The following is a 259,280-nucleotide window of genomic DNA, read 5'->3' as shown; positions in this document are numbered from 1 at the left end:
CAGCAGGCACAGGCAGGCGAAAAGCGTGTCCGGAGGCGATCTTGACACAGCTTGGCTGGAGAATAGGAGAGAACGGAGAGGAGGAATAGCAAAGAGACCCAGACCGGAGAGGCGATGATGTAGGTGGTGCGTAGATGCCCCTGGGAGCGCGGCGGAGCTGGAGGAAGCCATTGCAGAAGTCGCGCGACAGCGCGATGCGAGGATCGGGGCGGCGGAGGGCGGCGGCTGCCCGCGGTCTCGCACCGGCATGACGAGCATCTGCCGACGCACGTCCCGCTCCGCTCCTTCTCCCGCCGTGCGCACCTCGCCGCTGTGCAGCAACACGCGGAACAGCCCCGGCTCCGTCGCCTTGGCCAGCTCGAACGACAGCCACGCGTTCTGCCCCGCGTCCGTGTCCACCACCACCACCTTGGCCACCAGTGCCCCGGGCTCCGCCGAGCGCGGCGCCAGCTCCACGCCCGCCCAGCCCGCGCCCGCCGCAAGCGGCGCTGCCGGCGGGCACAGCACCTGCGGCGCCTTGTCGTTCTCGTCCACGATCACCAGCCGCACCGACACGTTGCTGCTCAGCGCCGGCGCGCCGCCGTCCTCCGCCCGCATCCACAGCTCCACCTCGCGCACCTCCTCGTAGTCGAACGAGCGCAGCGCGCACAGTGCGCCCGTCTCCGCCTCCACCGACACGGACAACGACAGAGTCGCGCCCCGCACACGCCCCTTCCCCAGCCGGTACCGCACGCATGCGTCCTGCCCCCAGTCCGCGTCCCACGCCCGCGCCCTCAGCACCAGCGCGCCCGCCGCGTTGTTTTCGGGCCGACGGGCGCCGTAGCGCGCCTCCTCGAACACCGGCGCGTTGTCGTTCACGTCCAGCACCCGCACCACAGCACCGCACTGCTCCACAGCGCCGGCGACCCACCCTCCGCCGTCCGCACCGTTACGTTGTACTCCACACCTCCTCCCGGTTCATTTTCTTGCCATCACCACGGGATAGGAGTCCTCGAAGGACTTATTCAAACAGAACGGGAACAACACTCGCATTCGCTTATCGCAACTGCAGCGCTCTGGTGCTGGGCATCGGCCTCTGCCTCGCCCTCCCACCTGCTCAGCCAACAGCGCCTGCAGCTGCCCCGCGTTTGCCCTCATCACTCACAACAGTGCGTACAGGGACATGCTTGCATCCAGGAGAATCTGTCCGACAAGTCCTGCCCACCACATTGCTTCATGTACGGCACCTCCGACGAGCCCCTCGGGAAAGCTCAGCAGCATGTTCAGGCCCTCCATTGCAGGAAATAGCCCCACCCTCTCATAGGGCAAAAACCATAGATATGAACTGCATCAGATACACAAACCCTCGAACTGGACCAAGATGAGATGCAACAGTTATACACCAGCAGCTGCTTGTTCCTCGTCATGTCAGTAAGAGACGTGACTAAGTCTCATTCACAATTCAGCTGATGATAGCGCACACTGTTGGAAGAAATTAACACAGATAAACCAGAATCCCATCAGATGAGGAGAACTCTGAGCAGAGGAGATTCACACAGGACTGCAGTCACACACAGCATGCCATGCACAACCCAGTCATACAAAAGAACGAGTGCACCCATTTCGTTTTTTCAAGCTATCATAGAACTTTCCTGCAGAAAAGCAATTCTCTTCATCATTTCTGCTGTCACACTAAAACAACTTTGCATGCAGACTTCTTGCTCATAGGTGGCTTTCTCACCTGTAGTACATGAAGAGCTGCCTGCACAATTCTCAGACTGGAGTTTATTGTTCTGCTACAAAATTTCTACTGCAGAACAAGCATGTGACAGCAAAGGCCTGAAATGACATTGTAGTGAGGTTGTTGTTAGTCACTTTTCCCAAGTAACAGGTGTTAGGATGAGTAAAAATGGCTTCAAGATGTGTCAGGGGATATTTAGATTCAATATTAGCAATAATTTATTCACTGGAAGTATTGTCAAGCAGTGGCACAGGCTGCCCAGGGAAGTCTTTGGGTTGCCACCCCAGGAAGTAGTGCTCAGGGACTTGGTAGTGCTAGGTTAATGGTTGGACTTGGTGGTCTCAGGGACCTTTTCCAACCTAAATGATTCTATGATTCTGTTCAAGTTAACTGGATAATCGATCATTCACTCCTTGAGTTTGCAGCCAAAAGCTCTGTGCTCAGAATATTCACAAAGCAGTTCCCTCCTCCCAACAATTTTCCCGAGTGCTCTACAAGCCACATCTCCAAATTGCAGAAGAACACCCCCACAAACCCATTTCAGAGGATAATAGGGGAAAAAACTCCAGTCCTCTTGAAAACTTCGACACAGAATTCCCAGAAACAACTTCTCTACAAAGACTACTCTCTCTACTCAAGTGCACATTCTTTTTATTTCACTTTTAGACATTAATGTATTATAGTTCACAATGGTAGAGTTTATAACTGAAGCACAAGACAGTACGAGGGTTTCCAAATATAGTGTGTCACACTGCCTTCATTCATACAATCCATTATTATACACGGGGTGACAGTCTTCCTTAAGAGGAATAGGTAATAAAATGCTCAAAGACAGTTCACAAAGGAGAAGGAGAAAAGGCAAATAGAAGAATACAAAAGCTCTACACAAACACAGAAAATCATCTCAGGACAGATTTCCACTCCCATCAAGAAGTCTCTGAAGTTGGGAACAACAATGACAAGACCAAACTCAACGGCCTCTTTCCATGTTCATCTTGATTCTACCTTTAGACAATGTCCTTTGTAGCATCTTGTGGACTTTCCTTGCAATACACTCAAAGACAATGAATGTGTTTTCACAACTCTGTACAGTTATACTGTATACAAATATAGTTTTGCTGCTGTAATTTCAAGGCAATCCCAGGGAGAAAGTCCACCCGCCCACCTCCCTTTCATATGCCAAATTAAAGTTTCATTATGCATGTTGCTGCTCCTCCCTAAAGAAGATGAGATGGCTGTATTCAAAGGATCAAGATATCTTTCTTCTCTGATGATCTGGAAGTTCACAGATCAAAATGGGTGGCTGTGAGCAACTCCCTGCTTCAATAGGCAGGACTAGAGCAGCATATGCAGACACTCAATGGCTGTACAGACAGATATAGTGACCAGAAGGCAAAACACACAGAGTCTATATGTCTCAGAGGCAGAGACATCCAGAACTCAGAGCACAGAGAGCCTCGTGCTTGCACTGCAGTGTAACACACTATTCACAATTTCCTTGCTTTCCTGACCCAGGAGAAGGGCTACATGCATTTCAGCAAGCTGATGATTTGTCTGTCCAACTGTGCCATTCCCTTACAGCAAGAATAAGAGGGTCCTGAGACAAGAACTTAGCTGTGTGTCCTGGAATTAACCACACTCACACAGTATTTTGGAAACGGCTGTAACAGACCTGCTATGTACTATTACCTCTCTGATGAGGCTTTAGATTCTTTAGGGATTTTCTGAGGAGGAGACAAGCTTCCATCAGACTTAAAATTTGAGGGGAAACACTGTTTCCAATTGGAAATTCAGATTTATTCTGAAGGAACCATTGCCAAATGCTGAAGCCCAAATCCCTTCCTATCACAAGGCTCGAAGCCTCTGGCTGTGCTGACTCCACCTACTTAAAGGAAAGACTATTGAACTCTTCCACAGAGAGCATCCCTGGGTTGTCTGGTGCCACATCCTGCAGGGTGATAGGGCCACGGGTGAAATCCTGTTCATCATCTGTGCCTCTGCCCATGGTGCGGTGCTGTGGTGGCAGGCTGGGGAGGATGGGCTTCAGGAACTTGAACTCGCTGTTTCCCGAGCCTGTTGTGAGGCTGATCTCATAGCAACAGGGGTGGGGCAGGGTCCCTGCAGAGGCTGTATCTGCCAGGCTGCTCTGCAGGTTACCGGCATCGTAAAACACATGTGTACCCTTCAACTCATTTCTCTTGCACATCTTGTGAGTAACGAAGGCTGCCACGGATGCGAGGAAGAGGAGTGAAACAAAGACCAATGAAATTATTAAATACATTGTTAGGGAGTCACCCTCATCCTCTGTGCCCAGGCTGCTCTGTGGTAGGCGAACATCTGAGAAGTCACTGAGCAGGAGTGCACTCAGTGACGCTGTGGCTGACAGTGGTGGTTGCCCGTTGTCTCTCACCAGAACAACAAGCTTCTGCTTCATGGGGTCTCTCTCTGTCACAGGCCTCCTCAGACGCACCTCACCACTTTGGGCACCCACCACAAACAGCCCGGGGTCAGTGGCCCTTAACAGGTGGTATGAGAGCCATGAGTTCTGTCCCGAGTCAGCATCAACAGCCACCACTTTGGTGACAAGGTACCCTGCCTCAGATGACTTGGACACCAGCTCACTGGACAGATGACTGCTGTCCTGTGAGGGGTACAGCACCAGTGGTGCATTGTCATTCTCATCTACCACAACAAGGCGGACAGTGACATTGGAACTGAGAGCAGGAGACCCAGCATCAGAGGCACGCACTAAGACATCAATTTGCTTCACCTGCTCATAGTCCAGAGGCCGCAGCACAAACACATCCCCATTCTCAGAGTTCACAGAGATACAGGAGCAGGGAGGCTGCTCTGTGGGGTGGGCTGGTAACAGGGAATAGGTCACCTTGGCATTCAACCCTGTGTCGGCATCTGCAGCACTGACAGCTCCAACAAGCACCGTGGGGACATTGTTCTCACGCACATACATGGTGTACGATGTCTGGTTGAAGATAGGTGCATTGTCGTTCACATCAGAGATATCCACTGTGAAGGTCTGGGTGGTTGTGAGAGGAGGTGACCCCGCATCTGCTGCTGTGACACTCAGGATGTACTGTGCTGTCTCCTCACGGTCCAGCGTGCTCACAGTCACCAGCTCATAGTAATTCTTATAGGCCGGACGCAGGGAGAAGAACAGCTGATCCTCAAGGGCACAGGAGACCTTCCCATTGGCTCCAGAATCTCTATCCTTGACAGCAAAGATGGCGACCACTGTCCCAGGTAATGCATTCTCAGGGAGAGGGCTGCTGAAGGTACTGACCACCAGCTCTGGTGCATTGTCATTCACATCCACCACTTCCAACAACACCTTGCAGATTGCTGACAGGCCACCACCATCTGTGGCTCGTACGCTGAGCTCGTATTTCTCTGCAGCCTCAAAGTCCAGAGGTTTTGTGAGTTTAATTTCACCACTGGTCGGGTCAATTACAAATGCTGAGCGGATCTGGCCTACTACTTGGCTGAACTGATAGGAGATGTCCCCATTAAATCCCACATCCTGATCGGTTGCCACCACTCTGAGAACCACAGAACCCTCCGGTGCATTTTCCAAAACCTTCCCAACATACAGATCCTGCGTGAAAACTGGTGCGTTGTCATTTACATCTAGAACTACAATATGGATTTGTGTGGTCCCACTCCTGGGTGGAGAGCCCCCATCCATGGCAATGACAGTGAAACGCATGTCTGCCTTTTCCTCTCTGTCTAGCGGCTTTTGCAAGACCAGTTCCACATATTTGTTATCATTGGTCCGACTCCCAAAGGAGATACTAAAGTACTCGTTCTCGGGAGAGATGCTGTAAGCCTGGATGCTGTTGCTGCCAATATCCAGGTCCTGAGCTCCCTCCAGTGGGAAACGTGAACCCGTGTTGCTCGTTTCTAGGATCTTAAAAGTAATTTGTTCCTCCGGGAAAACGGGCGCATGGTCATTAATGTCCTCCACGGTCACCTCGACCCGCAAGAACTGCAGGGGGTTGGCCAGCACCAGCTCGAAGGGCAGCGTGCAGGTAGCGGCCTGCCCGCACAGCTCCTCCCGGTCCAGCCTCTCCGCCACGACCAGGCGGCCGGTGCCGCGCTCTAAGCGAAAGTGCTGCCGGCCGTCCTCCGAGGCCAGGCGGGCGCTGCGAGCCGAGAGCTGCGCCGGGGCCAGCCCCGCGTCCTCCGCCACGTTGGCTACCACCGAGCCGCTCTCCCCCTCCTCGGCTACGGAGTAGCGCAGGGGCTGGGAGCGAGCGTGCGGCAGGGAGAGGAAAGCAGAGAGACAAAGCACTTGCCTTGCGATCGCCATGTCGGGCCGGTCCGGGACAGGCTCCGTCTCGCGGATCAACCGTGCAGTCCTCCGCGGAAAGCGGCTACCTGAAGCGGCGGAGCGGGCGCGGTCGTGCGCCCTCTGTTTCTCCTTCCTTCTCGCTCAGTCCGCCTGGGGTGTCCGGTAGGGGATGGCACGGGGCACCGTTCGCCGCGGCTCGCCGCCGCCGCCGCTGCTTCCCGGCCGGGCTGGGCTGGGCAGGGTTGGGCTCAGCCGCCTCCCAGCTCGCAGCCGCTCGGCGACGACTTGGCCGGGAGCGCCACCCTGCGGCCCGCCGCCAGAATGCGCCCGCCGCCGCCCGCTGCCCGCGCTGCCGCCTCCCACGGGTACACGGACCCGCGCGCACTCGTGCGGCTGCAGCCGCTCGCCCGCCTGGGGTCCCGCGGCAGGACGCGCGCACAGCGCGAGGGAAGCGCAGGGATAGAGAGTGGAGAGCCCTGGGAGGCCGCCGGGTCAGCCCGAGCGCACGAGCAACGGCGGCACCTGCCCCGCGTCTTCCCCTGCTCCCCGCTGCAATGAGTCCGCGAGCAGGTGTCTGTGCACCTGGCGTTCGGGAGGCCAATCCCTGCCCTTCGACACGACAAGTACATTGCGTTACCCACGGCATCATTCGGCGGCGGTAGCTCGGAGGGACGTAGCCGCCCTCCCCGGCCGGAGAAAATGGGTAAGAGCCTCCGCTGGGGCAGCACGCAGTGAACAGCAGGACTCGGTGCTACACGGAAACGGGAATCTCAGGTTGAGGAGGGGGAACGGAGGCGGGTCCCGGCAAGGCTCAGGCGTGGACGCGCCTGCCGGCCGGGCAGTCAAGAGGCTGAGTGAGAGGAAGGTCTGAGCTGCCCGTTTCTGTTTCCCTCTCGCCAGCGGGCTGCGACCAGCACAGCAATTCTTCCTGCTTGCCTGCCCCTGACTCAGCACTGCTTCGTGGGCTGGGTAGGCCGGGCTTTAGGAACTGGAATTCGCTCCTCCGCGAGGCGCTGGTCAGATAGGCTTCGTAGTGGTAAGCCGGTGACAGAGTGCTCGTGCGGGACGCGTCCACGTCGTTGGTGGGGAAGTCGCCGTGAGCGTAGCAGCGGGCAGAGGGAGGCGAAGGGCGTGGCCGGAGGCGAGCATGGCAGAGCTTGGCCGCCGAAAAAGCGAGGACGGAGAGGAGGAAGAGCGAGGAGACGCAGCCCAGGGAGGCGATGAGGTAGGTGGTGAGCAGTTCTTCCTCGGCCACCTGAGGCTGCTGCTGCCTCTTGCTCTCAGTACCGTGGTTGAGCTGGAGGAAAGCGTCGGAGAACTCGCGCACCAGGGCGATACCGATGGTGACAGTGGCAGTGTGCGGCGGCTGCCCGCGGTCTCGCACCAGCACAACGAGCCTCTGCCGCGGTGCGTCGCGTTCCGCCACGGCCCGCGCCGTGCGCACCTCGCCGCTGTGCAGCCCCACGCGGAAAAGCCCCGGTTCAGTCGCCTTGGCCAGCTCGTACGACAGCCACGCGTTCTGCCCCGCGTCAGAGTCCACCGCCACCACCTTGGCGACCAGGTAGCCTGCCGGCGCCCAGCGCGGCACCAACTCGCCCGCCGTAGCGCTGCTGTCGGGGGACGGGTACAGCACGACGGGCGCGTTGTCGTTCTCGTCCCGCACCAGCACGCGCAGCAGCGCCTGGGCGCTAAGCGGTGGGGAGCCACCATCGGCAGCGCGCACCTCCACCTCGAAGGCGCGCACCTCTTCGTAGTCCAGCGGGCGCAGCGCCCGCACAATTCCAGTTTCCGCGTCCACGCTTACGAAGGATTCGACGGGGTGGCCTTTCGACGAGGGCGGCTCCAGTGCGTATCTCACTCGGGCGTTCTTTCCCGCGTCGGCGTCCGTAGCGTTCAGACGTCCCAGGCTCGTACCCGCTGGCTCGTTTTCGCTCAGCACCATGATGTAAATGGTCTGGGTGAAAGTGGGTGCGTTGTCGTTCACGTCCAACAGCCGCACGAACAGCATCTTCGACACCGAGAGCGCGGGGGAGCCCTCGTCTCGGACCCGTACTGTCACGTTGTACTCTGCCACCTGCTCCCGATCCAGCGCCTCCGATGTCACCAGCGCGTACGCGTTGGCTGCCAGCAGCGTGATGCTGAAGGGCTGTTCGCCTGCCAGCTCGCAGCTCGTCCTGCCATTATCCCCCGAATCCCAGTCCCGCACGTTGAAAAGGGCCACCACGGTGTTCGGAGGGGCGGCTTCTGAGAGGGTGCTTGTGAGGGAGGTGATGATCACCTCCGGGGCATTGTCATTCACGTCCTCCACCTGCACTTCCACCTTGCAGTGTGCAGACAGACCTCCTCCGTCTGTGGCCTGCACGTCTATCTCGTAGGTTTTTGTTTGTTCATAATCTACCGGCTTTTTTATTCGAATCTGCCCTGTCTCTGAATTTATTTTAAACGTCTGGTGATTTTCCTCTGAATTTTGAACTATGGAATAGGTTATTTCCCCGTTCGTTCCTGAGTCTAAATCGCTAGCAGACACCGCCACCACCAAGGTATCCTGGGAACTATTTTCTAATACACGGACTTTATACAGACTCCGGGTAAATACTGGGATGTTGTCGTTTATATCTAGGACTACGACACGGATTAAGGCTGTACCAGAGCGCGGTGGAGACCCACCATCCACAGCCGTGACACTGAAAGCCACTTCTGCCTGCTGCTCCCTGTCCAGGGCTCGGTCCAACACCAGCTCGGGGTACCTCCTGCCGTCACTCCGCCTCCGGGTATAGATATGGAAATACTCGTTCGAGCTGATACTGTAATGCTGAAGACTGTTGTTCCCTACATCTGGATCCTGAGCGCTTTCCAACAAAAATCGAGTTTCTGGCATTGCAGTTTCCGGAATCTTTAGAACTATCTCTTTGTTTAAGAACATGGGAGCATGATCATTTATGTCGGTGAGGCTTACCTCGGCTCGGAAGGACTGCAGTGGGCTCTCCAGCAACACCTCGAAACGCAGCAGGCAGGGCTCGCTCTGCCCGCACAGCTCCTCCCGGTCCATCTGCTCTCGCACCACCAAGTCCCCGGTGTGTTGATTCAGCTGCAAATACCGCTTTTCTCCTTCCGGAACGAGCCGAGCCTGTCGAGCCGATAATTCCTCACCGGTTAGTCCCAAATCCTTAGCGATATTCGCCACAAAGGAGCCCCTCTCCGCCTCTTCGGGTACGGAGTACCGAGCGGTTTCTGTTCTCATCCCCGATACGCAGAGGACCAGGATCAGAGCTACCACTCGCCCTGAGAGCGGTTCCTCCCTCTTCCTCAGCTCCATTCCCTCCCAGCGAAGCGATCTCTTCCCTCTGTGAGCTGGATGGAGCTGCCGATCCAGGCTGTCGAGCCCCGAGCGGAGCAGCCCGGCCTGGCGCAGCCCCGCAGTCCCGGGGGCGGTGGATCCGGGAGCTGTGCGGAGCCTCAGCGGTCAACAGCGGCACCGGGCGGCCGATCTGCAGAAGTACGTGGAGATTTGCCAGAGCAAAGCCTTCAAAACAGCGAGAAACCGCTGGATTTCTCCCTTCCGAAATCCAGGCATACAGATTTAACTGGACTCTACCAGCCTGTTCGAAGTATGGTCACCACATGAATGACCAATGCTTCTGTTTGACAACGAGATTTATTTAAAGCTGCTTTTACCAATGTTGCTCTCTATATTTGGACTTCTATTTGAACTGTTTATGCAGAGTGAAGGAATCACTTTCAGGCTGTTTAGCTTTAAAAGTTGCCTATTGTTGCAGATGTCCAGCATGACTGAGCTGGTCCATCAACCACAGCGGTGATCGCCGTGTAGTTCCCCGTAGTAATTCTCGGGTGTGTTTCTGGAATGTACCCAGATTGTTTCCCCGATTCACGACCTCTCAGGCTGGGAGCCCTCAAGAAAGGCAGCATCTCTCTTAGGTCCGAACATCCCAATGTAATCAGCTTCTATTGTTACTAAGGATTTCCTTTGCAAACACCACTTAATTTTTATTAACGTCTGTTTGGCCTGGCATTGAACAAACTGCAGAAAGTTAAGACACTATTACAGATCCCTCTTCACAAGGAAAAAGAATAATATTTTTTTTTTTAAGGCAAAAAAAAAGGTGACGTAGGAAGAAAATTAATATGTTATCTTGAAGGTCTACTTCCAGTTTTTAGTACTTCCCTTAACATTTAGAAGAAGTGATACTCTCACAATCATACATCAAGCCTCTGTGTAATCAACATGCAACACAGTCCTCCTCCTCCATCCATATCACAATTACAAAATACCTACATGAATAAAGTACTGCTGAAGAGGAGTTTTTACTCCCTCACAGAGAAACCTTGTAACCCCCTGGTCCCTTTTTATGGGTGTTTGGTCTCTTCGTCCTCTTTTCCCTGTGAGGACGTTAGCCGGTGAGGACAGACTTATTCTTCATTTACTGATGGGTGAGCCAAGGGTTTTGACCAGAACTGACATTTAGCTCCATTCCCCTTTTTGCAGTGCAAGCTGCTTCTGCAGCTCTGCGAACCGTGTCTTCAGAGAGGGGAGTTCCACCCTGAAAAGAACAGAGTGGATGTTGTTATTTGGGTGTTGAAGGTAAGGCGGCATCAGCGAGAATGTGATGGTCACACCACTGCGGGTGTGACATCGTTGTTCTCTACCCAGAGCCAAAGAGGAGGCTGGACCGGGCAGCGAGTCTCTGACCTGAACAGGGAAAAACTAAAGCCAGAATCCATCCTCCACTGTGGCCATCACAAAGGCACTACTGCAAACTTTTAATGAGTCTGAATTTCATTTAAGAGCCCAAAATCAAACCACTTTCTCACAAACAGTAATTGTGGTTTAATATCATATATGTTCCTCGTCCGGGCTCTTGTGAACGGCTAGATGGATCCCCGGAAACCAGTAACCTCATGTTCAGGGAGGATTTGAACTCCGTGGGAGAGTGAGGAGAGAAGGAGTTGTTTGTTTTATCACCTCTTGTTGCCCCCAAGTTTAAAGGACATCTAAGGAAGCTTAAAGGACGTCTCAGACATAACTCCAGATTCACAGCGGCACTGATAAAAGAGGTGTTGGTACTGTCTGGGAGCACCCAGCTGGGTCAGAAAAGGACTGGAAAAGTGCATTGTAAAGTTCCGATAACCACAGTTTTCTGGCCAATACCAGAAAAATAAGGAACACAAAAACAAGGGGATTTAATGGCAGAGGTGCCCACCTCTGTGATCTCCAGCAGTTTGGAAGACAGCTTGAGTTCAGCTCTGCCACCAGCCTGGTGAACGATACTTGGCAGTACTGAGCACCAGCTCCGAACGGCAGTGCAGAAAACGCCATCGGGATGTGACAGCCTTTTGCACCGGTTGTCCCCGTAGTCCCGCTTGCAGATGGCCGAGGCCACTACATTCCTGGTGCTGCCGCCTCTGGGAGGACATATCCCTGGGAGCGGTGTTCCTTCTCCGGGTCCCTGCGTGTTCTACACCGTGTGTGGACAGGGCCCACTGTGTGCCTCACATATCTATATCTCTACTTCTCATCTTATGATCCAGCTGTCCCTTCTTTGTGGTGGCACCAGAAACTTGATCGAACGCGAATACTCAGAGCATGGAACAGGATGTGGTGGGTGGGGTTATTAAGAACTTGGGGAGCTACGGAGCCATGACGGATCCTCCTGGGCGGGCCAAAGGCTCTGACACCCTCTCTACCCTCTACTCCCGTCCCAGTGGCTCCTCCATCACCAGCTCCGAGACATCGGTAGGGGTGAACACTCTCCCACAAACAAACACATCCCACGCTGCTCCCTCCCCGCTCCCCCATCGCCTCGACCCGTCCAGGTCCCTCACCTGTGCAGCCCAGTCGCCTTCTGCCCCGAGGCTGGCCGCCTCTTGAGAGCACACTGAGCTCCGCTGTTCACCCGGGCCGGGGGGCAGCCCGGCGGGGAAGCAGGGGAAGAGGGGCCTGAGGAATCGAAACTCGCTGTTGACGGTCCCGGCGGCGAAGCAGACGTCGTACACGTAGCGGGGCAGGGAACCCGCGTCACTCTCCGTGGCAGTCTGGGGGAATGTGGGCAAGGTCTCTGCCTCGCTCCGCCTGGCCTGCCGCACCTTCGCCACCACGGTGGCCACCGCGGTGGCCAGGAACAGCGCCGACACGCAGGCCAGGGAGGCGATGAGGTACAATGTCAGCGGCCCGTCGGGCTCGGCGGCCGGCGCCTCCTCGCTCACCCGCAAATGCGCTTCGGAGAAGCCGTCCACTAGGACGATACCGAGAGTGACAGTGGCAGAGCGCGGCGGCTGCCCGCGGTCTCGCACCAGCACAACGAGTCTCTGCCGGGGCGTATCGCGTTCCGCCACGGGTCGCGCCGTGCGCACCTCGCCGCTGTGCAGCCCCACGCGGAACAAAGCAGGCTCGGTCGCCTGGGCCAGCTCGTACGACAGCCACGCGTTCTGCCCCGCGTCCGCGTCCACCGCCACCACCTTGGCCACCAGGTAGCCTGTGGGTGCCCAGCGCGGCACCAGCTCGCCCGTCGCCGCTCTGTTGTCGGGGGACGGGTACAGCACGACGGGCGCGTTGTCGTTCTCGTCCCGCACTATCACGCGCAGCAGCGCCTGGGCGCTGAGCGGCGGGGAGCCGCTATCGGCAGCTCGCACCGCCACCTCGAAGGCGCGCACCTCCTCATAGTCCAGCGGGCGGAGGATGTAAACGTCCCCGTTTTCAGAGTTGACCGACACTTCGGGCTGCTCCTTGTCCTCCTGCTGCACCAGCGTGTATCTCACTTGGGCGTTTTTTCCCGTGTCGGCATCCGTAGCGTTCACGCTGCCGATCCGGAGCATGGGGCTGTTGTTCTCCGTGACCGACATGGTGTAAATCTCCTGGGTGAACTCTGGGGGATTGTCGTTCACGTCGGATATCTGCACGAATACGCTTTCCCGAGAGCTCAGCCGCATAGTGCCCCAGTCCATGGCTGTGACGGTGATGTTATATTCCGCTGTCCTCTCCCTGTCCAGCGCGGCATTTGTCCTCAGCTCGTAGTAATTATCAAAAGTGGGGATGAGGCTGAAAGGCGAGTCCCCGTCGATTGTGCACTCCGTCCTGCCATTGTCCCCGGAGTCTCGGTCCCGCACACTGAACAGAGCCACCACGGTGCGGGGCGGGGCATCCTCCGGAATTGAGGCGGTGAGGGAGGTGAGCACTATCTCCGGGGCGTTGTCGTTCACGTCTAGGACTTCCACCTGCACTTTGCAATGCGCAGACAGCCCCCCGCCGTCGGTGGCTCTCACCACCATCTCATGGCTTTTCGCTTCCTCGAAGTCCAGGTTGCCCGCGACCCGTATCTCCCCGGTGTCCGGGTTCAGCTCGAAAAGCTGCCGGGATCGCTCCGGTGTCTGGGTGAAGCCGTACCGCACTTTCGCGTTGGACCCTTCGTCAGGATCCGCGGCAGCGACTCGGAGCACCAGGTGCCCCGGGGGGCTGTTCTCAGCCAGGCGAACCTCGTAGACCTCCCGACCAAAGACCGGGTTGTTGTCATTGGCATCCAGCACCACGATCCGGACCTGAGCCGTGCCCGACCTGGGTGGTGACCCTCCATCGGTGGCGGTGAGGAGTAAATTCAGCTCCCGCTGCTCTTCGCGGTCCAGCTGCCGCTCAAGGACGAGCTCCGCGTATTTTGCTCCACCTTTCCCTGTTCCAAGAGCAAGGGAGAAACGCGAATTTGACCCAAGACTGTAGTTTTGCAAGCCGTTGCTGCCCACGTCCTTGTCCTGGGCGCTTTCCAGAGGGAAACGGGACCCAGGAGATGCCGTTTCCAGAATCTCTAAAACCATCTCCTTCTGCGGGAACACGGGGGAGTTGTCGTTCACGTCACGAACCTCCACCTCCCCTCGGATTAGCTGCAACGGATTTTCAAAGAATATCTTAAAGAACAGCGTGCAGGTATCGCTCTGCGGACAGATCTCCTCTCGGTCCAGCGACTCCTTGGCCGTCAGGACTCCGGTGTTTCGATTGAGGCGGAAAAGCTGCTCGTTCCCCTCGGACACAACGCGGGCCTTGCGAGCTGCGAGCTGGCTCAGAGAAACCCCCAGGTCCTTTGAAATATTTGCTACAAACGAGTCCCTCTCCATTTCCTCCGCCAGAGAATAGCGGAGGGTTTCGGCCCCACTCTGACACACGCAAACGCAGAGAATAAACAAGATCACTTGCCTCTTTCTGCTTCTGCTCCGTCTCCCACACGCCATTAGTCTCCAGAAAAGCCATCCACCGTCCTCCGAGGTCCCCAGCATTTTTAAGCAGCGTCCGAGGGACAGCGGTGTTTGTCAGAAATCCGAGGTAAGGGGGGTCTGAAAGCCCCCGAGCACCCCGGCTCCGTGTCCCGCCGCCCTTCCCGAGCAGCTCACACGGATTTTTTTGTCTTCTTGTATCTGCAAACCCGGTGCAGACAGAGGAAACAGCCTCTCCGTGGCCAACATCCCCACCCAGCGTCGCAAGGGGGAATATTTCCTCTGCCGCCTTATTCGGGGCAGAGCTGCTGGTTTGGAGTTTGCTACTTTACTCTGCACTGTCCATCCCTAACCAAAGCCAAAAGGTACAGTGTAAATGCTCTCCTAGCCTAGAAGCAGGGTCCCTCCCCGCATACAGAGCGCTGCTCTGAGTGTCATTGTCCAGCTCTCCATACCCAGCTCCTGATTTTCCTCTGTGTTGTGAAGGCAGTGCAAGATCTGCCACTTCCACAGGATTCATGGCGGGATTTTACTTCTCTTCCCCACTTGTTAAGGAGAGTGAGCAAGTGGGACGGGTCAGAGAGGTATCGCTATTGAGTATGAGAGCTGGTGCCAGGGAAAGTTCCCGAAATCAAATGCTTCATCTTCACCTAGGTCACCATCACCCTAGATGACAATGCTGTTCTAGGACACATCATCCTAATGCTGTTTTCTTCACATTATGTATCACACCTCCCTCAAAGGACAAACAACTTGAATGCTTGTCTGTATGAAAAGAGTTTTTCTCCTTAACTGACATGAGTATCCTCCCCTGCAGCCTGCTGACCCTTGCACCCATTATAAGGTATAAACATTCGTGAAACATGTACACGAACATCGAAATGCTGCAACCTGTATTGAGGTTTTGGAGGTCCTTTCTCCTCTGATGTTACCACACGGATTTAGAAATACTTTAAAGGTCCCTGTGCTTAGAGGTCAAAACTGAACTCCACTACGTGTGTATGGGTATGCGGCCAATAGCTGTTTAATATAAAAGACAAGGAAACAAACAGGACACCTCGTAAGTTAAACCCCCAGATACACAGATGTTAATGAGCAGGAGATAACGGAGACGACTTCGAAGACCAGGGATCTAACGACACCGATCGACGGGTGATTAAAGGAACCATTCAAGTGTAAAGTCCGAGAGGTTCAACCAGAAACTTTGTAAACCATAAGGAGGGGAAATATAATTGATTAACAAAAAGACGCTCATTGGAAAGAGCAAACTGATTACGAGATGTTTGAAGGGGGTTCTAGGAATATGCAAATCTTATTAAGGGATGATTAGAGGCAGGAGCAAACTCGGTAAAAGGGGCAAGTCAAAATACGCTTCCACTACTTACTGTTGGTTCAAGCAATTGTAATTCAGGTTTTACTATAAAAGAAACCACACTATTTTTTAATACAGAAAGTATCCTAACCTCCTCGGTTTTGACACCTTTCATTAATTTCCTGGATGTTTCCCCCTTATTTTTGTTTGCTAAAAGAGCTGACACTGTGGAACAATACTAACCAGGTGAAGTACTAGAAATTCGCTGATGCCTGCGTTTGTTTTGAAATAAAGAACTTTCTGACCGTATCAGTAGGAGAATGTAACAAGTAGGGTTGACTTTAGGATTCCTCAGAATTTTACCTACTAGAGGACTTTGCACAGATGCAGCCATTTACAGTAATTTCTTCTTACGACCCTTTGACTTGGAAGTGTGATAGAATCAAAAAGGCCAACTTACATCAAAGGCCAAGTCAGCTCTTTCTTCCTTTTTTCACTTCCAGGGACGTGTCCCTCTTTCGAGTTGTTGTCATTATTGCCAACACAGAAGCTTGGTGTAAAGCCAAGCATAGGCCAAGTACAGCAGTAGATGTGTTGAGAATGTGGCTTCTCTCCTCATTTGTGCCATGCAGAAATCAGCGACACCTGGATGGCATTTGTTATGTTCTCCTCCCAGTGCTCCTGCTCAGCTCTTGGCACCTCCGAGAGAGGAAGGTGGATTTGCTTCTCCATAACCTAATCTTTAACACCACTGCTCAGCAGGGAACAGCCACAAGCTGAGAAGAGCTTCCAAAGTCACTTCCCACCTTGACTGCAGTAAGTCGGTAATTGTTGCTTCCTTTATTTCAGAAGGGAAGTGGTGCCCTTCAGCTTCAGATGTAAAAAGGTGTAAGAGGAACAGTGATCCTTGACGGAGCTCTTGGCTGTCATAGTAACTTCGCACATCAGAAGACGCTGCTCTTAGAGTGAAACTCCTATCCTTCCGGATTTTAGAGAAATGGAAATAAAGAAAGTCACTTACGTGTACCACTGGATAGCTAATGCTGGTGTTTTCTGTCGGATCACACCACTAAAATGGACGTATATGAATAGAAAAAATAAGATGCATACTGCCAGATGAAGGCACACTATGTTTTAAGACAGACTAAGGAACTATAGCCGTAATAAGCATGTAATTTGCATAAATGTGTCAGGGAATTCACTTATTTCCTTGAGCACATAGTGATTTTGCAGGCTTCCTCGGTTTTTGTTTAGTGATGATGTCTTTATCCTAAGAAGGTAGATTTAAATGACTGAAAACTGGTTCTCCTCTTTGAGATTGACATCTTAATGCTAGAAAAGAGCTACAACAACATATTCTGCTCAGTTCCTGGTGTGTCCCCGTGTTTCAGAAAACAAGATTCTGCCCAGATTTCTGTAGCCTGAGCAATTTAGTTTTCCAAAATCCCCTTCTTGGTCTTCCAGATGGGAATTCGGATCCGCCGAGTGAAATCTCAGAGGCTCCACGCCAGGTTTTGTTCTCCCCCTCCCTGGATAAAGGTTTCTTCCCCACCCTTGGAGTCACTGCCCATCCAACCCCAGCAAGCCCTGAGGAAGACATGGCTTGGGAGGAGGAGTTGCCTTCATATCAAAAGCACAGACGCTTTCCTCAGTCCCTGTGGTTCCCAGCCAGCTGCCAGAACGGATTACTTCTCTCTCCTCCAGCATCAGCGCCTGGATTCCCAGTTCTCCCGCGGAACTGAGCTCTCAGTTGGATGCAAACGTGAGGAAAACCGGGAGAATCGTTCCCAGTCTTCTGGCTCTCTGTTATAGCACTGGTACATGTTCCTATTTGTGGTTCATTTGCCGAGAGATAAAGCCGGTCACCTCTGTCTGCATTCAATCCAGCTAACGCTTTCCGCAGCGCTGTGTTAAGTATAAACAGGTTTTTTCTCGCGGTATTAAGTCGGTGCTTACCAATCAACGGGCTGTGCCTGAGTCACCCCAGACGTGCGGCGAAATCCTCCCAAATCCCCCAGGGATGGACCTGGGAGACCATCTCCCTCCTTCACTATCCCGGCTCTGGCTTATGCTCTTGGTGTTTCCAGACGGTTCTCGATGTAGCAATTCCCAGCACATCCCTTGGAATGGCTTTGGACATTTCGGTTGGAATCTCGGCTAGTGTCAGCCATGCAGCACCTGACTGGTGCTCACTGGTCCCCGCCCAGCAGCACCAGTACACGCGCAGCGCTGGGCAACAGCGGCACTAGGCGTCCAACGCAGGAATTGCACATGGGAGTCCGCCCCTCCGGCTCAGCACCAATCGTCTCCTGTGCGTTCTCGCTATTGCTGGGGCAAATTATGCAACATATTTCCCATTTGAAGCTCTTGACAAATAAACGCACTTTCTTAATACTTACTGAGGCTTTTGGTTTGGCACTAATAATCCAGGCAAGTATGAAATGTCCAGAAGGCGTCCAATACAAACATTCTGTTAAATGTGCTTAACAAAGATGAAAGCTAAGGGCAGATGTAGCAAGCGTTGCTCATGTGTTGTGCACTACATCTTCCAGAAGTCAGAGGGATAATCGAGGTGTTCTCTAGGAGACTTCCAACTATTGTATGTGCTCTCCTAGGATAATCTGAAGAGGCAATCCACCCTTCAGAGCAGCACGAACCTCCACTGCCCATTGAACCAGCTGCAATGGATTTTCAAATAATATCTTAAAGAAAAGTGTGCAGGTATTGCTCTGTGGACACATCTCCTCTCAGTCCAGCAATGCCTTGGTGGTCAGGACTCTGGTGTTCTGCATGAGGTGGACATGTTGCTCCTTCTCCTGGGACACAATGTGGACCACATTTCCTCCTAGGTAGCAGTACTTCCTTTTTACTAACTCAGTTCATGAGCTTACCTGTTCTAAAATCTCTCTTTCCAACTCTGAAGAATAAAGGGAAATTCCCTGTTTCAAAAATCTGAGTTCACAAACCTTCTCAGAGACATTCTTCACTCTCTAGTCTCCAGGGATAATGCTGGACAGAAGATGGTGGCCAGATGTCCACCCAGACCTTTGCAATCCTATATCTTTGAAGACAAGGAATTCTTGCTCTCTTCTTTCCAACCATGACAATCTCAGTACTTCTCACTTGAAAATAAATCTTTCACAGCTTCAACACTGTGCTACTATGAATGCCTTTGAAGCCAACTAAGTAATTCTCACCTTCATAAACTCTGTGCTCAGTGGGATCCAGTTCTTCCATCTCAGCCTCATTCCTAGGGTCAAATATGCAGCAGACAATTTTTCTTCATAAATCCCTAGAACTGTATGTTTTCTTGCATCCTGAGGTCTCAAATGGCCCACAAATAATATTTTAATTTCTAGTTCTAAGTTGATATATTTAGTGGGGGAAAGTGTCATCTATTTAGATTCCTTTTTCATGTTCTTATGTCCAATTTCTGCATGACTCCTACAGTTTTCTGCAGTGGCTGTTTTGGTTGACTATGAGGAGATAAATACTCATAGAAACTCACATGATGAACAGCCAAGCCACAGGAGGTTGTCAGGCAATTCAAATCCACTGTGTGAATAATCTTGGCTTTCTGTGTGCTTTTCATGAAGCAACAGAGGAGAATAACGTGATTTTCTCAGTGACATTTGGATAGCCTTGAAAAAGAGACCTCAAGGACAGAAGTGCCACACAAGCACTTTGTGAACAAGGGCAAGAACATTCCAGCTGGTGGTGAAATGTTTCTTCAGTTGGCTACCAGAAGATAATGAATAGAAGTGATTGAAGGAAAACAGTCAAGTGATCCAGTAGGAGAGTGAGAAATAGCCAGACTGCACATTGTCCTGGGCAGAGGAATGATGTATTTTCTCTTTAATGGACAGGCTAGGAAGGAAAGGATCTGGGAAGAGGTTGGCCTTGAATGGGGTAATTTTGAAATTCTAGCTGGGCACCTGAGGAAAGGAGCAGGACTTGAACTGAGGAGCAGATTTGGAAGCAAAGGAGAGAAAGGGAGAGCAAGAAGAGGAAGAGCAAGAGTTAGAGAAGGGAAAGATGCTATGAAAAGGGGGTCATCAAGTATTAATCAGTTCTGTTGACAAAGCTGATCAAGCAGGGTAAGGACAGAGAAATACATGTAGGATCAGTCCTGAAGGCAACTTAGGAGGAGCTTGTTGGTGTAGCACTTACAAGAAAATCAGAATGGGCACTAGTAAAAGGAAAATGGGGTCCAATTAACCAGAGTGAAAAGGGTATGGGGAATTCTGGAGAAAAGGTGGTAGTAGATACAGCTCAAAGACAAACAAAGTGCATGGATCAGGAAAGGAGTGAAAATGACCATAAAGAAGGAAGAAACAAAACAGGTAGGCAGGAGAGGAAGGTAAGAGGAAGAAAGGGGTAGATACAGTCCTTTACATGTGTCCATCCTTCCACTACTCTCAGTGTCTGGCTTAGGACCTAGATTTCCTCTTTTCCACCTTTCTTCCTCAGAATGTCTCCCTTTCCACTCAGGGAGCAAGAAAATGATCAGAAGGTAGCAGCAAACCAAAGGGAACCCTAGTATCTTTGTGAATTTAGCAGGATGAAATGCCCAGAGAAACCAATCTTCAGTGCCCAACTTTCTGTCTCCTAATACCAGGCTTGGCAAATCTCTGAGCCAAGGTGCAGATCTCGTAACCCTTAGATGGCAAGAACATACTGAGAAGGTGGAAACATCTGGTCCAGTTGCCACATAAAAGGGAAATCAATGGATAAGTGATTCAAGCAGAACCTCATGGACAGTGTGGTCACTGTCTGGAAGGAAAACAGAGCTTCCGAACTGAGGCTTTCAAAGGACACAGAGAAATCAAGACAGTTGTCATGTTTGCTTATGTCAGGGGGGAACATAGACCTGGGTCAACATGAGAGACCACCACCCAGTTCATGTCTAGTGCTTCTGAAAGCACAGTGACCAGTCCACTGGTTAACTAAGTGGCCAGCACTGTTAGTAAACTAAATTCAGCTAAACAATAAGGGCAGTATAACCCCAGCATAAGAGAGAAACCAGGCCTACGGTTTACAGAAGCAGCAGAGAATTTCTGGGAGGATACCTGAGGAAAAATTAAATAAAATAGAATTTTTTAAAAAGGCTTTTATACCCTCTGTTTAACACCTTCTGCCCTCAGCTGCAGGTCCCTTCCTCTCACGTTATGGTTCCAGCAGCAACTGCAGACCAGGCCAACAGGATGACCCTTGTGTCTCTGACACAACTAAACCATTCCCAGAAAAACAGGGTGATCAGTGAACTTCCTGGGATGCTTGTAACACAAAGTAGTGGAGTTTAGGCTCTCAGTATCCTAACATGCCCTTGTGTCTTGGCTGTTCTGTTTTATACATGTTGCATCTTCTAAAAGCTGAGCTATAAAAGCAGTATTTTCGTCAGTGTTTTGACACGTTCAGCACTGCTGATCAAAGACACATAGATACTCTGACAAAAAAAAAAAAAAAGGAAACTACCAGAACAGAAAATATCAGAAAATATATGTGGGGAGAAATCCAGAAAGGGTTTATTCACTGTTCTGACAACAGATGTATACTCACACCAACATCGTATTTACTAATGGAGTGGACAGACTGGCAATGAAAAAATGAATGGCAACTTAAAGATAAATGCACACACACGATTTCTAGTGAATAATTATAAATCACACAGTTACAAAAGCAATGCATTTAGCAGGTACTGCTGAAGCTGCATCACAGCTGATTTACTTTCTAAAGAGTTTATACCTGGGCAGGTACAGTCCACTTCTGATGTCAAGATTCTCCTACTGCTAGGTTCACTAATCTGAAGGGCAAATAAAAAAGAATAAAGAACAAAAATAAGAAAGTAATCTGTTTTTATTGTGAAGATAGTGGACTCCATCAATGGTGGGGAAGGCAAATAGAAAGTAATCTGTAGTCCGTTAGCACTCTCACATATAAAAGTATTACCTGTTGAAGCCTAACAAAAAAAAAAAAGGTGATGAGGCTTTGGCACACCTTGGAATCACTTAAATGCAGATTTTTGTCCACCAGCAAGTTTGCCCCTGCTAAGAGTTCTGCCCGGGGAGGAGCAGAAGCAGCGGGCTGGGATCCGGCTGCAATGCCAGGTTCCGGACAGCTGAGGGCAGCCTGGACCAGGGAAAAAAACCGAGCGGCGAAATGTGCAAGTCACGGAAAGGACCGACAGCAAATGGCTGAGAAACAACGGGGCTCGGCAGCGACTCGGGTCTGGCTGGGGCAAGGGACAGGGTCCCCGGACGGAGACAGGTCTCTTTATTATCTAGTCTATCTATCTATCTATCTATCTATCTATCTATCTATCCATCCATCCATCCATCCATCCATCCATCTCTCAGCATCCTCATCCACAGGAGCCGGCTCCCATTGTGCTGTTCACTGCTCTGGGGACAGGACTGCACACTGAAAGCCGGGGAAACAAATTCATATGGATAGAGTTTGAGACTGAAGGCAGGAGGCTGGAGGGAAAGGGGAGTTGTGAAGTGATGAGACTGTAACGGGAGAGCCGGCACTTTGGACTGAGCTGGCTTGGGGAGGGGATATAGGTCATGGAGCAGCCATGGGGACTGTTTTATCCCTTGGGGTCCCTGATGCTTGCTTTCTGCCCTTGCCAGAGATCAAAAATGACATTGCAGTAGTATTGAGCAGTGTGCTGGTTCCCCCCAGCACTGGGACTATAGGGCAAGTGAGGACAGCAGCCAGCTTAAACCCTGGGAATCAGGGATTGTTGTAGGCAACACCAGGGCTGAATAATCTCTTCACTTCCTCCTCTGTCAGGCCAAAGTTTGTCTAATACAGGAAAGATTTGTTCCATTTTAAATATGCTTAAAGAATTGTGTCCATATTCATTATTACATGCTTGTTTTTCTGTTTTAATCTTTACAGACAGACATCTATCTAGACAATGAACTGTCAGGAATTCATATATATAATATTCATAACAACACACCTCAATTTAAAGTGAAATTCACATGTTTGTCCATGACTGATCTATTAACTTAAAATGCTGTAAAAGAGAAAAAAAAAAAAAATAAAAAAATCACACCTTAAAAAGTTTAAGGCAACGTTTTTAAACAAGATTAGTGATGTGGAAGCATTTGATATCAATAAGTTTCAGCCAAGGCACAGTAAGCAAATCTGATTTTCAAGAAGCAAGTATATCAGGCATTACTGTAAATCTCCTATTTAGATCCTAAAGGTGCAAGCAAAAGAGTTTGTCTCTTTTTTTCCTTATTTATAAAAAGTTATGTGCAAAACAAATAAATAAAGCCTGTAATACACAATATTAATTCCTTTTTGCTGAAGATCAATGTATTTTTTCATTTTACTTTAGCTGTAGAGTTTTAGTTTTCTAGTCCTGTGCTGTACAGTTTAGTCCCCTAGCATTGCAAGTCTCATTAAGCAAAGATATTTGACATGTAAATGGGCAGAGTTTTATGTCTTGTGTTAGAGGAAAATGAATTTGTATACTTCAAATTAGGCAGACATATAGTATTTCCACTATTGAAGAAAATTACACGTATAGAAAACCTGTGTCTTACTCAACTTCACTTATGATCATGTGCATAGTTAGGACTAGCCCTCATGGCCAGATGATGAGAGTCTACTTAAAATATGTCTTAAGTGGAAATTAAGGACAGACTTCTTAAAGTCTAATCCTGAGAGCCCTGCTCAGTGTCTCCTGAACTTGGAGATATGCTGTTGAAGAGCATCAGCTCTTTAACTGTAGAGCTCTGTAAGAACGCAAAGTTCTGCTTCTGCATGTGCAGATGTGTCCTGACACACCAAGCCACCTGCTTTTTTTTCCTTCAAGTGCCCAGAAGTTTGTGATCCCATATCTGTCTTCCAGAAGGGACTGGTTTCATTTGGTATTTAAAAGGCAGATTTTGAGCAGGGCCTATGTAAAACAGAGCGCTGCAATGCACACTGCTTGCTTTTTAAACTCTAAAATGGAGAAGAAAATGGTATGATCCATTTTTCTCTAATACCATCTTATATTTAAGGCTTCAAAGTTATACTCTGGCTGAAAAGGTTCAAGCTCACCTCTGGATATCAGATGGCAGGAACTTTGACACAGGACTGGAGTGATTCTTAGCCTTCCTTTCAAAATACACATCATATTCATTAGTAGGTCGTAGTTAACCACTAAATCAGTAACTCTTTGCTTCCACATTTTAGTTCTTTCATCTACCTCATTCTGTTTTCATGACCTATTAATCAAGGTAGCTAAATAAATGTTCAAAAGAAGCCCCCTAAACCCAGTACAAAGTTATGGATGGCTCAGAGAGGTTAAGAATAAATACGGGCTGCCTGTGTGAATAAGCAGCACGTCCCAATGTTTCATCCCAAACCCAAGTTTAAATGTGTTTCCTTCTGAACATATGGGAAAAGCATCTCCGTGCCCAATTCACAATCATCTGCCATTCTGAGAGTAAAACTAGGGTATTAAATACAGTGACAGGAACAGAAAAATGTTCATTACACTGTTGTTCAGTAGATGGAGCATGAGTTACTTTAACACAAAAATGCTAAACCAAGAGACTCCTAGCTATCCAGTCCCTTTGTTTAGTAACACTCTCCACTAAATGCACAAAACAAAACAAAACAAACCAGCAGAGAAACTACTTGGCAAAACCTTTAAGCTGAACAGAATAAACCTCTGCAGTGAATGTTGCTTTGTACATAATCTTCACATGCCTCATGAGCAAAACATCAGAAAAATCAAGGTAGATGCTGAACTGCACAAATACTTCAGTTCCAGCATTACCAGGATACAGCAAAAATTTTCTTCAAGGCAGTGTTACCTAATGGTGACCTATACCAAGCAAACAGAAAAAGTGAATATTACAATAACCTTTTAATTTACACAGCATTCAGATAAGCCAAATGATGATCTTTCTGAGAATCTGAGATTTTTAACTTGCTCACTCTCCTTCTTACCTCATCAATGGCTTAAATGCTCTTTAACTTTGGAGGAGTGAGACACAGCTGGCTGAAAATACATATTCCACAAGGAAATACCCAGTATATTCCAGGGTGCTGCAAAGGAGAAAACCAGTGAGGCCTAGTACCAACAATAAATGCTGGATTAGAGCAGAAACTATTTGATAAGACTGAGAAACTAATTTATCACCTTTCAAAACAACAACAAAAAAGAGGCTTGTTTGTGGTTGAGGGGAAAAGTAAGAAATTCTGAGGAACACAAAATAATCATACAGATCTATTAATACTGGCAGCCTCTGCTAGGCAGCTTCTGACACACTGTCTTTAAGAACAGATAATTATTTTACAAAAAGATATCAGAAGCATATTACTGCTTTCTGCTGCTACGTAGAAGCCATCCATCTGTTGTTGAATTTCAATAGTTTGAAATTCAGCTGTAACGTACCGAGAATGCATGTACTTCACACAGCATATGGGGGCAGTTCACATGATACTGGACAGGTGATACTGGGAGGTCCTTCATTACAAATATTAAGGGATAACATCATTAGAATCAGATTTCTAAAGGGCGTCCTGCATAGAAAGCATGTCAGGATGCGCAGCTGACATGGCCATACCACCATACCACCATACCACCATTCCTGGAAGGTCTTGTGTCAGTGTTCAATTGTCCTGGTTTTGTTAAAAACAAGTTTCTCTTTCAGTGAATTTTGCCTGTCAGCTAAAGCCTTCATATTAACTGCATTTTCCTGGAGAACCAGACACATGTTTTGGTAAACCTAGCAATGGAATGCAAAATTATTGATAAGCATGGATGGCCATCTCGCAAGAGGGGCAACGAGAAACCAAGAAACTGACCAACTGTGTATAACATTCCATTCACGTGAATATTTCATATAAAAGTGGGAGATCACAAGGATCTCGTCCCTTTCCCTTTTGCCTTTGCTTTTTCCCTTCTGCTTATGGCCGACATTAGGAGAGGACCTTGCTAGTCGTCCCTGTGAACTGCGGCCTAGTGAGAGACTGAATCCAGCTCTGGTTGGCTGCAGAGTCTAATCCAGGACTTTGGGTGCTGGCTCTGCAGTTGCTGAGACTTTCAAGATTGGTTTTGTATATTTTGTATTATTTTCTCTATTCTTATTAGTAGCATTAGTAAAACATCTTTAATTTTTCCAACTCTCTTCTCTCTGTCCTTCTTTCCCTCCCGATCGCCTGTCCTGAGTGGGAAGGGGGGAGAGAGAGGGGCCAAAGGGGGAAGTGGGGGGGAGAGGGGGTTAACAATACATCTGCCAGGGGTTTATTGTCACCCTGCAATCTAAACCCTCGACACCAATCCATGTGGATGTTGCCATGTCATTGGAAGGGCAGGAGGAGACAGCTTGGTGGAAGCTGTGAGGACCAGTCACCTCTAAACTGACACCTCCAACAAGGCAGCTTTGGCAGGCCAAGACAGTGATCTGGATCTTAGAATCATAGAATCAGTTCAGTTGGAAGAGACTCTTAAGTTCATCAAGTCTAACCATAATCTAACTCTAGCACTAAACTATGTCCCTAAGACCCTCATTTATAGGTCTTTTAAACACCTCCAGGGATAGTGACTCAACCACTTCCCTGGGCAGCCTGTTCAGATGCCCGACAACCTTTTTGGGGAAGAAGGAAAAGGTTAAAGGTTGGAGTTACTGCTAAGGCACAGTTATAGGACAGAGGGAGAACACTGAGTGATATTCAGTGTTTAAATGGAAGCACATCGTGCTATATAAGATGAAATACAGCATGATGTACCTAGTGTATATTTACATAGCATAGAGGATGCCTGGCCTTTTCTTCAGTGCCAGAAGAACATGGGTCTCCCATAGAGCCTGTGTCGCATCTTCTAGTCCTCTGTGGATACCCCAGTTACTGTTGCATATGGTACTGGCTGCCAGCAAGCAGGTAAAAGAGTCCAACCTCTTGTTTCTAACACAAAATTACTGTACTTGGACACAAGGGTAAACATGGAGCAAAAGTCACAAGCCACGGGAAGGAAGTGCATTCAGCCACTGGGAAGTAAAAGAGGTGAACAAGTCAACCCCTCAGTTTCTACTGTATCATATCTTATTCACTACTGTTTTTCTAGATATTCCTCTAATTGTGTGGCAACAGCTTAAAAAATCTCATCACAAGTCTAATGAGGAGAGTGCAGCTTAATGGAATGCAGATTATGTCAAAAAGATTCTATATCTTTCTCTGACAAGATTACAAATATAAATGATAATGGAGGCTGTACTGCCGATGTAATCAGACTTTTGTAAGACTTCTGGCTTTATGCCTCTAATATGCAGATAAAAAAAGTAAAAACAAGAGTACCATAGAAAATCAGAATGGCACATACTGAATTGACTTTGTCAAGTTGATAGTCTTGCTGCAATTAATGTGTATGCATCTAATAAGTGCGAAGTCCTATAAGGACTTTCTCTTGTGCTCTTATATAGTTAAAATCTTCTTTTGCAATGATAGAGATATAAGTGTAAACATACAGTTGTTTTTATAAAGTTTTCAGATTATATAAATATTGGGATCATGATAAACAAGAAAGCCACGGAGTAGTTGACAGAATGGCAAAGCAAGGCACTTTTAGATGTAAACCACAGTCTCTTTCCTACAGGATCAAAGAATCATATGCAGAGACCTGCCTCTGGACGGTGCTCCAAAAACCATCAGTTCTGGACAGACTGAAAATTTCTGTAGGCAATCTCTTAAACACCACTAGGAAGGCTAACATGGCTTGTTACAGAAGAACACTGAACAGAAATACTGCATTTCTTTGGTAGACACCATTGTAACACAACCTCCACTTCAAAACTGTCAGCGGTTTACAGAGGGACAATGAGAGAAATAACTGGTCTAGAGAACAGGGCACAGAGACTGAAATAAATCCAGTCTCCCACTTAGCAGAGTGAAGTTATAGGTGATTTGATCAGACTTGAACAGATATCTATTAGATGGCTCTTCAACATAGCAAGGACATCTGACACATCCTTGTTACAGTCCAGAAGAAATGAAAACTGAATCAAGCACAATTTGTAACACCAAGAGGACACAGCCAAGGGATATGGTGTTATCTCTCATTTGATACCTTCAAGTTAATAGGAGGGGTCTTTCTAAAGACAGTTTGTAATTCTGTGACAAATCAGTGGTCTTGTTGCGAGGAGCAGTGGGTATGAATATGTGGTGTATGCCACACAGAGAGCAGATTAGATGATCACAAAATTCATCTTACATCTGTGAAATACATCCATTGGCATCTAACATGTTCCAGGTTTTATATGTTTTCTCTATTTAGCCTCTCCACATTTGATTCTCAAATAACACTTTACTATGATAGCTTTCAAAATCATCTAATCTTTAAATTAACACTCAGATTCCCCAGGAATTATATTTTTAAACAATATAATGAACCAAATCCAGGTTTTACCTTACTTTGTGCCCCCAATAAAGATAAAGAGAACTAGAGCTTTTCACAGAAGTTACTGAAACAACAAAGATAAAACAAAGGTCAAACTTCCTACCTTTGGAAATGCATGCAATTCTCTTTCCTTCTGGCCAAGACATATGTGAGCATCAGATGTTGCTTCCTGTGAGTCCATTTCCCACAGGATTCTTTCAAATCACAGACTCACCTCTGTGTGCTCTTCCTCAGGGACTACATACACGTGTATTAAGTAGGAGAAGTCGGTGGGGTGGTTTTTTGTGCTTTTTTGGGGGGGGGGTTGTTTGTTTTATGAGTGTGGTTTTATTTGTTTGTTTCCCCAGATTTCATAATTTTGGAAATACTTTTCAATTCCAGGTGTCTTCTGAAGAGTAGATGCCCTGCTGAGCCCCTAGATACATTTGGTTCGCCTTTTTTTCCTTTGAGATCTGCAGAGCCAGTTCTGCTCTGTCTGTTCAGTATCACAAATATCAACTGAAGTGTTAATGAAGATGCATCTGCAGGGCCAGATGCTGGCCTTGCTAATGGCTGTACCCAGCAACTTCCCTGCCTGCCATTGTATATTCCAAAAGGATGATCTTCCAGAAGATAAATATCCATGTGATGTGTTAGATATTACGTTTCCTATTACACTTGTCCACCAGACGGTGCAAACAGTCTGTTTTTAATCAGAAATGGTGTTTCTTGGCAATATAAAACATACTTCTTTTATTAGGAACACATTTGGTTTGTGTTCATCCAGACAGTCAACAAGAGATTCTTAAATCCTGCGCTTCCATCATTGCTTTTTAAAGTGAAATGTGAGTTTAGTTTGCCTTAACTGGAATGGAAAGGCTTTTGACATGTCCCTTTTCACTATGCACTGAGCAGTGGGCTCCTAGTTTTCTTAGCCTTCTTTTTGCTGTCATACTTCTAGGAGCCTTCTTGTTGCTGTGATATCACTCACTGGTTCCCACTCCAATTCAGCTTCAGCCACCCTAGCTTGACCTCAGCATCGTCAAGTCAGGTCTCTGTGTTCCTTTGGAATACACAGTCTGGCCCCATTGTACTATAGAACTCCTTTTTGCAGAGTTGAGCTCAATGAGAAGTTTGCTGATGGTTCATGTTGGTTTCTGCCATGCCTGCTTGACTTCCCATGTGTTGGAATGACATTGTCTTGTGTTTTGAGGAGGCTGTCCTTGAAAAGCAATGGTGTGTCCTGGGTCCCTTGCCCTTCACTGCAGTAGTAATTTGGACAGAAGTTTCTAGGAAATGTGATTGGGATGTGGGTAAAACAGGCTGTGATGTAGTGGTAGCAAAACAGATGAACATTTGCTCCTTTGAAGGGCTATACAATCATAAATGGATAAATACTACCAAAGGAAATAAGAGGAAGGATTTAATGTTACCCACGCAAGCTGAAATATTTAATTACCTGGGTTTCCTCAAGGGCACTGTTTACAACTCTAACGCCTGCAAACTAGCTAGAAATAATTATTCTGCTTATAATATTACCACCTGTATTCCTGTTTTAGTCCTGTTCTGTAAGTGAAAGCATGAAGGCTGAATTAGAAACAAATAGGACATCTTCAGTCACCAGGCATTACTCATTGTGTCCTTTGCTAATGATTGCATTAACTTATTTCCCCCAAAGACCATAGTATTGTTTGTTTCCAACACTGTTATTTCCCATATTTGACTCTCAGCTGTTCTGTCTTTCTTCTTAACCATAGCCATATTTGAGGAAAGTTCTGGAAGATATTTCATAGTGAAGTACTAGGATGCCAATGAAACTGATGGAGAAGGATAAGTAACTCCTTAACACCACCAACAAATCTCCAGACAAATCTCTTCAAGCCAAAACTGCTTATATTGCCTTTAATAAGTTACTAATCAAAAACTGTTTTGATGGGGTTTTTTTACCTCCTGGCCACTTCTCAGCTGAGCACCTTGTTAATTTAAGTTGCCTGAAGAAGTATGCCGTACCAACTTTTGACCGCCTCTTTCCTTCCCTTACTCAGTCTCTTATCTATCAAAAGACCAGGTGCCCTAGCTGCTAGCTCTGGCATTTATTTCAATGTGGGTCTGTAGGAGTGAGTAACCTAGGCAATATACATCCTCATTTTACACACAGAAAGAACCTGAAAGAACAGATGAAGAAGAGCAGGGTAAAGGCAGAAAATCTCTGCACGACTCCAGAGCACAAAAACCCTTGCCAAAAATGTAGGGGGAGCCCCATGAGCAAATAGGAAAAGGAGCTCTTGCTGGTTCATGATACTGTTATGTATCCATTAGGATCAGCTATGCCAGAAACAGAGGGAAAACACTCCATAGTTCGGATTAATTGAAATGAGGATGCTTCCAATCCTATAATTTTTTCATGGTGTCATAACTTGTTCTGGCATGCGAAACTTTCTTTGTAATTTGATTGTGTGCCTTCTAATGTCTTCTACATAAAACCCAGCTCTGTAAATGTTGACAGTGCAAAGTACTTCTGAAATATCCTGGGCTGCTACCTTCCTTTTAGCTAGTGTAATCTAAGGCAAAAGGCAATGTAACCTGTAAAACAACTGTGTGTTTTGGCAAATTTCTACATCCTTACTTGCTGCTTTGTTCATATATTTCTTTATATCATCCACTATAAATTAAAAAGCCAAGAAGTTCAAATATACCGCTGCATCTCTGTGCTCTGTTTAGCACAAGCAACTTCCAGTAAACTTCCCATTTTCTAAACAGCAGACATGAAGCTTTTGTACAATTTTTAATTAACTACAGTTCCTAGGTCCATGTGTAATTCCAACTGATTTATATTCTCTCTGTTTCTATAATATCCGTTTTATAACAAACGGGTGGCCACATCACACAGGATAGCTCAAATGCAACATGTTCATAAACCCAGCCAAACCAAAGAAACATTATCAACTGATAAAAGGCTTGAAGGAAATTAAATTTGAGGAAAGAGAGTTAAAAATTTATAGCTTAGGGAGAAATAGATGAGGAGGTGAGATACAAACGTCTACAAAAACCGAAAGTGTGTCAACAATGAAGCAAGAAATAGCAGAGGCACCGGGCTACAAAACTAAGCATGTGCACAAAATTACTTAGGGGAAGATGTAAACAGAATACTAAGGAACTGTTGGGGTTTATTTACATAAAGATCCCTCCAAGTCCAAACATAATCTCCATATAAAAGCACATACTAAAATTGATTATAGCAGACTTTTTGTGAATATTCTGGAGCAAAATGGAGAAACAGAGACCACAAAGGAGAACAATCAGCATTCTTGACCTACTTTTTCATTTGCCTTCTAATATCTTTTCTCCAACTGCAAATTGTATTAGAAAACTATTAAGTTTACAGGAAAGCAGTTAAAATTTAAGAAGTGTTGTAGTTACTGAAACAAATTAGCATTCCTAATATCAAAATTACAGGTTTAACTTTAGTTTTAAATTTATCCAACTGTACAAAGATAAGGAAAGGTATGACTAAAAATTATGTTTTACCTGTGCCTTATAGTTTCACCTTGTATATGTATCACTTGTTAAATGATCATCATAATGCAAAGGTTTGTGTTACCACCTTATTTTTATCATCACCATATTGGCTTTGACCAGAGCGTGTACATTTTTGACCAAGAGCCCATGGCCTGACAGTTCAGCAGTAACAATGATATCACCATAACTGACAAGAGCATTTCAGCCACATGAGACACAAGAACACCCATGGGAACTACTACAAACACTAAATAATTAAAGCAGGACACATTTCCCAGGAACAGTTATTTCGGAAAACAAAACCCACTGAAATAAACTGGAATTTTGCCAGATCTGGTACTTAAAAAGAAAGAAAGGGAGAGGGGGGAGATAATAAAGGAAAAAATTAGAGCATTTGAAGATTAAGCAACTGTGCAAAATGAGAAAGCCTCCTTCACAGAATCCTGAGGCAAGTACCAAAAGAACTGGGCCAATATTAGCATATGTATTCACTATGCCTCTGGAAGCAAGGGGGTGTTTAGAAATATTCAAGTGAAACACCTGTCTTTTATACTAAGGAAAATACAAGAATTTTTTAAAATGCAGGAAGGGTAACAGAGGACACTGTTAAGCCGAGATGGAGCAGGCCAGCTGGACTGTTATAATTTAATTACGGAGAGTTTGACTCAGTGGGATTCACACATGGGAGATTATTCCTATCAAATCTGACAGAATTTTTCACAGTGGTAACAAATACCACCGAGGGAAACTGCGGACATAAAAATGATTTGACACTGTACTGCATGTTGTTTAGTTAGAAAGTTAATGATTAGGGTATATACAGCATGAAAAGCTTGCAACAGGAAAAAGCTGGCTTCAAAATGAAATATATGAAATCAAAAGATAAAGTGTAGACCAAATTTTAATTTACTGAACTTCTTCAAATTAAATGTACCTGCCTATTCCTAATATCTTTTGGTCAACTAACCATAGAGGCATAATGCACCACTTCCAGCAAAACATGAATTCCCATATTTGCCGCCTCATCTTCTACCTAAAAGTATATAAATTGTACATTATCTACATGAAACCAATTCCTCTTTTGCTTCTGGTCTTCCTGGGAGCTCAGTGTCAAGCTGCTGTATTGGGAATCAGTTGTCCCATCATTTACAGAGCCCTAGAACAGCTGAGGTTAGAAGGTATGCTCTGGAGAGGATCCCCTTCCCAAAGCTGGGTAGGGTAAAGCAGGCTGCTCAGGCTCTTACTCAGCTGGGGTTTGAGTATTTTCAGCAACTGAGATTTTGCAGCCACTCTGGACAACCTGTTCCAGTGGTAACTACTGCCACAGGATGAAAGATTTTCCTTACGTTTAGAACTGAGTTTCATGTATATCCATTCCTGCCCATTGTCCTGTCAGATAGTCTCTATCTGTGTTACTCGCTTTGATCAGGTGATAAAATCCCCTGATACTTCTCTTCTTTAGGATGAGCTCTACCAACATTCTGATAATCTTCTCGTAATGCTAACTGGTCTCTAGCTGAACTTCCTACCTCTAGTCACAATCCTTTGAGCCTGGCAGTTTAGCCAGTTTTCAGACCACGTCAGTGTCCACATATTCAGGCCACTCTTTAACAGTTTGTCTGTAGGGATGTTGTGGGAGACAGCACTGAAAGCCTTATTAAAGTCAAGGTAAACAATATCCACTGCTCTTCCCTCATCCAGTGATCTAGTTATCTCATTGTAGAAAGATATCAGGTCGATCCAACATGATTTCCCCTTCATAAATCCATGCTTACTACTCACAGTCACTTTCTTGTGTTTCAAAATGGTTTCCAGGATTCTTTGCTCACCATCTTCCCAGGGACTGAGGTGAATCTGATAGGCTGTAGTTCTGTAGATCCTCCTTCTTGCCAGTCTTGAAGATAATAGTGATATTTGCCTTCTTCTCATTCTCAGGAAACTCCTTCAAACACCATGACCTTTCAAAGATTGAGTGGTCTTGCAGTGACATCAGCAAGCTCCCCTGGCACTCGTGGATGCATCCCATCAGGTGTCAGGCACTTACATGTATCTAGTTTGCTTAAATGTTCTCTTACCAGATCCTCCTCTGCTAAGGGTAGGTCTTTATTTCTTCAGACTTTCCAGCTGCTACCAGAGACTTGGCTTCCCTGAAGGCAAAACTTGCTCATAAAGACTGATGTAAAGAAAGCACTGAATGCCTCCTTGTTCTTTGTCACCCTCTTCCTCATGCCATTCAGCAGTAAGCCCACATTTTACTAGTCTTCCTTTTGCTGCTGGTATACCTGTAAAAACTTGTTGCCTTTCCCATCCATCACCACATTCAGTTCCATATGGGCTTTACCTTTTGTATTCCATCCTTGCATGTGTCTTGGATGGCATTGCTATATTCCCGTGGGATCACTTGTCCATTTTTTCTCCTTTTGTATGCTTCTTTTTTATGCTTGAATTGTGCCGGGAGCTACCCTGATCATCCATGCAGGCTTTCTGCCAACTTCATTTGCTTTTCTACACATTGGGGTGGACCATCCCGGAGCTTGGAGAAAGTAAAACTCTGAAACATCCTGAACTCCTCTGCAGTACCAGATTCTATGCAATTCTTATAAGCAGAACCCTGAACAATCCAAAGCCTACTCTGCTGAAACCTAGGGCTCAGAGGCTTCTGTCCTCCTAGAGCCCTCCTTCCAGAATCCTTAACCCCACCATTATGTGGTCCCTGAAACAAGGGCTCCCTCAACTTTCACACCCTTGATCAGTTCTTCCTTGTTTCTAAGTATCGGGTCTAGCACAGAACTTCCTCACCTTGATTCCTCAGTCACCTATATCAAGGAGTTATTAATGCTTTCCAGAAACCTCCTGGCTTGCTTGTGTCCCACTCTGTTGCCCTTTCAGCAAATATCAGAGTGGATAAAAGGCTCTGAAGAATCTGTGAGCTTCTTCTGGCTTTTGTTCTTTACGCTGTAGTCAAGTGTGGTAACTGTCCCAGCTAGGGGGAAAGGACATACAATGGTGCATAGTTACACAGAGAAAACACTAGCAGATAACCAAGTGGGCATTATTTCTTCGGTAAACCTCCAGCCATCAAAAAGCTTTTTATTGCTTTATCTTTGCAGTGCTACTCTGTGGCACAGAGAGAAAATTAATCATCAGTTCCATTTATTTTTTTAGGACGGTTAATATGCCAGGCCTTAACAGGAGAGAACACACCCTATGTTCAGCTGAATGCGAGGACTGAATTATAACCTAAAAGACTGGTAATTTTCTCATACAGCCCTCTGGTGAATTGTATCAGGTGAGGCTGTTGTACCACCCACAAAGTAGGTCTAGAGGAACTTCAGGTCATTATTGGAAAACATTTTTAATGATGCTCCTCAGCTCTAAAACTCATTTCCCTGCTTGGCTTAAGAGAAAAAAATGTTTAGTGACTTTGGCTCCAAAACTGTGCTTTTGTTAAGACTGAAGTTATTTGAGTAAGTCCATAATGTTTCTAGATAAAAGTTTGTTAAGGTTGAAGACAGTCACCCTAGATAATATCAACCAAATAACAAAAGAAAGTTAGATAATTACTCATTTATTTTACCAATAGTAATGTTTACAGCAATGTAATCTGTTACAAAGATAACTTTAAAATAGCCTGATATTTGGAAGGAAATGAAATGCAGGCTTTGACAGTTATCTGTTCTGAAGATCAAAGCTGGGGTCACACGTATTGATTCTCTGTAATAACATTCTGAGTTCAGTTAGCAGACTCAGAGCTCTCAGTTTGGCAGCAAGAAAGCAACACATTCATCTCTGTCAGGCTGATACTGTGGTCATTCCATAGACAAAAAAGCAAGATAGTGGGTTCCTTGCTAAGAAAATGTAATAACAATGTACATACGTTAAGTAGTACTTGGAAAGTTTAGTTCTGTAGTTTCATATACATTGTAATACATTTTAAAACCTACATATTAGCGTGGCATTTAATTATATACTTTGTAGGGTACATGTTGCATCACATCATGTAGCTGCATCGTATAACCCTGTGCCAGTATTCTTCCTCTGGGAAGGAGATGCATAAATCCCTTTTCTGAAGTGATTTATGAATGGGGCAAGAAAGCCAGAAGATAAATGCTTCCATACCACTATGCTGTGGTGCACTTCTCCACCACAAATGCCTCCAGCTGCTGATTCATCCTTGACTTTTTATGAATATAAAAGTATAGCTATTGCTCAACAGACCTGAAGAGCGGATTGCACAGTACTGATCAAAGGTCAAAAAGCAAATCCCATAAGCGATTTGTGCTGAAGATACCGAACTGGACATGTTTTCTTTTATGGCTACCACAGACCACATTACTCAACCCATCTGGGGAACCAGTCAGTCCCAGTTTTCTAGTTGAACTGGCTCACCAGACCTGAGTCCTGACCTCTGAAAGGAGCTGAGGGTTGGGGATATATTGGACATAGGCTGTGAGTACAAGGTAACTAAGTTGCTGGCTTTGTGTCTACCTGCCCCCCACCCAGGCCTAATCCTTAAAGAAACCTTCACTTGCTATCTGGATATTGTACTGCCTCTCAGTTCTGCTGGAACACCAGCATCTCTGAGCACTGTAAAAGCTGTGTAGACCTGCCCCACTCAGTATCTCACTGTAGCATATGTTGTTCAGCCAAGCTAGCACTAGAGTAGTTTTGTCAAGCCAGTGGAGGGCTGCCCTTGGGACCTACCTCAGGCTTATCTTCAGGAGTGTCAAATGAGTTGGCACTGTCCTTTGCCAGCTTTTTACCATTTATTCTCTACTCAGAAGTATACAGCTCCTCAGAACCTCACCATTTCTAGGCCCTCCCTGTTACTGTACTTCATGACATCTGCATTGTGACATATGCCATGGGGTCAAAATGCAGATGTGAAAAAACACATTTTGGTCTTTGACCACATTGTCTCTTCTTGAAAAGCCTCTCTTTTTACTCAAATCTCACCTACTTGATACCCCTCATGCATCCCTATTGCAGCATGTGCACAGAATAATGGCAGAAACAACTTCCCACTTGTCCAAAATGTCTTGATCTCTTAGTTGGGCACCTATAACATGTATAAAGCCACCTCCTTATTTTCCTTTACTTAAAGAAGCCCATGTGTCTTTGTGTATGTGATTGAAAAGCACTGACCTTTCTTACAGCTGGTCACTTATCATGCACGGAGACTGAGTTTGTGCTGACTGGTGCCCCAGAAAGCAGATAAGGACAACCTAAATCAGTGAACTGAAATTAAGATTCAACTCTTTCAGCTCTTAAACATAAATAAACTACAGTGAAGCTTAAAAAGGAAGGAAGACATAGGCTTCTTTAAGTAAGAACAAAATGCCCTTGAGCAACAAAACGATGCCAAGTGAAGGAAGCATGAGCAGAACAGAATGATTCACACATGAAAGACATTGTGAACTGCACAGGAAAAGGTGCTTATTGTGCACAGGAGCATCCAATTACATGGGCACCAGTGGGCTTGGCTTACCCCACTGTGCTGTCACCCGTGATTACAGGGATCTAAAGTGACAGTAGATGTATAGGGAAATCCCAGACTGCTCTGACACAGAAAGATGGCACATAAAGAAGGGACTTGCACCATGAAAAGTGGTTACCCAATAAGTTGTCTGTCCTTTGCATGGAAGTACAACTCCTAATACATCTTCTGCTGGTAATGATCCTGAGTGGTCTCTTGACTTGGACAGTTAGTAGACAAAAATGGGAAATCTAATACTGTTGTGTTTGTTTGTTTGTTTGTTTTTCCAAGGGTTAAACTCCTTAAATTCTTTCTGGTTTAGCCAGACAGCTTAGAAAATGTCTATGCAAGTTTAAGCTTGCGCTGTGCCTAACCCATCTCATTTTCCACATTTTCTATGGTGTGTGACACCTTTTTTTGAGAAGATAAACATGGACCTATTACTTCTCACTGCTCTTTTCCTTCATCTGGTTGTTCATCTGTCACCCACACTTTCAGTCCCTTATTACAGTTCCTTCTGTCATAACACTGTTGTTTCTGACCTGTTTTCTCTGTTCCCCTTAGATGTTTTGTACTGTTGTCCAAAAGGGAGTTGTTTCCTTGAGCAAGAGTTGGGGTCTATTTTCCAAGCACAGTTCTGCTGCTTTTGCTCATAATGTTTTGCAAATCTACAAGATGTCTTTTGGTAACCTCTTTCTACTTTCCAAACTAATTTTGTCCTTCAAAACTGGTTTATTTCTGGCTAAAACAACCTGCATTTCTTTTGGTACTTACTTCCCAATGTACTCTATGTCTCTACTAACTGTCTGCTAATATTCCTCTGCTCCTCTTCCTCCAGAATATCTTTATGAATTTTTGTGCCTGGCCTCATCTTCTTTTTCTCCAGTGTATTTTCTTTTCCTGATGCCATGTAAATCAACAGCCACCTTTTAATAACCCGCTACTCTAACTCTGATCTCTTCCTTCGCCCCCACTCAACTTTCAACCTGACACTTTCATCTGCAAACTCAAGCACATAAACTTTGAAAACCAACCTGGTTACAACTTAGAAATGGTTTAGATTAAATCACCATAAGGTTCATATAGAACTGACTCCAAAGAAATTAAGTGTTTAAAGTGTGGTTTACTGTCAATCTGTGATGAAATTTCATATATTCTCCTGCAAGAGTCTGTCATGCATCCAGCTCTATAAAACTGTTTTACTAGCACCTTGAATGCTACTGTAATGAACACAAAATCTTAGCTGATGCCAAACTGGGACAGGGTAAAGGGAAGATTTTTGGAACTCAAAAGGACCTTGAAAATTTTGGAGGGAGAGTCTGAAATAAGACAAAATTTTATAATGACACATTCCAAAAGGTATTACCAGGAAGGTCACCACATATATAACAGAATGAAATGGGGAAATGAGTGAGCAGTACTGCAGAAAATATTTAGGGTTATAGTGGTTCAGAGACTATGAGATGCCACTTTCAAAAAATGGAAAAATCTCATTCTGGGGTATATTATCAGAAGTGTTGTATGCAAGACAAGGAAGGTAATTATTCTGCTCTACTTGTTCCTAGTGAGAGAGCTTGGTTTCTGCTTTGGGCACAGCATTTAAAGAAGCATGGACATAGAGAATATCCACCAGAGAGCAAGAAAAAGGAAGTTTTTCAAAAAACATGATCTTCAAAGAAGAATTTCTTATGTTATAAAAAGGAAGTTGAGGTAAGGGGATAAGAGTCTTCCAGTTTACCCAAGGTTATTACAACAAAGAGAGTGATCAATTGTTCTTAGTGTCCTCTGGAGGAGGGCAAGAAGTAATCTGCTTAATTTGCAGCAAAGAGGATTTAGGTCACTCATTAGAAAAAACTTGCTACTATAAGGATAAGTTAACTATAAGTTAAACTCTAGAACAGGCTATCTGAAGAGGTAGTAGGATCCCTTCTATAAGAATTTTTAAGAACAATTTTGGCTGATGGATAGGAGGGATAGGACCTGCATGTATTTAATGTTTAAAGTAAGGTAGAAGATCATTTGGTCATCTCTTGTACCTTTGATATAATTCTACCATAGCATCTACATATGTTTTATATGTATACTGGGTCAGGCTGTGCATCTGACCTTGCAGTGATGAGCATCTTGATTGCAGAATTAGCAGGAATTCTTGAAAGAATTTCCAAAGTGTTTGGTAAATGATACCACTGGGTGTGTTGAAGCCATCTTCAGTATAATTGGTTATTTACACACATGCTGATAGGGATGATTAGCAGCACTATTTGATGACTGTTCCATTACAAACCAGAAAAAAATATGAAACCAAATTATTTCAGGGCAGATCCTGCTAGAGCAGTCTATGACTTTTCAACAGGTTGCTACAGTATTTTTGACACTGGACGTCCCCAATTTCCAAAATGTTTGTGTGTCACATAATGCCCACAGAGAACACATGATACCTATATTTTGAAATGCAATGTTTTCACACTTGTGAATTTCAACATATGGATTTTTATCGATGAAGATCAAGTTGTTTGTCTTGTTTACCTTGGAAATCCTCTTTCTCCCCATGTGACACTAAGCTACTGAGCTGCTTTGACACATAACAACCTTTTCAAATGGGAAGAAACCCTTAGCCTGATATTTTCTTTTGATGGCCTGTGTGTTGAATTCACTTCCTTCCTAGATATGACAATACACAATGTCAGTCTCTTGACATGTGATGTAGTTAGTAAGTTTTATTACACAACTTAGGCTCTTTCAACTTTGCAATGGAATAAGACATTTTTTTAGGCTTTTAAGGACACTAAGTTTGCTGGATTTTTATGTTTCAAAGAAATTATAAAAGTTTCCAGTGGTCCAAGGCAAGTGCTTTGAGTAAATTACATTTAAATAAACAGATGAATAATCTGCTTATACTGAGCTGTGATAATGACTTTGTTATCTTTAATTCTCATAATCTTTCACTTGCCCATTTGTGGGACTTTCATTGTATGACGTCAGTAGCAAGAAGTGTTGTTAGAATTTTGAATTATTATTACATGCTTTATTTCCCAAGGATTCATAACTGCTTCAACAACTTTCAAAACTGCAGTTCTCACTTTTGTGTGTTGCAGGTCTATTATTTTAACAAGCAACCAGTGATGCACACAGAAAAGTGCAAGAACTGTACTTCAAACTAACACATGATCTTGCAAACACAAGACGAATGTTGGGAGATAATGGGCAAGAAATGATGTCTGCCAAATATTATTACAACAGGATGGAGATACAATAAAAGATTGTCCACACAGACCTAATTAGATCGCTACTTATTGTAAGACAGATCTGTCAAAAAAACCATCCAAATCTGAAGAATTACAAAGCATTCTGAACACAAGGTGCATAAGGCATCCCAGAACAAAAGCCTGGCCTAAACAAAAGCCAGCTCAATTGCTGCGGTAATTAATGACTGAGGAGATGAGAAGTTTATATATTAGACTGCATTACTTTAAGCTTGTGAAAAGAAGTCTATCCCATCAGGTGCTCTCAAAAACTTCAGACACCTAGTTGGAGCAAGTAAATCAAAGTGCCTTTTCCCTACCACTGTAATAAAAAACCCTGATAGCACGAAGACCAGCAGCAAGTACAAGCTGTTTTTAAAGAGTTTTGGAAGTGTCTGTGGTTTGCTCTGGGTCTAGACAGAAGAGGATTCCTTTTAAATGCTGGACTAGCCATGTCCAGACTGTCAGTCCCTTTATTACATCATAAACCAACCACTGTTTTAATCCAAAATTTTTCGGCTTTCACCTAGTATTTGAAGTTATTCGTTCAGAGAAAAAACAGCAGCAGCTCAGATATAACAATGGGACAGGTTGGGATGTGTGCTCTTTTCCATAAAAATAGGAAGTACAATTCCATTGTACTTTTATGATGGGACTAGAAACACACAGTAAGGGCTGCAGAGGCCACACAGGATCTACCTCATGAGCCTGGGGAAGGGCAGGCTGGGATACGAGGGTTCAGGAGCTGGAATTGTTCAGAGAATCCAAAGGCCCGGTGACTGAAAGAGAAAGAGAAGGGGGCAGAAAATGTTCTGATGGTACTTGTAGTCTTTCATTAGCTGTACCTGCATGTGATGCTTACCATAATCGAGGTTTTAAGCCAAAGAAGGCATATCACATCCTGTTTCCAAGTTGTACAACAGGTGAGGGAGATGGTGATGGAGCTGAAATATATGCAAAAAAGAGTGTAACTTTTCTTCCATTGAGTCAGCAATACACAGCTGGTGTAAACCACTTGTGTTTACCCCCTGCCTTTAGTCTGTCTGCAGTCTGTAGAAGAACACATCCCTAGAGTCTTTCCTAGTCCTTGAATTCTAGCAGCTGTCACTTTAAATTTATTTCTTCCCTTGTCTGGAAGCTATTTTAGAACAAATGCAGCCACATGTGCTCTGAGCAAGGCTCCTAAAAGCAGTCAGCATGACAGGTACACTCCTACATATGTGTATTATCTTCTTTCAACAGGCTAGAAACTGGTGGCAAATATTTTTCCTTTTAATGCATTTTTGTTAATCCATGACCTGTTGCAGCTTTCCTTTTCTCCACTGCTTCCCACATCATTGCCCATGGCATAAAGCATTAGTCACAGCATCTTAGTAGAGTTTAAGTGGTACTGGGCTCACAAGAGCCAAAACATCCTGGGGAAGGAGTAGTGCAAGGACTTGTGCTGGGGATCAGACCTATTACAGGTCTTCTCCGTTGTAGTTTTTCACATCTGCATCTCTTGAGCTCCAGCTTGTTTGGTCAGCAATTGCTTTTCAATCATGAGAGCAGTCTTAGACTCTGGAGTCACACTGCCTTGTTCCTGGCTTTCTCATTGCTCCCTGAATATGTTGTAGTTTCCTGCCTCCCCTTATAGTGCAGATCATTACCCTGCAGCCACTTCTCCAGTATTGTCTCTTTGTCCTATATTATGAGCTAGTGACCACTAGAAGAGCCTGAGTTTCATTCCATTAGTCATTCTCTCCCTTTAAGCAATATACATTACATTGCCATTATACCTTGCTCCCCAGAATAATCACCTTTTAACCTTTTCATCAAGATAGAAACCTACATTCCTCCTGCACTCAAACAATACTCTGATGGTATCCAAACTGGGGTGGGGGTGAGGCTTAAGGAGGAGGGAGACCCCAAAAACTGGATTGCTTGGAGAAGTTTAAGAGTGGCAAACCAGAGTAATCTTGCTGGGCTTTCTTACACTGTCTAAAATGAGATTTTAGTAGCTTTGCCTGCAAAGAGACAGAAGAGGAACTTCTGGCTAGATGAGCTTCCAGGAGCAGACATCTCCAACAGCCAAAGGGCGAGATTCCCCTGTCAAAATGGAAATGTTCGTGGCGCAGAGTGTCACCTTGGAGCTCATTGTCTGGGTTCTCTTTACAAAGAGACAGAAATAGGCCTTTCAAGGGCCACCTCATCTGACTCAAAGATAGTACAAATGACTAGAAATTCAAAAGAGTTTAATCCCCTCCACTGAATATGAAAGGAGACTCAAAAATTAGATCAGATGCAGGTATCTATGCTGCACACTTCTCAGATTAGGTGAGATGAGTCCCACTAGGTTGCCCACACATTTCCCATTTCTTCTATGTAACATGAAATACTTAAATACTAGATATAGCATTAAATATTAGATATCTGATTCTTTCACTATTGAGAGTAAAATTCATTAGTAGACCCCTTACTGTGTTGCAAATGTACTTATCATGGAAGTGGACTTTGCTGTGATAGGAGCATTTAGAAGACAGATAAACAAGGGCAGCTTTCAACTATAAAATCAACCCCACTTCACTTGCCTGATATTAACAATAAACATAGCTAATATTTGTAGGTTCTTACTATTACTAACCATCACCACATATTCAAATAAGTTATTTTAACCACCTTATTTTGAATTAGCTGTAAGTGTACAATACCTTGGAGAGGGTGCCACGTTGTCAAGGCCAAGTGCTCCTGTCCCTGATGCTTTCAGTCCATGAGGTGAAGGTGATCGGTTTGGAGAAAGGGGAAACTGGAATTGAAGGGGAACATCCTTTATGCCCCCTAAATTCATTTTTTCCTCCTTTTATAAGTGTTTCAGTTTCTGGACAGTTCTTAGACTTTCACTTGTGCACTTTCCCAGGATGCTACACATGTTGTGTCCTCTTATTTTGTGCTGGATTTTTTTCAATTTATTTTCTGTTTTCTTCTCTAATCTTTTGTTAAACGGCTGGTGTTGCTGTTCCCCCTTCACCTTACAGCAAAGTCTTTTCCCAGCTCTCCAGGGTGTTCCTTTTTAATCACCAGTGCCCGAACACTAATAATCAACTCACTGCTGACTCACAGCTCTCGGGGCTGTTTCAACATGTGCCCATATTTTCAAGGCCTTCACTGCTATTCTAAGTTTAAATTGTGTATATAGCTAAAGACACTAGCTCAAGTTCACACATAAAGTTCTTGTAACAAGCTGCTAACAAATCTAACAGGCAGGGAGTAGAGCCTAGCACAGTTAGTATAAAGCCTGAGACCTGTTTCAAGCAATAGCAATATTACTTTTATGAAGACACCAGTTACAAAAACGTTTATATGCTACTTGATATCTATGTGATCTGAGTGTGTTCATGTTTGAGTTCAAAACAAGCTGATTTTAATTATCTCCTGCTTATTGAGCTCCTACTTCCAGGGCTGCAATAGGCAGCCAAAAGGGGGAAGAAAATAAACAAACAAACAACTTTGAGCCTTCAAAAGAGAAGAATGAGCTTCTGCAAGTGTTAATTCACTTCTGAAAGCACCCAGAAGAGTTTTCCTCCAGGAAAGCTGTTCTTTGTGGACTGTAGAGGCAAGATGGGTCAAGTGCCTTTGATAAGCTTGTGGTACTGAACAAACAAAAAAGCAGCTTTGAATAACACTTTAAGATGCCTGCAGTTGGAAAGAAATTCAGACTTTCATAAAGTCATACTTCTATAATTATTTTTATTAATAACTATAGGAAATACCACCAGACTTTGTAACTGCTCAGCATACCTACCGAATGTCTTAAGGCAGAAGTACTATCAGATTTTGAAGCATCAATCAGTCTGAAATTTAACACAAACAGTATTCCAGTATTCTCCCCTCTTTTTTTTTTTTGTTTCTGGAAGAACATTTACCTGTGAAAGCCACAGCTCAGTGGCTTTATTACTCTTAAACCCAAAGTTTCTCTAATTCCCTCCCTTTCATTATTCTATTTCATAAAGGAACAAATCATTCTGTATCTTTTATAGGCTGAATCAACCCAGATGTTTCTTCACCTGACACATTTTAGCCAATTGGTGTCAATTCAAAGCATGTGTCGCTCAGCTATTTATCCCACTGTCTTTGCATTTTTCCTCCCAGTCCATGTGTTTTTTGATGTGATGTGTTTTCTTTGCAATATTGCTACCAGACTTAAGGAGAATAAGCCAAATCAAGCTATTCATTTCTTTAAATCTGGGCTTCTTTGAGCTAAGGTGGAAGCACTTTCTTTGTCTTTGTAATTCTGTCTTTTTTTCCCCCTGGACAAAATAAAGACTTCAAATACAAAAATACTTCTTCCTTGTTACAATCAATAGCCACTACTTGCCAAAAAGCAAGAACAAAGGTGGAGATACGCTCATCCTCTCACAGCATGGAGTGCACATCTGTTTAGGACTGAGATCACAAGGTAAAGTCTGAGAGCGGCTGATGCTCTAGGGACCGATTCAATCTAAACCCTTCCTGAAATCACGCCCTTCTCTGACTCTGTCAGTCCAGAATGCTACCTAGGGAGCTGATTATATCAAAGGATAAACTTTGTTTTCCTCCTTCTCTCTCTTCCAAACAGTGATTCCAGAACTTAAATTATTACAAGCACTTGTGTTTTACAAGAGGAGCAAACAAATTCATGTCACTTGGAGGGAAGAGGAAGGAAAATATTCAAGCACCTTCCTAATATTTAATACTACAGCAACCACTCCATCCCAAGGCTTAAGAATAAATGGAGAGTTTAACCTTGTAGCACAGCAAATAAGGAGGCAGGCTTCCATGCACACAGATTTGCTCAAAGGATCCACAGCTGACAGCACACATCAACTTTAACTGAAAGAGCATTGCTGGGCAAAAGTGAATTTAAAAAAAAGGACAGAAAGACTAGAAAAGGAAAACTCCCCTAGCAACTGAAAGAGCACCTATTCCAGTGCAACAAGGAAACCCCAAGTATGTTTCCAACTGTAACAATTTGGTTTCATCAGGCCCCACTCAGTCCCCCCATGGTCACTGTTCAGGCCAATAGTGTTAATTGGAGCAAGCTTTGATGAGGTGCAGACATTGCAGTGCTAATTGCCCATTAGGATTCGTGCTGCCCATCATTGGGTGATGTTTATTAGTTGTTTAAATGACCATTATCTCCTGAGTGTTGTGGTCCCTAGTAGGACAGGGAACTGCTGGAGAGAGACCAGCGTAGGGCAATGAAGATGATTAAGGGGATGGAGCATCTCCCATGTGAGGAAAGGCTGAGGGAGCTGGGGCTCTGGAGCTGGACAAGAGGAGACTGAGGGGTGACTCATTCATGGGGATGAATATGGAAAGGGGGAGTGTCAGGAGGATGGAGCCAGGCTCTTCTCGGTGACAACCAGTGACAGGACAAGGGGTAATGGGTACAAACTGGAACACAAAAGGTGCCACTTAAATTTGAGAAGAAACTTCTTCTCAGTGAGGGTGGCAGAGCCTGGCCCAGGCTGCCCAGGGAGGTTGTGGAGTCTCCTTCTCTGCAGACATTCCAACCCGCCTGGACACCTTCCTGTGTAACTTCATCTGGGTGTTCCTGCTCCATGGGGGGATTGCACTGGATGAGCTTTCCAGGGCCCTTCCAACCCCTGACATTCTGTGATTCTGTGTTAGAGTAAAGCTACAAAGCAGGAGGTGGAAAACGATTAACCCATTAATTAAAACCAAATTAACCCATCAATGTCTCACCACAACTCCAACATCTCAGACCTCACAGGTATTTCCATTGCACTAGTGCAAGGCCCTGAGGGTTAAAGGGCTTTGGGTGCAGAGGTGACAACATTGTCCCAGGGCCTGGTGGGGACCACAGGGCTCACAGATTTCAGGGATATAAAGCAAAAGCTCCTGAATTCCAAACTTCCCAAGTTCACATTACAGAGGTGAAAGCACTGGGAGCAAACCTTTGCCATCCTTGCCTATTTTGGAGGATATTGATGTTTGAAGGCCAACCTCCCATTAATGGAACTACAAATGGGTATTCTGTCACCCAAGACAGTCTTCCTCATTAGAGGATGTCTTACCTGTTCATTAATTTTCAGTTTTTAAGTGTCAGAGGTAGATCTTTACAAGCCTGAAACATCTTTTCCCCACAATTCAAAAACCTAACAAAGGTACTTCATGTTCATAGCCAGTAATACTGATATCCTACACAGAAATAATAACATTTCAGCTATTAGGTAATTAAGGTGTGGAACCTCCAAACACTTTTCAGTAGATGTTTTCTTCTCTCTCTCTCTTTTTTTTTTTTTTTTTTTTGGGTGACCAAATGATTCTTTTTCATTTTTGTTCAAAGTATTTTTTCCACTTTCTTTATCCTCAGGGTTTTGATGTGGAATAACCTTCTTTTCTAGTTTGAAATGTATTATTATATTAAGCTGTGCATTAAAAGAAGCTCAGCTACCAGCTAAACACCAAAATCTTTTGTAAAATAATTTATTATCTTTTAAAAAATTACATGAGTGAAAGTGCATTGGATATTGGATAAAGCATTAGAGGATTGAATTTTAAAGTCACAAAATGAAGAAACTAGGTTAGTAAAATATACAAGATTTCTAACCTAAATCAAAACAATAAGCCAAGCTGAACAATTCTTTTGCTCCCAATGGTATTAGATTTCCAGATCAGCTGTTTTGGACTTTATATATGTATGTGTATATATATATATAAAATTAAGTGTGCATAAAAAATATGTTTACTTGTTCAGGATGGGACCTCCCACATAACAGACCCTGGCAATGTGTGCCTAGTGGGACTACCAGATACTTTCCAACAGTGCTGGACTTCTTAAGCAGGTAACTCCCTAAAATTGCCAGTTCTGGACCATTTCTCTACCAGCAATATGCCCATGCACTCATTTCTTTGTAGGATCTGGTGTGGTCATTGCCCACAGCAGAAACATACAAAGAACAGATGTTTTGTTATTAACGTTGCTCTGGTGGAAAAGACATAATGTCTGCTAATGCTTCAAGTCTATGTGTGCCTTTTCTTAGCCATATTCACGGTGAGTCACGATGATCCTATATTAACAGGAAAAAAAAGCAGTGACATGATCCCAGTGACCTTACTGGACGTATTTGAGGGAGAAGCTCATTTATGTGACTGTAGCAGAAAATTTCTTGTACTGACTGAGGGAAGCAGTGTATGTAATAATGTGCTATTTTCAAAACATGTCAGTGAAGGCAAACTCGCCCCCAGCTTTTATCGTGGCATGTTATATTTCATTACCGTTAAAAACTAGAGGCTGATGAAAGACCTTGTGCCATTTGCCCACTGTATGATCAAATTCTTGTTTTCTTTCTATTATTTCATGCTTGTCCTTGTCATGCAGAAGACAATCTTGACAGTGTGTCTACATTTTGAAGGGGTTGTCTGAAGTCAGCAGTCAGCCACAGAAACATGAACTGCCACATCTCAAAGAGCTGAAAATGGTGAAATGCAACATTCATGGTTCAAAAGTCAATATCTTTAACTCTTGAATTTCTCTTCACATTCACAGAAAAGCTCCTTTATCTGCACCTCCCTCCCACATATTTTCATGTGTTGAAAGCTCTGGTTCTTCTCTAATAAGTTTTGACACTTTCTATGAGACTATTTTCTGAGAATAGGACAATCAGGGCTCTTGAGAAAAAAGGAAAAGTGTGTCATGTATGTAATTTCATATTAAAGCAAAGAGTTCAGAAGAGCTGTGCTGATCATGTGAGCAGCTGAAAATGAAACCACTGCAAGATTTCTAGTCTTTTACACCAGGGACTGGGGAATGAGATACTTGAAAGGAGGATTTAGGACTCAGTTTTCAGTAGTACATAAATGACCTTGACAATCAGATTTGTGACATTTCCCCACCTACCCTAAAATTCAGTTGGCAGAGGGATTATATTGAATATTATACTTCACTGTGGCCTGAGTAAACATTTCATTAAAATCTTAGCTTCAGTACACCCCACTGTCAATAAAACTATGAGATAAGAAACAAGCCCAGAGAAGCTGCAAGAGCTTTGTTCTACAGAGCCGTGAAGGGGATGAGAAATTGCTAGATAAGTATCTGCCAAAAATGACAGTAAGAAATGAGAACATTTCCAGATGGGTTTCTAGCATGCATGGATTTTTCACTCATGATTGTTATTTTATTAAAGTATTGGCCTGAAAGCTTCACCAGGAGTGGTTGTTCTGATATGTTAAGTATAAAATAAACCTCTGCTGTGAGAAGAAGACAATTGAAACAGATAAAATCCTACAAAGTGCAACAAGTGAGCATTTGTTTACATGCATTTACATTTTTGCATGTGTAAGTGAACCTGGAGCTGGTGGCAGGTGAGATAGATATAGAATCATACAAACATTTCGGTTGGCATAGACCCTTAAGATTGAGTCCAACTGTTAACCCAACATTGGCACTAACCCACGTCCCTAAAAATTTCATCTCAGCATCTGTCCAACCCCTGCAGGGATGGTGACTCCACCACTGCCCTGGGCAGCCTGTTCCAATGCCTGACAACCTTTTTGGAGAAGAAATTTTTCCTAATATCTAATCTAAACCTCTCCTGGCACAACATCTTCATTCCAGAACAACACAAGAATTGGCTTAGGTCCCTTCAGTGATTGGTTATTTTAACACCTCTTGGAACTCTGGAGAAAGACCAGTGAAAGAGGCCAAAAGGCAAGAGCTAGAAAATCATAGGCCAAAGAGCCTGAAATTTGTTCCAGGAAAAATTAAGGAAAGACCGGTACAGTATGCAAAAAGTAAGGAATAAAACTACAGTTTTATGAAAAATGTGTCTTGTCAAATAAATACAATACAGTTTTTTAATGTATCATTGGCTTGATTTACAGAGAAAACTGTGCTAACAAAAAGCCTGATCGTGTGCCTTAGTTGTACCTAACAGTGATCATATGTAATAAAGCTGTAAACTGGCTACCAAATGTCTTAACAACAGATAGAAGCAGAAAGTAAGCGTAAATCTTTCTCTGGGATCTTCTGTGCATCTCCAGGAGATTTCTTTTTCACCAAATGCTGCTAAATTAGTAATGTAGATAAAGATATAAAATTTTTTAAGGAAAAACATGCAGATGGCTCATACTATTAGAAAGGAAAACTAGACGCTTATATTTATTATACAGACTAACCTGAACTGGTTTGGAAGGTGGAGAGCAACTGAGACACACGCACTTTACCACAGCCAAAGGCATTATCTTATATGATCAAGAATGTAGGTCACGTGTCTGACCAGAGGAATCATACCCATAGCAGCCACGTGTTGAAAAGGGGTTTGGACCAGTCAGCAAACCAATTCTGTTGGGAGCTTATGCTCAATATGTCAGTTAGGATTGTCCCTGGATGTATAAGTGTTGCCCGCGCATGCCAGGGAAGGACTGAGACACTGGTCGATGGAGCTTGGGGATATTTGCCGCCTTGGTCTGTGTCAGCCCTTGGCCACTCAACTTTACAAATGGCTAAAAATCTGTGAGCCATCAGTTGTCAGGAATGAAGGTACAGGGCCTTTCAAAATGTTTTAAACAGTTTTGCGAAACAGAGCTTGGGGTGGGTAGGAGAGCAGAAGAGAAGCCGACATGAGAGGCTTAGACATGAAGTGTTTAGACAGTCTCTTCATTTTGAAGGTATGTTTGGATACAGGCACAAATCCAGTCTTGCCAAATCTATGCAGTTCTGCATTTTAAACCAAGTTTTTGGAGGAGCCTAGGGGAGCAGGAGGAGCGAGTGCATGATTTTCACCACCGAATTATTAGATTTGTTTTGACAGTGAAGAGAAAATACAGAAAGGTGTAATCTCCCCCATGCATTTTTAAGAGGACATAGGAGTTGTGTTTGACCTGACTTAGGAGAAGAACGACAGCCCTGACCTCATCCAGCTGCAGAGACATGAAGAGACTTTGGGAGCTTTCAGGATGGGCTCAAGCAAATCACTCTTTGCCATAGGGCTGGGTGAGCATCAAGGCATCTGTCTCATTTGCCATCATGGTCCCACCATTGACTGACATCATGTATAGATTTTGTAGCCAGCCCTGTGCTTTTACACAGAGCAGGTACCAGCAGCCCAAAGCCCATTGGTACCTACAGTCAACAATATAGATATATATGGTGGAGCATACACGTGACCTTGCAGATTGAGGTCAGGCAGCATGGACAAGAGCCTCTGGGGTTAAGAGGTTTTAGTATGTATCGCTGTGTTGGGGAGGGACAAGACAGCATAACAAAATTTTTCCAGAGTGTACCCTATGGAGTGTGCAACTGTCTTGCATTCGTTGCACAGCGCACCATTTGGACTGCACATGCTTACACCCACATTTTCCTTGTGACCTCTTTATTATTTTATAAAGCTGCACAATTCTGGTGGGCACAGGGGCAGTGAGCGCTTCACCACAAAACTCACTTGCTGTAGGGGTTTCACTTTGTAAGTCAATCAATGCAGAACTAACTGCACCATCAACATTGATCAGGTTTTGATGGCTTTGGCATTACAACACTGCAATATCCCATTACTTCCAGGTTGCTTTGCCTGTGTGCATACTCATGAAGGGCAGCAGCCGCATAACTGGGCTTGGCAGGTTCACAGGATGAAGGACAATAAGGCCTAAGCAAAGACACTTGATAGGAATTTTAATTTTTTCTTAGGTACAAACAACTGGAACAATATAACTCACAGGTCAGCAGTTCCTGCCATCAGCCAAACAACATATTTGACAGCTTTGCAGATGATACGGGTTGTCCATTTGTGAAAGCTTGCTTGACCCAGGGGGCCATTAGCAAGATCCAGAGGGGGAATAGCCCCTCCCTCTGACTCAATATAAGTGCATTTAGTGCCCTGGGTTGACCTGTCACACTTTGAATCTCTTGTTGTCTTCTAATGTTGTGGAAAAATTCACCCACATAACACTCCCACTACTTTCTGGCTAATAAATGTCTCCTTGTACTGCTGGACAGAACCTGACTATGTGGGCAACTGAGACCTCCCTTTGTGGGTGTGGAGCATGAGGGTAAAATAAATCTGGTTTCTCCTTTTTGTGCCATTTACTCCCTGAGAACAGAGGAAGGTACTTACGTCTGTCAGTTCTCAGTGCAGTCACCCTGCAGGGTAAGATGCAGCTTATCTTCAGGATTGCACTTGTATTGCAACTTCACTGAAGTAGATTAATAAGAGATTGTTACATGTAGCTTTGGGAAGACCAAGGTAGATTTTGTGATGTTTGGTGGCAGCTTAAGCTCAGTCCTACAAAGAACTCTCTGAGTCTACAGGTAGCTGATCTAACACAATTTACACATACTGAGGGTTAGGCAGCTCCTCTTTATTGGGTAAACACCCATAAGGACCTTTGTCTATCACTTTCTTAAATGTCAGTACCTAAGCGTTGTATGCCCTTTTAGGCATCTAAGAAGACAAGCAGAATTTCATGGTGTCAGGCTTGTTCTTTACCTACCATGTGGTAAAGCCTGCACCCCAGGTAATTTCCATACTGAGAGGTAGGGGAGTGAGAGCAAATTCAGCAAAGATAAGCCCCTCCAAGCTGTCACCACACAGCCCTGGTGCCAACTGAAGCTGCCCACAGCTGGGGTTTACAGTATCTGGGCAGGGCCAGGTTGGCCTAGCTGCTCTAAGCCAGGCCTGAGCCCACGGACATGATGTCTGGAGTCCTCACTGAGCCTAAGGTTGTTTGCACCCCAGGTGATGAAGAGGAAGGTAGAGAGCAGTCAGTAATGGCTTTGACAGTGCACATAATCTGGTGGTGGGGGTGGCAATGTCTGAAAAGCCATAAACCCTAGCATACAGAATTGATCTGACTTGTAATTGCTTAGCGCACTGTTTCACAGGTAAGGTTCTTCAAACACCGATGAAAGGAAGTTCTTCAGGGTAGAGTGTGATTCATGTCTTCCTAGAGGAGGGCTATGATACAATGCGGGTTTAGTTAGGAGATAGGATTACATCTATAGACCTTTTCAGTCTAGTTTTCCTCAGAATTACACACATTTTTCCCACTGAGGCTGCACTCGGTGGAATTTGAGTCCTAGAAAAGCTGAAGGATTTATCTAACAGGAATACTATTGCAGGATTAAAAGTCTAGGGTGGCTATGATTGATGTGCTGTAATAATTATTATGTCCTGTCAGGCTTCTTCTGTGGCGCCATTCTTGTAATTAATGGCCAAGGACTTTCTGATTCTCAGTGCTGCTCAAGGATGCCAAGACACTTGAACCTTCCATAAAATATCACCAGAGGAGCTGGAACAGAGCTGCCAGGGCCAGATCTAATGTCATCCCATCGCAGTGCTGAAGCCTGCAATCAGTTGTAATGCCCCAGCACTGATGCAACACTCTCCTAAGTCCATGGGGCAGCCCTGCAGGGTCTCTCATTTGGTAGGAAATGTAGATATTGCTTCTCCTGGAATGGCATGTTGGTTAACATGGGCTTTCTCCCTCCACCTAACACAACCCCCCGCAACGTGCCTTATTGCAATGGTATGGCTGTAGCATAACATTTCCCACCTGACAGGATACATGGGGTTATCTCTTCATGACATGTCCCATTCCCCCCCCATCAGTGGTGCTTATATTTTGGGACAAGTGAGTTAAGTGGTTGGAGTGTGTGACAACAGATTTGTGGCTGCTCTATTTGCTATGAAGACCAGCTTAATACCTCTTAATCTTTTTTTCGGGGTTCTGGTTTTGAAATCTGGCTTTCAAGATATCTGTTTTGTAATACGCTCCAGACATCGGCTCTTAAATGTAGATGAATTACTTGCTGTCTTTATTTAGACAACACTTGCATAGCTGTGGGCATCACTGGCAAGGAAACATTTTTAATATTTGCCAAGCTATGTGGCTTCTCAGAGATGTTTACATCACTACACCTCTGTCATCTTTTGATGTTAAAATATGTGTCAGAGAGGTTGTACAGAGGCAATCCTGGAGTATGAAAGGGGCTCCACAGTGCAGTGTCAGATAGATACACTCTTCACAATGTGTGGTAGATGCAATTCTGCGGTACTTCATGCTGAAGCATTCCCATCATTGGTTCTCTCAGCCAGCCAACGGCACCTGAACACTACCTATTCCAGAAGTAGGTGCATAATGTCACCATAATAGCATCGCCTTGAGAAATCAGATATATTTGCATAATGGGCTTTACCTAAGTAGTATTACCTCTGACAGTAGATGTTGCAGTATTCTGTACAGTAACACAATCAGGTGCCAGATTTTTATACATATTTATGTAAATACTTGCATATGTATTTACACAACCCAATCTGCAAATGCAGATATCACTGGATTGTCTAGTGAGAAATAAAGGCCACAGCGGGGAGAAAGACCTCTTGAGAGTAGAGAATACAGCATCCCCATACCAAAAGCTAATGGAAAATTAATTTATATGCTAGCAATATTGATTTTCTAGTATGCTGGTTTAAGCCACACAAGGTCACTAAAATGTGATAAAGCATTTATTTCTTTACAGCTATTCTATGCACTCTTGTGTGAGTACTGTGCAAAACCAGCGTGTGAGCATTATATAAGGCTTAATATATAGCAGCCACCGTATCAGGCCCTTCATATACACAATTTATTATTATATTGCTTGAAGTCCTCAGTAAGCCCTATACTTTCTAGGGCCTACATTCATGCAGATTAAACTATGTGTGATTATATCAATGTGGTGTTCAGCTGTTCAGTCATTTCTCCTCCAGAGATGTGGAAAGGCAGAAACCAAAGGGCTTCAGTGCACACTTACCAATGCCAAACTTTTGGTCAAAGTGATGCTTCTGCATATTTACATGGGCCTTAAGAGACCATGGGGCTCTTGGCATTGTCTTTAAAAAGTGGCTGTGTCAAGGAACAGGCAAACAATTAAATAACAGCAAAACTGAGGAACTTACTCTTTAGGACTCAAATGAGCATAATGGCTCAGCTCCTTTCTTAATACTTGTCTTAGTGAGATCCCCAAAACTGCTGCTAGGGGAGAATAGGATAAAGAAGGAAGATTGGGCAAGGTTTATTTTACCCAGTTGTTGACACAAACTTGACTATAACCTGGATTAAAATGAGGCCAATTGTGTAAAAGAAAGGCAGTAATTGACTTTGCGTTTAAAGAATGTAATTATGGTTTGAGAACAGGTGATTTTAGAAACACAGAAAGCTCTAACTGAAGTGTTTGGTGGCATGAAGCAAGAAGAAACACAGACTCATTTTGTACCTAAATGTGTTACATACAGCTTAGGGAGCTAATAAAATGACATTTCCTGCTATTTATTGGAACCTTGAGGCTGTTGAACCCCAGGATGTGCAGGTCTAAATTTTTGACCAGCCAGCATGAACTATGTATCCTATAGAAACTGTAGTCACTGTATCATATACTAATAAGCACTGTTCTATAAAGGTAGCTCATATTTCTCCTGGGGAGAAAGTCAATTAACAGTGTAACAGCTTTGTCCAAAAATGGAAGTGGTTCTTGGGGCACATCAAGTGAGTGAAAAAGAAGGGAAAATGAAAGGTGATCCTAAAAGATAGCAAAGCTGGCTGCAATTAGTTCCATAATGGATTTTCATATATGAAATTTAGGAAATGTATTTTGGCTTCTATGTTCCTCCTCTTATGTAATATCACTGGAAAACTTTAATTGGATCCACCTCCTGTGATGTGCAATGACCCAAATACTGAGCAGAAAGAAACTGAACAAGATTAAGTCTTAGAAGCCTGAAGTAAAATAACTTTTTAATGACAGGATGTAATTAATATACATCATAACTCAGGCTTAATTGTCATAAAAGCCCAATAGTTTTGGTCACTTGTATGCATAGAAATCAGACTTCCTAACACCGTATGCTCGCAGAAAATATGTGATTCTGAGAGAAATAAATTGTTCAAATGGTAAAACGCCTCAAAACAGTAATTCCTTGTTAAAATCTGCAGGGTATTTTGTCTTGCTGATTGTCAGCAGAGCATAAAGGGAACTTTAGTTTCTTGATCCTTGTTGGTCTGATTCTCAGTTCCCATTGTTGTGTGGTACTTAAACAGTGATGATCCAAAACTGTGCAGAATGTGCAAATTCTGTCCCCCACCCTCCCCCAGTCCCCTTCCCCAAATACTCCATGCCAAGGGTTTTGCCTCCTCCTGGACATCCAAAATCAAGGATATCAATGGTATAATTTGTATACGAGCTTTGAAATAGCCAAATTTCACTCACGACATTTCTACATTCCAGTTGTTCTAGAGGGTTCAAATACGGATTGTGTTTTTAAATCTGGTGGTGAGGTGCCTGATTCAGTCCTCTGAAAACACAGTGGAACTGTGCCATGTATATGCAACCCAGCCTCTTTCTAAACAATTCCAGCAAGGGCATCTCCTCTCTTCTGAGAGTTATTTCTCTGTTTTATCAGATCTCCATTGTGGAATGTGTATCTTCAGGTATTCTGCTTTTGTCTATCAAGTCATGTAAGCATACAGTCATCTTGTAGTATTCAACTGCATCAAAGCTGGCATTGGCAAATGTAATTTTGTGTTAAAACAGGCAAATCAGAGACAAACTGCAGCTCTTGGTTCATTCTGATAGAAGCAAGCCTTGGAAAAGCAGCTGTGTATGACCACTGATGAAAAATGAATGAATTGGATGGGCCTGTATAGAGGAAAATGCAAGCACTCAAAAGAAAATAAATATTCAATTAAAATCTAAAAATAATCAAATGTTAAGAATTCCTGTAAGGATTAAATCTTCATGCTAGATTTTTGCCAGAGGCATTGAGGAGAACTGCTTTATGACAAGTACAAAACACTGGTATCCTTTGTGTTTGAGTTACCACTGTAACTTCAGTCTATGAACATTTTGGGAACTGTTTGATTAGACACCAGATAAAAAGAATAAGTCTAAGTGTACTTGCATAGCATACTTCCATAAAAGAACAGCTCCCTCCCCAAATTTTACAGTTGAATCAAGGATTCTCTTCCTCAAGTAGCAGCTTTTTCATTGCTGGTAAAACAAGGCTGGTAGCAAAAGAAAACTCTTAATAGACCACATGAGGCCATTGGAGGTTCATGCTTCCAGATTTGAATTCTTTTATTAGAGCTTTACCTTCTGTGATGTTTTAAGACTTGCTGCAGGTTCTTTAAAATGAATAGGAATTTTCCCATTCTGAACTGTCAGCAGTTTGGAAACTTAAAACATCCAGGACATGTCTCAAGAAATCCAGTTGTTCTTTGATCCTAGATTAAAGCGCCTGTTAGAAATTTTAGAGCTATGTAATTTCTTACACAGTTCCAATTAATATGACACTTGAGCTTTATTCTGTGAATGTACAATAATGTAGAAAACTCCTTGGAATTCCCTCCTCAGCTATATTCTACTTAAAAATACATGTATTGGTTTTTTATCAACATCCTCAAACGCATTCTACACTTCATTGATACCCTCAGGTTTAGGAATTCACAGAGCTTTAGCTTCACAGTTTCTTACAAATAAATCCCAACATGCATGCATGACTTGATTTAAGAAAGATATTTTACTTGTGTTTCATACACAAAAACTGATAATCAACAGTGGCTTAAAAAATTAACACTACTCCACTTTTTCACAAGTGTACAAAAAAAGAAATAATGAATTTACATTCAACGGTAAAGCTTAAAGTCCACTCTAATAATAATAGTTGCATTGACATTCACATACACAAGCACAGAATAAATATTTCAGGATTCTTATAAGAGCATACAGCATACATACAGTACTTGAATTTTACATAATGCGTGTTAGTAGGGCGGGAAATTCATAATCTCATAGAAAAAAATTAAAACTAAAATCAGAGAAGGTTGTGTGGGAGGTAACACCAAGGTACTGCACAGAGCTAGCAGGTTAATCCATCCATTTGTGTGAGGAGTTTGCTTCTGCTTGTTCATATTAGGACAGTTTGTTTGCAAAGGTGTATTCAAAGTGCAGATTAATGCAAAAAAAAACCAACAAAAAAAAGGAGGATATTCTTGTATTTATTAATACATGCAAGAGGCAGCCCCCGAGTCACCCGACAGAATAAAGCTGTTATTGGCAAGTGGCCGATATAATACAGATGTTTCAGGCAATTTTTCTAAAGCACTTTAATAGCAGCAATTGTAATTTATAATGGCTCTAGATTGACTTCTGTTTGGGTTAAAGGGCATCATATTTCTTTAACATTTACAGCTATATTTCTTTATAAATAAATATCTCAAATAACAAATAGCATAGTTAACATTTCTTCTTTCTCTCTTTTGCATAAGTGTCGTGGAAAAACTCTGACCTTTTCAGAGACATAATGTGCAAAATAATGTTAGAGTGGAAACAGGGACACAGAGCATCACAGTCAGTTACATTCCTGGGATGTCAGCCCAGCGCTTCATACACTCAGCGGGCTGGCCGTGCCAGGGAAATGCAGGGCTTGAGGGGACAGTTTTCCCAATGGCTTGCTTGGTAAAGGATAAAAATTATGGTATCTTAAAGAGCTGTAAATGTGAGGTTTTATTTGCAGGAGTGTGTACAATACGTCATGTATAGGACTCAGTATTTCCACACAGTGACTTCTCAAGATATGAAGTCTGGTCACCTCCTCTCAGACATTTTCTCCCCAGCCTGAACATCTCTGAACATTTGTGTTCATCAGGTGTTTCCTCTAGTGCATATTTACCAGCTCTTCTTGCATTTTATAATCTGAGCTCACATCGCCTAGCTGACATCTGCACACAAATATTTCCAATCAGATAGAGGGTGCACAACATTAAAACTTTTAAACCTGTCCTGTAAGTGTCATCAAGACAGGAGCACAGGAACCACAGTGCAGAGTCCAACCTCTCACTGGCTGTACTGTGAAGATTCTCCTTTTCGGCGTAGGAGAAAGGAAACTTGTGTCTGCTTTTTAGATTCTGAAAACAAGCCAGAGTGGAGAAAAAGAGTTAACACCAGACTTAATAAAGCTTTTAAGACAAAACCTGTTAAGCAATTTAGACAGACACTGTGAATTTCCTGCTGATTTTCTCAAGTCTGTACATACAGGAAAATTGTTAATAGTAGGAAGAAGTTGGGAGTTGCTACATAGGAGAAATCTGCCATTATTACAAAAACTGGCTAAATGGGTTCTTTCAGTATAAACCCCTCACTGGTCACTGTTCTCAGTGGTGCTGTTGCCCTTTTCTTTTTTCTCCTGAGTCTTGTTTCCCTTCTTCTTTTTCTTCTTTTTCTTGGTCTCTTCCTTCTTGCCAAAGGTTATGAAGTCACTTTTGTCAATGTGGCTGTTTGGTGGCTCCTGCCGGATGGAGATGATTGCAGGAGATCCTGGGATAATGAATTTGTCTGGCAACTCACCAGGACCACCTTGTTTGGAATTGCCCGGTCCAAATTTAAAGGTCCAGCTGTTGCTGTTCACACCAGCTCCCACTGGGGGGGACACCTCTCCCGCCTCAGGTTCTGCAAAAGTCAAAACACCAAGAAAAGCTTAAAGCATCATTAAACACAAGCACTCACCGAGTATCAGCTTCCTATCTGAAAACTACGGCTTTAGCCTGGCTCTACATCAACCCTTGGTTGCCTGGCTGCTCATCTGGGTGTTAACAACTGGTTCTTGTCCAGGTTGCTCAACGTCTGTACACACCGACTCATGCCACATACTGCTGGGCATGAGGTGTTCTGGATCCCATGCTGTACATGTTGAAATACAGTTGTTGTCTATGCTTCCTGTGAATTTTAATTGCACAGAATAAGAGATGGCTGTGTTTTATAGCACGAAACACAAGGGTATGTTTGAGGGTGTCAAGTCTTTTGGGATGGGGTTAGAGGAGTGTCCAGGGCAGGGGGAGTCAGCCTTGGCAGTATGCACGTCCATGCTTGATAGACAAGTTAAACCATCCCGTCAGCTGTGTCCAGGATTCCTCATGGAGAGAATGAGTTGGTGCATCCCAGAGAGGAACCCGAGAGCCAACTAGTGTGTATGTATGTATGTACACATATATGCAACATGGCTGATCGGCAGACACGGCCCTAGAGAAAAACCAGGAGTGAACTGAATTGCCTGGGTAGAGATACCACAGGACTCCTTCAAACAGTACAGAATCTGGTCTCAGAAATAGTTGCAGTGATCTCTAAGGCAAGGCTCTAACAAAATGTTCCCTTATGCCAGGAAATGGGGTGACTCTCCTAAGAGAGTTGTAAAGTTTTTCTAAACTATGAACTTAGAAGCAAAATAGAAAATTGGAAAGGGCTGGTGCCAAATTTGTGGTAAGTTGTCAAGAATGCTTCAGCAATAAACAAAATTGCAGTGAGTTCTCAAACCAGGAAAGTCCTCACTATTATGTTTCTTTTTTTTCTTATTGCAATATCACAACAGAAAGGCTGAAAAACACTGGACAGGTGACTAATTCTTGGTTCTTTGAACTGACATGATAGAATGGTAGAACACAATATTTTCTACAGGCAAACATAAAGCGAAGTTCTGACCCCAGCTTTAGGCTTGGAGTATGAAGCAAGTTTTCATTTTATTTCCATGATTTTGAAAAGATTGAGTTAATCAGTTTGAACTGCTTACATATGTGGCCCAGACAAGGGCCCACTAAGCACTGGGTGTAAATGGCTGCAATCCCTACACTGCTTCATAGTCTGCCTATGATCCACAACTGCAGCACTGAGCCTAAGTGTTTAAAGGATTGTGATCAGGGGAAAGCTCAATGCTTATGCATTGATGATAAAGCTCTCAAATCTGATGAAAACATTCTTATCTATACTCTAGAAGTGCAGCATTGCAAATATCGGAGCTGTCATGCTTGTAACTCAGTCACATACAAATTCTTGCAATGCCACACAAAAATGCCAATACCACTGATCTGATTGAGCCTCAGTATTGTCTGTTCTGCACCAGAGCTGTCCAGTTGAGTAGGTGAAGATGTTAAGGGTAAAAAAGGAGGTGGGATCTGCATTGCTATAAGGAATGGTTGAAAAAACAGCTGAGAGGGTCTCCATATCCCTTGGAAGAGGAGGTAAGGGCACACAAAGGAGGACAAGAAACAGAGAAGTCCTAAGTCTCCTGCTGGTGAAAGAGCACAGGAAGAGAAAACAACACAGATGGTCTAGAGGGAGATCTCCAACGTTCCACCAGACCAGAAGATACTCTTCATTAAACCTCAGCTACTGACTGCTCAGTACCCCTGTAGCAGTCATGAAGAACGCTGCATTTGCCTTAGCAGCCATTTCAGGAAATGAACAGCATCTCCTGGACTTATCTTACGACTCTCCATCTTCTGTAATGTTGTTCATACAATTTTGTATTTTATGAAATAAAATGCATGTGTGCAGACATAAGACTGTCCTGGTTCAAAAGCTAAAGAACACATTCTGCTGCTTGACAATCTTTCTCTTGGCTGGCAGCAAAATAAACACTGCTGGAAAGCACAATCCTTTTTCAGCTTTTCCGTACCTACATAGTCCATGTTACAGTGCCAAAGAAATATGTGTAAGTGACACATCAGAACTGCCTCTGAGACCACCTGTGTAATAGGTTTGCCGCATGGAATCTTTGCAAAGGAGGTGATATAACTGCTTTTCCAATGTGATGTTTAATCAAGAATTAGAAAAGCCTGTACAATTCTTTTTTCCCCGAGACTGTATTTAATGATGAAGAAGATTTGACTTAAGTTCATGTTCTTTCCAGAAACTGCTGAAGTTGTTTTAGTGACCTTAACCTCCTTAGCCTCAAATATCTTTTTGGAAGTTATTATTAATGTGGAAGTTCTTCTATTCTATCAGTTGTAGCTTTCCTGTGAATTTCCTATGGTCTTAATTAGCAACTTCAGATTTTTGACATGCTTGTTGTTGGTAACAGCAGTGTTCTAGCAAGCCATTTCATACTAAATGCATTCATATGAACCAGCTTTCATTTCTGCTTAATATTTTGCTCAGGTACCTTTTATATCACTTCTGTTTCTTTGAAATGATAAATTACAAAGGTGAATGTTATGTGCCTTGGCCTTTTTCCAAATTATTAATCAATTGTCTTTCTCCAGCAATACAAAAATGTGAGCTTTCATATTGCAGATAATAAATTAAACCTAGTTTGACAAATAAATTCTTTCTCCATCCCAACAAGCCCATGCAACATTCATTCCAAACAACACTGGCTCAGACCCAATGCTCTTTTCCTGTTCCTGGCAGGAATAAAACAGCTGAAGGTGACCTCAAATCAGTTTTGAAGCATCCTTGCTCTGGCTGGGGAGAGCCCTGTAGCACTGAATAGTCAGAAAGTACTTTGGAGTGTAGGGTTACAACATTCTATGGATTGCAGTGTCACCACAACACAGCTGGAACAACGTGGTGTGTGGTCGTGCCATTTTGACATGAGCATATTAGGCTGAAGACAGGACATGAGACAATGATAGTGACTTTATATTATCAGTTTTACCACACAAACAGAGTAATGTGCAAGAATAGAGGGTATCCTTAAGGTACAGTATCTCGTGCATGAAAACCCTTGCCAGTCTGACAGGATGCACGTACACGTCTGCATTACTGAAATCTAATTCAGAACAGGATACTGACCCTTTAATCTGGTTCTGCCTGGACAAATCCACTCACCAGATGAAGTCAGTAACGTTTATCAGAAAGCCATCTGACCTAATGTATCCAAACACAACAACCCCATCACATCTATCCTGGAATAGGGATTCTGTCAACCTAAAGACTAAGGGGGTTTGCTTGCATTTCTGTGTGCTTTTCTGCCATCCCTGAATATGCTTGTTGTCATAAGCATTTTAATACTCCTTAATACTCACTAAGCCAAAGGAAACTAATTATCCTTACAGCTGTGTGGAGAGCTCACATACAAAAAGACAAAGACAGATAGAATGTAATGAGTTAATACCATTATTTCCTATCAGTGGGGCTTCCACAGGCTCCTCAGGAAATGCCCGTTCTGCGTCATTTACCTGATAACCTGTGTGCTTATCTGTATTGGCAGACTGGAAGGTCACAGTTCAGCTGTACTAACAATGTTGTATGTTTAGGCATTTCAGATCAAGGATAAATGTCACCACCTCATTTCCAAAGCTTCCTTAAACATCTCTTCTGTTCTTATTAGTGGGAATTGAACAATAAAAACTTTCCAGTTAGATGCTATTTTACATTTAACAGGATTAGTTGTACTTCCCTTGCATATTTTCTGGGTTTTAATGAACGCTTTAAAGTTGTTTATTTAACTTAGAGGAAAACCTAAATAAAGCAAATCTGCCAGCTATATTTATGACACGTAATTTAAAACATTACACTTCTTCCTACAGCTACCCAGGGGGTTTTTGCCAGAGTTTGCACATAAAAGAGCAGAGTCTGGCCATTTCCTCTTCCTCAAAGGATTACTTTGGAGACTGCTCCTTCACTTTATTCTCAAGGAATACAGCAACCTTTATGTTCAATGAGCAAATGATTTATTTTTAAAACGCATGCGTGCAGCAGAACCCAAAATCTAGGCTGCACCTGCAGGTCCTGATGCTTCTTCGCCTGTGTGCCTGCCTGCTAAAATGGGAGATGAACTTCTCACCCCTTCCATTTCCTCGTGCTCTCACCAAAATACAAGTGTCTCAGTAGACTTTAAATGGAACCTCGAGCAACAGAGACTCTGCAGTCGAGTAGATCATGTATTTTAGCTGGGAGGAAATGACTTCCAGGTTGTCTTTCAAAATTCTTTTTCTATCCAGTGCCTGTTGTCTAAAAGGCACAGGCAGATTTACATATAAAAACCCTCCACATCCTAAAATCACCTTTCTGACAGCTTGAAGCAGTAGGTTATGGTGCCTGCCTACTTTTTTTTCTACTCCAGAGACATTTTCAGGTCAGATGCTGTAGGCCTCTACCTCTCACAGGACTTGAAAAACATACAAATCTCAGTCAATAGGCATTGATACAGCAAGTCCTAATTGCTCTGAAAGCACCTGCTTTCCTACACATCATCACATAGAAAGTGTCATGTAGATGTCACAAGATCCAAGATCCCAGGAAGGGAGTAGGTTGAGGTGAGCTGTGGCACCTCACTGAGCACAGGGCTGTTTGCTTGTGTGCTCCAGGCTGTCCTGATCTTTGGGACATAGCAACCCTGGCTGTACAGACAGGAGAATGAGATGCTGGAAGGCAGCTCTTTGGAGAGGCATCTGGGGGTTCTGGTTGATGACAAGTTGAACATGAACCAACAGTGTCCTTGGAGCCAAGAGGGACCCATGTCCTGTGTGCATCCAGCACAACATCGGCAGCCAGGCAGGGAGGGGATTGTCCTGCTCTGCTCTGTGCTGGGGCGGCCCCACCTGGAGCATTCACTGTGTGCAGGGCTGGAGACACAGGAGAAAAGGAGATAAAGCTACTGGAGAGTGTTCAGAAGAGGCCACAAAGTTGGTGAAGGGTTTGAAGCTGTATGAGGAGCGGCTGAAATCCCTGGGTTTGTTCAGCTGGAGCAGAGCAGACTGAGGGCAGAGCTCATGGGGCTGCAGATTCCTCAGCAGGAGCAGGAGGGGCAGGGCTGAGCTCTTCTCTGTGACAGTGACAGAACCCAGGGAATGGCAGAAGATGTGCCAGGGGAGAGTCAGTTGGACATGAGGAAAAGGTTCTTCCCCCAGAGGTGCTGGACACTGAACAGGCTCCCCAGGGAGGTGTCACGGCCCCAACCTGACAGTGTTCAAGAAGAGACTGGACAATGTCCTCAGACACACGGTGTGGACTGTGGGGCTGTCATATACAGGGACAGGAGTTGGACTCGATGCTCCTTGTGGGTTGCTTCCAACTCAGAACATTCTATGATTCTATGATCTCAGCACACAGGTTTCTTGGAAATCCCCAACTCTCCCCATGTTCTGTGCAGGGAGCCCAGGCCCCGGCTGCAAGAAACAGGGTCCTTAAAATGTAGCTTGTAGTAGCTGTAGGCACCTACATTATTTTTTTCTGAGATGTCATCCAAAGAGCAGGGTATCCTTCCTCTAAATTCAGCCACCAAAAAGGTAGGCATCCAATCTAAACTGTTTTAATTCAGTTCTTGCTACAGTCTGTAGAGAGACAGGCATCCTCAGAAGGCAGTTCAATCCACCCAACTTATACACCTGTTTTTAGATGCACTGAATGCTCTTTGTTCCTCTCTCTCCTGGAGCTGTGTTACCTTTGTTTCTTTAACTACAGATAAAGCCCAGGCAGCCAATTTAAACTAGACAGAGCTAACTTTTGGGTGGCTAGTGCAAAAGGAGCTGAATTCCACTCCCAGGAGCAAGCTAAGCAGCACCATGGCTTGGGGGATATTGTACTAATCACCATGCCAGTGTATTTAGAAACAAAAAAATGTTGGAAATTAATCTTTTTAGTGGTGACAGTCATGAAAATCCTGTGCAACTATTTGCAAGATGAAGCCACTTTCTCAGCTCTTCATGAGATTTTTATTTAGGCAAGCATGGGGATCCTTTGTTCAGAAATCCTTGAGAAAATTTAACTGTATTGTTAAGGTTGCACCATTTCCACCCCTAAAAGGTCACATTTTAGTTATGACAGCAACAACACAAGAACAGTTTAGGTCTTGAGTGATACTCTGCTGCAAAACTCCCAAGTACAGCTCTGTCACTGAGATTTACAGTGCTGTCTTTTCAGGTGCGGCATTCGTGAATTCACTCAACTGAAGGCTTGGCTTTCATCAGCTTGTAAAACCGTCCGAGCTGATATGTAAGTTGAACAAAGTCGCAATGCTGAGTGATGGGTACAAACAGTCTGAAATTGAGATGTCTTCTAAATTTGGGGCAAAATGTCTTCTCACACAACATGTCATCGCTCAGTCCACAAATCGATACCCCATCAGCTGTGAGCTAAGACTGCAGTTTCTATCTCACCGACTTTCTTCTCTCTTTTGGGGAGGCCACGTGTTTTTTCCCTGTCCCTGGATAGCCCCACAGCTCCAATCTGGTGTTTACTAGGAACAGGTGGTGCTCACTTCCCATAACGCGAGCTGGCCATATATTCCGAGTGTCATGTACATCGTCTCTACCTCCTATGCCTCTGCTGCTTTCTTAAAGAACCTTTGTCAGAAGAAGGCTAACCAGTGTTAGAACAGATGTGCTCCTGCTCAAGGGGGAGAAGAGGAAAGCATTTCTGCTCAGCTCTGTCTCCCTGCAGAGACATTTTTGACTGTGTGACATGCTCAGCCAAGACAGCAGCTTGCGTTCACTCTGTTCCACCCTCCCCACTTTGTCCCTGTCCTTAAAAATGTGGTGGCTCAGGAGATCATTTGGATAAAAGCTTTCAATCAAACCATCTATTATCATTAAGTTTAAAGGAAATATTTTTCAGTGTATTTCTCTTTTTTTTCTAGGCACCAGAACATGCCGACTAAAGCCACCGTGAGACTAGAAATACCCCATCATTAATCACAGACCCTTCTGTCCGCAGGTCAGAGGAGCAAAACACATTAATTAAATGAATTTATTTAAAACTAAGATCAGGCAATAAGCAGGAAGCAAATTGCAGAGAAAGCTAGTCATTAACCTGATTTCTCTCTTCCCTGCTTCCTCCACTGATGCTGTACTGACTGCAGCTTCTGCCTCTGGCAGACTTAACGAATATTCACTGTCTGACATTCCGCACTGATTCTGAAAGAGCACATCAAATGCAAAGAGCGTGCACTGAAAAACCCTCTCTGTGTCATTTGGAAGATCTCTGCGGACATTCTGGCTTCACTGATCATCCCTAAGCCTTTTTGGGATTAAAATGTCCATCTAATCTTTTTTTTTTTTTTTAAATCACAAAAACACCAAACCCACAACAAAGAAAGCAAATAAAAATCCATCATCGCCGTGATAAAATGACAGATTCTGAACTGAAAGACAGACAAATTATTCAGTCAGAACACAGCTGAGCCATTTTAACTATCAGTCTGCCAAACAACCCCAACCACCTCTAAGTGCTGTCAATTTGGAACCTTAAAGAAAAAACAAAGAAGTCTCACACTCTGCCCTTCCATCTGTTTGGCCTGTTCTGCACTAATGACTCAGATACAGGAGGAATGAAGAAAACGAAAACTTCTCCCCACCAAGAAGCCTGTAGCTTTAATCCATTGCTTGGATTTAAAGCCAGTAACATTAAACAGGGTAATTATAGCACATATGTTGTGGGAGATCTGTAGCCCCCCCACTGCTCCAACATCCAGTTACAAAGCAGGAGGTGGGCACAAAGGTCACTTCCAGCTCAGTCTCAGGTTACTGCCCGTGCTGACATTGAAATTCAATTTAAATAGAGATTATCTGTCTCGTTATAAGAAAACAATCTTAGATAGTTGTGTATGGGAGCAATTGCCTCAGCTACCAAATAGCTCTTCCAGCATATTCTGAGATACGGGAAAGCAAAATTTGATTTGCTTGCTACCGCAGCCTGCTGTGGGCACAACACAGCACAGGCTAAATGGCTTCTCACAGCTGCTGCAGGAGCAAACAGAGCCCAGTGCCTGCAGTCCCAAGCTTCTCTCACTGCCTTTTCACTAAAAGAGCCTTTTCCTCCCACAAAAGCATCAACCTTCTCAGGTAACATACTTCTAGTGCTCTACCTAGTCCTGCTCCCACTGGTAGAATTTGTCTTGGGAAACACCTGTAAGTACTTGCTCAGCACAAGCTTTAACCTTTTGCTCACCAAACTGAGGACTAACCTGCTGCATCACTGACAGCATGCACACACATCCGTGATGCTCCATATTATCTTCCCAGCTCTAATGGGATGCTGGACTCTGGGGGATGCAGCATATGAATGTTTGTGTTGCATGAAGACGTTGTTAGGGAGAGACTACTCCTGCAATCTACGGTAGATGGATTTTTATGTGGGCATTTCACCATGTCTTCAGGCCCACAGTGACCATTTTCAAGAACTTAAAGTTGAAAACAGCCCTTTAAGAACAAACAAACAAAACCACACCAGACAATTTTAATCTTATAAATGGTTTGTATACACAGTCTGGGCAGATAGAGCATCAGCTGTTCTGCCTTCATTTCAATTCAAAGAGTAAGGGAAAGGGCAGTGAATAGTGCAGGAAATGTGGTGTTGGGGGGGGCTGCTGTGCCCCTCAGTACCTGGGAAGGAAGAGGTGGCCTGTGCAGTGGTTGGGGACAATGTTCCCCTGAGGACCCGTGGTGGCTTGGCCTCACTGCCACCCATCCCACTTTCACCAAGGAAAAGGCTTTTTTCTGCTTTTATGTCAAACCAGGTGCCATGGAGCCTCCTTAAATGCCCCAAACTGAACGACTAGGAGCAGAAACAGCTCTGCAGTCCCCTGCTGGGGCCTGATTTTAGGATTGCTGGGTGACACAGCCCAAAAATGTAAAATAGACTTTGAGACAAATCTTTAGAAACTGAGATATCTGATTTGCGGCTCAAATCGCCCTCTGGATGTGACCAGGAGGGAGGGGGCATTCTAACTGCTTTCAGGTGATTGGTGCTGCCTGTGGGTGCTGCCTCTGTTATATAAAGATATGAAATATTGCCAAGAGAGCAACAGTCATTGCAGAAGACAAAGCTTGGAATGCCAGGAGGACATGAACAGATCTGTGCACTGCTTAGTCTGTATTGTGGAAAGCCAATCTGGTTACTGTGCTCTGTCCAGTTTAAATCAAAAATAATTCAATTCTTACATAGAAGCACTTTTGTGTGAGAGACAACAGGCTCACAGACCATCATAAATCCTGCTGGGAAGGTGAAAAGGAGGGAGCATTTTCTGGCTGCTGCTGCAGCCTGTGTTCTGCAGCCGGGCAGCTCCCCCTCCCCTTCTCTCTGCTGGATGAGCTGTGGAACTGGGACAGCTCCTGTCACCTCCTGCCACTGGAGGCCACTCTGCTTCTGCGGGGTGATGGCAGGATCAGCAGCTTAGAATCATAGAATCATTTTGGCTGGAAGAGACCCTCATCGGCTCCAACCATAACCTAAATCTAGCAGTAAACCATGTCCCTAAGAACCTCAAACTTGGATTCCTGTCTACAACCACTACAGCTACCTTCGGCCTCATCGCCATCTCCATGACTGGCTGGGATTGATTCCCCAAAGAAGGAAAATGTCAGGTTACCTGAAGGGAAGACAGAAGGCAGGATTACATGTTCTCCTGGTGTTAGATCTCCTGGACAGGACTAGCTTATTTTTATTTATATCCATCTTGGAGAGTGAACACTCCTAAGAGAATTCAGTTTAATTCTGTCCCTTCTGCTTATCCTGAACAAAACTGTTTACCAAGTACCAGCCTCTACAGCTGTGAAAACCTTCTGCAGGTTAATTTACCTTAGCACAGTCCATATTGCTGCTGGTGCAGAAAGAGGAAAGAGCCCAGCTCAGCTGCCAAAACCCAGGGCTGGTAGGCAAAAGAGAATCCCCACTTTTTATTTGAGCACAATTAATAGAAAGACAGTAACTATGGAAACTTGAAGCATCAATTTTAGCCTTTCAAAGCAGAACCTAATTTTAACCAACCAACTGGATGCTTGAAGTGGTAGTGAAAGAAAATGGGACACATTTATTTCAGTGCTTTTAGAGGTGTCATTTTAAACATGAATGAATGTGTGAGCTTCATTTAGAACGGGAGCACAGATGGATCACAGACACCTACAAAATGGTCTTAAAAGAGTTTTCTTTCTCTCTTTCTTGTCTATGCCTAGTTTACAGGCTTCACCCATTCCTCTTGTATATGGCTCCCAGCCCAGCAGCTCAAACCACTATAATTCCAGGTCAGATGAGTACAGTGTGAAGCTTTGTGCTTGGATCTTCCTTTCAAAAACCACACAAAGCTTTGGAGAGTGGAAAACGCGGAGCCTTGTCTCTCAGAGGTTGAAAGTGGCTCCATGCTCTGAACCTCAGAGCTGGAACCTGTTCCCTGGATCCCTCTGTCTCTGATCACAAATAAAGGGATAATTTTACTGGTATTTTATGGATGAAAGCTGAAACTGGCCTTTTCTCTTTCTGGACCATAAAGGGGAAGAAACTGTTTTGTTTAGTTTGGTTTCATTATCCTCAAGGGATTTCTTCATTTTGAAAGTAAACTGTACCATACAGGTATATACAATTAATTCAGACCTACAAAATCCTTTAGCTGACCATCTCTGACTAGTTTAGCACTGAACCTCTGCAAACTTCTCCTCCAATGGCCAATTAACTAAATACTAACCGATGTCTATTTTGATTCTGACTGATATGCCTGTTAGCCAGCAACCTGCCCTGGAAAAGGTGTTTTACTTTAATACCTTTCACAGGAAGGGGCTGTAAAACTGAAGACATGGCAGGCCTCAAAACAGACTCCAGCAGTCAGAGCCCTCTTTCCCTTCCACAATATGTATGTCACACTAGCAGCTTCCTATCATCTCCTGTTAGGATCACATCCCATTAATATTCCTTTTTACCGACATGGGATGAATGGAGCTAGTAATATTTCACATCGGCTAAAAAGGAATCTTAATTAAATGTGAAGAGTAATGGCTAATACAATATGATAAGCCCCCTGGATAAGCACGCTACACTCTATTTTTCAGAATCCTTTAAACATTCTTCAAGGAGAAAATGGAGGTGACCTTGTGAAGACCCCCACATCCATTCTCCTACTGCAGAAATAGCTCTGCTCTTTCAAGCGGTTGAGAGGTCCACACTTGGAGGACTTCTTAAGTTGTAGATAAATCCAGATACTATGACCATTTATAGTCATCTGGGTCTTTACCCTTTCAAATAGATTGTTTTGGTACTGATGAGATGAACCAGACTGGGAGTCTGGACCTACTGTACCACGGCTCCAGGTCTTCTACCTGTTTGTCTATCCCTGCAGGTAAAGTCATCCTCTCTTAATTGAGAGGCCAGTACCTGCTTGAACCATAAGGTGAAAAGTCGCATGATGTTTTCAACAGATGTGTATCTGTGTGTCAACAAGGACACTGTGTAATTCTACTGAATTTAATAGATCTGCATGCAGTTCTGTTCTGGCTGGCTGTTAAAAAGCCGATTTAAATGTCTCTCTGAACCGTGCTTTACTCTACTTGGTCACATAAACTGAAATCACAAACTGCTAGGTGGTGTGCTGTAAAGGCCATATAATGTGGAAACAAAATAAATTTAACAAAGAGATTACTTGAGGTGGAGATAACACACAATTATGGGACATGAAGGTATGGTTATCAAAGTAAAGGTGACATCCAAATTGGCAGTTGCTTGAAATGGATGGCGCCAGATCGCAACAGCCATTTTAACGAAGTTGCAGATGCCTTTTGTGCCTTGTCTCTAGGACTATACTTTCTTAAATATTCATCAGATGGTAAGTATTAAGTCTTGGAGGCTTAACACTTATGCAAAAAGTGAGTAGAGCTATCTCTGTTAATTTTTGATCACTGTAACATTTTCAGAACAGCACCCTCATAAGCCCAGTTTAAGAGTTAGTAAATTACCTACTTTATATTTCAATTATTTTGATTTTAATTTAATAGCCCAAATCATGCTTTAAGCCAAGAACTGTTCTCTCAATGGAACAATTGGAGAAATGGCTCGGGCTTGCCCTTCCACGTAAAATGATGCTTTACATTATACTCAGGAACTGCTCATTTGCTAATGAATTCTCTTTCTAGAAAGGCATTTCTCAACCAGCTGTAGTAACATATCAGAAAGTTATTCATATAATATGCCTGACATTTCACTTCTCTGAAAGAAATATTAAAAATGGAAGAACTGGCTTGAAATGAACAGGAAGATCAAATCTGGGAAATGAATTATTACACATCAAGTGTAATGGATATAAAATGGATGTCTGACAGCAAGGTAACGAAAATTAACTTCATTTCTACATTATTTCTTAATGGAGGTTGACTTATGAAAAAAAATACTATCCTGATTAAATTTCAGAAAATCCACATTTCTTACAGCTGTGATACCTTTAAATGAAAAGGTAGGAAGAAAATCAAGGACAAACTGTATCTGGATTGATAGCATAGTTATTTTCCTTCCAGGAAATGTGTCACATGCCCAGGTAACTAGGACAAGCTGTCAAAGAATAGAGATATTTAAAAGCTCTTAGTGATTATAAAGGCTAAAAGGTGATGTTGTTGCTTCTTGAATCCTTCACTTCAAAAGGAATTTTAAATTACCATCTGGTGAGATCAACATGTAGAATACTTCAACAAATATTTTAACACTGAATTAAACTTTAAACATTTGTTTTCCCATTTTAATTGTGTGTGAATACATACATGCTAATATACAATTGGTTCATCTGTTTTGAATGTATGTGATTGTTGAGGAGGTGACCAGCTTCTTTTAAATATCCATTACTGCCTTTCCCTCCAGCTTTCAGATTCATATATGTGTTGGCTAATATAATGGCAAAAAATCTCATTAATCATGTATGAGGTTTTTTGTTTGTTTTGGTTCTACTGTATTTATCTGGACTCTCTTTACCCCAGAATAGGTCCCTTTGCTAATTAAGAACTTGCCCTGATGACCAAGGATCATAATTTGCTTTTGTTTTACTTTCATCTTGGAGATTCTTCCTTTAGTTATCTTGGTATTGCTCCTGCTTTGCACAATCTCCTCTCAGTTGGAGCTTCCATTTAATAGATACATTTTTGGTAAAGTCTACTTTCTGCCTGTCCTGGTCCATTTTAATCCCCGCAGACTGCTCAAGTCCACCGAGTCGTGATGGGTGGTGCAGCTCACACAGACCATATGATGATAAATGCATATTCCTACTATTCCAGGGAACACTCTTCTCCCACTTGGGCATACCAGGTGCTGGGCAAAGCAGCTTTGCAGATCCCTCAGCTGAGTACATTTGGTGTATGAGTTGGCAGCAGCTGCAATTCTGGATTGCAAAGGTGTGAGACCAGCACGTGTCAGCAGGGGAGCACAAAGCCAAAAGAGCTTCATTTCCCCCTTCATAAAGGGAGATGTTTTGGTCAACTATTTCAATACATTCCCTCACTGGCAAGGGCAAAACAAAGAAGGCAACTTCTGCAGCAAAAAGCCAGATGCCTGGACAGCAGCAAGAGCAGTCATGCATTAATCTTGATGTGCCTTGTCCCACTAAGCACTGGGTGTAAATGGCTGCAACTCCTACACTGCTTCAGTCTCCCTATGCTCCACAACTGCAGTACTGAGCCTAACCGAAACATATTCCCTTTACACCAGACTTGAAGAAGAAGTGGCTTGGGGTCGGGAGCAGAAACATAGTTTGTGACAACAAGGAGAAAAAAGCTCTATTTTTATCTCTTCCTGCTGACACACGGAATAGCAGCCACTTCATTCAAGCATACACGCAGCTGCTCAGCGGCTGGAATTTCTGCAGCAGCTTAGAGATCAGAAGCGTGGTCAAAGCACATATACTGTGTACCGAGGAGAAAAGACAGCAAAAGGATGCTTGAAAATAGTGTTTGATCCGGTTCATTCTGCTCACCAGAGAGGCACAGAATTCTGTGTTTTCCATTCAAAAATGTGTGCGTATTTACTGAAACTAGCTCTAATATTTAATAGCTCTTCCTGTAAAAACGGTATAATCATGCATGCAGATCTTTGACAAGCAGCTATTGACAATTTTTGCATCAGCAATTATCCAATTTGCATCTCTAGTGAAACAACTCAGTGAACAGGCAAATAGATTTGTATCTCTGTGGATGAGCAAATCTGCCAGTTGCTTAGAGCTGATGTGTCAGCCTTCAGGAAGGGACAATACTTGGAGAGACGACAAATATTTAGGCTCAGGAGCAAATACCAACATGAGCCATACAGCCTTGCCTATATTATCTGAAAGAATCAAATAGCAGAAATATATTATGATGGCTGTACTCTTTTTTTATTTGTTTTTCTTTCTTTTTTTGCAGGGGCCAGAGCTTTCCCTTTGGCAGATAAAGATTCTTTTAGCAGTAAAGACACACACACACCAAAAGACACACATACACATGAAAGATCAGAGGGGAAGCCAACAAAATAACGGTTTATAAATACTGAAAATAATCTATGAATTGCTCTGCTGCTCTCTTCAAGGCTTCAGTCATTCACCAAAGTATATTAAATGCTGCCAGGTGGGATGATTTCACCCTCACTGAAGATAAACTCATTGATTCAAGGCCACACTGGGACCCAGATTCAGCTGTTTGAACAACTATGTCTGCAACTGCACCCAAAGCTGTAGAGATTTCTTAAGGCAAAACCCACTATGTTTCCCTTCTATAAATAACTTAGGAATCAGTTCCTATTGCTCCCAAATATCCTTCCTACTCCTGCCTCCAGCTTTGTTTTAGTGCTTGTCTTCAGAAGCCAAAGGGAATCACCCATTTCCCGCCTCCTAATCCTCAACTCTCACAAGCCATATCTGCACATTTTCTGCTGCTCCCCTGGATAATTCTGCTTTCGGGTCGGTACAAAACCTACATTAAGAAAGAAAAATGCTGAGCAGCTGGCACTGCCATAGTCTAACACATACAGAATGGAATCAAACTTCTTCTCTTGTGGTGGTTGTATTTTAATCACAGTTAAATAATGAAAGAATATAAATTGCAGCCTGAATTTTCTTGTGTAGCTCTTTCTAGCCATGTGGGATTTCTGTGCCTCTAGTCTTTGCTCTGTGGGATCATGTCATGCCCACTCATCCTGCCAGCTCTCAGAATATTTGTCGCTTTACTTAAACATCAGTTTTGTGATTGTATGAGAATCCCAGGTTTCACGGGGGCATGGGAGGGAAAGTTACTTTTGCCTGGTAATGCATCAGAAAGCAAATAAAAGGAACAAGTTGTTTTAGAAAAAAAATACTTGAGGATTGAATTTTGAGTGTTCTGGATTGGCAGCATAGGACTGACCCAATACAATTTCATGGTCTATTTATCCATCCTATTCTCTACACCATCATGCATTTAATAACAGGTGCTCTCCCTTCCCCAGGCATCTGTGACAAACAGAACACACCATGAATGTGCTACTGCTGCAGAGAAAGCAACTGCCTTCATAAATCTAACTCCAGTCAATGAAGAGCTTGTGTCCAAGAATTACAGAACTGGGTAATCAATAATCATGGTCTGCAAGAGAGAAAAATGTCTTCCGCTGGCTTCTTTCAAAGCTGTGCTCTGTTCTCTGGGTTCTTTTTCAGTATTCCAGTATTCTGCTGCTCCCCTAAAGGCTGTGTGGACCAACGCTGTTATTCTGCATAACTGTATCTGGCACTTGACCTGAATATGTTTCTCCCGATTAGGCAGTGACATTCTCATCTGGAAACTCTGTTTGTACATTCGAACTGTTGTCTCAGCATAAAGGTACACCCAAATTATTCTGAAAACCCAGCTGAATGTTTGTTAGGATGTACTGGCTGTATCTCAAAAACTTTAGTGATCAGTATGATTTGGAACCTTTCACCCCCGGAGTCCAGCACCTGCTATAACTTGCACCTTCCAGCCTGTGGGTAATGAAGTGATGGGTCTCTGTCAAGTGGTGGAAGGAGCAAACCTTCACACCACAAATAACAATTACAATATTTTTTCCCTTACTGCCAACCTCAGCAGAGAAATAAGAGAATTATTAACCCATAAATAAGAAATAGCCAGGGGCTACTAGCCCTGATTGTTCCAGGTCAAAGATGAAACACAAGCAGGCCTGCAAAGGAGGCAGAAATTCCCACCCAGCACCTCTGCAGCAAACAGGAGACCTCACTGCCAGGTGCAACTATTTGCCTTTTTTCACAAATACTAAATTTATCTCAGCAACCAAATATTCTTCTTACCTTAATCCATGTTATATATTTTTCACAGTTACTATCAGAATTGCAGTCTCAGACCACACATTCTCCACAAAAAAAAAAACCTGCAACAGTTGCCTCTTTTTGGAGTGAATAAAGGCCATTCAAAACACAAATAATCCTCTCTTGTCTACTCAGTTCCTCTGAGAAGGAATTTGTATATAGCCCAGAAGGCCACAATTTTTGTATGTGGCAGAGCAGAAGGCGAGCTCTGCTCTACGGGAATACTGCTTCACCAGTTTCCAGAGCAACACACTCAGCATCTGAGCTGACCTTAACTATTAACCCAACATATGAAGTAGGTGGTTGTGCTTCCAAAAGTCAAGATCAAGAACATGTAAAAATTCACAGTTCAGCAGCAGCACAATATGTTGAACATTGGCTTGACTAGCATGCTGAAATTGTGGTAAAATACTGTATTTATATGTTCACAAAATTTAATACCATGGAGTTAATACAGCTCCACTTTTTCCTAGTAATTACTCCAAAGTGCATAATGGCCAGTTCTCTCATTTTCTGCATACTACACAATGGCTGCTGACTTTTCAAAGGCTCAAATGCTGCTCCAGAACTATATAATCTCGGAATTTAACAAAATCAAACCCATAATCTCTATGGCTTTAGGAAAAGCCTGGATGGGTGGGTAGGGAGCAAAAGCAGGAAAAACCAAAAAATAATCAGGAATAATGTGGCCAGCAGGACTAGAGAAGTGATTGTGCCACTGTACTTGGTGCTGGTGAGGCACCACCCTGAATACTGTGTTCAGTTTTGGGCCCCTTGCTATACAAAAGACCTTGAGGTGCTGGAGTGAGTTCAGAGAGGGGCAACGGAGCTGCTGAGGGGTATGGAGTGCAAGTCTTATGAGAAGGGGTTGAGGGAACTGGGGCTGTTCAGCCTGGAGAACAGGAGGCTGAGGGGAGACCTCGCTGTCTACAGCTACCTGAAAGGAGGCTGTAGCATGGAGGGCGTTGGTCCCTTTTCCCAAGTAGCAAGTGATAGGACAAGAAGAAATGGCCTCAAGTTGTGCCAGGGAAGGTTCAGATTGGACATTAGGAAAAAATTCTCCATGGAGAGGGTTGCGAAGCAGTGGAACAGGCTGCCCAGGGCAGTGCTGGAGTCACCGTCCCTGGAGGGGTTTAAAAGGCACATAGATGAGGTTCTTATGGTCATGATTTGGTGCTAGAATTAGGTTATGGTTGGACTAAATGATCCTGAGGATCTCTTTCAACAACGATTCTATGATTCTTCTGAATAAGGTCATGCAACACTGCAACCACATGCAAGGCTTCCTCTACCTGCTATGATGAATTTCAAGCAATAGTGTCTCACGGGTAGCAGGTTTCTTCTCAAGAGCCTGCAATTGCCCACTGGCCATTAAATAGTTCTGTGAATACAACACAAGGTCACGATCTCCAATCCAATCTTGCTGCTTATCAGTATTGCTGCTTATATTGCAGCTGGCAGCACAATCCATCTGCAATGAAATTGGTCATTGATCACACAGAGTGGCTGCACATGTGGCAGCTGAATGCCTGGCAGCTCTTTCTGACTAGTGTATCTACTGAGAATGTCTGAGTCTGCTAAAATCATACCACAGGTCTCATCTTCATTTAAGCTTCCACATCACTAGGTGCATTCTTGTACCTAGTTTTTCTTAGGCTGGATGGCTACAGTGTCCAGACTTAGAATAAATGTGTTTCTATGCACGGTGACACTGTTTGTCTTTCCCAGCACAGGGCAAAGGTTATAGCATTGACTAAGAACAGAGAAGTGTGTGGTTTTGCCTCTGTCTACAACATGCATGTCAGCATTTCCAGTGGTCATGGTAGGCTACTCAAATAATAGTGAAAAAGGAACCTGGTGAACATAATTCAGCTGATCAATCTTAGTTACCTGCCCTAGGAAGTGACAAACTGTCATTTCTCTCCATCAGAATTTGCTTGAGCTCACAAGTTTGTGTGACCAATTGAGACGCTTCCATTTATGCCACAGGTGACTGAAGTTAAACCAAAACCTCGTCCTGTTTTTTTTCCTGATTCTTAGTTTTTTAAATGTTGACCTGGTAACACTCGTGTTCACAGCAGTCAAATGTTGATCTGTCTCCTAAAGACCTCAGCATTTCTCTGGTGTTGTATCTGGGGTTTGTTTGGGGTTTTTTTGTTGTTGTTGGTTGGTTGGTTGGGTTGGTTTTTCCTGATTTCCTACTCTGTGGCCCCAAAGCAACGCTTAACCACACCTGAAGCTCTGCATAAGCAAACCAGGGAGCATAAACAGGAGAAATAGTCAGTATTTTTGCAAGTTGACTGTGATATAGAGGAGCTGGGCATAGCCTGAGTTATTGTTACAGTGTAGCTGTAAATCCATCTGTGCCTCATCTCTAATTTCAGAAATGAGTGTCTCCAGTGCTGGAGTTCTATGTTCTTCATGCAGATATCTATTCAATATTCTACTTCATAAATAAACTTCAAAAAGGATTCTGTCAGGGGATTACTGTACTGCTGAAACCCCTTATCAAATGTTTCATTATTCTTGGACATAGTATCTCATTGTTTGTGTTCTTCTTATTCAGGTAATGAAAGTCCTTATCTTCCTTTTCATTATCTGTTATGATCAACTCTTCAATCTGATCAGCTCTTGTTTCCTCTTTCTGCCACCATGTTTTCACAAGGTTGATTCTCTACAAGCACAACCATCCTTCATGCTGAAGATGCAGTTCCATGCTTCTAGTCTGTGGTAGCCCTACTCCTTTTTGTGCTGGTATTAGTTCTCATCAGCAGTTAATTGATTTGAAAATAAAGCTTACACAGGCCTTTTCAGGCAGATCAGCTCCCTGAACCAGCTAACACTATAGCCAGAGGAGAAACAACACTGATTTGAGAGCGGACCGGAATGTATGGCAAGTACTAAAAGAAAAAGCAGAACCACAAATCCCAGACTTAGGCTGGTAGAAGCTGATATGGAGCTACACAGAGCCCATCCATTTATCCCACGCGGTCTCCCTGAAATGCAGGCAAGCTCTTCCCTGCTACACACCTCATATCATCCCTGCCAGCTGCCTCCATGTTTCTTGGAATACAAGCTGGGTAAGAGCAGGGAAATATCGCATTGTCCTGAAGTTGAAAACTAACATTTTTTTAAATTTATATTACTTGCGGTAAGCCTGTAACACAGGCAGGACTACAGCCATTGGGACAGATATCAGCTTCCCAGTGCTTCCTCCAAACTCTGCTTTGTGCACCTTCTCACCTCTCTCCATCCTCTGCAACCTTGCTTAACCATCACTAAAAAAAATTGAAGAATAGCAGCAAAAATCTGTCATGCTCATGGTATCTCTGTGCCTTCCAAAGCAGGGATTTTTATTTTGGTTTCCTAGCAACTCTGCAGGCCAACTTGGCAGTGATTTTGTACCGAGCACTATAAACACAGGCTTGTTGCAGCTCTTCTCAAAGAGATACTTCATACTCTTTAACTGCCTCTTTTTCTCCTGTTCCGCACAAGTGGAGTGCACTCCGAGACTGCCTGGAAGGTTAGTATAAAATGGGAAAAAACACCTCTCTTTTACCTACATTCCATCCTCTGACGATTTTTTACTCCACATGAGGGAACTGTGAAGAGCTCTGAAACCGGTATTTAATTCAAATTCATCAGGGGAAATGAACAAAGGGAAAGGAGAATGTGCAGATCAGAGTGAAGTTATCATCAAAGATCTCTAGCCAGGGCTGACCTCACATCATAGCTATGAATGACCCAGACACAGTTTCTACAATGTCTATCACAAACACCTGCCATCTGGGAATGGTAGAAATACCAGTCAAGAGTAGGGAGGTTAATTGTAAACCTTGATGAGGATTAAGCTTTTGAAATTATATTTGACACACAATTTAAAGAGTCATAAAAATCCATCAAGAAATAAACAGTCATAGCATCAGGCTGGGAATATATTTTCCACTGAGAAGAGCTACAAAGCTGGCAGAAACGCTGCAAGCGCCCCGCCATGCTGTCTAGCCAACACACCTCAGAAAAGATCAGAAGTCAACCTGCATGGATTTAGTCTGCATGACCCGCTGGCCTCCCTGCCAGGCCTGCCAATTAGTTTCAGTTGTGACAGCGTTTTCTCCGATGCGGCAAACAGCCATCAGGGAACTGGATTAGGACCACCAAATTATTTTGCCCATCAGCCCAGAAGCAAGCAGTTCTCTTTCCCATTAATGGGTCTCCTAGGTAGGTTTAGTTGCAGTTTGAACGTCTGTACACTGAGATGGATATACTGATTTACTGTGTGGAACAACAGAAACGTGCTTTGTTCTGTCTCCAGACTTCAGTGCTGATATACATTTTACGCTATAACTGCACCTGCAGTCTTCAGAGGGGTAACGACAGGGACCCAGAGTGGACCACAGCGTGTGTAGTCCTTGTAAAACTCTGTAACCTTTCCTGCCCCACAGGAAATAAGCTCAATTAAAAGCAAAAGGTGACGTTTCTTTCTCCCTACTGCAGTGAAGTCTGGGCATAACTGAAGCAGATAATCTGACACTAACGCTATTCATTTATTTTAATTCTTCTGTTTCCAGCTACACAAGTGGGAGGCTCTGCTACCTACTTAGCATAAATTTGCAGCAAGATAATAATCTAGGGAGAACAGGTAATTTTTTGCCATGAAGTGATGACTTTATGCATTATAACTAGAGAGGATGAATCCTTTGGAAAGCTAATGAGCCATGTGGTGCCAGCACACTCCTCCTCCTCCTCCCAATGGTCTATGCATGCCGCAGATGAAGGTTACCTCTTTGGGCCAGCTTATCCTCTATATAAGACTGAATACATTTGACTGCAGGCATTTCGAAAGGACACTGCTTACCACAACAGTCTGTCTGCTTATACTGTCTGAGACAACAACGGGAACAGTTTAAAATGGTATGGTGAACAATGAAGACAAAGTATTCAGTTACTGTAGTTATTATGACTACTTAGGCACCACAATAGGCATGCAAGTTGATTTACCACTACAACAACAGCCTCCTGCTCCTGGAAGCACAGGATCATGGAAAAGTAATACAGCATGAGATACTGAAAACCTGAGAGCAAGAGGGAGGAGAATATAATTTGCAACTGCAGATCCTGAGATGTGTTTAATGTGTAATGATCCTTGGTGATTAAAAAAATCCAGTTTGGGTTTTGTGTCTTACGAACAATGTTGTAAGGTCTGCAGGGAGTGTTTGAAGGAAACCTGGGGGAGGAATTGTTCATTCTGAATTTTTCAATATTTTGATGATATTTGTGAATACAGGTTTTGCCATTTTTCACTCACCGCCTTTGTTGGAAACCCCTCTGATTTTATTCTGAGTCTTACAACGTTCTGTTCTTTCTTTAAGCTCAGCTACCATATTAAAGTGATTTTGTGCAACAAAAATGGCAGAAAATGGAATCAAAAGAACTAAAGAAGGTTCAGGATTTTGTTGTTTGCTTTTGAGCTCAGCCTATGGCTTCTTGATTTCTCCCAACGTATTAAAAATCTGAATGTGAAAAACCTGCTGGAATTACTTGAAGACTAGAGTTTGCCTCTTGGCAATAACTAGGTATTTCTTTTTCAAGGTTTGAATAACCTAGTTAGAATAAGCAATCCAAAGGACCAGGCACTAGGCCAGGGAGGTGTGATTACAGGATAAGAAGGTATAAACTAAGGCAAAATCCCTCAGCTGGCTCTAGTAGCTGCAGGAACAAATGCAGAGTGGGAAGGGCAGCCGACCTCTCTTGCCATTAATTGTCTAAGGGAGCCTAAGGAGATTAGCTGCACAATTAGGTATTTAATCAGTGCCACTCCCAGCCAGGGCAGCAGCCTGTCTGTGCTTCAGTATTATATGCCTGAGATCTGACCTTTACATGAAGCTTGAACTCCCTTTGCAGCCCCTCAAATCCCACCCTGCTCGATGCAATAGCACAGCATATGTCCCCCAAGGGAGCCTGTGAATCTGCTGGCACAGGAATTTGCTTGCCAGTCAACAAATCTTACTTGCTTTTTCAACAGCTCCTTTCCTTAACAGTCAAAAAACAAGATACAGGAGGCAGGCACAAGACAGAACTAGGCCACTAATAAATGCAAATGAAGCACTTGTTCTGTTCCTAGTAACAAACTCAATCAAATTATAAACAATTTCATTTCATCATGTTCCAACCACTACCAATGAATCCTATTATAGCTCCAGCCTCCTTGATAGCATTCACCGTGGGATGAACTGCTGCTATTAACTGTTTTGCTCTGGTTATTTTTTGGTATTTGATGCTGACACGGTGTGCTGAGCTGGGGTGTACAGGCTCTGCACAAGGTCACACAGCCTGCACCAAGTCTCCTCTGCCTTCTGCTGTGCAAGTAGAAGCAGCACATCATTTTTCTCAGCATAAACACATAGAAACAATTTCCACAAGACCACAAAGGGTCTGTGGGTTTTTTCTTCCTAATCAACCCATTTATTTTGCTAGCTGTGTGTGCGTGCTAAGAGGGGATGCTTTTAGGGATGGGTGACTGTAATTATACAAGACAAGAGCAGAGAAGCTGCACTCAGATTCATTCCCTCCACAGCCACAGCCTTGATTTTTCTGAGAATTAAATCCCCATAATGAAGAGGATGCTTTTGCATGCTGCTATTACTGTTTTACATCTCTCATTACACCCTCTGAGTGCACATAAGTAATGACCGAATGACTTTAGAGTTTAGCTCTCAAAGTAAATTCAGCATCTTTAGGTCAATGTTACATAAATAATCAAATGTGTGCTGGAAAAACACACACAGTATTGCAGTCTTGCTTTCTCTGCTCTGTGCAGACCAGCTCTATTCTGGCAGTCCCACCAAAGCAAGGATACAGCAAAGAGATCAGGGGGGTGCAATGGAGAGAAACAATCGTAGAATAGTTTGGGTTGGAAGGGACCTCCAAAGCTCATCCAGTTCCCCCCTGCCATGAGCAGGGACATCTTCACCAGCTCAGGTTGCTCAGAGCCTCATCCAGCTTGGCCTGGGATGTCTTCAGGGATGGTTCATCCACCACCTCTCTGGGCGACCTGGGCCACTGTTTTACCACCCTCATTGTAAAATATTTCTTCCTCATGTCCCCTCTTCTAGTTTAAAACCATCACCCCCTTGAATGGCCAAGAGGAACGTGAAGCAGCCTCTGCTGGCCTCTTCAAAAGCAGGGCTTGTGAGCTGCTAAAGGTCTGACATCGCAGGCAAAGGGCCTGTAAGCACAAGACGGCTGAAACAATAATTACACAGGGTTCTGCAAACTCTGACCTAAGGGGCTCTAGGGCTGAGCAGGCTGGAGCGGAGCAGAGAAGGATGCCCTGAAACAGGCTCACAGCTCTGTTATTCTTTGCTCACCCCTGCTGCGGTGAGAGCATTTGGGGCCAGGTGGATGCTGATCCAGTTCTCAGCATCACCATAGAGCAATCTGTGATAAGAATAATTTCAATTTTTCTGCCCTTTTTTTTCTTTCCTTTATAAACCAGGATAATGATCATGTCCTTTCCCTTGTGTTCCCAGCCTTTGCCCGCCCTGCTCATGTAAGCGGTACGTTCCTTAAGGCAAGGCTTGTCTTTTCCGATTTGCAAGGGCTTTGTGAAGTGCCATCTGACCTGAGAGGCACTGCCACACTACAGCATTAATAAAAGACGCTGAAGCAATGCCCAGTTACAAAAATAAACACATGAAAAATACATTCATGACCCTTGTGTACAGCAAAGTGCTGCAAACAGGCAGACATCCATTAGGGGAAGATGTAATACCACTGAGTGGCCTGTACTCCCTCGCTCTCTTTTCTCCTTCCATCACTTGCAATATAAATACATTGCAGATTAAAGTTTCTTCCAAACACTTAGAACCTTCCTTATTTTATTCACCTCTTTTCTATCAGATAATGAGTTGGATATTGCAAGACATAACAGGGTTGAAATTCCTCTGGGATCACAAGTATGATAGGTTATTGTAACATCTGCTTGAGTTTATTTTCTTTCAGGAAAATCTAAAAAGAATAAAATTAAGACCACAGCAGTGAAAGAAGGGAAAAAAAAAGAACAAGAAAAAAACCACACACACAAAAGGGAGGCAGAACAGGGAGAAAATAAAGCAGCTGTAAGCTCATGTGGAAATAATTTGATTACCATCAATTCCCTGAAGTACTGACCAGATAAACACTTGTTTAGTTTATAAGTTCTGACAAGATCACAACCTGAGGTAGCACAGCTGCAAGTGATTTTTCTATTTACTTATTGAAACCTCTGTGAAAATAATAGAGATGAAAATCAAAATCCGTGTCTTCTGTGTAGCTACAGAATATTACCAGTGGGTACTTAGGACAAACTCCCTGGGGTTTTTTGTACTAATATCATAAAGCAGCACACACATAGAGCAATGGACAAGTTAAAAAGTTGCTTAGATTTGAAAATTGGACTTTATTTTATTTACAAAATACTTTCCTAATAGATATCCAGGCATCAATTACACCACCTGGAAAAATCTATCTTTTTTTGTAAGAAGTGTTGTGTCCCCCTTTTTTGCTCAGTTATGCAACATTTGGGGTACAACTAATTTCTCGGTGGTAGGTTAATCAGGGTGGAAACCTGATGAACAGGGTTTTTGGTGTTTGATTCAAAAGAGTTAACAAACTGCTGACCATTGCGGATATAACAAAGTTAATCCTAATAAACATCTGATACTTTTTAAGAGATGTTACTTTGTTCTTAAAGAGCAGAGTTAGTAACAGCTATCAAGAAACATCTTTTTGGTAACTGCCATTTTGAGGAAGCAAAGAGATTATTGCAGGAAAGGCCGAATTAGGCAGACAAGGAGTTATTGTCATTATACTTTCTCCCAGCACCTAAATATAGAAATTACAGCCAGCTAAACTGCTTATGTAAAATCTTTGTCATTTTAAGGAGTGATAACAGAAAAGTCTTGAGCTGCAGCAGCTTTTGTCTGCAGTTTGGTAATGGCTGCTTCATATTACTCAGTCACAGAAGCCACTAGTCCTTTTGCTCCTGTTACTCTCATTTTATTCCAGGCATCAGAAATGTTGCAGGTTTCCTGGAGCTATCGGCCTTCCATGAACCTTCAAGAAATCTACACTGGAAAAAATCAGCCCATGTGGAGATCAGAGGCTGGACGTGATCATCTCCACTTCGGGAAATTCAGCAACTGGCACCAGTCAGGGACAAACATGGCCCTAAACTACGTGGAAGGGCTGCACGTGCCCAGGGACTTGACTAAATGCCAAGATGCACAAATGCATTCAGCATTGCCTGGGGCTAATGAGAAAGGTTAATTCCTCTCACAAATCTTTGTAGCAGGTGGAATCAATAATTTCCTACAGTATATGAACACTCTTCGAAGACTCTTTCATAGTCAAAATGAAATTAGTCAAATATATCGAGACAATTAGACCACACGACCTTGATATTTCCAGCATTAGCCTTTTTCAAATCCTGAGGAGTCTTTTTTTTTTCCTTACACTGAGTCTTCAAGGACTAAGGTATCACACACTATTAAATCTCTCATCCATGTCATCTAATTTACTTGGTACACTCCACTGAAATATAATGGACCCCATGTGATAATGCTCACAAATACTCCTTCAGGTCAGCCATGGGGTTTTTTAGAGCTAAGAAGAAAATAACTAACAGAAAATAAATTTAACAGTGGCTAAATCATGACTGCAGTTTCTGCATAATATCGTCTATCTTCCCCTCCTTTTTTTGCCCACTCAGATGAACAGAAATCTAAACTAACCTCTCCATTCACCTAGTCCTGGCTGCACATACTGAGAGCCCAAACTGCTGGTTCAGCTATAGTTTGCATGTGCTGAAGCAGAAGAGTTCCTGGGCAGAACAGTCAGCAGCTTTTCAAAAATCATATTCAGTACGTCAAGCTGCATCTGTCATAAAAATATTCACATTTTTTTGAGATGTTCTTTTGAAAAATCTTTCTGATTTCAAAATGTTTTTCTACAGCTGGAGCAGCATCTGAAATTCTCAGCCCTCTCCAGCCCCCATCAGGCTGTCAGAAATGAGAAGATTTTGTCAGAGAAAATACTTAGTTCAGTGTGAAATATTGAAAAGGTGACATGTGGCCAAGCCAGTGATCTGCATTTCAGCATTCCTGGAATAACAACACAAGGGGGAGGCACAGTGGACAGATGAGCAGGAAGAGACTAGAGTCATTAGATGAACGGAATAAACGAGTTTGGAAGAGAAATAGGGAAGAGAGGAAAGAAAAATAGGGAAGAGATGAAAATGGAGGAAGCAGAAGTGGAAAGCAGAAGGGCAAAGCAGAAGAGCAGGAAGCATCCAGGGAGTATCCTGGGAATACTGTACTGGGAACAGGGGCAAAACTGAGGATGGTGCATCATGTTGAAAGTCTCTGCAACTCAGTGGAATTGAGAATTCAATGACCAAGGTCAAAAGATGAGATAAAAGAAAGGTATTTAGCCTTATATGGTCCTTGCAGAGTATTTGTATTTTAGTGTAGTGTCATTGCTCTGCATCTATGTGAGAAAGCTGCCGTGATTTCCTTCTCCAGATTCTACTGAGCTGGTAGAGATACTGCAGCTTTAAATAATGATTTTAGCACACTTTATGGGGATGATTTTTTGCCGTGATTACATGAGGCTGTGAACCAAATCGCTATGACACTTTACTGTGTAGGCTTAGGAACTCGTTAAACTGCTTATGATCTTCATATATCACTAATTTGAAGACTGATTTTCAGGAGAAACATGAAGATCTTGGCTGTTCTGCGTTTTCCCTATTTTTTCCTTCTGAAATATTACAGATATTATCACAGTGGTTCTTAGACACTGTATTTTGGTATTCTGGTATTTCTAGTTTTTAAAGTTGGAATGATGAAATTTCATAGAAATCTGGTTATTGATTAAAATAAGTATAGAGGATACAGATGTGCACAGCTGCATTTTCTAGCTCCTTCCATTTTAAACAGCTGCAACATTCCACAAAAAAACAAGATGCCACTTTTGTATTCTGGGTTGTTAAATTAGTTATTACCTTTTACAGCTTTAATCAATGAACTGCTAAAGCTGAGCCAGGCTAGTGTTCTGTGCCATTATTTGTAAATTAACCTTTAACAGTCTCAAAGCAGCAGCACTTTTGGCTCCTGCACATTCTTTGCAGTGACTGCTTGACAAGACTTAATTAGCCCCTTTTCCTGTAGATAAGGTCATTTGAAGAAGGTGAATAAAAACTCACTGACATTTAAGAAGAAATTGTTCTCCATTTACAACCACAACATAAAGCTACATCATATGCAATACGTTGTACCTGAGGTCTTACCGCACTCAGTTATTTTCTTAGGCTCTTTCTCTTTAAACTGAATTTTTAGATAAATACTTGAGAAGCCAAGAGCCTTGTGTCAGTATCATGGTCCCCTGGGAGATTTGACTGCATTGTTATCCTGCTGAATTTCAACAACGGTGTCTGTTGCAACAGTGAGAGTCAAACTTAAAAATAATTTGTTCCCTTCTGTGCTGATATTAAATGGAGTCAAAGAGACAAACAGATCAAATGACTATTCCATGAAAAGAACAACTAACTTCAGTGTGGCTTTCTGTCCCCCTCATCACAATCCATTACCAAATCTCAGTGTGCCAATCTTCTTTCCAGTGACCTATGCTCAGCAGTCACCTAAGAGTCTACACTGTGCTATTCCCAATGCTGTCTGCATCCTGTAGACCTTCTAGCATCCTTTTTCAGTTGTTTCCTTCTACCAGATCTTCTATGCTCACCTTCCTTTTCCAAGATTTTGACTGGTATCTCTTCTCATGTCCTTAGATTTCTCTGCTCGGATCTCTCCTCCTTACACTAATGCCCCATCTCATAATGAGAAAAGAAGAAAATGTCTCTTTCTGACAGAATGTTCTTATTCAAGTAGGATTTACTTGCTTAATGAACAAATCAGTCTGTGAAACACAGAATTGTGTATATCACAACTTACATTAGAAAATTACATTGTTTCCTTCTCCTATTAAGGCATCCTTGGATATTTTCACTAAAATCCATGCCAGCATCCCTCTTCCCTTTCCTCACAGCTTTCCCACAGTCATTCCGCTCACAATACTCTACCTCAAACCAGTCGTATAAAGCTTAATAGGAAGACTGACTTCACCTTTCAAATAATTTTGCTTATTTGCCATATGTATAGTTGCTTCTCATTTAATTTTCAGTATTCATCACTTCTTCTACAGCTCATGTCCCAGCAATGGACCTCTTCTGCATTCCAGCTAATTACAGTAGGAACCATCCTCCAAGAGCAACCGAAATCTATTCCAGAGAAACTATAGCATAAAATGTAAGAGGGTCTACAGTCTTTTAGGATAGTATGAGAGATATGGACATGGAACATCCCTAAATAGCATGGCATGTGTAAAAAGATCACAGTTAGGCAGGAGGTAAGGAACAGCAGGAAAAAAATAAGAGAGGAAAGCTGTGATACACCAAGTTCAGAGGACAAACATTGAAAAAGAGTCAGGCTTGGGGTGGTGGGAAACAAGGAGCTATATACAACTTCATATAAAGATTTTATATATATACATATATAGCACATACAGTTCTCTTCAAACCTAGAGCTGATCTCTGGGTTTCTTGGTTATAATATTCCCCTGCCTTTTCAAGTAGCTATGAAACCCACAGCTAACCCATCTCTCCTGCTTATTTCTCTTAAGGAACAGCAGCCAATGTTACTACTGCTGTTTCCTTGGCCAGTTCAAGGAATAAACATATGCACCATGAATGCCAAGCACGGAGGGCTGCTCATATTGAGGTCAGTAGATTCTCACACAATATAATTGCTTTTTTCATAAGAGCACTTTGAAAAACAAGGCTACCACTTCTCTTCCCCAGCTAATGACTTGGTAAAAGGAAACCAAAATGACAGACATACTTAGAAGAGCGTTACCACTGCAAAATCAGAAGCATAAAATTAGCATATTTTAGGATTTCATTTGCCTATGCAACCTTAATTCAGTCCCTTGTGCGTATTCATAAGCCTAGCTGCCTTGAAGTCGGCGGGCTATTTGCCATGGACTTCAGAGATGCCAATGCTTCACCCACACGCTTCCAAATTTCAGATGCAGATATTTCGATGCAGCCCTTTCCTTTTTGTTTATAGAGTTGTCCGAATGGAAGTATTTATATATATATATATATATATATATGGTGTGTGGCCCAGTGTCTTGTTTACTGTACATATATAAAGCCTGCATTGAACGTAGGATTTAAAATTTCTCATGGATGTTTTTCATCGCAAAACCTTATTGTTCTCCTGAGTCTTATATGTGCCATGAATGCATCTTTAGGCTGTTTTGTGAAGCACTTCCATTCCTAGTTCTGTTTCGTAGGTTGGAACCTGAAGCACAGAGACATAGACCCAGATTTGTCTAATGCCCACTAATTCTAAACTCTGAATTATGCATAGGTCTGATTTGTTCAGAAATCTTCAATGCTGTATATTTTGAGCAAAGTCTCTGCTCATCTTGGTTTCTATTATGATCTCCCACCGTTTCTGCAAACCAAGCTCCACTTGTGAGTTAGGCATCCAGAAAATAAAGTTCAGTCAGATTAGTGGTCACCTATAGAAAGTCTAATATAATTGCCAAATCTGTTGGAAGGACATAGAACAGAAACCAGAAATCTGTCTGCATTTCCTGGACTCACAATATAACACATGGGGGACACACAAGATGGCCCAGAGAACTAAACCAAATGCTGTTCTCTACCCAGAAGCGTTTGAGCCTTCCTGTCCCACATCACTTGGAAATATCCTGACTACAAACTATTAGACTGGTGCATAAGAAAATGCAAAGACAATTAAAAAATGCCAGATCAAGATTCACTGTGCCCTGCATGGGTGAAAATAAAGTCAATAGGAGTGTTGCCAGTCAAATGAGGACTGGGTTTCCTTGGGCAACACACATTTGCTGAAACACCATGTGACGTTCGAGTACAGCTGTGCATTAGGAATTAAGGATTTACTGATTTAACACTTGTTCATCCTTCTTAAAGTGCTCCTGTGACATCATCTTTGAGTGCTCTCATTTATTAACTCTCTGAATCTGTCTCCATGAGGCATCTCATCTGCGACTTTTGTGGATTGTTAAATTAATTGAATGGTTTAGTGACCAACTAATTGGGATTAATCAATTGACTAAAACAACTTCACAGAGAATGCGTGCACAGAATAGGCTTGAAGGTGGTTTCGAGTCATCAGAAGTTGAGACCTGCAGCTGCCACAATATGCTGATAATAACAGAGATAACAAATAGCTTATCTAGGAGTTTATTTGGACACAAGTGCCCCACATTCCTATGCAAATGATATGTTTGGAGCAAATGCATTTGATGACTGAATTGACTACAATTGGCCCTAATGAGTTGAATCTCTTCTGAAAAGCATCAGCTGTGGATGCTAACCTGAAAAATATTATAGGTCTTGAATCTAAGCTAGAAAAAGAAAGAAGCACGGAAAGAGATACTTGTGGGAAACTGTGGATAGAATTCCACAACATTGGTAGTAAACTGCTGAAAATGTGACGCATGGTGATGCTAGGAGAATTAACACAGTCATTAATCCTGAGATTTCCGTGTGAATCACCTGTTTGCCATTAAGGACCAGGGATATCTATAGCTTTTGCTTACAAAAAGTAGAGATGAATATTGCCTGAATCCCGCTAAAAAGGGGGCTAATTAATATTATGTCAGGGTCACTAATCCCTTGGGAGCAGACAAAGACAAAACAAATGAGTCTTCATTGTGCAGGAAAAAATATTGATTTACAAGGAACCTGATTCATAAAAACTGGATTTAAAGGCAGTATGGATATTCCATATCACAATTTTAACTAGTCACATTTTCCTGTGTGGCAGAAAAGTTCCCTGTTGCTGAAGGTATTTCTTATAACCTGTTTGAATACATCACCTAGAATTAAAAAACACAGAGAAACTATGGTCTACAATGCTCAGTCCAAGGGCTGATGGTTCTATGTTCAGGTTCCCAAAGTGAGTCTAAAATGATAAATCTCAAAAAGAATAGCAGGGAGGAGTCCAGATAGTCGAACAGGGCTCTGGGACCCAAATGCCAATGGGCCTCCTCAGAAGACAGGACCTTTGCGTTTACATTCAGGCACTCAGGAATCTGCATTGCCAGCAAGCAAATGTCTGGATGAATATTTGCATCCCTACTGAACTTGGTATAAGGTAATACACCAAGTGCTCTGTCAAGGGTGATTACTGCAGCTGAAAAGCCTGAGGGAACCCCTCATAAAGGTTAGAGCGTACTCGTGGTGACATTTTCAAATGCAACTCAACAGTTACGTGCCCTTCACAACATGCACAAGCTGTGTCTGCCTGCAAAGCTGGCAACAGAAGGAAGAGCACACAAACCCCAGGTAATTATAACCTAGGGGCCCAGTATATATTATATTAATTTCCTAATCTCTTTCTGCAGACAACCCTTCTGCAACACCAGTGCAGGTTTTGCTGGATACCATTAATTCATGGATATGTTGTAACTGTGACTGCAAACCCTAAAGTTTCTCCTCAGCCCTTTATCAGGTAAGATTCTCATTTAAGCCAAGGGAAAGTTTTCCACCAATAAAGCAGCTCTCCAATCTTTTCTGTTGGAAACCCCACTTCTTGGCCTTTGAGCTGCCTCTGTGATATGAGCCTCACTCTTCATTTGAATTTCTGGAGGACTCACAGTTCTTGCATATATATCTTGCATACAGGGTTCACAACTTGCACACAGGGCACCCAGTAAGTTTGGTTTAGTTTGGACATGACTGAAACTGCTCATCGCACCAGTGACCAGCTGCTCCGCTACCTCTCTATATTATTCCTGCTCCAACACAAAAAGTGAGATTATTTTATTGCCTGCACTGCAAAAGATACAGGTGATTTTCTTAATTCAATTAGGACCTTTTGTCAATTCTTACTGACTGCTGCAGAGCCATCAGTCAGTGACTGAGTAAATTAAGCTACATTCTAAAATGTATTTTGGGTCATTTCTTTTGACGAGCAAACAATAGTTGAGTTTCCATAATGGTGTTCTAGTGAATGAAAATAGCAAAAAAAACCCCCAAAAGTCTGATTTCACCACAGAAAATGAGAAGAGACATTCGAAGAAACTTACAGAGTTTGGAAAAATAAGAAAGGGAGAACTCATAAGTTCCTACCCCAATTCGACTGTTCCTTAGAAATGGAGGGAAAATCAAATCTAGGCCCAAGCATTTCGAATCGGAACACACACATCAAAACTGATGTCCTTTCGTTACACAAACCAATAACCTCTAGAGGCAGGATGAAAGCTGGGATCAAGGACTCTTATCTCCAGTGCTCATCTGAGACCACATAAAGCAAAATATGCGGTTTATGCTTTATTATTCTACTCTATATAGATTCCACAGACAAGAGCTTTACTCAGAAATACAAATCAGAAGAAAAACTAAGATGGAAGCATTAGGAAGTCTACTTCAGTCAACAGTAGTTCCTCACATATATTCCGGATTTTCACGCTCTTACCTGGAGTAGCACTGGAGACTGTTGGCCACTGCTGATCCGGCCCTCCTGGTCCTCCACGTAGGACTCCTGCCTCCTCCATATGAACAGCACTGAATGAGCATATATCACAGTTAGATTATACAGTTCAACTCATCCCTGGGCTTTAGAATATTTCACTTTCTTGCTACTCCTCAAAGGTCATAACAGGTTGTTGCCGTGCAACTCCTGCTATCGTACTGCATGATGCTAACAAATTCTGCTGGAGCAATGGAGAATTAGCTATTTTGATGCAAAAAAAAAGAAAGTTATATTTGAATATTTATTAAAACACAGTGGTGGTGTAATTTATAAACCAAACATACCTGCAGGACACTGCTTTCATTGACTAGAAGGCACTAACCAGGGAGTTACACACCTTCTGTGCTGCTACAATGTATTAGCATTAAAGCAAACAATAAAAGGTTGGTGGAGTTAGTTCTGAGCGTCTGTCATTATGCTGCTTTAACAAATCCCACTTTTCTAGGTTACTATATGCTTCTCAAGGGCTATTCAGAAAGAGAAATACATTTTCTGAAATGCAGAAACTAACACAGCAAATTTTACAGTGTCTCATCGTGAGCACTTGGCCTTGAAAGCTCCAATTTTGCTATTAGCCAGCACCCCAAATGGAAGGAAAAGAAAAAACTGCTACTTTTAGTGCAAAACTAGGCATGTATTTGTGGGCAATTCCTTAGAGAAACAGGATTCTGTGACTGTGTCCCTGCTCTCTACTCATCTGCTTCTCAGCTCCCTCCCACACTCCCAGTTGAACTTAATGGGCATTTTCAATCAAATGTGACAGACATCAAGGTTCTTATGGATACTAAATTTCTAGAAGTTTTATTAAAAAATAGCATTTTATGAAAGCCATCAGCTGGGCAGGTCACACAGGCTCAGAACCTGAGATTGCAGGTAAGGATCCCATTGGGAACACACAAGAGCACGCCTGACTCTGAGGACCAGTAGATCAGATGCTCAGGTAGGCAGGAGAATTCCCACTTCAGCATCCTGCTCCCCAGACTGTTTACTCATTTTGCAGTAAGCGGTCAGGGATTTAAAAAAAACTAATAATAGGAACATAAAAGAGAGAAACCAGTTTGCCCAACAGAGCCCAGAATCAAGCTTTCTCTTCTTGTCCTTTTGATCCCTGAGGTTTTGGTTCCTTTCTACAGAGCAGCCCCAAGTCAGCTGGACAGGTACACTGTGCTTTAGAATTGCATCTAAACCTGTAAGGTAGTCCTATTAATCATGTCAGAATACACCTGGATATAAACCCAATTTTCTAATCTGCTCAGAGAAAGCAAAGATATTAACTTATTTAGGCTCTATAAAACCAGCTTTATTACAATTGTGTTTTTCCAGTAGCAAATTATAGCAGAGACTGCTTGTGATGTTAGGCAGTGGACTTTCAAAGATGTCTAAAGAGACTTGGACACAGCCTCTCTTTTCCTTCTTAGAAAATCCAACTCATATCTTCAAAATGTCCTTTAAACTGTGTTAATCATCTTGATTGCACCATGTGGTTAATAAACCAACCGCAGGAGCAGCATAGTATATGGTAATGAGAGACAATAAGATGGAAAACGTATGAATGCTGCAGACAGTCTGTTGAAACATATCAGCATAGATGATTACAGGGAGTTTTAAAGTAAAAACAAAAGGTATCATGACAGTTAAATAATCCAATAATTGGAGCAATTATGCTTCGACAGTCAATGCATACAAAGGCAGAAGGTAAACACAAAAAACCACAGATCTATGGTAGTAAAATAGTATTATATAATAGCATAAGATGCAGTCAGACTGAATCTGTAACACTTGGAGACTGGAAGGGACAGCAGCAGAACTCAGGCGCTTTCCATCTCAGCGTACAGATATCATCAGTCTAAGGCATCAGGAGCCAGGCAGCTTGGTCCTTTCCACACAGGACAAAGACAATTCTCCTTCCCGTGGGTAAACACCATACGTACCTTTGCATGCCTGCCCTCAGGGATGCAGAGTAGCGCCAGTCAGGATTGGGGTGTTTTGGCTGTAGAAACAAAAGCCCAGGATAATGTTGTTAATGTGCTGAAAAGCATATGTGTCTGGCTAATTTTGTCTACGTGGAGCTACTCAATTTTTGTGAACATTCAGAACTGCCAAACTTTCTATAAATCTAAAGAAACTTCCAAATGGGCACACAGAGATTTGTCTCTGTAAGAAATAATCCTGTTTGCATGCCAAGGCCTTTGGCTAGAGATGATCACTGTGGAGCGACATTTAATACTGGAAACTGGTGGGCAGTTATTTCGTACATTCATCAACAGTCTGGGCATAGGAAAAAAAAACATAAATCCATAATACACATTGTCTATTTACCTGTTAAGCTGAAGAAACTCAGGCTCCTGCACTGAATAACATCTGCTCAAGGAGGTATAAAATACAGCCCCCTGTGATGGGGACGTGCAGGGTAGTGCATTTGCTGTGAAGTTTCTGCTGGCATTTCGTGTACTGCAGAGGACCGCACTAGATTGTATCAGGTTTGCAGACTGCAGCAAGTCTTTTATCAAAGGCAAACGAGCTCTTTCATAATATGAAGAGTTACTACATTCCCCATATTCTTGAGAGGGCAGAAGAGGTGGAAGAAGAAAATAGCCAGCAATACCCTTTGACCAACAATATGCTGACTTGCTGCAGAGTGTCTTGGTAAATGAAGAAATAATTAAGAAATCCTCTGTTGATAAAAATCGTTCCAGAAAATCTCTTTTGCATTCTCAGGGGACCATTACAATAATTTTCAACTACAGCCAATGAATGCAAGCTCAGGTCCTTTAAAATCAAGCCCTAAGCACATAACAAGGTTATTTCTCAGGATTCTCAAGACATTATTCTGTATGTGATACCACAGCCAGTGCTTAACTTCAGGAACTTGAATTTAAAGAGAGAACTTATGTCCAGAAATATGATGGACTATACTCATTCCTGGTCTGCTTTGTACTGTGCCAGACACACAAATAATATATGACAGTAATGGTTTAATTCTCTTCAAGCTATTGGAGGCAGATCAGAAATGAATTTTGTCCCATTACTTGAAAGAGAAGAAGAAAGTGTTGAATCCTCTGAATTATTTACAGCCAACTCTGTCTTTCCTCTTGAGGTTTGGGGTATGCTTTTCCCTGGATCAATAGGGTTTATTCAAATAAAAATGGAGCAATTATAACTTACACTATCCCTCTATCACCAATATTTCTCAGGTCCAGCATCACTCAAGAGTGAGATGCACTTGGATGATGTGCGTTCTACTATTCTTTATGGTCTGAGTTACACAAAAGAGAGGGGGCTTCTATTTGCAACCACACATTAAACATCTGTGCTGGCAATTTCCTTCCCATTTAGCCTCCAGTTCCCTGGCATGCCCAGGTTCTGCTGAGTTTAGCAGAAACTGGTTTGACAAGGAGCCCATTATGCATGGCTCCAGTGTTTTCTGATTTATTCTACTTTGGCCCCAGTCCCAGGGATGTCAAAGCAACTCTAAAGTTCACCATGTAGTAATAGTCAATGAAACAGGATAGAAAACAACACGCACTGACTAGATCCTCTCCTGAGTTTGCCCGTCTTGATGCATGAAGGGTGCTGACACCAGAAGATTTTGCCTTTCCTCTGGTGGGGATTTTCCTATAACAAGGGAACCTACAGGCTGGGAGTGGGGGGAAGGTCCCTTTGCTCTCTTCTGCAATTTGAGAGGTGCAGGTTACTAATTTGTACAGGCTTATAGACAGTGGGAGAAGGAGGAGGAATCTTACCACGGTCCCAGGCAAAACACAGATGAAGTGAGATTACATCAAAGAGCTGGAAAAGTCTGACATGGGTTGGGCAGGAGTGAGAAAAGAGGAAAACGGCCACTTGCTTACAGTATATAGATTTTTGGTTTTCAGCTGAGAGCTTTCCGGCTCTTGGCTAGAATACAAAAATCTATGTTCTGCTGCAGTGGGAACTTCAAGACATCAGATCATAAACAGGTGATGATAGCAGGAGAAACTCAGCAGTTAGAAATTCATCATTCATTCACTCCACATGCACAGACCAACATTCAGCATGTCAATATAACAGAAACAGCAGTAATTAGGAGGTTGAGGTATTTTCAAAGGTTACTACCCACAAGCCGTGGCATCTTGTGGCTGCTCCCAAACAGTTCTCTATTTGCTACTACTCTTTAGGCAGGGCTGTACTGATGCTCTCAGAGGAGCAAAAGGAGACAGGATCAGAAAAATATACTCTGGAGATGGACTAATCTGTTGTCACAGTTGACTTTCAGACCTTTCAGGGGCTGTTTTTTGCTTTCAACGGCAAAGCTCAATGTCTGTGATTTCTCTACTTTTTGAAATGTTCACAGGAAGAACGGGAGGAGCATGCAGCTGGGCAGCAGTCTGCCTCTGTCTGAACCTATTCTCACCCAGTTTCACCGCATGCACACTGCTTGATTGGGAACTTTCAGACCTCAGCAAGAGACACGTTTGTCCCACACTTGTGTTATCACATGTCAATGTCCTGTAACTGGCAATATTGGTGAAATTCCAATTTTGTCAGTATAACCAGCTTCTCCTTCTGTTCTGCTACAGACTTAAAGATCCTCTAGTCACATGAGAAAAGTTGTTTCAATACACCTTTAAACGAGATTGGGCAATTAAGAGCAAGAAAAGCAAAAAAGCATGACCAATAGTAGAAGTGACAACACAGTAGAAGAAGCAATCCTGTTCAGCAATGTCTTTCCCCAGTTCAGATGCAGCAGTGTTGCTGCTTATAGATCCACCAGGCATTCACAGTCTGTACGCCTGGGTTGGCTTATATCTCTGGCTATGAACAGTCCACCTTTACCAGACCACCCACTGAAACCTGCCACATTGGCATGTGCCATCCCATGGCACACAGGCACTGGGCCATGACACGATATGGCCCATCTCAAAGTAGAGCAGTGTCTTTAGCACAGTCCCAGGGCACAGGAGATGTCAGTTGGCTTCTCTGCAAAGCCCTGTCACAGGCTGTGAGATGCTGTGAGAAGTGTCACTGTGTCATAAATCACCACCGCCAAGAGTAGGTAGAGCTGGCCAGGACAGACGGGTACAGAGAGGAAGCACCAAGAGGAACACAGACTCTGAAGTGGTCCAGACACTTCCCACTTGTACATTCCCATAATCTCGCTATGTCATACAATGCTGACAAAGATAATATTGTTCCTTTTACCTCCCCAGTTCCCAACTGATTCCAAGACCCTGTTTATCACATGCCACCCAATTTAATAACTTTAAGGTAATCTTAGCTTGCCATTTTCCTCAGAGATTTTTGGAGGCCATGTCTCAAGTCCAGTGGTCCTGTTCTTACCACTCATTAGTGAAGGTGAGGAAAAATCACACGATCCAGCACAGAAGAAATCAACCTTTCCCTGTCTCTACCATCACCTGCTTTTTCTGATTTAGTAACAGTACACAACACCATAATTGTGAGATGAGGCAAAATCTGTCCTGGTGCCTATAGAAGTGGTTGTCACTGCACCAGGTGAACACCTCATGCCAACAGTCTGATCCCGCTTGTTCTTCCAGGCACCAGGTTACATTCTGCCAATCACATAACCACAAGCATTAACATGACTGGTCATAAACAACCAACCCTATTGGAAAGTCTAATAAACAAAGTGAACGTATGATATAAAATGGAGCCACTTTAGCAACAAATAAGTTCATGTGAAATTTGACACGGTTGTTCTCAAATTGCACAGCATGGGATAATTTAAGAATAATTTCATTGGTTCATGGAGAATAAATTTAATTGAAACTACATTGTTACAAACATTTTGCCAGTCCTCTTTTTTAGCTAATACTTGAACGCAGGAAGGATCTGTCCTGGGATAGAAGGAATTTCTAGAATTTTTTAACATTGTCCGGATCTGGTATTCATTAAAATCAATGCAAAGCACTGGCTTCAGTAGGTGTTAGAACAGGGCCTGCTTGAGGTAGAAAAGTGTGAGTCAAACATTTATGGTTACTAGATGATGAGATTGCTAAAAGCATCCCACTCCATTCCTGTTTCCACAGAAATGCACGACAGAATGACATAAGGTATATTTATCAAATATATCTGCTTTGAAGCAATAATAAAAGGCTTTTTAGAAGCCCTGACCCCATACAGCTCTGCTTATTTTCCTGTGAGGCAATGTCAACAGATGTGGGGAAACAGAGGCTTCTATTCCTGATTTCCTTCTGTAAATGTTTAGAATTAATTTGATGTGGAGAACAAACTATTTATAGATCACACATGTGTTTAACATACAAGAAATCAGAATGGAAACTGGCCAAGGGCATAATTCAGTAGCCCAAGGATTTTCTTCCTAGCAGTGTTCATTTGCATTCTTAACTCTGAGCAAACTAAGGTGAAGAAAACAGGCAAGTGGGTCTGTGAAGCGAATGTAATGAGTTCCAAGAGAAGGAAAACTCCCCTGCTTAATATTGGATGTAAACATCTGCTGGCACAGCAGTAAGCGTCAACCCAAGAGTCTGAGTGCCCTGAGGCACAGAGCACTCTCCCTGCTTAGCAGGACAGGTTCAGATACTGCCACTAAACAAAAGAACCAACATTTATAGCTAACCTTTACAATGTCAGTGGGGCTGGAGCGTTCCTTAAAGGCTTAAGCTCTTAAACTGAGACTGTAAGATATTCCATCATTAATACCTGTAAAGCCTCTGTGAGAAATCTCTTTGGAAGACTGCTCCAGACAATGCTGCACATTTACTAGATTTAGACACTTCAAAACACGCTTGCATTTTAAAGCAGCATCAAGATGTGTTCAACTCAAGTCTTGTTTGTTTTTTTCCTTGCATTTAGCAAGCTGGTTTTGAAGTGTGAAGTACAGAGGAAGAGCCAGAATCACAGGGAACAGCCATAAAACTCCAATGAACCTCCATGTCTTACCATTACTAATGTGCAGCCTTTGTTCTTTCTGAAAAGTGTGTACAGAGCACCATGCAAATCTATGTATGAACATCGCATGGAACATCATATTTTGTCAGCCATGTGTGTCACCACACAAAAAAGGGTACAAGGAAATGTGTAATCAGAAGAGCTGATATCTAGTTCTATCAAGTATCCAGACTGCCCACTCATCATGAGGAATGTGCCAGGCTGCCTTCTGGGGCAGCAAACTCCAGTTAAAACATACATTGGTTTGATTGTTATTCCCTGCATTGAAAGGAAAAGGTTGTCGTGAGATGCAAGACATCATGAATGAGCTTAACCACACAGAAAGTGAAGAGCAAGACATGAGAGATGAAAAGACAAACCAAGGACCAGACACTATTCAGACATCACTTGGCATCTTCACAGGTACATCAGGAAAGGGGCTCCAGGCTAAAGCACTGAAATGTTTCCTGAAAATGACAGAACATCACTGCAGCAGTACCCAGTAACAAAATTGCATCTTCATGCCCCCCCATCATAGCCATGTGCACCCGGTTCCCAAAAGGCAGGAACCCAGGCTGCCCACAACCACACACAGAGCTGGCAACGAAGCCACAGTATTTTGCTATCTCTGTATTTTGCACACACTGCCTGCCTGGTCACCCTGCAGTTCTCTAGCTGATGAGAGCGCAATGCCCATCGACCCCACGTTCTGATCCCTATCACCAGGCTCCTGCCTGCAACAACTGTTTCCAAGGTTTTCCATGCAGCTGTGTCAGTATGTTTCTTCTTTTACAAAACTCCCTTGGTTTGAGATGTTCTTATAAAGGACTGTACAGGCAAGGAGTGTGGATGCAGAAGCACAAGCTGTCTTGCACAAACAAGCTCCCATTCCACCACCACGACACCAGCAGTACGAAGCAGAATAGCCACACAGGAATCAGCGCTTCAACAGAAGAATTCCCTACCTAACCTTAATGCACTGGGTTTTCTCTTCCACTGCATCCTTCTAATGACTCAGTGAAGTCAGCCACAACTTAGTGTAAAGAAATTATTAACACCTTTGACCTTATTAGTAAATACAAAGAAGACCAAGATCTTATTGCATCAGGTGTTGCTGAGATTAATCCCAAATAACTTGGAAGTATTTTGAAGTATTTTTCCTCTCACTGTATTAACATCTGCAAAATTTTCACCTCCGTGAAACCCTGTGTGTGACAGGCATGCATAGAGAGCCCATTCATCTGGTCCCATCCTGATCACTGAACAACTAATGCCAATAGAGCCAGAAGATCAATTCCAAAAACTGAAAAAACCCAACACCTGTTCACATTTTCCAAAAGTAACAATCACAGCAGAGATTAACTTCCTAAAACTGCAAGGACAATGATCCCTGTTGCTATGCTTCACAAGTGAAGGTATGGGCTTTTAAAGACTGACTAGAAGTTCACTTTAACTGAAAAGAGAAGCACAGTTCTCTGAAGATCTAGTAACACAAAAATCATTACCCTTAAAAAGTAGAATCTGGTGTTGCTAAGCAATGGATAGCTTTTTCAGTGCATATGCTGAGCTTAAAACAAGAGAAATATGGGATTTTATAGTATGTAATTAGCTAGAAACTAGTAATTAGTGAATGCCATTACATTCACCCATTTTTTCATGTACACCTGGCACTGATACATTTTCATAGTATGTACAACCACAGGGCAGTTTAAGAAGCAGAGACCTAAGGAAAAAACTTGTGGTGAGTAGAACTTGTCAGAATTTCACCTCTGTTTACATCACACAGAACTATTTGAATAATTGATGACTCATTTGGATCATAACTCCAGACAGGCAGGCATTCAGGAGTTTGTTCCATGCCTCTGCACTCCAGATGTGGGCTGGCTTTGCTGCCCCTGCCTGAGCTGCACTGCTGTTCAAAACTTGCTAATTCATTGCATTCAATGCAATGACTCCCTAAAATGGGATGGGAATCTGTTAAACTAATTTCCTACCACTCTTGTATCCAAATTTAAGCCATTTTTCAATTATTGCTTTTCTTTGTTTCCCCTGAAAAAAACCCCAGATTTAAGGTGCATATTTCACCCTTTGATTCTTCAGCATACATGCTTATAGAATACATCTCATGTTCCCTCCTATATCAAACACACTCCAGGCATTTTTATTATACTTATAAATACCTTAAGCTGGGTAGAAAAAACAAAAAATAATTCTGCACAACCTGCCACTGTGATTTAGAGAAAAACACTGCATTAGTTTTAAATGGATTAGTTTTGAGTGGATGATCATTACCCTCTAGAAGCATTTTTATGGAAGACTTGCTAGTCCTTCAGATTTCTGCATCTTTGTGTCACTGAACAACAGTTACAAAAGATGCAAACATCTTAATATGTGAATAAGTGTAAAGCAATAAATAAATACATTAAATTTCTGTGGTAAGAATACACAAGTCAGGCTCCTTTCTATCCCACCACAGTTACTCCCCCAGCTTTGACACATCTGGAAGCACAGCACACATTAATGTACAAACCGATCTATGTCTACCACAATTGCAGGGTAAAAACACACAGTAATTGCAAAATTTTCCTTTTGCAAACCACAATTAGCATCTCCTGTGAGTGCTTCCGAGTTTAGTTCTGATATAAGTAGCAAGGAAACTATACAGAGAAGGCAAACTGCCCCCTCACTGCAGACTGCCTGGATGCTGGCAGAAAGCAACCATTAATTCTTCACTGTGGGAAATATTGAAAAGGTTAATACACTGATGGTCAAACCATAGGTATTAAACAATTTCCAATAGCAACCCAGCAAGTTAGAAGTTGTCACACTAGCCTAACAATGGTAACTTGCTGTAATTCTGTACAAAGATGTCACTGGATTGTCACTGTCCAGAAAGCACAAAATGCAGCACAGAGTAGGACAAACATCAAAGGAGGGACCGCAGTTTTCAGGCAATTAAAATACGCTCACATTAGTAAGCAAAGCATATTACTGCAATGATCTAAATTCAACAGCTTTGTCCAGGGATTAAATCATTGAAGTTGCAAACACCTATAACTGCCACAAAGTAATCTATTGATTTCCAGGCTAATCACTTTTGGTTTTTTCTTGCAATGTTAGCTTTAGTGTAAAAAATTTCAGACTACATGTGTCATTCGCTAGCACTGGCAGCAGGCAATTTTAGATCTGTAAGAGAAAAAGAGCCAACAACCTGTACAGCATATGCTGCAAAAATGAAGCAAATCTCAACCAACAGATGCATATACCGAACTTACCAAATGGACCCTGAAAGTCCCACTATTTACCTAGAAACAAGATGCATTGCACAGATTAGAATTCATTAGAACTGTGTTTGGCAGCTGTCTGTCATCAGGCCCAAAAGGGAATATGCTTAATCTGAATTTTCCAGCCTGAACCTCTGCTTAAGTATAGATTTGCTCAGAGCACTCTGCTGACCATTTATCATTGTAGCCTCACCTCGTTAGGAGTAATGGAGTCATTTTTAAGTATGATCAGGTTTTGTGCACTCTGCCCACTCTGTCCTGTCAGATGCCTCTCAGTCACCACTGCAGAGGGACCAGTAGTTCCCGTTGGGCCACAGGTATTGTAAAACATAAAAGTGTCACTTCCCGATCCCGCAGTGAGGCATGCCTTATAGCAGTAGGTCTTGGTGAGAGACCCGTTGCCCCTCACTTCAATGAAATGGGGTTGGACTTTTAACCCCTGGGGCAACCTAGCATCGATGTTGTTGTTGGCCTGCTTGTACAAGTCAGCAGGGCACCGTTCTCTGACCCCACAGAACCCTGCACAGCAGGAGTCTCCGTACAGACTGTATCTGTAGCACTTGATAACAGTAAGCCCAATGATTGTGAAAAGGAAAACGAAGGAGATGGCGCTCAAAGCGATGATGAGATAAAGAGTGATCTCTGAGTAATTGCTTGGACTTTTAAAGTGCCTTCTTGTATCAGGGATGATTTTGGAAACTCTGTCCACCACGGCAACAGTGATGGCTACTGATGAGGACATCGGTGGCTCTCCATTGTCTCTCACCTCCACTGTCAGGTTGAAAGTAGGTGTGCTGTCCTCCCCCAGTTTGCGAGTAGTCCTAATCTCCCCAGTATGGAGCTCTATCCTGAACAAACCCGGATCTGAAGTTTGCACCAGGTGGAAGAACAACCAGGCATTTTGTCCCGAATCCCCATCAATGGCTATAATTTTGGTTACCAAATATCCAGCATATGCCGAGCGTGGGATCATCTCCAGGGCTGCTGAAGTGTTGGTTGAGGTAGGATATAGAATCTGTGGAGCATGGTCATTCTCGTCCACCACATAGATGTGGACAGTGACAGTGCTGCTCAGTGGTGGGGTCCCAGCATCCTGAGCCTGGACAGCCACCTGGAACTCCCGTAGTGTCTCATAGTCAAAGGATCTAACAGCATACATGTTGCCACTATCAGATTTAATAGAGACATAGGAGGTGACAGGTAGCCCTTCAATCTCCCCATCTAGCAGAGAATAGGATACATAGGCATTTTCGGCAACATCTGGGTCAGTGGCTTTGATAGTGCACATCAAGGCTCCAAGGGGGTTGTTCTCTGGGATGTAAACTGAGTACACGGGTTCCTCAAAGCGTGGAGGATTGTCATTGATGTCAGAGATGTCCACATGGATCACCTTTTGGGAGGAGAGAGGGGGGGTCCCAGAGTCGGTAGCTGTAACTGTGATGTTGTAGGCTGCTGCTTTCTCATGGTCCAGTTTGCCCTGGGTAACCAAGGTGTAGGAGTTCTTGAAAGAGTTGAGTGTGAAGGGGAGGCCAGGGGGAATACGCAGGCTCACCTGTTTATTCGGCCCTGAGTCCTGATCAGTGACACTCATCAAGGCCACCACAGTTCCTGCCTTTGCATCCTCTGGCACTGGGCTGTACAGGGAGGTCAGGACCACCTCAGGAACATTATCATTGGCATCTACAATGTTGACCAGAACCTTGCAGTGCCCAGCCATAGAGACGGGGCCCTGATCAGTGGCTTGCACATAGATCTCATAGGAGGATGCCTCTTCATAGTCCAAGGTACCATTAACCCGCACTTCCCCTGAATGTGGGTCTACACTAAAGAGCTGCCTCACCTTCTGTGGGGTGTAGCTGCCAAAGGAATAGATCACATCCCCGTTGGAGCCCTCATCGGGGTCTGAGGCATTGAGTTTGACCACTAGTGTGCCAGGCAGGGCATTCTCCAGAAGGCTCACAGTGTAAGTGGAGCGATCAAAGGCAGGTGGGTTGTCATTGGTATCCATAACTCGCACAGAGATCTGGGCCGTACCAGACTTGGGGGGGTCCCCACCATCCACAGCAGTGAGCACCAGCTGCTGCAGGGCACTCTGCTCCCGGTCCAGTGGTTGCTGCAGCACCAGCTCCAGGAGCTTGCTGCCACTCTGGAAGCCTTTAAGGTCCAGGACAAAGTGGTGGTTAGGGCTGAGCTGGTAGCCCTGCACAGAGTTGGTGCCCACATCAGGGTCCTGGGCACTCTCAATGTGGAAGCGAGCCCCGGGCACGGCAGACTCACTGATCTCCAGCCGGTAATCCTGGCGGGGGAATCGCGGTGCATTGTCGTTGATGTCCAGAACCTCCACCTCCACGTTGTGCACCTCGATGGGCTGCTCGATGACCAACTCCAGGCTGAGGAAGCAGGCAGGGCTCAGCTCGCACAGCGCCTCACGGTCCATGCGCTCCCGCACCAGCAGCACCCCTCGGCCCAGCTCCAGCTCCAGGTACTGCCGGCCGCTGCCCGAGGTCAGTCGCGCTCCCCTCGCCGCCAGTCGCCGCGGATCCACGCCCAGGTCGCTCGCCACGCTGCCCACAAAGGCACCGTGCGGCAGCTCCTCCCGCACCGAGTAGCGGAGCGGCCCGCCCGCCGCCCGCCCGGTGCACAGTCCCAGCAGCAGCAGCAGGCCCAGCACCACCGCCCCGCCGCGGCTCCGCCGAGCAGCCGCCGCCATGGCCGGCGGGGGTGGGGAGCTGCCGGAGCCCGGAGCCGCCTCGCCCGGCCCTGGCCCGGCCTCACTCCCCGCCGCCGCCCGCCTGCCTCATGCAAGCGGCGAGCAGCGGACGCCGGCCGCCTCTGGCCCCGCCGCCGTCCGCTCCATGCTCGCCGGCTGCCCGAGACGGCGACTCCGGGGAGGAGGAAGAAGAAGGAGGAAGGAGGAGGGACCGGGACTCGCCGGATCCGCTTTCTCCTGCTCCAGCTGCTGCGCGGGAGGAGGCGGGGGAGGACGCTAAGCCGCGGCTGGCTCCGGTTCAGCACCTGGGAAGGGAACAGCGACACGGCTGCCGGCGGGAGCCGCCCCCGAGCCCGCTGCCCGCCCGAGTCCCGCTGCCTGCCCCGGCCTCACCCACGTGTTGCGGCCCCTCGCTGAGCCGGGCCCCTCGCTCCCGGTGGCCGCGGGCTCTCGCCCCCGAGCCGGGAGGGGTGCGGCTCCCGCGCCGCCACCGCCCCTCGGTCTCCGCCCCGGCTTCGCTGCTGAAGCTTTGGGGGTGTGGGCAGGAGCGGGGCGGGGGAAGGGCTGCAAAACGCCAGCACTTCTGGACCTGCTGCTGCAGTGCTAAAGTACATCCGCTTGGGAGGGTTAAATCAGCGCAGGGCTCCGAAAAAAAATGGGCCTCCAGCCAGGTCTGGTGCCGTCTGTGTGTTGCTGCAGTGTGGTTGACGACCTCTTTCTTGGAGACCTGCCCCTCTGCTCCTTTGGAGATTCATCCCTGCTGCAGCACCGTTCCTCTGCCCAACCTCTGCGGGCAACCCCCGCCCCGCTTCCACTTTCCGTCTACTCGGCTCCCTCTCGCCCTTGCTGCAGCCACCGTGCCCCAACAGCAGCTGGGCTGGGAGAATTCTGCAAGTCACACCCACGAGTTATGAGCACTTAAGGTGGGATTCGGTTTCTCATCCAATGCAATAGACAGGCTCAAGGTGATCAAGTGCAGCTGAAGAGAAGAAGGAGAAATGCAACATGATCCATTTTCTAGTTACAGTTTTTTGTTTTTTGTTTTTTTTTCTCCTCTACCCTTGTGATGGAGGACTGACAAAAAACAGGGCCAGAAATAGAGCAAACTCAGCATTGGGGCTGAGAGTGCTGAAGCTGCAATGAGTTTTACCCCAGCACCACAAATCCCATCAAAGCCAATAAACTTAAGCATTCATTCATTCATACAACATCTAAGCCACTAAGTTGACATACTAATTGAGACAAACCAGAGGACATAGTCCTGTAGGGGTGCAACTATATTGTACCTACTACATAGTGCAGAAACTGCTTCGCTACTAGTATTTCTCTCCCTGTTCTTTTTTTCCTTGCTTACCCCACAAAGTCTTTTGGAATGTCCACTGAATCCTCTCTGGATTGGGCTGGGAGGGAGTGAACCCAACATTCAGCTAAAACCTCTTTCATTGTCCTTTGTGGGACTGGGCACTCTTCACCATGTGGGATGAGTTTTGAGAGCACAGTCTTACACTATAAATCCCAACAGTTTTACTGTAACATACCTGATGTACAAACCCCAGAGAACAATCTCCCCAATTTTGACTGCTAAGAACAATTACCAGTCTATTGGCTTTTGTCATTGGCCACCATTATCAGAAAAGACAACACTAAGAGCAGGATCACCACATTTATGTTTTGACTGATGGGTTCATTTACTTCTCAGCCCATTTTTGTGGCCCAAATGTTTGTCCTCAGATTTATTCTAGTGGGCCCAGTACCCCATTGTCTGCAAATATTGCTTATATTGCTTATCTTTTTAAGCACGATAAATGTAGGTATGTGCAGACCAAGTAGGGCAGATAGAGATGCCAAGTGCCTAGAACATATGGAAATGTGCCCATTTCATCCAGTTGTCTAAACAGAAGCCAAACACTTAAAAGAAAATCAGCTTCAATGCTTTGGCTAGCTATCCACCTTTGAGATCACAATATTCACAGATACAGAGCAAAATGCCTTGACAGCCTCAAAAAAACCCAAAACAAAACAAATAAAACCCCCAACACCAATGCCCTGCTAAAGCTGCTTTTTTAAAAAAAAGCTTTAGCAACACTACTATACATGGATTATGCAGCAATGAGTCAAAATAACTTGCAGTCATCATATAAAATAGAAGCCCAAAGGGCCACACTCTCCGTTTTCCAGACAATTCAACAGTAGTTTCACCCAGACAGACCACAGATCATCTCTGCCCCACACCTCCCACGTGTACAGCCATGAAGTCCTCTAACAACCGTACAGCACACCAATACAAGGCCAAAAGCCACAGCAACAATGGCAACAGCTAAGGCACTGCCTTAAGGACCATGTTCATAGAATCATTTTGGTTGGAAGAGACCATGAAGTTGGAAGAGATCATGAAGTTCAACCATAACCTAACTCTGGCACTAAACCATGTCCCTAATGTTGCTATAGTCTTGCCTGGAAGTGAACAATGTGCATGCTAAGAGGTGATGGGAAGACAACTTATCTCTGTAGGCAGTGCCTTTCTGGCCACAAGTTTATTTTACTTAGAGCGTGTGAATGAATCACACCTATCACACATCCAGGGGTTTTAATACCAGCAAGGAATCTTTCACGCTGTTCCTACATCCCCACTGAGCTACTTCTGACAGACATTCAGGCTCTGCTTTAGCACATTCCAGATGGGTCCCACAGCACGGAAAAGATGACGAATATACAAACCCCATCTCACCTCACTATTCACACACTACCCAAGTTCATCTTTCCTCATGTTCTGTCTGTCTGTGGACAGCTGAGATTGTGCACATCCAAAGTTTTGCAAAGCACCACAGAATGTAAAACCAAACAGAGATAAGAAACATGCACACACACATACACATACATGCTACAACATATTCCATAATATTTTCATTCCCATTAAACACATTTCTAAACCTCAGGTTCTTCAAAAAAATATTTCTCCTGATTTCAGAATTGTAAGTCCCCAGATTGTCTGGCTTCTTGCCTTTTCTAAGTTTTATAGCACCAATAAAATAGGTACTCTGATTTTCATTTTACAAAGTAATACTATAGTTTGGCTTATATACAGTAACACTGTACAAATGTCTTTCTCAAAATATTAGCTTTATACAGCTTATGCTGATTACATAGTTCATATGTGATATACTGAAATTTGTTCTGATCTGATTAAATGTTCCCCGATTCCCTTTAAATCCCTATAAAAATTCATCAATGGCCACAATAATTCAGTTATTTCCATCAGCTTCAGTGGTGATGCTGAGTCAGTCCTGCATGCCTCAACTTTTAATTCAGGAAAAACTTCCATTGAGAGAACACTTCAGGATCTAGTCTGTAGTAATATTGATTTTTGTAGTGAAAGGCAAAAACTGAAACACAGAATAAACATCATTTCAGTTTCAATTGAATTGAGGCTCAGGGGCTTTCCAGTTTTCTTTTTCCCAGAGTTTTGCTTTCCAGTAATTTCTTGACATTTCATCTAAGCACCAAATTTTGAAACACCTTCAAAGCTCACAAAATAGAAATGTACCCAGTGGGTTCAGATCAGTGCACATGAGCAAGAGCATCAGAATCCATCCCTGCAATAAAAGCAGCTGATAAAACACACCAGGCCCAAATATCCACTTGCTGATAAACCTCATAACCCCTGAAGTGATTGGATAGTGCCTGCATGCGCAATCTCTATACCCAGGCCTATTGGGCTTTGCTGACACACAAAAAATTGCACCACTTTAATTAGTCTGGTTAAATTAAATGGTACATGTCCTTTAATATGAGCACAAACATACGGACATAGCAAGGAATACTTAATTTTCTTCTGCAGGACTTGATAAGATCAGTGTTTCTATCAGCACAGTAATAAATTGGCACATATCTATGCTAGAGGTTGTAGTAATATAATTATTTTAGCATGAAAAGTCCTCACACTCCTGTGAAAGCCTTCCTTGAAGCAGTTCTACATGGAGATATCCCTGAATTAGTAACAGTGTAATGCAGTGCCACAGGAATCCTTCTGTGCAGTATCACTGTGGAGTGATACAATTTTACACAGATACAATTCTGTAGGTGTTTAGGGGCTTTAAAAGTTCATTCATTTCAAATCACACCTGTACAGGTAATGTTTTCATATAACATTGTAACTAGAATCACCTCAATTTGCTTGAGCAGCAATAAATGTGTTCACTTTGCTTCATTGCAAAACACTATGGCTTTCCTCTTTCCTCTGGCTGTTCTGGAGTCTTACACAGCAAAAGGAGAAAGACATATTAGAAAACAGGAAAGTGTAAAAATACAACATGTTCACTGAACAACTCCAAGGTATTTTGACATCTGAAAAGACATTTTGCTTCTTTGTAAATAATTTCACCATCAGTAAATAACATCCCTGAAACATGATATCCAGCAACTCAAAATCATGATGTAAGTCATGATGCAGTCACCAGCTCCACAGATCAGGCTCTAGATTTTTGCATGTAGTCTCATTAGCATGTAGGTTTTTAGCAATCATGAGATTACTGGCATACCATATAAATGCTCACACAATTTCTGCTGACTGATAAAACAGTGTGTGAAAAAATATGTAGACAAATCTAAAGAATCCATATAGTTCAGCCACTAGCAAGCAGATAAGCTGTGTCATTCTCTATAAAAACCTAGATTTTTCTCTATGTGCCCGCTTGCTTGTGGTGCTTACAATTCGTCTGCCTCACTTAGAATTAAATCAAGTCAAGAGGAAAGGAACAGCCATCAGTCACAGGGCAGATTACATCAACCACAGTGGAAAACAATACCCGTAAACTCTAAGGCAATGATTCAAATTTGTGGGGTTTCCTATATACAGTATTTTTCCAGTGACATGGTGGGGCTGTAGCACCATCTTCTAGCCCATGGGTACTCTTGAGATCTATGGAAAAATACCTTCATAATTTCAAGGGATGCTGACACTACTTCTTCAGTCCAACACCATCTTTCACTTCACTCTCTTGGGATTCCTGCTTTCTTCTGCACCCTAATTACTGCAGTCATGCCCATTCCCCCCTCTTCTCTGGAGAAGAATATCTATAGGATTATTTCTAGTGTCTTCCCATGTCTCAAGTACTATCTGATCAGGAAGATACTACCCAGAGATGATAAGGCAATGTAAAGGCAGGAGTAAAAGGGATTCATACCCTACAGCAGCTGACAAGCCTTCATCAGTCTCGATTTAGCAATCTGAGCTCAGAGATCCCCAAATATGAGAGTGCAGGTTCTATAGGCAAAACAGAGCCACCGAGCAGCCCCTTACACAGAGCTCTGCCGGTGAACCAGATCTCTTTGAGGACACGGTCTGCATTCTCTCTCTGGGAGTTTCTGGGGACACAGGCTTCTCCCTCTTCCCAAAAATACTGCAAAATGCTTTCCTGAAGTAATATAAACCTCTTGTTTCTACACCAAACTTCTTTGCTCCTGTGTTCAATCATCTTCCATACTTGAAATACTTGTTGACAAGTCATCTTTTCACATGCCGCTTGCTTCCCTCTTGTTTGAAATGAGAGGTATGGTGCCAAATTGCTCAGCTGGATTTGCCCTACTCTGACATATCTTTTCCTAAATCAATTTTTTCACATTGTATGAATCTAACTGGTAAGGATTTTATTTTGTATCACAAACATCTGAAGCCAGACTATTTAAATCATTGCTGTTATGGGAACCAAGGCTGCTAAACAGCCAGAAAAAATCCTGTTTGTATTTAGGTCACAATTTCTTTGCAGTAGTATACTTGCTGTCATTCTAGAAAATAGCATGGAAAGAAAAAGAGGTGATGGGTTAGGGTATGGAAAGGGATCTGTGTTGTAAACCTGAATGCAGACAAACTGCACCTAACAAAGATACACAGGAAATGCATTTTGCTTCTCCTGGTCACCAGTGTACGTTCAATTATTTCTCACTTCTAGTCTAAAATTTAAGGACGGATCTCTTTGACTCATTCTGTTTGTCTTCTGCAATATTTTTCCGATGACTTTAAAATCCTTTCAGTAAATTATTGACAATAATGTCACATACTGTGCCATTCTAAATGGAAGGACATTAACAACTTGGACATTAATAAAATAACTTTCACCTTTCTGAAGTCACCACAAAGCCTGTAAGTGCTATTTCTACTGTGAAATGCTTTCTGGAAGGTTTTTATTGGTGTTTTCTTTTCTTTTCAGAGCCACAGTCTTTGTCACTCTTCTACACGGGCTGTGATACTTCAGCTCAAGCCATCATCGCTACATTTCAGCTGAGTGGACTGGTTGTGAGACACACTCTAGGCAAACGAATCTCTTCCAGCTGATCATAACTACATCTGTTTCCCTGGCTCTGGCTACTGCCTCACCCCATGCTTTTCTTTGCTTCACACACCTCTCTTTACAGTTTGAGAACTGGGACAAAGGTACAAGGCAGCTGACCCCCTCTTGAAACCGTACATGAATGTGTTGCCCAGAAACTGAAGTCTTAGTTTCATTTTCTGCTTTAAGGAGTTCAAACTTTCCTCATTTCCCCAGAAAGTGCCTTCACCATAAGCCACAGGATGTTCTCTATCTTATTGAAACAAGGTAAAAACTTCTGCCATTTTAGACCAAAGAGAACAGCAATATAAGCATCATCCTATATTCCAGTACCTGGGAAAGGAGGAGATGATGGTAGAAACCTGGTTTTGCTCCAAGAAGTTTTATTAGCTTTATACTAAACCACCTTAGGATATAATTCACAGCAGAACTAGTTCTACTGTTGTAAAGCTTTTATGTTAGTTATTACATACACGCTTGTTTTTGTTAGCAATGATGAACTATTTTCACAGCATGAGTTCTCCCATTTCTTGCTCGTAGCTCCAGATCCTGACGACACTGTGTCATAGACAGTGCATGACCAGTATCATTACATCTACAATAGCACTCTATATTCTTTGTTATGTTTTTAATATTTTTAACACATAAATGTTGAGCTCTATGGGTTTAGTTAAATTTTATTAATGTCACTTTTCTCCTATCCTATCCACGAAATTTAATTATTAGTCAGATAGTCCTTGACCTAGCTTTTGTTGAGCCCCATTCATCCTCATACATGAAGCATTTCATACATATTGTTCTCATGTTCAGGCATATTAGTACTTTGTTAACTATACACCTCCTATGAGAAGATCTCAGATCTGAAGGGTCTGTTTTCTATCTTTTTCTCTTGAAAGCCAGTCCTTCTGGAAGATTGTGTAACTTGTCCAACATCATGCATATATCTGCCAGTAAGCCATATTTCTGAGAAACAGAGAAGTTCCAGCACAAAGTGACTTCAAACATTGCTTTATTCTATTAAACAAGATTTTCTACTAGACTTGGATGGTTCTATCAGTCCAAGTCTCTGTTGATGACTCCTGAGCTCTCCTAACTGGACATCCAAGTTGGACGGACAGCTCTAAATCTGCCAGTGTTGTTTCCCTGTTCACAATGTGGCTCTTACACTCATCCTTTTCTTCTTTGCTTGTCTATCTGTTCTCCCTCTTCAATACTGGTTCCATGTGTTGGGGTTTGTATGGTTGGTTTTTGTTTTCCTATCACTAGTCACAGCTTAACTTCAACTTTCCCTCTTTTATTTATACTATCCTTCCTTTTTTCATTTTGGTTCCTACTCCTTTCTCCATCTTGTCTCTTTTCACTGAATATTCTCCTCTTTCCTTTCCATCTTCTACCTCTAATTCATTCATTTATTTTATACTCCATTTTCCATTATTCCTCCTACCTCTTTTCTTTGTCTTGGGTCATCCACTCACTTCCTGTCTTTATGACGATTTCCCATATTTATTTCCCCTCAGTGTCCTAGAGCTTTTCTGTTTGTCCTTCTGGATATACAAGAAAGGTACTGCATTCCAAAATGAAGCTGATAAGGGATGCTGATCTCTCCTTTTCCCTTCATTTTTGTGTACACAACTCAGGTAAAGTAGGCAGCTAAGCACCCAACAGTGGCACAGAACCAATGAAAACAGAGACCTTGGTATAAAAATAGATAGCGAGAATCAAAAGTACAGGCAAGGAGTAATATGAGGAACAGTCACCTTCTTCACTGCCAAGAAAGACTGACAGCATTTTCTTCAGAGCCTGTCAGTGCCTCTCTTTAATATGCGAAAGTTCAGGTTTTCATTATAAAAGACTATATAAGTACCTGAGTACTGTGTATTCATTCTCTTGAAAACAGATACTGAGTTGCATCTATTAACTTTATTTCTTCTCTCCGCTTATTCCTCTGTGTCTCTTAGAAGTTAACCACCTAAATCTGAAACTACCTAGTTTGGACCTGAAATGGAGCTGCCAATCACGTAGGTTTTTTGATCACACTGTTTTAATGATGACCTAAGTTTGCCTTTGAGCATGTCAGAAGTATTGACTGTCAATGCCCTAACTATGACCTGTACATCTTGTGCTAGATCAGATTTTGCTTTTTGGAAGGTCAGTGCTTTCTCCTCCTTCATCTGCACTTTTCTTTCTTGCTCTGTTGCTCACCTAATGACTTTCCCAGGTTTGTTGCATTGCCTAATAGAATCTCTGTGAATTCTTTTAATCTGTGAAAGTACATCAAGTCAGAAAATAAATTCAAGACATAAAAAGCATATCTTCAGCTTTAATTTCAATGCTTAATTTATTGAGCCATGTATCTGAGCAATCATATTTAATTCAGATCCACAAAACTGCATAAAAGCACATTGTGAAGATCGCCTTTCCTTAAAGAGTTGACCTGCTAACTTCCTAACAGGATTTTCACTTGTACTGAATGGTTCAGTCATGCTGCTTTATTAAAAAATTCTTTCACTGCAACTTTCTTTTACAAGCCTGCCTAATCCTTCCTGAACACACCTTCAGGTTTCCTAAAATGTTGCAGATCTTCCACTAACTTAATAAAAATTTTTAAAAAGGCAAAAATAACCCCTGATCCATCTCTCTCATACCTGCTGCCACTCTTCTTCCTGATATTCTCAAAAACTATCAAACACAGCACCAGTTGAAGCATGACATTAGCCTACTGCACTGGGCTGCTAGTACCAAGTGCCTTTTCTCAGCAAAGCAGACCTAGTCCCATGTGACATCTTCAATGCAACTTAAGTGTTTTGTATTTATTCCCTCCACAGGAATACATTGGCCCACAGCCACTCCAGACAGCTCAGACATGAGTAGAAGTCTAAGATGCATGAAGTGAAGATGGATGGACATGGACTACCCAATGGTTACAACTAAATAGTCTTCAGGTTGCTCTAAATTGCTTCCAGCAGCTGAGAGTCACAGTTCTGTCCTTTGTTCTTCCCTGGCACATCTTCACTCCAAAGCTACAAGGGAGGTTAGAACTGAGCTACAAGTGTCTGTTCTAGACCACCATGATATTCCTGTAACTTGCTCCTGAAACTAAATACATAATCCAGCATAGAAATGATGGACAGACTTTCTCAATCTAAAAATCAGACCCAAAACGCTACTGTACAGAGTTGTACAGGGCTGTCCTACATTTCAGCAATTTCTCAAATTAACAGAACAAACTATACTTAATCAGAGTTAAAAGTGTAGAGATTACTCTCTTTTTCAAGGTTACATTTTAGGATTAACTGTTTAAGAGCTCTTTTCTTCATGTTGGAAAAAGTCAAAGTCAAATTAGCCAGGAAATTAAATCATTAGAGCTATGCTTTTTACAACTTAAAAGAGAGGCAGCTCATCTCTTCTACCCCTGGCTGCTTTCTGCAGCCAGAGGCTCAGCCACCATCCATTCCTTGCTGCAGAATGAAAGAGCAACCAAAGCAACAGTAAAGGAAGAAACTTCACCCTGAGAACAAATGATGGGGGCATATTTCCATCATTTTAGTACAAATGGGCAATGCTCAGCAACATGGCCAAATGCCCAACAACTCTCTACTCCTACCAGCCTTGTGGTTGTGCTTTCAGCTGCAGGTCTTTGCCTACGGTTCTGATACATGCGCTGTGATCTCAAGCAGATGGAAAATGAAAAACCTTCAACTATTTTAAAGAGCAGTTGAGAGCCATAAAAAAGCCAGAAGTGGATTAGAGCACAGGCTCCATAAAACACACAGAGACTGTGAGGATGTCTTTTATGAGACCAGTGTGCTGCTCCACAGGGATGGCTGAGAAGGGAAAGTAGGGCAGGGAAGTATTTTTTGGTCTGCTAATTCTCAGCAGGCATTTCTGAGCTTAGAAGATTTTTACCTTAAATCCTATTTAAAAAAAAAAAAAATCCATCTGCCCAAACTGTCCAGTGCTTAGACTATTTTTAACCTTTAACCACATATACGATGGGCAAAATGTTAATACTGCAGAGTCTGCTGATATTTTCTGACCTCAGGACAAGTCCCATTGATTTTCTTACTCAGCAGAACCAGGCGCAGCATTTGACCCTGACTTACACTCTCTGCCAATGATTTTGGTTTATATTTGCATTTCTCTTCAGGGTCCTGGCGCACAGTGGGATCCCACACCCTCCTTGCCCTCCAACTCTCTCCTACGTAAACATGCAAAAGCTTGTTTTTTCTCTCTTCACTTGTAATCGATGTTCCAGTCATTTTGTGCCCTTTACCTTAGTCATATTTTCCCTTTAATAAGGTTATCAGAACAGCAAAGAGAATTGGACTCTAACTGTGCACTTACAAGTAGTACCTGGTAACATGCCAGAAAAATCATCTGCCAATAATTCTATACAAAAAAAGCCAAAACAGCAACAATTTTGCTTTCTCACTTCTTGTGAATACTGTATCAATAGTCTGAATTCATTACCCAGAACTGATCTGAGTTTTTCCTTTCTGTAATCCTTCTGTACCCTTTTACTATCTTTCCTTTTGCATGTAAAGATTTTTTTAATAATATATTAGTAGGAAGGAAATATAAATACAAGTGTGTGCACATATGAAAGCACACAAAGAAAATACAAAATAAGTATTAACAAGGAAGGTATACATTAATTGCTACAGAGCACCCTATATGGGGATTTAATCCAAATGAATGAAGAGGAAAAAAATTACCTAAAATAAGGTGTCAAAAAGATGGAGAAGAGAACTGAAGCCTTAAAATGCACAGCTGAGGAATACAAGAGAACTGTGACATTAAATAATGTTACCTAAGACTTAAAAAGGGCTGAGACAAAATAATGATGCAAAAGATTGCAAACAGCACCCATTTCTAAAGGCAACCAAGTCCCAGATCAGTCTGTTGTCACCAGTGAACAAGAACCTGTGAGGCACGATAGCCAGAGTCCTTTGTCCTCTGCATTGCATACAAGTGACCCTGGTCACCAGTGACCATCAGGCACAGGAACTGATGCTTGTGAATATGTGGATGTGAGAGTGTGAGAAAAATCTATACAAGAGTGAGCATGAGTGGGAAACTTTAGAGATTTTGCAGAAGAAAAATCACTTCTCCCTCCACAACATCTTGCATTTAGTTCTGTTATACTGATTTCCTACATAACGATTCCCGAGTCTTCTCTGAGAGACAGTATTTGTACACAAGGTCAGATCCTGAGAGCGTAAGGGTTCAGTCAGAACAGATGAGACATAGCAATAGTCAGAAGATACTGGGAGGAACCAAGAAAAACAAAACAAAAAACAACACTATGTGGAAGGGCCCAAAGAAGAACATGCAACAATAACTTTTGCAACCCAGGGAGACTTTAAGAAAGGGTTGAGGGCACATCTCTGATCCAGGTCCAGTTGCCCATCTACATACAGACATCAGCATCAACTCCTGCATCCTTCTTCACAGCTCCTTGTGGCCTCAGCACTTGCTGCTGCTGTTGCTGCTGGAGAACAGGAGTAGCTCCAGGTAGCTGGAGGGCTTGCAAGGAGCAGAGCAGGAGGGAAATGAGATGGCAGCAGTGAGCAGCATCTCTCAACTCACTATCTGGATGGGAACAGCAACAGGGAATGAGGCAGCAGTGAACAGACCTTAGAAAATACAAGAACTGCAATGCTGCACACAGTATTAAAAAAGGATTTGGCAGCACAGCAGTGTTGGACAGGCTGACAGGGACACTTCTGGGTGAAACGGTGGTCAAGTTATTAAGAAGACGACAGAAAGCTGCTGGCCACAGCTGCCCAGTTCAGCACCTGCATGTCCAATTTCAGCACTGGTGAGACAGTTCAGATTCACCAGGGCAACACGTTCACTTCTGATTTACAGCACATAAGAGCACCTGAGAGTACTTAGAAGGGGAAGCAAAGGAAAAGGGAGATGCAATGTATATGGTGGGGCAGATCACAACCGGAGGAAGGACTGAAAAGCAATGGCTCTCATGCAGTAACAAGAAGGGAAAAAAGATTCCCTGGACCTAAGCTTTTGAAAATGGGACAAAACAAAAGCGAGATGGTGACAGAAGCAGATGATCATGCTATAAAAGGAGAAGTCAGGAGAACTGGGTTCTGTTCACTGTTACATCAAGGGCTTAGTGACTTTTGGCAAAGTATCTTAACTGGTTCCTAAGATGTCAGCAATATCTGTGCTCAAATGGCCACTGCAAGGTTTAAAGCACTACTGTAAAAGATAATTGGATCATCTCAAGGAAGAAAGTACATATACATATTTATAATTTATGATTTGTAATGGGTGCTGAAGGGGGAGAACTGTTTGGATTTTTTCAAGCATACATCAAGCAAATCTGTTTCGAAACTTCTCTCCAGAGTTCTTAAAACCTCAGTGACAAAAAAATACTTATGGTTTATATTTAGTAAGAGTCCAATATTTCTTTCCTTGAGCACAAGAGTCCTTACTGAATAGGTCAGAGTGGTTGACCTAATACAATATTCTTTTAAAAACCAGATTATATCTGGTGTTTAGCACTAGTTAGTGCTATAGAATTAATGCAGATTTACCTAATGTATTTTGCATGTAGCAAACTCATTCTTTGGTACTAAGGGAAAGCCACATTGTATATACCTGTTCCTGCAACAGCAGGCAATGGTTCTGGGATGCAGTGGGCAGTGTATCGTGCCTGGTGCTCAGCTGCTCTTCCAGAAGGGCACAGATCTCCAACAGGTTATGTCTGTCAACCTTACAGGGATACATCTGTTAGCCCTCCTATACCTCAAATGACACTAGAGTACTTGCTTTTAACAACTCAGCTGAGCTCAGTGTATTTCTTCCACCCTTGAGCAGAGAAACCACAGCAGGACATGTGAGATTCAGAGCAATAAGCAGTGATGATGATATCAAATGTACCCACTGAAATCAATCCCTCCTCCTTGTACTAATCAAAACATTGTCCTCCATGAATAGACAGACCTGTGATGTCTCAGCATGATTCTTCTCATTTAATATTCTTTATAAAATGTCTTGTTTGGAGACAAAACTAGCATGGTCAGCAGGACAAGGGCAGTGATCCTTCCCCTGTACTCTGCATTGGGGAGGCCACATCTGGAGTATTGTGTTCAGTTCTCGGCCCCTCAGGTCAGGAAAGAGATTGAAGTGCTGGAGCAGGTCCAGAGAAGAGCAACAAGACTGGGGAAGGGACTTGAGGCTGACCGAGAGGCTGGGAGAGGCTGAGGGAGCTGGGCTTGTTTAGTCTGGAGAAGAGGAGGCTTAGAGGCTGAGAGGTGAGCTCAGCACTCTCTAGAACTACCTGAAGGGAAGTTCTAGCCAAGTGGGGATTGGTCTCTTCTCCCAGGCAGTCAGCAACAGGACAAGGGGCCATGGGCTTCAACTCTGCCAGGGGAAATTTAGGCTGGATATTAGAAAGCAATTCTTTGCAGAGAGAGTGGTCAGGCATTGGAATGGCTGTCCAGGGAGGTGGTGGATTCATTGGCCCTGGAAGTTTTTAAACTGAGATTGGACATGGCACTTAGTGCCATGATCTAGTCAATGGACTGGAGTTGGACCAAGGGTTGGACTTGATGATCTCTGAGGTCTTTTCCAACCCAGTCAATTCTGTGATTCTGTGATTTAAAGATTGAGCAAACTACTACTGGTCCCATGTTTAGGAAAAAAATCTAAAATACTATCCAGCAGCAGCACCAGTGTTCATCTTGGGTTTCTTTATCACACTGAAGAGTGCTTGAAGGCACAAAGTTTAGAGGCTATATACAAAGTCTAGTCCTGTCAGAAGGTGGCCATATCCCCCCAAACCATTACCACAGTAGTCAGGGGAGGCATTTCTGTGGAAACAGAGCCAGTCTCCAGCTAACAAAGTCAAGGTTCACAAGATCAAAAAAATACCAGCCTGGTTCTGTCCTGGAAAGGACACAATAAGAACAGGAGACTGGGGCTGGTCCCTCTCTCAGGGGTTTCTAGATTTTAAGTCAGAGTACAATCTGAAAACATTTCTGGGAGGAGGAACTAGATCTCAGGAGAAGGTGAGGAAAGACAGACAAGGGCTGGGGAGGACAAAACAGCAGCAGAAAGAGCCAAAAAGCGCTTTGGAAAGACAGGAAGGCATAACCCAATCAGTATTCCTGTCCTTTGAGTACTTAGTCCTGCAACCATAAACACCATCACTATCTTCCTGCTGCACATACACTGGGAGCAATCTTGACATTGTATTTTCACCAAAGACTTCCAGGGTTTTTTTTAGTCCTTTGTTCAATAATTCTGGCACATAAAATTACCCACAATGGGAACTCTGCCAAATGTTAATACTGCTGAGTTATCTTCTGGTTTTTATACTGCTGCAATACAAAAGCTTTTACACTTTCCAGTCTTGCTAGAACTTCTCTGAAATAAAGTATCTCCCCTACAGGTAAAAGTATGGAAAAAAAAGAAGCTACTAGATTTCCAATCTATCAGACATTTTATCTAGTATATTCCATTGTGATACTTCTATTTAATTACTATACTGTTGCATCATCTTAGTTAAGCTGTGTTTATTTTAATCTTTGATACTTCTGACAGTGCAGGGTTAATGGTTGGACTTGATAATCTTGAGGGTCTCTTCCAACCAAACTGATTCTATGTCTGTTTGTTATGCTTATTGGCCAGGCTTTATATCTCCATGTGTTTGCTTTCCTTATCATCCCAACCTGACAAGGTCCTGAGTCACACAATCTTACTGGAAAAAAACACACGTTCTTATACTCCACATATTCTCACCAATTAGAGTGACTAACCAGATTTTTTTCTTATCACTACCTCCTTTATCATTTGTCCATCAGGTTTGTCTCTATGTGTTCTGTTTATGGTTCCTTTGACCAGATACCTTTAAAGGAGCAAACAATCTCCTTCCACATTTCACTTGAACCCTCCAGACTCTGTACTCCCTCCTGTATGACATACCAGCCCTCCTCTATAGCAACTGCATCTTTCATATTTCTGTATTGAACAAATCCTACTTTCACTTTTTCTATTGCGCACTTTCATAAAAAACTACTTTAGGAAAATTCCTCTGGATAGTTTCACCCTCTAGTACAAGTCTCTAGAATTCAAAGTCAGTTCTTTATTTCACTGTTCATCATCATCCTCTCTACCTTCTCTAATAGTTTCCCGTGTGGCACTTGATACGGCTCTTCACTGATGGCGAAATAAACAGTCATTCTTCAAAAGTTCTACACACCATTTACACCACTGCAGTCAGACAATGAAATCTTCATAAAGCCTCCTTCGTTCCACTCCATAAGAAGACAATATACATAACAGTTCTCCACATACACATACTACTCTTCATTTGACAAAACTCTTAACATAACTTGCTATTAGACTTGGATTTTCATGTGTCAATTTTTTTGTCACCTGTTCCCCATCTTTCTTCCCCGTCTTTGGCAGTTCCTTTGTTAACATCTCCAAGTCACTTCCCAGCTTTCTCTCTTCCTCCTGTCAGTTCTCATCCGACTTCCCTGAAACACGTAATATTCACCAACACTTAGTTTATATTTGATACTTCACTTTGGAACATCTCAAAGTACTTCACAAGAGAGCAGTCAGTGTGGCTGACATAAATTTACAGAGGGAAAGTGACTCTCAGTGGCAGAAAGACCTGTCAAGACCATGCAGGAGAACCAAGGACAAATCCTGTCCCACAACCCAGTTCTGTGCTCTGCTCAGGGGATCACTGGGTCTCCTTCTGGGCAATGTATTAGATGAGGTTCTTAGAGACATGGCTCAGTGTCAGAGTTAGGTTATGTTTGGACTCAATGATCCTGAGGGTCTCTTCCAAGTAAAATGATTCTATGATTTTATGATTTCTACACCTTCTGCACTGAAATTAGGGACCGTCCCCTTTCCTGTACCCTGGGCTGGGCATTGTTATTTCTTTGCTCCCAGTCTTCCTGTTCTCAGTTTCATCTCTCAGATCCAGCCTCGGGTACATCGTGGGTCTGGGCCACAATCATACAACTGCAATTATAGGCAAGACGTGCCAGCTCTTGGCTCCTGTGCTGGCAAGACTCAGAGAGAACAGCTTTCCAGCTCTTGCAAGTATCTACCAAGTACAGTGAACAAGAATTTCTCAAAAGCTTGTAACTCAGCCAACCTTAACAGAACTTAATGGCTATCAAACATGACACAAAGACCTATTCACAACAAATACCAAGTCCATTTTCCAAAATATACTTCAGCAAGACTTTTAAAAGAAAGATCGGGCACATGATTATTATAGGCATAAATAATATTTTCACTACCTTCATATAATGGACAGAGCTGAAAATATAGAAATCCATAGCTCTGAGATAATCAACTGGGATTGCTTTCATTAAAGAAACAAGAAGAATTAGTGAGTTGCTCAGATTGTTTCCATCTGTTACTGAGATGACAGAGTTCAGATGGCACATTAGTCTATGCTTTGGTTTGAGCAAAATACCACCCATAGAAACAATATAGGTTTGCTAGTAGAAGCAAATTCATTTGGAACACAAGATGCTACCATATACAGTAATTCCTACTGTCCAGTTTGTGAAAGTATTTTGAAAAGCATTCCTTTTGGAAGAATTAATATTACATTAAAAATGTGTGGTAGTAAGTGACTTAACACTTCTTATAATAGTAACTAAAAAGTGTCTTTCGGGCAGAACAATTTTTTATATAAAATTCTCCCAGCTTTATTGGAAGCAAACCAGGTTTGAGCATTAGTAGCAGCCAAACGTATACTTGGAACAGTCTAATTGTACAACAACATGGCTGATAAAAAAGGATACTTCTGCTACCTCTGTGAATGTGGCTGGAAGCCCTTGGTACACAGAAATGAAATATTGTGAGATAATGTAATATACACTCATTTAGGGTTTTTAATACATTTTAAATGGCCACAAGTTATGGAAATTTTCCAGAATGCAGATGAAAAATGCCAAGAATACAATTTATTTAGAGCAAATGTATATTTTTACAAATGAGAACAAATATGGTGATGTTTTCAGGGAAGAAAAAAAACAAACAACAACTAAAAAACCACACACACACACCCCAAAACCATACAAAACCATAGCTATTGTAACTCCCTTCTTCTACTACTTCTGTTCTACAGAAGGAGTTAGGAGGAACCAGGGACATTTGAAGGTATCTTTGGCTTTTTCAGTGTTTTGGATTGTCATGCTATCCTGGTTTTGTGAAAAACAAGTTTCTCTTTTAGGGAATTTGCCTGTCAGCTAAAGCTTCATATTAGCTGCATCTTCCTGGAGAACCAGATACATGTTTTGGTAAACATAGCAATGGAATGTGAAGTTATTGATAAGCATGGATGGACATCTCATGAGAGGGGCAACGAGAAACTGGTGGCCAAGAAACTGACCAACAGTGTATAACATTCCATTCACGTGAATACTTCATATAAAAGTGGGAGATCATGAGGACCTCGTCCCTTTTTCCCTTTTTGCTTATGGCGACATTAGGAGAGGACCTTGCGAGTCGTCCCTGCGAACTGAGGCCTAATGAGAGACTGAATCCAGCTCCAGTTGGCTGCAGAGTCCAATCCAGGACTTCGGGTGCCAGCTCTGCAGTTGCTGGGACTTTCAAGATTGTTTTGTATATTTTGTATTTTTTCTCTATTCTTATTAGTAGCATTAGTAAAACATTGTTAATTTTTCCCAACTCTCTTCTCTCTGTTCTTCTTTTCCTCCCAATCGCCTGTCCTGAGTGGGAAGCGGGGAGAGGAAGGGGCTGAAGGAGGGAAGAGGGGGGTTAACAATACATCTGCCATGATTTTATTGTCACCCTGCAATCAAAAGCCTCGACACGTGCAACGGAATTAAAGACTCCCCAGAGTCCTTCAAGTCCAGAAGCAAGTGCTGTCTCATGAAACAAATGATCATCTCCCTTCTGCAATGGGGGAATACCATTAGTGGTAGTCCTGAAAACCTGCAAGCTGTGTAATCTTGAATACTAGATCCAGTTAAATTTCACCATGAATCGTGCAATAGTGTACCCTCAGATAATAATCCCCTGTGACGGGAGGATAATAAAGCTTTGAAGTGAGGTGATATTTGCTCACGGGTGCTCAAATGTTTCTTTCTTTCCCCCACATATACTTGGTACTACTGACAACAAGACTGCTAAAAACCAAATGAAGAAATTCTGATAATGAAATTATGATCATGAAATTAATTAGAGTCCTGATTGCAAGTAGATAAACAAGCATTTAAAAGGGCACTACAAAGGAACTTTATGGGTAGCATTATCATTTCATATCTTAAATGAGAGATTTATGAATTATTAAAAAAAAAAATGTCCTTGCTATTTGGTAGGACACAAAAGAAATTAAAAACTCCTAACAGAACTTCAGTTTGGAAGGATCGCTGCAGTTGCCACCATCACAGATAGCTCTCAACTGGTATCAATGACACAGTGCAGGTATGGGTCTAGGTAGGTACAGGTTAATTTTGAAGTATTAACAATGATTTCCAGTAAACTGAATTTTACATTAAATCAGAATGATACTTAATTTAAATGCACTAGAAAAAAAATATCACTTCTCTTGTTCTTTTGTCTTACTGGTATTTCTAATCTGGCAGGTATCTCTACCCCATTAATTTTTCTGCCTCTTAAGCACTGCCTTCAACAGTTCACAAAATGTCATCCAGGAGAAGCAAAACCCATTAACACAATGTATACTTTCAAAACAGGCTATGTGTAGAAGATTAAATTGTTCAGTATGTATCATGTATGAAAACTGACATTTCCTTTAATCACCTTCCTGATGACATTTATAATCACCTGCGTCAAACAGTGAAACAGACTATAATGATTGTGTATAATCCCTTTCCATCAATTTGCTTGGGTGCTAGAGCTACCAACAGGTTCAAGACAGTGTGACAGAACCTGTGAAATTTGCAGCAGAGAGTATTTGCAAGGTAGGGTAGGATTTCCTTGCAAAAGGTAACACACAAGCTGCAGGTTCTTATGTAGTATATCATGAACTGATAGCTGTAGTAAAGCCATTTCCATAGCTTCCCATGGAATCAGGGTACTACAGCATGGAGTATCTCTCCTTCTTCCCTGTTGACAGTTATCCTAGAACTCTGTGTGCGTATGACCAACTGGTTGAGCTCTGTGACCAGGCTCATCATTTTTATAGTGCTCTTTTATCTAAGGAACTCTTATTTCATAAGAAGAGAGAGAGAAGAAAATTAAAATTTTCTCAGTTACATGTAGCTGAGGATAAAGGTGAGATCTAGGTTTCCTGTGGGAGCCGAATGATTAGCATAAATGCTTTCTAGAAAAGGAAAATAGCTACTGCAGAAAAAGATGCTTTCAGAACAGATCTCAGGACTACAAAGTACAAGTAGACTTGTGGAACAAGTAGAACAGACCTCAAGACTACAAACTACAAGTACAAAGCTTGTTTCAGCTACCAAAGCTTGCCCCGAAGCTACATACGTGTGGTTTCAATCTCATGCTTGTGTGGCAAAGCAGAGCTTCCTAAATTTGTGTTATCCGAGTACAACCATCACTGTAGTTGCAGCTGGGGACAGCTGGGTACAACCCAGCATTTGGATCCATGATATGGGGTGCAATCTGACAGGGAAGGAATTCAGAAGTTTTGGCAGGATTTTCCTATCTTTCACAGTGGAAACTGAGTATCTATTGGGAAATATACAGTAGTCTCAGGACCCTCATAAATACTTCAGTATGGCTTTTGAAAATAGAATGAAGCATCTTTTTGGAAAGGCTATAACAACTTTTAAATGCCTATGTTTGCCACATTTCAAAGAATCACAGAAAAAATATTAGGTTGGAAAGAACCCTGGGAAATCTCTACTTCAACCTCCTACTCAATGGGAGGGGGGCTGACCTGACAGGTAGATTAGGTTGCCCAAGACCTTTGTCCAGTGAAGCTTTGAGCATTTCCAAGAATGGAGATTCCAACACCTCTCTGGGTTCTGTCACTGGATTGCACCACTCTTACAAGGAAGAATTTATTCCTCATGTCCAGCAAGAATTTCCCTTGCAGCAATCCATAACCATCTCCTCTCTTTCCACCACTACAATGCCCATTTGGTAGTGGAAAACTACTGTTAATTCCCCCTCTCCTTGTGTTTTTGGTGGGGTTTTTTGTGTTTTTCATTGGTTGCTTTTGTTTGTTTTTATCCTTGTTTGTGTGTGTTTGTTTGTTGGGGGTGTGGGGGGGTGGTGTTTGGTTGTAGTTTGTTTTTTTCTTGGTTTCTGGTTTTGTTTGGTTTGGGCTTTTTTGTGTGTTATTCTTGGTTTGTTTGGGTTTTTTTCAATTAAGTTTAACTCCAATATTGGCTATTTTCCAAATTCTCCAGGAACCTAAATGACCTACATTGAAGAACACTGATCCTATATCCTAGATGATAACACAAACAATACAAAAGAGAACCACTTGGTGATGAACTATTAATTCATACAATGGAGCCTTACAGCTCCAGGGCTTAAGGGTTCAATTTAGATTTTATCCAAAAAAACCCTCGTTTGTCTTTGACCAGCTTGAGCGAAGAAAAGCATTTTCATGAGACATAACATTGCAATAGCAAACGGCCTCGCTGGATTAAAAGCTCCAAAATGATGATATTCTTCAGGGGGGTTTGTATTCTATGGCTATGTTCTGACCATGAGCAAACTGGCATCTTTCCACTTTCTGCATTAGCTCAGGTTAATTTTTCTTGTAGTTTTCTAAATAAGATGAGATGCATTAAAGAGATAGATTGTCTTGTAGAGAAGTGTGATGTCGTAAAAGAGAAGACAGGAACTCACTAATTCTGATCCCTCGACAAATCTATAATAAAATGAAAACCAAGATGAAAGTGCAAATAGCAGTCCTAAACCAACCACCTCAAATCCTTTGAAAGTATTCCAGCTGACAACTCTGATTAGACAAATCATTTACTGGGGTGATTTTACTTCCCCAGCCCAAAAAACAGATGAGACAAGGTGGCAGTTACGTTTCTTCTGACTGGAAAGAAGAAGGAACTTTCTTTTTCCACCAGATTTCCTTCCTACCAACATTATATTGAAAACAAAGAGCTTCAGAGCTTGAGTGTCTTTAGGGTGTTCATGATTGTCCAACCAAAAAAACCCAAAACAAAACAAAACACCCCCACAAAATTAAAACAAATACCACCACAAAAACAAGCAAATAAAAGATTCACTTGGAGGAATATATATTGATAATACAGAATTTATATAGGCCATGCTCCATGAGACTAGGATTCTACAAAGAAGAAAACTAAGCCAACAGAAGGAAATATGTTTACAACGTTATATTTTGATACCACAAATTTTCTCATTATGTAAACCTCTTGGAGATAAATAGTAGGTTGACATATAAAGCAGAATTAAGATTATTTGAATAAATTTGCCTAGACATTTTCGTTCTTTTGGGGGGCTGGGGCTGTGAGGAGTACAAAAAGAATGGGTAATGCAAGTAAAAGGGATTCTGGCTACAAGTGTGAAACTGAGTCTTGCATCTGGGTAGGAACAACCCCAGGTTCCAGTATAAGTTGGGGAATGACCTATTAGAGAGCAGTGTAGGGGAAAGGGACCTGGGGCTCCTGGGGGCAGCAGGATGACCATGAGCCAGCACTGGGCCCTTGTGGCCAGGAAGGCCAATGGCATCCTAGGGTGTATTAGAAGGGGGGTGGTCAGTAGGTCAGAGAGGTTCTCCTGCTCCTCTACTCTGCCCTGGTGAGACCACACCTGGAATATTGTGTCCAGTTCTAGGCCCCTCAGTTCCAGAAGGACAGGGAACTGCTGGAGAGAGTCCAGCGTAGGGCAACAAAGATGATTAAGGGAGTGGAGCATCTCCCTTATGAAGAAAGGCTGAGGGAGCTGGGGCTCTTTAGTTTGGAGAAGAGGAGACTAAGGGGGGACCTTATTAATGTTTACAGATATATAAAGGGTGAATGTCACGAGGATGGAGCCAGGCTCTTCTTGGTGACAACCAATGGTAGGACAAGGGGTAATGGGTACAAACTGGAACACAAAAGGTTCCACTTAAATTTGAGAAGAAACTTCTTCTCAGTGAGGGTGACAGAGCCTGGCCCAGGCTGCCCAGGGAGGTTGTGGAATCTCCTTCTCTGGAGGCATTCAAGACCTGCCTGAACACCTTCCTGTGTAACCTCATCTGGGTGTTCCTGCTCTGGCGGGGGGATTGCACTGGATGAGCTTTCCAGGTCCCTTCCAATCCCTGACATTCTGGGATTCTGTGTGATTCTGTGAAAAAAAAAAAAAAAAAATATATATATATATTAAAAAACCAATACACCACTTCATTGTTGCGGGGTCATTGCATTTACAATATAAAATATTAAGTTCTGTTTCAGCACCTTCAGCATTTTTGTGCTCTTTGCAAGATCCGTACCCTTTCACAAGATCTGGTCACTGAACATTCACATAATCAATTACCCTGAGTAGTGCTCTTACTGGTGTTTATCAGTACTCATAAATTTCCCGTTTTCTACTAAAAAAAAACCTCCCCAAATTTTAGGCCCACCCAAATGCCAAGTGTTTTGAGTTCTTGTTATCTTTGGTACCTTAATAAAAGAGAAAACAAACAAACAAAAGCCCAGAAAAGGTCTCCTGAGCAAACATATAATTAGAGGGGGGGGGGGGGGGGGGGGGGGGGGGGGTGGGTGGTTGGTTGTTTCCTTTTCTGTCCAAAAAAAAAAGGATTTCCCAAAGTACATACAAACAAAAACTGTCTCTCAGCAAAGTCTACGGAGTGTGATGTTTCAGAGAGAAATTACTCAGCAGCACAGATCCTATGGACAGATTATCCTCTCACAGACTACCCAGTTGCTAAAAACTTTTGTCACATTAACTCATTCCCCTGCAATCTCCACTGCGCTAATTTAGACTGAGCAATACTGCCCAGCAACATTCCTTTTTATAGACCAGCACACTTGGCCCATGTTGCAGGCACAAACACAAAACCCAACAGTTTTGCCAAATTTTGTAACTTTAAAATGGCCTAATTTAGTCCTTACTATCTCAACTATGACAAACGAATGGTTTAAACTGAAGTCTAAAAATTATAATTCCTCTCTGCAATCCTCAGGCATTCACTCACACTTTAGCAACATCTGTCTCATGCTTGTAGGCCAGCAGCACTCTCTCCCCACAAAGTGCCCAAGTGTATTTTATCCATCAGGAAACATACTGGAGCATATAATCCACATCCTAGAAGTTGCACCTTTTCTGCATCATAACCACTGGGACCAGTGCTGTTTAATATCTTCATCAATGATATAGACAGTGGGATTGAGTGCACCCTCAGTATGTTCATGAATGACACCAAGCTGAGCGGTGCAGGTGACACGCTTGAGGAATGGAATGCCAACCAGAGGGACCTGGACAAGCTCAAGAAGTGGGCCCATGAGAACCTCATGAGATTCAATGAGGCCAAGTGCAAAGCCCTGCATCTGGGTCAGGGCAACCCCGGGTATCAATCCAGGCTGGGGATAAAGGGATTGAGAGCAGCCCTGTGGAGAAGGACTTGGGGGTACTGGTGGATGAGACTGGACATGAGCCGGCAATGTGGACTTGCAGCCCAGAAGCCAATTGTACCTTGCAGTGCACCAAAAGAAGCATGGCCAGCAGGTCGCGGGAGGGCATTCTGCCCCTCTACGCTGCTCTGGTGAGACCCCACCTGGAGTACTGTGTCCAGCTCTGGAGCCCTCAGTACAGGAAAGACATGACCCTGCTGGAGAGGGGCCAGAGGATGCCACCAATATGACTGGAGGGCTGGAACAGCTCTACTAGGGGGACAGGCTGAGAGAGTTGGGGCTGTTCAGCCTGAAAGTGGCTCTGGAGCAACCTCATTGTGGCCTTTCTGTACTTAAAAGTGGCCTAGAAGAAAGATGAGGATAGAATTTTTAGCAGGGTCTGTTGAGATAGGACAAGGGGTGATGGTTTGAAACTAAAGGAAGGGAGATTCGGGCCAGACATGGAGATATTTTTGACTCTGAGGGTGGTGAGACACTGTGCCAGGTTGTCCAGAGAGGTGCTGGATGCCCCATCCCTGGAGACATCCGAGGTCAGGCTGGATGGGGCTCTGAGCAACCTGAGCTGGTGAAGATGTCCCTGCTCATGGCAGGGGTGGCACTGGATGAGCTTTGAAGGTCCCTTCCAACTTAAACTATTCTGTGATTCTATCACATGGCTCTGTAAGATGGGGTACACCTAGCACACTCCTTCATTAAGGACAACCAAGAACCATAGGCCAGTGGTGTTTCAAGTTTGTGCCCATTGCCTCTTTTCCTCTCACTGGACACCACTGAAAAGTGCCTGGCTCTGTGTTCTTCACACCCTCCCTTTAGATACTTACACACATTAATGATTTCCATGGACTGAGCCTTCTCTGGGCTAAACTGTTCCCAGCTCTCTCAGCTTTTCCTCATAAGAGAGGCACTCCAGTCCCCTAGCTATCTTAGAGGCCCTTCACTGGACTCCCACCAGTAGCTCCATACCTCTCTTGTACCGCGATTCATGGAGTCTCACAAAGTTAGAAGACTGAAATCAGGCTTATATTGAAATGTATTCATGTCTTAATACTACAGGTCTGATGACAACCCTGTGAATTTACTACCAAGCAATGAAAAGTGCTTTAACCATAAGGATACTGCTCCAAACTCAATATAACTATTGGCTAGGAAGCAGAGCCTAATATCTATCTAAAATATATTCCCAAGACACATAGGAAACGGCTATACAGTTCAAAAGATGAAGAGCCCATTAAGCTGTAAAACTTCCTTGCTCATCTTCTGCATCCTACAAAGGAATTGGAAAAGGATGAAGAACAACACAGAACTTTTTGGAACTGACAGTCTCAGGTTTTATGAATGAACATAATAAACTTTGATTTTGCAGACGAATCATGCAAAGATGTTTGACTTGAGAAAGCAGCTTTTGCAGAACAAAAAAGAATTTGAAAGCCACTAAACGAGGTGTCAAGGAGGAGAGATCCATCAGGCTGGGACAAGTCCATATGGAGATGGAGAAAAGAACAGATGAAAATATAAAAGTTATTCATTTGGAGAAGAAAGAATCTAAAGAACAAAGATGTGTTCATTTTCCTTGGAGAGACTGCTCAAAGACTAGAGTACAAACCTCTTCTTCATTTATTACTGTACCTTCTTCTCTGCTATTTTATTTACACTTGCCATATTTGTCACATTTGCTTTTATTCTCCAAACGCCTCTGATAGCATAAAATCTTTCAGCTGATACCCTGCCCTTTACCTTACAAATCTCAACCAAACAACTGAATTCCCATGTGCCTGCTTGCCTCCCTTTTGGTTCTGGTGTTGGATTTTGTTACTATTCTTTTGCTTAATTATGACTTCAAATAGTCCTCAGCAAGTCACACTTTTATCAGAATTCATTTGAGTTGAAATAAGCCATCATTCAAAAAATACATAGCATGACTACTATTACATTGGGCCACACTAAAAGTCCAGCAGCCCTCTCCAACAGGATACAGAGGATAATGCATGGGCCAAATGTACAAAAACATGGCATATGAGAACCAATCATCCCCTTGAGACACCATCCCACCTTATGACAATAACTCTATACTTTCCTCTTTTCAGTATCTTGAGTGTGATGTTGCTTGTGCCACAAACTACTCTGAGGGAATGGAAATTGCTGTCACCAAAGCAGAATGAAAATGCTGAGAGTCCAGCAGCCTTGAATATCCACTACCTGATTTCCATCACAGAGTTCTAAAAGAACTGACAAATATAAGAGTAGGATTGAGGAGGGTTAGTTAGTTAGTAGTAATATTTAGGTATTTATTTTCAGATAAACCTGTCAAGTCTACAGTAAAATAATCAGATTGGAGAAAAGCAACTGCAGCGTGACTAATTTAGAACAGCAAAATCCAGCCAATGGGACCACAAGGCCACTATCCTGCCTGTTTGGATAAAAATTTGGAGGAAGGAATAAATGAGAAATGAAAGTACACTGAAAAGGAAGGAAAATTCTCATAGATTTACCAAAGATAACTATTTGCTAGACTGGTCTTCTCTTCAATGGAAACACAAACTGAAATTCATCTCATCTATTCTGATTTCAGAAAAGCATTCAATACCACGCTAGACCGAGAAGTTTAACAATGGCACATGAACTTGAGCTATTCTAAAAACAATTGAGGTAGACAACATAATGGCATCATTCACTGCAGGAACAACTTGACACCTGTCACAGAAATTGGTGACATCTAATAAAGCAAAGTGCAGTCTCCCATAATGTACTGCTTTTATCAACTAGCTTCAGTCATTTAAAATTTGTGCGTCTAGTCTCAGCACTATGTCTAAACCCTATTTTTAAGATGAACAGGTTGAGTTGCTCTCAGCAGATAGCTATGACTTTTTAACATCTAAGGTTCAAACGTCAAGCATTTAGATGGATAAAGTCCCTGTGATTCTGTGAAAGTTAGGCAGGAGAACCACCATCTTGGGAGCCTACCTTTCCCCATTCACTTGTACCCCAAAAAAAGTTCTGCAGTAATACTTACATGACTGATCAATCAACATATTACAACTATGCAGAAGGTAACCGCCATCCCAAGTTGTATCAGATGATGCATTCCCTATCCCTAGGACTGTGAAGTATTCCTATCACTGTGCAGGAGGCCCTTTGTCCCAAATATTATATATAATTCTGTCACATTTGCAAGAAATACATATACATCCACAAAGGAAGAACAGATGCAGAGAATGGATATTAGCATGATAAGACAAGTGCAGAGGTGACCTTAGAAAAAGACTGAAAGAGGTTGACTTGTTTAGCTTAGCCAAACAAAGCCTAAAAAAAGATGTGGTTGCTCTCTAAACTATAAAGCAAGCAAGCCTCAAAGGGGCAAAAGATCTACTTATACTGAAAAGATACTGCTCGTACAAAACCAAATATCTACAAATTCATAGCAAAGAATTGTTGGCAGGATGTTAGAAGAGGGTTTCAGAGCCCTAGGGGAATAACTTTCCAGTAGGAATACTGGACACCACCTAGTGAATTTTGCAATTAAAATGAGTATTTTTACAATTAAAATTTAAATATCTGAATATGATCTAAGATTAAATGGTGGCTGATATAGGAAAGGACTGGACTTGATACAAATTGTGTTTTCTTGTTCTATGCTTTCTTACAGGAATTACTTCTCATTCCTACCCTCCCTCAGCATCCAATCCCACCCTTCCCTGCCCATCATTTCCTTTGCCTTATGCACCTTCAAATACACTCACATTACTCTCCACATCCCCTCAAGCCCCTTGTCCCAAGCTAGTCCTTCCGTCACTCTCCCTTCCACCACCTCCAAATACACTCACATTACTCTCCACATCCCCTCAAGCCCCTTGTCCCAAGCTAGTCCTTCCGTCACTCTCCCTTCCACCACCTCTAAAAATAATACTCCAAGGCAGACATCAGACAAGTAAAGTTTCAGCCCAGGCATTCGTAGCCTTTCCCAAACACTGGGTTTTTTTGCTGAACGTTGAAGCTGCATCCTTCTTTGTAAAAGGTAATCGGAGTGGTCAGAAAGAGGAAAGTCAACAGTAGATTCCCCTGCTGAATTGTCTTTGATCGTTGCTCTGTGATTTTCTTGGCCTGACCCCAAGAGTAACTTCTGTAGCCAAGAATTCTGCCTACACAACCGAATTCTTACAATGTGGGTATAAGACTGTTGGTTCTGGGCAGGTTGTTACCAGCACAGACAGAAAAAATTCGGAAGGTGCTTCACACTTACATATGGCTACATTATGGGGGATGCTCCCATGAGAACAAGATGCAGGAGGGCTTACTTACATGGCTGGTCTTTACTCGTGTGAGTAAGCCACTGATGCTTAGCCTGCAGCAGTTCAGCCTAGATTGCACGCCGCTGTCTCAAGGTAAGTGCATCCATTTTGGTCACTGGAAATGCACGCCACGTTGCACAAAATTATTCCACTACTATCACAGTTTAGCAAGAAATACACTCCATTGCTAGGTTTGTGTCTATTTTTGGACGTAACCTAAATATTGAATGCCAAGTCATCGAGAGGTCACTACACTCTGAATGTGGAAATATCTTACAGGCCTTTTTTGTAGCACAATGGGCAATGCAAGCAAACAAAGGAACTGTAACAACCCACGGTCACATCATGATCCCAGAAATACTCAGTGAACTACTGCTTGCTTTAGTAATCCCACTGATTTGTCTCCAATACAGCACAGTAGCACAGCCATGTAACATGCTTTTATTAAAGCTACATTACAGAAAGACACATCAAAATACTGAAAGAGATACAATTACAGTTTACTACACTGCTATTATGGCCATACATAGTGCTATTTTTGGCTCCAACCTATATAGAAGATGTAAAAGCACAAAAGGGTCTCATGTGTCTGCACATGTAAAAATCATTCAAGCCAATCAAGCACATCAAGACCAAGAACAAAGTTAACCGAAAATTTTTAAATACATTTAACTTCTTGAATTTCAATTAACTTTTGATATGTACAGACATTTTTTCTATCTTACATGTACTAAAAACTGTAATTCCGCCCCCCCCCCCCCCATAAAAAAAAATAATCAAGGACATATAAGTGCTCCTAAAATTACAGTTTTGGAGTAGGTCCCAGTGCCTTGAATTATAAGTATGGAGTTGCTTCCAGTCCCTTTTAAATAATTAATGCTTTCTTTTTGTTCCATTCATATTCTTAGGGATCAATGCAAAGATCCGTCCTCAGAGGGGAAAGATCCCTCCTTCAAATGGTCCCATATGGTTATATTTTTAACTCCAAATGGGGCAGCCTGAAAGCACTTCAAGACAAAACTTAGTCAACACCCAAACTTAAATTTTTTACTGAAATTTCTATTGGTAAACACTGAAAAATTATAATCCTCTCATTTTAATATAAAATGGTTGAAAATATTCCTCACTAATAAAGGAATTATGATCTATCTGCATAGAAATCATCTTTAAGTCCACAGAGATTTGCACTATAGAAGAGTTTTGAAGAATGAGTGACAATTCTCTTTCCTACTTCAAATTACTGGAAACTCCTTTCTAAGCATCTCTAACATAATTATGCTTTATTTTAAATCTTGGTGAATCTAAAGCATGTACAGAAATGAAGGTACAGAAACTGCAGCTTCTACCCACTCCTGATTATTTGAATATTAATGCCATTATAACAACTTGCAAATTTTGCAAGAAATATGTCAATTGCATACAAACATATATAGTAATCCCACTGATTTGTCTCCAATACAGCACAGTAGCACAGCCAGTAGTCCTTCCGTCACTCTCCCTTCCACCACCTCCAAATACACTCACATTACTCTCCTAGCCACCACAATCATCAGCACCAAATTCATAATGACTGATTTCCTTCTGTTTCTGAGGGCGGAGAAATTTTCACACTCTCTGCCTCTGTTCCGCATCTCAGCTCAATTACTGAATAGCCTTTGGGTTTGCTACGTAGGTCACGTCTGTGCTTACCCATTTCTGCATATTGGCAGCTAAGAAAATAAAATACCCAAAGGTGACATCCCAGATTTATTTTGCCCACTATCAAAAGCTCCTAAAAAGGTGTCTCATGTTTCAAGTTTTAAAATTCACCTGAATGACTGAAATACAACAAGATGTAAGGAGATACAGGTTGGTTGTTCTCGTTACAGAGATCAGTGATACTTTTGCTTTTTTAATTTAATTATTCAGACCATTAATGTGTTGGTAACCTGAACTTCAAGATCCTGGTCAATAGAAACATGGAAATTAGTTGTACCAGGGTGGTTTGCTTGTTTGTGGGTTTGTTGGTTTGGTTTGTATATCATCTTTGTTATAAACGTTTTGCAATTATGAGCTACTCTCCAGCCAAAGATATGCCCTCAAGACACATACAGGGTTCTTGCAGCCAGCTGCTGCGTTAAGAGATTGCCAAAAAGGTTTTTAGCTCCCCATTACACAGGTTCTAATTCAGCCTTTTTTTTTTAATTCAGATCCTCAAAATAATCAATGATATTCCCAAAGCATACCAATGCATTAGGCACAAATTCTTCTCTACATACTGCCAACTGATACTTTCCTGGAGTCTACCATTTCTTACTGAAAGATATCAATGCTTCTGCTTTTGCAAGATTTATTCCACCACCCCCCTTTGCACAGTGAGGGACCCAAGACGTGCGCAACTCTGCCACTACAAAGAATGAACCTTTAAAGGAATTATGACTTTGATTAAATACTAGGTGAACCGTCATGAGTAAGTCAAATAACAAATATTTGAGAGAAGATCTTTCCTTGACAGTAGGATTTATGTGAAAAATATATTCATAAAAGAGAGGAGAAAGAGAAAAATGATACAAAAGAGGAGAAACTCATCCCCGCCCCCCACCCACCAAAAAAAAAAAAACCCAGACAACCCAGAAACCATTTCACCTTATCAACAGACAAATAAGAGAAGGCATGATAAACTAATTGCATAGTTAAGAGCAAATCAGGAATCTTTTCTAGAACATGGGAAAACTTACTAAAAAAATCACTGCTTGGAAATTCCAGTGTTATAAAAGGAATTGCTATATAGCTGAATATGTATTTGATTATCCAAAGAAGTTGCTGAAGCTACCCTTACATAAAGGTTCAAAAAGGGGCTGGCATTTACATTTATTTAAAGGTACAAGACTGATTCCAAAAATGAAAATAAACATAATGGTTACAGACTTAGGACAAGCTCTAGTAATTGTAAATTAGGATAAAAACAACTGCAGGAAGAAGATTATACCATGTTTGAGTAACATGGGTTCTTACATTTGCCTTAGAAACATCTGGAACAGCTGTTACCACAGAGTACTGGCCTAGACAGAGCCAACAGTTAGTTACTGTTGTGTTCACTAAGGAAATCTGACAGTCTGCGGGCAAAACATCTCAAAACTTCACAAAAATATAAAGATGACTCACAACACCTATTAAAAATACAACTAGTGTTATTCGGCGTATAAGTGAACTGAATCTTGGACGAGTGACACAGCAACTCCCAGCAGATCAGACCTGCAGACATAACCACCTTGTAACCCCACACCGTGATCAAAGATAGATATTCTCTCCTGCAAAGTCACCCAACACACTACTGAGAAGAAACCAGCCTGGTCAGAAGCTCAGAATAGAATTATTTTAGATTAAAAAAAAAAAAAAAACTATTAGTTGCTTGGAAAGACAAATGAGCACTACAAAATATGTTTCTTGGAGATGCTGGATATTGAATTCCTCCTAGTCCACCACAGGCTTACCCTGGGCATTGCAAAGCAGCATCTTAGCTCAGCAAATGACCCACCCCTCAATGAAAAAAACGGAATCATTGGAGGATAAAAAAATAACTTAAAAAAAACCAAACCAAAACAAAACAAAAACAACACTACAATCACAGGCTCTGTACAGTGTAGTTTAGAACCACTCATGGATCAGGTACTTGCACAGACTCTTATCATGCCCTTACTTAACTATCTAAGGACAGTGGCTCAGCTTGCAAAGTATTTAGTTTTCACTGTCATCTTTACTTTCAGTTATGTCTGAAAGTCCTAAATATTTGTGGGGAAAAAAAAAGATATCTTTTGTCATCCCATGACCATGTTTCACCCAAAGAGATCTTTGTTTTAGGAAAGATATAAAAGGAACTGAAGTTTCCTCCAGGTGCCATGAAATGACACCTGCTCTCCTGCAAATACCCTCAGTACCTTCTTCCACACTGACAGCAACCCAGTGAAGACACAAGGTCATGTGCCTGGGAGACAAAAAGTGAAAGGAAGAAGTACTTACCACAAGGACAGCACTCAACCGATCACTTTGGACACGCTGCACTTGGATGCAGGGTCCTGGCACCTGTAACCTCGAACCACTGGGAACATTCCCAGCATGACCATTTGGGACGTTGCCATTACCAGGCCCAAGACCTACAGATGCCCTGTACAAGTAGGTATGGGTCAGTTTACCCACACCAGTGACCTCCAGCATGTCTGGTGGGAGGTGGGAGCTGGGAAGCATGTGCACGCTATAGCAATACTTTCTATAATCATCAGCTGGGCAGCAGCAGCTGCTGCAGCAGCAAGTCTGGCAGCGGCACAGTCGCACAATGGCAAGAAAGAGGAGGAATGCCGCAAATATGCAGGAGACACAGGCAAGGGAAACAATCAAGTAGATGTTTGTAGCGTTGAGCAGTGGTGGTGGCTCGCCGCTGTCATCAAAGTCCGGCAGTGCCTGGGGCAGGGTGTCAGCCAGCAAGATGCCCACCGTCACGGTAGAGGAGAGTGGTGGATCCCCATGGTCCCGCACCATCACAACCACCTTGTGCTTGAGGAAGTCGGTGGAGCGCATGGAGCGCATGGTGCGCAGCTCACCGGAGTGTGGTGCCAAGCGGAACAGCGTGGAGTCGGAGGAGTGGGCAAGGTGATAGGAAAGCCAAGCGTTCTGCGCGTTGTCCTCATCATCTGCTACCACTTTGGTCACCAGGTAGTCCTCATCAGCCAGGCGGGGCACAACTTCCACAGCTACTGAGCCATTCTGGCTGGTGGGGTACAGGATGGCTGGGGCATTGTCATTCTGGTCTGAGATGTAAACATTCACAGTTATGGCAGCACTCAAGGCTGGTGACCCACTGTCCTTGGCTTCCACTTGGAAACTGAAGTTCCTAAGCTGCTCAAAGTCAAAGGCACGTGTTGCATAGATGCTCCCATTGGCCAAGCTCACAGACAAAAAGCTGGCCAGAGCACTGCCTGCAACTGTGGAATTCCTGAGCATGTAAGTGACCCGTCCGTTCTCTCCCATGTCAGGGTCAGATGCTGAGACCTGGTAGAGAAAAGCACCAAGTGGATTGTTCTCCTCCACAAACACATCAAATGTGTCAGCACTGAAGACAGGAGCGTTATCATTGACATCAGAAATCTGCACCCAAAGCGTCTTCTGAGTGGTGATGGGTGGAGAGCCCAAGTCAGTGGCAGTAATGGTGACGTTGTACCCACTGATCAGCTCTCGGTCCAGAAGCCCGCTTGTGACCAGGCTGTAGTAGTTTTCAAGGGAAGGCTTTAACTGGAAGGGAAGGTTATCAGGGATCTGGCAGGTTACTTTCCCGTTCTCCCCAGGGTCCTTATCCATAATACTCAGCAGAGCTATCACTGTGCCAGGAACAGCATCCTCAGGAATGGGACTGGAAAGGGATGTAATTGTTATCTCTGGACCATGATTGTTCACATCAGTGACTTCTACCAGCAGCTTAGCTGTGCTGGACAAGCCAAATGCCCCGTTATCCCTTGCCTCAATAAGCATTTCAAGGAGAGGTCTCTGAACAGCTAAAGCACCATTGACTGTCACCTCTCCAGTGTGTGGGTGAATTAAGAACATTCGCTGCAGATCAGCAGAAGTAGTATTGCTAAATGAATACCTGACCTCTCCATTTGGACCTTCATCCAAGTCCGTGGCATGCACTTGCACTACCAAAGTGCCACTGGGAGAGTTTTCCAAGATACTCGCCTTGTAGACTGAGTGCTCAAATTCTGGTGCATTGTCATTGGTATCCAGCACAGTCACAATGACCGGGACATCGCCGGACTTTGGAGGATTCCCACCATCTTTGGCTATAAGGACAAGTCTGTGAGTGGCTTGCTGCTCCCTGTCTAAGGCTTTCTTCAGCACCAATTCAGGATATTTACTCCCGTCCCCGCGTGTCTGCATTTCCAAATGGAAATGTTCATCAGGGCTCAGAGTATAATTCTGGACACTGTTGGTACCTTCATCAAGATCCTGGGCATTGGGGAGTGTAAACCGTGCCCCAGGTGACAGGAACTCAGGCACGTTTATATGATATTCGCTTAAAGGAAAGCTGGGAGAATTGTCATTTATGTCCAAGACTTTAAATTCCATCCTATAAAGCTCTAAAGGGTTCTCTAACACGAGTTCATAATTCAGAAGACAAGCAGACTTTAATTCACAAAGCTGTTCTCTGTCTATGGGCTCGTTAACAGACAAAGCCCCCGTGCTTGCATTTATATTAAAATATTGCTTACTTGAACTGGTGATCATGCGAAATTTCCGAGCTGAAAGTGTAGCTGCATCTATTCCTAAATCCTTCGCTATGTTCCCAACAGATGCTCCACTCTCCGTTTCCTCAGCGATGGAATACACAACTTGCCCGTTCGCGGTGCAGCAAATAAGGCAGAACACCATTAAATAGCCCCGCATTCTTCCTCTCCCGGCTCAGCTCCCCGCAGACCGGCTCAGCAGGAACATAATCCAGAATTTCAGCAGAACCCCTTTGAAGTTCCCAGCGCGAAGCCAACGGCCACCGGGGCGCACGGGCGGGCGAGGCGACAAGTTGACGGGAGGCACCCCGGTGGCTTCACGCACACACCGCCCCCCCCCCCGCCCCGCCGGCTGCCGTGCGGGGAGAGGCGGCAGCTCCGCTGCGCTGCGCCCGCCGCCGCCGCTCTCTGTGACCGGTGCGGCGGGACCGTGTGCGCCTCTTACACACGGGTGGCGGTTGTGTCGCCACCTAGAGGCGGCGGTGATACCTGCGCCGTCGGGGGAGGCGGCTGCGCTCCGGAAAAAAAAAAGGGGGGGGGGAAGTGTCTTCCGCCCCCCAACCCCCCCTTTCTTTTTCTTTAACGCCCACGGAGATCCAGGGGGGACTCCACGTCCCCGCGGCACGGGTATCTTGGATATATTTCCATGGAGGAGACGCGGAGCAGACCCCGCTCCCTCCCTCTCCTTCCCTTGCAGGAGGGGCAGAGAGAGACTGTCAGAGTAGCGCGGTGGAAGAGAAACGTGGATGAGAAGTGACAGGCATTGGCTAAACATGGGTCAGCACAGTCCAGACATGCTCCAGCTGAGCAAAACATTTCCCAGAGGGGCTTTAAGAGCACAATTAAAGGAGGCAGTCGACTCTACCCTGTTAAACTTTTTTTTTAAAAAAGGAAGGAAAGAAAAATGCAGAAAGAAAAAAAAAATAAAAAGCCTCTTTCCTGCTTTACCGTCTAGACAATGTAAAATAACACGGATTATTGGAGAGAAGAAGGATTTCTCCTCTGACAGACCCCAGTTTGATCACCCACAGCCACAGACGAGCTCCCATCCAGCTCACCAAAGCAGGATGGGGACGGCTTAGGTGGGCAGGGGAAAGTGGGAGGCTGCAGCAGTCAAATTACTTGTAGAGAAGTAAATAACAGTGCCAGAAAAGTCTTGCATTTAGGACAAACCCAGCAACTATACGGAGAAACACAGACACCAAACAGAGATAGCAGATCACGTGTGACCAAAAAAAATAAAATAAATTTAAAAAAAAAATAAAATCAAAGCTCTCTGCTCCCCTGACATTCAGCATTGATGGCACAGTTAGCAACTACCCCTAAGCTGGCAGGAGATGGCAGAAAGCATTTCAAAATACCTTCCTGGAAAATCTTCCTGGAATGACCTTCAGCAGTAATTTAGCCCTGACAACCCTTCCAGCCACCTCCATTTCCAGCTTCCTTCCGTGAGAGTTTATTATCCTGAGATCCTGATTGATCAAAAGCAAGAGGCTCTGAACGTGCTACAAGGACAGATCTTAACCCTTCTCATGTTCACTGTGCTTCCTTATGCAGCTGAGAATTTCTGATCAAGTGAAGAAGAACATTTCAACTATTCATAATATCAAGGCCTTTCAAAATAGGAGAAAATGAGGAGCACGGCCAAAGTCGTACATTACATTAATAAATAAATACATCTGTTTGTAATCTCACAACGCAGCAAAACCTCGCAGCGAGGTTCCTCTCCTGTCGGCACTAGAGCAAACCTTGTTCAGCCCCAGCACAAGTATTTGTGGATATTATGACTTTTTAACGCCAGTAGTATCTGAATGTTGCATTTCACTTCTACTGTGTTGACGCTACAGCACCTGTTATAGGTGGGAGGTGAAGGGGTACAGAGAGAGCGGAGTGGGGAGGACAAGCTGAGTGCAGGAGCTGCAGAGCTGGTGTGCCTCCACCTTAATTCACACACTATGCAAATTTAGCCAATGGACTATTGCACACACAGTATACAATGTAAATATTTATGGTATACTATTTACCTGGTCTTTTAGCTTGTTAACTGCACAAATCTCCAGTTCCCACTTATCCACCATAAACTGTTATCTAAGACACCCTTCTCTGCCCCAAATATTCCCTAGGCCCCATTTCTGCCAGGATATGACATCATCTACAACATATTAAAAAGTTGCTGGTTTTACTGCTCTGTAGTGATGCACAGTCATTATAAACACCTGGAACTAGTGCAATAAAACCCACTAAAGTCACAGAAAAGACTGATAAATTCCTCTTAACATTGACCTTGCGCTTGGCCTTGGAAGGCTGGGGCAGACAGGTGTTGGTGTCCTAGGTACACACACAGGTAAAACACACAGATTCTACTCACCCAAGAACTGCTGAACAAATAACCACACTCAAAGGCAGATTTTTTTAAAATCTTACCATTAGAATAGAAGCTGTGGTTGTGCATACTGGTGCCTGAAATACCAGCAGTGCCAGAAGAAACTGCTTAAGAAACTGGCCAAGATCAGTCAAAGTAATTGTACATGTGCCTCTTTCCAATATGTACTCACCTTTTAGAAGCATCTGGCAGCCTACACCAATTTTGCCTTTAATTCACTAATTTACTACTCATTTACCATCTGAAATAACTTCTTCAGCTTCTTGCTGCATCTTTTATTTTGTAGTGTTGCCTAATCTTTGATTGCAGAGCTTGAAGGGAACCCGCCTTTGATTTTCTTTCTTTTTAACACCACTTTTAAACCTTACAAGTCTGCTTCAGCATTTTGGCATCCCTTGTCCTATTGTCCTTTTCCACTCTCTGCTGTGGACAGTGACATCCCCAGCGCCACCTCAACACCCAGTTTCTACTACACCAGCTTCCCAGTCCAGTCTGGATGAGGACCTGATCCATACACTGCCCAGGCAGACAGCTCTGGATCGTGGTCAAAATCCAGTGCTAAGTAATATTAAATATCCAGGGCCAGTTAGACCACAGCCAGTGCTGCCATGAAGGGAGTAATACCATTGTGCCATGGGGGAGGAAGCCAGTCTTGCCCTGTCCATGAAGCCACTGCTCTGCTCAAGAGTCCCAGGCCCATTCCTCCCTGTGTGTTTGTGCTCTACATCTCATATCCAGCTGCACCAGGGGTCTCATGGGTGCCTTTCCACTCACTTTCTCCACTGTCGCTCTCGTTTGGCTGCCATTCCACTTAATCCCTCTTTTCAGGATCTCCGATCTCAAAATCTGAAGGAGCTGGGTTTCTTTAGCTTGGAGGAGACTGAGGGGCAACCTCATTAATGTTTATAAATATTTAAAGGGTGAGTGTCAGGAGGATGGAGCCAGGCTCTTCTCAGTGACAATCAATGACAGGACAAGGGGTAATGGGTATAAACTGGAACACAAAAGGTTCCACTTAAATTTGAGAAGAAACTTCCTCCCAGTGAGGGTGCCGGAGCCTGGCCCAGGCTGCCCAGGGAGGTTGTGGAGTCTCCTTCTCTGCAGACATTCAAACCCACCTGGACACCTTCCTGTGTAACCTCATCTGAGTGTTCCTGCTCCGGCGGGGGGGATCAGACTGGATGAACTTTCCAGGTCCCTTCCAATCCCTAACATTGTGATTCTATGAAAGGTCTCCTCTCCATCTCAAGTAGCTTACCCTAATTACGTTATTTGCATATCAATCGCATTAAACACCTTTAATGTAGACACTTTCCTTGGTATCACAACAGATAATGTAGCCACTGTTTAAAATCCTTCGTCTCTGATCTCGCGTTTGCCTTCAATCTGCCATCTCCAAACAGTTCCCTAGTCTCTTCCCTCAATTTGACCCAATCTTAAAGCCGGTTTGAACTGAGTCATTCAGTTCTTCGTGATGCCGATGGCATGGTCTGGGACTTCCGCGGTCTCACCCACCACTACACAACCCCTCTCATCATCTCCCTTTCCACAACATGCTCACAGAACATTTCCTCCACGTCCCTCCACCCAACAGGCAGCTACACCGCTGCATTTACACAGCCCCTGAGCCCCGAGCACTCCTCACGTACTCTTTCACCTGCCCTGTTTTATATTTTTCAACTAATCATTCCCTTTTCGGGCAATAAGCTGGACTAATGACTATGCGCATTGTGCTTGAAACAATAGTAGTGGCAAGAGAAAATTGTTAAGCGAGCAAAGGCACAAAAAAAGGTGAATAGTAAAACCAGGTTCCCTCGGAGGTGTTGAGCACATGGCTGCACCACACTCGTGTTTGAATATCATAATCTACGTCAGTGATTATTTAAAGGCTCTGCGTTCACGGGCAATGCACCAGACGCCGTGCAGACGCGGAGCGCTGCCTTCGGCGGAGGTTTGCTAAGAGCAAACACGGTCCGCTCAGTACTCAGGCCTGGGAAAATCCCAGGGGCGCCGGGGGGCCGGTTGATGCCAAACCGGGACACGGAGATTCAGCAGGAGACAGTAGAAGCGGCTGAATCCGCTCGGGAGAGCAGACGGAGCGGCAGCCCGGCGGTTTCTCCTGCGAGCGGAACCGATGAAAGCCCCGCAGCGGCAGCTGCACCGGCCCGACCGGCAGCCCCAGCCCTCATTTCCACCCGGAAAGGACCACGTGAAAAGCTCGTACACTGACAGGAGCCCGACAGTAAATAGAAAGTGCCTACAGACTAAGGAAGCCCGGAGCCACAAACAGGAGAACCTCCTCGGACCGAGCACAAATGGCCAGCGCGGAGCCGCCGACGGAAGTGCAGGGACCCCGGTAGCGCCCCTCTCATGTGGGCTCCTCCGGGCAGAGATGAGCGCAAGGACATTTCCCCAGCAACATGAATCACCAGGCCCCTCCCACTAGGGACTCGGCGTGGCAAGCAACCCGCGCTGTCCCCCGTGGGAGCCCCCCCGACCCGCCGCACCGCAGCACGGGGCTCATCCGCTGTTGGTACCGCAGCTCCGACTCTCCCCTCGCCCCGCTCCGCGAATGCAGCCCGTGCGGGCTGGCAGAGCGGGCAGCGATGTCGGGATACCCTTCAACAAGCCACTGGAGCTCGCAGCTGCTACGTGGGGACAGCGGGAGCGGAGATGACTAAAAGGAGCCCAGAACAATGTCGTAGGCAGAGGATTTCTAGATTTCAAGGAACCCCACGAAAATCCTCGTTACTCCACATCAAGCCACAGAAATACCGACTTACAACGTTAGCTATATCGCAGTCAAGAATCAACCTCTCTTGAACACGAGGGTGGAGACTGTCCTATTTACCCCCAGTTACAAACGACCAGGCTCGGCGGAACCTGCCGGGGGGCACCAGCGACTGCGGGTACTGGGAACCCGTTCCCGTTCGTGCGGCAGAGCAGCTCCGAGCTGAACATCCGGCGTCTCTCATCACTCCTCTGGCAGTCCTACCGAGTATTTCCCTGCCTATAAAATCCTCAGCTTTGAGGCTGCAAAACAACCTCCGGCCACCACGGCGGTGCCGGAGCTGCCGCCGCGGCTCCGCAGCCGCGCCCCGCCCCTTCCGCCCTCAGAGCCGCCCACGGAAGCGCTCGACAGCGCAGCCGGCTGCCGCCACCGTGCTCGGTAACATCAGAAGCATCGTTCTGCAACACAATATGAGGCAGGACTGAGAGCCTGAGTTTGCAGCGACAGGCAGTCCTGCGCGAAATTGTTCTCTTTTATTCAAGACACTGACTGGAAATTCTAGTGCCTTCTGTTCACGACTCCTGCCCAGACTATGCTACGAATTAAAAGCATCCACGAGCTCTGTTTTTGCAGTTAAGATTGCTTTACCTTTCTAAAAGAAACACTGAAATACTTCCTGGCAGTGTACGTCTATAACAAATCCCGTTCAGATCTTCCGTTCATCACTGCAGTCAGAGAAACTATACAAAAGCCCACACTTCCCCTGCCCCAAACGATCGCATTGAGAGACTGCACATCGCCCTTAATCATAGCTCAAGGAAACTAGTTTCTTTTCACACCTGTGGGCAAATGCTGTGCTTTTCCGCCCTCTTCTACAGAATTAAACCTTCTTAAAAACTTAATTAGGAGCTTCCCCTTAAGGAGATCGCTGTTTGCCATTCCTGCCTTCTTTCGCATCCGTGAATGAAGAAAAGAAAGCGGCAGCCCTGGGATAAGCCTTGCTAATCACATGCGAAAGTAATTCGCTCATACTTAACAGGTGATGACCCACTCCCTTTACACACATCAGCTATCGGACACGATCAAAGGAGACTAGAAACACAAACCCCAGCTAATACACAAAGAACTCAAACGTAAAGCCCTTACTAAATCTAAAACAAATGCAGGAAGGAAAAAGAAATTCGTGGGAAACGTTCACATTTTTCTATGTACCAGTACGAGATAACCTACTCAAACGATTTTTTTTTTCTCCCAAGACCGACGTGAAGTTTTAAACGTTCTTTACTGGATTTCCGTAACCTTTAAGTACCGTTCTTGTAACTTTGGAACCAACGTCTTCCGATTTTATTTTTTAGTCCACTTCGTTTGTGTAAAACACATCCATTAGTACAAAACCCAACAAGATATACGTTTCTAAAAGAAAATACGCCGTGGTAAAGATATCACTTTGACCAAAAAAAAAAAAAAAAACAAAACAACAGTATGTTAGTTCTTCAAACGTGTGTCTGGTGAACTAAACGCGCAGCAGGAAGAAGAGTGATACATCAACATAAAAATTTTCAACTCTCCACAGCACGTTTCTGGGGTGGCTGAGGCAGAACAGACGCCACAACAGCAGGAAGAAAGTGAGATCAGGTCGCAGGGAGAGGCGCAAGGAAACCGGAGAGCACTCCCGTCCTCAAGCAATTCTCCACTTTTTCATAAGGCATCCTATGCCTCACTCCACATTCCCCCACATTTTCACCGAACTTGCAGTTAGAACAATACTCAGGAGCTCGACCAACGTTTCTCCTTCCCACTGAATAACTAGCAAAGCACGTCTTTTACCTTCTAAAGACTGGTGAAACCCAACAACCAGCGAGGGTCTGAATCAACAAAAACCAAAACGATCCTTACTGCACGTGAACACAATATTCACTGAACCGTAACTACACCAGGCTTCGAAGATAATTAGTACACTAATTACAGTCGTCATGCGGGAGCTACCAAACTCCCAGGTACTTCCTGAGGGATTTCACACATTGAAAACCTCAAAAAAAAAAAAAAAAAAATCAAACACGAAATAGAAGATCTGGCAAAACCTATTACTGTCATTTCAGACTAGGAAGGAGAGGAGGGCGGAAAACTTACAACGTTAAAAATACCTTTAATCGTAACGTCGGACGCAAGAACACACAAAAAAAATTGCGAATACACTTACCACTGCTGGAGCAAGTGGGGACAGCGATGGACCCTTCCCACCAGACCCGTTCTCTGCCGCGGGGCCGGGCGGCGGCGGGAAGTTGGGGCTGAAAACCATCAGGTCGCTCTTGCCCGCACCGTCCGCCACGCACAAGCTCCGGCTCTGGCGCTGCGAGTACGACCAGCTCCCCACTTCGCTGGCGCACACCAGCGTCGCCGGCCCGGGCCCCGACAGCACGCCCGCCCGCGGCGCCCACCGTGACGCCCCGTACAGCACCACCGCCAGCAGGAACAGGCTCGACACCGCGCAGATGGCCACCACCAGCCACACATTCGTCGTCGTCGCCGCCGCTCCTGTCGCTGCCGCGCCGCCCTCCGCCGGACGCAGCCCCGCCCCTGATGACGACGACGAGCCCGCGGCCGTCAGCGCCGCCTCGGCGCCCTCCACCAGCGACACGCTCAGCGTGGCCGTGGCCGAGTGCGCCGGCTCCCCGTGGTCCCGCACCACGATCACCAGCCTCTGCCGCGGGCCGTCCGCCTCCTCCAGCGCCCGCGCCGTGCTCACCTCGCCGCTGTACAGCCCCACGCGGAACGGGCCCTTCCCCCGCGGCTCCCACAGCTCGTAGCGCAGCCACGCGTTGTAGCCCGAGTCCGCGTCCACCGCGCGGATCTTCGCCACCACCTGCCCCGCCGGCGACCCCCACGCCGCCCACGCCCACAGCGCCCCCGAGTCCGGCCCCGACGCCGCCTCGCCCGACACCCCGGGCCCCGGCCCGCCGCTTCCAGACGCCAGCAGCGCCGGCGCGTTGTCGTTCTCGTCCACCACGAACAGCTGCACCGTGGCGTTGCCGCACAGCGGCGGCTCCCCCGCGTCCACCGCCCGCACCTCGAACTGCAGCACCTGCACCTCCTCGTAGTCCAACGGCTGCAGCGCCCACAGGCGCCCGCTCTCCGCGTCCACCGACACGTAGCTCGACGCCGGACGCCACCCCCCGCCCGCCGACGCGACACCGCCCACGCCGCCCTCCCACACCGAGTACCGCACGCGCCCGTTGGCCGCCTCGTCCGGGTCCCGCGCCCACAGACGCGCCAGCTCCGCGCCCGCCGCGTTGTTCTCCCGCGCCAGCACCGTGTACACCGCCTGCGCGAACGCCGGCGCGTTGTCGTTCACGTCCGACACCGGCACCCGCAGCCCGCGACGCCCGCGCAGCGACGGCGACCCGCCGTCCTCCGCCCGCACCTCCACCTCGTACTCCGACACCCGCTCCCGGTCCAGCGCCTCCCGCAGCACCAGCGAGTACGACCCCGCGAACGTCGACACCAGACCGAACGGCGCCGCCGGCCACACCGCGCAGCGCACGCGACCGTTCGCCCCCGAGTCCCGGTCCGACACGCTCAGCAGCGCCACCACCGTCCCCACTGACGCGTCCTCCGGCACTGGCACCGACAGCGACGTCACCCAAACCTCCGGAGCGTTGTCGTTCACGTCCAGCACTTCCACCAACACCTTGCAGTGTCCCGATAGAGCGGGAGTCCCTTTGTCTCTTGCTTCTACTGTGACTTCGTAACTGTCCATTTCTTCGTAGTCTAACTTTCCTCGGAGTCTGATTTCTCCGTTCTTTTCGTCGATAGCGAACATTTCTTTAATTTCTGCAGTAACGTGCCTACTAAATAAATAAATAATATCACTATTGATTCCTTCGTCCAAATCTGTGGCACTAAGCGTTAATAATAGAGTCCCGGGTTCTGAACCTTCTAAAACTTTTACATTATACACAGACTGGTTAAACTGAGGCGCGTTGTCGTTAGCGTCCAGCACCGAGATCACCAGCTCCATCGTGCCCGTCAGAGACGGCCGGCCCCCGTCACTCGCCGTCAGCACCAACCGGTGCACAGGCAGCGTCTCACGGTCCAGCGGTTTCGTTAGAATAAGAGCCAAAGACGCTCTCTGTTCGTTATTCCCCTGATGATCAAGAGTGAAATGCTCAGTGGGGCTGAGGTTATAGGAGAGCTGCGCATTTGCTCCGATATCTGCATCCGACGCGCCCTCCAGAGGAAACTGAGACGCCGGCAGAGACGATTCCGCGATGGTAAAGGCTTCCTCCCTCACGCGGAAGAGCGGGGCGTTGTCGTTGATGTCGGTGACCTCCAGCTCCACGTGGAACACGCGCAGCGGCCGCTCCACCAGCACCTCCAGGCGCAGGGCGCACGGCGCGCTCTTCCCGCACAGCTCCTCCCGGTCCAGCCGCGAGCTCACCACCAGCGCCCCGCTCGCCCCGCTCACCTCCACGCTCGCCCGCCGGCCCTGCGACACCAGCCGCAGCCGCCGCGCCTCCGCCTCGCCCGCCTCCAGGCCCAGGTCCTGCGCCAGACGCCCCACCACCGTCCCGGCCTTGGCTTCCTCCGGCACCGAGTACCGCACCTGCCCGCCGACCAGCGCCCAGGCCGCCTGCAGCACCAGCACCCGCACCACGGGCCCCCACCACTCGCCCATCGCCGCTACCCGCCCGGGCCCCGCACGGCTCCCCGCTGCCGCCCGGACGCCCGCCTTAAGGCATCCCCGGCATGCGCGGGGTCTCGCTCCGTGTTCCACCGCCCCGCTCGTCCCAGCCCACCGCATTCTGCCTCTCGCCACCACCCACCCGCTGACGGCACCGTGACAGCGGCTCGAGGCGGAGCTGCTGTTTCTTCTCTGCGTCTTCGCGGCCAACAGCGACACCTGGTGTCCCACTGCAGCTCCTTCTGCGAGCAGCCGTCTCCCGTCCTCTGATCGTGCCCCGCTGCGGCGCTCCGCTCCGGGAAAGACTGGTCGTGGCTCCGGCCGCTCGGCAGATGGTTCTTCTCTCTCTTCTCTTCTCTTCTCTTCTCTTCTCTTCTCTTCTCTTCTCTTCTCTTCTCTTCTCTTCTCTTCTCTTCTCTTCTCTTCTCTCTCTTCTCTTCTCTTCTCTTCTCTTCTCTTCTCTTCTCTTCTCTTCTCTTCTCTCTTCTCTTCTCTTCTCTTCTCTTCTCTTCTTTCTTCTCCTCTCCTCTTCTCCTCTTCTTGTTCTTCTCCTCTCGTTCTTCTCCTCTTCTCCTTAAAGGCACTTCACTTGATACATACTTGCCAAAATGTTTCCTAAAGACCTACGTTAGCCCAGGACTCAAACCTGAGAAGGTCTTAACTGAAAAGAACCGAATCCACTTCTGACTTCCTGACTTTGTCTTCTCTACATGTTGTCGAAGAGAAGTAACTCAGTTTCCTTATTTACTTATTTATTTATGAAGAGAGTTCATCTCTTTCCTCTGTAGAAGACTGTATCCTTGATCTGCCATCTATGGTAAGTACTCAGGTATCCAGAAGACATAGATTTACATGGAATTTATTTGTGTCTAGTGCCGCAGTAGAAACGGGTAGAAATGGCTTACTTTTTCGTGGCTTTGTGGCAGTGATGTAGCTGAGAACCCCATGCACTCTCCTTGGTTTTCATACCACAAATACTAACATCAGGCGATCATACTTTTCTTAAAATGTGTCTGTCCATAACAGAATGGGTTTTGCCTTTTGAAATATAAGTTAAGCTTAAGAAACTAGCAACGCACATGAAGTCCAAAGACTTTTAATTCCATCAGTCCCTAACCATATATGTCAGTCCAAACGTAACTCACCCAGCACAATATGTCTTGGAAGCGTGAAATAGCTTGGGGAATCTGAGCTCTGTAGTAGACTTTATGTGACTCAGTAAAGTACTTCCTTTAAGTTGTATTCCTCACTTGTAGCTGCACAGTGACTGATAAGTTCTTTCTTACCTTCTTAGGCAGGTAGGCATTCACAGCACAGAAAAATAACGTGCCCATTACTGTTGCAGATGAGCTGCTGAATTATACATTGTATCATCTACACATGCCATAACTGAAAACAACACAAAAGGGCTGCACCACTGCTCTGGTAAGGTACAGTTTGGTTTACATGTTCCCAGGCCACCACCTCATCCACTCATAAAGACACCAGGGCCCTTTCTCTACACAACTACGAACTCTTCCTCCTACCCCACCACACAGACCAGGCAGCCTCACGAAACAGATGATTTCACATGGTAGTGATTTGCTGGTTCCGCCACAGAAGCATCAGCGATGCAACAGGTGGACAAAACCAAAATAAAGATACCAAATGCTAAAAAAATACAGACAGATCTGTCGATAGATCATCTTTAATTACAACTGTTGCTGTTCTAGCGAATGTTTTGATTTATTTCCAGGTCTCCACTGTCAGAGCCAAGTTCAAGGATCACTGCTCAGAATTTCAGGGGAGCAGGCTGGAAAAGCAAATAGGTTTTGTCCAGCCTCTCACATCCCTCCTTCATTGCCAGTGTTTCTGTACCCACCTCTGTAAAGGTGGAAACAGAAATTAAACCTGAACCCTCACAGTATTCTCTTGAGGTAAACCTCATCCAAAGAGACTACAAGACAGTGAACCACAATCATGGCAAGGCATACAAATTCTGAAAGCAAGCAGTCAACACTACAGGGTATTTCAAAAAGATGGACCCAGTTTCAAAGCAGTATATATAAAAGGCTCAAAACCACACAATATTTTGTCGAGGTCCTCCCCTTCTTTAAAAAAGGTAAGAAAAGGGGAGACCAGGAAGAGTTTCAGAGGCAACCAGCAAGATGACCAAAGATTTAGGACATCCTCATGTTAAAAGAGACTATGAGTGAAGACAATAGAGGTCTTCAAAGCACAAGTGCCATGAAGAATTACAAGGATCAAAGACATGAAAAACTAAATAAGACAAGACTGTGAGAAAACCCATCCGACTTAAAGATGTCTGCCTTTCAGAACTGGTTTGGACTGGACATTTCCAGACATACATTCAGTTCCAATTTATGATGTCATATTTCCCATACACGTCAGGCTTTTCCACTAAAAGGAGGTGCTAAACAAAACACCAGCCTACTTTATCACAACTAAAATAGAAATAAAGGAGTAAACCATCACGAGAAGCTATTGCCATTGAGGTCGTGACGCTATTAAAAAAAAGAAACAGCTACAGCAATTCAGGTGACCAGAAAGAAGAGAAAGTGGTGTAAAAAATCCTGCACTGGTGTAACAGTTTGCAGAGAAAAAGACACGAAGGACACTGCAGGCGGCAGAGAATCAGCACCTGCCAAGCACTAACCACCGCGGGCCCCGGAGGCTCAGCCCGACTCGCAGCACCGAATACCCAGGGAGCAGGAGAGAACTGACAGAGGCGGGAGATAAGCGAGAAAGGCGACAAGGGCGAAGGCGCGTCGCGGAAGGGGCGAAAGGCGAGGCAGGAATAGCCACTGACCGTGTCCAGGAGAGCGGGCGGTTCCGGCTGCGTCTCCTTCGCCGCGGGGCCGGGCGGCGGCGGGAAGTTGGGGCTGAAAACCATCAGGTCGCTCTTGCCTGCGCCGTCCGCCACGCACAGGCTCCGGCTCTGGCGCTGCGAGTACGACCAGCTCCCCACTTCGCTGGCGCACACCAGCGTCGCCGGCCCGGGCCCCGACAGCACGCCCGCCCGCGGCGCCCAGCGCGACGCCCCGTACAGCACCACCGCCAGCAGGAACAGGCTCGACACCGCGCAGATGGCCACCACCAGCCACACGTTCGTCGTCGCCGCCGCCGCTCCTGTCGCGGCCGCGCCGCCCTCCGCCGGACGCAGCGCCGCCCCAAATGACGACGACGAGCCCGCAGCCGCCAGCGCCGCCTCGACGCCCTCCACCAGCGACACGCTGAGCGTGGCCGTGGCCGAGTGCGCCGGCTCCCCGTGGTCCCGCACCACGATCACCAGCCTGTGCCGCGGGCCGTCCGCCTCCTCCAGCGCCCGCGCCGTGCTCACCTCGCCGCTGTACAGCCCCACGCGGAACGGGCCCTTCCCCCGCGGCTCCCACAGCTCGTAGCGCAGCCACGCGTTGTAGCCCGAGTCCGCGTCCACCGCGCGGATCTTCGCCACCACCTGCCCCGCCGGCGCCCCCCACGCCGCCCATGCCCACAGCGCCCCCGAGTCCGGCCCCGACGCCGCCTCGCCCGACACCCCGGGCCCCGGCCCGCCGCTTCCAGACGCCAGCAGCGCCGGCGCGTTGTCGTTCTCGTCCACCACGAACAGCTGCACCGTGGCGTTGCCGCACAGCGGCGGCTCCCCCGCGTCCACCGCCCGCACCTCGAACTGCAGCACCTGCACCTCCTCGTAGTCCAACGGCTGCAGCGCCCACAGACGCCCGCTCTCCGCGTCCACCGACACGTAGCTCGACGCCGGACGCCACCCCCCGCCCGCCGACGCGACACCGCCCACGCCGCCCTCCCACACCGAGTACCGCACGCGCCCGTTGGCCGCCTCGTCCGGGTCCCGCGCCCACAGACGCGCCAGCTCCGCGCCCGCCGCGTTGTTCTCCCGCACCAGCACCGTGTACACGGCCTGCGCGAACGCCGGCGCGTTGTCGTTCACGTCCGACACCGGCACCCGCAGCCCGCGACGCCCGCGCAGCGACGGCGACCCGCCGTCCTCCGCCCGCACCTCCACCTCGTACTCCGACACCCGCTCCCGGTCCAGCGCCTCCCGCAGCACCAGCGAGTACGACCCCGCGAACGTCGACACCAGACCGAACGGCGCCGCCGGCCACACCGCGCAGCGCACGTGACCGTTCGGCCCCGAGTCCCGGTCTGACACGCTCAGCAGCGCCACCACCGTCCCCACCGACGCGTCCTCCGGCACCGGCACCGACAGCGACGTCACCCACACCTCCGGAGCGTTGTCGTTCACGTCCAACACCTCAAGCTCCATGATGCAGTGACCCGACAGCGGCGGCGTCCCTTTGTCTCTCGCTTCAATTTGCAACTCGTGTAAATTGACAGCTTCAAAATCTAAAAGACCCGTCAGTCTGATCGCGCCGGTCTTCGGATCAATGCTGAATAAATCTGTGTTACCAGCAGGAACCGAACTGACGATGCTGTAAGAAAACTCTCTGTTGAGACCTTCATCCGGATCCGTGGCATTCAGTCGCATCAGCAGCGTCCCCTCTGCAGCGTTCTCGGGCAGCTGCACTTTGTACACTGACTGGTTGAACTGGGGCGCGTTGTCGTTCGCGTCCATCACCGAGATCACCAGCTCCATGGTGCCCGTCAGAGACGGCCGGCCCCCGTCACTCGCCGTCAGCACCAACCGGTGCACAGGCAGCGTCTCACGGTCCAGAGATTTCGCGAGCACCAGAAACAGGGATTTCCTATTATCCTCAGAAGATTTAACATCAAGAGTAAAGTGCTCGCTGTTACTGAGTGTGTAGGAGAGCTGCGCATTAGATCCAATATCTGCATCGGACGCACCCTCCAGAGGGAACCGAGACCCCGGCACCGACAATTCCGCGATGCTGAGGTTTCTCCGGGCTGCGGGGAAGAGCGGGGCGTTGTCGTTGATGTCGGTGACCTCCAGCTCCACGTGGAACACGCGCAGCGGCCGCTCCACCAGCACCTCCAGGCGCAGGGCGCACGGCGCGCTCTTCCCGCACAGCTCCTCCCGGTCCAGCCGCGAGCTCACCACCAGCGCCCCGCTCGCCCCGCTCACCTCCACGCTCGCCCGCCGGCCCTGCGACACCAGCCGCAGCCGCCGCGCCTCCGCCTCGCCCGCCTCCAGACCCAGGTCCTGCGCCAGACGCCCCACCACCGTCCCGGCCTTGGCTTCCTCCGGCACCGAGTACCGCACCTGCCCGCCGACCAGCGCCCAGGCCGCCTGCACCACCAGCACCCACACCACGGGCCACCACCACACGCACATCGCTGCCACCGCCGCCGCCGCCACCCGCCCGGGCCCCGCACGGCTCCCCGCTGCCGCCCGGACGCACTGGCTCTCCTGCCTGCCCCGCGCCGCCCCCCCGCGCTCACAGCCGGGCTCTCCGCCGCACCGGGGCGGAGCCGCCGAGACGCTCGGCCGCCGTTTCTGAGCCTGCAGCGACACCGTGTGCTGCTCCGCCGCCGCACACGCTCCCACCATCGTACCCGCGCTGCTCAGTTCCCTTCTTGGCTCTTCCTCTTCTCTCTTCTATTTTCTTTTTTCTTTTTTTTTTTTTTCTCTTCGTTTTGCTTTTTTTCCCCTCTTCTTTTCTTTTTTTTTTTCCATTTCTTCTTTTCTACTTTCTTCTTTTTTTTCCTTCTTTCATTTTTTTCCTCTCTCATTTTTTCTCTCTATTTCTCTTTTGATGCTTACTTGCTTTTTATTGCATATATTCTTTTACCTTCTTCCTTTCTTCCCTCGATTATTTTTCTTCGTTCTCTCTTTCTTCTTTCTCTTTCCTACTTTTTTTTCTGTTTCTCTTTCTTTTCTTCCATCCTCTTCTCATTCATGTCCTGCCATGCACTTTCCTTGCCTCGTTCTCATCCTTGCCGCAGCCGAGGACGTGAAAGACAGAGACATCAGCACTAACTATCGGGCAGCTGCTCCGGAGCGCAGTACTTTAACCGAGGCTGGGGCTGTCTAGAGTTAAGGTGGGCGCGTTCTTGTCATCTTCTGATTTCTTCCTATTTTTCTCCTCGTTGTCAGCTTCCTTCCTGCTGCTTCTGTGCATAGAATCCTTCCTTTGTGTCCCGGATTCCTCTGGAATACATAATTTTCACTGGAAGCTGGGAAGGGACACAGCCAGGACAGCTGACTCAAACTAGACAAAGGGAGATTCGATACCATACAACATTATGCCCCAAATATAACTTGGGGAGCTACCTGTGGGAGGGAATCACTGCTCAGGTGATCGCTGCTAGAGAGTGGGCTGAGCGTTGGTTTTCTGGGAGCTGAATGATTGCATTTTGTATCCCTCGCTTTCTGTATTCTTTTACTGTTATTATTGTGGTTGATGTTTATCTCTTCCTTTGCTGTTCCCTTAAATTGTTGGTTTTGGGGTTTCGGTTGTGTTTTCTTTTTCCCCAAACCACAAGTTTTCCCTTTTGTTTCCCAAGTCTCCTTTTCTTCCAACCAGGGAGGGTGCAGAGAACTGAGCAAGCAGCCATGTGCTCCCAGTTGCTGGCTGGGGCTAAACCACAACAATTTTCTTCTTCCTTTCTCATCTTATTTGTCTTCCTCTCATTTTTTCATCCTTTTTTTCCTTTTTCGTCCTTCTTTTCTGCTTCTTCCTCTATCCCCCACCCTTGTCCTATCCTTGCTTCCCCTATTCTATGGCTTCTTTATTTGTTTTTTCTTTCTTTTTTCACTCTTACCAATATATTTTTACATGTCTACAACACTCTTGACATGAAGAACAAGCATGCCTTTTGGCAAGAGCTCCCATTTGTCTTCCTTACTGTGTTCCATCCCTCCACACACGGAACAATCTTCCTTCGAGTTCTCTGGTCTATGTAAGACAGACAGACTGCCTCTGCACTGCCCCTTCCTCCCCTTCTGGTAGAAGACCACACCTTTCAGCCTGCAGTCCTCTCAAGGACCCAGCAAATAACACAGCAAGGCAACCATGAGGTGAAGAACAGCTTTGCTACATCAGAACACATTCACTCCCTGAGAAACCCAAGTCCAAACCCCCTGTACTTGGATGTCCATGCAACAGGGTGAAATGCATCTAAACAACACAGGGAGTCTTTCATTTGGGTAATCACACCTATTACAGCCCAGCACTACAGCCCTCCAAGAAGGTCGAAAAAGCATGGGGCAACCACAGCTCCCAAGCACTCTTCATATACCTTGATGAAGAGCTATTCTTTCCACTTGCAAAACAAACGTCAGGCTCTTCCCTCCTCTTGCACACAGGCATGCACGGCTGGAACAGCACAGAAACAACCTCCGTAGGCAGGGCACTAGACCTCAGAGAATACCTCTCCTTCATTAGCATGATCCGCATGTCACAACGCCAAACAAAAGACACTAAGGGAGGACCATGGCAATTTAGATGGGAACATCCCATTGATGCTTAACATCTACACTCTGAGAAATGCATTGGGGTTCCTCCCCAATCTGTTCTTCTGCCACCAGCTCACACTATTCCTTGAAGCAGCAGGAAAGCAAAGAGAGCAGGCAATGATGCTTTGCTGCTCAAGACCTTCAGGCATCACAATCCAGGCAACATTCCATTGATCCAACATGAAGATGCCACGCCAAACCAGGAAGAAAAGTGCATCTGTCTCTCAAACATACCTTCTTTAAACAACATTGACTTACCTGCAGCATCACTGGTTGCTTCTTCAGAATAAGAAACATTTTCCACACATGAGAATTGTTTCTAAGGGGCATGTTCCCTTACCGTTACCAGTGATTTCTGGTAAAACTGCAGAGAAAAAAAACCCTTTCATTCTCCAAAAGCAGTGAAGTCACTGAACAGTGCACAGTGCTCCCCTATGCATTCTATCATAAAGGAAACAGAAGGGACACCTGAAAGCCAAGGACATTCTTTCAATGTCAATCTCATCTCAAGACAGTGGAAACACCATCTCCTTCACTGATGGCAAACCACCTAAACACCTGCAACCTGACAGCCACTAAAATATGTAGTCTGCATCTCATCCAATATTACCAACACGTTGCCACAGAGTGGGAAGAAAAAGCTAAAAGGGTGGGAAGTTATAGAAAAAGGAGAGAAGAAAACCAACCAGTCCCATCCTGCTGTATTGAAATGTAAGATCTGCCAACATTTTGGATATGGGGAGCACTTCTTCCCCTGCCTAGTAAGACTAAGAGCACAACGATAAAGAAGATGACGTTCAGCAAAGGCTGGCAGCATGATCAGAATTTGTACAAGTTTCTGTTTGAGCAACAATGTTCCACTTCAAACACAAGTGATTAAAGGCATGTATGTCAGATGATTTCACAAAGTAGCAATATCACAAAAAACAACAGTGCCCAAACATATGCAGAACTTCTAGATGTTCTAAGGAGACTGTGGGAAAGCAGCACTGTGTGCTGGGAACAAGGTTTTCTACTGGCATCCTCTATCCCATGCCCTGAGAACAGGATCCCAGCTAAACAGATATTGTCCAGTTCTTCCCCAATGACAGATCATCTTCTGCCCAGCATCTCCATTTCCCTCAGGCAACACCCTTCACTGCCCAAGCTCACACTCCCTGTGATGTGTGCTCAGGCCTTACTCAGTGCTGTTCACAGGGTCACTGCCACAACACCCAGACATTGCTCCACCACATGACCCAGCTCTAAAGCCCACCCTGAGAATGACCCAGGCCTTTCCACATCCTCACCTTTCCTTGTGATCAGCACAAAGAACATATGGATGCAAGCAAAGTCACACAGTGTCTGACAGACTCTTCCCAAGTGTATGAACTTCACCCTGAACACTTTTGCCTTCTCAGCAATCTCTGATGGAAACACCGCAGTGCTGCAGATCAATGTTTCTTAAAGATTCTGTGATCAGAGCTGTGGCTGCTCTGATGCCAGCCCATGTGGATTTCATTCCCTGAGAAAACCACACAAAATGGTGAAGTGCAAATGCAAGTATACTCACAATATCAAGTGAGTGGGATAATTTCCACAATAGAACACCAGAGCTAGGCTGCTGTGCAGGGTTTTGTGTCTATGTATCCATATCAGAATGAGTTTAAACAGACAAGATGACACACCATCACTACCGAGGGCAACTGTGGAAGTGCATAAGGAGGGGAAGCTGAATGCACAAAGATTTTATCTACCTACTCATGTGCCCTTAAAAACCTACCTGAGGAAGATCAAGGAATCATGTGCCCTTAAAAACCTACCTGAAGAAGATCAAGGAATCACCATGGCAGCACCAATGGCTATGGAAGCTCCTCCAGATACCCACCACTGCACAATGACTGAAGATTGAAATGTCACCCTCCCACGCCACCCTTCCTAAAACAACAGTAAAAATATTCATCAGACACTATTCAGCAGTCTGCATCTCATGCCCTCTAAGCAACACATTCTCTATGGCAGGCAGGCAGCAGCACAAGTGGTGGGAGATATCTCCCTCGTGGAAGATACTCATAGCCTTAAAGAATACTGTGGGCATTTGAATACCACACACTATCTCACCATCAGCAAGACCTCCAATTTCAGACCCATGGATCCTGGGAAAGGATCCTGCAGAACAACACCCTGTGCCCATCCTGCCTCATGGTTTCCTCTAGGCATCCTCCATTCCCCACTCTGGGACGTGTCTTCTCAAGACAAGCACTTCATCTCGCATTCTTGTCATCTTAAGACATGGCAAATGGCCTTCTCAAGGATTTCCAGTTCCCTCAGACTTTTCCTACTGCTCAAGGTGACCCTTCATATCAGGACATGGACAGGCTCTATTCAGTGCAACTCCACATTCACCTCTGTGACATGCCACATTCTCCTTTCCCACCCCATGGCTCAATCTGACTTCTGCAGACCCTTCCCAGCAATGACAGCATGTTAAAAACTAGACAGAGGTATAATATACACGGTGCCAGCAAACTCAGCTGTTGACCCATCCTGTTTGGCAAAGCTTCAGCTATCTCGGATGGCAATGTGGCAGACCTGGAAAAAATACTATTTCCATAGGTGATGTCAGACAGCTGCATTTAGAGCAACAGGGACTGATTTCATACCCTGAGAGAAAAACCCAAATCTTCATGTGCACAGCACCATAACAGATTATATCAACTGTGTAGGATAATATTATTTTGCTTTTATTGGAGAAAGGTAGTTCATTTTTGTGGTGTTTTGTTTTCTTTTGTTTTGCTTGTTTGTTTGCTCATTTGTTTTTTATTTTCAGAAAATAAGATTTCCAGGATTTTTGAAACAATACAGCTTTTGATACAAACACCAAACCAACATCAAAACAGTACAGCATATTTCATGCTACTTCTCTGATGAGGAATATCAATCCATAACCTAGGGAATAGGCAAAGCAGGATAAGAACAACAACAACAAAAAAGCTGTTTCTAACACGTACCTCGGCCCGAACACTTTATGCTACCGAGTAACAAAATACTTAGAAAAGAACAGAGAAAATGTCTGCCACATCTTCCCTACATACTCGATGACTGGTTGGAAAAACACAGGGAGAGAAAACTTGGTAGTCTTAACTGTCACCTCACATCGCACCTCTTGCAGAAGACAGTCTAAGAGGAGGAGGACAGAGTTTTCCACAATGCTGATACCAGCACTATCCACACTCATCAAAGGTAGTAAGAAATAAATAGTGCCTGGAGAACAGTTACCACTTCAGCCTGCATGAATAGAACTCCTTCAGCAAGCTCAGGGTCAACAAGAGCCTTCGAGAGCCCATGTCATGGCACCTCTCAACACAATTCGCACTGGTGTCATTCCACGCAGAACACTAAATTTCGCCTAGAGAAACAGAACTGCTGTTGGGTGAGGCAATATCTTCCTTCAGTTCTCTCACAAGCAAGAGCTGGAGGGCTCCGCCAAGAAGGCCAAGGCTGATGCAAAGGTCCGTTCACATCCTGAATCCCTCGCCAAGCAGCCACTACCCGCGGGCCCCGGGGGCTCAGCCCGGATCCCTTCACCATCCGCCCAGGGAACGAGAGAGAATGGACACAGTGGGGAGAAGAGACAGAAGGAACTGAAGAGAAAGGGACAGAAGGGAGAAGAGGTGTCGAGGAAAGGGCGAGAAGCAAGACAGTGGGGGACACTGACCGTGTCCGGGAGAGCGGGCGGCTCCGGCTGCGTCTCCTTCGCCGCGGGGCCGGGTGGCGGCGGGAAGTTGGAGCTGAAAACCATCAGGTCGCTCTTGCCCGCACCGTCCGTCACGCACAGGCTCCGGCTCTGGCGCTGCGAGTACGACCAGCTCCCCACTTCGCTGGCGCACACCAGCGTCGCCGGCCCGGGCCCCGACAGCACGCCCGCCCGCGGCGCCCACCGTGACGCCCCGTACAGCACCACCGCCAGCAGGAACAGGCTCGACACCGCGCAGATGGCCACCACCAGCCACACGTTCGTCGTCGCCGCCGCTCCTGTCGCTGCCGCACCGCCCTCCGCCGGACGCAGCCCCGCACGAAGCACCGCCCCTGATGACGACGACGAGCCCGCGGCCGCCAGCGCCGCCTCGGCGCCCTCCACCAGCGACACGCTCAGCGTGGCCGTGGCCGAGCGCGCCGGCTCCCCGTGGTCCCGCACCACGATCACCAGCCTCTGCCGCGGGCCGTCCGCCTCCTCCAGCGCCCGCGCCGTGCTCACCTCGCCGCTGTACAGCCCCACGCGGAACGGGCCCTTCCCCCGCGGCTCCCACAGCTCGTAGCGCAGCCACGCGTTGTAGCCCGAGTCCGCGTCCACCGCGCGGATCTTCGCCACCACCTGCCCCGCCGGCGACCCCCACGCCGCCCACGCCCACAGCGCCCCCGAGTCCGGCCCCGACACCGCCTCGCCCGACATCCCGGGCCCCGGCCCGCCGCTTCCAGACGCCAGCAGCGCGGGCGCGTTGTCGTTCTCGTCCACCACGAACAGCTGCACCGTGGCGTTGCCGCACAGCGGCGGCTCCCCCGCGTCCACCGCCCGCACCTCGAACTGCAGCACCTGCACCTCCTCGTAGTCCAACGGCTGCAGCGCCCACAGACGCCCGCTCTCCGCGTCCACCGACACGTAGCTCGACGCCGGACGCCACCCCCCGCCCGCCGACGCGACACCGCCCACGCCGCCCTCCCACACCGAGTACCGCACGCGCCCGTTGGCCGCCTCGTCCGGGTCCCGCGCCCACAGACGCGCCAGCTCCGCGCCCGCCGCGTTGTTCTCCCGCACCAGCACCGTGTACACGGCCTGCGCGAACGCCGGCGCGTTGTCGTTCACGTCCGACACCGACACCCACAGCCCGCGACGCCCGCGCAGCGACGGCGACCCGCCGTCCTCCGCCCGCACCTCCACCTCGTACTCCGACACCCGCTCCCGGTCCAGCGCCTCCCGCAGCACCAGCGAGTACGACCCCGCGAACGTCGACACCAGACCGAACGGCGCCGCCGGCCACACCGCGCAGCGCACACGACCGTTCGCTCCCGAGTCCCGGTCCGACACGCTCAGCAGCGCCACCACCGTCCCCACCGACGCGTCCTCCGGCACCGGCACCGACAACGACGTCACCCACACCTCCGGCGCGTTGTCGTTCACGTCCAGCACCTCCACCAACACCTTGCAGTGACCCGACAAAGGGGGCATCCCCTTATCTTTTGCCTTAATTTGTAGGTCGTAGAAAACAACTGTTTCGAAGTCAAGGGCGCCCGTCAGCCTGATATCTCCGCTTTTTGCATCGATGCTAAATATATCTGAGATCGAGGGAGGAACAATAGTATCAATTTCGTAAATCACTTCTCCATATGTTCCCAAGTCCGGATCCGTGGCATTCACCCGAAACAGCACTGTACCCTCTAAGGCGTCTTCGAGCAGATGTACGCTGTATACCGACTGGTTGAACTGAGGCGCGTTATCATTTATATCCAGCACCGATATCACCAGCTCCATGCTGCCTGTCATAGACGGCCGGCCCCCGTCACTCGCCGTCAGCACCAAACGGTGCACAGGCAGCGTCTCGCGGTCTAGAGGTTTCGTGAGCACCAAAAAAAGGGATTTACTCCGCGAATTACTGTTTTCTTCCTCTACAGTGAAATACTCGCTGGGGCTCAGTGTATAGGAGAGCTGCGCGTTGGCTCCGATATCTGCATCGGACGCGCTCTCCAGCGGGAACCGAGACCCCGGCAGCGTCGTGAATTCCGCGATGCTGAGGTTTTTCCGGGCTGCGGGGAAGAGCGGGGCGTTGTCGTTGATGTCCGTGACCTCCAGCTCCACGTGGAACACGCGCAGCGGCCGCTCCACCAGCACCTCCAGGCGCAGGGCGCACGGCGCGCTCTTCCCGCACAGCTCCTCCCGGTCCAGCCGCGAGCTCACCACCAGCGCCCCGCTCGCCCCGCTCACCTCCACGCTCGCCCGCCGGCCCTGCGACACCAGCCGCAGCCGCCGCGCCTCCGCCTCGCCCGCCTCCAGGCCCAGGTCCTGCGCCAGACGCCCCACCACCGTCCCGGCCTTGGCTTCCTCCGGCACCGAGTACCGCACCTGCCCGCCGACCAGCGCCCAGGCCACCTGCAGCACCAGCACACGCACCACGGGCCACCACCACACGCCCATCGCTGCCATCGCCGCCGCCGCCACCCGCCCGGGCCCCGCACGGCTCCCCGCCGCCGCCCGGACGCACCAGCTCTCCTGCCCGCCCCGCGCCGCCTCCCCGCGCTCACAGCCGGGCTCTCCGCCGCACCGGGGCGGAGCCGCCGAGACGCTCGGCCGCCGTTTCTGAGCCTGCAGCGACACCGTGTGCTGCTCCGCCGCCGCACACGCTCCACCGTCGCCTCCGCGCTGCTCAGCTCCTCTCTCGGGTCTCTCTTGCCTTCTCCTCTTTCTTTTTCTGATTTCTTCCCACTTTCATATCTTTCTTCCTTGCCTTTTAACTGCTTGTTCGCATAGGTTGGTTTCTTTCCATCTTCATTTCCCTCATCCTTATTCTGTCTTACTGTTTTCTACTTTTAAATATTGTATTTTTACTCGTTTTCCTTCTTCTCGTCCTGCTTTCTTTTCTCTGATTTTCTTTTCTTCCCTTCCTTCTTATTTTCTTTCTTTCCATACCCTTCTCTAGTCTATTCTTCCTTTTCTCTCTTTCCATCCTTGTCTCCACCCTTACCACCTCTCGCAGCTCATCCATCCCCGCTGACGCCACGGCGGAGACCGCCAAAAGACGGAGCCATCAGCGCGGGAAGCGGTACTCTAACCGAGGCGGGGGCAGATAGGGACCAGTTCTGTTCGGCATCTAGAGGTAATGTTGTTGCGTTCTAATAATATTCTTTATAGGTTCTTCCTTTTTTTTAATCCTCGTTTTCATGCTCTTTCCTTAGTTAGTTTCTTGCCTCATGTCGTCCTTCCTCGTTTGCTTCTTTCTTTTTCCTCCTTTTTTTTTCTTTTTTCTCTCCCTCACCACTTTTCCATATACAGTGAAAGCATCGCTGCATGGTAGTAAACTCATTTGTCTTTTCTTCCTTCCTTCCTTCCTTCCTTCCTTCCTTCCTTCCTTCCTTCCTCTTATTTCTTTCTCTTCTTTCTCTTCTTTATCTCTATTGTTTGATTTGTACTGTTTGCCTTTATTTCTATCGTTCCTTGTCTTCACTGTTACCTTACTCCTTCTTATCACTTTCCTGCCCTTCCCTTCTCTTCTTCTTCCTTTACCAGTATGTTTCCTACATGATTTTATCACACTCGACATGGAACATGGAGATGCCCTCAGGCAAGAGGTCTTTCCTCTTCCTCACGACTTTTCATCAAGACTTACACACTGTCCCTAAGTACCGAGCCTGTCGACGTCCTCAAGTCCATTAACCATGCAGAGATAACATCGGTGCATGCTGCTATTCTCCTCTATCATCCCTTCCTTCTCCTTTCTTTCTCACATCCTTCCTTTTTCCTGGCATAGATTCTTTCCTTTCCTGCTTCCTTTCCCATTATTTCCTTCTTCCTTTTCATCTCTTTCTTTCTCTTTCGACCTCTTTTCCTTTTCCTTTTTTTTTTCTCTCTCTTCATTTTCTCTTCCTTCGTTCCTCTTTCCTCCTTATATTCTTTCTCATCCGTTTTCTTTCTGGGTCCAGCCTGCCACATCCATGCCTACTCTTTGCTTCTGCTCCTGTTATTGTCTCCTCTTTTATTTTTCACGTTGACTAAAATAATTGCCACATGGGCCATGCGGCATGCAAATGGCAAGAATTCTCATTCGCCTTCCATTCCACCATCCATGCCTCCAGAAAGAAACAACCTTCCTGCTTTCATCCAGTCTATGCAAGACACAGACTGTGCCTTCACCTCAGCCGCCTTCCGCTCTGGAAGAAGACCACACTCTTCTGCCTCCAGTCCACTCAAGGACCCAGCATGTAACCGAGGAAGGCAATCATGCGCTAAAGAAACATCTCTGCTACATCAGAATAGAATGCACCACCCTCAGAAACACAAGACCAAGTCCCAGATACTTGGACACCAATACAAACTGGCTCCAATGAGTCCAAACAATGCAGGGGAGTCTCTCATTTATTAACTCAAACTCATCACAACCCAGCATAATCCTGCACTAAGGCTTTAAACACACATAACAACCACAGCTCTCAAGCTCTCTTCATGTACCTCAATGAAGAGTTGTTCTTCTGTCCTCGTTTTCCACATGGATGCTGAAATCAAGCTCTTGCTTTCCCTTTCAGGCAGGCATGCAATGCAGGAACAACACACCAAGAACCTCAGTATCCAGAAGCAGAACTCCCCACTGAATACCTCTCCTTCATCAGCATGACCTACCTATCACACCTGTCACACAGCCAAACAAACACCACCCAGGTGTCTACGGAACTTCAACAGAAAAACTCACTTGTTCTGCAAAAGCCTCAAAATCACTGGACAGTGCGCAGTGCTCCCTTCTACACTTCTGTCACAGGGGAAGCAGAAGGGAGACCTGAAAGCTAAGGATATTCCCTCAACATCAACCTCAGTTCAGGAGAGTGGAAAAGCCATCCCCTACACTGATGCCAGTTGGTCCAAAACTCTGCAACCAGACAGCTCTGAAAATTCTGAGATCTGCATCTCACCCACTGTTCCAAACACAATGCAAATGTGAGACAAGAAAAACCATAAGGGTGGGAGATTTTGCTGAGAGAAGAAAACTAAAAGAACCCATTCCATGCATATCGAAGTGCAAGGTTTGCCAACATCTTCAATATGGAGAACACTTCTTCCCTTGCCTAGCAAGGGGAGATGAGAAGAGACGTGAATGAGGAGGGCTTTAGAGAAGTCAAAGTGATCCACATTTCAAAAACCTTCTGTTTGATCAATAGCATACCATGTTCAGGGGAAAATTATTAAAGTAAGCCTATGGCAGATGTCCTCACATCACACAGGAATACTATGGAAGACAAAAGGGTGCGAGGCTTTGCAGAACTTCTGGAGGTCCTGAGCAGTGCATGGGAAAGCACCACTGTGTGCTGGGTATCTTCTCAAGATCTTCTACTGGCATCCCCTATCCTACACCATAGAAAATAATTCCATCTAAGCAAACATTATCCAGGGCTTCTGCAGTGATACAGACTGTGTTCTACCCAGCACCTCCATTTCACTCAGGCAACACCCTTCCCCACTCACTGTCACTCTCCCAGTGATACATGCCCAGACCCTGCTTGGTGCCATTCAGAGCATCACTGTCACAATACCCAGACCTTGCTCCAACACAAGAACACGTCCCAACCCTAATCCCCACTCAGAGCATGACCTTGGCCTTTGGACATCCTCACCTTCACTCATGATCAGCACAAAGAACATACAGATGGATGCAAAGATATTCACTGGCAGACTCTTCCCAGGCGCCTGAGCTTCACCCTGAGAATATTTTGTGTCTTCTCAGCAATCTCAGATGGAAACACCATAGCACTGCACGTTAGAGTTCTTCTTACAGATTCTGTGAGTAGAGTTGTGACAGCTCAAATCCCAGTCTGCACAGATTTTATTATTTAAAAAGAACACTCCAAATGTCAAGCCACAAGAGCATACACAGTATCAACTGAGTGGGAAAATGTATACCACAGAGAACCAGAGCTGGGCTGCTTTGCAGGGCTTGGCAGGTACATGCACATATCAGAACAAGCCATGTGTAACAGGACACAGAATTTCTACTGAGGCCAACTGTACAAGTGCACAAGTAGGGAAAGTCAGGAGCACAAAGATCACACCCACCTCCTCATATCCCCTTAAAAATCCTGCTTGAGGAGAAATGAACCATCATGGCAAGATAAATGCCTGTGGAATCTCCTGTACATGCCCACCATTGTGCAAGGACAGCAGACTGAACCACTACCCTACCACAATGCCTTTCCCAAAACTAGATGGAAAAGGTCTGTCAGACAGTATTCAGCAGTCTGCATCTCATCCTCTTAGTAACACATTGGCTATGGCAAGCAGCCAGCAGCACAAGGGACTGTCTCTGGTGGGAGATATTCATAGCTTCAAAGAAGATCGAGAGCATTTCAATAGCACATACTATCTCATGATTAGGAGAGCTTCCAACACCACATCCATAGAGTCTGGGAGTGTATCTTGGGCAAGAAGACCTTGTGCCAAACCTCCCTCATGCTTTCCTGTAGATATTCTCTGTTCACCACTCTGGAACTTGTGCTCTTAAGACAAGCAGATTATCTCCTATTCTTCTCGTCGTATGACATGGCCTATTGTCTTCCCAAGGATTTCCAGTTACTTTAAACAATCTTCCCACTGCTCAAGGTCACAATTCACATCAGGACATGACCAGGCCCTACTCAGTGCCTCTGCCACGTTCACCCTTGTGACATGGCAAAGTTTCATTTCCCAGCTCACTCTGGCTTTTGTAGAGCCTTCCCATCAATGACAGCATCATAAAAAACATACAGACATTATCATATACACTGTGTCAGCAGATGCTCTGGAGCTGACCCTTCATATTGGGAAATGCCTTTACCTCAGACAGGACTGTTTTAGACCTGGGACCGATACTCTTTCTAAAGGTGATATTGGGACAGCTCTAATGGCAATGAACTTTTAATTCATAATGTGAGAGAACAACTAAAATGTTGATGATCACAATATTAAAACAAATAATATCTACTGTGTGGGAGAATTTGGTTGAGTGGTTTCTTTGTCGCCGAAATGAGAAATTCCAGAGATTTATTAGAGTACCACTGCTCTGCAAATACTCAAAAACATCAAAAAAGGACAGCATCCATCACAACGACTGTCCAGCCAGGAACATAAAGCTCAGAAGCAGAGCAGGGAACAGTGGCAGAAAAACAAAAAAGAAGGAAAAGCAAAGGCCACTTTCTAACTCCCACCTTGGGTTCCATTCCTCTATCTCAGTATTTTTTGCTTCTACATATGTAAATAACATAGTGGCAAAAAGAAACCAATAAAAGTGCCTATTGCCTGTCTTGTCAACAAGACTAATAAAACTGGAAATAGTGCCTGGAGAACTGTGACCACCGTAGCCTGCATGACTTGCACTCCTTCAGCAAGCTCGGGTGTAAATGTTACACACCAGCAAGGAAGAGCGTCTAGACAGCAGTCGGCGTGGCACCTCACCGAATTCCGCAGCGATATTATTCCACAGGAGAATAATTCACAACCAAAATAGCAATGTGTAGCCAAGAAATACAACTGCTCCTGGCTGAGGCAACACCTTTCTTTAGCTGCCCACACAGAAAGAGCCGAGGGTCTCTACCAAGGACGCCAAGGCTGATGCAAAGATCCCGTTAACAACCCTAAGCACCTGCCAAGTACCCACTACCCGCAGGCCTCGGGGGCTCAGCCGGGCTCCCACCACCGTCTGCCCAGGGAGAGGGTGAAAAGGGACACGGGATACAGAAGGAACAAGAGGGAAAGGAGGGAGAGGCAAGACAGCGGGCGACACTGACCGTGTCCAGGAGAGCGGGGGGCTCCGGCTGCGTCTCCTTCGCCGCGGGGCCGGGCGGCGGCGGGAAGTTGGGGCTGAAAACCATCAGGTCGCTCTTGCCCGCGCCGTCCGCCACGCACAGGCTCCGGCTCTGGCGCTGCGAGTACGACCAGCTCCCCACTTCGCTGGCGCACACCAGCGTCGCCGGCCCGGGCCCCGACAGCACGCCCGCTCGCGGCGCCCAGCGCGACGCCCCGTACAGCACCACCGCCAGCAGGAACAGGCTCGACACCGCGCAGATGGCCACCACCAGCCACACGTTCGTCGTCGCCGCCGCTCCTGTCGCTGCCGCGCTGCCCTCCGCCGGACGCAGCCCCGCCCCTGATGACGATGACGAGCCCGCGGCTGCCAGCGCCGCCTCGGCGCCCTCCACCAGCGACACGCTCAGCGTGGCCGTGGCCGAGCGCGCCGGCTCCCCGTGGTCCCGCACCACGATCACCAGCCTCTGCCGCGGGCCGTCCGCCTCCTCCAGCGCCCGCGCCGTGCTCACCTCGCCGCTGTACAGCCCCACGCGGAACGGGCCCTTCCCCCGCGGCTCCCACAGCTCGTAGCGCAGCCACGCGTTGTAGCCCGGGTCCGCGTCCACCGCGCGGATCTTCGCCACCACCTGCCCCGCCGGCGACCCCCACGCCGCCCACACCCACAGCACCCCCGAGTCCGGCCCCGACGCCGCCGCGCTCGACGCCCCAGGTCCCGGCCCGCCGCTTCCAGCCGGCAGCAGCGCCGGCGCGTTGTCGTTCTCGTCCACCACGAACAGCTGCACCGTGGCGTTGCCGCACAGCGGCGGCTCCCCCGCGTCCACCGCCCGCACCTCGAACTGCAGCACCTGCACCTCCTCGTAGTCCAACGGCTGCAGCGCCCACAGACGCCCGCTCTCCGCGTCCACCGACACGTAGCTCGACGCCGGACGCCACCCCCCGCCCGCCGACGCGACACCGCCCACGCCGCCCTCCCACACCGAGTACCGCACGCGCCCGTTGGCCGCCTCGTCCGGGTCCCGCGCCCACAGACGCGCCAGCTCCGCGCCCGCCGCGTTGTTCTCCCGCGCCAGCACCGTGTACACGGCCTGCGCGAACGCCGGCGTGTTGTCGTTCACGTCCGACACCGGCACCCGCAGCCCGCGACGGCCGCGCAGCGACGGCGACCCGCCGTCCTCCGCCCGCACCTCCACCTCGTACTCCGACACCCGTTCCCGGTCCAGCGCCTCCCGCAGCACCAGCGAGTACGACCCCGCGAACGTCGACACCAGACCGAACGGCGCCGCTGGCCACACCGCGCAGCGCACACGACCGTTCGCCCCCGAGTCCCGGTCCGACACGCTCAGCAGCGCCACCACCGTCCCCACCGACGCGTCCTCCGGCACCGGCACCGACAGCGACGTCACCCACACCTCCGGCGCGTTGTCGTTCACGTCCAGCACTTCCACCAACACCTTGCAGTGGCCCGACAGCGGGAGCGTCCCCTTATCTGTCGCCTTAAGTTGTAAGTCGTAGAAAGCGACCGTTTCGAAATCCAGGGCGCCCGTTAGTCTGATCTCCCCGCTTTTTGCATCAATGCTGAATATATCTGAGGCAGAAGAGGGAACAACCGTATCAATTTCGTAAGTAATTTCTCTATTTAGTCCTTCGTCCAGATCTGTTGCGTTTACCTGGGCCACCAGTTTCCCTTTTAAGGTGTCTTCGGGTAAAACCACATTGTACACGGTCTGGTTGAACTGGGGCGCGTTGTCGTTCGCGTCCAGCACCGAGATCACCAGCTCCATTGTGCCCGTCAGAGACGGCCGGCCCCCGTCACTCGCCGTCAGCACTAACCGGTGCACAGGCAGCGTCTCGCGGTCCAGCGCTTTCGTGAGCACCAAAAACAATGATTTACTACGTGAGTTAGTGTTTTCTTCCTCCACTTTGAAATGTTCGCTGGAACTGAGTGTATAGGAGAGCTGCGCGTTGGCTCCGATATCTGCATCGGATGCACCCTCCAGAGGAAACCGAGACCCCGGCACTGACAATTCCGCGATGCTGAGGTTTTTCCGGGCTGCGGGGAAGAGCGGGGCGTTGTCGTTGATGTCGGTGACCTCCAGCTCCACGTGGAACACGCGCAGCGGCCGCTCCACCAGCACCTCCAGGCGCAGGGCGCACGGCGCGCTCTTCCCGCACAGCTCCTCCCGGTCCAGCCGCGAGCTCACCACCAGCGCCCCGCTCGCCCCGCTCACCTCCACGCTCGCCCGCCGGCCTTGCGACACCAGCCGCAGCCGCCGCGCCTCCGCCTCGCTCGCCTCCAGGCCCAGGTCCTGCGCCAGACGCCCCACCACCGTCCCGGCCTTGGCTTCCTCCGGCACCGAGTACCGCACCTGCCCGCCGACCAGCGCCCAGGCCACCTGCAGCACCAGCACACGCACCACGGGCCACCACCACACGCCCATCGCTGCCATCGCCGCCGCCGCCACCCGCCCGGGCCCCGCACGGCTCCCCGCCGCCGCCCGGACGCACCGGCTCTCCTGCCCGCCCCGCGCCGCCCCCCCGCGCTCACAGCCGGGCTCTCCGCCGCACCGGGGCGGAGCCGCCGAGACGCTCGGCAGCCGTTTCTGAGCCTGCAGCGACACCGTGTGCTGCTCCGCCGCCGCACACGCTCCCATCATTGCCTCCGCGCTGCTCAGCTCCTCTGACAGTTCTCCATTCTCTTCTCCTCTTTCTTTTTCTTGTTTATTCCTTTCTTTCTTCCTTGCTTCCTCTCTCGTTTTTTGAACAGATATCTTTCTTTCCCTCTTCCTTTATTTCTTCTTTATTCTTTATTCTTTTCTCTTTCTTACGTTTTCATCTTCTTTTTCTAGTTTGTTTTCTTTCACTCTCTGCTTTTGGTTTGTTTTTTTTTTTCCTTTCTTCCTTCTTCTTATCCTTTTCTCCCTGCCGATCCAATTTCCATACTCCCCTTTCAATTCTTCTATTATTCTCTCGTCTTTAACCCACCCGTAGGTTGCCAGTCACCTCCCACGCCGTGGCGAAGCCATCAAAAACGTAGGCCTGAGTGCTAATTACGGGACATCAGCCCTAATTACGGCACATCAGCGCCTTAGCGCGGTCCTCTAACCAAGACTGAGGCTTTCAGAGGAGTTCAGTTCAGCAAGTGGAGACTGTCAAGCAACTGTCAGTTCAGCAACTGGCGATAACATAGCTGCACTCTGGTAAGCTCCTTTTTGATTTCTTCCTTTCTTTCTCCTCGTTGTCATCTTCCTTCCTTTCTTACTTTGTCTTATGTCGTCCTTCCTTGGGTTTTTTTCCTCTTCTTTCTCTCCCTCACCACCTTTCTCTATAGAGTGATAGCATCGCTGCATGCTGCTAAACTCCATTAACCACGGAGAGACAAGGTCAGTGCATGCTAGTAATCTCCTCTATCATCCCTTCCTTCCTCCCTTCCTCGCTCTTTCCTTCCATAGATTTCTCCCTTTAGAGCTTCCCTTCTCATTCTTCCCTTCTTCCTTATCTTCTCTTCCCTCCTCTTTCGACCTCTCTTTCTTGTCTCTTTCTTCCATTCTGTTCTTTCTCTTCCATATTCTTCCGTGGTCTGGCATGTCATATCTTTGGCTCCTGTTCTTTTCTGCTTCCATCCGTGTTTCTTCTTTTTCGCATTTACCAAAAGATCTTCCACACCACTACACCACACCTACCATAAAGCATGGAAATACCGTTTGGCAGAAGCTCTCCTTCCCCTTCTCTTATGCTTTCCATACCTCTGGACGGGGAACAAACTTCTTGCTTTCCTCCAGTCTATGCCAGACAGACAGACTGCCCCTTCACCTCCCCTTCCCTTCTCTTCTGGAAGAAGTCCGCACTCTTCTGCCTCCAGTCCACTCGACAATCCAGCAAAAAACAGAGCAAGGCAATTGTCTGGCAAAGAACAGCTCTGCCACATCAAAAGAAAATCCACCTCCCACTCTGAAACACAAGCCCAAGCCCGAGGTACCTGGACAAATAATAAAAACAGGCTCCAATGAGTCCAAACAATGCAGGGGAATCTCTCATTCTGGAACTCAAAGCAATCAGAGATCAGCACAACAATCCTCCACAAAGGCTAAAAAAGCTTGGGGCAACCACAGCTCCCAAGCATTCTTCCTGTACCTCGATGCAGAACTATTATTCTGGCCTCATTTCCCACCTGCACAATGAATGTCAAGCTCTTGCTTTCCCTTTCAGGCAGGCATACACTGCATGAAAAACACAGCAAGAACCCCAGTACTCAGGAGCAGTAGTCCCCATAGCATACCTCTCCTTCATCAGCATGAGCCACCTGTCACACAGCCAAACAAGTATCGCCAGGGTTACACCACGACATTTTCTCTGAGAACATCCCCTCAACATCCAACACATTCACTCCACAAACACAGTGGGGTCCCTCCACCATCCGTGCTTGCTGCCACCAGCTCATGCTGTGCCTGGAAGCAGCAGAAAAGGAACGAGAGCAGCCAGTGGAGCTTTGCTGCTTCAAACCTACAGGCATCACAATCCAAGCAAAATTCTGTAGAAACAACAGCAAGATATCATGACTGAACAGGAACAAAAGTACAACTGTCTCTCAAACACACCTTCTTTAAGTATTCTTGACTCACCTGTAGCTTCACTTGTTGTTTCTTCAGAATAAGAATCATTTTCAGGGCAGGAGAATTGCTTCTAAGGGACATTTACCCTTAACATTTCTGAGTAACATCAACAGGAAAAAAATCACTCATGTTCTGCAAAAGCCTCTGACTCACTGGACAACGCACAGTGCTCCCTTACGCACTTCTTATCACATGGGAAGCAGAACGGTGACCTGAACACAAAGGAGATTCTCTCAAAGTCAGTCTCAACTCAGGAGAGCGGAGAAGCCATCTCCCACACTGATGACAATTGGTCAAAAACTTTACAGGTCAGATGTGCAGATATTCTGGAGTTCCTGAGATGATCCGAAGCAAGCAGCGCTGCATCAGGCCTCTTCTGAAGGTTCTCTACTGCCATCCTGTATCATGCGCCCTGGGAAATAGGGTCCTCAGCTAAGCAGACATTGTCCAGTCCTCACCTAACGACAGAGACTGTTTTATACCCAGCATCTCCATTTCACTCAGGCAACACTCTTCCCCACTGACTGTCACTCTCTCAGTGATACATGCCCAGACCCTGCTTGGTGCTACTCAGAGCATCACTGCCACAACACCCAGACCTTGCTCCACCACAAGAACATGCCCCAACCCTAATCCCCACTCTGAGCATGACCTAGGCCTTGGACATCCTCACCTTCCCTTGTGATCAGCACAAAGAACATATGGATGGATGCAAAGGTATTCACTATCTGGCACACTCTTCCCAGATGCCTGAGCTTCACCCTGAATACTTTGTGTCTTCTCAGCAATCCCAGACAGAAACACCACAGAGCTGCAAATTAGAGTTCTTCTTAAAGATTGTGTTCTGACAGCTGTGACTCCACTATGCACAGATTTAATTATTTTTTAAAAACACATACAAAATGTCAAAGTGCAAGCGCAATCATGATATCAACTTGATATAATGTGGTTAAAACCACGTAACTTATGCCTAATTGTACCATAGAAAACCAGAGCTGAGATGCTTTGCAGGGTTTGCCACGTACATGCACATATCGGAGTGAGCCATGTGCAATATGAGAGAAGAAAAAATGCCATCTGTACTGAGGCCAACTGTAGAAGTGCACAAGTAGGGGAAGTCAAGAGCACAAATTTAACACCCGCCTCCTCATGTGCCCTTAAAAATCCTGCCTGAGCAGGAAGAAGGCACCACCATGGCAAGATCAATGGCTGTGAAAGCTCCTGTAGATGCCCAGCACTGTGCAAGGACAGCAGATTGAAGCACCACCCTCCCACAATGTCTCTACCAAAACAAGATGGAAAAGGTCCCTCAGACAGTATTCAGCAGTCTGCATCTCAACCCTCTTACCAACACATGGCCTATGTCAGGCCGTCAGAGGCACAAGGAACTGTCTCTGGTGGGAGATATTCATAACTTCAAAAGACGTTGTGGGCATTTCAATACCAGACACTATCTCAACAACGGGAAGGACTCCAACTACGGACCCATGCAGCCTGGAAAAGGATCATGCAAAACAACATTCCATGCTCATCCTGCTTCATGTTCTCCTCTAGGTATCCTCAATTCTTCACTCTGGACGTGTTCTCAAAACAAGCCCATCATGTCCCATTCTTGCCTTCCTATAACATGGATCATAGTCTCTCCCAAGGATTTCCATCACATTTCTACCCTAAAGAACCTAAGCTGTGCTGCTGTGTGGGGTTTGGCATGTACATGCCATATGAGAATGAGTTAATACTGACAAGGCGACACATCATCTCTACCAGGGCCACCTGTGCAAGTGTATAGGTAGGGGAGGTCAAGTGTCCAAAACTCACATCCTCCTCCTTACATGAATCATTATGCCCACATCCACAGCTGCTGAAGCTCTTGTAGATGCCTACTACAGCAAAAGGACAGCAGGTTGAAGCACTGCCTTCCCACAACACCATTCCCAAAGCAGCCCTGAAAATGTTCATCAGACTGAATCCACCACCCCCTTGGAAACACAAACTGGTACTCCAGGTACTCGGTCATTTGTGCAAACAGGCTCCAAAGAGTGTAAACAACACAAGGGAGTCTTTCATTCAAGGACTCTAGCTTATCACAGGCCAGCAGGACAATCTTCCAAGAAGGCTGAAAAAGCAAAGGGCAGTCCCAGCCCCCCAAGCACTTTTCATATACCTCGATGAAGAGCTGTTCTCCCTGCATCACCTTCCACCTGCACACTGAATGTCAACCTCTTGTTTATCCTTTCAGGCAGGCATACACTGCCACAAAAATATGGCAAGAACCTTGATATTCAGGGGCATTAGTCCTCAAGGAACAGCTCTCCTTCATCAGCATGATTCACACATCACATAGATGAAAACCAGCCATGAAAGAAACATCATGGCATTTTCCATGGATGCTCGACCCATCTAATCCAAGAAAACTATCAGGGTCCCTCCTCCTTTTGTGCTTGCTGCCACGCTTTTACCCTGTGCATGGAATCAGCAGGAAAGGAATGAGAGCAAGCAGTGTTGCTTTGCTGGCCCAAGCCTACAGGCCTTACAATCCAGGCAACATTGCATTGATCTAACATGAAAGTAACACAACTAAGCAGGAACAAAAGTACATCTGTCTCTCAAACTCATCTGCTTCAGCTAGGAGCGACTTACCTGTGGCATCACTGGTTGCTTCTTCAGAAAACAAACATTGTCTGGATGGGAGAATTCATTTTAAGGGACATTTACCCTTAAAGTTATAAATGAGTTCCAGAAAAGCTGAATAAAGAAAATTACTTAAGTTCTGCAAAAGCTTTGAAATCATTCTACAGTGGATTGTGCTCCCTTCTATCACAGCAGAAGCAGGTGGGACACCTGAAGGCTAATGCCATTCTCTCAGCATGAACCTCAGCTTGGTATAGTGGAAAAGCTACCCCTCACGGTGATGGCCAAGCACACAAAACTCTGCCACATGAGAACTGCCAAATTTATTTAGTCTACATCTCATATAGTATTACCAAGACATTGCCAATATGAGAAAAGACAAAACAAAATGCTGGCAGTTTTTTGTAAAAGAGAAGACAATTAAAGGACCCCATCCCACTTCATTGAAATGTAACCAAATACAATACCAACACCTTGAAAATGGGGAACACTTTTCCCCCTCACCTCTGAACACTAACGAAGAAAGATGATCAAGGAGAGCTTCAGATCAGGCTGGCAGCATACCCCACATTAGGAAAATGTTAAGCATTGGAGGAGGACACACCATCTCTACTGAAGGTACTTGTGCAAGTGCACAAGTAGGGCAAGTAAAGTGCACAGAAGTTGCACACACCTCCACATGTCTCCTTAAAATTCCCACCTGAGGACGATCAAGAATCCACCAAGGCAACATCAACAGCTGTGGAAGCCGCTATACGTGCCCATCACTGGACAAGGGTGGCAGATTGGTAAGATACCCTCTCAAAATACCTTTCCCAAAACAGGAGTGAAAATGACCATTAGACAGTAATCAGCCGTCTGCATTTTATATCTCATTCTTGTCATCTTATAACATGGCCTATGGTCTTCCTAAGGATTTCCAATTCCTGCAGACAAGCCTACCCACTGCTCCAAGTCACCATTCACACAGGACACGGCCAGGTCCCGCTCAGTGCTACTTCTACATTCAACTCTGTGACATGCCACAGTTTCCTTTCTCACGTCAGGCTTGCTTCAGCTTTTGCAGACCCTTCCCAGAAATGACAACACCATAAAAGCCATACAGATACTATCATATACATGGTGTTTGCCAGACACTCCCCAGCAGACATTTTGTATTTGGGATACTCTTCATCTATTTCAGATGAAATGTTTAAGACCTAGAACCGTTACTTTTTCTAAAGGTGATATTGGAACAGCCCTAATGGAAATGAGCTTTGAATTCATGATGTGAAAAAACAACCCAAATGCTAACAAGCACACCAATGTAGCAAATGTTATCTATTGTGTAGGTGACTTTTGTGGGTTGTTTTTGTTACTGATATGAGAAATTCCAAGTATTTATAATATTTATAATAGTTATAATAGTTCTGATAGTTATAATAGTTACAATAGCTATAATTATTTATAATATTTGCTGATGCAAATATTCAAAGTGCGTCAAAAAGGCCACTGCCCATCACACCACCAGTCCAGCCAGGAACACAAAGCTCACAAGCTGGGAGAGAAAGAGAGAGGGAAAAACGAAAAAGAAAAAAGCAAATGCCAGTTTCTAACACCTGTTCTGGGTTCCAATAGTCTGCCTGAGCAGTTTATGCTTCTTACTACTGTAGAGCAGCAAAAAGAAAACAAGAAAAGTCCATCGTGCATGCTTAGTCACTAAGACTAATAAAACTAAATAGTGCCTGGAGGACTGTCACCAGCACAGCCTGTGTGTCTTGCATTCCTTTAGCAAGTTCCAGTGAAAATGCTACACATGAGCGAGCAAGAGCATCTCGAACGCCCATAGCATGGCACCTCTCAAGGCGAGCCACACTGGCCTTATTTGACGACAGAATAACTCACACCCACAACAACAAAAATCACCTGCTGCCCTTAACTTCAGCTGGATGCGGCAACACCCGGGGGCTCAGCCCGGCTCCCACTACCGCCTGCCCCCAGGGAGCAAGAGAGAAGGGCCAGAGCAAAGAGAAGGTCGAGAGGGGGAGAAGCAAGAAGGGACTTCGGGGAAGGGGCGAGAGGCGAGGCAGGGAGGGCCACTGACCGTGTCCAGGAGAGCGGGCGGCTCCGGCTGCGTCTCCTTCGCCGCGGGGCCGGGCGGCGGCGGGAAGTTGGGGCTGAAAACCATCAGGTCGCTCTTGCCCGCGCCGTCCGCCACGCACAGGCTCCGGCTCTGGCGCTGTGAGTACGACCAGCTCCCCACTTCGCTGGCGCACACCAGCGTCGCCGGCCCGGGCCCCGACAGCACGTCCGCCCGCGGCGCCCAGCGCGACGCCCCGTACAGCACCACCGCCAGCAGGAACAGGCTCGACACCGCGCAGATGGCCACCACCAGCCACACGTTCGTCGTCGCCGCCGCTCCTGTCGCTGCCGCACCGCCCTCCGCCGGACGCAGCCCCGCACGAAGCACCGCCCCTGATGACGACGACGAGCCCGCAGCCGCCAGCGCCACCTCGGCGCCCTCCACCAGCGACACGCTCAGCGTGGCCGTGGCCGAGCGCGCCGGCTCCCCGTGGTCCCGCACCACGATCACCAGCCTCTGCTGCGGGCCATCCGCCTCCTCCAGCGCCCGCGCCGTGCTCACCTCGCCGCTGTACAGCCCCACGCGGAACGGGCCCTTCCCCCGCGGCTCCCACAGCTCGTAGCGCAGCCACGCGTTGTAGCCCGAGTCCGCGTCCACCGCGCGGATCTTCGCCACCACCTGCCCCGCCGGCGACCCCCACGCCGCCCACGCCCACAGTGCCCCCGAGACCGAACTCGGCCCCGACGCCGCCTCGCCCGACACCCCGGGCCCCGGCCCGCCGCTTCCAGACGCCAGCAGCGCCGGCGCATTGTCGTTCTCGTCCACCACGAACAGCTGCACCGTGGCGTTGCCGCACAGCGGCGGCTCCCCCGCGTCCACCGCCCGCACCTCGAACTGCAGCACCTGCACCTCCTCGTAGTCCAACGGCTGCAGCGCCCACAGACGCCCGCTCTCCGCGTCTACCGACACGTAGCTCGACGCCGGACGCCACCCCCCGCCCGCCGACGCACCCCCGCCCACGCCGCCCTCCCACACCGAGTACCGCACGCGCCCGTTGGCCGCCTCGTCCAGGTCCCGTGCCCACAGACGTGCCAGCTCCGCGCCCGCCGCGTTGTTCTCCCGCACCAGTACCGTGTACACGGCCTGCGCGAACGCCGGCGCGTTGTCGTTCACGTCCGACACCGGCACCCGCAGCCCGCGACGCCGGCGCAGCGACGGCGACCCGCCGTCCTCCGCCCGCACCTCCACCTCGTACTCCGACACCCGCTCCCGGTCCAGCGCCTCCCGCAGCACCAGCGAGTACGACCCCGCGAACGTCGACTCCAGCCCGAACGGCGCCGCCGGCCACACCGCGCAGCGCACACGGCCGTTCGGCCCCGAGTCCCGGTCCGACACGCTCAGCAGCGCCACCACCGTCCCCACCGACGCGTCCTCCGGCACTGGCACCGACAGCGACGTCACCCACACCTCCGGTGCGTTGTCGTTCACGTCCAGCACCTCCACCAACACCTTGCAGTGGCCCGACAGTGGTGGATTTCCCTGATCTGTCGCATCCACTTGAAGCCGATAGAGACCAACATCCTCAAAGTCCAGTTCACCCCTGAGACGGATCTCCCCGCTGTTTCTGTCGATCCCGAAAATGTCTCTTCCCTCCTGAGGGAAGAAGTGCTGGAGAGTATATGAGATATTCTTGTTCGTTCCCTCGTCCCTATCCGTGGCGTTTACTCTGATCACTAATGAGCCGGGTTCTGTATTTTCCAGCAGCTGCACTTTATACACCGACTGGTTGAACTGCGGTGCATTGTCATTCACGTCCAGCACAGAAATCTCCAGCTCCATTGTGCCCGTCAGGGCCGGTCGGCCCCCGTCACTCGCCGTCAGCACCAGCCGGTGCACAGGCAGCGTCTCGCGGTCCAGAGGTTTCCTGAGCACCAGGAATAAGGACTCGCTGTCCTCCTCCGCTCTCTGCAAATCCACAGAGAAATGTTCAGTGGGACTGAGTGTATAGGAGAGCTGCGCGTTGGCTCCAATATCTGCATCCGACGCACCCTCCAGAGGGAACCGAGACCCTGGCATCGTGGTTAATTCCGTGATGCTGAGGTTTTTCCGGGCTGCGGGGAAGAGCGGGGCGTTGTCGTTGATGTCGGTGACCTCCAGCTCCACGTGGAACACGCGCAGCGGCCGCTCCACCAGCACCTCCAGGCGCAGGGCGCACGGCGCGCTCTTCCCGCACAGCTCCTCCCGGTCCAGCCGCGAGCTCACCACCAGCGCCCCGCTCGCCCCGCTCACCTCCACGCTCGCCCGCCGGCCCTGCGACACCAGCCGCAGCCGCCGCGCCTCCGCCTCGCCAGCCTCCAGGCCCAGGTCCTGCGCCAGACGCCCCACCACCGTCCCGGCCTTGGCTTCCTCCGGCACCGAGTACCGCACCTGCCCGCCGACCAGCGCCCAGGCCGCCTGCAGCATCAGCACCCGCACCACGGGCCCCCACCACTCGCACATCGCTGCTTCTGCAGACGCTGCCACCCGCCGGGGCCCCGCACGGCTCCCCGCCGCCGCCCGAACGCACCGGCTCTCCTGCCCGCCCCGCGCCGCCCCCCCTGCGCTCACAGCCGGGCTCTCCGCCCCACCGAGGCGGAGCCGCCGAGCCGCTCGGCCGCCGTTTCTGAGCCTGCAGCGACACCGTGTGTTACGCCGCCGCCCCGCACACGCTCCCATCATCGCCTCTGCGGTGCTCATGTCCTTTCTCGCCTCTTCTTTCCCTTCTCCTTTCTTTTATTTCTTTTGCTTTCCTCTTTATTGCTTTCTTCCTCTCTTGATCGTTCTTCGCTTGCATACAATATTTTTTCTTTTTTTCTTTCCTTTTTTAAAATATTTTCTTACATTCTCTTACATTTTCCCTTCTCTTCTCTTCTCTTCTCTTTTTTCCTCTTTCAATGCTTACTTGCTTTTTACTTGCGGACTTTTACTTCCTGCCTGAGTTATCTTTCTTTGTTTCTCTCTTCTCTTTCCAACTGTTTTTTCTTTTCTTCTTCTTTTTTTCTCTTCCTTACCCTTTTCCTTCATGTCCTGCCGTGTACTTGTGTCGCCTTTTCATTCTGTTTCCATCCTTGTGCCTTCTTTACCCCCACTCACAGCCCGCCAATCGCCTCAGGAGCCTCACTTCATCCTTCTTTCCTTCCTTCTCTTCTTTTCCCTGACCTCCCCTCCCCTTCTCCCTTCTTTGCCTCTTCCTTGTCTCCTTTACCAACATATTTTCTATGTGACTACATCACTCCCACCGTGGAGAACTGACATGCCCTCATTCCTCTTCCTCACTGCTTCTCATCAAACCTCGCACAGCGTCCCTGAGTACCAAGGATGCCAAGGTCCTCAAATCCATTCAGCATGGAGAGACAATATCAGTACCTGCTGGTGATCTCTATCATTCATTCGTTTGCACATTTGTCTATTTGTTTATTATTTCTATCCATCCTTACTTAGTCTTCCTCCTTTCTTCCTTACTTACATTTCCTTGCATAGATTCCTTCTTTCTCACTTTCTTTCTCATTCTTTCCATCTTCCTTTGCCTTTGGTCCTCTCTTCCTCATCTCTTTCCTCATTCTTTCTCTTCCTTTTTCTTTCCTGGCCTTCCATATCCTTGCCTCCCATTCTCTTCTGCTTCCATCCTTGTCTCTTCTTTTCTACTCCACATTTACAAAAAGATTTTCCACATGACTACACTACACTTACCACCAAGCAAGGAAATACCCTTTATAAGAACTCCTGTTTCACTTCCTTCCACCTTCAATGCCTCCAGATGGGGAAAAATTTCCCTTTCTGCAGTCTATACAAGACAAACAGATTGCCACTTCATGTCCCCTTCCTTTCCCTTCTGGATGAAGACCACACTCCTCTGCCCCCAATCCACCTGAGGACCCTGCAAATAACAGAGCAAAGCAACCATATGGCAAGGAAGAGCTCTGCTACATTAGAACAAAATCCACCACCCTCAGAAACACAAGACGAGGCCCAAGGTACTTGAACATCTCTGAAAACAGGCTCCAATGAGTCCAAACAATGCAAGGGCATCATTCATTTGGGAAATCAAACCTATCACAGCCCAGCCCAACTGTCCTCCACAAAGGCTGAGAATGTACACGGCAACCACAGCTGCTGAGCACTGTTCATGTGTCTTGATGGACAGCTATTCTTCTGGCCTCATTTTCCACATGAATGCTGAAATCATGCTCTTACTTTCCCTTTCAGGCAGGCATGCAATGCAGGAACAACAGACAGAGAACGTGAGTATCCAGGAGCAGTAGTCCCCATGGAATACCTATCCTTCATCAGCATGAGCCACCTGTCACACAGCCAAACACCAACAACATAACACCACGACATTTTGATTGAGAACATCTCCTTGACACACAACATATCCACTCCACAAACACATTAGGTGCCTCCTCCATCTGTGTTTGCTGCCACCAGCTCATGCTGTGCCTGGAAGCAGCTGAAAAGGAATGAGAACAGGCAGTGGAGCTTTGTGCTCCAAATCTACAGGGATTACAATCCAGGCTACATTCTGTTAATCCGACATGAAGATACCACGACTGAACAGGAACAAAAGTATATCTGTCTCTCAAACATACCTTCTTTAGGTATCATCAACTTACCTGTAGCATCACTGGTTGCTTCTTCAGAATAAAAAACAGCTTCAGGACAGGAGAATTGCTTTTAAGCAACATTTTCCCTTAACATTTCTGAGGAACCTCAATAGAAAAAAGAATTCTCATGTCCTCCAAAAGCCTCGAAATTATTGGAAAGTGCACAGTGCTCCCTTACGCACTTCTTATCACATGGGAAGCAGAAGGGAGACCTGAACACCAAGGACATTCTCTCAAAGTCAACCTCAGCTCGAGAGTGGAAAAGCCATCCCCCACACTGATGGCAATTGACCCAAAGCTCTGCAAGCACACAGCTGTGAAAATTCTGACATGTGCATCTAATCCATTGTTAACAACACATGGCCAATGTGGGAGAAGAAAAATCATAGGCATGAGAGATTTTGCTGAAAGAAGAAAACTAAAAGAAGCCATTCCACTGTATTGACAGGCAAGGTTTGCCAACGTTTTCAATAAGGAAAGCATTCTTCTCCTGCCTAGCAAAAGAGATGAGAAGAGAGATGACTGAAGAGGGCTTAAGAGAAGGCAGACAAAGTGATCCAGATTTCAAAAACCTTCTGTTTGACGAACAGTATTCAGGAGCAAATTATTAAAGGAGCCTATGGCAGATGTCTTCACATCACATGGGAACACCATGGAGGGCAAAAGAGTACAAGGATGTCCAGAACTTCTAGAGGTCCTGAGAGGATTCCAAGGAAGCAGCTCTGCATCAGGCCTCTTGGCAATGTTTTCTACTGGCATCCTCTATGACATGCCGTGGGAAATGAGATCTGCAGCTACATGAACATTATCCAGTGTTTCCCCAATAACACAGACCACGTTCTTACCCAGCATCTCCACTTCCCTTGAGCAACACCCTTCTCCAGTCACAGTCAATATCTCAGTGACACAAGCCCAAGCCCTACTCAGTGCCACTTGGAGAATCATTGCCACAATACCCAGACCTTGCTCCACCACAAGAATATGCCCCAGCTCTAAACCCCACTCTCAGTATGACCCTGGCCTTTGCACATCCTCACCTTACCCTGTGATTAGCACAGGGAACACATGCAAAGGCATTTGCTGCCTGGAAGACTCTTCCCAGATGCCTGAACTTCAACTTAAATACTTTGTGCCTTCTCAGCAGTTTCAGATGGAAACACCATGGAGCTGCACGTTAAGAGTTCTTCTTAAAGATTCTGTGATTAGAGCTATGACAGCTCTGAATCCAGTCTGCATGGATTTTATAATTTTAAAAAAACCCACACCAAATGTCAAAGCACAAGTGCACTCACAATATCAGCTGGAAAATTTGTACCACAGAAAACCAGAGCTGGGCTGCTCTGCAAACTTTGCTATGTATGTGTGCAAATCGGAATGAGCCCTGTGTAATAGGACAGAGCATCTCTACTGAGGGCAACTGTGCAAGCGCACAAGTAGGGGAAGTCAGGAGCACAAAGATCACATCCACCTCCTCATGTGCCTTTAAAAATCTTGCCTGAGGAGGAAGAAGGAACCATCATGGCAAGATCAACAGCCATGGAACCTCCTATAGATACCCACCACCACTTGAAGAGCTGTTCTCCCTGCATCATTTTTCATCTGCGCACAGAATGTCAAGCTCTTGGTTTTCCCTTCAGGCAAGCATGCAGTGCCAGAACAACACAGCAAGAACCTTATTAATCAGGGGCATTAGTCTTGAAGGAATAGCTCTCCTTCATCAGCATGATCCACGCATCACTACAGTTGAACAAAATGCCATCATCATGGCATTTTCACTGAGAACATTCCATGGATGCTTAACACATGCAGACCATCAGGGTCCCTCCTCCATTTGTGCTTGCTGCCACCCATTCACTCTGTGTGTAGAAGTAGCAGAAAAAGAATGAGAGTGGGCAGAGGTGTTTTACTGGCCCAAACCTACAGGCATTACCATCCAGGCAACATCGTTTCAATCCAACATGAAGGTACCATGACTAAACAGGAACAAATGTACATCTGTCTCTCAAACTCATCTGCTCTAGCTATGAGTGACTTACCTGTGGCATCATCGGTTACTTCTTCAGAAAAGAATCACTGTCAGGATGGGAGAACTGGTTTTAAGGGACATTTTCCCTTAAGGTTGTCAGAGAGTTCTTGGAAAGCTGAACAAAAGAAAATGACTCACATTTTGCAAAGGCTTTGAAATCATTCTGCAGTGCACCATGCTCCCTTCCGCACTTCTGTCACAGGGAAAGCAGGTGGAACAGCTAAAGGATAATGACATTCTCTCAACACGAACCTTAGCTTGGTACAGTGGAAATACTGTTCCTCACACTAGCCAATCAACCAAAATTCTGCCACCTGAGAGCTGCTAAAATTCTGCAGTCTGCATCTCATCCAGTATTATCAAGACACTGCCAATATGAGAGAAGAAAAACTGAAAATGTGCCCATTTCTGGTAAGAGAGAAGAAAATTAAAGGATCGCATCCCACTGTATTGAAACACAACCAAATGCAATGCTAACACCCTGAATACTTTCCTAGGAAGACTAAGAGCAGAAAGATGACCAAAGAGTGGTTCGGAGAAGGCTGGCAGCATAATCCACATTGGGAAAGTCTTAAGCATCAGAGAAGGGCATGCCATCTCTACTGAGGCTACCTGTGCACAGGTAGGGGAAATCAGCTGTACAGAGGTCACAAACACCACAGGATATCTCCTTAAAAAATCCCACCTGAGGAGGAGCACGAATCCATCATGATAACATCAAGAGCTGTGGAAGTTGCTATAGATGCCCACCACTGCACAAGGACAGCAAATTGGGAAGATAGCCTCTCAAAGTACCTTTCCCATAACAGGAGTGAAAACAATCATCAGACAGTATTCAGCAGTCTGCATTTTATCTTCCACTCTTGTCATTTTAAGACATGGACACGGTCTATGGTCATCCCAAGGATTTCCAGTTACCTTAAACAAGTCTTCCAACAGCCTAAAGTCACCATTCACATAGGACATGGACAGGCCCTACTCAGTGCCATTGCCACATTCATCTCTATGCTACGCCACAGTTTCCTTTCCCACCTCAGGGCTCACTCCAGCTTTTGCAGACTTTTCCCAGCAATGACAGCACCATAAAAACCATACAGACATAATCATATACAAGGTGTCTGGCAGACACTCTGCAACGGACACTTTGTAGTTGGGATACACTTAAGCTATCTCAGATGGAAATGTTGCAGACATGGGAGCAAAGCTCTTTCTAAAAGTGATATTGGGATAGCTCTATTGGCAATGAACTTTGAATTCATAATGTGAGAGAATAATCCAAATTACGACTAGCATACCAATATAGCAAATGATATCTACTACATAGAAGAATTTGGTTGGGTTGCTTTCTCAATAGCTGGAAAGAGAAATTCCAGGAATTTATAATAGTATGGCTGCTGATGCAAATATTCAAAGAGGGTCAAAACAAGCCAGAAACTGCCACACTTCCTGTCCAAACGGGAATACAAAGATGAGTAAGGAAGAGGAGGGAGAAGCAAGAAGGGGCGCCGAGGAAGGGGAGAGAGGCAAGGCAGGGAGGGTCACTGACCGTGTCCAGGAGAGCAGGCGGCTCCGGCTGCGTCTCCTTCGCCGCGGGGCCGGGCGGCGGCGGGAAGTTGGGGCTGAAAACCATCAGGTCGCTCTTGCCCGCGCCGTCCGCCACGCACAGGCTCCGGCTCTGGCGCTGCGAGTACGACCAGCTCCCCACTTCGCTGGCGCACACCAGCGTCGCCGGCCCGGGCCCCGACAGCATGCCCGCCCGCGGCGCCCAGCGCGACGCCCCGTACAGCACCACCGCCAGCAGGAACAGGCTCGACACCGCGCAGATGGCCACCACCAGCCACACGTTCGTCGTCGCCGCCGCTCCTGTCGCTGCCGCACTGCCCTCCGCGCCCGCCCCCGCACGCAGCCCCGACCCCACCCCGGATGACGACGACGAGCCCGCGGCTGCCAGCGCCGCCTCGGCGCCCTCCACCAGCGACACGCTCAGCGTGGCCGTGGCCGAGCGCGCCGGCTCCCCGTGGTCCCGCACCACGATCACCAGCCTGTGCCGCGGGCCGTCCGCCTCCTCCAGCGCCCGCGCCGTGCTCACCTCGCCGCTGTACAGCCCCACGCGGAACGGGCCCTTCCCCCGCGGCTCCCACAGCTCGTAGCGCAGCCACGCGTTGTAGCCCGAGTCCGCGTCCACCGCGCGGATCTTCGCCACCACCTGCCCCGCCGGCGACCCCCACGCCGCCCACGCCCACAGCGCCCCCGAGTCCGGCACCGACGCCGCCGCGCTCGACGCCCCGGGCCCCGGCCCGCCGCTCCCAGCCGGCAGCAGCGCCGGCGCGTTGTCGTTCTCGTCCACCACGAACAGCTGCACCGTGGCGTTGCCGCACAGCGGCGGCTCCCCCGCGTCCACCGCCCGCACCTCGAACTGCAGCACCTGCACCTCCTCGTAGTCCAAAGGCTGCAGCGCCCACAGACGCCCGCTCTCCGCGTCCACTGACACGTAGCTCGACGCCGGACGCCACCCCCCACCCGCCGATGAGCCCTCGCCCACGCCGCCCTCCCACACCGAGTACCGCACGCGCCCGTTGGCCGCCTCGTCCGGGTCCCGCGCCCACAGACGTGCCAGCTCCGCGCCCGCCGCGTTGTTCTCTCGCGCCAGCACCGTGTACACGGCCTGCGCGAACGCCGGCGCGTTGTCGTTCACGTCCGACACCGGCACCCGCAGCCCGCGACGCCCGCGCAGCGACGGCGACCCGCCGTCCTCCGCCCGCACCTCCACCTCGTACTCCGACACCCGCTCCCGGTCCAGCGCCTCCCGCAGCACCAGCGAGTACGACCCCGCGAACGTCGACACCAGACCGAACGGCGCCGCCGGCCACACCGCGCAGCGCACACGACCGTTCGCCCCCGAGTCCCGGTCCGACACGCTCAGCAGCGCCACCACCGTCCCCACCGACGCGTCCTCCGGCACCGGCACCGACAGCGATGTCACCCACACCTCCGGAGCGTTGTCGTTCACGTCCAGCACCTCCACTAACACCTTGCAGTGGCCCGACAGCGGAGGGTAGCCTTTGTCTGTTGCTTCTACCGTGATGTCATAAATATATTTTTCTTCGTAGTCTAATTTTCCTTGAAGTCTGATTTCTCCTTTTTTTTCATCGATAGTGAACATTTCTTTTACTTCAGTAGGTACACGCCTACTAAATAAATACAGAATATCACTATTGATACCGTCGTCTAGATCCGTGGCACTGAGCGTCATTAACAGTACACCGAGCTCTGAACCCTCTAAGACTTTCACCTTATAGACCGACTGGTTGAACTCGGGCGCGTTGTCGTTCACGTCCAGCACCGAGATCACCAGCTCCATGGTGCCCGTCAGAGACGGCCGGCCCCCGTCACTCGCCGTCAGCACCAACCGATGCAAAGACAGCGTCTCGCGGTCCAGCGGTTTCGTTAAAACAAGAGCCAAAGATGCGCTCTGGTCGTTATTAACCTGATGATCAAGTCTGAAGTGCTCAGTGGAGCTGAGAGTATAGGAGAGCTGTGCATTAACTCCAATATCTGCATCCGACGCGCCCTCCAGAGGGAATCGAGATCCCGGCACCGACAATTCCGCTATGGTAAAGGTTTCTTCCTTTACGGGGAAAAGTGGGGCATTGTCGTTGATGTCGGTGACCTCCAGCTCCACGTGGAACACGCGCAGCGGCCGCTCCACCAGCACCTCCAGGCGCAGGGCGCACGGCGCGCTCTTCCCGCACAGCTCCTCCCGGTCCAGCCGCGAGCTCACCACCAGCGCCCCGCTCGCCCCGCTCACCTCCACGCTCGCCCGCCGGCCCTGCGACACCAGCCGCAGCCGCCGCGCCTCCGCCTCGCCCGCCTCCAGGCCCAGGTCCTGCGCCAGACGCCCCACCACCGTCCCGGCCTTGGCTTCCTCCGGCACCGAGTACCGCACCTGCCCGCCGACCAGCGCCCAGGCCGCCTGCACCACCAGCACCCGCACCACGGGCCCCCAACACACGCCCATCGCTGCTTCTGCCGCCGCCGCCACCCGCCCGGGTCCCGCACGGCTCCCCGCCGCCGCCCGGACGCACCGGCTCTCCTGCCCGCCCCGCGCCGCCCCCCCGCGCTCACAGCCGGGCTCTCCGCCGCACCGGGGCGGAGCCGCCGAGACGCTCGGCCGCCGTTTCTGAGCCTGCAGCGACACCGTGTGCTGCTCCGCCGCCGCACTCGTCCGTGCCTCTGGTCCCGCGCTGCTCAGCTCCTCTCTCGGCTTTCCCTTTCTTTCTCATCGCTCTTCTGCTTCTTTGTTTTTTCTTTTTACTTGCTTGTAAGCACTCTTTTCCTTCTTGCCCTTCTGCCTTCATTTCGTTTTCCTCCTTTATCTTTCTCCCTCGTCAGTCGTCTGTATTTGTTCCTTTCTCTCGGCTGAGCTTTTCATCTTCTGTACTCTCTTCTCTTTTCCCCGTGTCCTCCTTTGCCCTTTTTCCATATTTTTTCTGCTTTCTTATGTTTTGTTTTGTTTTGTTTTTATTCTTTATTCTTCTGGTTTTTATCCTTCTTCTCTTCTCTCTCGCTCTGCCTTGATCGATTCTTTTCTCCCATTTTCCTACTCTTTCCATCCTTCTCTTTACGCCCCTCGCAGCTCCCAGTCGCCTCCGCAGGCGGAAACCGTGAGATTCGGCGACAACAGCCCGGACATCAGCTGAGATTACCGGACAATTACCGGACATCAGCTGGGAAGAACGGTGTGCTAACCAAGAGGGGGGCTCTTAGGGACCAGCTGCATCTAGATGGAGCGCCGGTGAGTGCTGCTCATCTCCTTTTTCGTCTCTTATTTCCCTCCTTTGTCTTCTTTCTTTCTTCCTTACTTCCATGTTACTTGCATAGAGCCCTTTATTTTTTCCTTTCCCTCTTAATTTCCTTCTGCTATTCTTTGTAGTTGGTTTTTGTTTCGTTTTGTTTTACTTTATTTCCCTTTCCTTGTTACCTTTCCTTATGTCTTCTCTTTACTTTTCAGTCCTTTCTTTGCCTCCTCTTCAGTTTTTATTCTTGTGTATTCAGCTCTTCTTTCCTTTACCAAATTGTTTTTAAAACACCTACACCACACTTGCCATAAAGCATGGAAATGCCTTTTGGTAAGAACTTGCATTCCTCTTCCCTACCACCTTCCATCCCTCTATACAACAACCTTCCCGATTTGCTACAGTCCATGCACCTGCAAATTCCCCTCCCTTAAGGAAAGAGGCTGCACTCTTCAGGCTCCTGTCTTCTTAAGGAGCCAGCAAATAACAGAGCACGGCAATCATATGGCCAAAAAAAACAGCTCTGCTGCATGAGAACAGAATCCACCACCCTCAGAAACACCAGCCCAAGCCCCAAGTACTTGGACATCTAATGAATCAGGCGCCAAAGAGTTCAAACCATGCAGAGGAGTCTCTCATTCAGGAACTCAAATCCATCACAGTCCAGCGCAATAACCCTCCAGGAAGGCTGAAAAAGCACAGACCAATCACAGCTCTCAAACACTCTTCTTCTGTCTCGATGAAGAGCTGTTCTTGTGGCCTCATCTCCTACGTGCCTAATGAAAAGTCAAGCTCTTGTTTTTCTTTTCAGGCATGCACTGCCAGAACAACACACCAAGAACTTCCGTACCCAGGGGCATCACTCCCTTCAGAATGCCTCTCACTCATTAGCATGATCCACTCATCACACAGTGAAACAAAAGCCACCAAGGTAACCCCACAGCACTTCCGCTGAGAACACTGGATGCCCTACACATCTACTCCAAGAAATGCATTAAGGTTCCTCCTCCATCCGTGCTGCTGCCACCGTCTCAGCAGGAAAGGAACGTGAGCAGGCAATGGTGCTTTGCTGCTTCAAACCCACAGTCATTTCAATCAAGGCAATATTCTGTTGATCCAGCATGAAGATACCACAAAAGCACGGGAACAAAAGGACATCAGTCTCTTAAACACATCCTCTCTAATGAGCAACTTACCTGTAGTACCACTGGTTGCTTCTTCAGAATAAAAAAGAAACTATTTAGGAATAGAAGAATTGGTTTTAAAGGACATTTTCCCTTAATACTATTAATATCAACAATTTCAGGTGATACTGGACAGAAAAAAAGTTAGTTACATTCTCCAAAAGCTTTCAAAATGCTGGACACCGTGTAGTGCTCCCTCATGCTCTTCTATCAAAAGGGAAGCTGGTGACACTTTGTCAACATCAGGCTCAGCTCCGGAAAGTGGAAGAACCTTCCACCACACAGACTAACACCCAAAAACATGCAGCCTGACAGCTGCCAAAATCCCAGCATCTGCGTCTCATTGACTGTAACCAGCACATTGCCAATGTGAGAGAAGACAAAAAAAATGAGTGGGTGTTTTTGCTAAGAGAAAAAACAAAAACCAAAGGAACGTATTCAGCTGTGCCAAAACACAGGTTTGCCAACATCTTGAATATGCAGAGCACATCTTCCGCTCCCTAGCAAAACTAAGACCAGAGTAGTGACTTCTGTCTGGCCAACAACATTCCACATCAAAAGCAAGAAATTTAAGGCATGTATGTCAATTACTTTCAAAAGCAATATTACAACACAGAACATCAGGAAAGGAGGATATGCCAAACTTCTGGAGGTCTCAAGAAGATCCCAGGAGAGCAGCCCTGTGCACTGAAACTCTTCCCAAGGTTTTCTACTGGCATCCTCTCCTGTGCCATGGGAACAGCATCTGCACAGCTAAGCAGACATTATCCAGTGCTTCTGCAGTGACACAGACTGTGTTCTGCCCAGCATCTCCACTTCCCTCAGGCAACACTCTTCCACAAACAAAATCATTCTCCAAGTGACACATGCCCAGACTCTACTCAGTGCCACATAGAGCCATCACTGACACAATATCCAGACATTGCTCCACCACAAGAACATGTCCCAGCTCTAAACCCCACACTGCACGTGACCCACATCTTCACCTTCCCTTGTGATCAGCCCAAAGAACATATGGACAGATGCAAAGGAATTCACTGCCTGACAGACCCATCCCAGATTCAGGAACTTCACCCTAAATACTTTGTGTCTTCTCAGCAATCACAGGTGGAAACACCACAGAGCTGCATGTTAAAGTTCTATAAGATTCTGTGATTAGAGCTGTGACAGCTGTGATCCCAGTCCACGTGGATTTTATTCTTCAAGAGGACCACAACAAATGCCAAAGTGCAAGCACAATCACAAGGTCATTCGGGTGGGAGAATTTGTACCAGAGCTGGGCTGTTCTGCAGGGCTTGGTGTGTATGTGCACATATGAAAATTAACCATGTGTGACAACAGGACACACCATCCAACACTCCATGCCCATCCTACCTCATGCTTTCCTCTAGGCATCCTCCATTCCCCACTCTGGGACATGCACTCTCAAGACAAGCAATTCATCTCCCATTCTTGTCTTATGACATGGCTCATGATCTTCCCAAGGATTTCCAATTCACACAGATAACCCTTCCCACTGCTCAAGGTAACACTTCACATCAGTGTGCCATTGTCATATTCGTCTCTGTGATGTACCACAGTTCCCTTTCCCATCTCAGGGCTCACTGCAGCTTTTGTAGACCCTTTCATTGATAAGAACACTACAGAAAAGAACACAGATGGTATAATAGAGGCAATGTCATCCAGACTCTCTGCAGGAGACCCTTCATGGTTTGCAATGCTTCAGCTATCTCAGAGGGAAATGTTATGCACTGGGGAGCTTAACTATTTCTAAAGGTGATGTTGGGACAGCTCTAAACGGCAAGGGCACCACTTTCATTCTGTGAGATAACAGCGAAAATTTTGATGAGCACAGTACTGGAATGGATTATATGAACTGTGAAGGACAATTTGTTTTGCAGTTTTGTTTGTTTGGGTTTTTAGGGTTCTTTCTCCAACTGAACATTTCTGGGTCTTCATATACCTCAAAAAAGAGATATTCTTCCTGCCTCATTTTCCACCTGCACACTGAATGGCAAGCTCTTGCTTTTCCTTTCAGGCAGGCACGCACTGCCAGAACAACGTGGCAAGAACTGCCGTACCCATGGGCATTAATCCCCGTGGAACACCTATCCTTCTTTAACATGAGCCACGGATCATACAGCCAAGTAAAAGCCACAAAGGTAACACTACAGCATTTTCGCTAAGAACAGTCCCATTGTCCTGATGTCCTGGCTGATGTAGGTGCCAAACCCCTCTCCATGCTTTTTCAAGAGTCATGTCAGTCAGGTGAAGTCCATGGTGACTGGAAAAAGGAAAACATTTCACCCATTTTTAAAAAGGGTAGAAAGGAGGATCCTGGAAACTACCAACCTCTCAGCCTCACCTCTGTGCCTGGGAGGACCGTGCAACAGATCCTCCTAGAAGCTGTGCTGAGGCACATGGAGGACAGGGAGGTGATTCGAGGCAGCAGCAGGGCTTCAAAAGGTCAAGTCTTGCCTGGCCAAACTAGTGGATTTCTATGATAGAGTGACTACATCAGTGGACAAGGGAAGAGCTGTCATCAGTCTGGACTTCTGTAAGGCCTTTGATGTCTCCCACAACATCCTTGTCCCCCACAACATCCTTCTCTCTGCATTGAGAAGATACAGATTTGCTGGATGGGTGGATGAGGAACTGGCTGGATCATCGCATCCAGAGGGTAGAGGTCAACGGCTCAATCTCCAGGTGGAGATCAGTGAGGAATGGTGACCCTCAGGGATCCGTATGTCCCACATCTGAGGGACAGAATGTGATTCAGAAAGACCTGGACAAGCTCAAGAAGTGAGCTAATGCAAAATTCCTGCGGTTCAAAAGGGCTACATGCAAAGGCCTGCACCTGGGTCAGGGCAACCCCTGGTATCAATACAGGCTGGGGGATGAAAGGATGGAGAGCAGCCCTGTGGAGAAGGACTTGGAGGTCCTGGACACAAGCTGACTATGCGCACTCACAGTCCTGAAAGCCCAGTATATCCTGGGCTGCATCAGAAGAAGTGTGGTCAGCAGTTCGAGAGAGGTGATTCTGCCCCTCTACTCCACTTTGGTGAAACCCCACCTGGAGTACTGTGTCCAGCTCTGGAGTCCTCAGCCCAGGAAAGACATGGACCTGTTGGAGCACGTCCAGAGAAGGCCACAAAAATTATCAGAGGGATGGAAGACCTCTCCTGTGAGGAAAGGCTGAGAGAGCTGAGGTTGTTGACCCTGCAGAAGTGAAGGCTCTGGGGAGACTTTATTCCTGCCTTTCAACACCTAAAGGGTGCTTATAAGAAAGACGGGGACAGATTTTTCAATAGGGTCTGTAGTGATTGGACAAGGAGTGATGGCTTTTAATTAAAAGGAGGGGAGATTTAGACTATCTTTAAGGAAGACATTTCTTACTATGAGGGTGGTGAAACACTGGCCCAGGTTGCCATCTCCCATCCCTGGAGACATTCAAGGCCAGGCTGGACTGGGGTGTGAGGATATGCGGAATTTCTGGAGGTCCTCAGAGGATCCCAGGCAAGTAGCACTGTGCACAGGGACACTGCTTGAGATTTTCTACTACCATCCTGTCTTTCATGCTGTGAGAAATGAGATCAGCTAAACAGATGTTCTCTACTTCTCCCCCAATGACACAAACCACGTTCTACCCAGCATCTCCATTTCCATCAGGCAACACTCCTCCCTGCTCAAGGTCATCCTCCAAGTGCCACATGCCCAGGCCCTACTCAGTGCCATGTGGAGCCATCACTACCAAAATACACAAACATTGCTCCACCACAAGAACATGCTCCAGCTCTCAACACCTCTCTCTGCACAAGGCACTGTCTCTGGTGGGAGACAATCATAAGCTCAAAAAATACTGTGGGCACTTCAATACCACACACTGTCTCAAGATTCAGGACTCCAACTCCAGATCCTTGTGAGTCTGATAAAGGTTCCTCGGCAAGAACATTCCATAGCCAACCTGCCCCATGCTTTCCCCTAGGCATCCTCCATTGCTCACTCTGGGACATGTGTTCTCAAGACAAGCACATCTGCTCCCATTCTTCTTCTTACAATATGGCCCATCATCTACCCAAAGATTTCCAGTTCCCACAGTCAAGTCTTCCCACTGTTCAACGTCACCCATCACTGCAGGTGATGTCCATGCCACATTCATCTCTGTGCCATGCCACAGTTTCCTTTCCAACTTCAAGGCTCAATCCAACTTCGCAGACCCTTCCCAGCAATGAGAGCACCATAAAAAACGTACAGATATAGAAGCATAGAATGTCCTGAATTGTAAGGGACCCACAAGGATCATCAAGTCCAACTTCTGTCCCTGCATATGACAAGCCCACAGTTCACACCGTGTGTCTGAGGGTATTGTGCAGTCTCTTCTTGAACACTGTCAGGCTTGGGGCCATGACACCTCCCTGGGGAGCCTGTTCCAGTGCTCCAGCACCCCTTGAGTGAAGAACCTTTTCCTAGTGTCCTACCTAAACCTCCCCTGGCACATCTTCCTGCCCTTCTCTCAGGTTCTGTCATTGGTCACTAAAGAGAAGAGTTCAGTGCCTGTCTCCTTCCATTGTGAGGAAGCTGTAGCCACCATGAGGTCTCTCCTCTCAGTCTCCTCCAGCCTGAACAAACCAAGTGACTTTAGTGACCCCTCATACAGCTTCCTCTCCAAACCCTTCACCAACTTGGTAACCCAGGACACGGTTGGCCTCTTGGCTGCCAGGGCACACTGTTGGCTCATGTTCAACTTGCCATCAACCAGATGTTGACCAGGGATTGTCCATAACTGCTGCTGGATGCAACAACACCTTTCTTTAGTTCTCCTCAATAAGAACATACTGAGGAGCTCCAGCAAGGACGTCAAGGCAAATGGTATCATACACATGGTGTCCAGCAGACTCTCTACAGCTGACACTTAAGGTGTGACAATGCTTCAGCAACTTCAAAGGAAAATGTTACAGACCTGAAAGCAACACTCTTTGTACAAGTCATTTTTGGAAAAATCTAATGGCAATGGGCAGTGATTTCATTCAGTGAGAGACCAACCCATATGTTGACAAAGATATCAATCTTGCGGATAGTATCTACTGTACTGCAGAATTTCCATGAGATATTATGTTGTTGTTGTTGAAAGGACCATTTCCAGAGAACTGGTAATGGTGTTGCTGCTAATGCAAATATTGAAAGAGTATCAAAACAAGTTAGTGTTCATCAAGCCACCTGTCCAGCCAGAAACTCAAGTTCAAAACACAGGCAGGAGAGTGGAAGAAGAAAAAGAAAAATCCTGTTTCTTACACTTGCATTGGGTCACACTCCTGTCTCTAACCACTTTATACTACTAACTATGGTTACAAAATAATTGGAAAAAAAAAACTGGAAAACTCCCCAATGTCCTCGGTACTTTCTAATGATGGTGTTGGAGCCAAACAAAAAGAAGAACTTACACCATGGGGAGATAAAATCTTTGAGAACTCCCAATTGGCCCTACTCTCTCTTACAGAGAAGAATGAAAGGAGGACAAAGAAACCACAGCTGATAACCCCACCACGGTCAGAACTCAGCAAAGGTAATAAGCAGTAAATAGTCCTTGCGGTCCTGTCAGCTTCAGAACCTGTGTGTCTTCCTCTAAGCAAGGTAGGGTGGAAATACTACACATCATGAAGCAAGACCATCTCAAAAGCCCACGTTGTGGTACCTCTCATCACAATCCGCAGTGATTTCATTCGATGGGAGAACAACTCACACGTACAACAGCAAAACTCACCTGTCAACCCTAACTGCTGCACGACACGGTAATACCTTCCTTAGCTTTCCACAAGAAGCATGAGCCAAGGGGCTCCGGCAAGGACGCCAAGGAAGTTGAAAAGGTCCCTTTTACATCCTTAACCACCTGACACGTGTGGGCCCGGGGACTCAGCTCGGTTCCCACCACTGGCAGCTCAGGGAGTGTGGGAGAAGGACCAGAAGAGGGAGAAGAGCGAAGGGGGGTAGAAAGGCAAGAAGGAGAATAGGGAGTTGGGGAAGGGGTGAGAAGCAAGACAATGGGGGACACTGACCGTGTCCAGGAGAGCGGGCGGCTCCGGCTGCGTCTCCTTCGCCGCGGGGCCGGGCGGCGGCGGGAAGTTGGGGCTGAAAACCATCAGGTCGCTCTTGCCCGCGCCGTCCGCCACGCACAGGCTCCGGCTCTGGCGCTGCGAGTACGACCAGCTCCCCACTTCGCTGGCGCACACCAGCGTCGCCGGCCCGGGCCCCGACAGCACGCCCGCCCGCGGCGCCCACCGCGACGCCCCGTACAGCACCACCGCCAGCAGGAACAGGCTCGACACCGCGCAGATGGCCGCCACCAGCCACACGTTCGTCGTCGCCGCCGCTCCTGTCGCGGCCGCGCCGCCCTCCGCCGGACGCAGCCCCGCCCCAAATGACGACGACGAGCCCGCGGCCGCCAGCGCCGCCTCGGCGCCCTCCACCAGCGACACGCTCAGCGTGGCCGTGGCCGAGCGCGCCGGCTCCCCGTGGTCCCGCACCACGATCACCAGCCTGTGCCGCGGGCCGTCCGCCTCCTCCAGCGCCCGCGCCGTGCTCACCTCGCCGCTGTACAGCCCCACGCGGAACGGGCCCTTCCCCCGCGGCTCCCACAGCTCGTAGCGCAGCCACGCGTTGTAGCCCGAGTCCGCGTCCACCGCGCGGATCTTCGCCACCACCTGCCCCGCCGGCGCCGCCCACGCCGCCCACGCCCACAGCGCCCCCGTTTCGCCAGCCGTCCCGGGCCCCGGCCCGCCGCTTCCAGCCGGCAGCAGCGCCGGCGCGTTGTCGTTCTCGTCCACCACGAACAGCTGCACCGTGGCGTTGCCGCACAGCGGCGGCTCCCCCGCGTCCACCGCCCGCACCTCGAACTGCAGCACCTGCACCTCCTCGTAGTCCAACGGCTGCAGCGCCCACAGACGCCCGCTCTCCGCGTCCACTGACACGTAGCTCGACGCCGGGCGCCACCCCCCGCCCGCCGACGCGACACCGCCCACGCCGCCCTCCCACACCGAGTACCGCACGCGCCCGTTGGCCGCCTCGTCCGGGTCCCGCGCCCACAGACGCGCCAGCTCCGCGCCCGCCGCGTTGTTCTCCCGCGCCAGCACCGTGTACACCGCCTGCGCGAACGCCGGCGCGTTGTCGTTCACGTCCGACACCGGCACCCGCAGCCCGCGACGCCCGCGCAGCGACGGCGACCCGCCGTCCTCCGCCCGCACCTCCACCTCGTACTCTGACACCCGCTCGCGGTCCAGCGCCTCCCGCAGCACCAGCGAGTACAATCCCGCGAACGTCGACTCCAGCCCGAACGGCGCCGCCGGCCACACCGCGCAGCGCACACGACCGTTCGGCCCCGAGTCCCGGTCCGACACACTCAGCAGCGCCACCACCGTCCCCACCGACGCGTCCTCCGGCACCGGCACCGACAGCGACGTCACCCACACCTCCGGAGCGTTGTCGTTCACGTCCAGCACCTCCAGCTCCACGCTGCAGTGACCCGACAGCGGTGCCCACCCCTTGTCTCTCGCTTCGATTTGCAACTCATGTAAATGAACATCTTCAAAGTCAAGGGCACCTGTCAGTCTGATCTCGCCGGTCTTCGGATCAATTCTGAATAGATCGGTGTTACCAACAGGAACTGAACTGACGATGCTGTAAGAGAACTCTTTATTGAGGCCCTCATCCGGATCCGTGGCATTCAGTCGCGCCACCAGAGTCCCCTCTACAGCGCTCTCCAGCAGCTGCACTTTATAGACGGACTGGTTGAACTGGGGCGCGTTGTCGTTCACGTCCAGCACCGAGATCACCAGCTCCATTGTGCCCGTCAGAGACAGTCGGCCCCCGTCACTCGCCGTCAGCACCAACCGGTGCACAGGCAGCGTCTCACGGTCTAGAGATTTCGCGAGCACCAGGAACAGAGATTTCCTATTATCATCAGAGGATTTAACATCTAAAGTAAAGTACTCGGTAGGGCTGACTGCATAGGAGAGATGCGCGTTGACGCCGATATCTGCATCCGACGCACCCTCCAGAGGGAACCGAGATCCCGGAGGAATGTTTTCCGATAAACTGAGGTTTTTCCGGGCGGCGGGGAAGAGCGGGGCGTTGTCGTTGATGTCGGTGACCTCCAGCTCCACGTGGAACACGCGCAGCGGCCGCTCCACCAGCACCTCCAGGCGCAGGGCGCACGGCGCGCGCTTCCCGCACAGCTCCTCCCGGTCCAGCCGCGAGCTCACCACCAGCGCCCCGCTCGCCCCGCTCACCTCCACGCTCGCCCGCCGGCCCTGCGACACCAGCCGCAGCCGCCGCGCCTCCGCCTCGCCCGCCTCCAGGCCCAGGTCCTGCGCCAGACGCCCCACCACCGTCCCGGCCTTGGCTTCCTCCGGCACCGAGTACCGCACCTGCCCGCCAACCAGCGCCCAGGCCGCCTGCAGCACCAGCACACGCACCACGGGCCCCCAACACACGCACATCGCTGCCACCGCCGCCGCCGCCGCCACCCGCCCGGGCCCCGCACGGCTCCCCGCCGCCGCCCGGACGCACCGGCTCTCCTGCCCGCCCCGCGCCGCCCCCCCGCGCTCACAGCCGGGCTCTTCGCCGCACCGGGGCGGAGCCGCCGAGACGCTCGGCCGCCGTTTCTGAGCCTGCAGCGACACCGTGTGTTGCTCCGCCGCCGCACACTCTCCCACCTTTGGTTTTCGATGATTTAGTTTCTGTCGCTTTCCTTTAAATATTTTTCTTCGTTGTTTTTTGTTGTGGTTTTTTATTATTATTATTATTTAGCTTCCCTGACTTCCTTCTTCCTTTTCTATCTTCATTCTCCTCTACCTTCCTTTTCTTCGTGTCCTTCTTTTCGTTGTGTCCCTGCTATGCCGTGTTCTTTACACCCCTTTCCTGTCCGTTTCCCTCCTGCCTTCTTTTACCCACCCTCGCATCTCATCAGTTGCCTCCGCCCCCGCGGCGGAGACCGTCAAAGGCGGACCATCAGAGTTAATTACGGGACATCAATTCCGGATAGCGGTACTCTAACCGAGGCGGAGGCTGTTAAGGACCAGCTTTCTTCGGAGTCTAGAGGCAATGTCAGTGCATTCTGATAATCTCGTATTTCCTTCCCCGCTACCTTCCTGCCTTCTTCTCTCTTCCCTGTCCTGCTCTTTCCTTCTCTTCTTCCTTCTTTGCCTCTTCCTTGTCTCCTTTACCAACATATTTTCTATGTGACTACCTCACTCGCCGTGGAGAAGAGATATGCCCTCATTCGTCTTACTCAGCACTTCTTATCAAGCCTTGCAAAGTGTCACTGAGTACCAAGGATGCCGAGGTCCTCAAATCCATTCAGCATGGAGAGATAACGTTGGTGCATGCTGGTAATCTCCTCTATCATTCATTCATTTGTTCTTTTCTTTCCTTTATTTTATTTTTTTCCTTTCCTTTATTTCTTACTTGCTTGCTTTTTCTCTGCATACATGCCTTCTTTTCCTACTTCCTTTCTCCTTCGTTTTTTTTTGTTTGTTTTTTTGTTGTTGTTTGGGTTTTTTTGCTTTAGTCCTCTCTTTCTTTTCCCTTTTCTCTTTCTGCTCTTTCTCTTCCTTTTTCTTTCATGGTTTGGCCTTCCATATCCTTCCCCCTCTTTCTCTTCTGCCACCATCATTGTGTCTTCTTTCATTTACCACATTTACCAAAAGATTTTCCACGTGACTATACCATACTTACCATGAAGCATGAAAACGTCCTATGGCAAGAGCTCTCATTCCCATTCCCTTATGCTTCCCACGCCTCCAGCTGGGGAACAACATTCTTCCATTCATCCAGTCTATGCAAGACAGACAGACTGCAACTTCACCTCCCCTACGCTTCTCTTCTGGAAGTAAACCACTCTCTTCCACCTCCAGTCCACTCAAGAACCTAGCAAATAACAGAGCAAGGCAATCGTGGCTCTGCCACATCAGAGCAGGATCCACTACCCTCGGAAGCACAAGCCCAAGACCCAGGTACTCGGACATCTGTGCAAAAAGTCTCCAATTAGTCCAAACAATGCAGGGGACTCTCTCATTTCTGAACCCATCACAACCCAGAACAACAATCCTCCACAAAGACTGAAAACGCACAGGGCAGCCACAGCTCCCGAGCACTCTTCACGTGCCTCGAAGAAGAGTTGTTCTTCTGGCCTCATTTTCCACTTGAATGCTAAAATCAAGCTCTTGCTTTCCCTTTCAGGCAGGCATGCAATGCAGGAACAACACACCAAGAGCCTCAGTATCCAGGAGCAGTAGTCCCCACGGAATACTGCTCCTTCATCAGCATGAGCCACCTGTCACACAGTCAAACGCCACCAAGGTAACACGTTTTCACTGAGAACAACCCCTTGACACCCAACACATCCACTCTGAAAACTCACTGGGGTACCTCCTCTATCCATTAATTGCTGCCACCAGCTCACACTGTGCCTGGAAGCAACAGGAAGGGAACGAGAGCAGGCAGTGGTGCTTTGCTGCTCCAAACCGACAGGTATTACCATCCAGGCAACATTCCAATGATAAAAAATAATGATTCCATGACTGAATAAGAGCAAAATACATCTGTCTCTCAAACACACCTTCCTTAAATTTCATAGTCTTACCTGTAGCATCACTGGTTGCTTCTTCAGAAAAAGAAACATTTTCAGGACAGAAGAATTGCTTCTAAGGGACATTTTCGCTTAACATTTATGCAGAACCTCAACAGAAAGAACTCAAACACCCTGCAAAAGCCTCAAAATTACCGGACAGTGCGCAGTGCTCCCTTCTGCACTTCTATCACAGGGGAAGCAGAAGGGAGGCCTGAAAGCTAAGCATATTCTCTCAACATCAACCTCAATTCAGAAGAGTGGAAAAGGCACCCCCCACACTGATGCTAGTTGGTCCAAAACTCTGCAACCAGAGAGCTGTGAAAATTCTGACATCTGCATCTCACCCACTGTTCCAAACACAATGCAAATGTGAGACAAGAAAAACTATAAGGGTGGGAGATTTTGCTGAGAGAAGAAAACTGAAAGAACCCATTCCATGCATATTGAAACGCAAGGTTTGCCAACCTCTTAAATGTGGAGAGCACTTCTTCCCTTGCCTAGCAGGGGAGATGAGAAGAGACGTGACCAAGAAGGGCTTTAGAGAAGTCAAAGTGATCCGCATTTCAAAAACCTTCTGTTTGACCAACAGCATACCATCTTCAAGAGAAAATTATTAAAGGAGCCTCTGGCAGATGTCTTCACATCACATGGGATTACCACAGAGGACAAAAGGGTGTAATGATGTCCGGAACTTCTAGAGGTCAGATGTGCAGAAATTCTGGAGATCCTGAGACAATCCCAAGCAAGCAGCGCTGCATCAGGCCTCTTCTAAAGCTTTTCTACTGGCATCCTGTATCCTACACCATGGAAAGTATCTCCAGCTAAGCAGACATTATCCAGTGTTTCTGCAGTGACACAGACTGTATTCTACCCAGCATCTCCATTTCACTCAGACAACACTCTTTGCTACTCACTGTCACTCTCCAAGTGACACATGCCCAGACCCTAGTTGTTGCCACTTGAAGCATCACTGCCACAATACCCAGACCTTGTTCTACAACAAGAACATGTCCCAGCACTAAACCCCAACCTTAGCATGGCCCAGGTCTTTGCACATCCTCACCTTTCCTCGTGATCAGCACGAAGAACATATGAATGGATGCAAAGGTATTCACTGTCTGGCAGACTCTTCCCAGGTGCCTGAACTTCACCCTAAATATTTTGTAGCTTCTCAGCAATCTTAGATGGAAACATCGTAGTGCTGTATGTTACAGTTCTTAGAGATTCTGTGATTAGAGTTATGACAGCTCAAATCCCAGACTGCTGATTTCATTATTTAAAAAGAACACACCAAACGTCAAGGCACAAGTGCATTCACAGTATCAGCTGGGTGGGAAAATTTATACCACACAGAACCAGAGCTGGGCTGCTCTGCAGGGCTTGGCACGTATATGCACGTATCAGAACATGTGTAACAGGACACAGCATTTCTACTGAAGACAACTGTACAAGTGCACAAGTAGGGGAAGTCAAGAGCACAAAGATCACACCCACCTCCTCATATCCCCTTAAAAATCCTGCTTGAGGAGAAAGGAACCATCAAGGCAAGACAAATAGCTGTGGAACCTCCAGTACATGATCACCGTTGCACAAGGACTGCAGATTGAAGCACTACTTTCCCACAAACTAGATGGGAAAGGTCCATCAGACACTATTCAGCAGGCTGCACCTCACCCCTCTTACAATACATGGCCTACGTCTGGCCAGCAGCACAAGCAACTGTCTCTGATGGGAGGTATTAATGACTTCAAAGAAGATTGTGTGCATTTCAGTAGCACATACTATTTCATGATCAGAAGAACTTGCAACAGCAGATCCATAGAATCTGGTAGTGGATCTTGGGCAAGAAGACCCTGTGCCTATCCTGCCTCATGACTTCCTCTAAGCACCCTCCATTCACCACTCTGGAACTTGTGTTCTCAAGACAAGCAGTTCATCTCTCATTCTTGTCATCTTATGATACAGCCCATGGTCTTCCCAAGGACTGGCTGTTCCCACACACAAGTTCTTCCCACTGCTCTAGGTGACCATTCACATCAAGACATGACCAGGCCCTACTCAGTGTCACTGCCACATTAACATCTGTGACATGCCACAGATTGATTTCCCAGCTCACTCTGGCTTTGTAGACCATTCCCATCAATGAAAGAATCAGAAAAAAACATAAAGACGCTATCATGTACACAGAGTCTGGCAGATGCTCTACAGATGACACTTGATATTTGGAATACGCTTCAGCTATCTCAGATGGAAATGTTTTAGACCTGGAACGGATACTCTTTCTAAAGGTGGTACCAGGACAGCTCCAATGGCAATGAGCTTTGAATTCATAATGTGAGAGAATAACTGAAATGCTGATGATTACACCAATGATATCTACTGCATAGGAGAATTTGGTTGAGGTTTGTTTTTTTTTTTTTCTATTGCTGAAATGAGAAATCCCAGGAATTTATAGAAGTATCGCTGCTGTGCAAATATTCAAAAAGCATCAAAAAAGGCCAGCATCCATCACACCAACTATCCAGCCAGCAACACAAGTTCACAAGCAGAGTGGGGAAGAGGGGAGGAAAAACAACAACAACAACAACAAAGTAAAAGGAAATGCCATTTTCTATCTCCTACCTTGGCTTCCATTCCTCTACTTGAGCACTTTTTGCTTCTACATATGTAATAACACAGTGGCAAAAAGAAATCAGTAAAAGTCCTTCTTGCCTACCTAGTCACCAACAGTAATAAAGCTGTAAATGCAGTCTAGGGGACTGTTATCACCACAGCCTGTGTGACTTGCACTCCTTCAGCAAGCTCGGCTAGAAATGCCACACACCAGCAAGCAAGAGCCCCTTGAAAGCCCATGGCGTGGCACCTCTCACCTCAGAACAGCAATATGTAACCAAGATTCACAACTGCTGCTGGGTGCAACAATACCTTTCTTTACTTCGCCCCCACAGCAAGAGCCCAAGGATCCCGGCAAGGATGCCAGGGCAGATGAAACCGTCCCGTGACAATTCTTAAGCACCTGCCAAGTACCTACAGACCGAGGACCCGGGGGCTCAGCCTGGCTCCCATCACCATAGAACGGGAGAGAAGGGACACAGAGGGGAGAATGGCGAGAGGCGAGAGAAGGAGAAAGAAGCGGAATCCGGCGTCGGGGAAGAGGTGAGAGGCGAAGCAGGGAGGGCCACTGACCGTGTCCAGGAGAGCGGGCGGCTCCGGCTGCGTCTCCTTCGCCGCGGGGCCGGGCGGCGGCGGGAAGTTGGGGCTGAAAACCATCAGATCGCTCTTGCCCGCGCCGTCCGCCACGCACAGGCTCCGGCTCTGGCGCTGCGAGTACGACCAGCTCCCCACTTCGCTGGCGCACACCAGCGTCGCCGGCCCGGGCCCCGACAGCACGCCCGCCCGCGGCGCCCACCGCGACGCCCCGTACAGCACCACCGCCAGCAGGAACAGGCTCGACACCGCGCAGATGGCCACCACCAGCCATACGTTCGTCGTCGCCGCCGCTCCTGTCGCGGTCGCGCCGCCCTCCGCCGGACGCAGCCCCGCCCCAAATGACGACGACGAGCCCGCGGCCGCCAGCGCCGCCTCGGTGCCCTCCACCAGCGACACGCTGAGCGTGGCCGTGGTCGAGCGCGCCGGCTCCCCGTGGTCCCGCACCACGATCACCAGCCTGTGCCGCGGGCCGTCCGCCTCCTCCAGCGCCCGCGCCGTGCTCACCTCGCCGCTGTACAGCCCCACGCGGAACGGGCCCTTCCCCCGCGGCTCCCACAGCTCGTAGCGCAGCCACGCGTTGTAGCCCGAGTCCGCGTCCACCGCGCGGATCTTCGCCACCACCTGCCCCGCCGGCGCCGCCCACGCCGCCCACGCCCACAGCGCCCCCGTTTCGCCAGCCGTCCCGGGCCCCGGCCCGCCGCTTCCAGCCGGCAGCAGCGCCGGCGCGTTGTCGTTCTCGTCCACCACGAACAGCTGCACCGTGGCGTTGCCGCACAGCGGCGGCTCCCCCGCGTCCACTGCCCGCACCTCGAACTGCAGCACCTGCACCTCCTCGTAGTCCAAAGGCTGCAGCGCCCGCAGACGCCCGCTCTCCGCGTCCACCGACACGTAGCTCGACGCCGGACGCCACCCCCCGCCCGCCGACGCGACCCTGCCCACGCCGCCCTCCCACACCGAGTACCGCACGCGCCCGTTGGCCGCCTCGTCCGGGTCCCGCGCCCACAGAAGCGCCAGCTCCGCGCCCGCCGCGTTGTTCTCCCGCGCCAGCACCGTGTACACGGCCTGCGCGAACGCCGGCGCGTTGTCGTTCACGTCCGACACTGGCACCCGCAGCCCGCGACGCCCGTGCAGCGACGGCGACCCGCCGTCCTCCGCCCGCACCTCCACCTCATACTCCGACACCCGCTCGCGGTCCAGCGCCTCCCGCAGCACCAGCGAGTACGACCCCGCGAACGTCGACTCCAGCCCGAACGGCGCCGCCGGCCACACCGCGCAGCGCACACGACCGTTCGCCCCCGAGTCCCGGTCCGACACGCTCAGCAGCGCCACCACCGTCCCCACCGACGCGTCCTCCGGCACCGGCACCGACAGCGACGTCACCCACACCTCCGGAGCGTTGTCGTTCACGTCCAGCACTTCCACCACCACCTTGCAGTGACCCGACAAAGGGGGCGTCCCTCTATCTGTCGCTTCGATTTGTATCTCATATGAACGTACGTCTTCGAAGTCCAGAGCGCCCGTGAGATGGATCTCCCCACTCTTCGGATTTAAAATGAAAAGGTTTCTTCCTTTTGGAGGAAAAATATTGCTCGCTGTGAACGTAATTTCGCCATTGATTCCCACGTCTGGATCCGTGGCGTTCACTCGCATCACGAGCGTCCCCTCTGCAGCGTTCTCCGGCAACTGCACTTTATACACGGTCTGGTTGAACTGGGGCGCGTTGTCGTTCGCGTCCAGCACCGAGATCACCAGCTCCATTGTGCCCGTCAGAGACGGCCGGCCCCCGTCACTCGCCGTCAGCACCAAATGGTGCACAGGCAGCGACTCGCGGTCCAGTGCTTTCGTGAGCACCAGAAACAGGGATTCTCGGTATTCTTCAGCCCTCTGTAAATCCAAACCGAAATGCTCAGTAGGACTGAGTGTATAAGAGAGCTGCGCATTAACTCCGATATCTGCATCCGACGCACCCTCCAGAGGGAATTGAGAACCCGGCACCGTGGTTAATTCCGCGATGCTGAGGTTTTTCCGGGCTGCGGGGAAGAGCGGGGCGTTGTCGTTGATGTCCGTGACCTCCAGCTCCACATGAAACACGCGCAGCGGCCGCTCCACCAGCACCTCCAGGCGCAGGGCGCACGGCGCACTCTTCCCGCACAGCTCCTCCCGGTCCAGCCGCGAGCTCACCACCAGCGCCCCGCTCGCCCCGCTCACCTCCACGCTCGCCCGCCGGCCCTGCGACACCAGCCGCAGCCGCCGCGCCTCCGCCTCGCCCGCCTCCAGGCCCAGGTCCTGCGCCAGACGCCCCACCACCGTCCCGGCCTTGGCTTCCTCCGGCACCGAGTACCGCACCTGCCCGCCGACCAGCGCCCAGGCCGCCTGCACCACCAGCACACGCACCACGGGCCACCACCACACGCCCATCGCTGCTGCCGCCGCCGCCGCCGCGCGCCCGGGTCCCGCACGGCTCCCCGCCGCCGCCCGGACGCACCGGCTCTCCTGCCCGCCCCGCGCCGCCCCCCCGCGCTCACAGCCGGGCTCTCCGCCGCACCGGGGCGGAGCCGCCGAGACGCTCGGCCGCCGTTTCTGAGCCTGCAGCGACACCGTGTGCTGCTCCGCCGCCGCACACGCTCCCACCATCGCACCCTCGCTGCTCAGCTCGTCTCTCGCTCTCCCTTCCCGTCTCCTCTTTTTCTTATTTCTTCCCACTTTCATTTCTTTCTTCCTTGTTTGCTCACTGCTTGTTCGCATAGGTTCTTTTCCTTTCATCTTCTTTTCCTTGCTTTCTCTTTACTACTTTTAAATATTATTTTTCTACTCTTTTTCCTTCTTCTCTTCCTTCTTTCTTTCATCCGTTTTTTCTCCTTTCTTCTTCTCCTTCTTTCCATACCGTTACCTAGTCTATACTCCCTTTTCCTTCTTCCATCCTTGTCTTCACCCTTACCACATCTCGCAGCTCACCCATGCCCGTTGCCGCCGTAGCAGAGACCGTCAAAAGACGGAGGCATCAGAACTTATTCTTGGACATCAGCGCACAAAGCGGTACCATAACCGAGGGAGTTAGGAACCAGCTCCGTTCGGCACCTAGAGATAAACTTGGTGCGTTCTAATAATCTTCTTTACAGGTTCTTCCTTTTTTTAAATCATCGTTGTCATCTTCCTTCCTTAGTTAGTTTCTTGCCTTATGTCGTCCTTCCTTGTTTTATTATTTCTTTTTCCTTCTTCTTTCTTTCCTTCTTTCTCTCCCTCACCTTTTCATATACAGTAAAAGCATAGCTACATGCTAGTATTTAATTTATCGTTTCTTCTTTTCTTTATCTTCTTTCTCTCTATTGCTTGCTTCGTACGTGTTTGCATGTATTTCTATCATTCCCTCCTTCCTTCTCTTCGCTGTCCCCTTACTCCTTCTCTTATCTCTTCACTTCTCCCCTTTACCAGCATGTTTCTTGCATGTCTTTATCACACTCGACATGGAACACGGAGATGCCCTCAGGCAAGAGGTCTTTCCTCTTCCTCACGACTTTTCATCAAGCCTTACACGCTGTCACTTAGTGCCGAGCATGTCAACGTCCTCAACTCCATTAACCATGCAGAGGTAACATCGGTGCATGCTGCTAATCTCCTCTATCATCCCTTCCTTCTCCTTTCTTTCTCCCATCCTTCCATTTTCCTGGCATAGATCCTTTCCTTTCCCTTCTTCCTTTCCTTTCCCTTCTTCCTTTCCTTTCCTCTCCTTTCCTCTCTTTTCCTCTCCTTTCCTCTCCTTTCCTCTCCTTTCCTCTCCTTTCCTCTCCTTTCCTCTCCTTTCCTCTCCTTCTTCATTTTCCTCTCTTTCCCTTTTGACCTCTTTTCTTTTTTCTCTTCCTTCCCTCTTTCCTCCTTCTATTCTTTCTCTTGCATTTTCATTCTGGGTCCAGCCTGCAATATTCTCATGTCCCGTTTGCTTCTGCTTCTGTTCTTATCTCTTATTTTGTTGTTCACGTTGACAAAAATATTTTCCACACGACTACATCACACTGGCCATGAAGCATGGAAATGGCAAGAATTCTCATTCCCCTTCCATTCCACCTTCCATGCCTCCGGAAAGGAGTAACCTTCCAGTTTATGCAGGACACAGACTGCACATTCACTTCGCCCCACCTCTCCTCCGAAGTAAAACCACACTCTTCTGCCTCCAGTACACTCGACGACCCAGCACATAACATAGCTAGGCAATCCACTGGCAAAGAACAGCTCTGCCACATCGCAACAGAACGCATCACGCTCGGAAACACAAGACCAAGACGCAGGTATTTGGACATCTCTACAAACAGGCTCCAATGAGTCCAAACAATGCAGAGGACTCTTTCATTTACCAACTCCAACCCATCACAACCCAGCACAACAATGCTCCATAAAGGCTGAAAATGCACAGGGCAACCATAGCTCCCAAGCTCTCTTCATGTACCTCGAAGAAGAGTTGTTCTTCTGGTCTCATTTTCCACCTGAATGCTAAAATCAAGCTCTTGCTTTCCCTTTCATGCAGGCATGCAATGCAGGAACAACACACCAAGAGCCTCAGTATCCAGGAGCAGTAGTCCTCACGGAATATCTCTCCTTCCTCAGCATGAGCCACCTGTCACACAGCCAAACACCACCAAGGTAACACGTTTTCACTGAGAACAACCCCTTGACACCCAACACATCCACTCTGAAAACTCACTGGGGTCCCTCCTCTACCCATAATTCCTGCCACCAGCTCACACTGTGCCTGGAAGCAACAGGAAGGGAACGAGAGCAGGCAGTGGTGCTTTGCTGCTCCAAACCTACAGGTATTACCATCCAGGTAACATTGCAATGATAAAAAATAATGATTCCATGACTGAATAAGAGTAAAACACATCTCTCTCAAACATACCTTCCTTAAATATCATAGTCTTACCTGTAGCATCTTCAGAAAAAGAAACATTTTCAGGACAGAAGAATTGCTTCTAAGGGACATTTTCGCTTAACATTTATGTAGAACCTCAACAGAAAGAACTCAAACACCCTGCAAAAGCCTCAAAATTACTGGACAGTGCACAGTGCTCCCTTATGCACTTCTATCACAGGGGAAGCAGAAGGGAGACCTGAAGGCTAAGGATATTCTCTCAACATCAACCTCAATTCAGAAGAGCAGAAAAGCCACTCCCCACACTGATGCCAGTTGGTCCAAAACTCTGCAACCAGACAGCTGTGAAAATTCTGACGTCGGCATCTCACACACTATTCCAAACACAATGCAAATGTGAGACAAGAAAAACCATAAGGGTGGGAGATTTTGCTGAGAGGAGAAAGCTGAAAGAACCCATTCCATGCATATCGAAGTGCAAGGTTTGCCAACATCTTAGATGTGGAGAGCACTTCTTCCCTTGCCTAGCAGGGGAGATGAGAAGAGATGTGACCAAGTTTAGAGAAGTCAAAGTGATTCGCATTAAAAAAAACTTCTGTTTGACCAACAGCATACCATGTTCAGGAGAAAATTATGAAAGGAGCCTATGGCAGATGAATTCACATCACAGAGGAATACTGTGGAAGATAAAAGGGTGTGAGGATTTGCAGAACTTGTGGAAGTCTGAGTGGTGCGTGGGAAAGCAGCATCGTGTGCTGGGAATGTTCTCAAGGTCCTCTACTAGCACCCTCTAACTGATGCCATGGGAAATATTTCCATCTAAGCAGAAATTATCCAGTACTTCTGCAGTGATGCAGACTGTGTTCTACTCAGCATCTCCATTTCCCGCAGGCAACACCCTTCCCCACTCACTGTCACTCTTCCCCACTCTTCCCCATTCACAGTGACACATGCCCAGGCCTTACATGGTGTCACTCAGAGCATCACTGCCACAATACCCACACCTTGCTCTACCACAAGAACATGTCCCAACCCCAATCTCCACTCTGAGCATGACCTAGGCCTCTGGTCATCCTTACCTTCCCTCATGATCAGCACAAAGAACATATAGATGGATGCAAAGATATTCACTGTCTGGCAGACTCTTCCCAGGTGCCTGAGCTTCACCCTGAGAATAGTTTGTGTCTTCTCAACAGTCTCAGATGGAAACATCATAGCACTGCATGTTAGAGTTGTTCTTACAGATTCTGTGAGTAGAGTTGTGACAGCTCAAATCCCAGTCTGCACAGATTTTATTATTTAAAAAGAACACACCAATTGTCAAGGTGCAAGTGCATACACAGTATCAACTGGGTGGGGAAATTTGTACTACAGAGAACCAGAGCCAAGCTGCTCTGCAGGGCTTGGCACGTACACGCACACATCAGAACAAGCTATGTGTAACAGGACACAGAATTTCTACTGAGGACAACTGTACAAGTGCACAAGTAGGGGAAGTCAGGAGCACAAGGATCACACCAACCTCCTCATATCCCCTTAGAAGTCCTGCCTGAGGAGGAGGAAGAAACCATCATGGCAAGATAAATGCCTGTGGAATCTCCTGTACATGCCCACCATTGTGCAAGGACAGCAGACTGAAGCACTATCCTCCCACAATGCCTCTCCCAAAACTAGATGGAAAAGGTCCATCAGACAGTAATCATCTCTCTGCATCTCACCCCTCTTAGTAACACATTGGCTATGGCAAGCAGGCAGCAACACAAGGGACTGTCTCTGGTGGGAGATATTCATAACTTCAAAGAAGATTGAGAGCATTTCAATAGCACACACTATCTCATGATCAGAAAAACCTTCAACACATAGAGTCTGGTAATGGATCTTGGGCAAGAAGACCTTGTACGAAACTTGCCTCATGCTTTCCTCCATTCACCACGCAGGAATTTGTGTTCTTAAGACAAGCAGATTATCTCCTCTTCTCATCGTATGACATGGCCTATGATCTTCCCAAGGATTTCCAGCTACCTTAAACAAGGATCCCGTTCACATCTTTAAGCACCTGCCAACCACCCACCACCCACAGGCAATGGGGTTCACGCCGGCTCCCATCACCGCTTGCCCAGGGAGAGAGAGAGAAGGGACACGGAGGGAAGAAGAACGATAGAGTCGAGAAAGGCTAGAAAGGAAACAGGGAGTCAAGGAAGGGGCGACAGGCGAGGCAGGGAAGGCCACTGACCGTGTCTAGGAGAGCGGGCGGCTCCGGCTGCGTCTCCTTCGCCGCGGGGCCGGGCGGCGGCGGGAAGTTGGGGCTGAAAACCATCAGGTCGCTCTTGCCCGCACCGTCCGCCACGCACAGGCTCCGGCTCTGGCGCTGCGAGTACGACCAGCTCCCCACTTCGCTGGCGCACACCAGCGTCGCCGGCCCGGGCCCCGACAGCACGCCCGCTCGCGGCGCCCAGCGCGACGCCCCGTACAGCACCACTGCCAGCAGGAACAGGCTCGACACCGCGCAGATGGCCACCACCAGCCACACATTCGTCGTCGCCGCCGCTCCTGTCGCTGCCGCACCGCCCTCCGCGCCCGCCCCCGCACGCAGCCCCGCCCCCGCCCCGGATGACGACGACGAGCCCGCGGCCGCCAGCGCCGCCTCGGCGCTCTCCACGAGCGACACGCTCAGCGTGGCCGTGGCCGAGCGCGCCGGCTCCCCGTGGTCCCGCACCACGATCACCAGCCTGTGCCGCGGGCCGTCCGCCTCCTCCAGCGCCCGCGCCGTGCTCACCTCGCCGCTGTACAGCCCCACGCGGAACGGGCCCTTCCCCCGCGGCTCCCACAGCTCGTAGCGTAGCCATGCGTTGTAGCCCGAGTCCGCGTCCACCGCGCGGATCTTCGCCACCACCTGCCCCGCCGGCGCCGCCCACGCCGCCCACGCCCACAGAGGCCCCGAGTCCGGCCCCGACGCCGCCTCGCTCACCACCCCGGGCCCCGGCCCGCCGCTTCCAGACGCCAGCAGCGCCGGCGCGTTGTCGTTCTCGTCCACCACGAACAGCTGCACCGTGGCGTTGCCGCACAGCGGCGGCTCCCCCGCGTCCACCGCCCGCACCTCGAACTGCAGCACCTGCACCTCCTCGTAGTCCAACGGCTGCAGCGCCCACAGACGCCCGCTCTCCGCGTCCACCGACACGTAGCTCGACGCCGGACGCCACCCCCCGCCCGCCGACGCGACACCGCCCACGCCGCCCTCCCACACCGAGTACCGCACGCGCCCGTTGGCCGCCTCGTCCGGGTCCCGCGCCCACAGACGCGCCAGCTCCGCGCCCGCCGCGTTGTTCTCCCGCGCCAGCACCGTGTACACCGCCTGCGCGAACGCCGGCGCGTTGTCGTTCACGTCCGACACCGGCACCCGCAGCCCGCGACGCCCGCGCAGCGACGGCGACCCGCCGTCCTCCGCCCGCACCTCCACCTCGTACTCCGACACCCGCTCCCGGTCCAGCGCCTCCCGCAGCACCAGCGAGTACGACCCCGCGAACGTCGACTCCAGCCCGAACGGCGCCGCCGGCCACACCGCGCAGCGCACACGGCCGTTCGGCCCCGAGTCCCGGTCCGACACGCTCAGCAGCGCCACCACCGTCCCCACCGACGCGTCCTCCGGCACCGGCACCGACAGCGACGTCACCCACACCTCCGGCGCGTTGTCGTTCACGTCCAGCACCTCCACCAACACCTTGCAGTGACCAGACAGCGGGAGCGTCCCCTTATCTGTCGCCTTAAGTTGTAGGTCGTAGAAAGCGACCGTTTCAAAATCCAGAGCGCCCGTTAGTCTGATCTCCCCGCTTTTTGGATCAATGCTGAATATATCTGAGGCAGAAGAAGGTACAACAGTAACGATTTCATAAGTAATTTCTCCATTTGCTCCTTCGTCCAGATCTGTTGCGTTTACCTGGATCACCAATTTCCCCTTTAAGGCATCTTCGGGTAAGAGCACGTTGTACACGGTCTGGTTGAACTGGGGCGCGTTGTCGTTCGCATCCAGTACGGAGATCACCAGCTCCATCGTGCCTGTCAGAGACGGCCGGCCCCCGTCACTCGCCGTCAGCACCAACCGGTGCACAGGCAGCATCTCACGGTCCAGCGCTTTCGTGAGCACAAGAAAGAGGGATTTACTACGTGAGTTAGTGTTTTCTTCCTCTACTTTGAAATGTTCGCTGGGGCTAAGTGTATAGAAGAGCTGCGCGTTGGCTCCGACATCTGCATCCGATGCGCCCTCCAGAGGAAACCGAGACCCCGGCAGCGTCGTGAATTCCGCGATGCTGAGGTTTTTCTGGGCCGCGGGGAAGAGCGGGGCGTTGTCGTTGATGTCCGTGACCTCCAGCTCCACATGAAACACGCGCAGCGGCCGCTCCACCAGCACCTCCAGGCGCAGGGCGCACGGCGCGCTCTTCCCGCACAGCTCCTCCCGGTCCAGCCGCGAGCTCACCACCAGCGCCCCGCTCGCCCCGCTCACCTCCACGCTCGCCCGCCGGCCCTGCGACACCAGCCGCAGCCGCCGCGCCTCCGCCTCGCCCGCCTCCAGGCCCAGGTCCTGCGCCAGACGCCCCACCACCGTCCCGGCCTTGGCTTCCTCCGGCACCGAGTACCGCACCTGCCCGCCGACCAGCGCCCAGGCCGCCTGCACCACCAGCACCCGCACCACGGGCCACCACCACACGCACATCGCTGCTGCTGCCGCCGCCACTGCCCGGGCCCCGCACGGCTCCCCGCCGCCGCCCGGACGCACCGGCTCTCCCGCCCGCCCCGCGCCGCCCCCCCGCACTCACAGCCGGGCTCTCTGCCGCACCGGGGCGGAGCCGCCGAGCCGCTCGGCCGCCGTTTCTGAGCCTGCAGCGACACCGTGTGTTAGCCGCCGCCGCCGCACACTCTCCCACCTACGCTTACCTCTTTTTTCGTTTCTCTCGTTTTCCTTTTCTTATGACTTTTTCTTCTGTTCGCTCTTTGTTCTCTTCCTTTTTCCTCTTTCTTCCTTTTCTGTCTTCATTCTTCTGAGCCTCCTCTTTCTTATTTTCCTTCTTTTTCGTTGTCCGTTTCCCTCCTTTACTCTTTACCCCCGCCGCAGATCATCAGTCGCCTCCCGCGCCGGGGCGGAGACCATTAAAGAACGACCCATCAGCGTTAATTACGGGACATTAGCTCCGGATGATGGTACTCTAACCGAGGCGGAGGCTGTCAGTGACCAGCTTCCTTCGGCATCTAGAGGTAAGGTCGCTGCGTTCTGATCATCTCGTGTATTTTTCTTTCCCTCCTGCCTTCTCTGCTTTCTCCTCTCTTCCCTATCCTCCTCTCCCTTTCTTTTCTTCCTTTTTTGCCTCTTTTCTCCTTTACCAACATGTTTTATATATGACTACATCACTCTCGCTGGGAAGAACAGACATGCCCTCGTTACTCTTCGTCAACACGCCTCATGAAGCCTTGCACAATGTCCCTGCGTACCAAGGGTGCCGAGGTCCTCAAATCTATTCAGCATGGAGAGATATTGTCCGTGCATGCTGGTAATCGCCTGTATCATTCGCTTCTTCATTCGTTTATTGGTTCTTTCTTTCTTTGATTACCCTTTCTCATTTCTTGCTTCATTTTTCCTTACATAGATTCCTTCCTTTCCTGCTTCCTTTCTCCTCCTTTCCGTCTTTTTTTCGCTTTGGTTCTCCCTTCCTTTTATATTTCCTCTTTCCTCCTTCTGTTCCTTTTCTTCCTTTTTCTTTCCTGGTCTGGCATTCCATATCCTTCTCTTTCTCTTCTGCTTATATGCTTGTTTCTTCTCTCCTGCATTTACCAAAGGATTTTCCACATGACTAATACCATACTTACCATAAAACATGAATACGCCCTTCAGCAAGAGCTCTCATTCCCATTCTCTTACTCCTCCCATGCCTCCAGCTGGGCGACAACCTTCTTCCATTCATCCAGTCCAATCAAGACAGACAGACTGCCCCTCCACCTTGCCTACTGGAGGAAGACCACCTCCATCCACCCGAGGACCCAGCAAATAACAGAGCAAGTCAATTATGTGGCAGAGGACAGCTCTGCTACATCAGAACAGGATCCACCAGCCTCAGAAACACAAGCCCAAGACCCAGGTACTTGGACATCTGTGCAAAAAGTCTTCAATTAGTCCAAGTAATGCAGGGGAGTCTCTCATTCAAGAAATCAAACCCATCACAATTCAGCAGAACAACACTCCATGAAGGATGGAAAAGCACAGGGCAAACACAGCTCCCAAGCACCGTTCATGTGTCTCGATGGATGGCTGTACTTCTGGACTCATTTTCCACATGCACAATGAAAAGCCAAGTTCTTCCCTTCCTTTTAAGGCAAACATGCATTGCATAAACACAGCAAGAACCTCGGCATCAAGGAAACACCACATTTTCACTATGAACATCCCCTCAACACACAAGACATGTACTCCACAAACACACTGGGGTCCCTTCACCATCCGTGCTTGCTGCCACCAGCTCATGCTGTGCCTGGAAGCAGCAGGAAAAGAAGAAGAGCAAGCAGTGGTGCTTTGCTGCTCCAAACCTACAGGCATCACAATTCAGGCAACATTCTGTCGATCCATCATGAAGATAACAGAACTGAATGGGAACAGAAATACACCTGTCTCTCAGATACACCTTTTTTAAATATCATCGACTTACCTGTAGCATCACTGGTTACTTTTTCAGAATAAGAAACATTTTCGGGACAGAAGAATTGTTTGTAATGGACCTTTTCCCTTAACAATTTTGAGGAACCTCAATGGAAAAAAATTACTCATGTTCTGCAAATGTCTCAGGATCACTGGACAGTGCGCAGTGCTCCTTCCTGCACTTCTGCCACAGGGGAAGGAGAAGGGAGACCTGAATGCCAAGGATATTCTCTCGGTGTCAACCTCATCTCAGGAGAGTCAAAAAGCCATCCCCCACACTAATGTCAAATGGCTCAAAGCTCTGCAAGCAGATGGCTGTGAAAATTATGCCATCCACAACTCATACACTGTTATGAAGACATTGCCAATGTGAGGGAAAAAACAAAAGGGTGGGAATTTTTGCCAAGAAAAGAAAACTAAAGAACCCCGTTCCACTGTATTGAAACAAAAGGCTTGCCACCATCTTCATTGTGGAGAGCACTTCTTCCCCTGCCCCGCAGGAAATATGAGGGTCAAGACCACTGACCAAGGAGGGCTTTAGAGAACTCAAAGTGACCCACATTTCAAAAACCTTCTGTTTCACCAATAACATACCAGATTAAGGAGCAAATTATGAATAGAGCCTGTGGCAGATGTCTTCACATCACACAGGAATACCACAGAGGACAAAAGGGTGCAAGGATGTGCAGAACTTCTGGAGGTCCTGAGAGGACCCCAAGCAAGAAGCTCTGCATCAGGCCTCTTCTCAGTGTTTTCTACCAGCATCCTCTATGACATGCCATGGGAAATGAGATCTCCAGCTAAGCAGACACTATTCAGTGCCTTCCCAGTGAGAAAGACTGTCTTCTACCCAGAATCTCCATTTCCTTTGAGCAACACTCTTCCCCACTCACAGTGACACATGACCAGACCCTTCTTGTTGCCACTCGGAGCATCACTGCCATAATACTCAGACCTTGCTCCACCACAGGAACATGCCCCAGCTCCAAACTCCACTCTGACCATGGCCCAGGCCTTTGCACATTCTCATCTTCCCTTGTGATCAGCACAAAGAACATATGGATGGATGAAAAAACACTCATGGTCTGACAGACTCATCCAAGATGCCTGAACTTTGTCCTAAATACTTTGTGCCTTCTCATCAATTTCAGCACATTAAAGTTTTTAAAGGTTCTGTGATTTGAGCTCTGAGAGGTCTGATACCAGACCACATGGATTTATTATTTACAAGAACCACACCAAATAATGAAGTGCAAGTGCACTCACAATTCCAACTGTGTGGGAAAATGTGTGCCATAGAAAACCAGAGCTGGGCTGCTCTGCAGGGTTTGGCATATGCCTGTGCATATCAGAATGAGTTACTACTGACAAATGGACACACCGTCTCTCCAGAAGCACCTGCACAAGTGTGTTAGTAAGGGAAGTTGAGTGCACTCCTCCTTACTTGTCCTTACAAATCCTACCTTTAAAGGATGAAGGAACCATCATGGCAACATCAACGCCTGCAGAAGCTTCTCTAGATGCCAACCATGACACAAGTACAGCAAGTTGAAGCACTACCTGTGCACAACACCTTTCCCAAAACAGCACTGAAAATGTTCATCACACAGAATCCACCAGCCTCTCAAAAACCAAAGCCCCAGGTACTTGGGCTTTTGTGCAAACAGGTTCCCAAGAGTTCAAACAACACAGGGCAGTTTTTCATTCTTGGACTCAAACTCATCACAGTCCAGCACAATAATCCTCCAGGAAAGTTGAAAAGGCATGGGGCAGTCCCAGCCCCCCAGCACTTCTATACCTTGATGAAGAGCTGTTCTGCCTGCATCATTTTCCACCCTCACATGGAATGTCAAGCTATTGCTTTTCCTTCCATGCAGGTATGTACTGCCAGAACAACAGAGCAAGAACCTTAGCAATCAGGGGCATTAGTCCTCAAGGAATAGCTCTCCTCTTCAGCATGGGCCATGTATCACACAACCGAAAAGAAAGCCATGAAGGAAACAACACAGCATTTTCACGGAGAACATTCCCTGGAGGCCCAACACATGCAATCTGAGAAAACCATCAGGGTCCCTGCTCCACCCATGCATGCTGTCACACATTCACTCTGTGCGTGGAAGCAGCAGGAAAGGAACATGAGCAGGTACTCATATTCTGCAAAAGCTTTGAAATAATTATTAGAGTGCTCTGTGCTCCCTTCCACACTTCTATCACAGGGGAAGCAGGAGGGACACCTGCAAGCAAATGACACTCTCTCAACATGAACCTCAGCTTGGTACAGTGGAAAAGCCACCCCTCAGACTGATGTCCAAACACACAAAATTCTGCCACCTGAGAGCTGCCAAAATTCTGCAGTCTGCATCTCATCCAGTATTACCAACACATTGCCAATGTGACGGAAGAAAATACAAAAGGTGGCCAGTTTTGGTAAGAGGAGAGAAGAAAATGAAAGGATCCCATCGCACTCTATTGAAATTCACCCCAGTGCAATCCCATCACCTTGAACATGGAGAGAACTTCTTCCCCTCCTTAGGAAGACTAAGAACAGAAAGTGACCAAGGAGAGGTTCAGAGAAGACTAGCAGCATGATCCACATTGGGAAAGTGTTAGGCATTAGATGACAACGTGCCATCTCTACCGAGGTTACCTGTGCAAGTGCACAAGTAGGGGAAGTCAAGTGTACAGAGGTCACAAACACCACCATATGTCTCCTTAAAAATCCCTTCTGAGGAGGAGGGATAATCCGTCAAGGCAACATCAACAGCTGTGGAAGCTGCTATACATGCCCACCACTGCACAAGGACAGCAGATTGGACAGATATGCTCTCACAATACCTTCCTCAAAACATGAGTGGAAATGATCATCAGACACTATTCAGCAGTCTGCATCTCACCCCCTCTTACAAACACAGTTCCTACAGCAGGCAGCAGCACAAACGACTGTCTCTGCTAGGAGATATTCATAGCCTCTAAGAACATTGTGGGCATTTGAACAGCAAATACTATCTCATGATCAGAAAGACCTTCAACACCAGATCCACAGAGTCTGGTAGTGGATCTTGGGCAAGAAGACCCTGTGCCTATCCTGCCTAAATGCCTTCTTTTAGGCATACTCCATTCCCCACTCTGGAACTTTTGTTCTCAAGACAAGCAGTTCATCTCCCATTCCTGTCATCTTATGATACAGCCCATGGTCTTCCCAAGGACTGGCTGTTCCCACACACAAGTTCTTCCCACTGCTCAGGGTCACCATTCACATTAGCATGATCAGACCCTACAGAGCCATTCCCACATTAATCTGTGTGACATGCCACAGCTTCATTTTCCATCTCCGTCTTTAGCAGACCCTTCCTATCTACAGCAGCATTATAAACACCCATAGAGATGCTATCATACACACAATGTCTGGCAGACACTCTGTAGCTAATCCTCCATATTTAGCAATGCTTTTATCTCACATAGAACTGTTTCAGACCTGGGATCAATACTCCTTTAAAGGTGATATTGGGACAGCTCTAAGAGCAAGGAGTTTGAATTCATAATGTGAAAGAACAACCCAAGTGCTGCTGAGCACACCAATACAGCAAATGGTATCTACTGTGTAGGAGAATTTGGTTGGGTTTTTTTGTTGCTGAAATCAGAACTTTCAGGAGTCTATAAAAGTATGACTGCCAATACAAATACTGGAAGAAGATAAAAATAGACCAGTGTCCACCACACTACCGTCAGGCCAGAAATGCAAAGCTCAAAAGAAAGGAAAGAAAAAATACAGAAGAAGAAAATGCCAGTTTTTAACACCTACCTTGAGTTCTATTCCTTATACACGAGCAGTTCAAGCTACTAACTACTTTCACAACGAACTAGGAGAAGAAAATAGGAAGAGTCCTTCTTGCCTACCTAATAAGCAACACTAAAAGAGCAGTTACTAGTGCCTGGAAGATTGCCACCATCACAGTCAGGAACGCAAGGTCTCAACGTGGGCAGAGGAATGGAAGAAGAAAAAGAAAATTCCCGTTTCTCACATCTACTTTAAGTCACAATTCTCGTCCTGAACATGTTTTATTACTGACCATAGCAACAACATACTTGGAAAAAGAATACAAAAAATGTCCTCAATACTTTCTCAACTTCCACGATTATCCATTGGGCCAAACAAAATGAAGAAATTACCCATGGGGAGAGAAAATCCCCAAGAAGTTCCAATTATCATTACAATCTCTTACAGAGAAAAATGGAAGAAGAGCAGAACAGGGAAGAAACAACATTTGATAACACGGCCAGCACTCAGCAAAGGTGATAACTACTGAACAATGTCCGGCACTTAGTAAGCTGGGGTGGAAATGCTGCACACCGGCAAGCAAGAGCATCTCGAAAGCCCATGTAATAGCACCTCATCACAATCGGCAGTAATTTTATTCGACAGGAGAACAACTCACACCTTCGACAACGTGCAGCTGACAACCGCAACTGGTTTAGGTGCGGCAAAACCTTTCTTTAGTTCTCTCCCACGGCAAGAACCGAGGAGCCTCCAACAATGACGCCAAGGAAGATGCAAAGGTCTCGTTTACATCCTTATGCACCCAGAGCACACGGGCCGCGGGGGCTCAGTCCGCCACCCCAAACGGCATGCCCACGGAGTGGGAGAGAAGGACCAGAGAAGGAATAAGGGTACCAGGGGGAAGAAGGAGAAAAGGGGAGCCGGGGCAGTGGCGAGAGGCGAGGCAGGAATAGCCACTGACCGTGTCCAGGAGAGCGGGCGGCTCCGGCTGCGTCTCCTTCGCCGCGGGGCCGGGCGGCGGCGGGAAGTTGGGGCTGAAAACCATCAGGTCGCTCTTGCCCGCGCCGTCCGCCACGCACAGGCTCCGGCTCTGGCGCTGCGAGTACGACCAGCTCCCCACTTCGCTGGCGCACACCAGCGTCGCCGGCCCGGGCCCCGACAGCACGCCCGCCCGCGGCGCCCAGCGCGACGCCCCGTACAGCACCACCGCCAGCAGGAACAGGCTCGACACCGCGCAGATGGCCACCACCAACCACACGTTCGTCGTCGCCGCCGCTCCTGTCGCTGCCGCACCACCCTCTGCTGGACGCAGCCCCGCTCCGGATGACGACGATGAGCCCGCGGCCGCCAGCGCCGCCTCGGCGCCCTCCACCAGCGACACGCTCAGCGTGGCCGTGGCCGAGCGCACCGGCTCCCCGTGGTCCCGCACCACGATCACCAGCCTGTGCCGCGGGCCGTCCGCCTCCTCCAGCGCCCGCGCCGTGCTCACCTCGCCGCTGTACAGCCCCACGCGGAACGGGCCCTTTCCCCGCGGCTCCCACAGCTCGTAGCGCAGCCACGCGTTGTAGCCCGAGTCCGCGTCCACCGCGCGGATCTTCGCCACCACCTGCCCCGCCGGCGACCCCCACGCCGCCCACGCCCACAGCGCCCCCGAGTCTGGCCCCGACGCCGCCTCGCTCGACACCCCGGGCCCCGGCCCGCCGCCTCCAGCCGGCAGCAGCGCCGGCGCGTTGTCGTTCTCGTCCACCACGAACAGCTGCACCGTGGCGTTGCCGCACAGCGGCGGCTCCCCCGCGTCCACCGCCCGCACCTCGAACTGCAGCACCTGCACCTCCTCGTAGTCCAACGGCTGCAGCGCCCGCAGACGCCCGCTCTCCGCGTCCACCGAAACGTAGCTCGACGCCGGACGCCACCTCCCGCCCGCCGACCCGCCCCCGCCCACGCCGCCCTCCCACACCGAGTACCGCACGCGCCCGTTGGCCGCCTCGTCCGGGTCCCGCGCCCACAGACGCGCCAGCTCCGCGCCCGCCGCGTTGTTCTCCCGCGCCAGCACCGTGTACACCGCCTGCGCGAACGCCGGCGCGTTGTCGTTCACGTCCGACACCGGCACTCGCAGCCCGCGACGCCCGCGCAGCGACGGCGACCCGCCGTCCTCCGCCCGCACCTCCACCTCGTACTCCGACACCTGCTCCCGGTCCAGCGCCTCCCGCAGCACCAGCGAGTACGACCCCGCGAAAGTCGACACCAGACCGAACGGCGCCGCTGGCCACACCGCGCAGCGCACACGACCGTTCGGCCCCGAGTCCCGGTCCGACACGCTCAGCAGCGCCACCACCGTCCCCACCGACGCGTCCTCCGGCACCGGCACCGACAGCGACGTCACCCACACCTCGGGCGCGTTGTCGTTCACGTCCAGCACCTCCAGCTCCACGCTGCAGTGACCCGACAGCGGAGGCGTCCCCTCATCTGTCGCTTCGATTTGTATCTCGTGTAAACGGACATCTTCAAAGTCCAGACCGCCCGTCAGTCTGATCTCGCCCCTCTTAGGATCAATTCTGAATAGATCGCTGTTACCAGCAGGAACTGAACTGACGATGCTGTAAGAAAATTCTCTATTGAGACCTTCATCCGGATCCGTGGCATTCAGTCGCGCCACCACCGTTCCCTCTGCAGCGCTCTCCAGCAGCTGCACTTTATAGACCGACTGGTTGAACTGGGGCGCGTTGTCGTTCGCGTCCAGCACCGAGATCACCAGCTCCATCGTGCCCGTCAGAGACGGCCGGCCCCCGTCACTCGCCGTCAGCAACAAACGGTGCACAGGCAGCGTCTCGCGGTCGAGTGATTTCTCAAGCACCAGGAACAAGGACTTTCTATTATCATCAGAAGATTTAACATCGAGAGTGAAGTGCTCGCTGGGGCTGAGTGTATAAGAGAGTTGCGCGTTATCTCCGATATCTGGATCCGACGCGCCCTCCAAAGGGAACCGAGACCGGGAAGGAATATTTTCCGATAAACTGAGGTTTTTCCGGGCTGCGGGGAAGAGCGGGGCGTTGTCGTTGATGTCCGTGACCTCCAGCTCCACGTGGAACACGCGCAGCGGCCGCTCCACCAGCACCTCCAGGCGCAGGGCGCACGGCGCGCTCTTCCCGCACAGCTCCTCCCGGTCCAGCCGCGAGCTCACCACCAGCGCCCCGCTCGCCCCGCTCACCTCCACGCTCGCCCGCCGGCCCTGCGACACCAGCCGCAGCCGCCGCGCCTCCGCCTCGCCCGCCTCCAGGCCCAGGTCCTGCGCCAGACGCCCCACCACCGTCCCGGCCTTGGCTTCCTCCGGCACCGAGTACCGCACCTGCCCGCCGACCAGCGCCCAGGCCGCCTGCAGCACCAGCACACGCACCACGGGCCCCCACCACTCGCCCATCGCTGCTGCTGCCGCCGCCGCCGCCCGCCCGAGCCTCGTACGGCTCCCCCGCCGCCGCCCGGACGCACCGGCTCTCCTGCCCGCCCCGCGCCGCCCCCCCGCGCTCACAGCCGGGCTCTCCGCCGCACCGGGGCGGAGCCGCCGAGACGCTCGGCCGCCGTTTCTGAGCCTGCAGCGACACCGTGTGCTGCTCCGCCGCCGCACACGCTCCCACCATCGCCTCTGTGCTGCTCAGCTCCTCTCTCACCCCTTCCTTCCCTTTTTTCTTTTTTTCTTTCGTCTTTATTCTTTCCTTCTTTTCTTCCTCTTTATTATTTTCTTTCTTGTTTGCTGCCTCTTTTTTTCTCATACAGTTCGTTCTTTCTTTCTCTCATTCTTCCTTCCTTCCTTTATCTTGTCCCCCCCTTTTTTTTTTTTACTATCTTCTCTTTTCTCCTTTTCTTTCTTGTTTCATTCATTCTCCTTCTTCTCTTCCTTCTTTTGTTTTCTTGGTCTGCATTGCCTGATGCTTTACTCCCTTCTCTTTCCATCCTTCTCTCTTCTTTACCTCTCCTCATAGCACATCAATTACCTCTGGAGCCTCGGCAGAGACCACTGAAGGACTGATACCAAAACATCAACTCCCTAGCACGGTACTCTAACCAAAAGTGAGACTGGTACAGCCCAGCTTCGTTCCACTACTAGAGGTAATGTCGGTTTGTCCTGATCATCTCCTTCATTGTCTTGTCTTTTCTTTTTCTTTCTCCCTCTCTCTCCCTTTCTTATTCTTTCCTTCCCACTCTCTTTTCCTTTTATTTTTTTTATTTTCTTCTTTTATTTCTTCTTCTTGTCTTGCTTTTCACTTGAGTATTTCATTTCATTTTCTTTTCCTTCTTCATTTCCTTCTGCTTTTCTCTTTCTCTTTCCTTGTTCCATTTCCTTCTGTCTTCTTTATTCTTCTCTTCCATATCCTCTGTTTGCCTCCCTTCTTCTTCTGTTTCCATCTCTGTTTATTCTGTTATTATTTTTTCTTTCACAAAACGTTTTCCATTTTTATAGACTATGCTCATAATGAAGGACGGACATGTCCTTTGACAAGAGCTCTCATTCCCCTTCCCTTCCACCAATCATGCCTCTGGACAGGGAACATACTTCCCAATTTCCCGCAGTCCATACACCTCCAGTCCTCTCAGGCACCCAGCAATTAACAAAGCAAAGACATTATATGACAAAGAACAGCTGTAAGAAAACTGCCCAAAACTATGTAAGGGAGTCTTTCATTCAGGAGACTCAAGCCCATCACAACCCAGCACAACAACCCTCCAGGAAGGCTGAAACAGCACAGGGCAACCACAGCTCCCAAGCACTCTTCAGATACCTTGATGAAGAGCTGTCCTTGTTTTCCACCTGCACTATGAAAGTCAAGTTCTTCTATCTCCTTTCCGGCAGGCATGCACCGCCAGCACAACACAGGAAGAACCTTGGTATTGAGGGGCAGTAGTCCCCATGGAATAACTCTCCTTCATCAGCATGAAGCATGTGTCGCACTGCCAAACAAAAGCCACCAAGGGAATAGCATAGCATTTTCACTGAGAACATCCTCTGGACACCCAACACATATACTTTAGGAAAAGCATTCAGGTCCCTCCTCCATCTCTCCTTGCTTCCACCAGCTCACACTGTGCCTGGAAGCAGCAGGAAAGGAACAAGAGCAGGCAGTGGTGCTTTACTGCTCCAGACCTATAGGCATTTCAATCCAGGCAACATTCTGTCGATCCAGCACAAAGATACCAGGGCTGAACAGGAACAAAAGTACATCTGTCTCTCAAACTCATCTGCTTTAGCTATGAACAACTTACCTGTAGCACCACTGGTTGCTTCTTCAGAAAAGGAAACACTTTCACAACAGGAGAATTGGTTTTAACTTACCTGCAGCAGCACTGGTTGCTTCTTCAGAAAAAGAAACACTTTCACAACAGGAGAATTGGTTTTAAGCTACATTACCACTTAATGTTATCAGCAACTTCAGGGCATACTGGACAGAAAAAAAATTACTCATTTTCTCCAAACACTCTGAAAAACACTGATCGGTGCTCCCTTATGCACCTGGATCACAGGGGAAGCAAGTGGGACAACTGAGGGCTACACATATTTTGCCCGATGTCAGCTTCAGCTTGGTATAGTGGAAAAAACATCCTTCATACTCACAGAATACTGCCCCCCAAAAAATCTACAACCTGACAGCTACCGAAATTCCACCATCTGCATGTCATCTACTGTTACCAACACTTTGCCAGTATAAGAGAAGAAACAAACGTGTGGGTGTTTTCGCTAAGACAAGAGATGAAAACCAAAGGAACCCATTCCACTGTATTGAAACTCCAGGTTTGCCACTATCTTGCATACAGAAACCACTTTGTCATCTCCCTAGCAAGACTAAGACCAGAGACATGACTGAGGAGATGTTCAGAGAAGGTTGGCAGAATGATACCAATATCAAAAAGCTTCTGTTTGGCCAACAACATTCCACATCAAAAAGAAGTCATTTAAGGCACATCTGGCAGTTACCTTCAAAAACAGTAGTACATGGGAGAACATCAGGAAAGGAGAATATATCAAATGTCTGGACATCCTGAGAGGATCCCAGGAATACAGCCCTTTGTGCTGCAACTCTATTAGCTAAGGAGACATTCTCCAGTTCTTCCCCAATGGCACAGACCATGTTCTACCCAGTGTCTCCATTTCCCTCAGGCAACACTCTTTGCCACTCAACTTCACTCTCCCCATGACACAGGGCCAGGCCCAACATGGTGCCACTCACAGGATCACTGACAAAATACTCAGAAATTTCTCAGCCCCAACATGCCCAGCACTAAAACCCTCTCCATGTGTGCTTCAGGCCTTCGCACATCCTCACCCTCCCTCACAGTTGGTACGAAGAGCACATGGAAAGCTGAAAAGCCACACAGAATCTGGCAGGTTCTTCCCAGCTGTGTGAACTTCATCATGCATGCTTTGCCCATGGAAAGCTGAAAAGCCACACAGAATCTGGCAGGTTCTTCCCAGCTGTGTGAACTTCACCATGCATGCTTTGCCCATGGAAAGCTGAAAAGCCACACAGAATCTGGCAGGTTCTTCTCAGCTGTGTGAACTTCACCATGCATGCTTTGCCCATTTTCAGCCATGTCAGGTGGAAACACCGCAGAGCTGCACATTAGAGTTCTATAAGATTCTGTGATTACAGCTGTGACAGCTTTGATCCCAGTCCGCACAGCTTTTTTTCTTCAAGAGAACCACACCCAATGCCCAAGTGCAAGCACACTCACAATATCAACTGGGTTGGGGAATTTCTACCACAGAAACCAGAGCTATGCTGCTGTGTAGGGTTTGGTAGGTAAGTGCAAAGAGCAGAATGAGCTACATGTGACAACAGGACACACCATCTCTACTGAGGCCATCCATGCAAGTGCACAAGTAGAGGAAGTTACGAGTACAAAGATCACAATGCACTTAATTACATCTTCTTACAAATCCTGCATGAGGAGGAGCAAGGAATCATCATGGCAACATCAACAGATGAAGAAGACACTATGGATGCCCACCACTACCCAAGTACAGCAAGTTAAAGCACTACCTTCCCACAACACTTTTCCCAAAACAAGTGGTTCATCAGACAACATTCACCAGTCTGCATTCCATCTCCTCTTACCAACACATTTTCTACATCAGGCAGGCAGCAGCACAAGGGACTGTCTCTGGTGGGAGACATTAATAACCTCAAAGGAAATTGTGGGCATTTAAATAACATGCAGTATCTCAAGATCCAGAAGGACTCCAACTTCAGACCCTTGGAGCCTGGGAAAGGATCCTGGGCAAGAACACTCCATGCCCATCCTCCCTCATGCTCTCCTCTAGGCATCCTCCATTGCCCACTCTGAAACATGCATTTTTAAGAATTCTTGTCTTATGACATAGCCTGTGATCTTCCCAAGGATTTTCAGTTCCTGCAGACAAGTCTTCCCACTGCTCTAGGTCACCCTTCACATTAGCAGAGGATCAGGTGCAACCCAGTGCCACCGCCACATTCATCTCCATGACATAACACAGTTTCCTTTCTCGCCTCAGCACTCACACTGGCTTTTGTAGACCCTTCCCATTGCTAAGAGCACTATAGAAAAACACAGACAGTATCATAGAGACAGTGTCCTCCAGACTCTGCAAAGAGATCCTTCATGGTTTGCAATGCTTCATCTATCTCAGAGGGAAATTTTATGCACCGGGGAGCGATACTCTTTCTACAGGTGAAGTCAGGACAGATCTAAATGGCAAGGGTACCAATTTCATTCTGTAGGATAACAGCTAAAAAGTTATGAGCACAGCACTGGAATGGATGGTATCAACTGTGTAGGACAATTTGTTTTGTTGTTGGTCTTATACAGGTGTTTAGGATTTTTTTTCTCCAACTGAACATTTCTGGGTCTTCCTATACCTCGAAGAAGAGCCTTTCTTTCTGCCTCATTTTCCACCTGCACACTGAATGTCAAGCTCCTGCTTTTCCTTTCAGGCAAGCATGCACTGCCACAACAACGTGGCAAGAACTGCTGTACCCATGGGCATTAATTCCCATGGAATACCTCTCCTTCTTTAACATGAGCCACCCATCACTCAGCTAAACAAAAGCCACAAAGGTAACACTACAACATTTTCACTAAGAATACTCCCATTGTACTGATGGAATCAGCTGATGTAGTTTCCAAACCACTCTCCATGATTTTTCAAGAGTCATGTCAGTCAGGTGAAGTCCCTGGTGACTGGAAAAAGGGAAACATTTCACCCATTTTCTAAAAGGGTAGAAAGGAGGATCCTGGAAACTACCAACCTCTCAGCCTCACCTCTGTGCCTGGGAGGACCGTGCAACAGATCCTCCTAGAAGCTGTGCTGAGGCACATGGAGGACAGGGAGGTGATTCGAGGCAGCCAGCAGGGCTTCAAAAGGACAAGTCCTGCCTGACCAAACTAGTGGATTTCTATGATAGAGTGACTACATCAGTGGACAAGGGAAGAGCTATGGATGTCATCAGTCTGGGCTTCTGTAAGGCCTTTGAAACGGTTCCCCTACAACATCCTTCCCTCCCACATCTTTCTACATTGGAGAGATATGGATTTGATGGATGGAGAAATGGCTGGATCATCGCATCCAGAGGGTAGTGGTCAATGGCTCAACATTCAAATGGAAATCAGTGATGAGTGGTGTCCCTCAGAAGTCCGTCTGGGGCCCAGTATTGTTTAATGTCCTCATTAATGACATATACAGTGGGATTGAGTGCACCTTCAGCAAATTTGCAGATAGCACCAAGCTGAGTGGTGCAGGTGACATGCCTGAGGGACAGAATGCCATTCAGAGAGACCTGTACAAGCTCCAGAAGTGGGCCTATGCAGAATTCCTGAGGTTCAACAGGGCCAAGTGCAAGGTCCTGCACCTGGGCTGGGACAAGGGGTGATGGTTCTAAATTAAAAGCAAAGTAAACTAGACATGAGGAAGACATTCCTTATCATGAGGGTGATGGAACACTTACCCAGGTTGCCCAGAGAGATGGTGGATACCCCATCCCTGGAGACATTCAGGGCCAGGCTGGACGGGGCTCTGAGCAACCTGATCTGATTGAAGACGTCCCTGCTCATGGCAGAGGTTGGACTAGATGGCCTTTAAAGGTCCCTTCCAACCCAAACTGTCCTATAATTCTGTGCTTCCCTGGACACCGAACACATCCACTCCAGGAAAACCATTAGAGTGTTTTCTCTATGTTTGCTGCCCCCAGTTCATTGCTGTGCCTGGAAGTGGTAGGACAGGAACAGGAGCAGGCAGTGGTGCTTTCCTGGTCCAATATAGTCAACATTTGGTCAATCCAACATAACACCACCTCAACTAAACAGGAACAAAAGTACACCTGTCTCTCAAACACAGCCTCTTCAGATATGAGTGACTTACCTGTTGCATTACTGGTTGTTTGTTAAGAAAAGAAACCTTTCAGAACAAGAGTGGCTTCAAGGCACAATTTCCATTAATGTTACCAGCATCTTCTGGGGAAGTTGGACAGAAAAAAAGTACTCATGTCCTCCAAAAGCTTTGAAATTATCCTACAGTGCATCATGCTCTCTTATGTGTTCTGTGACAGGGGAAGCAAGTGGAAAATCTGAGGGTTAATGATATTTTTGCAATGTCAACCTCCGCTCAGCATACTGGGAAAAAATCATCCCCCATACTGATGGCCAAACATCCAATTCTCTGCAGCCTCAGAGCTGCCAAAATTCCGCTCTCTGCATTTCATCCACTGTTACCAAAGCATTGCCAATGTGAGAAAAGAAAAAACAAGAGAGTGGGAGTTTTTGGTAAGAGGAGAAAATAAAACCAAAGGATCCCATCCCACTATATTGAAACACAAGGTTTGCCACCATATGGAGAGTATGTCTTCCCCTCTCTAATAAGACACATGAGCAGAGAGATGACTGAGGAGAGCTTCAGAGATTGCTGGCAGCATGATCCAAATATGGAATGTCTGACCAACAGAATTCCAGACTAAAAAAAAAGAAAGCAAGCTGATTACAGCCAAGTGGCAGATGCTGTGACATCTAGTAGGGCTGTGACAGAGATGGGGGTGTGAGGATATGTGGAACTTCTGGAGGTCCTCAGAGAATCTCAGGGAAGCTGCATGTGCATGGGGGCACTTCTCAAGTTTGCTACTGGCATATTTTGTGCCATGGTAAATGAGATCAGCAACACTGATGTTCTCAGCTTCTTCCCCAATGACGCAAACTCTGCTCTACCCAGCATCTCCATTTCCTTCAGGCAACATTCTTCCCTGCTCAAGGTCACACTATCCATGGCGCATGCTCAGGCCCTACTCAGTGCCATGCAGAGCTACCACTGCCAAAATACCAAGACACTCTTCCAGCACAAGAACATGCCCCAGTTCTAAACACTTCACTCCATACAGGGGATTGTCACTGGTGGGAGACATTCGTAAAGTCAAGAAACATGGAAAAAGAAAATCCATTACAAGTTCAAACTGCTGTTACAGTCTCTTGCTGAGAACAATGAAAGAAGAAGAGAACAGAGAAAAAACTACACCTGATAACAACACGGTCAGCATTCAGCAAAGGTAAAAAACAGTAAATAGTGCCTGAGAGAATGTCACCACCGCAGCATGTGTGACTTGCAGTCCTTCACAAAGCTCGGCTGGAAATGCTACACACAAGCAAACAAGCGACTCTTGAAAGCCCATGTCGTGGTACTTCCCACCACATCCTGCAGTGATCTTCTTTGACAGGAGAACAACTCACAACCAGAACAGCTGTGCAGCTGTGAACCGCAACTGATTTGGGTGCAGCAAACTTTTTATTTAGTTCTCCCAAGAAAGCAAGAGCCGAGAGGCTCTGGTATGAATGCCAAGGCAGATGAAAATGTCCCAATCACATCCTGCCAAGTGCCCACTGCCCACGAGGCTGCCCTGCTCAGAGGCTCTGGACGGCTCACACCACCGTCTGCCCATGGAGTGGGAGAGAAGGATATGGGGGAGAGGGGGAAAAGGGATAGAAGGGTAAGAGGGAGTCAAGGAAGGGGTGAGAGGCAGGGAGAGCCACTGACCGTATCCAGGAGAGCGGGCGGCTCTGGCTGCGTCTCCTTCGCCGCGGGGCCGGGCGGCGGCGGGAAGTTGGGGCTGAAAACCATCAGATCGCTCTTGCCCGCGCCGTCCGCCACGCACAGGCTCCGGCTCTGGCGCTGCGAGTACGACCAGCTCCCCACTTCGCTGGCGCACACCAGCGTCGCCGGCCCGGGCCCCGACAGCACGCCCGCCCGCGGCGCCCAGCGCGACGCCCCGTACAGCACCACCGCCAGCAGGAACAGGCTCGACACCGCGCAGATGGCCACCACCAGCCACACGTTCGTTGTCGCCGCCGCTCTTGTCGCTGCCGCACCGCCCTCCGCCGGACGCAGCCCCGCCCCGGATGACGACGACGAGCCCGCGGCCGCCAGCGCCGCCTCGGCGCCCTCCACCAGCGACACGCTCAGCGTGGCCGTGGCCGAGCGCACCGGCTCCCCGTGGTCCCGCACCACGATCACCAGCCTGTGCCGCGGGCCGTCCGCCTCCTCCAGCGCCCGCGCCGTGCTCACCTCGCCGCTGTACAGCCCCACGCGGAACGGGCCCTTCCCCCGCGGCTCCCACAGCTCGTAGCGCAGCCACGCGTTGTAGCCCGAGTCCGCGTCCACCGCGCGGATCTTCGCCACCACCTGTCCCGCCGGCGACCCCCACACCGCCCACGCCCACAGCGCCCCCGAGTCCGGCCCCGACACCGCCTCGCTCGACACCCAGGGCCCCGGCCCGCCGCTCCCAGCCGGCAGCAGCGCCGGCGCGTTGTCGTTCTCGTCCACCACGAACAGCTGCACCGTGGCGTTGCCGCACAGCGGCGGCTCCCCCGCGTCCACCGCCCGCACCTCGAACTGCAGCACCTGCACCTCCTCGTAGTCCAACGGCTGCAGCGCCCACAGACGCCCGCTCTCCGCGTCCACTGACACGTAGCTCGACGCCGGGCGCCACCCCCCGCCCGCCGACGCGACGCCGCCCACGCCGCCCTCCCACACCGAGTACCGCACGCGCCCGTTGGCCGCCTCGTCCGGGTCCCGCGCCCATAGACGCGCCAGCTCCGCGCCCGCCGCGTTGTTCTCCCGCGCCAGCACCGTGTACACCGCCTGCGCGAACGCCGGCGCGTTGTCGTTCACGTCCGACACCGGCACCCGCAGCCCGCGACGCCCGCGCAGCGACGGCGACCCGCCGTCCTCCGCCCGCACCTCCACCTCGTACTCCGACACCCGCTCCCGGTCCAGCGCCTCCCGCAGCACCAGCGAGTACGACCCCGCGAACGTCGACTCCAGCCCGAACGGCGCCGCCGGCCACACCGCGCAGCGCACACGACCGTTCGGCCCCGAGTCCCGGTCCGACACGCTCAGCAGCGCCACCACCGTCCCCACCGACGCGTCCTCTGGCACCGGCATCGACAGCGACGTCACCCACACCTCTGGCGCGTTGTCGTTCACGTCCAGCACCTCCAGCTCCACGCTGCAGTGACCCGACAAAGGGGGCGTCCCTTTGTCTCTCGCTTCTATACGAAAATTAAATACAGTGACTTCTTCGAAGTCCAAGGCTCCCGTGACACTGATCTCACCCGTCTTCGGATTTACGGCAATTATATCTCTTCCACTCAGGGGAACGAAGTTCGTTGCCGTGTAGGTCACCTCACTGTTAATTCCCTCGTCCGGATCTGTGGCGTTCACTAGCGCCACAAGCGTCCCCTCTGCAGCGTTCTCTGACAGCTGTACTTTATACACGGTCTGGTTGAACTGGGGCGCGTTGTCGTTTGCATCCAGCACCGAGATCACCAGCTCCATTGTGCCCGTCAGAGACGGCCGGCCCCCGTCACTCGCCGTCAGCACCAAACGGTGCACAGGAAGCGTCTCGCGGTCCAACGCTTTCGTTAAAACAAGATCGAGCACAGTATTTTGCTCATTCTGTTTTTGTAAGTCCAAACCGAAATGCTCAGTGGGACTGAGTACATAGGAGAGCTGCGCGTTGGCTCCGACATCTGCATCGGACGCGCCCTCCAATGGGAACCGAGACCCCGGCACCGACGATTCCGCGATGCTGAGGTTTCTCCGGGCTGCGGGGAAGAGCGGGGCGTTGTCGTTGATGTCCGTGACCTCCAGCTCCACATGAAACACGCGCAGCGGCCGCTCCACCAGCACCTCCAGGCGCAGGGCGCACGGCGCGCTCTTCCCGCACAGCTCCTCCCGGTCCAGCCGCGAGCTCACCACCAGCGCCCCGCTCGCCCCGCTCACCTCCACGCTCGCCCGCCGGCCCTGCGACACCAGCCGCAGCCGCCGCGCCTCCGCCTCGCCCGCCTCCAGGCCCAGGTCCTGCGCCAGACGCCCCACCACCGTCCCGGCCTTGGCTTCCTCTGGCACTGAGTACCGCACCTGCCCGCCGACCAGCGCCCAGGCCACTTGCAGCACCAGCACACGCACCACGGGCCCACACCACACGCACATCGCTGCTGCCGCCGCCACCCGCCCGGGCCCCGCACGGCTCCCCGCCGCCGCCCGGACGCACCGGCTCTCCTGCCCGCCCCGCGCCGCGCCCCCGCGCTCACAGTCGGGCTCTCCGCCGCACCGGGGCGGAGCCGCCGAGCCGCTCGGCCGCCGTTTCTGAGCCTGCAGCGACACCGTGTGTTAGCCGCCGCCGCCGCACACGCTCCCAGCTTCGGTTCTCACTTTTTTTCCGTTTTTCTTTCCTTCGTATTTTCCTTCTCTCTCTTCTTTCATGACTTCCTTTTTTCTCTTTCTTCATTTTCTCTCTTCATTCTTCTGAGCCTTCTCTTGCCTTTTTCTACTTATTTTTCGTATTATTTACACTCCTTTCCCGTCCATTTTCTTCCTGTCCTCTCTACCTACCCTCGCAGCTCGCCAGTCGCCGCCGGCGTCGCGGCGGAGTCCGTCAAAAACGCAGCCATCGGCTCTAATTACGGGACATCAATTCCGGATGGCGGTACTCTAACCGATGCGGAGGCTGTTAGGGACCAGCTCCATTCGGCATCTAGAGGTAAGGACGCTGCATTTTTACAGTGTCGTATATCCTTCCTCCCTTCCTTCCCACCTTTCTCCTCTTTCTCCTCCTTTCTTCCATGTCCTTCCCTCCCCTTCTTCCTTCTTTGCCTCTTCCTTGTCTTGTTTACCAACATGTTTTCTATATGACTACATCACCCTCACAGTGGAGACCAGACCTGCCCTCATTCCTCTTCCTTAACACTCCTCATCAAGCCTTGCACAGAGTACCAAGGGTGCCGAGGTCGTCAAATCCATTCAGCATGGAGAGATAACATCGGTGCATGCTGGTAATCTCCTTCCTTCCTTAGGTTACCCTTTTTCCTTTCTTTCTTCCTTGATTCCTTTTTCCCTGCATGGATTCCTTCTTTTCCTGCTTCCTTTCTCCTTCTTTCCATCTTTTTTTTTTTTTTTTTTGCTTTCATCCTCTCTTCCTTTTATCTTTCCTCTTTGCTCCTTCTGTTCTTTCTCCTTTTTCTTACCTGGTCTGGCCTTCCATACCCTTCCCTCCCATTCTCTTCTGCTTCCTTCCTTGTGTCTTCTTTTCTTTCTCACATTTATCGGAAGAGTTTCCACATGACTATACCATACTTACCATGAAGCATGAAAACGCACTTTGGCAAGAGCTCTCATTTTCATTCCCTTATGCCTTCCTCGCCCCCAGATGGAAAATAACCTGCTTGCTTTCCTCCAGTTTATGCAAGACAGACAGACTGCCCCTTATCCTCCCCTTACCTTCTCTTCTGAATGAAAGCCACTCTCTTCCACCTCCAGTTCACTCAAGGACCCAGCAAATAACAGAACAAGGCAATCATGTGGGAGAGGACAGCTCTGCCACATCAGAGCAGGATCCACCAGCCTCAGAAACACAAGCCCAGGACCCAGGTACTTGGACATCTGTGCAAAAGGTCTCCATTGAGTCCAAACACTGCAAGGTTGTCTCTCATTCGAGAAATCAAACCCACCACAGTTCAGCAGAACAACACTCCATGAAGGATGGAAAAGCACAGGGCAAACACAGCTCCCAAGCACCGTTCATGTGTCTTGATGGATGCCTGTTCTTTTGGCCTCATTTTCCACATGCACAATGAAAAGTTAAGGTCTCCCTTCCCTTTTAAGGCAAACATGCATTGCATACACACAGCAAGAACCTCGGCATCAAGATAACATCACAACATTTTCACTAAGAACATCTCTTTGACACCCAACACATCTACTCCGCAAACACATTGGGGTCCCTCCTCCATATGCTCTTGCTGCCACCAGCTCATGCTGTGCCTGGAAGCAGCAAAAAATGAATGAGAGCAGGCAGTGGTGCTTTGCTGCTCCAAACCCTCCAGCATTACAATCTTGGCTACATTCTGTTGACTCAACATGAAGATACCACAACTGAACAGGAACAAAAGTACATCTGTCTCTCAAACACAACCTGTTTAAATATCACTGGCTTACCTCCAGCGTCACTGGTTGCTTCTTGAAAATAAGAATAATTTTCAGGACAGAAGAACTGCTTGTAAGTGTCTTTTTTCCCTTTAACAGTTCTGAGGAACCTCAGTGGAAAAAAATTACCTTCTGCAAAAGTCTCAGAATCACTAGAGAGTGTACAGTGGTCCCTTCTGAACTTCCATCACAGAGGAAAGAGAAGGGAGACCTGAATGCCAAGGACATTCTCTCAATGTCAACTTCATCTCAGGAGAGTGGAAAGGGCATCCCCCACATTGATTGCAAATGGCTCAAAGCTCTGCAACCAGACAGCTGTGAAAATTCTGCCATCCACAACTCATACACTGTTGCCAACACATTGCCAATATGAGAGAAGGAAAAGCAAAACAACGGGAGTTTTTGCCAAGAGAAATAAAAGAACTCATTCCACCATATTGAAACCAAACGCTTGCCAACATTTTAAATGCACAGAGCACTTCTTCCCCTGTCTTGCAGAGAAGATGAGCTGCAGGATCACTGACCAAGAAGGGCTTTAGAGAAGTTGAAGTGATTCACATTTCAAAAACCTTCTGTTTCACCAATAACATACCAAATTAAGGAGTAGTTTATGAATAGAGTTTATGGCAGATATCTTCACATCACACAGGAATACCACGCAGGACAAAAGGATGTGAGGATGTGCAGAACTTCTGCAGGTCCTGAGAGGATCCCGAGCAAGCAGCTCTGCATGAGGCTGCTTCTCAGTGTTTTCTACGGGCATCCTCGATCCCACACCACAGGAATGAGATCTCCAGCTAAGCAGACATTATGCAGTGTTTCTGCAGTGACACAGACTGTGTTCTACCCAGCATCTCCATTTCCCTCAGGCAACACTCTTTCCCACTCACAGTGACCCTCCAAGCCACACATGCCCAGGCCATACCTGGTGCCACTCAGAGCTCCAATGCCACAATACCCAGACCTTTCTCTACAACAAGAACATGCCCCAGCACTAAACCCCAACCTTAGCATGGCCCAGGCCTTTGCACATCCTCACCTTCCCTCGTGATCAGCACAAAGAACATATGGATGGATGCAAAGGTATTCACTGTCTGGCAGACTCTTCCCAGATGCCTGAACTTCACCCTGAATACTTTGTGACTTCTCAGCAATCTCAGATGGAAACACCACAGAGCTGTAAGTTACAGTTCTTCTTGAAGATTCTATAATTAGAGTTGTGACAACTCTGATCCCAGTCTGCACAGATTTTATTATTTCAAAAGAACACACTAAGTGTCAAGGTGCAAGTGCATTTACAGTATCAACTGGGTGGGAAAATTTACACACACAGAACCAGAGCTGGGCTGCTCTGCAGGGCTTGGCTCGTGCATGCACATATCAGAACAAGCCATGTGTAATAGGAAACACCATCTCTACCAAGGACAACTGTGCAAGTGCACAAGTAGGAAGTCAGGAGCAGAAAGATCACACCCACCTCCTCATATCCCCTTAAAATTCCTGCCTGAGGAGGAGAAAGGAACCATCATAGCAAGGGAAATGGCTGTGGAACCTCCTGTACATGATCACCACTGCACGAGGAAAGTCGATTGAAGCGCTATCCTCCCACAATGCCTTTCTCAAAAATAGATGGAAAAGGTCCAGCAGACACTATTCAGCAGTCTGCATCTCACCCCTCTTACCAACACATACCCTAAGTCAGGCCAGCAGCACAAGGGACTGTCTCTGGCAGGAGATATTCATAACTTCAAAGAAGATTGCAGGCATTTCTATAGCACATCCTATTTCATGATCAGAAGAGTTTCCAACACCAGATCCATAGAGTCTGGAAGTGAATCTCAGGCAAGAAGACCTTTCGCCAAAACTGCCTCATGCTTTCCTCTAGGCATCCTCTGTTCACCACTCCGGAACTTGTGTTCTCAAGACAAGAAGATTATCTCCCATTCTTATCATCCTATGACATGGTCTATGGTATTCCTGATGATTTCCAGTTACTTTAAACAAGTCTTCCCTCTGCTCTAGTTCACCATTCATATGAGGACATGACCAGGCCCTACTCAGTTCCCGCTGCCATATTCACCCCTGTGACATCCCACAGTTTCATTTCCCAGCTCACTCTGGCTTTTGCAGAGCATTCCCATCAATGACAGCACCATAGAAAACATACGGATGTTATCATGTACACAGTGTCTGGCAGATGCTCTGCAACTGACACTTGGTATTTGGGTTACGCTTCAGCTATCTCAGATGGAAATGTTTTAGACCTGGGATCGATACTCTTTCTAAAGGTGATATTGGTACAGCTCTAATGGCAACGAGATTTGAATTCACAATGTGAGAGAACAACTCAAATGCTGATGAGCACACCAATACAGTGAATGATATCTACTGTGTAGAAGAGTTGATCTGGGTTTTGTGGCTGAAATGAGAAATTTCAGGGATTTATAATAGTGTAGCTGCTGATACAAGTATTCAGACAGCATCAAAAACGCCACTGCCCATCATACCACCTGTCCAGCCAGGCACACAAAGCTCACAAGATGGGCAGAGAATAATAAAAGAAAAACAAACAAACAAACAAACAAAACCCCCAACCAACCAAACAAACAGAAAAACAAAAAAAAAAAAAAAAAAAGAAGGAAGAAAAAGCAAATGCTACTTTCTAACATGTAGGTTGGTTTCCATTCTCCTGGCTGAGCACTTTTTGATTCTAACTACTGGAATAACACAGTGGCAAAAAGGAAACAAGAAAAGTATCTCTTGCCTGCCTAGTCAGTATAAATATTGCCTTAGGGACTGTAACCTTCACAGCCGACATGACTTGCAGTCCTTCAGCAACCTCGGGAAGAAATGCTACACCGGCAAGCAAGAGCCTCTCGATAGCCCATAGCGTGGTAACTCTCATCACAATCCGCAGTGATTTTGTTCGGCGGGAGAACCCTGCCGACGGTAACTGCTGTCGGGCCTGGCAATACCTTTCTTTAGTTCTCCCCCATAGCAAGAGCCGAGGGGCTCCGGCAAGGATGCCAAGGCTGATGCCAAGGTCCCGCTCATATCCTTAAGCACCCACCAAGCACATGCTGTCCGGGGGCTCAGCTCGGCTCCCACCAAAGGCTGCCCGGGGACCCTGAGAGAAGGACCAGAGCAGGGAGAAGGACGAGACGGGGGAGAAAGAGAAAGGGGCGTCGGAGAAGGGGCGAGAGGCGAGGCAGGAATAGCCACTGACCGTGTCCAGGAGAGCGGGCGGCTCCGGCTGCGTCTCCTTCGCCGCGGGGCCGGGCGGCGGCGGGAAGTTGGGGCTGAAAACCATCAGGTCGCTCTTGCCCGCGCCGTCCGCCACGCACAGGCTCCGGCTCTGGCGCTGCGAGTATGACCAGCTCCCCACTTCGCTGGCGCACACCAGCGTCGCCGGCCCGGGCCCCGATAGCATGCCCGCCCGCGGCGCCCAGCGCGACGCCCCGTACAGCACCACCGCCAGCAGGAACAGGCTCGACACCGCGCAGATGGCCACCACCAACCACACGTTCGTCGTCGTCGCCGCCGCTCCTGTCGCTGCCGCGCCGCCCTCCGCCGGACGCAGCCCCGCCCCTGAGGAGGACGAACCCGCGGCCGCCAGCGCCGCCTCGGCGCTCTCCACCAGCGACACGCTCAGCGTGGCCGTGGCCGAGCGCGCCGGCTCCCCGTGGTCCCGCACCACGATCACCAGCCTGTGCCGCGGGCCGTCCGCCTCCTCCAGCGCCCGCGCCGTGCTCACCTCGCCGCTGTACAGCCCCACGCGGAACGGGCCCTTCCCCCGCGGCTCCCACAGCTCGTAGCGCAGCCACGCGTTGTAGCCCGAGTCCGCGTCCACCGCGCGGATCTTCGCCACCACCTGCCCCGCCGGCGACCCCCACGCCGCCCACGCCCACAGCGCCTCCGAGTCCGGCCCCGACGCCGCCTCGCTCGACACCCCGGGACCTGGCCCGCCGCTTCCAGCCGGCAGCAGCGCCGGCGCGTTGTCGTTCTCGTCCACCACGAACAGCTGCACCGTGGCGTTGCCGCACAGCGGCGGCTCCCCCGCGTCCACCGCCCGCACCTCGAACTGCAGCACCTGCACCTCCTCATAGTCCAACGGCTGCAGCGCCCACAGACGCCCGCTCTCCGCGTCCACCGAAACGTAGCTCGACGCCGGACGCCACCTCCCGCCCGCCGACGAGCTCCCACCCACGCCGCCCTCCCACACCGAGTACCGCACGCGCCCGTTGGCCGCCTCGTCCGGGTCCCGCGCCCACAGACGCGCCAGCTCCGCGCCCGCCGCGTTGTTCTCCCGCGCCAGCACCGTGTACACCGCCTGCGCGAACGCCGGCGCGTTGTCGTTCACGTCCGACACCGGCACTCGCAGCCCGCGACGCCCGCGCAGCGACGGCGACCCGCCGTCCTCCGCCCGCACCTCCACCTCGTACTCCGACACCCGCTCCCGGTCCAGCGCCTCCCGCAGCACCAGCGAGTACGACCCCGCGAACGTCGACTCCAGACCGAACGGCGCCGCCGGCCACACCGCGCAGCGCACACGACCGTTCGCCCCAGAGTCCCGGTCCGACACGCTCAGCAGCGCCACCACCGTCCCCACCGACGCGTCCTCCGGCACCGGCACCGACAGCGACGTCACCCACACCTCCGGAGCGTTGTCGTTCACGTCCAGCACCTCCAGCTCCACGCTGCAGTGACCCGACAGCGGCGGCATCCCTTTGTCTCTCGCTTCGATCTCCAGATCATATGACTGAACGTCCTCAAAATCCAGTTTACCGGCAGTCTTTATTTCCCCGGATTTTCTGTCAATTATGAAAAGATCCTGAATTTTGGCTGAAATCGTGTCACTAAACGAATAAGATATCTCCCGATTAATTCCCTCATCATTGTCTGTTGCTGCTAGCTGGAAAAACACTGTTCCAGGGGCAGTGGTCTCTGGCAGTTGCACTTTGTACACCGACTGGTTGAACTGGGGCGCATTGTCGTTCGCATCCAGCACAGAGATCACAAGCTCCATTGTGCCCGTCAGAGTCGGCCGGCCCCCGTCACTCGCCGTCAGCACCAAGCGGTGCACAGGCAGCGTCTCACGGTCCAGCGGTTTGGTTAATACAAGGACTACGGACATTTTGTTTTCGTCTTTGGATTTCACTTCCAATCCGAAATTCTCAGAGGGGCTGAGTATGTAAGAGAGCTGTGCATTAGCTCCTATATCTGTATCCGACGCGCCCTCCAAAGGGAACCGAGACCCAGGAGGTGAGTTCTCCGGTAAACTGAGGTTTTTCCGGGCGGCGGGGAAGAGCGGGGCGTTGTCGTTGATGTCCGTGACCTCCAGCTCCACGTGGAACACGCGCAGCGGCCGCTCCACCAGCACCTCCAGGCGCAGGGCGCACGGCGCGCTCTTCCCGCACAGCTCCTCCCGGTCCAGCCGCGAGCTCACCACCAGCGCCCCGCTCGCCCCGCTCACCTCCACGCTCGCCCGCCGGCCCTGCGACACCAGCCGCAGCCGCCGCGCCTCCGCCTCGCCCGCCTCCAGGCCCAGGTCCTGCGCCAGACGCCCCACCACCGTCCCGGCCTTGGCTTCCTCCGGCACCGAGTACCGCACCTGCCCGCCGACCAGCGCCCAGGCCACCTGCAGCACCAGCACCCGCACCACGGGCCACCACCACACGCCCATCGCTGCTGCTGTCGCCGCCGCCGCCCGCCCGGGCCCCGCACGGCTCCCCGCCGCCGCCCGGACGTACCGGCTCTCCTGCCCGCCCCGCGCCGCCCCCCCGCGCTCACAGCCGGGCTCTCCGCCGCACCGGGGCGGAGCCGCCGAGCCGCTCGGCCGCCGTTTCTGAGCCTGCAGCGACACCGTGTGCTGCTCCGCCGCCGCACATGCTCCCACCTACACTCATCTCTTTTTTGTTTTCTCTCGTTTTCCTTTTCTTCTTATTTTTTCTTCTCCTTGTTCTTTCACGTCTTCCTTTTTTCCCTTTCAATCTCCACTCTTCGGTGCCTTCCTTTTCTTCGCGTTCTTCTTCTTCGTTGTGTCCCTGCCATGCCGTATTCTTTACATCTCTTTCCCGTCCATTTCTCTCCTGTCCTCTTTACCCCTGCTAGCAGTCCACCAGTCGCCTCCGGCGCCGCGGCGGAGACCCTCAAAGACAGAGCTATCAGCGCTAATTACGGGACATTAGCTGCGGAAGGCGGCACTCTTACCGAGGCGGAGGCTGTTAGGGACCAGCTCCCTTCGGTACCTAGAGAGAAAGTCGGTGCTTCCTGATAGTCTCGTATATTCTTCCTCCTCTCCTGCCTTCCTGCCTTCTCTGCTTTCTCCTCTTTCATCTTCTACTCTCTTCCCTGTCCTTCCCTCTCCTTCTATTCTTCCTTCTTTGCCTACTCCTTTTCTCTTTTACCAACGTGATTTCTATGACTACATCCCTCTCGCTGTGAAGAACAGAGATGTCCTCATTCCTCTTCCTCAATACTCCTCATCAAGCCTTGCACAGAGTCCCTTGAGTACCAAGGGTGTTGAGGTCCTCAAATCCATTCAGCATAGAGAGATAACATCAGTGCATGCTGGTAATCTGCTCTATTATTCTTTCTTTCTTCCTTTCTTCCTTTATTCCTTTCTTCCTTCCTTTCTTCCTTTCTTCCTTCCTTCCTTTCTTCCTTCCTTCCTTTCTTCCTTCCTTTCTTCCTTTCTTCCTTCCTTTCTTTTCTTTCTTTCTTTTCCTTCCTTTCTTTCTTCCTTCCTTCCTTATTTCTTCCTTTCTTCCTTCTTTTCTTTCTCCCTTTCTTCCTCCCTTCCTTCCTTCCTTTTTCTTTTTTCTTTTTTTATTTTCTTACTTTCCTTAATTACTCTTCCTTTCCTTCTTCCTTACTTCCTTTTTTCTTGCATAAATTCCTTCTTTTCCTGCTTTATTTGTCCTTTCAGACTTCCATTGCCTTGGGTCCTCTCTTCCTTTTCTTTTTCCTCTTTCCTCCTTCTGTTCTTTCTCTTACGCTTTCTTTCCTTAGCTGGCATTCTATATTCTTCTCTCCCATTCTCTTCTGCTTCTGTCTGGGTCTCTTGTTTCCTGCATCTACCTAAAGATTTTCGACATGACTATACCATACTTACCAAAAGCAGGAAAAGGCCCTTTGGTTAGACCTCTTATTCCCATTCCTTTACACCTTCCATGCCTGGGGCTGGGGAAACTTTCTGCTTTCTTCAAGTCTATGCAAGACAGACAGACTGCCCCTTCACCTCCCCTTACCTTCTCTTCTGAAAGAAAACAACTCTCTTTCACCTCCAGTCCATTCAATGGCACAGCAAAAAACAGAGCAAGGCAATCATGTGGCAGAGGACAGCTCTGCTACATCAGAGAAAGAATCAACCACCCTCAGAAACACAAGCCCAAGACCCAGGTACTTGGACATCTGTGCAAAAAGTCTCCAATGAGTCCAAACACTACAAGGGTATCTTTCATTCGAGAAATCAAACCCATCACAGTTCAGCAGAGCAACACTCCATGAAGGATGGAAATGCACAGGGCAATGACAGCTCCCAAGCACTGTTCATGTGTCTCGATGGATGGCTGTTTTTCTGGTCTCATATTCCACATGCAAAATGAAAAGTCAAGCTCTTCCGTTCCTTTTAAGGCAAACATCCATTGCATTAACACAGAAAGAACCTCAGCATCAAGATAATACCATTACATTTTCCCTAAGAACACTCCCTTGACACCCAACATATCTACTCCACAAACACACAGGGGTCCCTCCACCACCTCTGCTTGCTGCCACCAGCTCATGCTGTGCCTGGAAGCAGAAGAAATAGAAACAGAGTGAGCAGTGGTGCTTTGCTGCTCCAAACCCACCAGCATTACAATCCTGGCTACATTCTGTTGATCCAACATGAAGATACCACAACTGAACAGGAACAAAAGTACATCTATCTCTCTCAAACACACCTTTAAATATAATCGACTTACCTGTAGCATCACTGGTTGCTACTTCAGAATAAGAAACATTTTCAGGACAGGGGAATTACTTTTAAGTGACTTTTCCCCTTAACTTTTCTGAGGAACCTCCATGGAAAGACGTTAGTCATGTTCTGCAAAAACCTCCAAATCACTGTACAGTGTGTAATCCTCCCTTCTGCACTTCCATCACAGAGGAAAGAGAAGGGAGACCTGAATGCCAAGGACATTCTCTCAATGTCAACCTCATCTCAGGAGAGTGGAGAACCCATCCCCCAGACCGATCCCAAATGGCTCAAAGCTCTGCAACCAGACAGCTGTGAAAATTCTGATATCTCTATCTCACCCACTGTTACAAACACATTGCCAATGTAAGAGAAGGAAAAAACAAAAAATGGTGGGAATTTTTGCTGAGAGAATAAAACTAAAGGAACCCATTCTACTGTATTGAAAGGCAAGGTGTGCTAACATGTTGAATACAGAGACAACTTCTTCCCCTGCCTAAAAAGGAAGATGAGCAGAGAGATGACAAGGAGCGATTTGGAAGGCAGACAAAGTGATCCAAATTTCAAAAGCATTGTTTGACCAACAACATACCATATCCAGGAGGAAATTATTAAAGGAGTCTCTGGCAGATGTCTTCACATCACGCAAGACCACCACAGAGGACAAAAGAGTGCAAGGATGTGCGGAACTTCTGAAAGTGCTGAGATGATCCCAAGCAAGCAGGGCTGCATCAGGCCTCTTCTCAATGTTTTCTACTGGAATCCTCTATCCCACGCCATGTGAAATCAGATGTCCAGCTAGCGGACATTACTCAGTGACACAGACCATGTCCTACCCAGCATCTCCATTTCCCTCAGGCAACACTCCCCACACATCGTCACCCTCCTCACACATTCCCAGGCCCTACTTGGTGCCACTTGGAGAATCACTGCCACAATACCCAGATCTTGCTTTACCACAAGAATGTGCCCCAGCACTAAACCCCAATGTCATCATGACTCAGGCCTTTGCACATCACACTTTCCCTTGTGATCAGCACAAAGAAAATATGGACGGATGCAAAGTTATTGACTGTCTGGCAGACTCTTCCCAGATGCTTAAACTTCACCCTAAATACTTTGTTACTTCTCAGCAATCTCAGATGGAAACACCATAGACCTGCATGTTAGAGTTCTTCTTACAGATTCTGTGATGAGAGTTGTGACAGCTCTGATCCCAGTCTGCACAGATTTTATTATTTCAAAAAAACACACTAAATGTCAAAGTGCAAGTGCGCTAACAATATCAAGTGGGTGAGAAAATTTGCAGCACAGAAAATCAGAGTTGGTCTGCTCTGCAGGGTTTGTAATGTACATGCGCATATCAGAACAAGCCACGTGTAATAGGAAACACCATCTCTACCAAGGACAACTGTGCAAGTGCACAAGTAGGATAAGTCAGGAGCAGAAAGATCACACCCACCTCCTCATATCCCCTTAAAATTCCTGCCTGAGGAGAAGAAAGGAACCATCATAGCAAGGGAAATGGCTGTGGAACCTCCCGCGGATTCGCAGCACTGTGCAAGGACAGTAGACTGAAGTGCTACCCTACCACAATGCCTTTTCAAAGCTAGATGGAAAAGGTCCAGCAGACACTATTCAGCAGTCTGCATCTCACCCCTCTTACCAACACATACCCTAAGTCAGGCCAGCAGCACAAGGGACTGTCTCTGGCAGGAGATATTCATAACTTCAGAGAAGATTGCAGGCATTTCTATAGCACATCCTATTTCATGATCAGAAGAGTTTCCAACACCAGATCCATAGAGTCTGGAAGTGAATCTCAGGCAAGAAGACCTTTTACCAAAACTGCCTCACGCTTTCCTCTAGGCATCCTCTGTTCACCACTCTGGAACTTGTGTTCTCAAGACAAGAAGATTATCTCCCATTCTTATCATCCTATGACATGGTCTATGGTCTTCCTGATGATTTCCAGTTACTTTAAACAAGTCTTTAAACAAGTCTTCCCTCTGCTCTTGTTCACCATTCATATGAGGACATGACCAGGCCCTACTCAGTTCCCGCTGCCATATTCACCTCTGTGACATGCCACAGTTTCATTTCCCAGCTCACTCTGGCTTTTGTAGAGCATTCCCATCAATGACAGCACCATAGAAAACATACAGATGTTATCATGTACACAGTGTCTGGCAGATGCTCTGCAACTGACACTTGGTATTTGGGATACACTTCAGCTATCTCAGATGGAAATGTTTTAGACCTGGGATCGATACTCTTTCTAAAGGTGATATTGGTACAGCTCTAATGGCAACGAGATTTGAATTCACAATGTGAGAGAACAACTCAAATGCTGATGAGCACACCAATACAGTGAATGATATCTACTGTGTAGAAGAGTTGATCTGGGTTTTGTGGCTGAAATGAGAAATTTCAGGGATTTATAATAGTGTAGCTGCTGATACAAGTATTCAAACAGCATCAAAAACGCCACTGCCCATCACACCACCTGTCCAGCCAGGCACGCTAAGCTCACAAGATGGGCAGAGAATAATAAAAGAAAAACAAAAACAAACAAAACAAAATAAAAATAAATACATAAATAAATAAATAAATAAATAAGAAAAAGCAAATTCTGCTTTCTAACACGTACGTTGGTTTCCATTCTACAGGCTGAGCACTTTTTGATTCTAACTACTGTAATAACATAGTGGCAAAAAGGAAACAAGAAAAGTCCCTCTTGCTTGCCTAATCAGTATGAATAGTGCCTAGGGGACTGTAACCTTCACAGCCGGCATGATTGCAGTCCTTCAGCAAGCTCAGACAGAAATGCTACACACAAGCAAGCGAGTCTTGAAAGCCCATGTCGTGGTACATCCCACCACATCCTGCAGTGATTTTATTTGACAGGAGAATGACTCGCAACCAGAACAGCTGTGCAGCTGTGAACCGCAACTGATTCGGGTGCAGCAATACTTTTATTTAGTTCTCCCAAGAAAGCAAGAACTGAGAGGCTCCGGTATGAACGCCAAGGCAGATGAAAACGTCCCATTCACATCCCGCCAAGTGCCCACTGCCCACGAGGCCCAGAGGCTCAGGACGGCTCACACCAAAGGCTGCCCATGGAGTGGGAGAGAGGGATATGGGGGAGAGAGGGAAAAAGGGATAGAAGGCTAATAGGGATTCAAGGAAGGGGGGAGAGGCGAGGCAGGGAGGGTCACTGACCGTGTCCAGGAGAGCGGGCGGCTCCGGCTGCGTCTCCTTCGCCGCGGGGCCGGGCGGCGGCGGGAAGTTGGGGCTGAAAACCATCAGGTCGCTCTTGCCCGCGCCGTCCGCCACGCACAGGCTCCGGCTCTGGCGCTGCGAGTACGACCAGCTCCCCACTTCGCTGGCGCACACCAGCGTCGCCGGCCCGGGCCCCGACAGCACGCCCGCCCGCGGCGCCCAGCGCGACGCCCCGTACAGCACCACCGCCAGCAGGAACAGGCTCGACACCGCGCAGATGGCCACCACCAGCCACACGTTCGTCGTCGCCGCCCCCGCTCTTGTCGCGGCCGCACCGCCCTCCGCCGGACGCAGCCCCGCGCCAGATGACGACGACGAGCCCGCAGCCGCCAGCGCCGCCTCGGCGCCCTCCACCAGTGACACGCTGAGCGTGGCCGTGGCCGAGCGCGCCGGCTCCCCGTGGTCCCGCACCACGATCACCAGCCTGTGCCGCGGGCCGTCCGCCTCCTCCAGCGCCCGCGCCGTGCTCACCTCGCCGCTGTACAGCCCCACGCGGAACGGGCCCTTCCCCCGCGGCTCCCACAGCTCGTAGCGCAGCCACGCGTTGTAGCCCGAGTCCGCGTCCACCGCGCGGATCTTCGCCACCACCTGCCCCGCCGGCGACCCCCACGCCGCCCACGCCCACAGCGCCCCCGAGTCCGGCCCCGACACCGCCTCGCTCGACACCCCGGGACCTGGCCCGCCGCTTCCAGCCGGCAGCAGCGCCGGCGCGTTGTCGTTCTCGTCCACCACGAACAGCTGCACCGTGGCGTTGCCGCACAGCGGCGGCTCCCCCGCGTCCACCGCCCGCACCTCGAACTGCAGCACCTGCACCTCCTCGTAGTCCAACGGCTGCAGCGCCCACAGACGCCCGCTCTCCGCGTCCACCGACACGTAACTCGACGCCGGACGCCACCCCCCGCCCGCCGACGAGCCCCCGCCCACGCCGCCCTCCCTCACCGAGTACCGCACGCGCCCGTTGGCCGCCTCGTCCGGGTCCCGCGCCCACAGACGCGCCAGCTCCGCGCCCGCCGCGTTGTTCTCCCGCGCCAGCACCGTGTACACCGCCTGCGCGAACGCCGGCGCGTTGTCGTTCACGTCCGACACCGGCACTCGCAGCCCGCGACGCCCGCGCAGCGACGGCGACCCGCCGTCCTCCGCCCGCACCTCCACCTCGTACTCCGACACCCGCTCCCGGTCCAGCGCCTCCCGCAGCACCAGCGAGTACGACCCCGCGAACGTCGACTCCAGACCGAACGGCGCCGCCGGCCACACCGCGCAGCGCACACGACCGTTCGGCCCCGAGTCCCGGTCCGACACGCTCAGCAGCGCCACCACCGTCCCCACCGACGCGTCCTCCGGCACCGGCACCGACAGTGACGTCACCCACACCTCCGGAGCGTTGTCGTTCACGTCCAGCACCTCAAGCTCCATGATGCAGTGACCCGACAGCGGCGGCGTCCCTTTGTCTCTCGCTTCAATACGAAAATCATATATACTGACTTCTTCAAAGTCCAGCGAGCCCGTGAGACGGATTTCTCCCGTCTTCGGATTTACGGCGATCACATCGCTTCCACTCCGGGGAATGAAGTTGGTTGCCGTGTAAGTCACCTCACTGTTAATTCCTTCGTCCGGATCCGTGGCATTCAGCAGTGCCACAAGCGTCCCCTCTACAGCGTTCTCCGGCAGCTGCACTTTATACACAGATTGGTTGAACTCCGGCGCGTTGTCGTTCGCGTCCAGCACCGAGATCACCAGCTCCATCGTGCCCGTCAGAGACGGCCGGCCCCCGTCACTCGCCGTCAGCACCAAACGATGCACCGGCAGCGTCTCGCGGTCCAACGCTTTCGTTAAAACAAGATCGGGTACAATATTTCGTTCATTCGATTTTTGTAAATCCAGACGGAAATGTTCGGTGGGGCTGAGAGTATAGGAGAGTTGCGCGTTGGCACCGACATCTGCATCCGACGCGCCCTCCAGAGGGAACCGAGACCCCGGCAGAGACAATTCCGCGATGCTGAGGTTTTTCCGGGCGGCGGGGAAGAGCGGGGCATTGTCGTTGATGTCGGTGACCTCCAGCTCCACATGAAACACGCGCAGCGGCCGCTCCACCAGCACCTCCAGGCGCAGGGCGCACGGCGCGCTCTTCCCGCACAGCTCCTCCCGGTCCAGCCGCGAGCTCACCACCAGCGCCCCGCTCGCCCCGCTCACCTCCACGCTCGCCCGCCGGCCCTGCGACACCAGCCGCAGCCGCCACGCCTCCGCCTCGCCCGCCTCCAGGCCCAGGTCCTGCGCCAGACGCCCCACCACCGTCCCGGCCTTGGCTTCCTCCGGCACCGAGTACCGCACCTGCCCGCCGACCAGCGCCCAGGCCGCCTGCAGCACCAGCATCCGCACCACGGGCCCCCACCACTCGCCCATCGCTGCTTCTCCCGCCGCCGCCCCCCGCCCGGGCCCCGCACGGCTCCCCGCCACCGCCCGGACGCACCGGCTCTCCTGTCCGCCCCGCGCTCACAGCCGGGCTCTCCGCCGCACCGGGGCGGAGCCGCCGAGCCGCTCGGCCGCCGTTTCTGAGCCTGCAGCGACACCGTGTGCTGCTCCGCCGCCGCACACGCTCCCACCGTCGCCTCCGCGCTGCTCAGCTCCTCTCTCGCCTCCTCCTTCCTTTCTCCTTTCCTTTATTTCTTTATTATTTTCCTCTGTATATCTTTCTTACTCTCTTGATCGTTCTTCGCTTCCATACACTTTCTTGTATTTTTCTCCTTTCCTACTTCCTTCTTTCTTTCCTTCTTTCTTTCCTTCTTCATTTATCTTGCCCCTTTTTTCTTTTTCATCAGCCTGTTCTTTATGTTTTTCCTTCTCTTTCTTCTTATTTTCGTTGTTGGTCTGTCGTGATCGGTGCTTTACTCCTCTTTCGCTTATCTTTCCTTTCTTCTCTCATCTTTTTTTTCCCAGCCACGCAGCTCGCCACCCCCCTCCGGCGCCGCTGTGGAAACCGTCAAAGACGGAGCCATCAGCTCCAGAGCGCGGCACCCTAACCAAGGCGCGGGCCATTAGGGACCAGCTTCGTCCAGCGTGTAGAAGTAAGATTGTTGCATTCTTGTAATCTTTCTTTCTTTCTTTCTTCCTTTCTTCCTTTCTCCCTTTCTTCCTTTCTTCCTTTCTTCCTTCCTTTCTTCCTTCCTTTCTTTCTTCCTTTCTTCCTTCCTTCTCTCTCTCTCTCTTTCTCTCTCTCTCTTCCTTCCTCCCTTCCTTCCTTCTTGTTATCATCTTCCTTCCTTAATTACTTCCTTGAACTTTCTGTCCCTTCTTTCCTTTCTCCTTGCTTTCTCCTTGTATACTATCCTTCCTTTGTGTCCCAAGTTCGACTGGGATATAGATAATTTTCATTGGAATCTCGGAAGGGACACGGCCAGGACAGCTGACACAAACTAGCTAAAGGGAGATTCGATACCATAGAATGTCATGACCCATATATAACTTGGGGAGCTGCTTGGTGGAGAGAATCGCTGCTTCGGTGATTACTGCTCAAGAGTGGGCTGGACATTGGTTTTCTGGAGGGTAAGCAATTGTAGTGTGTATCCCTCGTTTTCTATATTTTTTATTGTTATTATTTATATCTTCTTTTGCCGTTCTGTTAAAATGTTTGTTTGTTTGTTTGTTTTTCCCCAAACCACAAGTTTTCCATTTTGTGTCCTGATTCTGCTCCCCATCCCACTGGGGAGGCAGGAGAGGAGTGAGCGTGCAGCCATGTGCTCCTAGTTGCTGGCTGGAGCTAAACCACAACACTTTTCTTCTTCCTTTCTTTTACTTTCTCACTTCATTTCTGTTTCTTTTTTTCCCATTTTCTATCGCTTTCTTATGTGTTTTGGTTTTTTCCTTTCTCACTTTTACTAATATATTTTTACATGTCTACAATACCCTTGGCACCAAGAACAGACACGTCCTTTGAAAAGAGCCCCCATTCCTCTTCCTGAAAGCATTCAATCCCTCTATACAGTGAACAAACTTCCTCCAGTCCTCTGGTCTATATAAGACAGACAGACTGGCTCTGCAGCTCCCGTTCCTCCTCTTCTGGTAGAAGACCACACCCTTCAGTCTCCAGTCCTCTCAAGGACCCAGCAAATAACACACCAAGGCAATCATGTCACAAAGAACGGCTTTGCTACATCAGAACAGAAACCACCACCCTCAGAAGCACAAGTCCAAGCCTCACGTACTTGGATCTCCATGCAACAGGCCATGATGCATCTAAACAACACAGGGAGTCTTTCATTTGGGAAATTACTCCTCCCACAGATCAGGACTCCAAACCTCCAAGGCAGCTGAAAAAGCACAGGGTGACCACAGCTCCCAAGCACTCTTCATATACCTCGATGAAGAGCTATTCTTTCCACCTGCAAACTGAATGTCAAGCTCTTGCTTCCTCTTACACACAGGCATGTGTGGCTGGAAGAGCACAGAAACAACCCCAGTAGGCAGGGGCACTAGACCTTAGAGAATACGTCTCCTTCATTAGTATGAAACACACATCACAAAGCCAAACAAAAGCCACTAAGGGAACATCGAGATATTTTGGATGGAAATATCCCATGGATGCTCAACACATCCACTCTGAGAAATGCATTTGGTTTCCTTCCCCATCTGTTTTTCTGCCACCAGCTCACATTATTTCTTGAAGCAGCAGGAAAGGAGGCAGTGGTGCTTTGCTGCTGCAAACCTACAGGTTTTATGATCCAGAAAACATTCCATCAATCCAACATGAAGATACCACACCAAAACAGGCAGAAAAGTACATCTGTCTATCAAACACAGCCTCTTTAGTTATGAGTGACTTACCTGTAGCATCACTGTTTCCCTCTTCAGAATAAGAAACATTGTCAGGAGAGGAGAACTGGTTCTAATGGACCTTTTTCCCTTGCCATTACCAGCAATTTCTGGTGAATATGGACAAAAAAAACCCACCACCACTCTCATTCTCCAAAAGCTGTGAAATCACTGAACATAGCATGCCCTTATCCCTTCTATCAGCAGGGAAGCAGGAGGGACACCTGAAACCCAAGTACATTCTGCAAATGTCAATCTCAGCTCAACAGAGTGGAAACACCATCTCCTGCACTGATGGCCAACTGCCCAAACGTCTGCAACCTGGCAGCTGCTAAAATTCTGCAGTCTCCATCTCATCCCATTTTACCAACACATTGCCACTGAGCAGGAAGAAAGAAAAATAACAAGAAGGTAGGGAGTTTTGGTGAGAGAAGAGAAAGAAGAGGAGGGGAGGGGAGGGGAGGGGAGGGGAGGGGAGGGGAGGGGAGGGGAGGGGAAGGGAAGGGAAAGGAAGGGAAGGGAAGGGAAGGGAAGGGAAGGGAAGGGAAGGGAAGGGAAGGGAAGGGAAGGGAAGGGAAGGGAAGGGAAGGGAAGGGAAGAGAAGAGAAGAGAAGAGAAGAGAAGAGAAGAGAAGAGAAGAGAAGAGAAGAGAAGAGAAGAGAAGAGAAGAGAAGAGAAGAGGAGAAGAGAAGAGAAGAGAAGAGAAGAGAAGAGAAGAGAAAAGGAAGAGAAGAGGAAGAGAAGAGAAGAGAAGAGAAGAGAAGAGAAGAGAAGAGAAGAGAAGAGAAGAGGAAGAGAAGAGAAGAGAAGAGAAGAGAAGAGAAGAGAAGAGAAGAGAAGAGAAGAGAAGAGAAGAGAGAAAGAAGAGAATCAGTGGATCCCATCCCATTGTATTGGAACATAAAGTCTGCTGACATTTTGAATATGGAAAGCACTTCTTCCCCTGCCTAGCAAGACTAAGAGTACAAACAAGGAGAGATTCAGTGAAGGTTGGCAGTATGATCAAAATTTGTACAAGCTTCTCTTTGAGCAACAGTGTTCCACTTCACACATGAGTGATTACAGGCATGTCGGATGACTTAACAAGCAGTAATACCATGAAGAACAACAGCACGCGAACATATGCAGAACTTCTGGACGTCCTACAAGGACCATGGGAACATAGCAGTGTGTGCTGGCACTCTTCTCAAGGCTTTCTATGGGCATCCTCTATCCTGTGCCCTGGGAAATGAGATCCCCAGCTAAGCAGACGTCCAGTCTTTACCTAATAACACAGACTGTGTTCTACTCAGCTTCTCCATTTCCCTCAGGGAACACTCTTCCCCACTCAGAGTCACCCTTCCAGTGACACATGCCCATTTCGTAGCATCACTGCCACAATACCCAGACCTTGCTGCACCACAAGAACCTCCTCCAGCTCTAATCCCTGCGCTGCATGTGACCCAGGTCTCTGCACATCCCCACCTCTCATGACTGGCACAAAGAACATATGGATGGATGCAAAGTCACTCACTGCCTGGCAGACTCTTTTCAGGTGCTTGAACTTCACCCTAAATACTTTGTGCTTTCTCAGCAATTGCAGGTGGAAACATCACAGAGATGCATGTTAGAGCTCCTCTTAAAGATTCTGTGATTAGAGCTATGACAGCTCTGATCACAGTCCACGTGGATTTTACGCTTTGAGAGAATGACACCAAATGTGCAAGTGCAAGCACACTCACAGTGTCATCCACATGGGAGAATTTTTACAATAGAAAACCAGAGCTGGGCTGCTGTGCAGGGTTGGGCATATACGTGCATGTATCTGAACGAGTTACTAGTGACAAGAAGACACACCATCTCTGCTAAGGCCAACTGTGGAAGCACACAAGTAGGGGAAGTTGAGTGTCCAAAGGTCTCATCCTCCTCCTTACAAATCCTGCCTGAGGAGGATCAAGGAACCATCATGGCAACATCAACAGCTATGGAAGATCCTGTAGATGCCCACCATTACAAAAGCAGAACAGCTTTAAGCTGCTTGGATGCTTTATGCCTTTTCAGCATTTTCATATAGGAATTAAGTTCTTAAAGATTATGTGACTAGAGCTGTGACAGCTCAGATCCCAGTCCACACAGACCTTATTCTGTGATGAAACCAAACTGATTGCTGAAGTGCAAGTGATTTCACAATTTAATCTAGATGAGAGAATTTGTACTACAGAAAACCAGAGCTGAGCTGTCCAGGATTTGGCCTGTACATGCACATGTCAGAATGAGCCATGTGTGACAACAGGACACACGATCTCTACCAATGCTGACTGTACTAGTGTACAAGTAAGGGAAGTCGAACACACAAAGGCTCCTCATATACCCTTAAAAATCCTGCCTGAGGCAACATCAGCTGCTGTGGAAACTGCTCTAGATGCCCACCGCTACACAAGGACAGCAGATCAAAGCATTACGCTCCCACAATGCCTTTCCCCAAACAGCAGTGAAAATGTTCATCAGACAGTATTCAGCAGTTTGCATCTCACCAAGTCCTTGACAACATGTTGCCTATATCAGGCAGGCAGCAGCACAAGGGGCTGTCTCTGGTGTAGAAAATTCCTAACCTCAAATACATTGTGGGCATTTCAATACCATGTAACTGTCTCATGATCCAGAAGGCCTCATGCTTCACTCTCTTGGGGTCCTGAGAAGCTTTTCAAATGGTGTGGCCATTGATACAAATATTGAACAAACGCCAAAACAGGCCAATGTACTTCATGCTACTTCCCTGGTCAGGAACACAAATCCACAACTTAGGGGACAGGGTGAGCAGAAGACAATAATTCCCTTTTTCTAACACTTACCATGGGCCACACTCTTCTACCTGAACACTTCAGGCTAATAAGAAGAGTAACAGCCTAGTTGGAAAAAACACCACAGAACAAAGCTTCTTCCCTATTTCCTTCATGACTCTGCTGAGAGAACCAAAATGGAGATTTTTTTCTCTTTACACCTCTAATGGCAATGAGCTTTGAATTCATGATGTGAGAGAACAACTCAAATGCTGATGAGAACATCAATGCAGCAACTGATATCTACTATGCAGGGTGAATTTGATTGGGTTGGTTTTTTGTTGCTGAAATGAGAAACTCCCAGGATTTGTAAGAAGAGTATGGCTGCTGATACAAATATTCAAATGGCATCAAAAAAAGACCACAGCCCATCACACCACCTGTCCAGCCAGGAACACAAAGCTAACAAAATGGGCAAAGAGGGAAGGAAAAACGAAGAAGAAAGAAAAAGCAAATGTCACTTCCTAACATCTACCTTGGGTTTCATTCCTCTGCCTCAGCACTTCATGCTTCTAACTACTGTAACAATAGTGGCTAATAGAAAACAAGAAAAGTCCCTCTTGTCTGCCTAGTCAGCAAGAGGGATAAAGCTGTAAATAGTGCCTGAAGGACTGTCACCACGACAGCCTGCGTGACTTGCACTCTGTCAGCAGCTCCGGTGGAGATGCTACACACCAGCAAGCAAAGAGCCTCTCGAAAGCTCATAGCGTGGAACCTCTACTCGCAATCCGCAGTGATCTTTTTTCGACGACAGAACGTTGAGGACCATAACTGCTGCTGCATGCGGCAACATCTTTCTTTAGTTCTCCTCCACAGCAAGAGCCAAGAGATCCCGGCAAGGACGCCGAGAATGAAGCAAAGGTCCCGTTTACATTCTTAAGCACCCGCCAAGCACCAACGGATACCAGGGGCTCAGCCCGACTCCCACCAATGCCCAGGGACCGGGAGAGATAATACACAGGTGGGGAGACCGGGGAAGAGGTGTTGGGGTAGGGGCAAGAGTTGAAGAGAGAGAGGCACTGACCGTGTCCAGGAGAGCGGGCGGCTCCGGCTGCGTCTCCTTCGCCGCGGGGCCGGGCGGCGGCGGGAAGTTGGGGCTGAAAACCATCAGGTCGCTCTTGCCCGCGCCGTCCGCCACGCACAGGCTCCGGCTCTGGCGCTGCGAGTACGACCAGCTCCCCACTTCGCTGGCGCACACCAGCGTCGCCGGCCCGGGCCCCGACAGCACGCCCGCCCGCGGCGCCCAGCGCGACGCCCCGTACAGCACCACCGCCAGCAGGAACAGGCTCGACACCGCGCAGATGGCCACCACCAGCCACACGTTCGTCGTCGCCGCCGCTCCTGTCGCTGCCGCGCCACCCTCCGCCGGACGCAGCCCCGCACGAAGCACCGCCCCTGATGACGACGACGAGCCCGCAGCCGCCAGCGCCGCCTCGGCGCCCTCCACCAGCGACACGCTGAGCGTGGCCGTGGCCGAGCGCGCCGGCTCCCCGTGGTCCCGCACCACGATCACCAGCCTGTGCCGCGGGCCGTCCGCCTCCTCCAGCGCCCGCGCCGTGCTCACCTCGCCGCTGTACAGCCCCACGCGGAACGGGCCCTTCCCCCGCGGCTCCCACAGCTCGTAGCGCAGCCACGCGTTGTAGCCCGAGTCCGCGTCCACCGCGCGGATCTTCGCCACCACCTGCCCCGCCGGCGCCCCCCACGCCGCCCACGCCCACAGCGCCCCCGAGTCCGGCCCCGACACCGCCTCGCTCGACACCCCGGACCCCGGCCCGCCGCCTCCAGCCGGCAGCAGCGCCGGCGCGTTGTCGTTCTCGTCCACCACGAACAGCTGCACCGTGGCGTTGCCGCACAGTGGCGGCTCCCCCGCGTCCACCGCCCGCACCTCGAACTGCAGCACCTGCACCTCCTCGTAGTCCAACGGCTGCAGCGCCCACAGACGCCCGCTCTCCGCGTCCACCGACACGTAGCTCGACGCCGGACGCCACCCCCCGCCCGCCGACGCGACACCGCCCACGCCGCCCTCCCACACCGAGTACCGCACGCGCCCGTTGGCCGCCTCGTCCGGGTCCCGCGCCCACAGACGCGCCAGCTCCGCGCCCGCCGCGTTGTTCTCCCGCGCCAGCACCGTGTACACCGCCTGCGCGAACGCCGGCGCGTTGTCGTTCACGTCCGACACCGGCACCCGCAGCCCGCGACGCCCGCGCAGCGACGGCGACCCGCCGTCCTCCGCCCGCACCTCCACCTCGTACTCCGACACCCGCTCCCGGTCCAGCGCCTCCCGCAGCACCAGCGAGTACGACCCCGCGAACGTCGACTCCAGACCGAACGGCGCCGCCGGCCACACTGCGCAGCGCACACGACCGTTCGGCCCCGAGTCCCGGTCCGACACGCTCAGCAGCGCCACCACCGTCCCCACCGACGCGTCCTCCGGCACCGGCACCGACAGCGACGTCACCCACACCTCCGGAGCGTTGTCGTTCACGTCCAGCACCTCCACCAACAGCTTGCAATGTCCCGACAGTGGTGGATTTCCCTGATCTGTCGCATCCACTTGAAGCCGATAGAGACCAACATCCTCAAAGTCCAATTCACCCCTAAGACGGATCTCCCCGCTGTTTCTGTCGATCCCGAAAACGTCTCTTCCATCCTGAGGGAACAACTGCTGGAGAGAATACGAGATATTCTTGTTCGTTCCTTCATCCAAATCCGTGGCGTTTAGTCTGATCACTAAAGTACCACGCTCTGTATTTTCCAGCAGCTGCACTTTATACACTGACTGGTTGAACCGCGGTGCGTTGTCGTTCGCGTCCAGCACCGAGATCATTAGCTCCATTGTGCCCGTCAGAGACGGCCGGCCCCCGTCCATCGCCGTCAGCACCAACCGGTGCATAGGCAGCGTCTCGCGGTCCAGCGGTTTCGTGAGCACCAGAAATAAGGACTCGCTGTCCTCCTCCGTTTTCTGGAAATCCAGAGAGAAGTGTTCAGTGGGACTGAGTACATAGGAGAGCTGCGCGTTGGCTCCGACATCTGCATCCGACGCGCCCTCAAGCGGGAACCGAGACCCGGGGGGTAAGTTCTCCGGTAAACTGAAGTTTTTCCGCGCTGCAGGGAAGAGCGGGGCGTTGTCGTTGATGTCCGTGACCTCCAGCTCCACATGAAACACGCGCAGCGGCCGCTCCACCAGCACCTCCAGGCGCAGGGCGCACGGCGCGCTCTTCCCGCACAGCTCCTCCCGGTCCAGCCGCGAGCTCACCACCAGCGCCCCGCTCGCCCCGCTCACCTCCACGCTCGCCCGCCGGCCCTGCGACACCAGCCGCAGCCGCCGCGCCTCCGCCTCGCCCGCCTCCAGGCCCAGGTCCTGCGCCAGACGCCCCACCACCGTCCCGGCCTTGGCTTCCTCCGGCACCGAGTACCGCACCTGCCCGCCGACCAGCGCCCAGGCCGCCTGCAGCACCAGCACCCGCACCACGGGCTCCCAGCGCTGCCGCGCTGGTCCAGAAGCGCCCATCACAGTCACCGATTCCTTTTTCTCCCCACCGCGTTGTTACGTATCGTTCTATCGAAACGATTTTAGCTGTCCACTGTACAGCAATCCTTTCTCAGTGGCTTCACATCCTCTGATGCTCGTTTTCTCATCTGCGTTCTTTTTTTCTGCGCCCCGGAAGGTCTTTCCCCACCCTCCCCCTTCTTTTATCACACGTTTTTTAGGTCAGAGCGACATCATGTGGCACTTTGTACGAACTGCCTCTCACGGTTCTCTTTCTATATATATATATATCACCGTGCTTTACTTCATATTTGCCGTTTTCCCTTCCGTGCACTTCAATTCTTTCTTACTTTGTTGCCTGATACTTGTGCCAAACATTTTCGTTGCATTGATTTAGGAGAGGTTCATATAATTGTCCCAGCTTCTTCGTAGAGTACCCTTCTCCCATTTTTTCTGAAACAATACTTTTCTCTGATTACAAGTGATTTTGAGGCCTGAATTTTGTTATTCGGTTAAAGCAAGCAGAAAAATCCCATTGAATCTTCTCCGATACGGTTTATTTCCTTTTGGACTGGTGTTTGTTGCCCCCTCTACTCATAGATTTCTAGCACCTGTCATCAGTTCTAGTGACTGAAAGCTAATTAATAAAACTTGTTCCCTTAGTGATATGGTCTTGCCATAAATTAATCGAAGAATATGTTCAATATAATGGGACAGGTGACAAGATGACCCTGAGCGTGGTTCCTTTATTAGAAACCCTGTGGTTTAATTGAAGTGTCTCCTGAAATATGTCTGTTCCACACGCAGTTATATACACTTCTTAAAATAAATAAATAAAAATCTGGACGTGCTTTGTAACCAAGTGTTCCCCTGCCCCTATTCCCAGCATCCCTGAGAAAATAGCGGGAATAAACGGTTCGGCAATAACTCCTTCACAGGAGATACTCTCCGCTACCCATCAGCTTTTCTGACAGCCCAAGCGATTAGGCTGCTCAGTGGAAAGCAGATGCAGAAGGAGAACAGAGTCTGAGACGCAGGTTACTTCCCTCTACTCGGAGCCGAGGCGGACACGGGAGGGTTGAGCTGAAAGGAGCCGCAGCCAACACGCGTGGTGACTCCCGTCCGTTGGAAGGAAACAGAAAAGCAGTGTCTTGGACGAGATCCTTCCTTTAAATGAAACACTGCTCAGATTTTCTGCTCTTTGTGCTCTTCATTCCTGCCCGCCTTCTGATGAAGGCTCGCCTGTGTCTTAGGGCACTGCCATAAATGTTACCACGCCGGGGGCGTGGCTGTGGAAGGATTCATGACCACTATTTGAAGCTTTAGGGCAAAAATCCACCTCCTGCCCACACAGATGTCGTCCGCCCTCGCTCGCATTCACCACCAACCTGTCCCTGTCCCACCCCGAGCAGCCCGGTTGCAACACCCCGACCACCGCACTTCCCGCAGCCGGACTGAGGATGAAAGCAGCTTCTGCCGGTACCTCCGCAACTCACGTACACAGACAGTTCAAAACATTATTGAACACGATTGTGTCTACTGACCTTTTTGTATTCCTGCGCGACTGGTCTCCGCCGTCGGTTCATACAGAAATCTGCCACTGAAGGTAGTCAGGTTTTTCCTGGACAGCAATGATGTCTTGATTCCAAATTCGTCCCTAATGCCATTAATGTATGGCCTATGCCATCAAAATGCAAAGACGAGCTCTTCTTCCTACTGCGACTTTGTAACTTACCTGCATTTTCTCACCCCGACCAGGTTTTTCTTCCCGACAGGGTTTTCTTTACGATGAAGGCATTCAGACATCGCTTTTCAGATCCCATATCCTTGTGGAAGTTCAGCCTTTGAAGACTGGTCTTTTCCCTCCAGCGCTGAACCCCCGGCAGACACGCTGCTGGGGACTCCGACTTATCAATCCCATTAGCGCATGCCTGTCGCATTCATAACGCCCACACAGGTTTTGTCCTTATCTCCAGTTGTTTAGGTCTACATACGATTTTTCTGTATTCTCATTGTCATTACCATAAGACCACAGGTAAACAGACAGATACAACTCTATCCTATCAAGCAGAACAGCACTTGTTAACTTTTTCCAGGTGCAAGGGACAGAATTGATCATTTTTGGTAACAGATGACCGACGAAGATGATTCTACAGGGCAAGATTTTTGCCAAGTTAATGTGGAGACACATTCCTGGTCTCCAAGTTTACCGGAGTTTTCTGACAGTTTGTTTTAATTTGTGTGGCAAAATGAAAAAAAGATTTGGGTAGAGGTAACTGTCTTGACTCGTGGATCGGAAGAGATGCTGGGACAGATCTTCAGTCAACAATTCATCATGCTCTTTCCATGTGACTCCAGGACGAGAGGTGTTCAAGCAGGATAGGTTGTGGGGGTTTGTGTGGTTTTGTGGTGGTTTTTGTTTGTTTGGTTGATTGATTGGTTGCTATTTTTGTTTGTTTGTTCCTCTTCTTATCTGCTTGTTAAGTTAAACGACTTACCTGGAATAAGTAGCTCTTCTCTGGAGAAATATTTCATGCCACATTCATAGAAACGAAAATATAATGCTTATGTTAGCAAAAAGAGCACCATTGTATTTTCAAGTATCTTAGAGCCGTTTTATGGTCTAAGTTAAGCTAGCTGTAAAATGTACTAGGATGTTTTAAATCAGTGGAACAGCTGTTAATGAGATGACAGCCACTGCCGTCAAGATATGGCGTCCCTTTCTCTGTGGTTTGAA

The 259,280-nt window shown here is 47.9% G+C and overlaps 14 protein-coding genes across 14 annotated transcripts; all 14 read right to left on the bottom strand.

Moving 5' to 3' along the window:
- Window positions 1-3,602: 3,602 nt before the first annotated feature.
- LOC308045841 (uncharacterized protein) lies at window positions 3,603-14,303 on the bottom strand (the record flags this gene model as incomplete). The annotated part of the gene is made up of 4 exons (XM_080353350.1): window positions 3,603-6,112; window positions 6,664-6,777; window positions 6,963-9,429; window positions 11,868-14,303. 4 exons carry the CDS (start codon window positions 14,301-14,303, stop codon window positions 3,603-3,605), a joined length of 7,527 nt encoding a protein of 2,508 aa, XP_080209476.1.
- Window positions 14,304-58,323: 44,020 nt separating this feature from the next.
- On the bottom strand, window positions 58,324-104,453 carry LOC308045894 (protocadherin alpha-C2-like; the record flags this gene model as incomplete). The annotated part of the gene is made up of 4 exons (XM_080353429.1): window positions 58,324-58,634; window positions 91,512-91,600; window positions 93,500-93,558; window positions 101,937-104,453. The coding sequence occupies 4 exons, from the start codon at window positions 104,451-104,453 to the stop codon at window positions 58,324-58,326; spliced, it is 2,976 nt and encodes a 991-aa protein (XP_080209555.1).
- Window positions 104,454-136,588: 32,135 nt separating this feature from the next.
- LOC308045840 (protocadherin alpha-9-like) lies at window positions 136,589-148,675 on the bottom strand (the record flags this gene model as incomplete). The annotated part of the gene is made up of 5 exons (XM_080353349.1): window positions 136,589-136,596; window positions 136,754-138,675; window positions 143,777-143,917; window positions 144,397-144,458; window positions 146,165-148,675. 5 exons carry the CDS (start codon window positions 148,673-148,675, stop codon window positions 136,589-136,591), a joined length of 4,644 nt encoding a protein of 1,547 aa, XP_080209475.1.
- A 55-nt stretch (window positions 148,676-148,730) lies between these two features.
- Window positions 148,731-154,799, bottom strand: LOC308045839 (protocadherin alpha-2-like; the record flags this gene model as incomplete). Its single annotated transcript, XM_080353348.1, has 2 exons — window positions 151,406-154,799; window positions 148,731-148,879 (listed from the first exon to the last, which is right to left on the bottom strand). The coding sequence occupies exons 1-2, from the start codon at window positions 154,164-154,166 to the stop codon at window positions 148,731-148,733; spliced, it is 2,910 nt and encodes a 969-aa protein (XP_080209474.1). The 5' UTR covers window positions 154,167-154,799.
- A 4,191-nt stretch (window positions 154,800-158,990) lies between these two features.
- On the bottom strand, window positions 158,991-170,706 carry LOC308045838 (uncharacterized protein; the record flags this gene model as incomplete). Its single annotated transcript, XM_080353347.1, has 3 exons — window positions 167,519-170,706; window positions 159,772-162,245; window positions 158,991-159,002 (listed from the first exon to the last, which is right to left on the bottom strand). Exons 1-3 carry the CDS (start codon window positions 170,241-170,243, stop codon window positions 158,991-158,993), a joined length of 5,211 nt encoding a protein of 1,736 aa, XP_080209473.1. The 5' UTR covers window positions 170,244-170,706.
- Window positions 170,707-176,793: 6,087 nt separating this feature from the next.
- On the bottom strand, window positions 176,794-180,207 carry LOC308045837 (protocadherin alpha-6-like; the record flags this gene model as incomplete). Its single annotated transcript, XM_080353346.1, has 1 exon — window positions 176,794-180,207. The coding sequence occupies exon 1, from the start codon at window positions 179,626-179,628 to the stop codon at window positions 176,794-176,796; it is 2,835 nt and encodes a 944-aa protein (XP_080209472.1). The 5' UTR covers window positions 179,629-180,207.
- A 3,713-nt stretch (window positions 180,208-183,920) lies between these two features.
- Window positions 183,921-187,579, bottom strand: LOC308045836 (protocadherin alpha-2-like; the record flags this gene model as incomplete). The annotated part of the gene is made up of 3 exons (XM_080353345.1): window positions 183,921-183,928; window positions 184,247-184,313; window positions 185,108-187,579. 3 exons carry the CDS (start codon window positions 187,577-187,579, stop codon window positions 183,921-183,923), a joined length of 2,547 nt encoding a protein of 848 aa, XP_080209471.1.
- A 603-nt stretch (window positions 187,580-188,182) lies between these two features.
- Window positions 188,183-200,249, bottom strand: LOC308045835 (protocadherin alpha-3-like; the record flags this gene model as incomplete). The annotated part of the gene is made up of 3 exons (XM_080353344.1): window positions 188,183-188,257; window positions 195,595-198,204; window positions 200,178-200,249. 3 exons carry the CDS (start codon window positions 200,247-200,249, stop codon window positions 188,183-188,185), a joined length of 2,757 nt encoding a protein of 918 aa, XP_080209470.1.
- Window positions 200,250-203,192: 2,943 nt separating this feature from the next.
- LOC308045834 (protocadherin alpha-2-like) lies at window positions 203,193-206,009 on the bottom strand (the record flags this gene model as incomplete). The annotated part of the gene is made up of 1 exon (XM_080353343.1): window positions 203,193-206,009. One exon carries the CDS (start codon window positions 206,007-206,009, stop codon window positions 203,193-203,195), a length of 2,817 nt encoding a protein of 938 aa, XP_080209469.1.
- Window positions 206,010-210,412: 4,403 nt separating this feature from the next.
- LOC308045833 (protocadherin alpha-6-like) lies at window positions 210,413-213,123 on the bottom strand (the record flags this gene model as incomplete). The annotated part of the gene is made up of 1 exon (XM_080353342.1): window positions 210,413-213,123. The coding sequence occupies exon 1, from the start codon at window positions 212,945-212,947 to the stop codon at window positions 210,413-210,415; it is 2,535 nt and encodes an 844-aa protein (XP_080209468.1). The 5' UTR covers window positions 212,948-213,123.
- Window positions 213,124-219,522: 6,399 nt separating this feature from the next.
- LOC308045832 (protocadherin alpha-2-like) lies at window positions 219,523-223,254 on the bottom strand (the record flags this gene model as incomplete). The annotated part of the gene is made up of 1 exon (XM_080353341.1): window positions 219,523-223,254. Exon 1 carries the CDS (start codon window positions 222,112-222,114, stop codon window positions 219,523-219,525), a length of 2,592 nt encoding a protein of 863 aa, XP_080209467.1. The 5' UTR covers window positions 222,115-223,254.
- Window positions 223,255-229,701: 6,447 nt separating this feature from the next.
- Window positions 229,702-232,709, bottom strand: LOC308045830 (protocadherin alpha-6-like; the record flags this gene model as incomplete). The annotated part of the gene is made up of 1 exon (XM_080353339.1): window positions 229,702-232,709. The coding sequence occupies exon 1, from the start codon at window positions 232,192-232,194 to the stop codon at window positions 229,702-229,704; it is 2,493 nt and encodes an 830-aa protein (XP_080209465.1). The 5' UTR covers window positions 232,195-232,709.
- A 4,535-nt stretch (window positions 232,710-237,244) lies between these two features.
- Window positions 237,245-248,608, bottom strand: LOC308045829 (uncharacterized protein; the record flags this gene model as incomplete). The annotated part of the gene is made up of 2 exons (XM_080353338.1): window positions 245,252-248,608; window positions 237,245-240,082 (listed from the first exon to the last, which is right to left on the bottom strand). The coding sequence occupies exons 1-2, from the start codon at window positions 247,826-247,828 to the stop codon at window positions 237,245-237,247; spliced, it is 5,415 nt and encodes a 1,804-aa protein (XP_080209464.1). The 5' UTR covers window positions 247,829-248,608.
- Window positions 248,609-253,921: 5,313 nt separating this feature from the next.
- Window positions 253,922-256,564, bottom strand: LOC308045828 (protocadherin alpha-6-like; the record flags this gene model as incomplete). Its single annotated transcript, XM_080353337.1, has 1 exon — window positions 253,922-256,564. One exon carries the CDS (start codon window positions 256,562-256,564, stop codon window positions 253,922-253,924), a length of 2,643 nt encoding a protein of 880 aa, XP_080209463.1.
- Window positions 256,565-259,280: the final 2,716 nt, after the last annotated feature.

The sequence above is a fragment of the Nesoenas mayeri genome (genome assembly GCF_963082525.1).
Source record: "Nesoenas mayeri genome assembly, chromosome: 14".
Classification (NCBI taxonomy): Eukaryota; Metazoa; Chordata; class Aves; order Columbiformes; family Columbidae; genus Nesoenas; species Nesoenas mayeri.
Note: the sequence above shows the minus strand (reverse complement) of the source record. Positions and strands in the feature narration are given on the sequence as shown.